The 288,358-nt window shown below is 39.6% G+C and overlaps 5 protein-coding genes across 24 annotated transcripts; 3 read left to right on the top strand and 2 right to left on the bottom strand.

Moving 5' to 3' along the window:
- Positions 1-15,224: 15,224 nt before the first annotated feature.
- Positions 15,225-57,142, bottom strand: CUL2 (cullin 2). 4 transcript variants are annotated; one of them, XM_064394362.1, is made up of 21 exons: positions 56,995-57,142; positions 53,671-53,809; positions 47,665-47,767; positions 45,719-45,813; positions 42,954-43,059; positions 39,532-39,614; positions 33,909-34,005; positions 33,703-33,813; positions 32,305-32,467; positions 30,992-31,116; positions 29,338-29,445; positions 27,240-27,299; positions 26,733-26,861; positions 26,542-26,628; positions 25,883-26,035; positions 25,420-25,497; positions 23,606-23,672; positions 22,321-22,523; positions 19,776-19,877; positions 18,946-19,062; positions 15,225-15,830 (listed from the first exon to the last, which is right to left on the bottom strand). In XM_064394362.1, the coding sequence occupies exons 2-21, from the start codon at positions 53,787-53,789 to the stop codon at positions 15,699-15,701; spliced, it is 2,238 nt and encodes a 745-aa protein (XP_064250432.1). In that variant the 5' UTR covers positions 53,790-53,809; positions 56,995-57,142; the 3' UTR covers positions 15,225-15,698. The 4 variants fall into 4 exon arrangements, with proteins under 4 accessions (XP_064250432.1, XP_064250511.1, XP_064250577.1 ...); XM_064394441.1 differs by lacking the exon at positions 56,995-57,142 and adding an exon at positions 56,674-56,815; XM_064394507.1 differs by lacking the exon at positions 56,995-57,142 and adding an exon at positions 56,569-56,700.
- A 7,631-nt stretch (positions 57,143-64,773) lies between these two features.
- Positions 64,774-99,237, top strand: CREM (cAMP responsive element modulator). Of its 13 annotated transcripts, none has more exons than XM_064394993.1 (10): positions 64,891-64,961; positions 67,870-67,949; positions 69,755-69,867; positions 70,420-70,537; positions 78,012-78,158; positions 83,016-83,107; positions 83,250-83,338; positions 88,296-88,439; positions 96,290-96,446; positions 98,531-98,750. In XM_064394993.1, the coding sequence occupies exons 3-10, from the start codon at positions 69,827-69,829 to the stop codon at positions 98,673-98,675; spliced, it is 933 nt and encodes a 310-aa protein (XP_064251063.1). In that variant the 5' UTR covers positions 64,891-64,961; positions 67,870-67,949; positions 69,755-69,826; the 3' UTR covers positions 98,676-98,750. The 13 variants fall into 13 exon arrangements, with proteins under 13 accessions (XP_064251265.1, XP_064250782.1, XP_064250992.1 ...); XM_064394846.1 differs by having other exon boundaries at positions 64,893-64,961; positions 83,250-83,395; positions 98,130-98,750; XM_064394636.1 differs by having other exon boundaries at positions 64,896-64,961; positions 83,250-83,395.
- Positions 99,238-123,662: 24,425 nt separating this feature from the next.
- CCNY (cyclin Y) lies at positions 123,663-242,751 on the top strand. 5 transcript variants are annotated; one of them, XM_064393990.1, is made up of 11 exons: positions 143,235-143,376; positions 195,744-195,877; positions 195,971-196,045; positions 201,751-201,785; positions 212,356-212,456; positions 215,445-215,480; positions 219,241-219,298; positions 219,403-219,522; positions 230,440-230,606; positions 233,881-234,043; positions 239,787-242,751. In XM_064393990.1, the coding sequence occupies exons 3-11, from the start codon at positions 195,979-195,981 to the stop codon at positions 239,901-239,903; spliced, it is 864 nt and encodes a 287-aa protein (XP_064250060.1). In that variant the 5' UTR covers positions 143,235-143,376; positions 195,744-195,877; positions 195,971-195,978; the 3' UTR covers positions 239,904-242,751. The 5 variants fall into 5 exon arrangements, with proteins under 5 accessions (XP_064249895.1, XP_064250233.1, XP_064250060.1 ...); XM_064393825.1 differs by lacking the exons at positions 143,235-143,376; positions 195,744-195,877 and adding an exon at positions 123,663-124,127; XM_064393897.1 differs by lacking the exon at positions 195,744-195,877 and having other exon boundaries at positions 143,239-143,376.
- A 136-nt stretch (positions 242,752-242,887) lies between these two features.
- GJD4 (gap junction protein delta 4) lies at positions 242,888-263,007 on the top strand. The gene is made up of 4 exons (XM_064393717.1): positions 242,888-243,942; positions 244,312-244,412; positions 256,220-256,355; positions 259,054-263,007. Exons 3-4 carry the CDS (start codon positions 256,292-256,294, stop codon positions 260,214-260,216), a joined length of 1,227 nt encoding a protein of 408 aa, XP_064249787.1. The 5' UTR covers positions 242,888-243,942; positions 244,312-244,412; positions 256,220-256,291; the 3' UTR covers positions 260,217-263,007.
- A 14,644-nt stretch (positions 263,008-277,651) lies between these two features.
- Positions 277,652-280,309, bottom strand: FZD8 (frizzled class receptor 8). The gene has a single exon (XM_064393484.1). It carries the CDS (start codon positions 280,307-280,309, stop codon positions 278,291-278,293), a length of 2,019 nt encoding a protein of 672 aa, XP_064249554.1. The 3' UTR covers positions 277,652-278,290.
- Between the last annotated feature and the right edge of the window lie 8,049 nt (positions 280,310-288,358).

Here is a 288,358-nt window from a genome sequence, read left to right as displayed (position 1 = left end):
AATCTGAACATTCAGAAACAGTTTCGTTTTGAGACAATTGTCTGGGATTTTACAATTGCAGTTGCATAACAACAATTACACACCATATTCAAAATATTAAAAACAGATCTTCCAACTCAGCTCTTCCCATTGTGAAAACAGATTAACAATAAATATAGATTTGACAGATTCCTCCTTCATCCTGGGCAGTGTGCTGTAGCCATGCTACCAGCCCTCACTTCCCATGAATTTATGTCCATCTCCACATTCTCCCACCCTGTTTTCCCCATGGAGACAGCAATAGGAGTCCCAGTAGGCAGGACAGAAAGCTGAAGGCTGTCAATGCACACATTGCTTTGTAACAATAATGTAAACAGCTCTTTGTAGCTTATTTTGGAAAACAAGATGAAAGTCTGACTTCAGCAAGTTAAATTTACTTTTGCATCTTCTAAAGTACAAAAACAGATCTCCCAGAAGTGCTTTGGCATGAATAAGGTTTTTTTTTTAATGAGTTTTGTTCCCCTGAGATGAATATCTCATTTTAAAAATAAATATAAGTAAAGCCAGCAAAACAAATAATTATTTTAACATGACAGGAAAAGAAAACATGGTTCTATGGTATGAATAACATGCAAAGTTGCTCTGGAAAAAAAGTTACCAACTTAAGGAAGATTAAATAATTTTCTGGAGGTGAGAGAACACTTAAGAGTGACACAAGTCAGCACCAAGATTCCTCTATAACCCAGTACCTTCACTCCTTAAGCACTAGCCCAGATAGGAGTGTGAGAACATGTACTTCTGCCAATATTGTCCCTGTCTCCAGGCCTTTTCAGGGATTTCTTGGCTAGATGTGGCTTCTTTGGTATTAGTAGCCCTTCACAGAGTTCCATAAACTTGTCTTGTCTCCTCCTGAGCCACAAGAACTTTCAGCAGTCACAACATCCTTTAGGCAAAGTGTCTAACCACTCAATCACCCATCCTATGAAAATCCACTTTACTATTTATTGCTTTGAGCCTGGCTCCTGCTAGCTTCATTTGGCATCCCATAGATTTTGTTGAAAAGACCTTAATCCCTGCTCATCATTTCCACACCATTCACAGCTCTGACCCTTGTGAAGTTCTCCTCTGCTCCCACCTTTTCCCTAATTCCTGTCCACAGATCTCTCCTTCCCAGCCCAGAGCCATGGGCAGGTACAAAGAGTGTCCCTCCAGCACAGCAAGGCTTGGTCAGGCAGGTTCTAAACCTGGCATGGCAGGTGCTTCTTTGTCATTATCAACCAGCCCTTTAAAGGATCAGAGTTTATGAGCAGTGCCTTGTCCTAATTGCATTATTCCATTAGCTCAAAGAACAGAGCTTTATCTCACAGTAATCGAGGCAGCAGCAGCAGCCTGAGCTTCGTGGAGGATTACTGCCTTGAGCCCTGGGAGGAGCAGGCTGCCTCTGTCAGCTCAGCCCTCAGTCTGGCCTCTTGTACATGTCCAACCCCCACCACCAAAGCCAATCACAATAAGCCCCCTATTCTTACAGCATCTGATAATTGATTTCTCACAGCTGCTCCTGGGTCTTGTTCCAACCCTAAACATTCCCAAATGCTCAGAGAAATTGCAATTTGGGCCCAGCCTTGTTTTTGCCCTCACAGCATTCCTCATGGCCAAGCTTCCAGCATTAATCTACATAAATGTAGGTGTCTATGAGTAACCTCCTCATTCAGCACTCCTCTCACTGTAGTAGAGATCCACTCAGTAGCATCTCTGGAGGATTTACTCTCTGAAAGGAGCCAGAACAGCTCAGAGGAAACCACAAAGTACCTCCTTTTTCCTACTGACTGTACAAGAATAGAAGATGAGTAACTCAGGTGCAAACCTTTACACTGCAGACTTCTGAAGTTAGACATCTCTTGACATCAAAAAAGGATTATACATGCTGCTAAAATAATGGATTTTTTTTTCTAGATAAAAGGTTATATTAATTCAACAAACACAAATTTTAACAATTCCTACACATTGAGTTTCAAAGTTTGTTATTAAATGCAAAACTGTTTATGATTATAAACTGTCTACTCAATAAAACAAAACCTAAATAATTAAAGGAGAGGCTTTTGCTTTCAATAGAGATTTAGAAAATAATTGAATTCTCTAAATAGCTGCAACTATTTTGCAGCCCATTTGGAAAGACACAAACAAGGGTAATTTTATTTAAGACAATGAATCTAATTTCTTTTTGATCTTGAATGTAATATCTGCAAAGGACAAAGAATAAAGCTTCTCAGTGCTCTGTGGATGTTCTCCTGCACCATCTCAGTCAAAATATATTAGAAATGGAAGAGACCTAGTTCATTGAACTGTGCCAAATGCCTGAGTTGCATTCTTACTGTTTGTTATATTCTAGGTCAAAGTACCTAAAATGTTGGAAGGTTGTTGCACAGATAGAAATCACGGCAAGGAAGGTTTTCCTCACGTTCAGCTTGAAATTTTCTTTCATCTTTCTAACCATCCCTTATTGTAGCTTTTATATGTCCCCAGATTGTTTACATGTTGTTTATGCTCCCCCTCCTCCTCCTTGTTCATATTTATCCTTCAAATATTTTTAAATCAAAGTATATTCCTCAAAACCCCGAGGTGCTCAAGGAGACTCTACAGTCCTACAGCTCTTCTACCGAGTAGGTCAGAGCTCAGGGACCAGCCTCTCATGTTCCTGTAGCTGACAGTCACAGCAGCAGAGCCTGCCAAGGCTGCACCAAAGGAGAAATCCAACACACACTGAGCCAGGGAGAGAGCTTTGGCTCACATTAATGGTATGTTACCAGTGGTTCCAAAACCAGCACGGGCTCAGGTATCACCATGGACTCTTCATTCACAGTAAGAATTAACATAATCATTGCCTGGGGTTTTTGCATGCTGGCAGCAGATCCAAGAGGCCAAGCCTGACTCATTGCCACCTTCTCCAGCTGGGCAACCACCACGGCTTCCTTCTGCTCCTGGAAACATCCAGAGGAGTAAAGACACTCAGGGATTGCCACCATGCTACAAGCCACCAGCAGGTATGTGGCAGAGCAAGGTCATTCATTATTGCAGCACCTGATAGATGTTTCTTATCAAATCTTCATGATTTGCCTAACAAGTTTCTGATTAAAGCCTGGAGGCCAAATTCTCTCCTCTACCTAAACATTTCCTTTTGGGAAAGAGAATGCATATGAACCTGGCCTGGTAAATCTAATGGTGTTCATTCTGCCATTCAGCTTCATCCTACTTTCCCTTTAGCTCCTCTCACCTAGGATTTCATATTCTCATGCAATTTTATGCATGCTTATTTCATTACACTGTATTTCATCTTCTAAGTATAATCACTGGCCTCAGCCCCATAGACTAGATGCAATTTCCACAAAATTAAAGTAATTCCTCACCTGCAAGGTACCCTACAGCACCGTGGAGAGTATCATTAATGGGAACAGCCCAAAATGTAAACTATGCAGTCCCATCCAACCATGTGTTCTCAAACAGCTTCACACAACTTCAGCAATCCAGTGTCCCACTGTGACACCTACTGTTATTAATGCCACCATTTTTCTTGAAAAGGGATGCAGGTGCCTTTGGACAGCTGCTAAAGAAAGGAGCCAGAAAATAAGATTGTGCTGCTAAAGATTTTTTAAATTCAGTTCTAAAAGTCTGCAGTAATGCTAGCTGTACTCTGGTGAAGACGCACATACTGATGTCTCTTGGCAGTGCTAAAAGCATGTGTGCACACAAGGCCAGTGCAAGCAAGCAAGATGCCCAAGAGAGAATGCTAACCCTGTGGAATCCACAGACATGGCTGCAGTTGTAGGTGACAAAGATATTTGTGTGGAAAGGCCAAGAAATTCTCCTCATGAAGGTTCAGAAGAAATGCGCATGAGATTTCTTTATAACCTGAAGGGAAAAAAGAGGGAAGTGTGACTAGAGAGGGGCAGTGCCGAGAGCTGGAAGGCAGCTGGGATCAGCCATGGAAGGAGAAAGGGGCCAATAGACTCATGGTCAGCTCCTCTACAGAGACCTACAAGCAGTTCCTGGGATGTTTGATTTGTTACAGCTTCCATCTAATATCAAACAAAGCATCCAACTAGAACAGGCTGTTCTCTTGCCAGTTCCCTGTGGCACCCCAGTCTAAGACTTTGCTAGTTTCATGTGTGTGTGTTTTTGTTTTAATAATCATATAAGAGGATTTCAGATATTTTTCCCCTGGTGCTTTCACTCCATTTAGCATTGTGAAAATCTCCTCTGCTTTGTAGTTTAGCTCTGCCTAGGGTTTGTGTTTTGCACGCTCTGATTGAATGAGGGCACTAATCCAACAATGGGGTTGCCCATGAAAATATGTTCAACCTTTGCTTCAAGTTATAAAAGAAAAAAAAACCCTGCTTCTTGCAGAGATAGAGATTGACTTTATTAGGTCAAGGTTTATTCAAAATTAAAATATTGAACCATATTATCAAGCTAAACCCCATAGTGACAAAAACTGTGTTCCTGAAATTTCACACACAGACGCACCTTACTTTTGATTTCCAGATGTTCCAGATAGGTGATGTCTCACCTCTGTGCATGCCCAGAACTGCCTCAGCCTCAGCAGGGCCCAACAGCTCAGCACTGCAGCCTGAGCAGGCTCCAGAACCCAGTGTCCCCTAAGGGGCTCTGTCTGAAGGGTGTTTTCAGAACACACAACAAGATTAGGCGCCCCGTGAAGTGCACTGATGGCAGATACTTCCTTTTAAAATAGAGCCAAAGGAAGCCAGCAACCTTCTCACCTATCCCTTCTATTTAATAGCCTGGGGCTGAGAGCACACACCCAGGAAGAGGGCCCAGGCTCAGTTCCCTACACTGAGCCCAAGGTAATCCAAAGCAGCCTCTTAGGGGCACCTTGCTAAGGTTTACCAGGGAGCGAGGGCTCTCCAACCCTGCTACTGAAGCTGCCAAAGGGAATTCAGGACCCCACCAGGCCAGACTGAAAGCAAACTCTCATGTCCTGGCTACCTGGGGCAAATTTTGGTTTCTGCTCCCAGATGAGTCCTCACATTTCTCCAGATCCATAGCACCGCCTACCATGGTGATGAATCTATGAAGACAAGTATTCCATAATATAAAAGGTTAAAATATCTAAATCTTCTTCCTATCAGATTGCCCTATATATTCCAACCAGATTACTATATCCAAGCATCTAAAAATCCTTTCTTAATATTTTTTTCTGCCACAAAAAATGGAAAAACCCCACAAATCCATAAAGACTTTGGGGAAAAAAAAAAAAAGCAAACAGCTTTCAGACAGAAAATCTCGAAACAAGTAAGAAGGCATTAAGTGGTGCAGGACCAGCCTTCAAATAACAGGATTTATTATACTAATTTTCTACTGTCACACCTCCCCCTTTCCCAATTAGCTGCAGCCTGTTTCAAATGCTAAGACAAGTATAGATTTCTGGCTCCATTCCCAATCCATTTCTCTGCTTCAGGGCTTCTCCCATTCTCTCCTGCTCACTTGGAACTCACATAACAGCATTGCTAAGCCATTTCAAAAGGTTGGGAAAGAAAGTTTGGTATCTGCACCTGTAACTGTCATTGCTTTCACTATTTCCAGCTTCTTCCTTAAGCCAAGTTTAGATCCCCTGTTTAACTGACATGCAACATTCTCAGATGAGGAGCCCTCTGTTTTCAATAAGGCTTCAGAGACTCACACCATCAGATAACCCACATAAAACTCAAAGAAAGAAGGTTTGGGATTGAGGAAGCCACTAAGAGGAACACAAGGAATGAGGATATTAAGAGAGGAGTAAATTATGGGGAATCAGACATGAAGCTTCTAACTGGTTACTACTTGTGCTTAAAAACTGCCCAGCTGGTGAATTGTAGGTTAGGGATTTTTCCTGCCTGAGACAAAATTATACACCACACATCAAAAACACAACATATTCCTGCACTCTTATCTCTGTATCTGACTATTCCTCCATTCCATACACCCTAAAACCCCAAAACTGTATCTTTCCCCACCTTTCTAGGGCTCTTCTACTCTAATTGATTTGTCTGTGAACAGCTTCACACCTATCTTGTTCTTAGACCTTCTCTCTCTCTCTGGTCTTAGCAAGAGGATGATCAACACTGTTCAAAAGCTCCAGTACTCCCCCAGCCTCCTCTTCCCACAACAGCAAATGGTTACCTCTAGCCAGGATTCCAGTGGAAAAGCAAAGCACACTTTTCTGCAAGATGCGTTGTCCTTGCATGGAGAAGGCACTTGATTGAGATGCAATCCAAATTTTTCCCCTCCAACCCAAATTTACTAAAAGGTTGCAGCTGTCTCAGCAGAAATGTACCACAGCTGGTCTTAATACTCATAGGAACATTGAAATCACAGAATATCCTGAGCCGGAAGGGCCTCACAAGGATCGTCAAAGTCCAGCTCCTGGTCCTACACAGGACAGTCCAAGAATACCAACCCCATCACCCAAAATCTTAAGAGCATGGCAGCAGCAGCAGCAGTTTGTCTTTCCAGCTTCCAAGCATGCGTGCACAAGTTTCACACTGTTCATGTCCTGAACCCCCCAAGATCTCCTTGCTGGGTCCCAGACAGCTCATCTTGCTGCAGCAGCTGCTAAATTCTGCGTCCATAATGGAGAGGGTTCCTCTCCTGGGACACAGTCAGGAAGAGCGGCTGCTGCCGCTGGACCCGCAGGAGCGAGCGAGGCTCCCCCTGCCCAGCTCGGCTGCCGCAGCCACCTCTGCTGGCAGGAGGCTGCAGCGGGGCCTCTGCTCCAGAACAGGCTCGGGCACCTCAATCTGACCACGGAGAAGAAATACAATTCCATTTCTGCATATTTGTCTTCCCAGTATTTGACCTTTCCAGCAGAATGTATGGCCACACTGGTCCCCCACCCCGGTCACCAGTGGTTACAGAGATCCTGCTGTAACACTTTGAGGAAAGCACCCACATTTCCCACAGCCACAACGAATTCTGCTGCTCGGAGCCAGCAGGGGAATCACATTGCAGCAGTGGCTCCAGGGAAGATGAGAACTGCTAAAAGCAGGTTTGATAGCTTTCCGTCACCTTCCCCAAATTTTCGCAATCACCCACTGTCCCTGTTGAGTAAAGAACAATCTCATTGTGCAAAACCAGAACCGTGGAAGGATATTTCCCCTCCATGCTGCAACCTAACCTAAAAATACTGATTTTAGAGCAGTTGCCACCAAATGTAACTGCTCTAAAATTTCTGAAAGCCTTTGTAGCCTCCAGCAGTCTGAATACAGCGATGTTCTGTTACAGTTGCTTCCTCCATTACCGCAGGTGATTGCTTGAAAAGGAGTTTGCATTTATGTCATCCATACTTTAACTAGCACATAACTAAGTGGAAGTTTTCACAAGCACTTTATACACTCAAAAATGAACAATATATCCCATAAAGGATTTCTAAGGACAACAAAAAGTTTATTCAAAATACTACTCTCTAGCACATGAAGCACTAAATGCTGGGTTTCAGTGCTCTGTAGGAGTGGTATCAAAACTTTAGTCTGTATGGACAGGGTTTAATGGGATTGTTTTATAATTAAAACAAAGACAAAACCATAGCAAACTCCTGAACCTAAACCTGGTTTAATTATCCAAGAGCTCATGTAAGTACGACAGTAATAAAACCACATTCTAAGGAAGGCTAGGCCAAATCATTTGCTACAGAAGCAGATGGAGGAGTAGAAGCTTGTGACATACCTTTCTAGGCACAGATTTTTTAAAAAGTGTTAAGGGGTTATGTACAATTGTCATGTACAAAATGTACTATGTAGGCACTAGAGCCTAGAAGGTAGGGCACGAAAGGAGCTGGTCACAGTGAGGAGGTGGATGCAGCAAGAACAGCCCCTGCAAGGAGAAACAACTTTCCCGTGTCTGGAGCTCAGGCAGCCAACCACTGCTGCAGAGGTGCCACAGCACAACGGCCATTTCAGACAGTGAGGAAGGGAATTGTGAAGGATGCAAAGCACAGAGTGCATATCAGCAAAAAATGTGGATTAAATATTCCACAAAAACCTCTTCCAAAAGAAACTTCTTGATCTTTTCAAAAGCCTGTATTTTATTTTACAAAAGGATTTATAAACCAACAACCAAAAAAAAAAAAAGTAAAAAGTCAAAGGCAAATCCAAGCATAAACCAGCTATTTTACCTGTCACATTTTCATCTTTGTCATTGTAAATGACCCATATAACCTACAATTTCCTGAGCCACCTCAGTTAATACACGATTAAGAGTTTATCCCATGCTTCCTGGCATTTTTATGCACAGTTTCTGATCTTTGTCCCTATATTAAAATTAAGTCCATGCAGATCACAGCCACCTTTGCCACCTGCAAATCCCCAAGGCCATGTCCCTGTGCCTTCCCCTGCTGCCCAAAGGGTGACGGCGCTCCCGCTCTCCACGGGCTCTGCTGGCAAAGCCAGGCTTGTCCTGACACGCGGCCCTTGCGCGCACGGGAACTGTACCAGGAAGGGAAGGAGCAGATATTCCAGCTCTGCCTGTCAAGTCTGCATTTCAAAGGTTGTGCCTGGGTGTGGGAAAGAATAAAGAGGGTCTGCCAGTCCACATGCAAAACTCCAGGCTCTGCTGCTCCAGCTGCTGGGCTGTCGCTCTCCCCACCCGTCCCTCCACACTGTGGTAATACCAGGCGTGCTCACTGGCACAAGCTCCATTTCTTTCCCATCTTATCTGCCAAACTGCACATGTCCTTTAAAATAGACATTTTAACAAGTTAAATGCCCAGTGCTCTGAATGAGATAGAACATCCAAAAGGCTACTGCCTTGAGGAAAGAGGGTTGAGGAGCAGCTAGTGCAGTTTCTCAATTACATCACTCAAAAATAATAGAATGCTTTTGGTTGGAAAGGACTTTGAAGATCACCTAGTTCCAATCCCACTGCCGTGGGCAGGGAGACCTTCCACTACACCGGGCTGCTCAGAGCCCCATCCAGTCTGGCCTTGAACTCTTCCAGGATGGATGACAGGTATTAATTTGTGGGGTCTTCTCCATGGATAGAGGTCTTTTAATGCTAGAGCCTATTTTCATGCAGGTAGATGGTTTCCTTACCCCAAAATCAGACTACTCTGTTCCCAAGAGGAATGTTACATCTTCCCAAATCTCTTTCACCAGCTGCAACGGGCACATCTCTGATTCATGGCCATGACTCAGATTTTAAGCAGGGAATGTTTTGTGGGTGTACATCTATTCTCCTCAATTTGTGGCTACAGTAAGGCTTAGATACACCATTACCAGCACACTAAAGCATGTGCCAGCAGACATCCAGTTGGGGGAAGGGAGAATTTCACTTGGAATCACTGAGACAAGGCTACAGATGAGGTTCATATGACTCTTTTACATCGCTTCGGAAGGCAGTCAGGCAGAACATATGGGCAAACCCGTAAATATAGTTTTGAAAGCCCATTTTCCAAGTCTTTTTGAGTTGCCAGATGGTGAGATGACCCCTAAACTTAAATGTTAAATATTCATTACTGCTATCTAGATTACTAGCTATCACGTAAGTCTATTATGAACATCAACCAGCACAGAGGATGCAGATTGCATACAGAATTCTGGCCACTGCCACTTTCCTACTGCACTAAGAAGCAGATGGCACTTCAGTTACCAACCCACTGATGGGAACCCACACCCCCAGCCCCAGCTCCCACAGGAATATATTAATGACTAAATTACAGGTCCGTTGCCTAAATTATTGTTTTCTAGTCTCACCAATATTGCAATGAAAAATACACAAAAAGCCATGGGAAGCAGGTAAGAGCTCACCCTTTTTGATTTACCTTCAAGCCAGTTTAAGTTTGTACACATCCAGGAGAGATGACAGGCCTTGCCTGCCTTATTGATTAAGACTGGAGAGCTTTTCTGGTCAAGGAAAGAATGAGAACAGACTCAAAAAGGCCAAGTCTCCAGTTTCTTGAATGCCCACTAGCATCACCGCTTGTGCCTCTCTTTAAAAGAGAATAAACCCTGAGGAGAGCATGTGATGTGCTGGATTCTGTGCACTACATCAACTTCCAAAGCATAAGGATCAGGGGATTGTCCATACCCTCCTACTGACAGCCTCCTCTTGATCAGCTCCAGGCAGCACCTCACTGCATGTATCTCACCACTCTGAAGGAGCCAAATGCCTGACATTTCTTAAAACAAATCTCATAAAACATCCTGAACTGGCTTCAAATATACAGATGAGTACGCAGTATCATGAGTTTCAGATTTTTTCTTTTATTCTCTCAAACTCAGGTTTTGAAGATCACGAATTCTATTAAGCTGGTGACTGGAAAGAAGAAATGAAAATGGACTCATGAGTAGAGTTTTTAAAAAAACAGACTAAATACATTTTATGAAACTCAACTGAAACTGTTCAATATAATGTGAAATACTACCAGAGAAGTACTGCACTTTTAATCATATCTACCTAGCAGGTTATAGATTATATAACCAACATTAAAAGACAGGCAACAGCAATCTGCCAAGTTTCAACACTGCCCTCAAATCACTCCTCTTTACTGACTGTTGACAGCAACAGTGCTACTGTTCTCAGCTGCTGGAAAAAGCCAGTTTGACACACATTAGAACCACCAGCTTTCACCAAAGGTGATAATTACAGTGTTTGCCATTCAGTGATTATGTCAAGAACAAGGCCTCTTTCAGATGAGAACATGCAAACAACCTTATGTATCCACTGCTCCTGTAAACACCAATATATTGAATGTTTGGTTGGATAAGAGTGAGACTGAAAGATGGCTATACAGAAATTGGCAAGTATTTTATCCTACATTACTTTCTGTAGTCCTAAAATACATAATCTTCTGTTCATGGTATACAACTGTATCAAAGATTTGGAGAGCAAATTTTAAAGAACTCCAGTGTGTGATTTTATTTATCTCAGTGGAAGAGAGGACACAGAAAGCTAGTACAGCCCTTCTCTGTAAAATATCAGAGATTTCCAGCTAGTCCAGAAGCTCTAGAAAAGGGTTCACATACACCAAGTTTGCCAGTGGTTCAAGTGTACTTTGTACCTGATACTGTAACAGAATGCATGCACCCCGCTGAGAAGGAAGAACTTAGGATGGTGTTAATGCCAGCTGCTTGTTACTCCAGCCAAAACAACCAAACAAGTGAGTATTTCAGTTTTGCTTAAATCACCACTCAGCTTTCAGTCACAGGGACCCTAAAAAGGGTGTAGACATGAATGGTGGAAGTAATTCCCTAAATTCCTAGAACTGTTTTAGAAGTGACCAACAATACCATTAGGCTTCTCTGTACTACTGAGGCTTAGTCCTTCACTTCCCAGATGCATATGCAAGGCTGGGCTTACTGGGGAGACTAAGGGAGCTCTCATGTCTTGTGCTGTACTGCCGGGACAGCTGGTGGGAGCAGCACCAACACGACAGCCAGATGCCAACCAGCCAGAGTCTTATCTACCTCTCTGCTTTTGCTGCCTGTTATGTTCTTCCTTATTGATGCAATTGTGAATTCTACAGAATGGAGATAAGAACAAATGCACATCCAAGCATCTGTATGTATATGGATACGTTTGGTTACTTTTACCATCATATTTATTCACCCCACCACAATGGAAAATCCCAGCTCTACAGAGAGGGGGCAACTGAGAGGCATTTTAAAAGATTTTATTCTGTTATTAGTCTCATAGAAGGGTGAGATGTAAGAGATGTAAAACTCCATGCCATTCTAGTAGAAGCCAACTTATTTCCTGGTTACAATTCTTTATAAATGTTTTTCAGCCTATTAGCTTTTGCCACACAATGCTGCTAATACTTCTACTTCTATCACCCATTATTTTACCTCATGTAGTCTTGCTACAATGCATCTTCCACAGTTCTAATTCTCAAAAGTATTTGGTCTTTTTGCAAAGCCATGATTTGAAATTTGTTTCCAGTTCAATCTCTCTCTTAACAACATAATTTCTATTCCATAGCCTTTCCAAGTCAGCACACTTTATCTCAGTTTACATAAAAATGTACAAGACTGTAGGAGCTTTCAGTCAGGTTTTAAGAATCCTTTACAAATCTATTTCTCACACCCCTCCTCTTTCAAATCATGCACACATTTATCAAAGTCTTGCACTGTTTTAAATTGATTCTACTCAAACACTTTTTTGACTCTTTCTCTTTTCCCTGACAAAACTGAAAAATACCATTTTCTTATCAGCTCAAAAGCACAGTACAACTTACCATAAAAAAGTAAAGACAAATTCAGCTTTGTAATAAGAGAAAACAATCAGTGTAATAACAATTCTTTCTGGAGAATATGTTTTTATACATTGTGATATCTTAGATTAATTAACTCTAAGTACTTACCATATTTGTAAAGCATGGACAGTCCTAAAATATCTGTCCTAGGGTACAATGAATTTATATTTATTATTAGAATTTGCTCGATACCAATACTATGTTGCAGTGGTTGTTTTTAAAATAAACTTTTTTAAGGATAAGGAATGTCTTTCTAAGCATAACTGAAAGGTATCAGTTCACAAAATTTATTTCTCCACTGACCAATTTCTGTACTCTGCTTATTTGGAAAGGTGATGTACTCATTGAAAGTAATGATACACTTTACAAACAGTTCATGTTATGGTGATTAAATATCTTTCACAGCTCTGGTTGCCTTGTGTGTATGAACTAAATGCAGGTACACTTTTCATTCTAGAACTAGACAGTCTCAAGACAAATTAGAACATCACAGAAACACCTTTTCAGTTAGTGCAAGAATGATCAGTAGTACTCAATACCAGAGATAAAATGCATTTTGATATCAGGCATGTTTGACATGTATGAAACCATTATGCTTCCACTCAGCTGTGTGGCTTCTATACACTAGCAGGTCATACCTGGAAATAGGCATACAACAAAGAAACAAAAAAAGCAGTACAGTTATACCAGTTTCTTCTAGTAAAAAATTAAAACTGTATGACATTTTTGGCTGTCTTCTCTTTCCTACAATTTGCCTCTCCTGTTAATACCCATCAGCACTTTATATTTTGAACCTACACTTGCCAAAGATATTGGCTGCCAGGCTGAAGCTCAACACTATAAACTGCATCCCTGTGTGCCAGCAATGATTTCAATGTCATAACCCAGCTACAGGAATCTGAATTTTGCACTGTTTTTTTCCTGAGGGGGAAGGTGTGATTTATAAAGTAGAATTCAAAAGGTTTCCCAGCTATAACAACATTTCTTGAGAGCCACTGAAAAGACTGAGTTTGTGTGTAATTATGAAAGACATCATCTGGGGATGCCAACTGCACTGAAATAGATGAATGTTTTTAACTCACTAAACATGTCTCAACTCAGCAGCATGCTTACCTAAAACCCAAAATGATGCTTTAGGTATGCAAAAATTGAGAGATAAGGTAATGTTAAAACCTTGCACGTTTGGGCTAGAGCAGTGAAGTTCTTGTGTTGCCTATGAAATGATTCTGAAAATAAATTGGTCAAGCCTTCTTCAAACTCAGCCTTAAAATTTTGCTACTGGAATCTATATTTAAATAAAGTTTTCATTAACCCTTTTATGAACAAGCTTAATATCTGTTGACTCAAATACAAGATAAATCACATTTGTTTCCAGAAACTTTGGTGTCAGTGTTAGTTTGTTTTCTGGAGAAAGGATGTGCTAATTCAGCATTCAGGAAATATTTTTTCCTTTTTTTTCTTGTGTTACGTAATAGAATATTGCCTCTAATTTTTTTGTCCTTAGATGCAACGATTTATTTTTTTTATAAAGCACAGAAATGCTCCACACTGAAATAGATTAGAAATCACCCCAGTCAAAATCTATGCTGATGTGTCTCCTGTTTACTACAGCTGGTGACAGCATAAGCACCTGTGCTGTCTCCCACCACACAGAGACAACTCTAAACTAACACTTTAGACAATGATCTACAGCACCATATTACAGTTAGTTTAAAAACCTCACTTCTTGAAGACATAAATCCCTGTAAAAAATTTAGATCTTAGCATAGTGGGATAAAACACCATCAATATGGAAGGAATGTTTATTGCACTTTATTGTTTATTGCCCTTTATTCATCCTTAGCAAAATCCACATCAGAAAAACATAGCACCACTTCTTGATGCATTTCCTAGTTAACCACAGAAAGTTTCCTATACTCTCTAGACAGTATATGAATGCAATACCATTTAAGAAATAAGAGATAACAATCTGAGAGTTGGAGAGAAGCCTTTCATACAGTGAAGAACTAGAAAAGAAAAAAAGAGTAAAAAGCTCCCTCCAAAGGTTTGCTTTTCTTTAAAATTAGTTCTTAACGTGTGGATTTTAGTAGGTGATACTACACAATCTAAAAAAATACTGCAAATAGTATATATCTACATATGTATTTTTATATGCACGCAAATAAATCTGGCAAAAATAGAACATTTAAACTTAATATTTATCCTGTCAATCATAATTGCAGGCATAGTCATGAGGAAACTCTTCTGCATTCAGTGTGTTCAAACTCTCAATGCTCTTAAATTCCATTCACTTCCAGTGGTAGAGTTGGTACCTTTCAAAATTATAGTTTGCTTGTTTAAGAGTGAACAGTCACCATGCCAACCCAGATGAACAACACAGGACAAGAAATAGCCTGTGGATTTCTTGTCTCACCCTAACAGCTGGAAATCTAATTGGGGCAGAGGAAAACAAAACATGATAAAAACAACCATAGGAGTCAGGAGGGAAAACAAGAAACAAGCAGTATGAGTTTATGTGGAAACAAATAGAGACACCCATCCATGTAGTGCTTCAACCCAATACATTAGAGAAAAAACATTTTTCAGTTACCAGCCTGCTATATGCTTTCCCAAGCCACTGAACTCTATCTTTGATGTTCATGATAACTATTCCTAAGTGTTTGTGAACTACACCATTTAAATCCCCTCAAACATCAGTTTATTTTCTCTTGTAACGTATTCCTACAGTGTGGGATTAACAGACACAGCAGAGGCCTTCAGGCACCGAGAATGTAAATTAGCCTAATCTCAAGAAAACAAGATGTGCACTTAACCATAAATATTTTTATAATCACATCAAACATGACATACCTGGTATTCAGTTTTATATAAATTAGTTGTTATGTCAGACCTACTTCTGAGGTTATCCAAAACCCAAACACGTAACTTTATTTCTAGTCTTCAGGCCTGAACAATATTTACAGACATTAATGCTATATCCAGCTCTACAATCATTCGAGACACATTATATAACTTTATTTTTTTATTTGACAAGCAGCAGTATCATGTTCGTCATTTTTTTTTACATTTTAATGTAGATACAATTATTAGGTTATCTGTCATATTACAATATTTAGGTTTTTTGTGTGATTTTTTTTTTTACTTTGTCTTAAGATACATTAAAAAACATCAACTGCAAACGTGAAAGGGAAGGGGAAAAAAAAAAAGCATGGTACCCAACCAATTCTCCACATTTCAGCAATACTTCACTCATTCTTTTAGTAAAGTTTTAAGAAATGTCATAATGACATGAGCTTGAAATATCTATAGGCATTTTCATTGACGCTCATGACATGGCACTGGTGATGTTGTAAACAGCAGAAAAACAGGGGCTGCCAAGTGACCAATTATGGAGGCACAGGCCTGCCTCTTCCCACAGGAACACACCAAACAGTGACAGCAATGATCTCCTTACAATCATACCTGCAGGATAGCAACATCATGCTACATAACTGTATTCGTCTGCAGAGGCCTGGCTTCTCTCTATGTACTGTTTGTCTATCAGGACTTCAATACACTTCTTAATCATGCTGATACTTGGGTTGAACCTAGCTCTTGATTGGCTAATTACCTGCGAAAGAAAGACACAGTTTTTGTGTTATTTTTATTTTTCACAGTTATAAATGTCATCTAAATATTTGCTAAAAGCTTTAAGGCAAATTCAGTATATTTTTCTTTTAACGGCAGGATTAAATAACCTTGGAATACTTAATTTATAACAAACAAGATTTATAACAAATTTATAACAAACAAGAAAGTATCTCTGTGTATAAGTGTCAGGACACTGAAACTGACTGTTCAGCTCACTGGTTATTTTGGCCACATCCCAGATCTCCTCATTCCTCTTGCTTGCTTCATTTGTCACAGTACTAATGAAGACAAATATCCATGTTAAAAATTAATCTAATATTAACACATTTCTTCACTACTATCACAGTGGAGTTCCCCTAACCTCCTTTCCCATACAATTGGGGAAAATCAGGATGAACTTCTCTTTCTTGAGTCACTGAAGACAGACCTACAATTTAGTGAGTTCCATCTGGCTATGCTGGAACTTTTTAATACATGCAGTAAGAAGATATTTATTGTAAAAAGAAATCTATATTTGCATTATGGAAGAAATTGCCAATCCAGGCAAAACTTTAGATGTCTCTTAGAAAGTTCTCAGTTTTGCCCCTTCTGTTGTAGAGAAGGGGAAGAAATTGTCTGCACCAATAGAATGTGCAAATCTATAAGTAGGAACATTTTTCAAACAGAAGTTCTTACTACTCAAGTGTCACAATATATTCTGTAGTTTCTTATTTCTTCTGTAAAGAAAATGATTTTTGTTTCAGCTGAATTTTCAGTTTTCTTTACAACTTGTCATGGCTGGCATTGTCCCAGCTCCAGAGTTTGCTGGGGCCTTCTGTGAGCCAACAGAACTCACCAGGTGGAACTCACCCAGCAAAGCAAACAAAAACCTCAAAAGAGTGAGTTTTGTTGGGCTAACAGCCAAGGGTCTGGTATGTTCCACAGCAGCACAAGTGAGGAGAAACTGGGTGCTAACAAGCTGATAGATCTGCTCGGATTTCACAAAACTTAGCTCTCCACTGAAGCTGATTGTCATAATCACACTTCCTGTATTTACTTACGACAGACACAATCAAAGAGAGAATTTTGTATTGGTATGGGTTTTCTTGTTGCTCTTGCTTTCTTTTTTATCAAAGATAGTACAATAAGAAGGATAGAAAAAAATACTGATGATCAGAATAAAAATTTTCTGGGAATGACTCATGTTCTGGGAATGACATGTTCTCATGTTTCCCCTCCACTACTCTTCCAGTCTTACTCATTTTATAGAAAAATCCATCTCACCCTGCAGGGGACTGCAACATTGAGCTAGAATTCAAATTATCAGGGTGTATCTAACACAATACACAAAGACCATATGGTCACATATACAGGTCTACCAAGAGCCTGGAGTATTTTCTTGGACACCTCAACCTAAATGAAATGTGTGGTGCTGTAGTGTCAGAATCAGAGGTAACTACATTAGGGTTAGGAGTCTCTCAAGTATCTCTCTAACAGTATAATCCTGCCCTTACAGCTAAGAAAAAAATACTAATGAGGGGAGAAAATATTAACTATTTATAGTAAACTGACTCCTTTCAGAAATATTGATTCTTACTCAAGAAGTCAAACAGCATGCTTTAATTGATACATTATATATAAGAATATAAACAGCACGATAAAAATAACAATGACACCAGAATTAGTAACAGTATCACAACTATACCCTGTACCTAGTTTTTAACTGAGTAACCATGAAAATATCCACCTTTTTTGCAAAGCTGAAATAAAAGGTTCTAATGTTGCTATTCTGCAAGAGCCCTGCCAGAGCAAAACACAGCAGGGGCATGTAAGTGGCCCTTCCACCATGCAAAGGAAGAAGCAACCAGAAAGGATCTGTTTCCAAAACACAGAAATTTGTAATCTATTTCACCTTTTTAAATGGATGTCAGGCAAAGCACATTTCAAGAAATGTTTCTAATAATTTGACAGTGGGCAGAAAAAAAGTATTCTCAAAGATGAAAGGGCTTCCATATTGTTTTCTAGTTTTAATTGCAAATTCTTACATAATTTCATGAAAATTGCATGGATGGTTTAAATAATGGGAAACTAAAAAACCAAAGATTCTGAGAAAAATCAGGACCTATGCTGCCTCATCTTTTAGATATTCAAAATCAGATTTCTCAAATTAAGCTTGCTTTCAGACTATTTGTGTAAAACAATAAAACACTTCTTCAATATCCAAAATCTTTAAGAGGTCTCACACTGCATCTTCTGGGCTTACAAACTCCCTGTTGGTGCTAGGTTTTTTTAAGAAATAAAAATTAAGGAGTGGCTGTGGTAAACTGTTTCCTCCATGACCACAAATTACTCAATGTCTCTCCACCTCTATGCTCAAAATGGTTGAATAAAACAGGAATATCAATTCCCCCTCCCACTAGTCTTCTCTGAGGCCATTCAGCAAGGCTCAGAGATGCAAGAATGAACTAAACTGAAGAAAGAGTTTTGGAAGGCTGAGAAAAGTAAAATTGGCAACTGGTTGGAAGAAACAAATGTTAGGCTGGAATGAGAAATACAATTAGGCAGGCAACCAGCAGATGGGAAAGTGGGAGAAAAACTAAAGAAATAACACTTCCTTCCAAGCCAGCCTGTGACAGTTCACAGGTCATTAATCTGGAATCTAAAACATCTAGAGAACTGTACCACTTTGTGGAAAAGGGAGATTAAAAAGTGCATGTCTCCATACTCAGACAACTTTTAAAATTTAAACCACAAGTTATAATAAAATAATGATTAGAGCACAGAATTGGCTAAGTGCTTCTGTGGAAATTCCACACTAGAATATCCCTATTCATGTTTTCAACTGAACCCATAGCTCTGGCAATGATTTTTACATCTCCTGGCATAGAACCAGATAACAGTAAAGAGCAAAACTTAATGCTTTGGTGCTAAGACACACTTACAAGATTGAGGGATGCCAGCTAGGGCTCCAGTACTGCAGTTCAAAACAGACTCCAGGGAAACTCTCACTAATTTTGCTGGAGTACTGGTTTCCAGATGTTTGAGTTTTGTAGTCTGATGTTCTACCCTGCTACCCAGAAGATTTTAATGAAATCAAGCTCAAGGACTTCTCTTACCTCCTGAATAAGAGCATTATGTCGCAGCACTTTACGTGCCTTCATGATACGGACTATAGCAGCTTGAAGATACATTTTCCTGTCTTCATCTACAGCACTTCGGGTCTGCTCCATCTCCTGTGACACAGGAAGAACAGTCATGCTCAAAACACTGTAAGACCAATAAAGACTGCATAAAAGGATCTTGAATCTCTAATTTTTATTTTACTAGAAGTGGTGAACTATATTAAAAAAAATGTACGTGTAGTTCAATTCCAGTAAAAGCATGTCCATAAATTAAGGATATCAGGTTTCATGAAAGTCAGTAGGAAAGTAGGAGAGAGGCATCTAAACCAACATTTCTGCTAGGGAGAAAAGCAATCAGAATTGACTAATATATTGAGTTTGGCTGCACATACCTATCTTATACAAAATCCTGTGTCTTAGGAGATACACTGAGAACATGGATTAACAACACAGGAGTTGATTTTAGTTGCCACAGAACACAAAACCATAGGAAAATAGTTGATTGGTTCTGCTGTTCTTGCAGTAAGTTTCTTTATAAACACCAACAACAAAAGAGTCTCATGACATAGACTAAACATCAATACCATTTGGTATTACCATTTTGTTTATCTTTTTCTTCTACTTCTTGTTCCCTATTTCATCTTCTCTTGCCTATATTTCAAGTACAAAAAAAATGGCATTGCTTAAGCTTTAAACCTACAAAATTTCTTTTGTAAATCTTACGGAATCTGATATCTGCACACAGCAAATTAACACAGTAAACTCCATTTTAGAAAAATAAGCTTTCTAAGGTATTCAGGCTAGAAACATCAAAGAATACTTGCCTGTGGTGTGTCTTTCTGCATTGATGTGGTAATTTTAAACTTTGTTCGTTTACTGCTGAAGTTCATATTTAATGAAAATGTGGACTCTGTCTCTATATCTTCCTGCAATAGAGAATTGTTTTTAAAAATCAGAAATGGAACCAGAAAATAGTAACAATTTACTTTGAAAAGTCACAGTTAGGGTCTTACATACACAGAAAAATATTCAGATTTGTAGCTGGAAATTCTAAAATGCCACATGAACTGGGTCAATTTTTAAAGCTAGTTTAACTGATCCAAAAATCAAATCTATTTCAGAAAGCACCACTGAAGAACTCTGCCCTACAAGAATTTTGTTAGCAAGAAATTTCCCTTTTAGTACTTTGATAGCTTATCTCTCCATTTAAAGTCATTTTCTCTCTGCAAGGAAAGTAGGATTTGCATTAATCAATGACAGGACCTCAAAGGGGAGCTGCTGCTTTCACAATTTTTACAAAAGTTGTCTTCCAGAATTTAAGGAAAAGCATCTAAACATTTTGACACGTTATAGCAGAAACAGCTGACAGACTGCAACTTCTACAGCACACATCTACCAGCAGATTTAAAATTGTTTCCTGTCAGAATCTCAATTATTTTCCACATATATACGTGCTTATTATTATTATTATTATTCCCATATTTTTTTTCCTACAGTAAAAACACCTTTACATTCAACACAGCATGACTGGACAGATCTCAGCAGTTTCCAGGCCAGAGTCTGTACAAGTATTACCAATTTCCAGCAGAATAACGTTACTGGGATTCTGAGACCTTGGAATCTTGCCAAACTGTCTAAGGCACAAACATTTTAGTAAACACAGAAAATATTTATCTAAATATACACTCAAACCAATATTAATTCTAATTTTGTATCTTGCAACAAATAGTCTTTGTTACAATATATATAAAAACCAGGATATCAGGCATAGTATAGAAAATACAACATGAAAGGGAAATAACCAAGAGCTTTAAAAATAATAAGCTAACAAAAAAATAACCTAACATTAACTTTTAGCATTATTCTGCTGACATAGTTGAATACAAACCAAAATAAATTATGTATCAAGCATGAACTCAAAAAGCATGATTCGAATGAACCAATGAAGATTTTGAGATGAAGCTTCTCATGCTCTTTCCCCCACACCTGTTCATAAAATGAACAAAAAAGCAAAAGCAAACTACAACATTTACTACACTGTGCTTTTCTGTTTGGCTCAGATACAGGTAAAGAGAAGTTTGTGTATTGAATTCCACTGCTTAAACCACTAAAGCTCACTTGTTTATTTAATAAGTAAGCTGATAGACTGTCTACAGATCTGCTATCACATTGCTGGATGGAGTGCAAAGAAAACAGAAATAGTAAAGACACTTGAATACGGTAGTCTGGAAGGCAAAGAACTGGAAAATGTGGTGGGGTAAACATGAAAAAGTAAAAGGGTTGGAAAGCTGTATTATTCCTTCTTCTATGACATAAGCTTTAAGAAACTGGGTGAACTTTATAAAATGGACATAAATAAATGTAAATCCTTTAAATAACAGGCAACATTCTAAGATTATGAAGGGTCTCACTGTTTCCTGTAACAGCTCCCAGTGTTTTATTTGACCCATGGTTTACCAGACATCTTCCCAGCAATTGCTCCAACCTGAGCTCATTTCTAGATATTGGAAGCATGTCCCCTGCTTCAGCCAAGCACCAGCTCTTCCTTATGATCTCACTTTCCATTTTCTAAAATTTTCCTGGTTAAAAACAAAAGCAGCTGTCATAGCAGCTTTGGATTTCTTCTTGTAAGTGAATTGAACAGCTTATCTCAGTTCCTTCTGTCTGGCACTGTCTGCATAGTGGGCTTTCTGGGTGAGCTGGAAGCACATGCTATGTCTGTATGGGATGCACAGGCTCCTCTGCAGTATTTCTTACTTAACAGGTAAAGTCTGTGCCCTTTGCAGTACTGGAAAAAAGATTTCACAAAGGCTATACAGAAGGATGAGAGAGTCAGAAAAAGAAGTATCAACTATTGCCTGAATCACAAACAAAGTTCAGATATTACTGGAATTGCAAGAAACTCATGGAATGATAAGTCTGGCAAACCACAGCAAAAATCCTCTGACAGAAGTCCTCCTTGCTGTCTTTCTTGCTCCTGTAATCTGTCCTCAAGGAAGAACACAGTTTCTCTTTCTTTCAGTCTCTTAATCCCACAAATATTTTTTTAGGATCACTGTAAAACTCTGGTTTACTACTTAGGCTCCCTCCTGTGATTCAGTACAACTTTAAAGCAAGGCAACAGAAACAATAAAGAGTCCCTGCGTTATTACCTCTTCATGCTGCTATAGGCATAGAAAGCCTCTATGACAGGCACTCTACTTTCTCCTGTCCCTTTCCTTATAAATACAGATTTACAATTTTTCACAAGGGTCAAAAATAAAGCTTAGAAAAATAAAAGTAAACCATGGATATTTTAAAAAATTCCTTGACAAATATCAGAATGACAAGACTGAAAATATTAAACGTTTTTATATCATTATGGCATACCTTGTCTGAGTCATGGTTGATCATTTTGACATCAAGCAAAGATTTGATGGTTTTTGTCAGCTCCTTCTCATTCATTTGTGTACTGTCCTGAAGCTCCTTGTAACTGACAGTCTCACTGTTGTTGAAGGCAAGCAACACTGCCATTTGGTATGTTGTGACCATGGCTACGTAAGGTTTGCACAAATAGTTCATTTTTACTTCACCTGCAATGATACAAGTAGTATTTTATAAACTGATGAAAGGTGCTGATAAGTCATCTGAAGCCTAACTACCAGAGCTCCTAATACATTTCCAGAAATTCAACTCAAGTCTGTATTTGACACTTGAAAGGGAACACTGACAACTGATGCTGTGAATTTACACATATACAGTGTGGCCTACAACAACCACCCCACCCTGATTAACTATGCATACTAGACAAATAGTGGAATATATAATAATAATAAATATATAATAATCATAAAATAAGAAATTCCAAGTAGCCTAAACACATTGCAATGCATAAACTTCAATTAACAGCTTCCACAGAATCTCAGAATAGTGATTAATGAGGAAGTTGATTAAAGGAAAGATTTAAAAACAAAGTAAAATACTTGTCCATCAAAAATTTTCATATTCTTATATTTTTTAAATTCCCATGAAAAACAAAGAGCACTGAAGAAATCTACTTGAAAGCAGATTTAGATTTTCTGTGTGAAGGTGAGTGTGAGTTAACAGCAACCTTCTGTTACCAGAACTAGATTTTCATTATATTACATTATCATGGGCTATGGTTTTCATCTGCATGTGATATGTTGCAGTGCTCAGTTGTTAAAGCCTGATACTGAAAGCACTTAAAATAAAACATGATTGACTAACATTTACTAAAATAAATACCTCTAACAATAATAAATATTAAATAATTAAAAGTATGTATTTATGCAGATAGTCACAAATCTGAGTAAAATAGTATAATATGCATTCTTAAAATTATTTAGTATTTATGTAAGGAACACCTATACTACAGAAACAATTCCAGGGCAATTGTTATTAACTCAGCAGTTCTGCAGTGCTTTTCTGTAGTTAAGAAAATACAACTCTAGTTTTACTTGGATTTAATAAATCACAAGTTTACAAGACATGGATTTTGGAAATTCTAAGTAGTAAATATTAATTTATAACACAAAATATGTCCATTGACTTTATATGCAAAATAATGTTCCAACTCCCCATGTTTTTGTCATTTGAAAAGAACTTTTAGCAAGTAACTGTTAGATCATAAGTTTAGCAAAGCACTTATTTTTACCTGTACAAAGATAATGTAACCAAGTAAGCTTCCTTCCGCTAAAATGCTGACTGTAAAATAATTCAAACTGCAAAACAAAATGAACATCAGTTAGTCACACATGTAACTACTCACAACAGTTCATCATCACCCTAAAACCTCATGAAGAAATACTGGTTTTATGTCCATCACACTGGATGAAAACATTGCAGATTCATTCATGACAGCATTTTCCTTCAGAAGATGAGTGATGACTGAATCTTAATTTAAGGCCTACCTCTGGTAATGAGAAGAACTTCAGCAGATTCAAAAAAACCTTTCCCTAAAATGAGATCAAACTCCCTAAACCCCACAATGCCAGCACTGTGTACACACACTATTTTGCTTATTCTGATTTTGTCTGGAAACTGATTAACATTGAAGGAGAACATAAAAACAGGGAGTTCCTTTAGGAATTAGGTGTTTCTTCACCCACAAGCTTGCACAGTATGAAAAACAGTATTTGTACACCACTCAGAAAAATATATATTTAGAGGAAGCTTCATCAGTCTCAGACAAAGCTGCTGAAGAGGTGTCCCAGTTACACATGTACTCACATACTTCAGAGTGCAATTGCAATACTTTTTTCTCCCTTTCTAAATCCTTGCCAGAATCCTAAGAGAACTCTCTCCATGGGTCAAATCATCAGACTGGACAGTAAATAAAGACATTGTCAGACAATTTTCAAAGACTAGCCCCTCAAGGTCATGCTCTGTTTCTTTAGGGAATTCTAATTGAAAGCACTGATCTCTACCTAGGAGACACATGAATAAGTTTGCTCTTTTAAAATGGCAAAACGATGAAATTAGGCAAGCAACCCAGATTCTGAGCTGCTCCTGATAGACAATTCTGTACCAATTTTCCAACTGAGGCACAACTGACAATACTCCTATTTTAACCCACAAAGACAGCAAAATCTCATCACACCTGGTGATCCTGTAGTCTGAGTCAGAAACTATTATATTGCTAAAAACAAGTGCCACTTAAGTGGAAATTAAAGCTGAATAAGTAGTCCTAATATTCAGCAGTAATACAAGAAAAAGTTCTTTCACCACAGAAAAAAGACATTTGCCATTATAACTTACATCAAATAGCAATGTAAGGTATAAAAACAGCTATAAAAATATTTTATGTCCAATAATGCAAAATGTGTATTGCTTAAATTGTACTTCACCATCAAATATACCTTAGCAAAGATCAACACAAATATTTTGTTTTTCAACAAAAATTGTACAGGTAACATTTAGAATACAATAACATAATCAAAAGCAACAAAATACTCTACTTCTACAATGCAGAAATAATCACATAGGAAGAAAATATATGGCTAATGCAAAACCTTTACTGCTTGGAGAAATCATAAAATGAGCTTTAGAGAAGTTTGCACGAAGCTTGACTTTGAACAGCTTCTATGAAACAGGGAACAAGAAACCTGTATTTGCATCTTAATCTGCTATTAAGGCTGTTCAGATTTAATATTAAAACCAGAATCTTCTTTTATCTAAATATTAAGAGTTGGTTTTGAAGCAAAGAACCAACCTAGTTCATTTGATTGCATTTATTAGCCTCTCGTTCAGCAATCACAAAGTGTAGAAGAGAGATGTGAAAAAGCTACACACATAGATACATAAATTCAGTATTTGGGTGACCCTTCCACATTGCATATGGACTGGAAACATGATAGACATAATTTACAATCAAAATAAAGCAGCTCAAGTTTTTTTCTGTTAGTGATTTTTCATTTGGAGTTATTTTATATTTCCCACATGTTTACAGGAAGCCTCCTACTAACCTACCATCTGTACACTTTTTTCCAGTTCCTGAGGAATTGCAAATGTAGAAGAAGGAGCCTGAGTTAGAGGCCATGCACCAGCCTAAAAGTATTGGGAAAAATAAAAGCATTAACATTAACATTTTCACATAACCTATATGTTAAGAAAAAAATAACATCTTAAGTGGATGTATGGTATATATTATGTCACAACACAATCAATTGACACAGTTTTACTGATAATTTTTTACTGCACTTTCTGCACTCCCCACTGAGGTATTAAGACTGAAATTTTATATCACTATTGTTTAGGGACCTAGTGGGTTGATTTTACAAAGAAACACTAGGAAAGTAAGTAATTCCACAATGATCACAGGCCATCAGTTCCCATATAAAGTAGTATTCATAATTAGAAAAATTGTATATTTGTTATCAGAACATAAAAAGTAAATACAAATAACTCAGTAGCAATAAACATACATTAGTACCTGCAGAACATATATCTGAAAACTAATTCCCAAATCAATGATTGTGTCCTGGTTTTTGATAAAGTTGTTGAATTTATTGTTGAGATCAGCACTAACACTCATGTCTGTATACATTCGATGGAGCTTGCTGGTAAATTCATAGCCACAGGCTTGCTGTGAAGAAATATTGTAACAGGTTTCAAAGTGAAAACAGTACTCATCATATAAATTATGTTCCCTCATTAATACAATATGAAAATCTAGGCAGCAGAAGTGTTGTTATATTTACAGAAAGCACTAGTTATAATAAGAAAAACCACTGTGAAATAAAATATATTTCTTTTAGTTTTGCCTTATATACACTAATCTGTTTGAAAAATATTGTTTTATAAAATTAAAAGATAGACATGTTTATGAAAGTCCTTGGTACTTTTTTAATGTTAACATGAATGACTTGAACGCAGCTAATAAAATCATCCAAAAACTCATAAAAATCTCAAATGCCTAGGTGATACTCAGCCTTTTATCTTTCAAAGACTACCTAAACACTAGCTTTTGCTGTCAGCTATTGGAAACAGATTTCCCAATTGCTAAGCTACCTCTGGCACCCTCTGCTGCCCCCTCTCAACACTACATACTCCTATATTTGTTTATTCTGGGTTAGAAAAATATTACCTTACCTTTAGTTTGTTTATCATCGCTTCTTCAGAATCCATAGACATAGACAAACCATGAATTAATCTTTTTGCCAACATTCTGGCATAGAACTGCATTAAAAAAAATAGAGATGAAGATTTTAGGAAGCAAAACTACATTATTCAAGTAGGCTTTAAATGTGACATTTTAACCATTATTGAAAAGGAAAGGTTACCTTTTGGAATACATCTTTGTCATCAATGTATTTGAAAACAGTAATGAAACTTGTAAGCTTGTCTTCTACTTCATTCTCTGTCATTCCTTTTGCTGATTTCTTTAACAAGTTGTCACAGTATTTGGCCAGCTCAAATTAAAAAAAGAAAAATCAAACCCAAAACTACTTGTCAAGTTTGAGAACAAACGTATGCCAAGGTATTTCCAAAGTTCTACAATAGTTCAAACATTAAATAAGTCACAGTTTACTGTCTCACATTCTACACAAAGGCTGTATTCATGGGAAATGATACATTCTACACCCACAGAAAATACAGTATATACCAAAAATTAAAACCATAGCAATTTTGCATGCTCACAAAATGTGTGGGCAGCTTAAGCTGTTACTACTAAAATACACACCTGAGTGTGACCCAGTGTGAGAGCTGGATATGCATGTGAAGGACCCTACTGCAATCCATTTGATGGTTATATACAGGAATTATTACTTTCTGTGTGCATCACTTACCAACTCAGGTGCTTTGCAGATCGACTTGGGCTCCCGATAGTTAACTACTGATGTCAAAGCCTACATAAAACATGGGGCAAAGAGAAAAATTGTCAATGACTTAAACTTCTTTCTTTTATGAAATTTGAAAAAATAAAAAAAATCCTCAGGGCAAAAAGACCATCTGAGATCCTATAAAACTGAACTACAGAAAAGGGGATAAAAAAAGAAACAACTCATAAAAAGGTTAAATTACTGCCCTATGAAAACTTGGTTGTTAAACATTTTCAAGCTGAGATATATGTAAAAGTAGAAAGAGTAGAAGAAGAAAAAATAATTACAGGAAACCAAAGAACAGATGAAGTTCTGATTAGAAACTTCACAAAAGTATTATGACTTTGGTATACAGCAATATTATGGTCCAAAAGAAACTTATGGATGGAAAGAAACTTAGGAATAAGTGCAGATAAGTAGTTTTGAGTAGCAGCACATAAACAGCATGTATGTTGAGCTGAAAAACTTATATGATGTGTTCACAGCAGTAAGAAATGAAAGTACTTTTGGTTGTTGGATTTTTTCATACACTGAAGAGGAGAAAAATATATTGTTGAAAGTGGAAATTTGAAGTAGTAAAGTACAAACAATATGGTGGCTGAAAAAACCTGAATATGATAAAAAAAGGAAAGAGATAATGGCAGTTTAGAAATGAAAAACAGATTATCAGAAAAATAGTTTCTAAACTACATGTCACACTCAAATTAGTGCTGTAAACTAACAGTGAATCAAAAATACTGCATGACCATAGCTCCCAGGAATTACAGTTCCTCTGTAAAAGGAAAATATTGTTGTTATCATTATAAAGACAAACTGACAAGAAATTCTTCTGCACAATACCTCAAGACTGCAAAACTTGCTAATAGGTCCCTAGAATTCCTCTGAGAAAAGAATGCATGACTGGACAAGAAATGGGAAACTCTTTAAAGCTTGGAGCAATCGTTTCCAATAATACTGGAGGCAGCAATAGTGATTTTGATAGTCACCATCAAAAATTAATAGCAAATCAATATTTTAAGTATTTATGTAAGAAAGATCAATGAAGTGAAGAACTGATGTATTTAATAAAAAGTACATTGTCTGTCTATGTACCAGCAAATAAAGTTGTCAGTCTCGTGTTACTCCACCTTCTGGTACATGACTTTAATTACAATGGAGAGAGAAATGTATTTGGTATTGAAATATTTAAAATGTTAAAATGCTAAATAATTATTTTATCAATGTCATAAATACAGATGGGTAACTACTATTGGTACCATCACTGGTACCTTCTCCATTATGCCTCTTCAAGTTAACCTTGACTGATAATTGTCAAAGCTTAGACTCTGACATTAACTACAAACTGCAACTACTGCACACACCACAAAAGAGCAATGAACTGTATGTATGCATGCTGTGAGAGGAAATTAAATAAAGAAAATATATTTATTAGTTATAATTAATAATGATATATTATGAAATTTTATTATAATTAGAACTGTTATCTTGAATACCTGCATGGCTATGCATTTCAAATAAAAGAGCAGCAAGCCTCTTTCCCTATATTTGTAATTTAAATTCAAGTGCAGCTTTCTCTTGGAAAGTTACCTATCATGGCAGTGATTGAAGTAATATAAGTTTCCAGAAATTCTTTGCAGTCAACTTGAAAACTCTAAGCAAAGATTCTATGGAAGTAATACTAAGAGCATTCAGAGATAAACATTATCTCAGCGAGCAAATTCAAGTTCAAATGCATGCAAGAATTACCAAACCTCCCAAACCCTACCACTTGCCTATTTAGTGTCTGCACGTATATTTGCACTGAAAGGATCAGCACCATTTATGTGTTTTGAAATATGATGAAAAGAAAGGCCTTTCTTTCAGAAAACAAGTATTAAAATAGTCTCCTTTAATTTATCTTTACCCTTACCCTGGATTGTCTTTTGCTCCATAGCATTTCTAAACTAGAAAGACTGCATATGAACTATCATTGACCATGTGCTGATGCTGTGAAGAGTTTTGGTGAGCCTGAATCAGGATCCTGGATTTTGTTTTCCAATGCTTTGTTTACTTAAGCAAAAATTACCTTGTCAAGGGCACTCATAAAGTGTTGATCTCCATTCAAAACAGTGTTGATCAGTTGAACAAATTTACTATGTACTTCCAAAACTGACTCCACAAACTGAGTTGGCATCTAAAGAGGGTAGATAAAACAGAAAGCAAGTTAGCAAGAAAAGTAGTAGTGTCTAACACAAACACATCTACATTAGTTGTAGTTTTTTTATTAATTAGTCTTTTTTGAGAAAGTTAACACTACAGTGAATTTTTGAGAGGATGGATTCTGCTGTACTGTCACACTATGATGCTAGAGCATGTTTTGGAAATAAAAAGTCTAGGCTATGTTTACAGTCCTGCTATCCAACCTAGATTTGAGTCAATACTGTTTTCATGCCATCTATTTTTCCCCAAAATCTGTTATTAGCCTTTTCAAAAATCATGAATGCTAACATAAATACAGCAATCAAGCAACTGATGTAAGAAACTGCTGCTTCTTCTACACAGTGACTTCAGAGACAGAAAAACTGGATTATCCCTTTACATCTTCCTACATAGGGCAGTTATCAATTGAATTTCGTGCACTACATTCCAGCATCATATTCTGCATAGAAATTACTCACAGACAAGCTGGCAGGCACAAGCGCAACAGTGTGAAAGGCATTGCCTCTGTAGCATAACTCCCCAAGTACGTTCTCAGGTCACACATTAATAATGTTTCAAAGTACATAATTTATACAATATAACAAGTTTTTCACACTTTGAAATTATCCACATAAGGGTGCGAATTGTCACCACCCTCGTGGGTCTGTATTTATTTCTGTGAGCAGACACTATTAGTTTGAAAGAATAAGTTCAATAAACCTAAAAATAATTAGAAAGCCAACTATGCTACTAAAGACTTCAGTATGCACACTGAAGTTACAGTGGAGTCACAGAACAGTAAGCATTCCTGTGCAGTCAGTAACAGAGTGAAAGTAGAACAGCTTGTGTTTATGCATTATTATAGACAGAAACACTGGATAGCTGAAGTCACCATCCTAAAGTGAGCACAGATCTAGACAGCAAGATGTACACATGCACAAATACAATGTCAAACAAAAGCTTGTCGTTTGTCTCTGAACAGCAATGCTGGAGAAACAAAAATGGAATTGATTAATTTAAACAGACATAAATGGAAAAAGTTTAAGACACTTTAATAAAATAAATAATAATATTTTCAGAAATTACATTATTATATAAAGCAAAATGACTACAAAGCCACTATGAAAACCACCAGATTGAAATCAGTACAGGATGACAAGTCTTTACAAAATGGAAACACTGGCTTCTAATATACCAGAACAGCAAATGCCACTGACTTAAGAGAAATTCAGAAAAAAAAAAGCATACATGGTACAAAAGGACCTACTTGCCCTGGCAGTATTAAGCAAACAACAATGAGAAATATCTAGCTGCAGTTGTTTCTGGTTAGATCACAACAATTACAACAGTCAGCTCTCAGAATAGATACTGTGGCACAGCTAAGCATGCTGATGAGAAGTTACAACTTATCTATCACATTCCAAACCAATTTTATGCAGGAAAAATTAAAAAAAAAAAAAAAACAAAACTAAGAGGAGAAGGGCAAACACTCAATCAAGAATGTCATCAAACAGTCATTTCAGTTGCCTAAAGAAACTCACATTTTCCTGAGAAAGATTGCTGGTTGCTCTAAGGCCCTCATCATGGATATGGTTTTGTAGTTCCTGAATCATATGAGGTAAACCACTTGACACAGCACGAAGCAGAGTATACATATTTGCCATGTCTGTAACAGAGATACATTTTTATAGAGTACACTTAGAAACACTAAAAATTAACACTTAATATAGTACCATGATTTCAAACAGAACTTTTTATGGACTGAAACAAGACCAACTGTTTTGAAAGAAAAAATTAACATACACTGGATCACTGACAAAAGAAAAAAGGAAAGAGTAGGCCTATTATCAGTATTTACTGAGTCCTGCCATTGTGACTACCTCACCCTTCCAACACAGCTTCTTTAGGAGAGACTCTAAGAAGTGAGGTGGGCTAGCGTGGAGAGATACTGTGCCAGTTTATTTTAAACATTGGCCTTCCTTAATCTCCCTTAGCAACAGCTGACTAAAATCAGCTAAGGTATTTTCTTGACTTTTTATTTACCTCCAGTGGTAGCTTGAAATTTTTCTCAGGTGAGAAAAGCTCTAAACAAACAACTGCTATTTTTATAATATTTTGCCTCCCCACACCCCCAAAAAAGTAACCAAACAAAATAGATCCAAACGCTGATCAAGCTTGAAAAATTCCCTGGAAACTGAACACACCATTATTAGATACAATTTAAGTTTGACTGTGAAAAATAATTTGTTTCACATAAGAGATACCATCTTTCATGCAAAAATAAACATTCTTTCAAAGGTAAGAGGCATGTAGTAATTGGGAACCATGTTTTTTTTTAATTAGGCAGGGAATATTAATGACAAGAGCATCTCCTCCTGTAAAAAAGATTTGGGATGAGAGGTCACAAAAGATTCAGGACAATAAAAAGTGGCTATGAAAAGATGCCAAAATATTTTATAATCCTGACCTGTTAAGTGATGATGAAGAAATCTGTTAAGACAGAGCCATTAATTTACAAAAGAAAACACAAGCATAAAATATGATAAATTCTACAGGACACAGGACTTGAGTGTGTTTTTAAGATGACTAAGACAAGGAACGAGAAAGAGCATTAGCTGAAAGAAGGATTGTTAGCAGTAAAAAGAAGATTTTGAATATATACTTGGAAGAATAAAAATTAGTTACATGCTACAAGAAAAATGTAATTCAGGGTTTAATGGGGATTTCTAGATCAGTAACATTACTTGAAAATGTTTATATTTACAGAAGATCACTGAAAAAAGATAGAAAATTGCAATGCTAAGTGAATAAAACAAAAAAACATTTAAATCTTTTTGTGACCAGTGAGACTTACCACTTCTTTTCTCTTGTCTGATAATATTGTGACATTCTGCATGTAGAAACTGCAAGTGATCAGCTACCATCCTCTGCTGGCATTCATGAGTCACTTTGCCATATGAGCTGGGATTCAAGTACTTCCGACATCGCATTTCTTCATCTTTTAATCTACCTAAAACCTACACAGAAGAGTTTAAAGTGCAAACTGAAGAACTACTGACAACTTATATAGTACCAGAATATACCACAGTGTATGTATGCAGAATGAGAAACAAGAGTAAGTAATAAGAGTTACAAAAGAACTTGTGCAGGATGAAAAATTTAATTTGTTCTTCTGAATCAGGCTATTACTAAATTAACATAATCTAGTCTGAGTACTAACTAGGCTTGGTCACTACTAGATGTCTACCAGCATTCCACAGTTTTCATCTTGAAATTTCTTGTTCCCTTTAACCTTGTGACTAGTCTTCCCCAATTTCTCTTACCATACTTCTTATTCCTTCTGAGAAAATGTTACCACCATACCTAACACACAGAGATCTCCAAGAATCACTTTACTGTTTTAAATCCATCTGCTTGTATGTAAACATCTGCTCAATAGGTACAGGAGTACATCTGAGCTATTAATAAAAGCTCTTTTTATAACTCAATGAAGGAAATAGGCTTAATCATAAGATAAGTCATATGAATACTGCCATAAAAGCACTTACACCCTGTGAATATGAGGGGGGTCTAGGGAGAGTAGTGCAGCTGCAGACTGCTAATGATAGCCAAAACTACTTTTGGTTTAGTTGAAGTCTTAGCCTGTCCCAATACAGGTGTGTAACCATTCTCTTAAAAGCAATTTCACAGCCCTCTTCTCACCTCCTCTATCTTGGTAGTGCAGACAGTATAGGACCAAGAACTGACTCCTAGTGTTGTATTCATCTTTGTTTTCTAAAACTATATAGGTATAGGAATTACAAGTCATTTAACCACAACATAACAGCATACACCACAAAGCAAAATGAAAGAAAATCCACCTCAGAGTATGTAATTTTTAGTAATGTTTTGTAACAACTTAAGAGTCTTTTCTAACCACATATTGTTAAAACTCTAATGTTAGCCTACTCCAAACTGAAAGAAAATAAGGAGTGAGGAAGTAATACTAATCAAACAGATGTGTTTTGTTTTTCTGAGTTTTTTTTCCACTTTTCATGCCATTGAGTCATCATTTATTATGAATATTTTGATACTGACTGTGCATCCATAGCAAGGTTTGTAGTTTATGTTCAGATAATCCACGTCACTAAAAAGTACAATTTCAATTACATGAAAGCATAACACAAAGAACAACTATGAGAACTGTAGAGGAAAAAATGTATCATCAGTAAAATTATTTTAATTATTGCATGTGTATTGAAGAATCTCTTACCTTCTCCATGTACTGTGAGCAATTTGACTCTTGTAATAAGTTTGAAGCTTCTTGTTTATAATACTCCCCTGTTTCATTCAGAAAAGGACACTCAAAAATTTCCTGATAAAACTAGAAGAGAGATTTTTTTTTTTTAAAGGACAAATAATGTATATACTAGGCAGACATTCCAAATTAAAAATACATAATCAGAAATGCGTATCTACCTTTAGGGGGAATTTTTTCTTATACTGTTCAACATGAACAAAGGAGTTAATAACCCCATGGATTACTTTCTGGTTTGGGTCTTCTCCACAGCGATCACTGAAATGGACAAAGACAACATTAATGAGAATGCAGGTATCTGGTGTAACTCACATAGCCAAATGAAATAAAATTGGATGAAAATATTTTCCAGTAAACTCCCCTGCTCAAGTTAGTAAAATTAAAGAAGATTAATCTTAAAATAAAAATTGCACTTCTTTCTCTCATATACATTTAAATTGTTGAGATAGTTATTCATAAACATTCAAAAGCATTTAAAGGTCATGAAATTTCCAAGTATTTGCTAAGGATCTAAATATTTCAAATTATATATTCTATGCAAGTAGTTTAAAAGCTACAGTAATTTCCATCTTGTATTTGTAGCCTTCATTACACAGACTACCTTCACACTCTTGCCCCTTCCAAAAAATCCATCCATTTTACCAGCACCACAACAAGAAGTATACTGTTTTCTTTTCTGAATATCCTCTATTCAACATGTAGATTTCAAGAGGAATAAATAACACACCTGGCCCATTATGTCACAATATTTAATCATACACCATACAGAAAAGGAAAACCTTACAACTTCCAGTGAAGTTCTTGGCTTCAAATGAAGGATTTGAAGTGAAGAAAATGTTGTCTTTAGCTTCATTCAGGTGAAAACAGAAGTAATTAAAACGAGTGTTTTGCATGTTAAAAAGACTAGTGTTCAGTCCTTTGCAAAGACTGGGAAATAACCAGCACTCAAAACAGCACAGACTGCCTTTAAAGACATGAAAAGTTCTAAAAAAAATCCACTTTTCATATGTACTTTACAACTAAGTAAAAAATATTCTCTAACTCCTAAGGTGTTAAACAGGACTAAAACATGATTTAGAAAAATATATTTATGACTAAGCATCAAAGACAAACATTAACATATACCCTTCTACGCTGGGGTGAAATGGGAGAGAAGTAATTTTGCTAATGTCATTTATTTTGGTTTGTAATCAGGAAAAACTCCGTGGATGCCCATGAGCTGTGAAGGTTTACCAGAACAGCCACACCAGCAGTCATTGTATTATGCACACCAGACCACCTTCATGTATTCACAGCACTGTTAACCATTGATACTGCTTTCAAACACTACTGTTTCCTCAGTATTGAAAACTTAACCTTATGATGGATGTAAAGAATTAGCTCTCTTAACAGATAATGAACAGCCTCTGTATGGTTTATTATCCTTTACAAATGAACTGAACTGATGGGTTCCATGAGGGATGGTCTGATTTTTTCACACAGGGAACAGGAAGATTTCCTCTGGTTGTGGAAGCTGAACTAATGGAATAAACCTGGGTTTGGGTACATGTAATGACACCCTGCATCCTTGCCAACATCTCTCTGCAGGGTCTGGTTTATGATGGCAGAGGCAGCAGCACAGAATCATAGAAGGGGAAAGTCCCACTGCCCTGGGCCTGCAGCTCCAGCCCAGAGGGGCCCAGGAGCACGGAGAGCTGCAGCCTGTGAACACAGGGCTAGGCCATGGAGCATGGGAAGCCACAGAAGTAAAAACTGAGCATATTACAAAGCAGGGCACAGGCAAGGGACAGCCCAGCCCAGCTCTCACGTGCAGGGCTCTGGACTTGGTATTCACAAACACAAGCAGCACCACTGGAGGAACAGCTCAAGTCCCAGATTCCTCTGCTGGGTCCACAGGCCACTTGAGACCTTAGCCCATACATGTGGGGAGGGGGCAGCAATGGCAGACCCAGGGGATTCAGAGGAACATGAGGAAAGAGCTGTATGTGTACAGGAGACATGCTCCACTGAAGAGCAGGAAAGAAGGAAGGAAGGAAACAAGCTTTTGAAGCAGAGGTCAGACGGCTCAAAGGTAATAAATGAAAACAAGCCCAGCACAGAACAGGCCTTGCCTGCTCTGGCAGCCACTTCAGGTTTTTATTTACACCAATGGCACTCTGCTCCCAGGACTGTGTAGTGCAAATGTCAAAAAAATTTGACAGAAGTTTTAAGGATGACTTTCACAAAACTGCCACACTAAAGTGGAACTGGTGACCCTGCAAAGGTAGAAGTCTATGAAACATTTATTTTCCTTCTTGGCAGCATTCAGCAAGGAATACAGATGCATAAAGCTACAGAGCAGATGCAACACAGGTTGAAGCAAGGATGTCACAGGATAGAAAGTGTATAAAGGTATGATGATGGTTGGAAAGGAATCTGAATAAAAAGATTAAGTACTTAACACAAGTTACACTAATTCAGGTGACGACAAGTTATTTTTTTCCAAATGAAATGGAGAAAGCTACAAAACACATACACAAGAAAGTTGTGCTGGTTTATATTAACTCCACCTTGTTCCTGTCTCCAGGCTCAAGCTAACGGTGGATGTTCAACATGTACAGTGTATTACTACAGCCCCAAAGAACATTTTAAAAATTTCAGGTACAATAATTAAGTATCAGATTCATTAAAAGATTCCATCACTCAAAAGAAGTGCTCTGTGTCAGACCAATGGTTTTTCAAGGCCAATTACCTACAGAATTCATTGTCAACTAGATGAGACTGTTCCAAACACTTTAAAAAAAGTTAACTTCCAATAGCTTTAATTTCAAACAAATGGTACAGATAATGTATCAGCTTAGACAGGAATAGGTCCAGTTAGTTAGAAAGAGTTAGTTATCTTCAGTAGAGAAGCCTCTCAGTCTGTACTAATTACACTGTCATTTGAGATAGCACCTGAGTAATTTCCAAATTATTTCTGTTTAAGAATTTAATAGATGAATTTTCTCATGATTCAAGATCTCGTTGGCTTCCTGTTGTGCTGAAACAAAAATAGTTGATATTCAGCTTGCCTTGTAGGAGGAGTGCTTGGGCTAGAGGGAGGGAGATGAAAGTGTTATACTCACAACTCTGTATTAGGAGTGCAGTCAGATAAGACAGGCTTAAGTGATTTAAGATTCTCTGCTGTTCAAGGGGGCCAATCCTGCTCCCTTTTGCTCAGTCACAGCTCTCCATCTCTCTTCCTTTGCTTTGGCACTCATCTAATGCTTTCCTGAATTGACTTGTGCCAACTTGGTGAAACATTAACCAAGATGGTTTTTTGTCACATTAGCACTTCAGCTGGGTCACTAAGGGACTAGGTGAGCACCAAATTCAGAACATGAAAGGTAGTGGAGCACAGCCTGCTCCTTTTCAGTGTCAGTAAACTCTTAGATCAGTTTAGCCATCTTGTGCAGCTGAGCCACAAACCACTACTTGTATTTCTTTATTTTCATGTATCAAAAAAAGCTTTTTGTCAGTTTTAATGTATAATGTATTGCACAAGCTTATAGTTTCTAAAAAGTCAGTGTGCCCAAGGCTGTAGTCAGAAGTCTTCTTAAAAATCCAGTTAAATACTGATAAAGTAACATTTGAAAGAAGAATTTATGGCTCTGCTTCCCTACCTTTTCCACTACAGTAAGAAAACCACTTTTATATGCAATAATTGACTACAGTGTTGGTTATCAAGTCCACATACTGTTGTATGCTACACAAACTTCCTGCCTAGAAGTAGTTCAACTGTCCCATCTACATTAATTTAATTTTTTTAAAGCACTGTAATAAATTGAACCACACACAAACAACTACTATGAGAAAGGTGCAGAATACAGTTTTTTAAGCATATACATGTATTAGCAATTTTATTAAAATGTTTAAGTTATATTATTCCCATGCATATTCTTGCATGTCTGACAGATATGATTTATGGATATCCACCTTGTTTAATCCCTGAATTACTGAACTCAACTCTAGAAGACATTTAAGCCACATTTAAGTCATCTTTAAAACTGCCTCTTAAAAGCTGTATTGACCACTGAAATTACAGGAAAGAATATGCAACAAGTTACATGCAAAGGCCATCCTCAGAATCCCCACAGGAAGCACTGCATTTCATGACAGCAGGAAACAAACAGCTACAAGAAGCAGTTCTCTCTTATGTAACTCATTAAATGATATGCAAATCACCAAGTGGCTAGAAGAAACTTAATATGAATTGTTGGATGTATATTTTAAGAAGCAGAACTGAATTCATTTCCCTGAGATCACACAAAAGACTCCCTAATAAAGAATGGGAAAAGAATCCAAATCCAACCATTAGAGACAAGGACCAAAGTTTTATTTCAAAGTTTCTAAATAGTTTAGCAACAAATAGTTTCAACTTGTTACAGTGTCAAGATCCAATACCTTCCAAAGGCAGCTACAGTCTTGACCTAAACACCCTGGGGAGGTCTGCAATCAGCCTCAAGCTAAACACAGGCCATTATTTTAAGGGGCATCGAATGTCTGTGGAAAAAGGTTTTCACACGCATTTCCACTCCCACCCACCAGTGAAATATATACATTAAGTAAGACAGGTCTCCAGCATCACTATGCTTGATGTAACAAAGGGGAAAGTTCTTCACCATGAATTAGGGAATCTCTATTTAGTAAAAACAGTTTGAGTAAAAACGGATAAAGCCCTAGGAACCATGATTCAACAAGTGGATCCAAAGAAATACTTCCCGGCTTCAGAAATGCCATCCAAAAGAGACATCATATCTGTTACTTTGTTGTCAAATATTTAATTCAGGAATGAAAAACACAAATAAACTATTAAAATTAGGTTTTCAATGCCTTACAGATTTTTTTTTTCTGACCAACTGCATGTTCAAGGAAGCTCAATTTGCCAACATACCTCTCTCCCTCAGTTTATCTGACAGTAAGTCAGACTGGTTTACAGACACCAGTCTGGTCACCCAAGTAATCACTCAAAAAAACCCCAGTCATTAGGCAACTCCAGAGTGTTGTATCCTAAACAATGGTAGGAGTGCAGAAACTGATGTAACTTACAAATATGCACAAGATCTGTAGTACATCCAAAATTTCTGTTTATTCATAAATTACAAGCTCCTTTAGAAGTTAAATATTTTTTTTTAATTAAAGCTTTAAAAATCCCAAGCTCTTTAGCTTTGTTTAGAAGTATTTAAAAAAAAGGTATTCAGAAATAAAACAATAACTTTCCCACAAACTACAAAAAATAATTATCTTCATTTTATTCAAGTCGAACACCAAAAATGTTAAGTGAAGGTACCGATCTGAAAAACAGAAACTCAGAAGGCTTTGTCACTTGCAAGAATTGTTCTGGATTCCATGCAAACACAGCTTCTCTGGCTTTGGCAAATCTTTGCCCCAGGCCTGGTCCTTAACTTGACTGACAGCACTAAAGTTAAAGGCAGACAGCACCAGGTAGAGAAAAAGGCAAAAGGCATCCCATGGGACCTGGACAATTATTCTAACTCCTCTCCTATCCCACTGATAAAAAGGGCTGCTGAAACAGAAAGATCACTACTCTGTGGTTACAGGGAATTCACTGCCTTTTTCTACACATGAGAGCCACAAATACACAGCTACAGTGAGAAAAGAAGATAGACCATCACCATCAGAAAAGAAGTTACCTTAAAAAAACCAAACACAAAAGAATTCCGTCAAAGTCCACAGATTTTCCAAGTAAAAATATAGTGCAATACCCCCACATTATGTTAAAGCAAGAAACAATCAAAGACTCACTTTTTTATTTCTCGGAGGAGCATCCGAATAAGGATGGCCTGCAGTGGCTCAATCATTAATTTTCTCCACATATCAAGAGCTAGCTGTCAGGACACAACACAAGTTTACATCAATAAAAAGTACATTTAAAAAAACAAAACTAAAAACCAACACACCAAACTCAGAACAGTACCAAAGATAGCACAATTCTCCATTCAGGATTTTAAAAATTCAGTTGTTATGTAAACTCTTCTTTCCCTAGTCAGGCAGTATGTGAATGCTGGCTTCCCAGCCTGCATTCTTCCTACACATCTCATAGAACTGATTCATTCCTTGGTTCTACTCCAAGTATTCTCAAATGCATATAAGAACTCTAAGCAAGTTGGTTACAAGGGCAGATTTTGAGACTACACATAAAAAAAAAAACCATGTGCACAGTAATAGGTAAGTAACATACCTTTCTAACCAAAGTGTCTGAATGTGTACAAAGACCAGTATTTCTAACAATGATTGCAAAATGAGCCTCAGCTGACAAAAGGGAACTTCTCTTGGCCAATTTGTCAGAGGTCACAGTCAAAGATACAAAATCCTTTCATCCAACACACAAAGCACATCTCCAAACTAAGATGCTTACATCTTAAGCAAAGTCAGTGGCAAGCAGTCACTAACATTCAGCTTCTAATGGAATTCCCATAAATGCAAGAATTCATCAATTCTTACAGGTGAAGCAGTTGCTCCCAAGATATACCATTTTTAAAAACACAGTTGCAATAGTTCAAATGAGCTTTTACACTTGAATCAAAGGCAGATTTAAAGGCCAAAAGGGATAATGTGATCCCTTATATACAGAGAATAACTGCACATAGGAGACCTCCAAAAACACCTGCCAGGAAGTCATAGACTGGGAAAAGAAACTGCAAAGTTCAGTAAGGACAGAGGGAATATTGCTTCTAAGAAAGCTTTGACAAAACTAACAGGTCATTAGATTTAAAAATTAAACTATCAGTCAGGTATGTCTTAACTGAAAGCAGGCACATAGCTATCAACTGCCAATGTGACCCACTCTGTGAAATACATTTCCTTTCAAAAAGCAGACAAAATGAACTTGCTCCAACTGTCACAGCTATTCAACACCCATACTGCAATACAGAAAGTAGACCTGACAGAACTGCACCATAAGCAGGCTAAAGGAGAGGTAAAGGTTTGCTTATAAATCCAAAGACAGATGATGTTCTGAAACCAAAGTTGTCTTAGGAGTGATTTTCACCGTCTTGCCTTGTGGAGAGCAGCTGGAGAACAGTTAAGTTTCTGTAAGACAACAGGAATTCATCCAGTACAGGATGAAAGAAGCCAGCTGAAAGAAGCCAGCTCTGGAGAGATAGAAGAAAAGGAGGGGAAAAAAGAAAAAGAACTGATACATTTTGTGACTATGAGGTGAAGAGAAACAACCTCAGGTAGATCAGTTCTGCAATGTGGTGTCATGGTCCTTCTCACACGAGCTACCAGTGGGAAACAAAGTCAAGTCACCTATTGGAATTTTCTTGTCAAATAAACTATAGACAGATCAATCCAGCAACTTGATTATTAGGTTCTGTTTTGTCAGGCCAGGGTTTTATGAGCCTTTAAAAGGGAACCTAATACACCCAAGGATAGCTTAGCTATTACCTTTGGAGGCGAAGAATGAGCAGGATGGCTTCTGCTGCAGTGTTTGAAACAGAAAGGTTTAATAAAAGGCAAAACAATAAACAGAAAATCCAAGCTAGGTACAGATGTCTGCCCTTGGTAGAAACACCTTCACAAAAGCCTCGTGGTTCCTTTGTTCTCTCCTTTTCTACCTTATGGCCCAGGCGGGACTTTTTGGCTTCTATCCAATTAGGTGACCCCAAGGTTTTAGTGAAGTCTCTGGGGTCCTATAAGGTGGCTTTTCACCTGATCGTTGGGAGAAACTTCTGGGCTTCCTTCCTTTTTTGGGGGACAAAGGCTAGTTTGCCCCTCTGTCATTAGGGGGCATTCTCCTACACTTCTTCACTTGATGTATTAGTTCAAGACAGTTTCTCCCACTTGAGGATAGGGACTGATCTTACTTCTCCAACTGGACTAGCAATACTGAACATGGCAGTTTTCTCCATTTTCCAGAATCTATTTCTGAGGGGAAAAATCCCAGAAGGCACACCTTAAATAAAGGTATTTAAGCTCAGGGCTCCCACAGAGCCATTGAAAACTCAGGAGTTTGAAATCAGTGATAGGAGCTCAACTCAGAAAAGCAGTGTTCTTCACCATGCATTCATAACATAGAGAGAAGAAAAAAGTAAGCAAGCACTTGCAAGCACTGGCAGACTATTTTCATTAACTTATCTCATCCTGTATATTTCCTAGTACAACAATTACTGAACGTCTGGAAGACTTGTGGGGATGAAGAATTGTTTGAAGATGTGCCCACACACCTCACACACCTCTGCTCTCATGTACAGACCTACTGTTACACACCCCTGAAGAACTGAGCAAGCGTGGACTTGCTTAAGATTACTGAAAAGCTCCCAAAGTTTTGTTACCACACAAGAGTGATGTTGAGACAGAAACTTCGGAACAGAGAGTGCAGTTCTGCTTCTAAAAATACTGGGCATTATTTCAGTAACTTCATGCTGAGACTGAAGAGAACTATACATAAAATAAACATGTTTGCCCTTGAGTAGATAAAGGCCAGATCATTTCAGTCATCTAGAATGGCATAAACAGCAATTCCTTCCATTCTAAAGTGATGAACAACAAATAATTTGACTTCTGCCAGAGCCCTTGCACAATCCAAAGAATAAAACATAGAATCCTACAGGAACCATAATGAAAGAGTAAATGCTTTTAAAACAAAGACTTGAGAAACTTGCCAAGTGCCTTGTAGGTCAAGAAATGGAGCAATGAATTCACCAAAATAGTGCTGCAATTTAATACATTAATGTAGGACTCAAGTCTCCATTACTTTTCAGGACAAGGGAGTGACTGCTGTAAGCCTAATCCTACACCAGTTGTGAACAGATATTAACTTTATTGCCTTGAGATTCTCAAGAAAAGATTTTATACTTTGTCACACCAAGAAATAGAAGCCTAAAAACTAACATTTCAACGGCTTCCATAACCAAAAGTATACTGCTTCTTCAACATGTTTTCTAGATAGCAGTATCACTTAAGAATCTAAAGTTTGTTTGCAAAGTGTTTCTATCATCACATTTTAAACCCAAGTTTTCCAACAGTTTTCATATTTGTTTCTTTTTCCCTGCTAGGTCACTCTTATTTTTCTATATCAAAACTGTAATCTCATTTTACAAGGGGAACAGTGCTTACATCTACACTATTTCTGTGACTTAAAAAATGAAAATTTTAAAGGACAAAGCTGAACTCATACCGTTCTGAATACTGTTTATATCCACCCCACTTTCAGAGATACCTACCTCTCCAATTTCCATCAAAGGTTCATTCATATCCACCCCTCCATAACCATACTGAAGATCAGCTTCAGTCAATTTGTTCTTCTTAATAAACTGTGTGTTGAGGTACCTATAGAAATAAGGATATCCTCATCAAAATAGGCAATAATAAAAGGCTTTTTAAATTGGGGTTCAGAATTGTGAATGCCTTCCACATCACAAAATATAACCTCCTTTAACTGATGCCAGTGCTCTTTGTAGAAAAATGTTACAATACAAATGACATTGAAAGAATTTATATCATATTTAAACAGTAGTGTTGGTAACAGAGATCAACCAGAAACCTGAAATATCACTGTCAGCATTTTCTTGGTGAGCAATCTTCTTGTGTAAGAACCCAACCTTTCAACATGCACTGCTTATACAAACAATGTATATGTTACTCATATATCCATGTATGTGCAAAATAACTCTCCAACTCACTGATCAGTATTAGAGTGCCAGTAGTTTATTTCATTGATAGAAAAACACTCCTACTATCGGATATTTTTAAGTTGAAAGTATTTCCTTCTACCTGTACTGCTCATTCTTCTGTGTTTGTCTGAGACTGAAATGCAGAAGTACTGCTCATTTTAAGAGGGCAAACTTTTGTCTGTTACAATCCCTTACTCAGGCCATGGTAACTAGCCAACAGGCATATTACAAATTTTAAAGAGAAGAATTTTCAGAAATTATTTTAAGTAATGGCTATAAAGAAGAAAGGCTATAAATGCTATTTTAAAATTCAGTATTTACTATTGTATGCATAGTTTTTATGAAGAACACAAAATGAATTCTGTGCAAGACCTGTTAAAACATCCCTCTTGACCCTCAGTATTCCACAATGTTACAATAGTATTCCCATAATGTAACATTTTTAAACAGAAACATTAATTCCTTTCCCAGGTAACTGGGAAAAAAACTCTATTTCCCAACTACACTTATTTATTATATTAGAAATGCTTAAATGAGGCAACTGAGAAGGTTATTAAAATTTCTGATCTAACCAGAAGTTTCAAGATGCTCAGTTTCACACACTGAAAAGAGCCAGATTACCGAAACACTTTAAGAGGCTTCAGAGGCTGCACCAGACCAGAGATGTCTGAACACTCTCGACATGAAGGCAAAAGCCAAGCAAAGGAGAAAAGGAGGAACACACTGTGAAATCCTGTGAACTTGAAAGAATTTAGGACACCACAGTCCAAAGAAGGAAGACTTGTCATAGTGTAGGGATAACAAACTGAGTACAGCAGCTACTTTCAGACTCTTACAGAGTACTGTACCCCGTGCTACCATCAATACCAGCCATGAACTGTAAATGCAGATCTCTCTAGAAGGCTACAGGCCCTCCATGTCATATAAAACCTGCGAGGGCATTAGAGATACCTTGACACCAGCCTTAAGCAGGCCCCTTGGTGGCATTTTCCCATCTTCCCCCACGTGACCAAAGCCAACAGCTGCCATTCTGCTTTTCTCGTTAAACTTGCTCAGAAGGAAAGTCCTACAGTCTCCCCACTTACCCTCTCTCTCTTCCATCAGTACACACAGAAAGAGAACAAAGAGTAGAACATAAAACTAAAAAATTGCTATACCATGATATGCTGGTATTATTACAAATATTCTAAAGACAAAATGGAACAAAGCAAAAGCTGCACCATCTGTGTTTAGTCTTCAGGATTTTATTATGAAAAATTGTAATACTTATTTTGGTTTTTTTTTTCCCTTTAAATGACTTAATGCCAATTTGCTGGATAAGAAAATTCTCTCAATAACTTGAAATTAAAGTACACAGACTAGATTTTTTTAAATCACCTATGAAACCAGTTACAGCCTCAAGACTTTGGTAAGGCCTAGTGTCCAGCATTAGTTTTAGCTGTTCTTTATTTTTTTATTATTATTTATTTATCTGAACAAGTTTCTTTCAGCCTTCCTTATTCCATCCATTTTGTCACCTTGGTTTAGCCAAGCACATGTGGGATTTTACTTTTCAAACTGAATCCAGATTTGTTTTCCTAGCAAAATGCACTGAGGAGGATGGGTGAAAAAAAAAACCAACAAAATCAACTGAATAAAGAAAATATTTAACTCATTTTCCAATTATATGATCCATCTCGCATTTTATTAATTTTGCTCAAAAGTGTCTCACATCTGAGTAGTGTTTCAAATATTGCCTATCAGGTTAGAAGCAGAGATGCAAGCCTAATTAAATTTTAAGGGAATCTATTTTAAAATTACTTTCAGATTACCACCTGTAGACATTAATCAGTTTTCATTCTTGGAAGAATTATACAAATTAGAACCTGGGATAAAAAAGAGTCAACTAAATTACAGTACTTTTTTCAGAGCAGGCATGCAATAAGAAAAGAACTCCAACTGATTCATAAAAAGTAGAATATCCTAAAGCTTTGACTCAAACCATGCTGGTTCAACTGCAAACTGCAGTACAGTGCCATCCTTGTAGAAGAACTCCTAGGATTATGAGTTTATACACTGCAGGGTTGATTAGCACCAACAATCTGGCACTGTAACATCAAGCAGAATATATTAGTAGTGCAAGAATTTTTTGAACCATCTTGGATACTTACCTGTTGAGGCATTATTTCTTTATGTTCTGATACCATAACTCCAAAATTAACCTGAGGCATATTCACCTATTGCTCTCTTTAATCAACACTCTTCAACTTAACCTGCAGATCATGTTGAATTTCATGTTAATTTCAAAGGTTTAACAACTCTTTTGCAAAGCTTACCTGTATAAACAGTCCATATAGTCTGCCCCTTTGCTATACTCTTCCCAGTATCTGTGATACATAACCAGTACTTGTTCTTCAGATTCCAGAACTCTCTGTGAAGGCACACACACCCCACACACCAGAATTAGTATGCAAATAGTACACATACTTAGGAAGTTATCACAGGATTATAACTTTGGAATAGTATTTGCATATTCAGAATTGTGGCAATGACCAAAAAGCTAACACATCTTAGTACTCCCAAGTTTTGGTAAGCCAGCTAGAACACCCAGACTTGCTTTATTTTGCATTTAAAAATAGCAATTTCTCTACTGAATTATTTTCTATTGATCTTTTCAGAAGTACCTGTTTGAATAAGCCTGGTTCATATTCTCACATCAAACTGGTGGGATAACTCACAGAACCATTCTCTCACTGACACAGATCAGTTTTATATTCACACAGCCACATGCACTGCACACTGTAAGAACAGACCAACCATAACCATTTAAAACCACTATGCCTTACTGGATAGACAAGTCCTCAAACTTGCCAAGAATCCCAGAATAAAACAAGTTTAACAAAGCACAGATACATATAAATGAAAAAAAAAAGCATTACAGTTTTCCAAATCTAGGCCCAAATCTTTGGAAATTTAAGCAAATCATCATCTAAAAAGCTACTGAACTTCTCAAAATAGATTAATATTTCAGAGAGGTAAGTTCAACAATTAAACTAATTAGTATGATTTGTGAGGGGGGACAAGATCCTAGGAATTCAATTTTAATTCTCTCTAGAGTCTGTAATTTCAAAATCTGGCTCAAGCAGCAAAGAAGCCCATGCAAAAAAATTGTAAAAAAAATTATGAATGAGGAAAGCTGGTAGATAAAACAGAATTGAGAACACTTTACTCTGCTGTATGCATTTTGCAAAGGTTTTCCAACGTTATCTCAGAGACAAGTGGTGGATAGCCAATTTAAAAACCTGATGCATGCTTTCTGCTACTTCCCAAAGCTTCCACTGTGCTGGCACCTGCCTGATTATCCTAAGTGAGCTCATTCAGCTCCCTAAGTAAATGAGGAAGAAATTATTTGGCAGAGTTCTCTGCTAGTTTACTGAGCTGTTTTAGTCTAGCAGAGTGGCAGAATTATCCTCTCTGTAACCAGTGGAACTGGCCATTAAGACACCCAGTCTATCTTGTCAAATACTTAGGTACCTAAGCAAGAAGCCATTTAGCAGCACCATGCAGAATTTGCAATGCTTTACCCCCTATAAAGACACTAAATAACTGATAAGCATCTTATTTAAATCTGCTTCTTTTTTTACTGATATAGATGGAGGCACCATTCATCTGTCCTATCTACTAAACATGATGAATCATAATTCTAATGAAATTTGCTGTCTTAGCTGATGAAACAGAAGTTAACTCACAGCTATATAGACATACAAATATTGCTGTCATAATAAATATTTTGCCATTATTTCCTCTCCTCCCAAGTGTTTGTGTTATTTCTCATATATTTCAGAAGATTTTTGTTTACTTTTTTCTAACAGAGTATATGCAATCAGTTTCCAACACACTAGAACAGATACATTTCAGTTGAAACAGAAGGCTAATGACAAACTACAGTACATATGCAAAATGAAGATATTTCTCTAACTTGTTTGATTATAAGTATTCAGCACAAAAGAAAGAACTTACTTTTCAAGCCAATGAATATATTGCATAAACCCTAACTGTTGGCTTAGAAAGAAAATTATTTCTTTTGTGTTGCATATCAACAGGTGTCTATAATATCTGCCTACATTTGTGTACCTGTTGTGACATGTGTTACATATTTCATGTATACAAGTATCCTGTCTCTGCAACTCAATCATCTGTGATTTAGTCTCATAAAGACCTACAAAAAGTCAAAAAAAGGATGAAGAACACCTACATGGACATCAGTAACTGTACAGGTTACCTTGTGCAAATGGCGTACATGATTCTCCAAAAAAATTTTAGTCTCAGTATAAAGTCTCTCTCCAAGAGGTTCGGGATAGGCCACACACAAAGCATAAATGTCTCTGGGCTCAAAGTCAAGGTTTGTATTAAAGTGTGAAAACATAGCAACAAAGTTTATGATTTACAGAACCCTTTCTTCTCCACACATGCAGTTCAGGTTTTGGGTTTTTTTTACATCAAGCAAAAACGACAAAATGGATTATTTTCTCAAATTAGTGTAAGTATTGGCTTGTGCAAAATCCAAGTTTACAGCATCAATCAATATTAAATTTTAAATACTGAATGCTGAGGCAATGTTAGAGATAAGAACTCAAAACTTCTGATAGCCCCATACCAATGTGGCTTCCACCTTTTATTTGCCATGTATAATATACAATAATCTCAAGGTGAAAAAGCAGTTTCCACGCACCATTGTTCTGTATTTGCAGTCAACATGAACTGCAACTCTTCTCATAGAATGGAAAGAAGCACTAATTAGATTAAGAACATGATTAGTCAAGTACAGAGCAGGGCAAACACATGGTGAAGCTGACTTCAAGTTTTCCTTCCTGGAATCCAAAACAACTTACTGTCCCTGCATTTTGTCCTCACTTCCACAGGTAAAACAATTTCAGGGGACACTGAAAATTAAATAATCACAATGGTGGTGTGGATAAAAGAAAGTCTATATTCTTTTTAACCATTATTATAATTTCAGTAATCCTGTTTAGATCACAGCCACAAAAACAATTGTACTTGCTAACTTAAACGGGCAGCAGCAACCTGCTGAGCCACCCTTAAGGTGGTTTTGTCCCTAAACTACCTTGTGGAGCTACACTTTTGGTATGTATTAGTTTTAAGAGTAACTTGAGGAAGAAAAGTTATGACTGAGAACTTTGCTTTCAGAAAAGCCAAGCAAGGATTAGGTCAAGCTTCACATGAACAACTGTGGAAAATAAACTAATTCTACAAAAATTACTTTAAAACATGGTTTAACTACTAAGCTTAAGCACTTTATAAAGCCAGCCATGGTAGAAATCAATAATTTAGTATATCACTTTAATGAAGAGAAGACACAAGATGTGCTTTCCTCTAGTCCACCCTAAAAAAAGCACATGCCTGTGTGCAAGGAGGTAGAAGACAGAGTTGAAGAGTCACCTGCTTAATCTACAGAACAGTGTCAAACTCTCATCACACAGCTTGTCAAATGCACATTTCATTTTTTATATAGAATTACTACTCAAAACAAAGAAGATTCTGATGCGGGAGAACTAATTAGGAAAAAAACCTTTATCTGGCAACAAGAATCTCAGAGACCCCAACCAGAATCTAAACTTGAGTACATTATTTCACTCACATAGATCATCTTTGCTAGAATTCTCCTCAGAATAGCAATAAGTGTAAAAGGGAAACACTGTAAACAAAACAGGCAACATTCACTGCTTTGCAACAGTAGCTCCCATTGCACCACACCAGCTTGCAAAGTAATGACCAATGAAATATCAAAACAAACTTAAACAGTGAAGAATGAAATATTCTATTAAAGAGATTGTAAAGAATAATTGGTTTTCACACTTTCCCCTCCCCAGGGAAATTTTCTCAGTCTAAGGATGGTGAGTAGTCAAATGCATCCTCAATATAAATCAAGCCAAAAGCCTCTTCATTATGCAAAGATATTTTTGAGAAATTAAACTCAGAATTAGAAACCTACATAGTTTGCTTACAGGCAAACTTTTTTCTCTTTTGATCCACAACTACACTACCTGAATCACCACAACCTACAGATCTCTACGACAAGAACACCTTACAAATTTAGAGGAAAGAGGCAGTTTTCACCACAGCAGCACAATGATATAGCAATATCAGTTTATTTCATGAAAGCAGCAAACAAAAATCTCTGATTTCATCTTGTGAAAAAGTTTCTCAGTTTTAATAATCCTATTTAAGAATGAAAGTGGTATCTCTGCCCCTTCATGAAAATGCACATCTTCCAAACATGCCTTTCTTTATTCTAGAGATCAAATTTTCTTACAAATGAAGAAAGCTGAATCTAGTACTTTTCTTTGACATTTGCCACAGTGTTTAATATCAGCAGATACACAAACTAAGAGCTTAATCACAGATGCACTTGAACAGGCATCTCACCCTCCTGTATCAAATGAATACTACTTGCTGGATATAAAGTTTCTCTGGAATTATACAAAAGAGAAGCTATCATGAGACTGAAATATATATGAGTGTATCAAAACTGTTCTTTCTTGCCCAATTTGTACTTGTTTCTTTATCCATTTTATCTTTCAGTCCAGAATCCAATTTTGAGGGTCATATTCAAAGCGTTGTGACTCTCATAACAAAAAATAAAATAAAAAAAATCTGTGAGGTTAAAGTAATCACTAATCATCACTGATATTTTACTCCATAAACTTAAAGCACATTTTTCCTGTGCTGCTGTCCCACAGAACAACAGGAAGAAGCCTTTACTGTTCAATAATTTATCTTTAATGGTGAAAGCCAACTGTGCTTCCAGTTCAGCATGAAGTTTTGCAAGGTGAGAAAGGCCAGAGGAAGCTGCAGCCACACTGCTGCCTAGGGGCCCTCACTCTGTATTGAGAACAAGAACATCAAAACCCTTCTGTGACTTAAGTACTTTGGTAGTTGCTATTTGAGGGGCATTACCCAGCAATGGGAAACTGAAGCACTTCCAAACTAAGAAACAACAACGAAGTTACTACCAACAAGAAAATACTCTAACCAAGGCTATAAAAACTCACAAATATTGTCCTCAGGGTTAAAAAAGCACCTAGTTAAGACTTCTCTAGGCAACCAGTGTAGAGCTTTGGGAAAATTTCTATTCATCAATCTTCTATAACAGAACCAAAATTTGTAGAGAATTTCAGGACTCAGTCAGAAAGAATCATGACCATAGGAACTTCATTTACTCTTCCTTCTCAGCCAGTTGTTTTTAAAAATACATATTTAAGTTTCTGGTTCATCAGAGGGTCCTTACAAAACAGTTCATTAGAGGAGGCAGAACAAACTTAGAGAAAAAATGGTGGAAAAAACCCAGATGGCCGTGCTGCATACTTTTAAAATAATTCTGTTTGAAGTACAGCTGTCCCTGGGTACTGTTCAGCTTATTTTAACTCATTGGGTAGAAATCCCAAGACAACAACAGGAAGAGCTTGATGTTCTACCTGTTCAAAAAGTTCTAGTTAAAAGGCAGTTACCAAAGTACAGAGGAACTACCCACCACTCTCTAACCAAGCCTTAAATTAAAAAGCACTCCTGTGCCTACTGAACAGTCTTGAAAGTGATACAATGTATTCACAATAACACCTCCAACAGAGACATAACTGTCACTCATTTACCAGATAATGAAACAAGTTCATACACATTTCTTCCTGCAGAGAATCTTAAAGGGAAATCTGAAGGTCAAAGGTGGATCACGATGACTCACATTTTAAATAAAGTGACATATGGTCTTTCAGGTGATTTTTTTCCAGCAGATTTTAACTCTTACACCGTTGTGGTTCCCAGCTCATTGCCATTTAGCATTTCAAGTATGAAGTAAAATGTTTATTTAAAGATAGGCCATGTTTAACAATAAAATTACCATAAGTTACAAAGGAAACACTATATTCAAGACAAACAAGTTCTGGGGAACTAGTGAGGCAAAAATTAGTTCTAGAAATTGAATATGTGCAGTACAAGCCTGTCATCCCTAAAATACTCTCAGCTTCCATACTCCACTGGATCTCAGCTGCCCTGAACAGCACAAGGGAAAGCTAACACTCCTTAGAATACACTGATGCAGATTGAAACAGTGATTGCTTGCTGTATCTTATCCTTTGTTTCCACATCACTGTATTGACTATACAGTACAAAGACCAACTGATACTATAATCAATGAAATAACCTGTATGGGTTTTATTGAAACAGTTCAAATAATTTGCCATCTTTCTATTGTGCTGATTAATCAATAAGAAAAAGAGTTAATAGAACATTTCCTTTAGAATTACTGAAGATGTTTAGAAACATTACTTCAAATTAAGTTGAATTTAAGAGAGAATAAAAAGTTAACAGGGAACAAGATGACGTATTTCTAAATGCCAACTTAACAAAAATATCCTTAATACTTCAGTCTTCTTTATGTATAAAACCTGGAAAAAGCTTTTATTCCAGCTGTATAGAACTACCAAGTTGTTGAGCACCCATTGAGCAGCTTGTGTTAAAACACAAAGTTTGGTTACAGCAAGCAGAAATACTAAACAACCAACATTCAAGCTGGAAGTTACACAGACTCCTCGGGCCATTCAGCCACAGACAATAAGCCAAAAGGCTCATGCCTGTGCCAAATCAGACACTAATAGTGCCACTTTCCAAGGAATGTAATTAAGAGATGATACTAAGTAAGGTCTTAAGAATTACATGCCAAATGATTATGCCAAGACTGCTTCCTGAGTCTGCTATTCATAAGCAATCCTTTTCTGATGTTCAATCAACTGGACTAAATCCCAAAAGAAGATCAACAGCAAACTTGTGTGCAAGGTCTCCACGTAAGAAGTTGTAAGAAAAAGTGTGACAAGGAATCAATACAACATCTCCTGCAACAATTCTTATTTTATATTCAAATCTATTTTAGATACCCTTGTTTAAATGTTTAAAGTTTTAAGCTGTGGAATTTAACCACTTGATAAAGACTGAATTATGTAATCCTCAAAAACTGCTTAGAAAGAATGACTGCAGAACAACTTCCCAGCATGTAAGTACCTACCTAATTATTTCAAATTTTTTTTTAATTCTGGAGTCACTTGAACTTGACTTCAGTACAAGGTGTCAGGTCATGCCCTCAGAAATTAATTACAAAATTTTTAAATGAAAGAGCTCTTTAATGTCTCCACCAGAAGAGACATTAGAAGCTAGGTACATATACACATGCACACATTCAAAACACAGGCACGTGGGAAAGCAATTCTGAGAAACAGTTAACGTGTTCAGAATGAGATGAGACTTTAGAGTCAAGCCCCCACCCAGAGAATAAGCTTATCTTGTAAAAACTTATACATAAGGATCTTCTCAGTGCTTCTTTTTTCACCCACAAGAATTAACAAATCAATGAATAAGTCTAAACGTTTCTTACCCCTCACTATTAAGCCAAACTGTTACCAATCCCTGCAGAACGGGTGCAAAGCCTCCTAAAATTCTTCAATTATTCACCACAATGTAATGGCTAATGAATATATAGACACAGGGCACAGTATAACAGGTTAGAAACATTATACTTCTTTTAGAAGAAGTTCACTGAAACTTAAATCTTGCAAAATATTACAGGTCCATTTTACACGTAAAACACAAACCTTTCCACTACAACAATGTATGCACAGCTGTCACTTGAACAGAACACCATATGAAGGCAGAAGGAGTAGTTATTCCTGAAGAGAGCTTAACTGTCACAAGTAATAAAGCAATAACAGTGCAGGGAAAGGCAGAAAGCTTTTTAATAAATCCTTGCTGTGGAAATGTCTCGTATGGTAGTTATCAGTATAGTTAGAAGTGCAAAGAAGAGGGAGAAATCTTTATACAGAACAACCTCATCATCCCCCACATCCCAAATTTAAAGATGTGCACTCTCTGTCTTGGGTATTTCCCCAGCTACACACAAATACTTAAACATACAAGAAAACCTCATTGTCAGAATAGGGGACATGCAATACCTGTAAGAACAGCTTTAGCATAAGCTAAGTATTAGAGCTACCAAAAGTGACTAAAACTCAGGCCACTTTACATTTTATCAGCATGGTGATTTTCACATAGACTACTTCCCAAATATGCAGAATTTCCCATTCCTTTCAATTTATTCACAGTCTTAATAACAGGTGCAGCCTAACAACACGCTGCTCAAGATCACTGTTATATAACACAGGTTTACTCTGTGCTAAACACATCACACAAACACATTAAGTCAGATTTTTCACTTAAAGGATACGAGAAGCGATCGTTCCACGTTGCTCTTTCAACATAATCCAACATCACAACAGCTTTAATCGTTGTTAGAAGTTTGTTCCATGTTTCATCAAAGTCAACTACTCGTGGTTTCAAGGACATTGTGGGGCTTTAGTGTTAATCTGTAGAAGAATTAAACATGTCAGACAACATTGCACAATCATTAAAAAAAAAACACACTTCCTTTGAATTTTTCAGTTTAAACTTTGTACACCGTTGCACCACTATGACAGAGTGACACAAAGAACACCCACCCCCTCCAAAATGAAACTCACAATCCCTCATTTTTAATGCTTTGGAATGGAACATTAATGTTCCATAAGCATGAGTAGCCTATAACATAACACAAATTAATCTAACAGCATCACGCTTTGTGAAGTTCAGTATCTCACCAAACTATTCATTTAAGAGTGTCACATGAAGAAAACAACTTTCCTGTAAATTCTGATTTGTTCACTTTTATTCAAAGACTGTTTCAACTGTATCTAAGAAAATGTGGGGTAAGAACAAACTAAACTACTACCACAGTATCTGAAATTCCTACTGTCAGTTTGTAGCCTATGTTCACCTCAGGCTTTCATGAGACATTTTTGGTGTTACATTTGAAAAGCCACAAAACCCAAAAGCTTTGATTGGAATGTGAAAAAGAAAACACAGGGCAATATGCAGAGCTTGTGCAGCTTACTGCACTATGCAATAGGACAGTGACATCTTTCAACTAACACATAGCGTGAAAATACAGAAGCTGTGCCAGTAATTTCATATTAAAAATAGCAGAAGAGATTTATTGCAAAAAACCACAACCCACTCAACATTAAATTATCTAAATAAAACTAGGGAAAAAGTACAGTAAAAAAGTAAAGATTTAAAAAAGAGACAACTGTGAAGGCCTCTTGTTCCACCAGTCTCTGTCTTATGCACCTAATCTAGAAAGGACCTGATGTGTGACATGCCATGCACAAAGCAAGTCCAGCTCCTGCTCAGAAACATGACATTGTAAGACTACAAAAAAAACTGGAAAGAATACTTCTATTTCCATTTCAAACAGATAGACAAGTGACTCTTGTCTTTCCAAAATTTCAAGGTCAGATGGGAAAGTAGAAAGCTAGTGACAGAGTTTGAGCCCAAGAGGCAGACCTCTGTAAGGGGAAGAATCAAATGTCATGCAAAAAAACTATTTAGCAACCAGCTTACTACCTTAACCACTACTGGCTCTCACAGGATATACCACTTCTCAGTTTAAGAAAAAAGCAATGAAATCAGATGCAACTTTCAGCACGCATGCATACAACCCACCCCCCTGACTAATGAACCAAGCTCCTCAGCTGCTGTAAATGTTGTCATATTTGTGACATGGTTATTAATTCAATCCATATATGTCGGCAGGAGCTCACACTGAAAAATCAGTGAAGTGACAAAGATTCACCAAAAAAAGCAAGCTGAAAAACACACTGATGTACGTTTCACAGAAACATGAACCTCAGCAGAGGCAGACAACAGCTCACTTCCAGGACGGGAGAGGGTGAAGTGGTAATCTTCAAAAAGTCCTAATACCCTCTTATGAAAAACTTGAGACCATTTCCAGCTGACCCCAATAAAAAAAAATCATGGTCCACAAAAGACATTAATAAAAATAATAATAAGTGCTTGTAATAATGAAGCTGTACTTGTGCTATATTAGAAGTCACTGTCTTGGAAACACACGTGGTACATCCAAGGTAAAAGAGCCCTTTCTTCAAAGCGAAGCAAAACTGAGGGGAAGAAGCAAGGGTGAAGAAGAAGTCCTCCCCACAGTACATCCCAATGTCATTAATCAGTAACACCGTGTTCTGTATGATTAAAATCTAATACTGTGTAAAGCATCCACATGGTCATCCAAGTATTCTGAAGTGAAATAGTTTAAGATAAAAGTTATTTGGCATTCTCTTACAACTTTAATGGAAATATGAATTTAAATGTGTTTTAGAGACATTTTATCAAGTATGGTGTAACTTTTACTATAAGACACTGGGCTTTTTGGGTATACTGTGCTTCAGTATCAGCAATGCACAAGCTCACCAACCTGATTATTAAACGTCTTGTATTGATCATGGTAAGAACTATAGGAGGGCAGAATATCTACCCTAGGGTTCAGATTATTCAGGGTGTGGGAAGCCCTATCTGTTTGATAAGCCCTAAGGTAAACAGATGTTATTGAAACATATTTACTCAGCAGGATAATGAAAGGATGCTGCTTCCATCGCCTCATTTTTTAAAACACACCGCTGTCATACTGCATATATTTATTCACAAAAATAAACATAGCATTCTGTCCGCTATCAAAGAACGCCCCAAATTTCCCAGCTATTTAACCACCTGGATAAGCAGAATTCCAAGCCCGTGGCGGGTGCGCAGCCACAGGCAGGAGCACTCGCGGCAAACAGGTGACCAGGGCTGCCCGCCCGCGCCCCGCTCCCCACCTTCTCCCTCCGCCAAAACAAAAGCGAAACTGGCCGAGGCGCAGCCGGCGGATAACGAGCGGCCCCGCCGGAGAGGCCGCGCCGCGCCCTCCCCGCGGGGCAAGGGCAGGACCCGGGGCAGGAGGCGGCGGGCGGGCGCTGCCGCACAGGCACCGCCGGGGGACGGGGCCCCGGGGCGGGGGGCAGCGGCGGGGCCGGGCCGGACGGGGCAGGGCCCGATCGCCCCCGCGCACAGCGGCGGGGTCGGGACCGCCACCTCCCCGCGAGCGCGGCGCTCCCTCCCCTCAGCGCACCGGGCCGGGCCGGGCGAGGGCGTTACCTGGCGGCCCGGGGCCCGAGTCAGCGACCCCCGCCCGGCCTCCCTCGCTCCTGCCCTCGGCCGCGGTCGCTGCCCCGTTCCGTCCTCACAGCGCTGCCATTACCCAAAGCCGCTCGCGCCCCGCCCTCCGCCGGCGCCGCCACTGCCGGGGTCGGGGCGCGGCCCCGCGGCCCCGCTCGGTGCTGTTGCCGCAGCGCGGCCGCCTCACCCGCGGCGCCGCCGCCCCCGGGTTCTCCCCGCTGGGCTCTCCCCGCCGGTCGCAGGACGAGCTGGGGCCGCCGGGTCCCGGCGCTCCGTCACTTTCCGATCGCGCCCTCCCCCGCCGGAGCAGCGGCTTTTGGTACAGCCCGCACTGTACGGCGAGCGCGGGCGGCCGCACTTCCCAGCGGCGGGGCGGTCGCCGCGCACGCGTCGCTCCGCCTCCATGGCGGGAGCGCTCTCGTCCCGCGCCTTCCCGACATGGAGGCGCGGGGCACGGGGGCCGGAACGGGCCTCTCCCGCGGGCTTCGCGTGAGCAGGTCGCCGTTACCTCAGAAGGTGGAAGTGTCCCCGCCCCGCCGCCGGCTCCAGCAGGGAATTCCCCCAGCTTCCAGCACCCTGCTCCGGTGCGGGACGCCCCGGCTGCCCCGGCAGAGCGCCCGCCGTGCCCGCGGGGCCTCGGCGGAAAGGGGCAGCAGCGAGCTGTGGGGTGGCAGTAACAAAGTAGAGCCGCTGTGGAGACCAAGTAGCCGGGCGGGCTCACGTGCCCCGGGCGCACGTGCGCGCTGCGGGAGCCCGGGCGGAACCGGGCCGGGCCGGGCCAGCGCCGCCGGGTTGGAAAACAAAACAATGTTCGTTTAGAGCGCTTAGTGGTGCAGCTCTCTGTAAGAGACAATCGTCTTTTGGAAAAACGTTTATTCCTGAAAATTCTCCATTGTTCAAACTACTCAAAACTCGCGTCAAAATAATTGCTTTCCCTGTTTTCAAATCAAGCCCTTGCCCGTTTCATTTCCAGTGCATGCAGTTTTATCATTAAGCCTTAATGCTTTCCTTTGTGCTCACTTTTAAAATTTTTATTAGCTCCTTCTAGACATTTTAAATAGCACTTCAACTTCCTCTGTTTTCACCCTAAACCCCTTTATTTTTCTATTCTGCTAGTTTAAAACTCTTCTATTTTCTGGGGCGGGGGGAGGTAGGTTGTAACTTCAAGCTTTTGAGTGCTTGTTATTTTCTGCAAGTGTTGGATTTTATCTGTGGCGCTTTCCCCTTTTTTTAAGGACCAAAGGCTCTTTTTTGGTGGTAGCGTTAGCCACAATCTTGTGAGTTAAACTCTTAGAAGTTCAAATCTATGCTGGCACAATTTAATAATGCTATTTAACTGTGCTGTGTGAATGTATTAATTGTACAAGATCAGATATCAGAAGTTAGACAGCTGTTAATGAACAACATCCTTATCTATACACTACCCAAACATTACACACTACATATTTTCTACATTTCTGTTATATAAGGAAGTTTAGTCCCGAGTTAACAGTTATAAACTGGAAACGTAGATACAGGAAAGGAGGTATTTTCAAAACTAATAATTTGGGTTGTTCAGCATGGAAGAATCATGTAGTAATTTTCTGAAATTATGAATATTCACAATAAGCACAGACTGTAATTAGGTACCAAATCTGCAACTATTCTGCACACTCTGTTCTACAAGGCTGCAGTTGAGGAAGCACAATTAGGGAGTCACAATTCAGAGGAAGACCATTAATACTTGTTCTGCTTTTATGTAAGGTATTTAAAAACTGTTCTTGGAATTAAATATATTTAGGAAATAACAATTTAAATGTGTTTGGGAAATAACAATTCCAGAGAATTACCACCTGAGAACACAGAACGTGGCACTGCAGGAGTCAGATGAGCAAGCGGTGAGCATTACTCTGTGTGTTGCTAAGGTCATCTTGCCACTCCCACTGTGCTGCCTGTGCTTCCAAAAGAACAAAGATTCTCATACAGTCCATTAAAAAATAATTACAATGTATCTGCCAAGAGCAAGACTAAAACTTATGCATCTGCACCAGTGTTTTATGTGTGATTCATGAATCAGTGAGTTCAGTTCTGTGGTGGGGCTGCTCCTGCCTGCTGAAGGCCAGGTGTTGATCATCTGAATTCACCTGCTGTTCAGACATGCCCAAAGCAGCCAGCAATGAAAGCTGCCATTTGGCAAAGCATGACCAATTAATGGTGTCCTCAGCTACCTCAGTCACGTCTTGATGCATTTCTTGATGACAGCAGATGTGCAGACCTGCTTTAAATCCTGTTTGACCAAGGCTTAGTGTTGTCTTTCAGCAGTTGTAGATACAGAAGACACAGATGGGGGACAGATGGAAATTCTGGAAATTTTTGAAGGATAGTCCTATAAAGAAGTAAATTCTTCCCAGTAAATTCTTACCACTTCGTTATATTATGGATTACAGTAGTGAGTGACACAGGTTATTTCCTACTACATGCATATGCCACCTTAAGTCTTTGCCACCATGTATACAAATTCATATTTCTTTGATTACATCTGCTATCAAGTCTGCTCAGTGTCCTAACCAGTATTGTAGTATTTCCTGGGTTATTTATATGCATTTGTTTTCTCTTATCTGATACTTCTGTTTCTCTGTCTGTTTGCATTAATTTGTTTTCTTTTCTCTTATGTAATTAATTCTTTTGGAAGGAGCTGTCTATTTTATTTATGTTGATGCTACATCTGACACTATTATTCTGGTACAGAACTAGGAATCCAACAGCCCTGTGGTGATACAAACACTGTATTAAATTTGCCACTATACCACCCACCGTTTTATTTAAAAGCTGGTTTAGGCTGCAGTCTGAACTGATACTGAGTATCCACATTCCCCACCACCACCACGTCATTTGTAAATGCCTTTCATGTTAGTATCTGCTCTTCTTGTCTTTGACTTAAAATCCTATTTTTAGATTAACATATTCATTAGCCTTTTTGATGGAGAAAATGAGAATATTGACTGGATTATTTATGTTAAATTAATGTTATATTCAATTTTTACTAGATGAGTTAGTCTGCATTATTGATGCAGATAATAATACAATTTTTAAAAAATAATATTTTGCTTCTGAAAAGAGGATAAATGAAAGCAAGACTTTATTTCATTATAGCTATATTAATCTAGACTTTTATTGTGGGTATTTTTCTTTCATGTGGTAACGTGAAAATATATGCATAAACTGAACAAATATTTTGTGATTACAAAAAAATGCGCAGTAATTAAGTATTATTCTTGTAGATTTTTTCCAAAGTTTATGAAGAATTTAAAATGTGTGATTATTTGATCTGCTTTAACCCCTTTAATTCTCATTAAGAAGCAGACGCTCGCTGCACTCCTGGCCACAAGATGGCAGCACGGAATTGAGCTGCTGGAGTGTCTGGAGCAGGGGAAGGAAGCTGTGAGGAGCACAGAAAATAAGTCCTAGGAGAAGGCAGCTGAGGCAGCTGGAGTACTGGCTTTGAGGATTCTCCGGGCAGAACTTATTTCTCTCTACAACTCCTTGAAAGGAGATTTTAGCCAGCTGAGGGTCAACCTCTTTTCCCAGGCAACCAGACAGGTTGAGAGGAAGTGGCCTCAAGCTGCGAATGGAGATGTTCAGGCTGGACATCTGGAAGAATTTCTTCACTCAGAGTTGTCAGCCATTGGAATGGGCTGCCCAGGGAGGTGGTGCAGTCACCATCCTCAGAGGTGTTCAAGAAACAACTGGATGTGGCACTTAGTGCTATGGTTTATTTGAAAAGGTGGTGTTCAGCCACTGGTTGGACTCCATGACCTTGGAGGTCTTTTCCAACCTCAATTATTTTTTAATCCTATGATTTTATGAGCAGACAATGTGAGAGCAAGGCAGCTGCTGCTTTTTGCTTGCAAGGGACAATTTTTTGGAGAAAAGTCATGTAAATCTTGAGTGCTTCTACCACTATACTAAAAATGGTAGATACAGCTCTATGGCATCTGTGTGTGCAGTATGTATAAATATACACACAGATGGAAGAAAAACATCCAAAACTGGTGACTGCAGAACCCCTAGTGATGATGACTCTGAATGATGACAGTCTGAATCCTGTCAATTCTCCTTATTACTTACAAACACCACTCCAGGTATCTAACTACTCATTCACAAATAATTTTAGCCATTTGGGTTGTTGCTCAAGCAGTGATTAATAAAGTGATCACAGTCTAGCTGCTAGTGTACTCTTGATTGCTTTGCTATATTTTGGTGCATCAGTAAGTACCTCCTTTCAAACTGCAGGACAGGACATGCCAGACAGTAGCATATGACTTGGGATACCTGTTTTGTATTTATAAATTTCAATTTCTTATCGAAAGTCAAAAAAATTAAAAAAAAAAAAGAAAAAAAAGAGCAAACAAAATGAACATACACTAACCACATTATAACATTGTATTCATCTTTGGAGTGTAAAATATTGTAACATTACTGCAACTTATTATCCAAAATCAAATCATTACAAACCCAAAAAATCAAAGTAATAATAATTTTTAAAATGGACTTAGAATAGTACTTGATACACCCTTCACCAATAATATTGTCCAACCCTTCCAAAGAAATAAAACCTATTGTTTACATGACTCAAGGCAAAGTGAGCTAGCTGAGGTACTGCAAAGCCTCACAGCTGTTAGGCCAGGCTTCTCACTTAGCCAGACCTGGGACTCCTCAAGGCTATTCCGTCCTGTGCTTCTGGTTTATGCAACCCATGAAAGTCAAGGTGGTGCCTTAGCACAGAACTAATTTAGGCAGTATTGATTTTCAGAGGTTCCAGTGATGGGCAGTAGCAAATAATAAGAATAAAAGGATCATCAATTTGTTCTTGTACAACTCGTACTACTCAGTTTTATTTCCAATTTGACACAGTTTAGAGAAGAAGAGATTACAAAATATTTATAGTTCTACAGATCTGTAACTATTAAAAAAAACTATACACATTAAAAAATATTTACAAAGCTTTTACCTCTTACAATATTCTTCAATGTTTGCCTTTCTAAGGGTGTGCAATTTCTGGGTCTATTTGTGAGCTAATGGAAATCCATATTTGTCTTGCATTGCTAGGAGTTTATAAAAGAACAGGTAAAATAAATTATTAGTCTTATATTTTATATTCATTAAAGGGTACCTCTTGCCTAATCTGTTCTCTGTTTCAGACTGATTAGGATTTTGTTGCAGCATGCAGATATTGTCTACTTCTGACTTTCATCACACTCACAAAATAAATTGTGAAAACAGTGGCTGTGTGTTGACTGCACTTTCCTGTGACCATGCTGCAAGTTCTTGTCCCTCTATTTCCTAGCAGGCAATGAAAGAGCAGAGGTAGGGTTATTGAATGATCATCTGAAATTGGAGTGGTCCATGAGGAGACCTGTGGTGAAATTATTAATCACGAAGTATCACTATTATTTCCAATAGGATACCAGTCTATTTTTCTGTCAGTTTTTACCTGTATTACCTCCAGATGACTGCATTCTAATTAAAGAGAAATTGACAGCTAAGCTAGGTAGCACAACCATTTTGCTGTCATTGTTTATGCCAAGACAATCCATGAACTTTTTTATAAGAAAGCTAAACAAGCGTTTCATAAGACTAGAACTGAAAGGCACAGAATTCTTTCCATCCCCTTAAAAATCTATTTAAAAGATAGCTGCGAGATCCATATGTAGAATCAGTTGTCTGAAAATTACACAGATAGCACTCCTACTGATGTAATGTGCATTGGTGAAATATTTATCTTCTCTGCAAAGAGCACCATGTTTCTTTCTGGTGCCAAATGAAGTTGCTCCAACTCCCTGTTCATCTATTACCCACCCTGATTAAGGTTGTACTTCTCTCTGTGTGAGGGTGCAGTGGATCACTTAAGAATTGATCCAGGTTGAAAGAAACTTGATGGCTCTGCCCACCAAAGTTAAAAAAAAACCAAACAAAACAAACAACAAAACAAACAAAAACCAATGGACATTTTGAGAGAGAAAAGATGACTCAGGCAGTCATTGTCACTGCAGCAAAGAGCCTGGATTTCAAGTTTATGTTCTTTCATAAATTATGAAAATCACAACAAATCCTGACTTGCGTGACCTTCTTATGGATTGCTTTTGGTCTCAGCATTTGAAATTCAATGGATTCACATCAGGCATTGATCCCAAGTTAAAGAGAACTGTTTCTAGTCTAAGTGAGCACTTTTGTGGCACGGGTCGGTCTGGCTGAGGTAACAAACACGGTACCCCAGCCCTGCTGCAGTAAGAACACAACACAAGGCTCTTTTCATTCCCTTCCTCTTCCAGCCCACCAACTTCAGAGAGCTGCATCAAGAGCCAAATCTGGCTAGTGATCTTTGTATCACCAAGGCCAGAGGCACTCCGGCAGTTCACTTACACCTCTGATACACTTCATTACGAGAGAAGTGGTATAAATAGCAATAAATTCTTAGTTAAACATTTCAAAGCATTTATGGCTTACTAGAAAACTAATAAAAAATAACTGTTTGTCCAAATCCAGGCCCTAAGAGTTCATGGAAATTCTCAGTTTGTTTACAGGTAACTCACTCCAGTGGTTTCCATTATTTAACACTCTCATTTGAAATGTCTTCCTGTTTGTACTAAGACTTCTACCTTCAAAAATATTTTTGAGGTGCTGCTAATATCCTAAGAGCCATTTTTGGCTTTTTGAGTATACAAGAAGAAAAACTAGAATTTTTTTCCCAAAGGTTTCAGCAGAGTAATTCTCAGTAGTTTAACACTTGCCTGTTCATTTGATTATCTTACTATTCTAAAAAATATTTTTAATTGACAAGAGAAAACATATCTTTTAATGAATGAGCATAACAATAATGTATGTAATGGGTGAGATCTTAACGCAGAATTAATTACAGGAAGAGAAACTCCTATTTAAAAACCCAGAACAGACACATAGTATATATGCAACAAACAAAAGGAGGGAAACAGAACTCAAAACAGGAAGGGGGTATTTGATATTTCAACAAAGGAAATATAGGATGAAAACTGAAAACTTGCACAAGCAATAATGATAATTGAAGATTCTGTATTTTTTCCACTCGATTGCAATTTAGATAGCTGTGTTAAGTAAGTCCTGTGAAGCAAATGAAAGAACAAAATGCTTAAAGGCAAAACCTTTGCAAATAAATATGATTCATCCCTTATGAAGTCAGAGATAAGAGTTATTTGTTTTTTTAAAAAACACAGGAAACCAATACGCAGGTTTGCTCCATGCCATGAATAAGACCGAGTGTTTGACTGTGCGGACCTATCAGCAATCCTGACACACACATCCTCCAATTCTTCAATCACAATGAGTTATGTGAAATTAACTTTGGTTTTTCATGTTTATTTAGCACACAGAATAGATTCTCACAGTTAAAAAAAAAAAAAACCAAAAAAACCCCAAAAAAAACAACCAAGACCTAAACCATAAAAATGGGTAAATACATGACGTAACTACATGTGCAGTGATGTAAACACATCCAATTTAAAAGTTACAGCAGTATAATCCCTTGTAACACTACTTTGTAAAATAGCGATCAGCAATAAGACATACCATGTGCAAACACCCATAGTTACAAAGTTTATGGCTTACGCATTTATTGCATTTTAACATTATTAACCCTGAGCCGACGGGCCCTGCGCTTCCGGCCAGGGACGCGCTCACACCTAGAGCACAAAGCGACATGACTCAGGACATTCGCACGTAACCCCGTGGCAGCGAGCGGGGAAACACGCACGTCGCTCCCGCTCGCTGCCTCTTGGCAATGTCTGATTTACTCAGCCAAATAAATGTAAAATACTATGTCATACCACGAATGACTGATGTAAGGAACGCGCTTTTACTAAGCAGAATCACAAAACAACCTGCGGGCAGCACCTCGGCGGGGCGGCCTCTGGGCAGGTTTCCGCGTCCCTCAGGGCTCCGGCACCGCCCAGGGGACAACCGGGGCTTGTGCCGCGTCCCTTCCCTAGGTCAGCGCGGGGACAGCGGGGGCTGGACCCTGCGGGGGAGCCCAGCCAACCGCCCTTATCGGCGGGGCCCGGCCGGCACCGCTATCGCCCGCCCGGAGCGCGGCGCGGGGAGCGCGGCGGGCCCGCGGCTGCCGCGGCTGTTACCGGCCGCCCCCCGCCTCCGGCGGCGCGGGGCCGCCCCGCCCGCACCGCGGCGCGTCCCGCCCCGGCCAATGGGCGGCGCCGGCGGGGGCCCCGCGGCGGCGGTTGGTCAGCGCCGCGGCCGTTGCGCCCCGCGGCCGCCCGGCACCGCCGCCCGCGCGCGGCTCCGCCTCCCGCCGCGGCCGCTGGCGCTGGGAGGCCCCACAGACGCCATTTCCTCGGCGCCCCCGCGGCGGCGCGGCTGCATCAGCGCTGACGTGAGACCGACGTGCGGCTCCGCCCGGCCCGGTCCCCCCCACCCCCTGTGACGGGGGCAGCACGTACAGGGCGGCGGGTGAGTGCGGGAGGGGGCGGGGACACGTGTGCGCGCAGCCCGACCCCCCGCGGGCCGGGAGCAGGGCAGCGCGGAGGGCAGCGGGCGGCGCGGCGGGCAGGGCAGGCAAGGGCAGGGCAGGCGGGGGGCGCTGTGCCGCGCTTGGCTCAGCCCCGCCGCGGGAGCGCGCGGGAGGCGGCGGGGGCGCGTCCCCGTCTGCAGCCGAGAGCGCGCTGCGCTCAGGGGCGGCCGCGCGGAGCCCGCACGGCGCCGTGAGGCGGCCCCGAGGCGGCTGCGCGTCCCGGGAATGCCGGAAGGGCTGCGCGGAGCGCCGGCTCCGCTGCCCGTTCGCCGGGCTCCGGCAGGCGGTGGCTCCAGCGCTGGCTCGGGAAACCGGCTCGGCTCGCCCGGCGTTGCGGCTCGGAGCGGGGGCAGCGCCTGCCCGCTGCGGGCAGAGCGCCCCGGACGGCCCGTCCTGGGGTCTCGGCGGGGCTGCCCCGGCCGAGCGGAGCGGCGGTGCCCGGTGGCGTTTGCCCCTCAGTCCGTTACTCCCGGTTATAACCTTGCCCACAGGGCTTTCGGAGCTGGGTCAGAACAAGTGGGGAGGGATCACAGTGGGCTTCGTGAGTCCGAAGTCTTGCTTGAAACTTTTGTCTTCATCCCCCACTGCTGTGACAGCACCATTTTTGGTGCTGAGTGCAGCCGCGTGTTAAGGGATGCCACGGGGGCTGATGGTGATTGATCCTCTGGCCTGCCCCGGGCCTGGCTGGGTCCCTCTGAAGGGCCGCGTGTCCGCTCACAGCCGCTGCAGTGTCTGCGTGGTTGGGGCGGCAGGTGCCGGGTGGCCAGGTAGCATTGCCTGTGCTTAGAGTAATGGCATGTTGGGGTTGTAAGAGTTTGGGGTTTAGTTGAGGTGTTCAGAGAAGAAAATAGGGAAATAAGAGTGTAGGAGACACAAGAACCTTAGTGGTGAAGCTTCTGGTGGTACTGAAAACTGAAGTTTGCACTGTCAGAATCGGGTCTGTTGTACTGTTGCACGTTTTACTTGACTGAATTCTGCGATCCCCTTATCAGCTGGTGTCCTTCATGCCACCAGGGTGGTAAAACAGTTATTACAGAGCTGATACAAAACACAATGTCTGAAACAAGTGTATTCTGAGAGTTTCCACACTCGCTGTCGGGTCATCAATAAATGCTAAACAGGTGTTTGTAAATTCACATTTTTGCTTTCTGGTACTCCCCTGTGAATAGAAACCTTCAAAGAGATTTGGAGCAAGGGCTGAAACATATTTTTTAGCCCCTTATGATTGATTTTCTTTATATCAAACTACATTTGTAAGCAGTCCCCTGATGTATAAAGGATGGTTGAAATAAAAAAGTTGGTTTTAAAAATGGCTCTGGGTATTTATTTAGGCAGTCACACACTTCCAGTTATACAAAATACTATAGCAGTCTGCTTTCACAGTGTAATTTCATCAATAGACATTAAATATTATGTTGATATGCAGTGATGTAAAATAAACAGCAGTACTGGGAGGAGTGAAATGATTTCTTGTGCTCTTTATAGCAAAAGAACATGTCTTGTTAGGGATGCTATCCTTTATCTCTTACCTATGGGCAAAAATATAAAGAATTAACACCTTTAGCTGTAAATTGCTTTGAATTTTCTAGGAAAGATTTTCTGTTTTCCTCTAGCTGATTCCATCTGTCAGATTTCTCCTGTCAGGGGTGGTTCATCTGATCGCAGTTGAAGAAGCTTTTGATGTGCACTGTATGCATAATCTTAATCAGTGTTTATCTGCTACTGATCACTGACCTGCTGTCCATTAGTCCCAGTGACTCCAGTAAACATGTGCTTATATATATTGAAATGGTCAAGTTTGAAAACAGTTACACTTCCTGCCAGATCCTGAACATCTCTTTGCAGTGTTGTAGGAAGAAGCAGGTATCTTTGCTTCGTTACGGAAAACCATTCTTGTCCCTTTTTATGTGTGTGCAGAGGTGTAACATGTTTATCAATTTAAAAATCCAAACTAGTATTTAAAATTATTGTTCAGTCTTTGTGAGTAACTAAGATAAAAATGTATTAACTAAGTAACTAAAAGATGTATTAATAATGAGTATAAGACTAAAACTTGTATGTAATTAGTAATACAATGAAGAAAAACATAATGTAATTTTAAACATGACCCAAGGCCACTTACTTTAAACTATTTGCTTAGTATTCCTTTCAAAATAGAAGGAAGGTTGTGTAAACTTTGATGTGTACTGCTACTGATAGACTTTTGTAAAGATTTTAAGGGCTTGGTGGAAAATTCTGTTTTTCTTTCTTGGAAACTTAATAGCAATGAATATGTTACAATTTGCTTGCAATGCAGACTGATTGAGTGTGATGTGTGTGGAAACTGTTTTCTGAATTGGATTAGTAACAGTTTCATTCCACAGTCTGTATTGCTGATGTTTTAGAAAAAGTTTAGTTATAGTATTGCTCAGTATTTTTTCTTTGTATGTATTAAAAAGTTTGATGTGTTCATGTTGACCTGATGTGTAGTACCGGAAATAAAACCCCTGTACAATTCAGGTTATAAAAGTGCTCTGAAGACAGTGACAGCCTAGTCTGAAATTCAGGAGTTCCTTGGCGTGCCTGGTTTGCTCTGTGTACGAGCCCACATGAGCTGGCACCGCTCAGTGTGACTGTGCCACCTCTGACCCTGTGGGCTCAAGTGACTGCTGCTGACCTGCTCCTGCCTGCCCCTGATCCCATGGTTGTGTCTGTCAGTCCTAATCTTGTAACCTGTCTGAATCGTGATACTAATGTGCTAGTTTGTCTTAAGTCATCATTCTCACTGAAGTTTCATGCCAAGGTAGCTCATGTATCTTTTAAAATTACTCATATACTTCATTATTTTTGTTTTGTTTTTTTTTTTAGGCTGTGATTGGATCTTTATATTTGGATGTTGTTTTAAGTCAAGTCACTATTTGGTCACAGAGGTTGTCAAAAAGAAGCAGGTTTGAGCTTATCTAGGAAAAGTATTTTGCTATGTTTCAGAGTAGTGATTGCATTTTATGGAAGTCAAATTTTCAGACTTTACTCCACCCTGCTAAATATTCCAATTAAGTAATCATCTATATTGAGAGTCAGAATATACACAATTATAGATGGAAAATCTATATAAATTCTGGAGTTTTCCAAGTATATAATAAATCTTAATTATGTTTGTCACTCCACTGACATGTATCGTTCTTGCTGTTGTTTTTCTAATTAAAGATAAATAATCAAAAATACACCCCTTTCTCTGCACTGCATTTTGCAAAACATGAAAAATAACTTTGTTAGATTTTTTGCTGCACTAATGTTTTTTTTTTGTAGCTTTTTGCTAACTTAGTGCAGCACTACAAATGAAAGGTCTTGGGGAGAAAAATCCTGATAAAGTAGTAGAAGTAAATACATTTTTATACTGTTCTGCAATCAGTGAGAAATTAAGCTAAAAATCAGGAACTAAATTTTTTCCAAGGTGAAAAATGATACTTTTTGGGTAAAATTTCTATGAAATTTATTCAGTGGGAATAAAAGTACTTTGGGTTTTATGTTGTTTGTTTTTAGTATTTTATGTTTTTCTTCAACAGTGGGTTTTCTGTGACAGATGGCTCTGGATACAAAAATATTTCAGGGCCTTCATAAAATGAATTAATTCTGACTATATTCCCATCTTTAGGAAGAGATTACAATGAATATGTTGCCAGTACCTGGGTATTATTTATTCTTATGTGTGTGAGCTGTTTACAAGAACTACATAGACCTTTCATATTTGAGACTTTATGGGTGACTCTAGTTTACAAAGGACGAACTTTTTTTCCCTACTTTATTATTATACTGCACAGGTATATAACTAGAATATTTTAATTAGGTAACATCCTCTATAGAAAGTTATGGTGAAAAGCTTGGTGAAAACATTTTCCCCAGAGCTGTTAGACTTTGGTGAATTTCAGTAGATATTTAATTAACTTGTATCTAAAAAAAAAAAGGTAATTAGTGGTAACTACAAGAGAAAAATGTAGAAAGATTTTAGGTGTAAAATAGCTTCCTGTGATTCTAATCTGAATTGATACTGGCATAGGGTATGTAACTTCTCTGAGCAGAAATACTCAGGTTAACCTATAAAATGTTGAATTGTTTTGCATCTTTGATACCATAAGCTATAGTACTGTTAAGTCTGGTCAATAAAGTACCATTCGAGACATATAAGCTAGAAATATGCTTTGACTGGGTATCTTTCCATATTTCCATGCCTTTATTTTGGGCAAATTTTGATTTTAAAAAAACTAATAAAAACTATTCTTTTCAAAGATTGTGGAATGTTCTGTAAAATACTGCCACAAAAGGAGTTTGGTTTACATTTAATTTGATTGAATGTAATTAACTTATAAGAGGGTCTTAATTCCAAAGCCTCAGAGTCAGGTGGGTAGCAGTCCTTGCCTGCCTCTTGCATTTCTCAGTCTAAGTCCTGAGAAGAAGCCAAAGAAACTCTCAGCCAGTTAAAATAATTGAACTTTGGCCTCAGTCAGGCTTGCCATCCCCTAGTTACAGAAACTGAACCTGGGGAACCGAGATTTGCTGCCTCTTACATCTCTCAGCTAATTCATGTCTTCCTTCTGAGGCTGTCGGTGGTTGTGTAAGTCGGGTGTAGGTGGGAGCGTGCCTGCAGGGCGCCCTGCCTGCCTCTACCTGACCCTATCCCGTGTCTGTTCTGTTTGTAAACTGACCTGTTGCCATGGCAATGTTTGACATCACCTGTTCAATGTTGCACCTTCAGTGCAGGGTTTGGTAGGAGAGGAAGGGAGCCGAAGAGATCCAAGCTCTTGTTTTAAAACTCACACCTTCCATTATGACTAAGTGTGCCAAGAAATATCGAAAAGGAGCTGTCAGGTAATTGCATTTTTATATAGCAGATATGTAGCAGATTGGGAAGTTTTCTCTATGAAGTTTAGTCTTAGTTTAAATTGAGGGTCAGCAAGTTCTTAGTTTTCAATGAAATTTATCCTACTTTTAAACCTGTAAAGTGAGAATTGTTGTGGCTCTTGAGCCATGAGTAGTTTACAGACAACTCAAGTGTAGATGCCAGCAGGGAACAGGCATCTTGGGAGGTTCAGCAGGGCTGTAGCAGCCCATAAGGCTGAAGGGACCTTCTGTGGGCAGCATAGCCAGCATCACATGGGACCCTGGGACTCTGCTTGTCCCTCCCTGAGAACCATCTCCAGAATTTCCCCTCCCTGCAGTTTTCCAAAATACTTGTTTTAGAGCTCCTGGCTATATCAGTGAATATTTTAGTACAGGGGAATGAAGAAAGGACTTCATTTTGACAGAAACATAGTTATTTTCTGTCTGCTCCAAATATAAAATAATTGGGAATTACTCTCCCTAGCTGCCTGATACACCTCCCTCTACTGAGGTATTTAATATGTGTGTACTTACTTTTAGACTGATGACCATGGAAATGGTTGAACAGGATGACAATGCAGTGGATTCTCTGACAGAGAGAAGTGCTGGTCACCTTCAGAATCAGCCAGGCCAGAATCAGATTTCTTCAGGATCTGAGGTAAGTTGAAATGTGGAAAGATGAAAAGAATCAATGAAGTGATATTCAGAGCTGCTATGATTTTTAAATGATCAATTTTTATGGTATTCTCATGTTTTATAAGTCTTGGTATTAAATAGGAAAAATATAGCAAAGGTGTACTGGAAAATATGCCTTCAGTAGTTAACAAAGGACTAATATAACATCAGATTTGTTAAAAGCCCTTTAAGATAAGAGTGATCAGTAGACAAAGGGGTTTTTTCCTTTCACTTTCACAAGGTGATTGTCATAGAGATGGGATACAGTCTTAAAGAATTCAGGGGGCTACAAGATCAAACATATCTAAACCATTTGTGTATCTTGAAGATGTGTTGTATAACAAAAATGGAAACATGAATAAAAATAGCCATGGTTCTCTCCTAGTTCCAGTTTTTGTATTTGATTTAATTGCAATTTTAGTTGCAAGTGTGCTTGTTTTGTTTCATCCCTTTGTATCCAATGACAGTGTCTGGACTTCTAAAAGCATACTTCACATGTTTTCTATGGATTATTGTTTGGTTGTTAATGGATAGAAGATTATATAGTAACAATTCTCAAACATTAAAAAATGTACCGTTATATTCAGCATTTGAGAGAAATAGTGTTCCTGACAGTACTGAGATTTATAGCTTCAGAAAAGTGTATGGACCGCTAAAAAGGATCTTCAAAAGCTCTTTGTTAAATGAGAAAACTGATTTTAAAACATGTCTTACCAAATTTTTCCATCATTGGAAGTTTGAAGTTATTTGCTAAGATTTGATGCCATGTATTTGTTCTGTTAGATACTTGATTTACGTTATAGATACATTTTAAAAACTGAAAACAGCTGCTCTTTTTGTTAGATCTTCAGACACAAAGTAGACTGCAAGATATTTATCAACCTTTGTTTGTTGGTTTTGATGCATGCAGCACTGGGAATATTGCTTGTTCAGTTTTTTCTTTTTTTCTTTTAAGAATTTATTTTGTTTGCTCTGTTGATGTCATCCCCTCATTTCTTCAAATTTTCATAGGATGATTGATGTGTAAAATATATTGGCTTGTGCAGTAGTCTCTGGAGAAGGCATCTGTGAATTCTGTCACTTGGGATTTTTAATGTTGGTTTTAATGTTGATTCAGAGACAAAGGTGTCCCTAACACTGCAGGAGAGTTTTTGCACTCCTGTATTGTGCCATGTATAACACCTTTTGTGTTTGTCTGCATTTAATACTTGAGTACTGTGTGTGAATGTTCAGCTGTACGGGGTATGGGTCTCATACCTTCTGGTTAAAATGAGTAACTCTGAAGTATTGATGGATCTCCTTCGATTAACACTGAACCAAAACTTGTATCTCAGTTTGAGGGCTGCATGTAACAGTCTGGAGTGGAGTCTGGTTCTGGTCAGATGGCTCAGAGAGCTGTCCTGGAGCTGTTGGTGCTGCCATCCCTCTCCTGGGCTCCCATACAAGCAGGGTTGGAGCTGCCATCCCTCTCCTGGGCTCCCAGACAAGCAGGGTTGGAGCTGCCATCCCTCTCCTGGGCTCCCAGACAGGCAGGGTTGGAGCTGCCATCCCTCTCCTGGGCTCCCAGACAGGCAGGGTTGGAGCTGCCATCCCTCTCCTGGGCTCCCAGACAGGCAGGGTTGGAGCTGCCATCCCTCTCCTGGGCTCCCAGACAAGCAGGGTTGGAGCTGCCATCCCTCTCCTGGGCTCCCAGACAGGCAGGGTTGGAGCTGCCATCCCTCTCCTGGGCTCCCAGACAAGCAGGGTTGGAGCTGCCATCCCTCTCCTGGGCTCCCAGACAGGCAGGGTTGGAGCTGCCATCCCTCTCCTGGGCTCCCAGACAAGCGGGGTTGGTGCTGCTGTCACTCTCCAAGGGCTCCGGGCCTGTGTCCATCTCCTCAGCCGCTGGCTCCTGGGCCTGCAGCCCCCACACGCCCTCAGTGCCTTCAGGCAGCTCTGCCACAGCATTTGTTGTGGTGGAACTGCCCAGGCAGAGCACTCCCTGCTGCCAGGCCTTTGAGACGCTCCTTTGGCTTAAGATGAGCAGGATTTTCGTAGCCTGTGTGCCTACCTGGCTGGCTTGGAAGGTGAGGCACTTTATCATGGAGAGTTGGGCCTGGGTGTTGAGAGGTTAAAGCTCGCTGGAGGCCCCTGTATGGGACATGTGACTGGTTTTGTGGTCGTCCAGATGGGAAGTTTAGTTTGTGTGTTTCTGAGGAATTTGTGGCTATGCCTGTGTATTTTGACTATTACAGAGAATCACAGATCCCTTCTTTCTCTTTGGCCTGGGGAGGAGTGCAGTTCAGGGAGGTTAACTACTACAAGTGACCGAAGCATTTTGGCCAACTTCCACTCCTCTCTCCTAATAATTTTGTTGCAAATATGCAGAAATAGTATAAAAGAATGACTTGATTCTTACTGTGAGCAAAAATGCCTGGTCCCTGAAACTGAGGGCTCCTTTTCAAATATCTCTTAGGGAGTGGGGAGATGGAAGCTTTGTTTGTGTTTTTTCTAACAAAATATTTGTTCAGCCTTGGTTTTGGTCAGTCAGAAGTAAAACATTTTAATGCACTGTCTTTTAATTTGTGGTTTTCTGTGTATTATCAAATAATTGTAGAAGGGTCAAGCTTGGGAGGAACCTTTTAAGATTGTCTAGTCTGACCTGCCTGTGCAAGCAGTGTCAGGAGAACTGTGTCTGCCTGGGATGTAAATGTCTCCAAGGATGGAGTCTCTAGAACCTCCCTGGGCATCTGTACCAACAGGTGACTGCCCTTCCTGTAAAACAGGTGGAGTTTTTATGTCCAGATGGAATGTAATGGTTTTTAATATGCTTGATATTTAATTGAATTATGACTTTGGCCAGGGAGTGACTAGAAAAATGCTGAGGGATACAATTACATAGGAGGTCGGCACTTTTTTTTTCCTTCTGCTTTGGAGGGCAGCTGACTTATTTTCCTCTCCTCTATAGGCTTTTAAAAGAAATACCTGCCATTTAGTTTTAAAAGGATGGAGCAGGTACTACACAGGGCAGGAATTGTTTTGTGCTGAAGCATTTTTAATGTCTCCCCTGTTGGGAGAGAGAGGAGACATTAAGAATGTGTGGGCTGGAGCACTATGGTGTGATGGGGTGACCTCCAATGCTAAGAAGGACCTATTATACAGTATTTGTAGAGGAAAAAATAGTGTTTGCATTCTTTTCTTAGCTTGTATCATAGATAATTCTGTATTCTCCTGCATTTTTTTGCTGCTGAAAGTAAAATTACTTTTTATACTAAAGCAAAAATTAGTAAATTTGAAACTAGCAAAGGACAAACCATTTTGTCCATTAAATGGTTATTTTTTAAAATAAAATGTCCTACTATAGAATCAGTTTATAGTTGCATTTCTTGCATCTGTCACTGTTAGCCAGTTGATTAATTGACATGGTAATGATTTTGTGATCCAGATGCCAGAATAAATGGGTAAGAAAGTAAAATAATTGGTGGATGTCTTTAGAAGCTGTTGGAGATGTGCCAAACACCTGTGCAAAAACTTGATGTCTTTGAGGGAGGAGCAGAGGTGTGAGATGGAAAATTTCTCAGCCTGTTTTGAGATGTGCTCCATGGGTTGTCTCACATGCACAGATCATCTGTTGCTGTGTATAGAGCTGCACTTCTAAAGAAGTTAACTTGTATTGGAATATTCTGATAGTGATGATAGTCAAACTTACATCTTGGAAGATTTAAATCTGCAATAGTATTCAAAGAGAAATAGGATGTTCCTTTTGCAAGATTTCTAGAAGCCATACTGCATTCTGTGTTGCCCTGTGCTCAGCTACACTAAATATAACTGTAACAATGTAAGATCAATGTACTTTAGCCCTTCTCAGGTTTGATAAAAACACTTTCAGTTGTGTTTTCTTTTTTTCTTTAATCCTACAGCTTGATGGGCTCCTCTTTGATTCACTTTTTGTTAACCTTGTCATGCTGTCTATCAGTAGGGCTGTCTGCTGACCTTGTCTGAGATACCATCTGCTGACCTCTTGGTGCTGGCCCTGAGTTAGACATATGTCAGGATTTGCAATGTGAGAAGTGCTGTCAGAGAGCGTAGGGAGACTTTCAGGGAGATTTTCAGAGCCTGGAGTGCATAGCTGTTGCAAGCTGTGACCGTTCAAGTTTAGCACTTTGGGGGCTTGTCCTTGTGGGCTCTTGATATGAAACTGTTAAATCTTACTCCCTAGAGATTGAGAGCTGTGGGAGTTTGCTAGGCTGTTGTAAGTAAAGGTTCTAAAACCAGCCTGCCAAATGCAAATGCTGGCCATTTAGCAAAGCTGATGTTAGAGGATTATAAACGTGCAGCTATGTCACCATTTTGTGCTTCCTGAAGGGTATGGTGGCACCAAATGTCTGGAGTCAGCCTAACCTTGTTTTCCTTAAAAGTAGATGCTGCTGTTTTGGCAGAGGTTTTGGTCAAAACATCTGTCTCCAGCTTTTTCTCATAGAGGCTACTTGGTGCTCAAGTGGGACCAGTCCTTTGATCCTTTATTAGGTGAATCCAGTGTGCATTTGCCTTGACTTTTCCTTCTCCAGAATTGCTTTTCACTTTACTTCTAGAATCCTTGTAGTATTTAGAGTCTAAGCAGGGGCAGAAATGAGATGGGCCAGTGTCCTGAATTCTTCATTTGGCAATGCTGAAGCTATGAGGGGTTGAATGTGAAGGTAACCTCTGTAGTACTCAGCAGGGAAAGGATATCTGACGTTCACAGGACATCCAGGATAACTGTTCAGATGGACCATGTATCTTGGAGTTAGATAAATGATGGGCAGCCTCTTTCTCTGCAAGAGTGTGTGCCTCAGCAGGAAGGTCATTCTTGCTGGCTACCTTTCTCTCCCCAGGTAGGAGAGGGAGCACTCTCATTTCCAAATACCTGAAATATGGGGCCATACTGCTATTATGGATTGTGTGGTTGATATTTATTGAAGCTATTGGACGTGACTATTGCATGGCTAGGAGCATAGAACCCGTGGGATGTGTTAAGCTTCCCCTCAGCCTCTGTGTTCCTGAGTTGCCTCTGTAGATTGTTTTGAGTTGCTGTGCCAGACAGTCCTTGAAGTAATGATGTTAAAGGTAGCATTGCTCATCACTGATGTCAGAAAGAAATTTCTTTGCCAAGTCTGTTTCAGTCAGGATTTACACATGATAGCATGAAAATGTTCTAGTATTTCAGTTGATGCAGGAATATTCAGCTTCAAAACTGTAAAGGGAAAATCTGAATCAAAATTCTAATAATAATTTCCAATATCTATAAAAGAGATGCAGAATATGAACCTTGAAAATTTTATAATAGTACCATCTCCTTTTCCCTTAGCACTTAAACCCCTTCATTTAATTTCATATCTGAATTAATGGGAACAAAACAATTTCTCCTTTAAACTTTAGTCCAAAAGAGTATTAGCTGAAAGAAGTTCTCTCTCTCTCTCTATTTTATTTTTTTTTTCCCCTGTGGGGTTATACTGAATAAGGAGCTTTAAAATGAATGTAGTTTCTTAATCTCTAGTACTGGATTATTTCCTGATTATGTGTGACAGACCCATTGTGCACCAAAAAGAAACTTGTGAACTGTTCACCTTTTACTGTTTTATGGCTGTACTCAGTTCTTTCTGACCCACTGAGTATTGTATCAAATGGCAATTCTCACAAAGATAGCAGTAAATGGAAAGGTTTGGTGAAATTGCCTTTATAATGTTTTGAAAAGTGAGCATGCTTTGTAAACATTTAGACTGTTCTGTGATAGCTGCTTGAAGCTGGGGTTTAGGATGTAAGCTTTGCCACAAAATAGATCATACTCTTTGAGACTTTCTGGAGCTTAATCTCAAATATCTATTTCTGATAAATTTCTTGTAATATTAATATTTGTTGAATAGGTTGTGAAGCAGGTTTGTATGTTTCCATGTTTCCCTGTTACTCTTTCATGCCATTTAAATAATTATTTAAGGAACTAATTTCAGGGTTAAAAATGCCCTGAATTGTTCTGTTTTCTGAAAAGTGGTTCAGTTTCCTACAACATTGAACAATTGCATAGTAAATGTTGACAAGATCCTGTCTTAGTTTCCTAGAAACATTATTTCTTCAAGGTAATTTGAACCAACATCAGGACTTTTTGATAGCAGTGCATCTTAATAGTAGTTAAAATGTTTTACTTCCTTCAAGAAGGGGATTATTTCCTACACAAGCAATGTCTTATGGATCAGGAATGAAAACTACTTTTATATTTGGATTTTAAAAAAAACACCTCAGTGTAAATATGTAAAAAATTACAAAAGTTTCTTTAACTGTTTTTTTTTGAATATTCGGCATTTTTCATGTTTTTCTTCTTACTCTGTCCTTGTTTTATGTTTACTGCTCATACCAGCTACCTTTGGAGCTGCGAATGAAGCTAAGAAGGGAATAACAGAATTTTATATTTGAGTCTGATTTTATTGTTGAATTGCAGAATATAGAAATAAGACTTTTCAGTGCAGTTTAATTGAAAAAACACAGCATTTCTTTTTATGATATGATTTATGTTGTCATTGTCTTCCTTTTCTGAGTTGAGAGATGTTTAATCACGTAAATTGAGACCAATCATAGTGTTTTCCCTTTGTGTCACTGCTTGTTTCTGTTAATAGATTTAACAGTGACAGCAGAAATATTGAACTATTTCTTAGCCCATAGGTGTTGAGCTGTTTCTCAACCCATTCATCCTCAGCACTGAAGGCTGAGAGTCACAGGATGGGGAAAGCTGTTCTGTGGCTGTGCTAGGCTTAGAGAAGATTCAGCTGTTCCTTATTTTTGTTATTGTTTGAAGCACTGATACACTCCAGCTCTCTTTTTATTGATATATAAAATTATATATGGAACAAGAGTCTGCTAAACTAAATCAGTTTACAGATCCTTGTATGGCTTTATTTAACAGGATGATTTTTCACTATCTGAAGAATTCTCATGTCTCTTGTGACATCCATCTGAAAAGCATAACTTCTTACCTAATAAGCAAAACAAAACTAAAGCAGTTCTAAATTTTTTCTTCCTAAGAACATTCTGCCCTTTATGTTGTTGCAGTGACATTCCACTCCAGTGAATATACATGGGTTTTGTTACATTTCTGGAGGTTCTTCCTAACTTTCATGCTGGCAACAACAGATCTGGTGTGCGATGGCTGAGGGTTGGGGTTTTTTTTTTGATTGAAAAGAAAATGCAAAGTCTCTGGAGGGAAAAAACCCAAATCATTGCAGTTTGTTAGAGTACAGTTTTAAACTTTCCAGACCATTTGAAAAGGTACATGCCTTTGGTAGTTTTACCAGTAAAATAATGTATTTGTGTGTGTGTGTGATAATTATCTACATCTAAGCTATTTTAGATGTGTCAACAAAACCAGTCTGTTTTGGCTATCACTTCTAGAAGCATTTGCTGAAGTCTTAAGGCATCTTACTTACACATGATGATTGTAATTTTTGCAGGTTTCTGTAGCTGCTTCCAGTGCTGGAAGAGGATCTCCAGCTGTAACTCTAGTGCAGTTGCCTTCTGGTCAAACTGTTCATGTCCAGGGTGTCATTCAAGCCACACAGCCCTCAGTCATTCAGTCACCACACATGCAAGCTGTTCAGGTTAGCTTTTTTATTGTTACATTTTCATGAATATTTGGTACCTCATAATTCTTTTCCCAAGCCATCTTCAGTTTCTCTTCATTCTAACCACTGCTGCAAGATTTACTCAGATGGCACAGGAAACAGCAGGGGGAAAGGTGGCAAACTTCCAACCAGGAGCAGCTCTACAAGCATTGTGTAGCAATTCCTTAATGCTTCCTGTTTATCTTATAAGAAATTGTCTTGGAACTTGTGTCTGAACTTACGCAATAGCAAATTTGTGTCATAACATGGCCTTACTTCAGTGTATCCTGCAGTTATAAAATTCTGTTAAATTCTATTCACATAACATTTCTAATGAGGCTATGAACTCATAAATTCTGAAGTATCTCCTATTTTATTATTGAAAAGGGTCTGGGCATAGTAGAAGTAAGTGTATTGTATCAAGTGGTTCCTTGTTTGTAGCCCCTATCAGACCCTGCTAGAGCATCTTGTATTGCTTTTTGTGGCTGCGGATATGTAGATACCAAAAATATGGGCAGCCTCAAAACACACATTTGTGTGGCAAATGGTCATGTGTTTAAAGTTACTGGAACTAGAAAACAGGGATTGGTACAAAACATGTAAGACTTTTCAGAGTTTTTAAAAATTAGAAAAGGCAAGAGAGAATGAACTTGCGTGTTTTGAAAATTGCTTGGTCTCCCATTGGTGTTTTTCTTGATGCAAGGAAGGCCTCTGCTCCAGTTTAATTAAAATCTGGGAAATGTCAGCTGAATTGCTTTTTGCAGATACAGTTGATATTTCTGGTAAGAGAGGTGATACACCTCTCCCTGTTAGGAGGGAAGGATTTTACCTGTGGCCAAGTTAAGGAAGAGCCATGTGTTGTCGGTCTTGAGAAGCCATCTTTAATGTTAGAGGCTTCTTGGTAACTTTCCAGTATAATAAACAAAAAGACATATATAAGTAGGATTTATATTTGAGAAAAATAATAAAACCATGATCAGATAATGAATATTTTATTGTTGAGCAGTAGGTGTAGATGATGGCACCTCAAGGTTTTGAAATCCTAGATCACTATGGAAAGAGATGCGGTAGGTGCCAATACTTGATCAAACTTGAAGTCAGAACAGATTATTCAAGGTAAATACTTTTTTTTAATTGGAATTCTTTCTAACTGTAATTTTCCTGAGTAACCTGTATTCAATAAGCACATTAATAATTCCCAGTTTCAGGGAAGTGCAGTCAGGACATGTATGCAAAGATAGAGGACTTTTTTCAAAGCTCAGGAGGAGAAGTTTCTCAGGGATCTCTTGACAGCTGCTGCTGTGTCATCTTAGGGGAGTGGAAATCAACTATTTGTTGTATTGAGTGAATTCTGGCTATCCACCCTTTCCCAAAGGAGTAGAAACAGGAAAGTTTTGTCCCAATTAATACTGACTAGTTAGTTCCAAGATTTTGCTTTGGTTTCATCTGGATAAGAAAGGCCTTGAAGCTGCTGTAGAAGAATCCATTACAGAGGGTGTTCAGCCCTTCTGTGACCCTTTTCAGTACACTATCCTGCCACCTGGAATTTCCTTCAGATCATTTGGCTCTAACTTGCTGCCTTGTCTCTGCCAGACAGTGGGGAACTTGGGAAATTATATCAGTTTAAAAAAGAAATAAAGAAGTATGCTGAAGGTTGGTGTTGAAGCTTGCATGACCTCTCCCTCAAACATCTGCCATTTTCAACTGGAAAGTGCTCAGAAGTTTTTCTCATAACGATGTTGTTTTTTAGATGAAAAAATTCATTTATAGCATTCCTTATTGTTTTCTTAAATGTTGTTTTATTTGTAGGAAGATTTAAATTATTATTTGACTTATTGCTTGCTCCCCCCTGTAGTGTATCAGGTCTTGGAAAGACTTAACACGAGTTTGAAGTTAAATTTGTTCAAATGCAGATGAAGCTGAAATAGGTAAAGTTGAAATCTGAACGATGGCCAGGAAAAAATTACAATGGTTTGTTTGTTAACAGTATGGACATGGTTGTTTGCCATTAGAGTGATCTGAAGTGTTCATTTCTCTCTTTGTCATGATGAAAATTAAAGCTTTTGAAATTTCTTGCAGAAAATGTCCTCTTCCACATTGTGGTGGTTTGACACTGGCCAAATTCCAGGCCCCCATGAAAGTTGTTCTCTCACCCTCCCCTGCTACAGCTAGGTGGAGGAGAGAAAATTTAACAAAGGATTTCATGAGTTGAGATAAAGACCAGGAGAAAACACTCTGATGGCAAAACAGGCTCAACTTAAAGATGTAAAGTGAATTTATAACTGACAAAATCAGAGCAGGATAATGAGAAGTAAAACAAGCCTTTGAAGACACCTTTTTTCCTCCAGCCCCTCCCTCCTTCCCATTGACAGTGCAGGGAGACAAAGTGTGGGGGTTTTGGTCAGTGTGTCACCCAAGGCTTTCCTCTGCTGCACAGGGAGAGAAGTTGTTCTCCCGTGAGACTCCGGGGTCCCTCCCACGGGAGACAGTTCTCCATTAAGTTCTCCAGCAGGGCTCCAATCTCTTGAGCAGCAGTCCTCCCAAAACTGCTGCATGTGAGTTCCTCCCATGGGCAAACCAATGCTCCCAAAACTGCTGTGGCATGGGTCACTCTTCCACAAGGTGCAGTCCTCCAAGGACAGGCTGTTCCAACTTGGGAGCAAGACCTGTCTCTCCATGGGTTTACCACTGGACCACAGCCTCCTCCAGGCATCCACCTGCTCTGGCGTGGGCACCTGTCCCATGGGCTGTGGAGGGATCTGTGCATCCCCCATGGATCCCCAGGGGCTGCAGGGGCACAGCTGCTTCACCGTGGTCTCACCATGGCCTGCAGAGGAATCTCAGCTCCAGCGTCTAGAGCATCTCCTCCTCCACTGACCTTGGTGTCACCATGTTGTTTCCCTCACATGTTCTCACCTTGTCCTCTTTTCTGGCTAGAATTGAAACTGTGCTCCCAATCTTTGATTTCTTCCTAAATGTGTTAACACAGAGGTGTTACCACCATCTCTAATTGGCCTGGGCTTGGCTGATGGTACATTCATCTGCAGAGCCATCAGGGATTGGCTTTACTGGACATCAGGGAAGCTTCTAGCAGCTTCACACAGAAGCCACCTCTGCGGCCGCTCTGCTACCAAAAACCATGTTGTGCAAAACCAGTACACACATTAAAATGCTTAAATCATCTTGTAATTTCCTTACCTTTTTCCTAAAGTATGACTGCTCCCACCTTCTTCAGCCATCTTCACAAACGAGGAGGTCTCTTGGTAGCTGTTAGGGTAATGTGACAATTTAAAGACAATTGAGGTCTTGTTTTCAAGCTATCTGTCCTGGGACAAATAGATTATTTATTAACCCCCAGGACCCAGTAGAATGAAAATTCTGTTTTGAGTTAGCATGCCCAGGCTCTTACTTGGCTGGCAATACAATCTTACTTCTGAAGGATTATGCCAGAGGCTTGAAGGTTGATCCATGAGGAGATTGCTGAAGGCACATTGGGATGGAAATGTCTGTCAGGATTTCTTTCTGCTGCTCAGCAGTGGTGTCTCCTGCAAAAGGAGGAATACAAATTTCTTGAAGCACCTGTATCTCTGCAGTCAGCTCTGATGTCTGGTTTGGATCATCTGTACACATGCAGAAGTAATTCTCACCGCCTAGGTAGCAGATGTAGAGTTCTAATGATGTTTGTTGCATATTACCCAGCCAAATGAGGCTACATTAAATATTTTTACACAGAAGTGTAAAGTAATAAAGTTAACAAGTGAAGAGATAATTTTTTTCTGCAATAACCTGCAGTTCCTTCAAGGTGGTGTTCTAAAGGTTTGAGTTGAGCTGACCCAGGCCTATAAATTTCCAGAAACTTCCAGACAGTAATTTTCTGTTGAGGTCAGGCAGATTTTATTTCTAGTACCAAACACTGAGGACTGGCAGATGCATTAATTCCAGAGCTCTTCCTTGTATTCCCTGAGCTTCCACTGCAGCTGGTTCAAACACTTGAAGTCTTCTAATCTCTTACATCATGTTTGTTCAGTGTTAGTTTAACAAAGTGCTTAATCTGAAATTTCAGTCTGGTCTGTCTTCATGTGAAAAGATTTTCACACTATTTCAGTTTTGAAATCTCAGCACAGCAATAGTTTTGAGTAGTTAAAAGAATCCAAGAAAATAATGCCTTTTCCTTGTTCAATAATGACTTTCAGTTCTGTGTAGTAAGATAGGTGCTGGTCAAGAGTGTGATTCAGCCCTAGGCCTTAATGTTGTCTGGAGTAATTTTAAGAGAAGAAGAATATATGAAAATATTAAAGGTCTGAGAAAATTATATACTGTGGATTTCTAAAGCACTTCCAAAACTTGTACAACATTGCTAAACAATGCCTTTGCATTTATGAATGTATTAGTAAGTCTAATAAATGTGTATATTTAAATAAAGTTATTTTTTAAATAGCTTTGGTGTGATATGAAGAAACTTTTATATTGTATATTATCATGTAAGGCACATTAGTGCAGTATTCTGTATTTTAGATATATGACTTCACTTTAAGAGTTAATTAAATTGTATAATATTTTTATATTTAAAGAAGTCTGTTTCCAGTACTTTTTCTAAGTGTCATTTACAAAAAATTAACCTGGATTTTATTGACTTTTTCCTTTTTCAAATGGAAGATGTTATCTGAGTGGCTGTGTCTGGGTAACTTCAGAATTTGCAATTTGCATTGGAAAAAGTAGTCCAAAATCACATGATTAGTGACAAATAAGTTGACAAACTTCCCATATGTAAACATGGAAGGAATCTTAAAAAAAATATACTCTGCTGCTATTTTTGTAATGAAGTTATGAATTTCAGGAACTTTGCTGTTACAGGTAGCATCGATTGCAGATGAAGCTGCACAATCAGAAGTGATAATTGATTCTCAAAAACGTAGGGAAATACTTTCAAGAAGGCCTTCATACCGGTAAGGACTTCTCATTTTGGTTTTGCTGGTTTTAAAGGCATCTTATTTATTACAGCAAAACTGTCTGATAAAAGTCAGTTCTTTGATTTTCGTATGGGTATGGATCTTCAAGCACATAAAATTACTTACATTCTCTTTTTAGAAAAATTTTGAACGAGCTCTCATCAGACGCACCTGCAGTAGCGAAGATTGAAGAAGAAGAGAAGTCAGAAGATGAAGGAACGCCTTCTGGTATTTCTGCAATGGCCATGCCAACCAGCCTGTATCATACTAACACGGGGCAATACCGTATGTTTGCACATGTACTATGTCATGATGCAGAACGTGCATAGCATAGCTTTGTTTCTAGGAGTTACATAATGCAGTAGGGATGTTTGATTTTGATGAAGAAGAATAAGAGATTCTGTATTTCTAAGTAATTGTTATTAATTTTTTCTAACATGGGGATTATAGACTTTTAATCTTGTAGTATTTGTTGGCTGCTAAATTTAGTTGTTGTAGAGCTTCTATGCATTTCGGCTCAGCTGAAAGGAAAAATGTCGACACTTTTATGTGGATGTTTAATGATACAAATCATTGCAGTTTCAAATTCTTGTGATTTGCTATGTATTAGTGCTATTCATTATATGAAATGGCAAGTAGAGTTTTTTGAAATGTAAGGTTGGAGTATGAAATTACTTGTTAAGTTCCAATTTTCTTTCTTAAAAGAGCTATGTCTTTTTGTTTCCAGTTTTAAAGTATCTACACTTCCACCACAGAATTAACCTAAACAATGGTTTCCAACATTTGATACAACATCCAAATGCAAGTTAAAAGTTACATTCACAGTTCTGTTCTATAGATTTGCTTTTGGATATTTTTATTCTTGTATTTATAGTAGAAGCGTTGCATAACTTGCACTCTGTGGTTTCTTTGGACATAATCAGATAATCAGTTATCAGGTTTGGATAACTTTGTAATAACTCTTTTTAAAATTATGCATTTTATAAAGCTTCACTCCTACAGTTTGTAGGGGTTTTTCATGTATTTTCATAAGTAGACACACTAAAGTGCAGGTGTTTTTCCTTTGATATAATGACAGGAAGATTGCATAAGAAATGTTGTGGAGTTTTTTTCCTGAAATGAGAAAACAGAGGAAGTCTATTAAAACACTGCAGTGGCACATAAAAGAGGATAGAATGGCTCTAGTTGTGTTTTACTCACCCTTAGAATTCTTCAGTTATTTTTAATTTATGCAACTAAACTAATTATTAATTGTGAGAAGACAGAATTTGCCTATACTATCTATTCTTTCAGCATAGAAAGTAATTTTGCTTGTGCCCCTAGGCTGCTTTTCTTACCCTTTCTGTAAGCTCTAGACATAAATAAATGTTTGCTGTGTGATGTCCAGCATCTGAAGTGTTCTTTTCTGTGGAAAAGAATGCCATCATCCTAAATTACAACTATTCAGTACAGAATCTGACATGTATTAATGTATTCTTGTATACTAAGTAAAATGAAATAATTTTCTTCAATTTTTGAATTGCTTTTTGATTTTGTTTAGATTTAATTAAGAATATATCTATTTGCCATTTCAAGGCTTAAAAAAAGTGTAATAATGTCTGTGTATTACCAAGTGGGACTGTAAACCTATAGGATTTCTAAGAAATTTTAGAGCTTAGGTTTAATCGTGGCTTCCTCTGGGAAGCCAAAGTTGTACTTTGACCATAGTGTCTTGCAGGAGGTGATTCTTAAGGGAATATAATTTAATTTGAACACACCTATAAACAGTAGTGATAGGGAAGTGTTAAAGTGGATAACACAGTTCAAAGGTTTTGGTTTCTTGTTCAATCAGACATTTACTTCTGAAAATTAAGCAACAGAGAGCATCACTGACAATGTGAGAACAGAATCCACAAAAATTTAATTAAATCTCATGTGTCTTAATTTAAACTTGGCTATAAGCCAAGCTTGGGAGATTTCTGTTCTTTGCTGCTTTTTCTTTGAGTAAGTTACAGTTGTAGCATAAAACATGTGCTGTATAATTAAGGTTCTCATCATAATGGGGCATTGCTTCAAAATGCAATGTTAGCCTTTATGGACTCTCTTGGTTTTGGCTCAAAAACTTTGTATTGAGAGCTATTTGTTTCTGGAAATAGTTTTTTCTTGCTGAATTTATGGGTTCATTAATTAGATAATTTTTTTTTTTAGTTCACTTTTGTAAGTTAAAATACATTTTACCTCATCCAAGTCTGTGTATTTTAATTCTGGTTAGGCCAGGTGGTAGCAAGGATGGTCATTTCCTTGTAATAAAGGGGGTCTTAACTTGGAACTTGCTGAAGAGAGCTTGTCTGTTGACCCCTAGGTCTTTACATATATGAAGCATGGATCTAAAGCATTTCTGATCCATCCTGTTGGTTGCCTGTAATCCTCAGGAACTGCTGTTAGCTAAAACCAGGAACACTGGGTGGGAATGTAGCAAATCCAGTGCTGGTTTTTGACTGGATATGATGCAGAGGGTCACTCCAGGTACCTCTTTCATCTTTATGCCTCCTGTCAGTGCTTCTGCCTGTCGTTCCTGTGCCTGAGGACTCCTGTGTCCCTGGCCAGCATGGGCTGCACAGGTTCTGCTGAGCAGGCACCCAGTGGTTTATGCATTAAGCTTGTGCAGTGTCCGTGGCAATGAAGAGCTGGCCTTGTGGTGTCACTGTGCCCATCTGCACTGTGCCCTGGTTTAAAAGAGGTGTTACATTATTACATTCGCTGGTTCCTTTTTTTCTCTACTGTTCTCTCTATTCCTGCAAAGGAAGGGCAATTTAGTTGGAAAGATCATTTTGACTGTGTGTTTATGTCTGGATGTCTGGGATGACTCTTTTTGGAAGAACTTGATAAGTAATTTTTTCTGGAAAACAAATGTATTTTTGTCTATTAGTAGCATTGATGGCTGTTCTCTACTTAATTTTCACCAGGCAAAAAGGTATGTTGCCATGGTTTCCCAGTACCTTTTTCCTTGTAGCTTCTTGTCTTAGGCTTATGGAAGCAGACAGACTGACATGACCAGATAAAATGTAGTCTTTGCCAGCTACCTCCATCAACACACGTGTGATCTTTCTGCCAGGCAGATGGGTAGTTTTGCACAGGGTGCTGTCTTGTGTGGGAGCCTTGTATTCTCATCTGACTACAGACCTTCTCTGCTGGCTGTATTTCTGTCACGTTGGTTATTTAATACTGAAAAAAGTTACTTCCTCACCTGTGGTAGTGGTCTAATCTGCAAGAGTTGTTAGTTCAGTTGGAATGTGTGAATCAGTCTCCCCATCCCCCTGCCGCCTGTGCATATCATGATGATCTGCATGAAAAAATGCAGGGGGAATGAAAATTATTAAATCTTTAGCTATCTGTTTGGGTTACTTGCTGTCTTAGAACAGATTTTTAAGAATTGGAGAATTAAGAAATCTTTTGGGAAAGACTAACTGTAGCTCCAGTCAATGGCTTGATGTTCAGGTAGAGGCCAGTGATGAGTGGTGTCCTTCAGAGATCTGGGACCAGTATTATTTAGTATATTTGGCTGGAGATGTGGAAGGTGAGGTTGAATGCACCTTCAGAAAGTTTGCAGGTGACACCAGGCTGCTAAATGATGCAGTTGATACCCAAAGCTCAGTAGAGACAAAGGATCCCATCCAAATTGTTACAGAATAGAGAGGTGGACCTGTGCAAACTTCATGATAAGGCCAATGCCAGTCATCAATACACAGCATCTGTGTATGGGTTGTGGCCATCCTAAATGTGGATATAGGCTGGGCAATGAGTGGATTGAGAGGACCTGGATGTGCTGGTAGCTGAAACACTATGAGCTGGCACTGTGTGTTGCAGCCTAGAAAGCCAACCAGATCTTAGGCTGCATCCAAAGCAGTGTGGGCAGCAGATTGAGGGATGCAATTCTGCCTCTCTGCTCTGGTGAGACCCCACCTGGAGCGCTGTATCCAGCTCTGAATTTCCAGCACGAGACAGACATGCAGTTGCTTGAACAGATCCAGAGGAGGGCCAGGAAGATTGGGGGGCTGGAGGCCTTCCCTATAAAGACAGGTTGACAGGTTTGGGTTGATTAACCTGGAGAAAAGAAGGCTCTAGGGAGACATTGCAGTAGCCTTCCAGTACTGAAAGGGGGCCTACAGAAAAGGTAAGGAGGGACTCTGTATCAGGGAGTGTAGTGATAGAATGAGGGGCAATGGCTTTAAACAGAGATGGTAGACTTAATTTAGACATTAGAATGAAATCTTCACTTTTGAGGGTGTCAAGGCACTGGAACAGATTGCCCAGAGAAGTGGTGGATGTCCCATTCCAGGAAGCATTAAAGGCCAGGTTGCATGGGGAAGCTCTGAGCAGCCTGATGTAGTGGAAGATTCCTCTGCCCATGGCAGGGGAGTTAGAGCTAGATGATCTTGAAGGTCCTTTCCAACTCAAGCCACTCTATGATTCAATCATATTTCTGTGTTTAACAAAGGCAATGCTAATTTCAAAAGGAATATACAGTTAATGATGTCTCTAGGGAATTGCATTTTTATAAATACTTGATTATGCAGTATGAGTTTTATTAATGGGGAAAGTATATTTGTTTTCTTCATATTGCTGTTACATTGAGGGAAGAACCCCATCTTGTTCTGTTTCTCTTTTTACATGAGTATTGGGCTCCATACACCTGTGTACAACTTGGTTAAATGTTGTGCTAAACTTTTTCTTACACTAAGGAAAGGATTGTTAGTGTTAGGCATCTTTCTCTTCCTTTGTCTTGGTGTCCTGGTTTTTGTTTTCTGAGAGTCAATAAACTTTTTTGAAAAATAGGCTTTTTAAAAGAATTTTTTAAAAAATAACTTCTATGTTATTATTTAAAACATTGCTTTTATATGGCTGGGAGCTACTATTCCCCCCCTCATATTTAAACTACTTTAATAGAGGTAATATTTCTGTAAACATAGAGATTAAATGTGTTGAACACCACTTTTTATCTGTTACATGTATGGCATATACTACACAAGAGACATTATATTTGTGGAAATCAATATTAGTATCACCTAAGTTTTATCATACAATTGATCCTTAAGCAAGGAGAGGACCAGGAGTCCTGTAAGACAATGTTTATTTCATGTTTTTTAGCATGTGTTATGTCTTTCTGTTGCCTAATTTGTCTTTTTTTTTTTTCTTTTCTGTGTAGTTACCATATCTCAAGGTGGTACAATTCAGACTGTGACAAATTCAGGAGCTCCTCAGCCAGGCGCTACCATTGTGCAATATGCAGCACAGTCATCTGATGGCACACAGCAGTTTTTTGTTCCTGGAAGCCAAGTTGTTGTTCAAGGTATATTTTAATAGTCTACTTAGTTTTCATTTTTTCATATGAAACATTTTTTCTTAAAAGGTTTCTTATTTTGTGTTGACATTCTTGCACTATTAAGGCAAATACTCATAGCAAGAGGAAAGAGACTTAGGAAGGGATTCAGGTTCTCTGCTTAGTAAGGCAGCTACTACCTTTGGTTAAAAAGAATGAAATAGCAATATAACATCACTATCTGCTTTGGATTGTCTTGTCCAGATTTTGAGACATGTTTAATTGGAATAAAGGTACTCTTACAGATTGAAGTGGGATGCTGAAGGTGCACATCATTTAATATATGAAAATTATTTTTTTTTCAGCAGTTAATGTTAATTCTGAACATTTTGGGATATGTTTAGGGCAGGATTTCCTTTCAACTTACGTCTCTTGCAGTTAGTAGAAAGCAGATCCTTTACTGAAGCTGGTTTTCTCACAGAGGAACACTTTGAAGGTCCTATAAAGTGCACACATGATGTGATGAAAACCTTTGAAAATAGGAGATAGATTTCTTTATGGAGAAATCAATAGCTATGGAGGATATACAGACTTAAAAAGAAAAAAAAATATTGACAGAGAGAAGTAGGGAGGGAGGGCTGTATGAATACTTTCTTGAGCCAAAACAGCTGTCTGAAGTAAACCATGAGAAGGACTAGGAAGGATTTAGATAGGTATGCATGGAGTGGATGAGGGTCATCAAATAAATGCTGAAATACATTGTTGTCCCAAGACTTTTCCAGAAGCATTTCAAGTGCTTTAAGACTATAAGATGAAAACACCTTAGCCAAATGTTGTTTTTATTGTTCAGAGAGTATAGTTACAACTTTTCTAAATGTTATTATGAATACATTCTCAACAAAGCCTTAAGACCCAAATTTGGCTGTCTCCCAAACCAATTTCCCACTCTAGTACTGCGTGTTTTTCTGAGTATGAGTCTAATATGTTTTCTGTGTGTGTGCCTACACATCCCTTAAATCAGAGGCTGCTTCCGTCTCCCCAGGTTGATTGTAGTATTTTATAGGTACTGCTTTGATTCTTCAGAGCTTTGGCATCAGAGGCAGAAAGAGTAACTCCTCAGCTGTTTCCTAAAACTTCCCAAGTCCGTGAAGAAGCACAGCATTTGAGGATTTTATCTGGCAGCGTTTCAGTCCTTGGGAATTCCATTTGCCTGATTTTCCTTTTCAGACTCTCCATTACAGAGCTGTTCTCTGACAGGGCTACTCAGTCTCAGCAATGGGCTCCACAAGACGGGATTGCCCTTTAAGTGTTTTGCCTGTGATGGAAACTTTCAAAATGGATTCAGACACAGTAACTGAATACCTTCTACATCATGTTTCTGGAAGCATCTAGATACTTCTAACTAAATTGGTTTGTTCTCTGTCCATGCTCAGAGAAGTTTATTTCCTGGAATTCTCTATTCCTTTGGTTCAAAGTCCACTGCTTTACTGAGTCTCATAGCTGTTAACATAGACAAAAAATGTGACATAACATACAGGGGAAAGTACAAAGCAAACAGTAAATGAGTATGAACTTGAAGATGATGATAAGATAAAAGGCTTCAACTTATTCTACATGCTATTGATATGAGAAAATCTTTAGAAAAAATAAAACATCTATAGTAAAAAAAGAGATGTACAAAAATAGTGAAAGCACTTGAAAATGTTGATAGTAATACAATTGTATGAAGGCAGCAAACCTGAGTTAATTATGATGGAGTGACACTATGGAATAAGTTGAATATACAGGTGTCTGATATGTCCTTATTACAGGTCATCTTGCCTATGCTAGAAAGTCTGTTGGAATACAGGTTATGAACATTTGTCATTTATGTACACTTTGTAGTTGACTGATCACCTAATATTGTGATAGCATAGATTACAATAGAAAAATTATTCTGCTTAGCAATCTTACCACTTACATATGTATTTTTATAATGATTTTGGGTAGGCAGCATATAATTTATTTTCTGTATCACAGAAGAAGAAAAGAATATAACAAATACCTGGAGACAGAAAATATCTGTTTCAGATTCCATTTCAGAATCTTTCAGATAGCATATGTATTGAATTTTTTTAAAAGTATTTCTTAATGAAACTCATGTAATAATGATAAGATCACATAAACACTGTGTTTGGTATTTTCTGATAATATGTGGTGTATAAAAATACTAGGATAAAAGTGCCAAATATATTGATCCTACTGAGTGACATTGTACTTGCTGCAAGTTTATATTTGTAGGCAAAATAAAAGGCAGTTCTAGTGTCTGGGCAGTTTCCTAACTCATTAAGGGTTAAGGATTTTTTTGCTAGCTGAAGAAGGAAGTGTTTTGACTATTAGTGAAAGTGAGTGTAGAAAAGTTATATTAAAATCATTTTGTTGGGATCTATGTGTATTTTCATTACATTGTTAGTGATATTTGAAATCAGTGGCTTCAGCTTCATGTGCTTCAGTTATGATCTTCTGTACATATGATCCTGAAGTGGTTCTGTAATCACAGAACACTCCTGTAAACACAGGATATAGAACACAGAACATCAGTGCAAACACTGGTGCTTCCACTGCTGCCATCCAGTACAGTTTCACAGTTGATAAATTACCAGTCTGAATTTGTTGAGTACAAAGACCTTAAAAGTTTGCTGTGCCCTACATACAAACCAGTGTTTGCACTCTTGGTCTGAAATTAATTTCATTTGCATTGATGTAAACAAGGACTAATTCTCTTAGGGCTGAATTGTTGTTTTTTTAATTTATATTTTAAAACAGAGTCAAACAGATCTCTTGGACTTATTTTGAAAAAGGAGGGAAGGGGGAAGAGGTAGCCTTTACACAGAATTACTGTTCTGCTTGTACATCTGAAACCACTGGCTTTAGGTTGACTTACTTTGTTGGAGTGTTCCTTAATAATTTCTGAAGCTTTTAACTGAAATTAAATGAGTGGGTTGTGGGTTTTCCTGCAAAGCGAGGAGCTCTAGCCTTTCATTTACCTATTTGTTACAGCTTATTAAGCTTTCCTGTCTTGCATGTCTGTCCAACAGAGTTCTCTGCCTTTTAGTGGAACTGTTCCAATGAAAACAACTGCATGTCTGTTTTAAATTTCCTTGTTTTCTATCCAATCATGACTTTATCGTTTGGATTCATTCATGAATGCGAGAGCCACGTTTTAATTTCTGTCAGTCAGTGCTGTGAATTTTCAGGTCTTTCTTAACAGCCTGCTTTGTGGTGAGTGCTTTCTGTAGCTTTATGAATAATTCAGGAGAAAAGAACAAAGCTAGGATTATAGCAATATGGAAGAGGAAAAAAAAGACAGGTTTACTGGAAAAGGAATTCTTTGGGCTGCAGTTTTAGTGAGCTGTTCCAGTGATGGAGCATGTTAATGACAGCAGTAAGCAAGTGAGGTCATTGTGATGTCAGTGCTCTTGCTTGTAATCCTGCACATGCTTGGTAGTTTGGAACAGTTCATGCTGAGCTCTGGTAGAGGAGCAGCAGAATCGTGTGTGCAGAAGTTGATCATGGCTGTAACAGGAGATGAAACAGGTAAAAATATTTGTTAGCCTTTGACATGGTATTTTTGTATGTCTGTGCAGTGTTTAGTTAATATTTGTGGCATTTTCTTTTGAACCTGTTGCTGTAATTCTTTCATCTCTCTAAAGTCATACAAATAGCTTCTAATTCTGTCTACTTAGTGTAGGATTCCAGGGCAATTTTAACAGTTTTGTTTGGGGGGAAAAAGCTAAAAAATCACTGTTAGTGCATGAATCAAACTCACAGATTGATTCAGTAACTGTTCTTTATGATTTGATGCAGGATTTTGCTGAAAATAATCAACCACTCTACTTTTGCATTTTTCTTTATTGTGGTGATAGTCGTATATGTTGCTGTGTTTATAATTGCTTTTTGCTTTGTAAAAATGACAGCTGCCTTTTTTATTGAGCAATAGACGCTGTAAATTTGATAGCCATGGGCTTCAATCTAGCTTTATAGAAATTGTTTCGGCAGTGTAAATCAACCCTATGCTTCCAGTATTAAAAAACCACCGAATGGAAACAAACTTGAGGGCAATAATTGAAGTATTGTAACGCCTGCTTGTTTTCTCGTGCGCTGTTAAAATGGTCTGTTCCTCAGCTAATTGAGTTCAAAAGGCTGACGTCATTAGATTTCCTGGAATCGTGTTGCAGTAGGGAACTGGAAAAGTTAAACTCCAAACAAGATACACATTGACGTCAGCTCCAAGTCATGCTGCGATTTAGTCAGTTCCTTTCTGCCTCGGCAATTGCCTCCGGCAGCTCGGTAACATTAACTCCTTCCCTGCCGGCTGCTACGTGCTGCTGCTCAGTGCTGGCGCACGTTGTTTCATTAATCCAAAGATAAATATCTTCTCCAGGTCGATGTATTTAATGCTCAAAGGGATAATGATTCATGCCTTGTGTAGCCAGTTTAGTGGTGAAGTTAAAAACCCCTTGATAATCAAGTCCCACCATTATGACTCACAGAAGGGGAGAATAGGCATCCAAATACATCGGGCATTTTTTCTCCTGGATAATCACTGAAAGAACTGAGTGCAGGGATGCTCTCTAGTGTTCAGCAAGTTACTTTTTCCAAGAGGTGGTTGCTTTCTTTTCTTTCTTTTTCTTTTATGCATGTTTGGGTTTTTTTTTACTAGTTGTCTTTTGGCTTTCTTAAATTTCTTTTTGTAAGTCTCAACTAAAAGCTTCAGGTTTTCAGTGACTTTTTACTCCCTTGCATTTTAAGGGGTAAAAAAAAAAATTACCAGGGGCAATGTGTTAGGGAAATGCACCAACTCCAGGTTTGCTGCTTTGTTAACACTCTCAGTTCTGTTTCTGGTACCTTAGGAATTACATTAAACCTTGATAAAATGTCATTAGAAACAGCCACAGAAGTTTGGCAGTCTGGATGAAGTGTGTGGGACATTTGTCTCAGATGCAGAAATAGAAGGTATTCTTCACTGTAATATAGATACATAACTAGCCTTAAAATAACTTTGAAAAAAAATAAGTTTATCCCACAGTGTTTAGAGCCTGTTTCATCTTTCCAAAGGTTTTTTCCTGGGGAAGTCAGTTACACTGTAGTTTCTTGAGCTAATATCAAAACATTTTTCAGTCTTCAAAATATGTTTTTGCAATGATATATCGCAAAACATATATTATTGTACAGCTAAAAGATACTTTGTCAATGCCACGCTATGCTTTTTTCTTGTTTCTACACAGTGGTGTCTGGATTGGCAAGGCCAGTACTACCAGAATAGTTATTTATCTGTGTTCCTGTGCTGACAGGTTTGTAAGTGAGACAGCTGTCAGGCACAGACTGCCACTGCTGGGACCTGCTCAGACTAGAAGACACAGCAGTGGTGTTTGCTGATCCCAGCTGAGATAGGGACTTGCTTTTGTTAAGTCTTGCTGGAGGTACATGATCACACTGAGTCCTCTGCACAAAACTGCAGTAAGTCCTGTTTGCTGCCCTCTGAGCTTAAGTCAGACACAGAAAACAAATTAGTTGCTCTTGCCAGGCTGGGGTGATCTGGGTTGTGGAGCTTTCCCCCATGACTTCATCTACAAAATGGTTTGCTTGGATTTCTAATTCATTGTAGCTAAGGCAAATTAAGGTAACATGTCTTTAATACCTATTGATGAGATAGAAAAAGGTACTTCTTACCAAAAGGTCTGTAAGATATATGTAATGTAGCCAGCATGAATAAGCCTGAAGAGTTGCTAAAATTCCATTTTTATGGTTAATGAGCTGAGGTACCATTCTGTTGACATGATTGGGACTGCTAAGAAATGTGATGGACTTAAAGGGTTAAGCAATTGCCCTGTAGATGTACAAGATGACCAAGCCCTGTGCTCAAGGCAGCTGCCTGTCATTGCTCACAGGGCTGTTCTGGGCTGATTTCTCCCTCCCTCCTTCCCTCCCTCCCACATCCCCGGGGATTATCCAGGTCAGTTCACTGGTCCAGTTCATCTTGTAATTCCACAAACACTTTTACCCACAGGACTGAGGAGGGGGGGAGGTGCACGGGGTTTAAGCTGATAATGATTTCAGAACATGGCTGTGGAGTTGTAGTCTAAACACAACTTGATTCTATTTTTTTTGTTTTGTTTTGAACCAGTGAAACACTTGCATTAATATAGTAAGAATAATAGTATATTTCTATTAGGTTTAATTTTTCCCCCGTATACTTCACTGATGTTTCTTAACTGCTCAACCTATCAGCCTCCCCAAGATGTTTTTGTCTACCTTTTATTTTTCCAAGTTGACCTAGTGTCAGCTGGGATAGAGTTAATTTTCTTCCTATTAGCTGGTACAGTGCTGTTTTTTGGTTTTAGGATGAGAGAGGTGTTGATAGCTCACTCATGGTTTGGTTGTTGCTCAGCAGTAGTTGCACTAAGTCAAGGACTTTCCAGCTTCTCATACTCTGCCAGTGTAGGCTGGAGGTGCACTCAAAGCTGTGAGGGATCACAGCCAGGGCAGCTGACCCCAGATAGCCAAAGGGATATTGCATACTGTAAGGCATCATGCTCAGCTTATAAACTGCTCAGCATCAGGCTGGGCATCAGTTGGTGAGTGGTAAACAATTGCTTTTAATTTGCATTAATTATTTTTCTTGGGTTTATTTCTCTCTCTTTTTGTTATTTTCCTTTTCATTACATTTCTTGTTTTGTTTTATTTCTATCAAACTGTTCCCATCTCAACCTATGGATTTTCTCTACCTCATCCAGCTAGGGAGCTGTGTGGGTGGAGTGAACAAGTGATTGTGGTGCTTAGTTGCAGGCTGGGGTGAAACTGTGAGACATGCTTTTCCATTATTTGAATAACGTTTTAAAGAATTTAAGTATAAACTAAGTGTAACAATAGCCTCTGAAACATCAGCTATATACGATTGCTTTAATGACAAAATTTGAATTTTTGTTCTATCATAATATAAAATATTTATGGAAAGAAATAGGTAAATACTTGCTTAGAATGTAAAGAGGAATATATTTTTTGTTTGGTTTTGTTTTCTGTCGGACAAGACACAAGTACTTAGGACTTCCCCGGTGTTTTTAAGTTGAGGTACATCATGTAGGGGCAAGTACATCTGAAACAAAGAAATTACGTGAGACTGTAAGAAAGGTGTTGGTTTCAAGTCACGTCAGATCAGCATTTGGTTTGGGGAGAGCACAAAACTGATAAGCTTAGGGCTGAATCTGAACTCTTGCCCTCTGATGTACTGTGCAGCTACACTCCTTCCTGTGCAACTGCCCCTGCCTCCTGTTGCTTGCTAATGCTGCAGCATTCCATGTGTGCTCCTCTTGCCCAGGGAACAAATGCCTGTACGTCCTGAGCCCTTCTCTGTTCCTTTTCCTGCCAGCAGCTCTCACTCATTATCCAAGGGTTGCCAAGCTGTACAGCTGGTACTGTTGCTATCACAAGGAAGGAGGAGAAAGTTGTCTTCTGAAGCAAATTGAGTTCTGTACAGGGAGAACAGGGTAGCATATAAAACTCAGTGGCTGCAACAACAGGACCCTCTTTTTGTGGGATTGTGCAAACAGGAAGTAAGTGTCACTGCTTGAGCTGTGTCTCAGTCTGCTTTCCCCATGTTGTCTGAAGAGAGCCATGTGGAAGCTTTCAGTCCGGCTGGCTACTGGGCCCACATGCTAGAGCAATTCAGACACTTGACAGTGTGGAAAGAAACACTATTAAGATAAAAAATACTATTGTGTCATTACAGACCTGTGAAACAATTTATGTGGGATCCTGGATAAATCATTGTAAGAAATCTGTTATTTTCAGATATACCTCTTTTTTTGCCATACATTTTAAAATATGTTTATTTTGTACAGCTGCCACTGGAGACATGCCAGCTTACCAGATTCGAACTCCCACTACTACCTTACCTCAGGGAGTGGTTATGGCAGCCTCGCCAGGGACTTTGCACAGCCCTCAGCAAATGGCAGAAGAGGCAACACGCAAGAGAGAGCTGAGACTTTTGAAAAATAGGTAAGACTATATAATAATTCATAGTCAGTGCTGCAAACCACTCCCCTCCCCCACAAACATTATAACAAAGTTTTCTTCTTAAGGTCATGAGCACTGCCTGTAATTGATGAAGGGAAGGCAGGAAATTCTTTGTCAGTCATCCCCTGTCCTTCTAGAATAAAGTATTGGTTGTTAACTCTGGAAGATTAGAGTTGACCTTATACCCATGGATTTTTAGTTTGAAAATATTAGGTGATTCAGAAATCAGTATCAGATAATTTTTGTGATAATCCAGAGTTACACTTTGTGTTGAATTTTACTTCCTGTCCTCTCCCACTACTGACAGTAAAATGACCAATAGGGCCTTTTTCATTTTAAAGCATCGCAGCAAAGAATTGTTTAGGAAAATAGCTGAGGATCTCATTAGCAGCTGTCCATTAATGATGCTTTGAAGAGGACTTATTCAAAGATGGAATGATAATTATAGACTTTGCTAAATACTTGGCTGCTGGGATGAGATACTTTGCCCCTGTCATTTTGTGAGGCATATTGTGTGAAGTTGCTGTATATTTTTTAATTAGTTTTCATGGACTTGACTGAATGTTGTAAATGTCAGTCTTTCTCTGTGCATTCTTCTTGCTATTCCTAGGGGAGTCTGTCTTTTTAAAATGTGTAGCCACCTCTGTCACTGACAGATTAATAGTAGAAATAGTCTGCTCTGCAGATCTCTAATACACTGCTTAGCCACTTGTCTTATAATTGAATTAATGGTATTGCTTTGCTCTCATGCCTGTCCTTTAAATTACTTACGAGGATCACTGCATTGTTGTGCCTCCTTTTTGTTTCTTCTCTCTTCAGTTTTAAAACTAGTGCCTATGCTATAGCTCTTAACTTGCTGGAATGTTAGCCTCTCACAATTTGATAGTTTATCATGTTCCAAGGTGGTAAAGAAGGACTCCCAGTATGTCTAATATTTCTTCTGGAATTGAATGCTTGTTTAGTCACATGCTTCTGAACACACGAGCCAAAGCGTTTGGCTCAAATACTAGAGACTTTTGAGCAGAACTACAAAAATGGCTTCAGGCTATCATTTGCCAGCAACAAAAACCACAGATTCATGTGGCTGAAATGTGCTCAGGCAGCCAGTTCTGAAATGCTAATAAATTGTATTTGTTTGGGCTTAAATTGTACTGTAATGGTTACAACATGGTGTAAGTTTTTATCTTCATATAAGCCTGGCATCTAGTTTTTTATCTGAAGAGAGTAGTGTTATGTTTGTGTTTTTCTGAAAGTATATTCTCTGGGTTTGGTTTTAAGATTTTGATGGCAGAAGACAATGCTCCCGATAAACACACAAAGTAGAATGTGACTGGAAGAAGAAATGCTGCTTTCCATCCTAATGTTTAGTACGACTCAAGTCAATACATCATCATTTACTCCCTGTTTTTCTCAATTCTTCTGTGTATTGGTTCCATCTTTGTATTTGGTGATGCTGGATGCGTTTCAAGTTCTAGATGTTTTGGGTTATATTTTAACTATGTTGCTGCTTTTGGCTGTTATCCGATGTTCTGTTTGTGCAATCCAGCAGTTGTTGGTGATGGTTGTTGTTATTGTGGAACCACAGGGATTGCAGGTAATTGCATTTATCCAGTCTTTGCCATATTGTGGCTGTTCCTGTAGTCATTTGCCTTGTATTGGTTCCAGGGAAGCTGCCAGAGAATGTCGCAGAAAGAAGAAAGAATATGTCAAATGTCTTGAAAATCGTGTGGCTGTGCTTGAAAACCAAAACAAGACTCTCATTGAGGAACTCAAGGCCCTCAAAGATCTTTATTGTCATAAAGCAGAATAACTGTCTTTCATTTGGACCTCCTTTATTATGAACTTTAATCAAGGCATGAGAGGAAGCAATTCTACAGATTGCCATATGAACTTGAGAAAGAGACACTTGAGGCCCTTGTGGAACCCAGTTTTGCTTAGTATTTTCAGACTGATTTGGGAGATATTCCAAAATTTGGAATTCTGTCATAGTCTCCATACTCTGCTGAGCTTTCTAATGGCATGCAAATGGCTTTTTTGTTTGCACTTTTTACTTCTGCTTTTTGCAGGGAAGCTGCTAAAGAATGTCGACGTCGGAAGAAAGAATACATAAAATGTCTGGAGAGTCGTGTTGCAGTGCTAGAAGTTCAGAACAAGAAACTTATACAGGAGCTTGAAACCCTAAAAGACATTTGCTCTTCCAAAACAGATTAGTAAAAATATTTATTATACTGTGAACTAAGATATGTCCAGTTGCTTTGTAAGACAATACATAGCCAACATGACTTACGGCTTTCTCTTTGTGTCATTTATAATATATTCCAACTCCTAACATTCCTGAATGCTTTCCTGCTTTTTGTCAATTCATAGCTCTAATTTTAAGTTTTTCATGCACCATCCTTCTGTCTCCCAAGGAGCCAAATGTTAAAAAATATAACAAAGTAAAAAAGTGCATAATTTCTAAGAGCTGGTTTTTTGCCATATATTTACAAATTACTTTTTACATGTTACTGAGTGTCCTGCACATTCAAAATATTTTGCAATTGTTTTAGATGAATTATAAAGATAATGCAACCAGTAATACCAGAAAATCAACCCAAGGTATCTCAGGAAAGAGTTTATAAAAGAATGTTATGATTATATGTATGTACTAGCATATTAGTCTACAGATGATTTTATGGCATATTTTTATATTAGTTGCTTTGTGGAAAATATTGTATTGCTGTCACTGAGTGCCATGGTTAAAGATAGTTTTTAATAGAACCATGTTGTTTAACCTGTCTAGTGTCTGATTTCCTTTACAAACCTGGTTGAGATGCTTTAAAATCCACGAGTATCTGGAAGAAGACAAAGGGAAAAAAGCACACCTAAGCTTATGACATGATGCTAAATATATTGTAAATACCTATAAGAAGCTCTCTGTTAAATGGCTGCTATTTACTTAAATTTTATGTAATCTTCAGAATATTTGATTCACTGGAGGTCTATATATCAAAATTTAAATGTTCATCCTAAATACTGCACATTCTACATCCTGTACACCCGTCAATAATTGCCTGTAGTGAAGATTGATGGTGCAGTTCTTTTCACAATTTCAGCAAACTACTGAATGGTGGTCAAGGTGTCCTAAGGAAGGAAGCTTTCCAATAAGTAACTCTGTGCTGATTTGCTGAGTTCTGCAGTAGCCTACAGATGAGAGCTGAAGATTTTTAAAATAAACCCATGTTTAAACCAGATTACAGCTCTCGTAAATGCAGCATGTGCCAACTTTCCATTGTGCTTTGAAAAAACTAGTGTATATGCAAAGTTGCTTCTGGGTACTTTTTTAATTCAGGAGTGATCTAATTGTTTGGCCAGTACAGTCTATGGGTAGAGTATTTGGGAGCTTTGCTGGAGCTAGTGGCCTTACTGATGTGGTAGGAAGAGAGGCCTGTTTCCTACTTAATTGGCTTTACTGAGGGTGTGTGTGTGTGAGAGAGTGTGAGTGTATGGAAGGGGAGGAGGGATGGAATCATACTGAAGTCATAGAGACTTCCTAATTTAATTTAAACTTAATTTGCATTTAACCCTCTTCACTCTGTTGGGGTGGGTTGATTTATGTATATGATTTTTTATTCTTTCCTAAATTGAAATACACTGAATAATTTTCTTGAATATTTTTAAAATCCCACTAGGTTTCCTAAGTGACACCATTTGTAAGAAGAGGTATTCTCTCTCACTTCCTGCAGCCACATCAGTTGATTTAAGGAGGTAAAAAGATACCTCTGGCCTCTAAGACTCTGATGCAGGTTTGAAACAAAAGTAATTTAAACTTTGAAATATCTTCTTCACTGTGAAAATCTGAACTGCTGAGGTCAGCAGAAGTCAGAGGTTCTGTTCAGGTTGGACAGGATGAATACAATCTGCAGGTCCATGTTGCAGCCTCTGTAGTGCAACAAGCAAGTTGTTTGTTGTGGCTCTGTCATTAGTCTGTTTTCTGTTGCAGGTAGGCATTGCTTCTGACTCACAAGGGATTTAGAAACTTAAATAGAGAGAAACTTGTGTGTGTGTGGCAGATATGTCTCCAGTGAAAAGTCCCCTTTATCTTCACAATAGTGTCTGGTACTAACTACAGTTAGAAATTTGATGGGAGGAAGAATCGTTGTCTATTCCACATATGTGTAGTTTATACTCATTTCTTTACTAGTAGAGTCATAGAATGGTTTGGGTTGGAAGGAACCTTAAAGATCATCTAGTTCTAAACCCCCATGTCATGGGCAGGGATGACATTCACTACTAAATCATGTTGCTTAGAGCTCCATCCAGCCTGGCCTTGAACACTTCCAGAGATGGGGCAACCACATCTTCACTGAGATACTAGTTGAATGCTAATCTCTGAACAAAGAATTCATTTCTAATGTGAATCTCTCCTCTTTTCTTTATAACCATTGCCCCTTGCCCTGTCATTGTCTACCTGTGTAAAAAGTTCTCTCCTTCTTTCCTGTAAGCCTCCTGTAAGTACTGAAAGAGTCAGTGAGGTCTCCCTGGAGCTTTCTTTTCTCCAGGATGAAATCGCCCAGCCATCTCAGGCAGTTTTCACTGGAGAGGCACTCCTACCCTGTGATGATGTTTGTGGTGCTCCAGCAAACCTGCTCTGACAGGTCCATGGCTTTCCTGTGCTGGGGCCCCCAGAGCTGCATGCAGCACTGCAGGTGGGGTCCTGCCAGAGCAGAGTGAAGAGGCAGAATCCTCTCCCTCACCTGCTGCCCACCCTGCGTTGAATGCAGCCCAGGATGGACTCAGCCTTTGGGGCAGCAGCACACACTGAAGCACTGATGGATGTGGTGCAGGAAAAAGGCCTTTTCAATGCAATAGTATTCTTTATATAGAAACATCAAGTGAATCTGAGTTGGTTTATTACAAGAGAATTTGAACGCTGCCCAAGCTTTGATTTGGCAGAGCCAAGAATTTTGTTTTTCCACTATCAGGAAAAAAGGCCAAAAAACGTATTTTTTTTCCTTCCTGTTAGAAAATTGCATTTGTATGATATGAAACTCCTTTCTTGCTGAAACCACACAACTGCAAATTTCTTTAAGAGAGACAGCTGGAGGATTGGCCTTTGAGGGAAAGTGTGTGTACACAGGCCTGCATGGATTTAAAATTGTTTTTACAGAATAGGTTTTCATATAGCTCAGGTAAAATAGTCTCTTGTAAGATGTCTTCAGCTTCCTAGCCTTGTGGGTGATGAGGAATGTAATAGTCAGCTTCCTCTTTAAGGTATAGCTTTGAGTCATAGCTGTTTCCCTCTTTAGGCAGATGTGCAAAGAGGAATCTCTATAGACTCTCCAGACAGATCTCTCTTGACTCTCTAAAACAGCCTCAGCTGTTTTGGCCAGTGAAGAAAGGGATTAAAATAAGTATATTGTGTGAGTAGGTGTGGATTTAGTTTCTTTGACAGGACTTCTAGATTGTTATTCCCACAGATTTTGCTGTTTGCAAGAATAATTGCAAATTATTCTTTTTTTTGGCTGCACTGATACAGTCCTGAGGAGTGCAAATTGTCTCCTACTTGTTTTTTCCTTCTGTTCTTGTCACACATAATTGCTGATCTGTACTGGTACCCTGCAGACATCAGTGTAATAGCTAAATTCAGTGTGATTTTTTTTCTGAATTAAATATCACTTCAAAGAAAACTAAGGGGTCTGCTTAGCTTCTGGTTTGGATTGACTAATTTTATCCACAGTTTTTTCCTGTTTCCCGTGGTATTTAGTGTGTGGGTGTGTACAAGGCAAGACTGTTTTGAGTGCTGAGCTGTTAAGCAGCTGACAGAAGTAACTGTCTTTTGGTTGTGAGCCTTTCTGTAGAAAATATTGTCATATGGGGAGGGGGGTCTATTTTTTTTGGAGATTTTTTTAAGGCACTATGAGGCCCTTGTGGATGAGACTAACAGTGATGTCATTATTCCAGCAAAAGTGTTCTAGTATTTGCTTGATTTAATAACTGAGGAAAATAATTTAGGAAAATTCTAGAGCAATTTGATATTCTGTCATGCCAGCTGGAAATGGGGGGGTAGCAAAAATAAGTTTATTCTTCTGAGTCTGATGAATTTTTAGTCTACTTTCTCAGGTTTCTATTTTTTTCTTAATTCTGAGTTAGAACTTCCTTCTTGCAACAGGCTTGTTCAATACTGAATGAAGCAAAAGCAATATGCACAAAGTCTGAGAGCAGTGTGTGAGTTGAGTGCTGCATGTAGACTAAGGAAAAAATACTTCATTGTATTCTGTGTGACTTGAATGGAAAAAACAGTGAAGGAAGTGTCTTTGTTATGGTAACTGCTGAGCTTTTTCCTCTCTTTTAATAGCCTTTGTCAGTGAAATCAGGTGTGATTAATACATCTTGTGAATGGAATTATGGCTATAAAAACGTCACAATTCAGAAATCTGGTTATCTAGCCAAGTCGTTGTTTTTGTTTTCTGGCTTCAAAAATATGATTTCCAAACAACCTTGAATGAGGCTCTTAATATTCTCATTTTCATGATTGTCCTCTCCACCACTTCCCAATGGGGTTGTAATCACACCAGGTAAAAGCTGATGCAGAGTTGTTTAACAAGCTTGGTCTGGACCATGTTCGGTCTGTTTTTTCTAAAATAGTTCTCTTAAGGATTTTTTTTCTCCTGAGGAAAGTATTTATCACATTTCTAGCTTCCATTAATTCTTACAGAAGTGAGAGAACTGCAAACACATTTTTAAGTTTAATGCATACTGAGGTGTTTTTCTTGATGAAGTTGATTCTGAAGAACTGGATTCTCCAAGATCCTGGTTGCATGAACTAAAAGCTTTCTGAAGTTTGTCAGTTGGCATACAAACAAAAAAAAAATGCTGAAATCCTTGACACCTCTGCATTTTTGCCAATGAAGTTGTCAGTTACTTCAAAGATCCAGACATGGGCCTGGAGCTGCAGCTTTCATGACAAGTGAGCGGCCCAAATCTGTTGAGATCTTCAAAGCAGACATTGTTCTTTTTCTCTCATTTGAGGCCCGATCTAATTAGCTTTTCTGAAGTGTCTGTTGGAAATGGTCCTAAATGAAATACAGCCACAGAAAAACAAGAAAAGTAAGGATAGACTGAACAAAGTGTTTGAAAACAGTGCTGTTACAGAGTGTAACAAAAGCAGGTATGGTAAGTTTGGATGTGGGACTATTTATTTTTTAATTTCATTGTTTTTTGTGCAAAAGCCCCATTGGTCTATGTAGGGATCAGAGCTCTGCAGTATTGAGCACAGGATGAAAAGTGTCAACATTTCAAAATCAGTTAGTTCCACTTTCTTTTGTTGTATCTTGTGTAAATTTTTACCTACAGCTCCCTCCCTCACACTATCAGACCTGTTCCATACATTCTTTGTTCTTTTTCCTTGATGATTTTAATTTTCCTGAAATACTGATATTGTTTCCTGTGAAATGACAGTTGCTCATGTTTGTATCGCATTTCTTCTAGTATGTTTTGAACCTGGTGGTCAACAGCAATTAAAGTTCATAGATGTGTCAAAGATCTCTCAAACGTTCATGAAAATAGGTAGTTAGCCATGAAGGCATGGACATAGTACAGGAGAAGTTGGAATGTAAGTTTTTTTTAGATTCAAGAGAACTTTCTGGGAATTCTCTCCTATTAGATTACAGAGAATTAATTCACTGATTGCCCGTGAACTATAGAAAGTGAGCTTTTGTTGATGACAACTGTTTGTATTTTTTGGAGGATATTTGAATGTCTGTCGATTATAATATATTTGTTTTAAAGGACAATTTGTTTATAGACAAAATGTATTTTATTAAAAAGCTTGAATACCTTGCAGACCTAAGCTGTTGGGTCTGACGTTGTTTTCTGTGTCTTCAGCGAGCCAGTGGTAGTTGAATAAAGGACAATGCAATGTATCCTGATAAAATACTTGCTGGATGCTCCCCCAAATTGAAACAGTTACTGACACGCTTTCTTTTTTTTTTTTCTTTTTCCTACTCTTCAGCTAGGCAAATATGTTAAAAATAGACTGGTTTTGAAATACATTGTTTGCAAGAAAAAATACCTACTGCCTATAGTCTTACATTGTAGTAGCTCTGAGTAGAATCTGGTAATTCAGTCTTAAATTTGAAATGCTGGTAATTTCTGACCTTCTGGGTAAAGTTCAAAGCAAAAAAGACACTATTTTTTTCCGGTTGTTTTAGAGTGACACCTTGTGGAGTGTAAATGTCTGCACTTTATTTTCAAACTGATAAAGCAGCCAAAGGATGTGCCAAAAGTAGAGAATTTCTTGTATCCTATGGGGGAGATTTGGGGGGTGGGGTGTTCTGTGGCTGTTGAGGACAGAAACTAATTTTTCTTGCTGTTAATACATATTTAGAAATAAGTGATTTTGAATTTGATACCCTTTCAAGAAGGAAAAAATTATATTGACAGTTTTTTGATTTATAGTCTTTCTGACCAATAGTCCCATTTAATCAAAGCCAAAATGGGAATGATTTAATTTTGATTTATAATAATAATAATAATAATAGGATTTATCTAAATGCTATTACAAATACTGCTATTGAAGTACAGTAGTTATTAGTTCTAGATCACAGAAATTAAATACAATAAAAAACCTAAGTATCATTTGAGATGTAATGATGTGAAGGGAAAATGAAATAATGCGATTTTAATTCTGGCATATGGAAATATCATTCTGGAAATGGAAGGGGAAGTAAAAAAGGGGAATGTAGAACACAGGAAAAGGTAAAGGCAAAGTTATGAAGAAAATCATTCTTCAGGATAAATAGATTCTACTTTTCTAACAAATTGCACAGTTCTCCGTAACAGCCGTGACTATACAGCGTTCTGTCCCCCATAGATGTGTCTGCAAGTGACCATGTGGATAGTTCATATGTGAATTTTTCCACAGCACCTGTGAAGTGGATGAACTGAGCACCTAAACAGAATTTTTTTGACTCTTTCAAGAGAATTAGCCAAATGCATGAGATGTGATGTCAAGATCTAGAGCAACAAATGCATTTGCATATGGTAAGTTTATAGGCCTGTTCTGTGAAAAGTGAAAATATATGTGGTTTGGGAACTGTTGTTATTAAGAGATTACATTAAAATATTTACATAATTATAAATATTTATATAATTATTAGTTACTAATGCCATACAATTTTTTTTCCCAGTCCAAAATGTTAACTTGGTAACAGTTAAGTTTGTGGTATGACAGAGACAGTCTGAAGAGGGTCAGTGTCCACTTTCACTGTAGTATATGACTGCAAAGCTTATAAAACTGGTTTGCTGTCCCAGCTATTTTCAGTGTAGTTGTTTTGGCCAGTGTTAGTGTATGTCTTCCCCAGACTACAGCATTCCTGAGGTGACAAACATTATGCTCAAACAACATTTAATATTAGTTCATGCTGTTTGAGTAGATCAGTTGGTTTCACGAAGTCCTATTTCCAGTTTATACTCACCCTCACACCACTTTACTTTCAAGAATGAAATAAATAAATGTTGCATTTCTTTAGCCACTGTTTTAGCCCTGGAAATCCTTAGGTGCTCTGTTTGGTCTCCCACTTTGCCATTAGCTCCCTAAGGATCAGAAATGGATTTGCTCTCATAACCCAGCTGCACACTTGTATGAACAGCAGAGGTCTCATTGTGCAGCTTGGAAGGTATGAGTGGAGAACAGAAACAACTCATGCAAGTATGCTCAGCAGCAAATATGCACTTGTGCAAATATGCATACCTGCAGGCCTCAGGTCAAGAGGCATCTCTAGAGATACATTTCTACCAGATCTCCTTTGTAAATGACTGACAACAGAACCTCTGCTCTCTGCTGCTCATTTGCCCAAAATCACATGTAAGAGAACTTGCTCAAGTTATTAGTATTTCTGGAAGTATCACTTTTTATTGACTCCTTTTAGTTTGTTTTTCAAAGTTTTTTTCTCAGAGTATGACTCTTCTAGCAGAGCCTAGGTGCCTCTAGGTAACAAAGTTCAAGTTTGAATTTTTCTCTAGCAAGATGGTCAGCTTCCACCTGTGGCAAGGCAACTTGTTATTCTTTTTAATGCTCACTTAACACTAAGGGAACAGCTATAGAAATGTCCAAGAGCTTTTTCAAGTGTTCCAAGGAAAAATAAAGGCATATGCTAAAACTTGAAGGAAGGAAATGTTTCCTTCAAGCAAGAAGAAGGTGCTCCCATAATAAAATTATCAAAGCTCTACTCTGAAGTTTGATAACAAACTTTATATCTGGCCAAAGCATTTCCTCACGTATTCCTCTGTCCCCTGTAAAGGTTTTGAAAATACAAAATATAGCTGTCCAGCCAGTCTAAAGAATCTGAAAGAATTAGTTTACAGCAGATTATGTAACAAATCTGATTCTTATGCCTGCCTCTGCTGAAATTGTAAGTAAATGAACCTACTGCTTTCATGGCTTCATTATGCACTGCAGAAAGACGATATTTAGGACAAAGGAAAGCATGATTAACAATGTCCACATAAATTTTGGTTAGGATATGGGGTAGTCTTGTCTGTCTGAATTACTCTTGGAAAAATCTTCATAAATAAAAAAAAATTACAAAAGTACAAGGATTTATGCAATTGCACGAGAGAAATGGTGTATAGATAAAACAGAAAATATGAGTCAATTAGTGTCACTTATGAACGGGACAATGTTTAAGTATGTAGGTCACTTTTTAAAGATTAGTTATCTGGGATCTTGGACAGATGCCCAGCAAAATGAAATACACTAAATGGAATTCCTGATATAAAATAATCCTATTAAAATACAACATTAACTTTGCAATAATGTAGAGAAGTGGTGTCAGGACAGCAGCTTTGTTTTAAAATACATACTTGATAAGGAAATAAGCCTGTCAAATGAATAGGATCATAAGGACAGTGGCTAAATAGATTTTAAATGTGGTTAAAGATTTTATTCCTAATGAATTAATCTTCTTTGATTCTTTGGCAACATAAAGTAGGATGAAAGATATTAAAAAATACAGGGAGTGTAGCTGATATGCCATCAGGTATGAACTTCAGGCCAGATCAGCAGGTTTCGTTTTGTTTGCTCAAGTCCGTCAATAATTGTAGCAGAAAGCATAACTAGACCTTGTAGCATATAAGCTACAAAACCCTCCCCAAAAAAAAAACCCAAAAAAAAAAAAACCAAAATAAAAACCTCACAAAAAAACCTCCCAAAAAACAAAAGCAAGCAAACAAAGAAACAACAACAAAACCTAACCCAGCAGAAAACAGGCAAAATTAAGGAATATACTGCAAAAAGGGTGGGGGGCTGGAAAAAGTAGTTGTGCCTACTGTCTTAGCTCAGTACTCAGTAGCAGTGGTACAAAATGAGTCTGGAGTGCTACAGCTGGTTCTCCTTCAAAGTTTGTGAAGCTGAGTATGTCCAGGGATGAGAGGAGCAGACCTGCCTGAAGAGCACAGTTGGTGCACAGCCAGAACTTGGCCTGCAGATTTTATTGTGCCTCATCAGTGCAGAAGTGCTAGAGGGTGAAAACCTTGAAGAGCATCCCACATTGATGGTACCAGGAGAACTGCAATGGCATTTGTGAACCTGCTATGGGAAATAGCCCTATGTTAAGGACCAGATACTGAATGGTCCAGTAAATTGTTGCACGTCTAGACTTTAGATATCTGGTCCCAAATCTGGTAATTGGATCTCTCAGTGTGTACAAGTACACAATACATGACTGCTTACATTAAAGAGAGAAGTTCATAGAAGTAGGTATAGAAAGTCCATCTCCTGATTCCTGGATAAGTTAACTCTTAATTGCTTGAAGTGATACTTCTTGTCTTGCCTAACAGTGATAATCTGAACTCCAGGTATTTCTCTGTAGACTAGTTCTGTATTTCAGTGGGATGGCAGGCAGCCTTTCCATAGTGCAGTCCGTAACTCTGAGGGTGGAGTTATTTGCTCCTGCTGAAGTCCCTTTCCTTCCACTAAACTAACAAACAGTTCAGAGGGGAGCTAGGAACAGAGGGCTGGTTTTTTTGATTGCAGTTAAGCAAGATACACCCAGCCCCAATGTTACAAATTCTTGATCCTTCCCAAGACAGATTAACTTTTATCTTAAAGAAAAAGTCCTCAGAGAAGCAACTGTGGTAAGGAAGGGGAGATGGTATTATCAGCGTAATGGTGTACAGACAGCAAACCATGACCAGCATGGTAGCTGAAGACTTCCCAGGAGAGGTGAGATTGAAAGTTCTTTGGCAGAGGAGGAATTGGATACAACCTACACATCCGGGACAGTGATCCTGATTCTGTGCCATAGAAGATGTGCCATGAACATCCCAGGCATGGATTATGTAATTTTAAAGGGTAGTAATAGTTTTGTTGGCTTCATATGTCAAGCTTGATCTGAAAGTATGAAGTAGGTTTTGCAGCTTTGAAACTAACTGAAGACCCTGATGGTATCAGGTTGTGTTAGGCATTCAGGGTAGGTTAAGTGTAAGCAGCAGCTCTGTGAGCACTGAAAAAATTGTTAACAGGAGCAAAACTGTAGCCATGTCAGGAGCTCTTAAGACTGAGATATCCAAGTTCATTCACATCCCATTTTAAACAGCAAAACCTTGACTTTGGCAAAATCTGGCTTGTTGCAGTATGCTTAGTCAAATATCATGTTCTTCTTAATATTTCTATTTTGGTGAATTTGGATATAATTAAGCTTGAAGTACAGAGATATCCATGACCATTTAATACTAGATAAAAGTTATTTTGTTTCTCTTTACTCTTCCTTATCAGGTAGTATATTTTAACTTATTTAGCATTAAGTAAAAAGTTATTTCTGAGTAGTTCCTAATCTTTTGAATGTATTGTAGAAATATTTTACAGGTATTTACAGAGCTGAACAATTGCATAAGGATACAAGAAGGGCTTAAGCTAATGTGTGCCTCTGCAACTCTTAGTAATGAGTCATCTATTCACTTGGAATTAAAAATACACAATCCCAGGAGGATATTATAAAGTGTTGTGGAGCTATTTTGTTAAAATTTGTTGGATTTTTGTCAATAGTTAATTTTCAACATTGTTATGTAAATGAGAATTTATTGTTACTTGTGAAACAGTCTCAGATTAAAAACTCAAAATTCTTCACAAGATTTTTCTTTTTCTTTGTTAGGGAGGTTTAAATTTGAACACTGTACAAATTGTGTATTGCAATAAAGCTCCCCGACCCAAATTTCTAGTCTAACCTAGATAGTTATTTAGTTTATGTGGGTTCCCGATGTCAACTTCAAAAGTTATGTTATTCAGATGAACAACATAAATTAATAATCAGTGCATATCTGAAAATGTTTGAAGATATTTTTGTCTTCACTTGCAGTACCATGTGCCACTGATGCTGACAGCTTTAGGACATATGTGATTAGGTCTCTGTGCTGACAGAAACCTATTTTTTGTCCTGTATTTATGCTTTTAGTCTTACCGGTACCTCACCAAAAAATCCTGATTTACAGAGCTGTTATGGATCTTGCTTCTCCAGTTCTCTATACCTGACCCATTCCATCCCATCTGGAAACCAGTGGTTGCCTTAAGCTCTTGCAGTTTCTGTGCACCTCACCATTCTTTTTATGTAAATTGATTTGCATTAGGAGGTAGGACAGCAAAGGTTTTTAACTTTAATTCAACAGACCAGCTTGTTGAAATAGGACTAAAATAGTTATCCCTAAATATGTGTGGGTTTTTTGGTCCATATAGTTAAATTGCATATGTAATAGGGTTCCAACACATATGTGCACTAACTATAGACTTCAGGATACTCAGATCAATGGTGAAAATAACAGTGCCATAAAGAGTTGCGAAACTGAGATCCTTATTTGCCAAAATAGAGATAGAGATGTATATTCCTTTCTCAGAAAATCCCACAGATACTGAGTTAGTCTCTTCTGGCAACCCATCAGTACCTCGATACTTTCTTTAGCAGTGTTTTTCCCTTTATTATATAGAGGAAATTGATTAGTGATGAAGGCACTTGCCTCCTGCTATGGCTGGCTAAAAATACTTGGTTTGCACTGGAGTAATGTCTCATCTTTTTTCTTATAGTAAAAAAAAAAAAAATCCCTAAACTCAAATCAAGCATAAAACATCAGTGAAGGCTTCTTTCTTGACAGCCCAGGAGTGTGAAACCCCAGAAGGATTAGAACAACATTGAAGTTCCCTGTGATGTGTTCCACTGGTCTCTTCTGATCTGAAAAGACCAGTGGGTGTGATGAAAATGCCATCTGTTTATAGCTTTTCATAAAATGAATTCTGGAAAGTATGAAGTGAGGTGAGCAGGGTACCCTTTTGTTGGGAGCTGTTCTGATACCACAAATGCCATTTAACTTTTATCCATGATGCCCATAACACAAGAAGAGAAGAAGGTGGTTAGAGTGCCTGCTCCTGTATGGTAATTCCTATACTCCCCATGGATGAAGGAACAGGACTAAGCAATTAAAATGCATTTCAAAATAAGGGAATGAGCAGAACAGAATATCTCACATGCACTTCTCTGTACAACATACATTAAATGCTTGGAGCTTGGAGTAAATGTGTGTTTGGTAATGCTTAGTTAATGGCATAATGCATCTCTCATTGTGATGTTTACTTCTGTGACTTCAGAATCTCAAATCTTTAAACCTTTAACCTAATTCCTATTTCTACTATTCCTACAACAAGGAATAAGGATAAGGAAGAAGGTCTAACTACTCCACCAGTAGTAAAATCTTGATACTTCAGTCTGTTGCCTAAGCTTCTTGTCCAGTGCTTGGGGATGATAGTCTTGCAAAGGAAATTCTGTAAATCACATAGGAGCTCTGCTGAGTTGGGTGGTTAGTGAAGATAGCACAGCTTTTCAGCTCAAGCGTCTGCACAATAAACAGCTCTTGTGTAGTGATACAGTCTGAAAAAATGGAATCCCAGTTGTGCAACCTTTCTGTTTCAAGCCTCATTAGAGAACTGGGTTTGTGTTTATTCAGGCTTAGTGTTTTAATCCACTTGTTCTACAGTCAGATAAGGTCTAGTACCACTGAGGGTTTGTATTCTGTTAGTTATTTGTAAAAAATGCATTTTTACTTTGTAGGAGTGACTTAATCTTGCTTTCTTTGACTTTGTGGTGGTTTTGGCTGGGGTAGAGTTAATTTTCTTCACAGTAACTGGTATGTGGCTGTGCCTCAGGCTTGTGCTGAGAGCGGTGCTGATAACACAGAGATGTTTCAGCTATTGCTGAGCAGTGCTGATACAGCATTGAGGCCTTTCCTGCTTCTTGTGAGGAGGCTGGGGTGGCACAAGAAGCTGACCCCAGCTGACTGAAGGCGTTTCCACGTGCTGATACCAGCACTCCACAGGGTGCCATTCTGCATATAAAGCTGTGTGGAGCTGCTGGTTGGGCTGAAACCATGACAGTCTTGTTAGCTAAGTACAGAAATGAGACAAAGTTCATTTTAAGTGTGTATTCCCCAGAGATCTGCCCTAAAAACAGGATGAAGACTGGAGATGGTGGACTCCCATGCATACAGGAAAGGATTGGGATATGCCTGAGTTGGGATTTATGTCCCAGGGCTGTTTGCAAACCTGTGCCTTATGCAGATTCCAAATTCTGCAGCAGAAGCTTGACAGTGGAGGTAGGAATTCTCTATTAAGTTACATTTATAGACATTCCAAAATTACACTTGCAAATGGACAATTTTTTTCTTGAGTATACTGGGTACAATAACCAAGACAGCCACTACTCATCACTGTATGTATTGCAGGTGAGAGAAGCTTCAAAGATGTAAATGATGCTCAAATGCATAAATAGAGGTACTAAAAGGGGCATGTGTCCCTCCTTTGAAAATTAAGAGTCCCTGGAATGCCTTGACACAGAAAAGAAAGTAGGATTTCCCAGATTTCAGGGGCAAGAAAAAGCAAGAATACTTGGTATACACAGCTATGAATATACAATGCTGAAAATTTTTAGGAAATGTGAAAAATCAATGTACATAGAGATGACAAGCAGATGACATGGGCAATGCATTAGTCCAATAGGAACATATCTGGGTCTAGAAATCATGGACACAATCTAAAAAATTTTGGCCTCTGCCTACAAAAAATATTTCTAGCTGAAGTTGCAGATGTGTAAAGTAAAAGGTAAAAGAAATATTTCTGTATATAAAAAAAGTATGAATGAGTTACATGAAACAATACACAAGTAACTTTATCTCAAAAATGCTCAGAACTAAAACTGCCCATTAACCTAGACTTCAAGAAATGAAGGAATAATTTTTCTCTTATTTCAGGTAGAATTCAGTAAACTTTGAGACAGTTGCAAGGAAGTTAAGATTTAATTCTTCCAGGCTACGATTGTTCTCCAAATGTGTGAAAATTAATTTTCTAGGACTCCCATGCCAGTGCTTCACATACAAATAATACTCTATAATCACAAAGGAAGTTAGGAAGAACTGAGAGAGCCTTGCATTTGCAGGCCCCTCCTCAAAGGGTAAATCATCTCAAATTTATTATAATTTTTTATATCCTGATGTAACATACTTTTGTTGGTTTTGTGAAGGTAACAGCCAGATAAAATCCTTCTAGATGTTCCCTATCAGCTCCTCTTATGTTCAAGTAAGATTCCTAGAAGTTAAGATGTAAAAAGTAAGCATGACATTACAACTTTGGAAGTAGAAAAAGGTAGCTTGCAGTTTTCACATGTTGTCTAACTAATGGTAAGTTTGAGTGAGTGATTGTGCAATAGCTGTTAATATTTTATTTTTGAGAAGTGGCATGAAAAGAGATTAAGTTTCACTTGGCTATATAGCCTCTCATTTCCATGAACATTTTTATTTTGTCAAAAAATATATAACTCCTCCTTTGACAGAACATTACAATTTAAATTTTCCTTTGGCACAGCAGAAAATTTTGCATCTGTTTCTACAAAATATATTTCAAGTATTGCACCAGCAGAGGTCCAGCAACTGTGCTTGTGAAATGAGGTAATTCCAAATTATTATTTCCAGCATGATAGATAAATGTAACAGATTAATAAAAAGTCAGTGCTAGTTTTAGCATCTGGATTATATATTTCTGATTCTTGGTCTGTGCTCAGCAATGCTGTCTGATGTTCTAGGTTCTTGAAGTGGAAGCAAATGATATAACCAAAACAAAGACAACAGCACAGTGGAAGATTTCAGATAAGCTGCTGAAGCTACAGTTGTCTGGCACTAGTCAAATTCACATGATTAAAAGTCCTCTCCTGTTTTTATTTCAGCATCTTAGAAAAAACATTGAAATGTCCTGCAAAAGCAACTGGCAATATAGGAGTAGTGATAGGGAGGATTCATGAGATACATTTACTCTTGGAGATGATTCCCAAATTTAGGCTGCTGTCTCAGTCACTTAAGCCCCTTGAGTAAGACCGTGACCCAGAAAAACAGTCCTGTCTTTCCCCAGTCATGTATTTCCACTGCTTCTCCTGAGCCAGTAATAACATTAGCACAATTGCATGGTAAGCTGGGTTAGAGACTAGCTGAAAATTTTGCCTGATTTAGCTTCAAGCAGAACAGGCTGATTGAGCTTCCTGTATGGCCATACAAATAACAATGTGGGCAGAGGGGAACAGACATGATCCTGCATGTGAGAAATCAGGACAGCTGGTTTTATAACAGAGAGCACATGATTCAGAGTGAGTGTCAGTATATCTTGTGTTTTTGAGGAGATGAATAGAAAAATTGGGAAACTATCATCAGGGCAGAAAAAGTTCCCAACTCATGTGCATGGAGAAGGAATTGCAGACAAGGATTTTCCTTCCTCTGGTTATGTGCTGGTCCCATGGAAAGGAAAGGGGGGCAGTTTTGAGTCTTTCAGTGTTGGCCGTTTTGAAAGACTTTGTGTGCCATTAGTAGGATCTGGAAGACATTCTGCATATTGGATGCATCTGTAGTAAACTGAGATTTTCAGTGGTGTAAGTGAAACTTAGGCTGTTGGACCTTGTTTACTTTCACTGGAAAGGAGGCCTTTACCTCCAAAGCTCAGAGTGGCAAGAATCCCTTCTGTGAAATGATCCTCATACATTTGTTCAAGTGTTGCAGCCACTGGGCCAGAGTGATTTAACTCTCCTTGAGACAGACTCTACTATGCAGTTTTTAGTGATGCACTATTTTACAGGGGCCCCTGACATATTTACTGCTTTGATGGCACCTGCAAAATTGTACATTAAGTTTAAGCACATCTAAAAGCAGGATATCTTGAAGAGTGAGCATTTGCAGTGAGACAGTTAACTCAGTGGTTGTATTTCTGCTTCTCCCAGCCGATGTTCTGGGAAGTTTAGCTCTGCAAAGCTGGTTTAGGTTTTTTGTTTTGTTTTTGGCACTTTTTAAAACTGTTGTCAATGGGATTATGCATGATTAAGGGTATAGATCTAACTCAAAGAGTCTGTAAGCCCTAATGCTCTAGATGAATGATAGAAAATTTATTTTGCATGACATAATGTATAATTTTTTCTCCTTTTGTTTGCTACGCTGTGGCCAGCAGTGTGATTTATCCTGAACCTAAACACTTTACCAAGACATATTTGATTAGAAATATTAGCCATTACCAAGACACATATTTTAGCTATATAAGCAATCCCATACCAGCTGTGAAATCTTAAAATAACTCAATCTGAACAACTGAGTTAACAGACTCAGACAAAATACTGTATTATGCTTATGGATAATCCACCATATTAAACAGTGAGATGTATCTTTGGCAACTTTATTTTGGACAAAAACAATTAAGATTGAGATTAGAGACGTTGTAAGCTTGAATACATAATTAGAGTCCAAAGATTGCATTTCTTTGGCCTTCAGACTTTAAGGGGCAGCTGCAAATACCTGACCTGAGTTGCCTAAGCACTCCAAAGAAGAAAATTTGCTTTGCAATCTTGTACCAAATTTCATAATTCATGTAACTCACTCACTATTAGAAATTATTTTAACTGAGAGATTACAAAAACAAGTATTTTTTTATGTGGAGAGGTAATTCTGCAATTTTAGGAGTTCTACTACAAAATTTGAAGAAAATGGGCATATGCTTATAGACAGATATTCTGTCCTGTGTTACACAAGATATTTTTCTGGTTTTCAAAATAAATTTGAGGAGGCCTTTCTTTTCTGTTTGGAGCTAAGCTTATCTAGAGGGCTACAATTTATAGTCATATCTTGTTATATGCTTTTATGTATTCTTTAGACCTTAATTGTCAAATTATGAGACAGTTCAAAGTTCCTGGAATATAAAAATCTGGTGTCTCTAAATAATTTCCATTTAAGTAGCTTTAAAGTAAAGAGACACTCATCACTGAATTAATTGGTGTTACAGAAGTGTCACATGCATGAGCACAACAGAAGTATGCTGTAATAAACCTGGTGATGCAGTGAGCTGGGCCTAAGAAAATACCTGTTTCAATGCACTCATTTTATTTCCTGAAGCACTCCCTAAGGGGCATTTTTTGAGTGACAGCAGAGGACACTTGGGTGAAGTGTTAGCTGAAGAGTTCCAGCAGTGAAGGGTAGCATTAACTTTGAATGAAAAACAGCAAGCTAGTTCCTTACTTGAGATAAAAATGTCTTCATTAATTATATTCTCTTTAATTTGAAGTATAATTCAAATTGACTAGATTCTTCCCAATGTTAGTCAGCAGTTTCCTACAGAAATGGCTGTGCTGAGTTCCCTGTTTAACCACACATTGCCACATGCAACTGCAGGTCATGGGGCCTGCTGGCTGGTCAGCTGCTGAAATTCCAGAGCTGCCACAAGGACTGCAGGACACTGAAAACATATAATGATTATTTCCTCATTAACAGTTTAAAAAGTATAGCTCATTTTACCTTTTGATTGTTTAGAATATTTGCACAAGAGTATAGTTGTATTTTTATTAGTTGCATTTGGTTTTATTTTCATGTTTGCTAGGACACTTTATTCTTTATTTCAACATAAAGTCCTGCTTCTTTAGCTGCTTTAATTCCTGTCACTTTTAACTGTGTGAAATGGATTCCCAGACAGCCAACAGGAAGTGTTTTTAGGTCAGCAGCTAATTTTCCCAGGCCCATTTTGCAGACTCTTGTGATTTATACCAACTCTATTTATAGAGGAAAGACTTTTTTTAACCTATGAACTTGCTATCCTCACGTTGGTATTTTTTCTATCAGCTGATGTATCTGCTTGTTGAGTGATGGTGACAGCAAAGTTAATAAGCTACACTAGTGGAAAAATGTATTACAACAGACAAGAATTTAATAATTTAATGATGGTCTAGGCACTGCCTGCATCCTGCAGTGTTGGTGTGCATGTCAGGAGCACCATGGGAGGACAGCACATCTGTGATTACAGAGTAATCTCTCCATTTTATTTACTTGGTCCCCTTCCCTGTAGCACATGAACAACTTGCTGTTTTGAAGATTTTAGTCTTAAAAAAACCCCTTTCATATAGTGAGGTCCTATGATGCCCATTCACTGAAAGGGAAATGAGATAAAGGGGTTAAGTGGTTTTCAAAAGCCTTGCACAGTCTGCAATGGAGCAGAAAAATGAATTTGGGTTCCTTAACTGTGGGCAAATCTCTGGGTGGTTATTCTCAAAAATAAAACAGTCATGAGTTCTGTCTCTCTGGTTTTGTAGTTTAAAATGTGATAACAAAAACCACGAGTTTCATCTGATTGAAGGAGAAAACTTTCTTCTTCCCCCCCTTTCCCCAACAGAAACTTAATCTAAGGATTGTGCCAGGTTTTGCTGTATTTGAGGGGAAATTTTTAAATGTTGACATGGAAGCCTCAATTTTATTTCTGTAGGCTTGTTTATGTCCTGGATACTTTTTCATTGAGAGGGAAAGAATTCTCTGAAATACAAAGAGAAAATGTTTTTATTACTTTTATTGATTTTGTAGCCTTTCTACTCAAAGAACATTGATATGAACAACCACTGATGGTGGACAGAATTCACAAGAAAATATTTTGGCTTCTTTTCATGCATAGTTTTCAATCTTGCATGATTTTTCAAAGGCAAATGTCCTGCCTAATCCCACATAGGACCTGAGGAAGTAGAACAAAATCTGTAAGAAGTACACACTCAAAATTACATATCTGTTGATCATTTGTTATGTACATTAATTAAATTTTGGTTCTTTACCTTTAAGATCCATATTTCCGTTTTCTGTACTTTCTAGACATATACATGGGGCTTTTTTGCCTCTCTGCACTTCCAATTGAGTTCCTACAGGTATTCACAATTGTAGTACCCTGCTAAAAATCAAAAAGGCCCATGCCTGGACACTTTTCTATTGAAAACTTGGGTGCTTCAACTTAATTTTCATACTGAGAATTTTCTCACTTTTTAATTTCACCTCTTGATTTGAAAATTAACTGATGAAAGTCTATTTTCACTCAAGACAGATGTTAATACTTAGGGGAACTTAGCTTGAGAATGTGTTTCACAGGAATAAGTCTTGAGATTCATCTGTACAGCTCACCATATTTAGCTTGATTCCCTGTCTCTGAAACCTGTAACTTTTCTTCAGATCTATCCTTCAAACAAAACACTTTTTTATTCCGCTTTAAAAGGATGGTATTCTGGGGAGCTGTAAGATAAGGCAATAATCTTCCCTCATATTCTTCTTCATACAGGGAGCTCAGCCTGACACATGATAAACACATGATCTTCTGGTGAGCCATGTTTCAAAAGACTTCAATCACTTGCATATTACCCTTTATTAGCTCATATTACAGGACTTGTAAGCTCATAATACACAAAAATGTTTTTAACTGTGAGCTGCCACAACTGATACTCAAAATTATGAGGTATTGACAGTTGATAAAAGTAGGGGATGTTATTTTCTCAAGATGAATCTGAGAGAAGATGGCTTTGTATGAACATGCTGTCCTGAATTGCTGGCCATGGTTCAGTTCTCATTCTTGGTGGAGATTAGGCACAGCTTCATTGAAACTAAAGAAGTTGTATTTGCCTAGACTTGTATGAAATAAGAAGAGACTAACACATACCCCTTTATAGAATGGGATCTTTCACAGGCAGGACAGACTAAAACACAGTAGGCTCTTATTCATACTCCATATAGACTCTCTAGCTAGCAAAGTGCTTTGTGGCAGCACTGCCTGGTTTTACACATTTTGTTTTGTTTAGTTAGGCTTTTCTCTACAAGGGGTTTTATTGTTCAAGAGGGGGCACTCCCACCCTTGCTCATAGTCAAGTCATGGAGTAATTACTGCTCTTTACATGCCAAGATCTCAGACCAAGAAAAGGCAGCCAATCCTGATACAGGAAGACACACACTGGCACAAAAAAACTAACTAGGGAGACAATGAAGAGAGGAAAACACAGAGTGAGCCTGTATGGGATTGTGCTCTATCTGCCTGTGACAGTAGCATCAGGGGCAATGTTGTTTTTCCCCAGCAGCTTTCCAATATAGTTACTCCATTCACTGATGAATTGAGAGTATGTGAAACTGTGCCAAAGCTAATCAAATCAAATTCCACCCAGCTGGTTAAATCCAATTGCCTGTGCCTTCCTCCACAATGCAAGGGCATCCATGGTACACTCTGCTGAACTGCCTCCTCCCTCCCAAAGCTCACTGCACGTCTGTGCAGCGTGGGTGATCTTCCCCCAAAAGCGTAATGCGTGGGTTTCTGGCTGCTTCTGAGTGCAGATCTTATCTTGTTCAATCCCTGGAGAAACAATAAAACCAAAAAGAACAGTTACATATATATATGTATGTGTGTGTGTGTGTGTATATCTAAAATATTCTAGCACAGTTGTTCTTCAAGTGTTTCCCCTAAAACCATGAACAATCTTTCTCCTACTTGTGGGGAAACTGCCTCTTTCTGCAGTGATTTCAAGCTGGTGAGAAACATGGCACTAATAAAAAGACTGTGATATAAGATTGTACGCACTTATCTGGGCTTTTATGTTTTGGGCAGTACCCCAACACTTGCTCTCTGGTGTATCCCCTTCCTTCTTGAAGCAGTTGTTTCCTCCTGTATATAGTAATAGGCAGAGTCCTCTGGTTGCCACACACTTCAGAGTAGGAGTGTGACTTAGGGCTTTGCATTCTTGCCTAGAAGAGGCAATATCCCAATTTATGCACTAAAGTTGAATACATTAATCAAATAGCACCAATTTCTGCCTTGATCTTTAAAAGAAGTCTTTATTTACTCTTTCCCCATTTCTCACTGGTTCCAGTAAGGCACTTGATTCCTGAGAAACAAGTGTGCCATTCACCAGAGGAATAACTCTACTGATACCATTTGTGTATTTTTAAACCAGGTCCCATCTCTTACATACTCCTTGTTAGGTCTGGGTGTCTTTCCTGTGAATAGTAGCTGCAGCTGTCTGCCATGTACAGAACCTTCCACCTCTCTCTGGTGATGGCTCAGGGTTGGGGCTGGCAGATAACTTGTGTCAGGGCTGAAAGGATGTCTTCTGGCAGGCACTGGATTTCTACCTCAAAGAGAATACTATCTTAGTCCTGGAAGAATCAACACCTTCAGCAAAGGGGAAATCTGCCATAGGAGCAGTTTATGCAAATACTTGTGGGAGGGAATCTAAGATGTGATCCATGAATGCATTCCCTTGAGGAGCAGCACAGTAGAAAAAGGCTTTGCCAGACAGCAAAAGTGTCACGCATTCTGAACTTGCCTTCAGGAAGGAAGTCTGCTAATACCACTGAATTCAGGCTTGTAACAATAAATGCAAATATTAACAATAAGAATTGTCAGAGGGATAATAACATTCCTCAGGTGTGTTCATGACTGGTTTTAACTGATTTGGAATTTATTACTATTGTCAAAAAAATTTAGCTATTACAATCAACAAAGTCTAGGGTATGATTCAGTTGACCAGGCTGAACACTTTGCACATGGGAATGTTAATTTTAAGCTTTTGCTTAAACTCCAGACAATGACTAGCTCTGTGAGAAAACTGACACAATGGCATTTTAGAGTGGCTGTACACCCAAACTGCGAGTACAACTCCAACTAAACATCAGATGGCGGTGTGGGGAAGGCATTGTGTGACACGAATTTCTCAGGCTGTATTTGAAAGATGAGCAGAACTAAAAGATCTGGCTATCACCACTCATCTATGCTAAGGTTTTGGGTTTGGTTTTTAAATTTTTTTTTAAACTGTGCTTCACAAATCATTTGGTTTGTGAGCAGGAAATACTTTTTGATTAAATAATACTTTTAATTTTTATCTGTTCAAAATAGATAGAAAGCTTATATAAGCAAAACACTGACCTATATCTGCTGGTTTGAAACAAATTTTTTGACAACGCTCCAGGAAGATTTCAAGCACAAAATGTAATGGGTCACATAATTAATTTTAGCCTATTAAAATCCATTGTCTTTTCTATAGTGGAGTGTCTTCTGTGCAGTGGAGATGCTACAGGTTTAAAATATTGTTGTGCAGGAATAGGCACTTTTTAAACAAAGGTATGCCAGCAGTGACCAATCATGAAAGCCTTGGCCTTAGTTTAGGGAGCTTTGTGGTGTTCCTCAGCTGATGCAGTTGCTCCAGAGGGCAAACTCATTAAAATACATAAATTGTAAATCTCACGAACAGAATAATCTCTAATCAGAGAAGGACATATATTGATATCTAAGCATGTCAGTAAGTACAGTGAGCTGTACCTGCTTTACTGTATGAATATTTATCAAATAATGCAGTTACATTTGCATCATGCACTTCAGATAGCTGAAATAATCATAATCAAACCCCAAATATATTTTCATGGTATATATTTCACCTCTTCTCAGCTCTTACATACCAGCAGGAGATCATTACCCTAGAGCAGCATCCCTTTTCTTTGATTTGAAATATGTATTGTAGCACCTTTGTCATTATAATGTACTTCAGCAAGCTCCTAGAGTGAAAAGAGGAGGAATAAAGGTAAAAATTTAGAATGGAAGACTGCGAGTAAGAAAAAAGGTAGCCATACAGAATAATAGAATTATGGCTAGAATATAGAATGGTTTGGGTAGGAAGGGACCTTAAAGGGCATCCATCTAGTGATCACATAGTCACATCTAGTGAATAAATCCAGTGATTACATAGTCACAGCCAATAATCACAAATGTAAAAGCAATTAAAGCAATTACAATGTTTAGTTTTATAATATTAGTTTTATTTAAAACACAAAGTTTAAAACAATCCGTTCCAATAAAGAAGATGTCTTAAGCTCTACTTACACATTAAGAAAAGCAAGCTTCCAAATTAACCCATCTCCATCATTATGTGGCCTGTTTGGTTTCAAAGCTTGTGAAAATTGCACAATAAGTATAAACTGCATTTACAATTTACTGCATTTACAACTGTTACAAATTTCTAAATAATAAGGGGTTATGAAATGTTTATGAAAAAATGTAGTGGTCTTGATACTGCAAGACAACAGTTGCTCAGTTAGCATTACCCAAAAAGTACTTAAAATGGCACTGGTGGCCTAGGAGTCGTCACACAGGTTGAAATAAGCACGTCCCTGATTCTTACAGGAAGGTGGAATTTAACAGGGCAGGTCAGACAAGTCTTCCACAGAGATCTCCCTGGCTTGAGGTCCTCTTGTAAGATGTGGTAAGGCAGGTGTTTCGGTAACATTTTACTGTTCTGTTCTATATATACTGAGATTGTTTGGTTCTTTAAAAATTGTGTTGAGATTTTCTGAGTGTTGCTTATGCCCGTTTCAGATTTAACCTACCCTGCTGCCAGGTTAAGGTCAGGCCAGGTTAAGGTCAGGCTCAGGCTCAGCTGGAGAGCAGGTGAGCTCCAGAGCAGGGGCTGAGGTGCCCTCAGCAAGCGATGGCATGGTGGTGGCACTAGTTAGCATGACATCCTCCTAGAGAGCATTTCTAAACTAGCTCAGCAAAGACTTCCCTTTTGTCTGGATGCAAACTACTGAATACACCAATACAAAAAAGATGCTAAACCTATCCTTGAGTTACTCAAACACATAGGGATGATGTAACTCCAAATCTACTGATATAACTCCCAATCTACTGCCCATCCATGTCTGGGGAGGGGAGTGTCCCAAAACTATTTACAGAAGACATCCTCAAAGCAGTTTGATTTTGAAAAAAACCTCACAATCTTTTTCCTTCATCTTGATCCTTTGTATCCCACTAGAGTATATTTGTATCAATAAACATTCAAAAGGCAGTTGAAAATTAAAAATTTGATTTTCTTTGCAATGTGTGATCTGAAAAAAAAAAGTAGGATAAAAACTTAAGTCTTTCATGTAAACATCTGACTTGAGCAGATCTTGTGAAAACATCAGATATCATGAGATGCCTGATAGATTAAGTAATGGCTCCGTGGACACAGGGCTGTAAGTCAAAGCATCTTTTATAAACACAGAAAAGTGCTTTTCTGTTGTCAAATTATCAGTGTAGCCATTCAACTACCATGACTCAGACCTCCAGCAGTCAAGAGATTTGCTTAGATTACAAAGATTAGAAAAAACCAAAACAACCCACCAACAAAAAAGACTAATGAAGCCATGCACCATCCCCATCTTTAACAGTACTTTGAACAGGGCAAAAGTGGATTTTGACTGGGAAAGACCTAAGCACAGGGAAGGTGGTACAAGGGGGCACTTGACACCCTCTCATTGCTCTGTGGTCTGTTATCTTTGGAACGGTCAGTCCACAGGAGAGTTTAACAAGTTCTCAAGGAATTCCTGCAGTCCCTACAAGTCTCTGGGGCACCGGTGAGTCTCTCCGGTGGGATGCGGGTCCCCACGGCGGGGCAGGCGCGGGGCCAGCCAGGCTCGGGCTCCGGCCTAGGTCCGGGCGGCCCGCGGGGTTCCCGCAGCGGGCAGGAGCTCGGGGGGTCCCGAGGAGCCCCCGGGCCCGCTCCCTCCGGCACCAGAGTGCTGAGCTCCCGGGCTGTGCGAGAGCTCCGTGCCCGTGCGCGGGACGCTCGAGTGAGGAGGGCCGGGGACCCGGGGCCAGCGCGGCCGCGGCTCAGGGGGGTTCCCTCAGTGGCAGCCGGGGCGGCCCCTCGGCCGAGCCGGGCTCCGCCGCCGCTCCCGCAGCCCGCCCGGCGGGAGGCGTCACCGCCCGCTTGAACCGGAACCGGTTCGCGGGGGCCGCCCGGGGCGGCTGCTGCTGCCGCCGCCGCTGCTGCTGCTGCCGCGGTGTCGCTGCCGCGGAGGCTGCGACGCTGCCGCGTGGGTGCGTGCGCGGAGCGGGCCCGGCGGCTGCGCGGGGGCGGGGGAGGATGGGGCTGTGCCCCGGCGGGCCCCGCGCTGCCCGCCCGCGGAGGAGGGCGGCTTAGCTGCCGCAGCCCACGCCGGCGGGCCGCGCTGCGGGGCCGCCTCCGCGGATGAGCCGCCGGGGGGAACCGCCGGCGAGTGCAGCCGCAGGGCGCCGCAGCCGCCGCCTCCTCCCCCGCCGCCGCTCCCTCTTGTCGCCGCTGCCGCCCATGGCTTCCCGCCACCCCCGCTGACCGGCCGCCCCTCGCCTCCTCCCGAGCCGAGCCGGGCCGGGCCGGGGCCGGGCAGAGAAGATGGGGAACACCACGTCCTGCTGCGTCTCCTCCAGCCCCAAGCTGCGCCGGAATGCCCACTCTCGGCTGGAGTCCTACCGCCCCGAGGCCGAGCTGAGCCGGGAGGACACGGGCTGCAACCTGCAGCACATCAGCGACCGGGAGAACATCGACGGTGAGCGCGGGCGGGCGCCCCGGGGAGCCCCCGCAGCCCTTCCCTCCCCTCCGCTCCGCTCCGCTCCCTGCGGCGGGCTCGGCTCTGCCCCGGCGGCTCCCCGCGGGTGGGGCCGGGCCGGTCCCGCTGCCCCGGCACCGTGTCCCTCCGGTCCGCCGCGGTCTGTGCTGCTCCCCGCGGCCGGCGGGGATGCCGCGGTACATTCCGCCTCCGGAGCTGCTGCTGTCCCCGGGGAGAGCTGTGCGGGACCCTTGCAGCGGGGGCTGGGAGCATCCTCGCAGCGCGCCGCATCCTCTGGCAGGGTGCAGCTGTGCAGCCCCGGCTCTGCGCTGCCGAGACCCTTCGCCCTTCAGAGTGTCGTGAGGTGACACTACGGGCAGTCCCGGCGGGCTCGGACACCCGGGCTCGGCTGTGCCCCCGGGGAGCGTGCCTCGCCCTTGGCAGGGCTGGCTGTGCCGAGCGCGCGTCACCTGCCGGGATGTCACCTGCCAGGCCTCTGCAGGGGTGAGCGTCTAAAGGACAAACCCTGCCAGCGATAAAAGTGGGAGAAATGTTTCCCATGACAACCTTCTCTTCCAGTGACTTTTTCTTCCGTTACTGTCATGATGAGGCGCAGTGCTCATCGTGAATACTGCCTTGCCCTCTCTTTCTCTGCAGAGATATTTAAAAAAGCCGTGTTCCTGATGGTTTAGTCGTGACTGAATGTGGTGCCGTTCGCCCTGGCCAGAATACAGCTTTATTTTAAAGATGTGGGCTGAGTTAATGTATACATGCAATTTAGTTTTTGATTAGCTGAAGTATTTAGTCCTAAAACTTTACTTGCTAAAAGGTCAGCTATCTCATGGGCTTGTTCACTGAGCAAACCCATGAGGCTTTTGGCAAAAAGCCAGAAAGAAGGACTTTGGTGCCCTTCAGTTTGCCATCCACATTTTTTCCACAGCTTATTACATTGTGATTTCAGTGCAGAATTTAATGTTCTATCGCTTCTTGACACTGGTAAAGTTGTGAATCCCGTGGAAGCATATAGGTACTCTAACTGGTTTCCTTCATTGAGGTACATTCTAGAAATAGGAATGTTTTTCAGATGTCTTTGCTACATACTACATGAAAAATGGAGTGTAACAGGATCAGTAGGTGGAAAAAAAATACATAATGGTCTGATCTGAGAAAGCCAGGGAGATGAAAGAACCAATTGTTGATCTGTGAATGATTAATTCTTCCAGCATCAGTGGTGTGCAGTGTGGCACGATGCAGCTCTCTCTGATGGTACGGATTTCTCCATCTATAACAACACAGGCTGCAGTAAACTTTTTGGTCAGAGATGTGTGGGTTTTGTGCCTTGTTCTCAGTGTGCTTTTTTAATGGATGGGAAGAAAGGCTTTGATGGAAATAGTAAGTGCATGTGTACTTGTTAAAATGTGCATACAGTGTAGATAAGTTCTGCATCTTAGTAGATATTTTGGCAAAAAAACCCAGGAGATGTTTGTTGGTTGGTTGCTTCATTTGTTGAGTCGAGGTATATGTGTGTTCTGTCTCTCTTCTCCTGTAAGCTGTAGCATGTGCCAAGTGTAGAGTTGTAACCTGTAGTTAGAACACAGAAAACACCTCATGCATTATTTATTTTTACGTTTTTTTTTTTGTTTTCATCTGGGGCCATTGTCAGTGCAATGCCACAGTTTCAAATGGGCAAGCTGTCTTCAAATTTGTGAACAGTTATGGGTTTCCTTTTTATGCTTTACTCTACTCTTGGCCTTTTTCATGGATAGAGTCTGAGAAGTAAGTTTACACTGGGGAGGCTGATGGGTAATAGATGTCTGTACATGCAAAATAACTGGACAGACTGGGATAAAACAACTTCCTGAAGTGTGCTTTGTTGCAGGTCTGTTACACTGGAGTCATGTTCATTAATGGTCTCTTGGTTAAAGATGATGACTGAGTATTAAATGTAATAGGGTGATTCTTTGTTTCCGAAATTTTTATTTTGTATTAGACTAGCTATTATGTTTTTATTGTTAGATTGAAGTTTTATGGCATACAGACGTTTATGGATGTGACATTGGGAAGGGAAAAACCCTAAGCAGTAGAGAACTCTGATGATATTTTTGCCATTTTAGAATGAAAGAACAATAGTCTGGTTATCTGTGTTGTGAAGAATGCTGGGTGTTTATTCCTTAGTATTCCTGCAAGTCATAAGGTTTCTCAAATTGGTAGTGTTGCCAAATGTGCCCTTTTTTATTAAATAAATTATGGCAAAGACTAATGCACTGAAAGGAAACTTTTTTGACACTTCAAATTTATTTCTCACTGTTCTTCAAGTGAGAGCCCTTCCATCCTGCTTGGTATATGTGTCAGTGACAGGTCTCAAAGTGCAAATTCGTGTCTCTAACAAGCATTTACTTTGTCACTGGTACTTTTAGGAACTGTAAAAATCATGTCATGCAGTGTCTTAGTTACTGTGTTTTGTGTGGAAGTTGTTTTCATGCTCATATTGATGGAAATTCAGGAAACATTTTATTTTTTGAAGTGGGTAAAGCTACTTGAATAAATCAAGACTTTTAGAACCTTTAAATCAGCTGTGGGCTATTTTAAGCTTTTAAGAGATGTGTGGTTTTCACTGTTCCAGGCCCTGTTTCTGACAGTATGAGAGGGAGAAAAAAAAAAGGAGGGATGTGAAATCTTCAAGAGTAATTTAACTGGAAATTTTAGTACTAGTGGAACTGTTTGATGTCTGCCTGTGTTATGTACTTCATAAGGAAATACTCATCCAGTCTGCCTTCAAAATCATGCTTTTGAATTCTCTAAGTCAAGTTCCATACCCAATCCATTAGTAGTTTTTCAAAAACAGGTGGAGAAATTATTTTCCAGTAGGAATTGGTTTTATAACAAAATACCTCTACATCATTGGTACTGTGCCAGAAAAATCTCAATTTCTGCAATATTTTACAACTGTTTGTAAATTGGTATCTGAAAGAGAAGGGAAATTGGGAAAGAGTTTTGATGAGGAGGAATTTATCAAGAGGCTTATTCTGGAAAATAGTTAAGTTGAATTTACCTCTCTTCATCTTTTTTCTTTCCCTCAAATTTCTAAGAAGGTAATGGACTTCTACAAAAATCCGCATGTGCAAAAATTCCTTTCTGAATATTGTGCAGTCACCAGAATGCTTTGTTTTTGTTTGTTTCAGAATGCTTTTTTGATTATTTTATTGCTAGTTTCTACAGGCCCATGATAATGAAGAACACTTCATGGATTTTTAATGTTTTTCTCCTTTGAGGAAGAGCAAGAAGGTAACTGTAACATTCAGAGGTTACCTTCTGTTTTTGATGATTTATTGCTTAGGGTGAGCTTCCACATTTTTCAGTGCTTCTCTTTTAGAAGTTTACTTTAAAAAAACTTGTGGCAGTGGATTCAAACTTGTAGATTCCCACATCTGTTTGCGATCAAGACCCCTTTTACAGCAGTTAATGGCAGCCATAAGTAAAAATGGTTGATGCCTTTATGTGCCATATTCTGTATCTCTTTGGGTGCAAACTTGGCCTGTGCAAGCCCTGTAAGCAGCTTGCTGTGTGCATCCTGTAGGTCTCACTGCTGGGCTGGCCACGGCCCAGGCTCCTTTACATCAGCAGGGCACAGTCAGAGCCAGTGGGGTTCAACTTGGGAAAAGGCAGCATGGGCTCAGGTGGGATTCCTCTGTTTGGAGCATGATTTCTGCAGTCAGCTTTTCAAGTATGGAGCTGTAGTGAGGGAGTGAAAGGGAATGTCTTACCACAAATATAATGGTGTGAAGCACAGCTGATACCATACAATGAAACTGGCCAAAAGGCTGTTCTTGAGACAGAGACTAGATGGAGAGTTCTAGGCTATTTCAAGAAAAGATGGTTCTTAGTGTTCAATTGCTCTCCTTTTATTCCCTTCACCCCACAAAAATGAGATTTATTTTTTTCCCTTCTTGTTAAACTTCTCCTAATGTCACTAGGTCATGCACTGCTACTGAGATAATGTCCTGTGAAACTGTGCATCACTGATAAACCTTTTCAGCCCTTTCCATAATGGGTCAAGCATGTTAATTTTTTTACTGCATAATGCACAGGCTCCTAGGAATGGACTGCTTTTTAAAAAGCTATTTATTTGTTCATTTCTGTATTTTTTTTGACTCCAGCTTCTTGGAACTGGCATAAGAGGGTCTCTGATGTGGGATTAGTTACTATTTGTGTATTTCTTTTATGCTGGGTTTTATAAGAAAGATGAGATTTTAGCAAAATAGAGGGAAGTTTTAAAATGTCTGCCCCATATACCTAATGGAATTTTGCTGAAAGGGAATACTGGTGTTTTCAAGAGCTAAGGCATGATGGGTTGCACATTGTGAAGGAACTGACCTACTTCACAGAAGTCAAGACATAAGCATTTCAGAAGCAAATTAAACATCTACTGTGCTGCACACAGACATTCCTGCTAAAACACGGATGGTAAAAGGATAGCCCTTCTTTAAAAACAAAGCCTATTTGGTTTACAGAAATTCTCCTTCAAAGAATGTTCTTGTTCCTTTAGCCAGAACTCCAGCATAGAGGTGATTTATGTGTTTTTCAGTACTACTGTTTAGGAATTTGGTGTTATCTACCTAAGCATTTGTCAGAGGTCATGTATCAAGGTACCCCTGTATTCTGATGTATAAAAAAATTAAAAATGCAGCTTGCTATGGCCTCCATTGGTGAACCTCGGCCTATATTGCACCTTGGTAATGATGCCTTCTGCACAGCTTTCTTTTTTCCTCTGTTACCAGCCTCATCTGGTTATTCTGTCTATGTCCTGCTTCTCCTAAGAGACACCATCATATCGTACAGAGCCTTCCTAAAACCTCCTTTTTACATTGTTCACATCAAACCAATAAATGTATGAAGTCAATATTTTGATATTTAGCTGCAGAAACTTTCAGAGGCGCACATACTAAGGCTAGTAATATCTGAACTTACCTCTGACAAATTTTATTAGTGCCATCTGATTAATATCTTCTTTGAAAGAGAGTTACAGTCTTTGTTGGGTAAATTGGTACTTGAAACAGAAGGACAAAACTTAAAATTATAGGTGTCAGAAAATGGAAGGACTACTGTATTTTGAGTTGTTTTGGATGTTTTTGAATTTATATTTGGATTTTTTTTCCCTTGTGTTTTATAATAAGAATAATGTGTTTAAAAGGAATGAAGACCTCTTCACTGTGTGGTCCTAGCTGGTTTACCTAATTTTATGTGCTTACTGAAGGTTTTTCAAACTTCTAGGATATGTTTATTGCATCTTCAGGCCTTGCTCAGGTCAGATGATAAAAAAACCAATTCTGGTGGGACACCATACAGCAGCTTACTGACATTGTCAAAGCCTTTTTCTAGCTGCTCTCGTATCCTGAGGCTGGAAGGGAAATAAGTGAGCAATGTCTAGCACTACCTGATGGCTGTCCTTGTCCTTGTCCTGCCAGCCAGCTGCACATCAGACATAGTCTAAATATCTTCCTTGCTTAACATCTTTGCAAGAATATGCAATACACTTTGCAAACTGAAAGCATATATATATATATATATCCTCCTTCTCTGAGCTTTCCATGTAGAAATGAATTTACATTTCTTTTGCTTCTTTTCCATTCCTTTGGACTTGGATAAATAGAAATTTTAAAATTTATTAATTTTCTATGTGCATTCTGACATATAGAGTGATCTTTTTCACTTCATTCTGCAGAATATTTAATATATGTGCCATACTTCTCTGAAATGTATGTGAAGAGCGAGTAAGCATTAATAAATCTTTTAGATCTAGAACTACAGATGGACTAGATGGACTGTTCCAAGCAGTGTGCATAGGTGGAGCCTTCACTGGAGTAGTTATTACTTCCTGTATCTTCTGTAAGAAGAAGGGGCAGTGTGTAAGGAGTTTTATCTCCTTACAAACCAACTTTAAAAGCAAATATTCCAGAATTGCTGAAATGGACCGTTGGGATGTTAATTTCCTTAGCTGAAACTTTTTGCAAAATTGACCGAAGTTCAGAGATGGTTTTACTGAGCTCAACTTAAACTAGATTTTGTTGCTGATTTTGCAGGCCCTAGTAGGATCATCACCAACTCTTGTGCTGCTTCTGGGAGGACTGGTTTTAAATTTGGAGTGCTCAATAGCCTGAACTGGGTTGAGAAAGAACTTAGTCTTCAGGCCGAAGCTCCTGCTTCTAATCCTTAACTAGTGTAGAAGCTGGCTAAAGAGCTGTGGTTGGCATTAATGGAAAATTACTAATGAAAACTAGTTGGAGAATTTGCTCAAAATCCTGATTTTCCCTCATTTTGTTTTAATTTGTTTGTTTCCTTTCTCTTCCTGCCTATTGCATTTTGGGCCTGAAAATTAGAAAGGATTTTTTACATTATTCAGCTAAGACAAGATTCACATTTTCCATGAACTGGTGTTAGAATCATAGAACATCCTGAGTCAGAAGGGATCCACAAGGATCATTGAAATCCAGCTCCTATTTATTTACTTCCCTATTTCTTTGGAAATGAATAGTTTAAGTCAGGTAAAGCTGTAACCATGTTGCTGAAATACTTTTGTTATGCCATCAACAGGTGCAGTTTGCGCTGCAAAACCGTGTCCTCCTCCTGTAGCTTATGGTGGCTTGAACAAAATGTGTCAATAAAGTCAATGGTTTTGGTGCAGTGAGTGGCACTTTATTACTGTCTGTGTTGGTGTGAAAATGTTGCAGAAAACTGCAATAATTGTATGCTCAGGCTAGGTTATGGAACAGAGCTAATCCCGAGACTAAAAGCGAATTTTCATCCACCTTGTGTGACATTTCCCATGCTCTTTTCTACTGTGATTCTTAGAGGAAGAATCTGCACTGTAATATCCTTCTCTCTGCAATCAGAAGAGTCAGCCTTCAACTACTGACTCCTAATTTTCTTTTAAATAAAAATCCACCCAGCCGTAGTTTAAAAAGTTGTATCTCAAACTTTTGGCTTATCTTTTTTTGTCTGCAAAATGATTCTTAGCTGTGGCGGAGATCCAGAAGATATCAGATGGGAAGTGAAAGTATTTACTTTCAACGGTATTGAAATTAATATGAGAACATGTTGAAATTTTAAAAGATTGTTTTCTTTGCTGTGTTGGTATTTCATTAAGAGTGGTAACTGATTAATTGTTCCTTCATCTGAAAGTTGGATTGTAAGGAGACAAAACTTACAGAAGATACAGAGTACTCCAGGGCTTTGTAACGTCAGGCTACACAAAGTGATGTGATAAAGGTGCAGTGTTACTAAATGAAGATGCAAGACTTAATGGTACAGGGGTTCTTTTCTAGATTCAGAATTGTATACAGAAATTAGAATTACTGGCATGCTTAAAATAGTTTCTGTTCTGCATTTTATCACTGCACATCGGCATTCTGGAAGGCAGTACCTTTTTGTTGCCATGCTGTTATTTGTTTAATGACATTTTAAGGGACATTTCCAACTGAAAAAGATACTTATTACTATCTTTGTTCCTGGAAAAAATACATTCATTTCAGATTTTGAAAGTAGCACTGCATGGGAAAGAATCTGTGCTTGGTCAGCAAAGATGTTTTGCAGTGCTATCCTACACTTTTTCACTTCAATGCAAGCTCTCTATGGAGGGGGTAATTTAGGAATTGTCAGTAGATGAGGCTGTGTGTGTGAATAACTGGCAGCAGTTATACTTTTGTGCTATTTATCAATAGTTCCATTTTAAAGCTAAGTATATGGTGGTTTCTTTATCCTCCCTCCTCACCTTCCTGTAGAAGGACATTGCATTAGATTAGAAGATCCAAAGTTTGGGAATTGTAGCTGATCCTGAGCACAGCAGACCATGCTTCCCTGCTTTGACTAAAAGAAACTTTCAGGCTGTGGTCAGTGAGCTTTACAAGCAGTAATTACATCTCTGAAGTACTTGGTGAGCTGTGTTGTGCTGTAAAGTAATGCAAGTGATCTAAGGACCGTGAAGAAGGTCTTTCAACATTTGAAGTGAATTAGATCTCTTCATTCCTAGGCTCATGTAAGGAGTTTTAGATCTCATCTGTTTTTCTAGCTTGAAAAAAGTTGTCTCTGTGTTATATGTGCCGTTTTCATTCAGTAAACTGTAGGCTCTGCTAATTTGGTGTGGTCTCCCCCCACTTCCTCCTCTTCAAAGATTGCTGTTAGAATAAACAGTGTGAAATACAGGTTGGAAAAAGAAGTTGTTACAGTTGAGAACATGCAGATAATCCTAAAAGAAATTTGATTTCCAGACAGTTTTTCTTATTGTAGAACTGCAGTTTCCTGTGTGTTGGGAGGTAGAACCACAGCTATTAGGAATTTGGATCTTTAAAATCTCTTTTTACTCCTGTTTGTTTTCTCTTTATTTTGGAGAACTTTGAAAGACTCATTTTGTTTTTATTAATTAAGTTTATGAAATATATAACTGAAATCAACAGAGTTAAAATTAATAAGTCCAGTGGCAGAATATTTTGCCTAACAATTCATAACATTATTCTGCTTTGTTTGTAATTACGGAAAAACAGTTTCAGATTTTATTAGAATTTTATTTCTAGTTGCTGGCAAAGTTTCAGCTGCTGCGGTAGGCAGAATCTTAAATCTGTTGAATTTCCAAACTCAATAAAATATGTTGAGGATGATCTTTAATGTGAAATTCTCTGCCCTATCACTCACTATCACTTTTAAAATAAGGATTGTAATTAACCACTTGACACAGTTGTTAATAAATGTGGTTTGAAATCCTAGTATTTCCATTTTCAAATACTAATCAGTGATTGATTTATTTGCATTTGGAGTGAACAGTTCCTGAAAAGGGATTCTGAAATTAAGATACATGAGCTTTTTTCTGGTTAGTATCATGATATTTCTTGTTAAAATCGTATGCAGATTTCAAAGTTCAGACAGTAAAATAAACATCAGGGTAAATCCAGTTTCACAAGTGAGCAGCAGGATCCTTTGCATGTGCCTGTGCTCTGAGCTGTGTGTCAGTCCCACCTGGTGCTCCCTGTGAGTGCAGCTCTCAGTGGCACCTCCTTGGAGCTGCTTGTTGTGACTGTTCCTGGCTGGCACAAATCCATATGCATTTATTCAGTCAGCCAGTGCAGGCTGAAAGTGTGTGAAGAGTTTGGAGGTGCAATTGTGTTTTAAGCTTCCAAATCACACTTCTGCAGCTAAATGTCCTCCTTTCTTCTAGGATAATTCACTTGGGGTAAGTGTCTAGAATGCTGCATTCACAATATACGGTTACTCCCTCTGTGTCAGTCATAGAAATTAGAATTGTAATTGTATGGAGGATTTTCTGTACTTTTTCATGGGATTAGGGACAGGAAGGATTCCTGTAACTGAGATGGTCTTAGAGATCAAGTCTGTGATAAAAAGAATAAGAACTAGGAGAGATTTAACTATTTGTTTCATGGAGAAAAAGAAAACAATACCGCCTTTGAAAGCTAAAGGAAACAAAAAAACAATTCTAAATTCCATATATAAGCAGTGATGCAAAGTCTAAATCTAGAAAGCAGTTTCCCTTGGGCAAAAATGTATATTTAAGTGAAAGGGACAGTGCCAAGCTAAATTGGACTGGAAATGAATGTTTTGTGAAAAGTAAGCTCTCGACATTAAATCAGATTTCTTTAAAATATTATGGTAAGGAATTACTTTTGTAACAAGTATTTGAGTCACAGTTCATGCAATCCAAGTGGTGAGGTTTTATTTTACTACATGAGAACATGAACTTGTATTGTACAACTGCTCTCATATTTTCACATATTTGATTGTGGGCTTTTTTTGGTTGCTTTTTTTTCCCTCCTTACTACATGTTTTAATTTTTGAATATAAATTTGCAGTTCAACAGCAGTGAAATTTTCTATGATTGTGGATAGAAAAGGAGAAGAGAACTCTCAAGGAAGCACTTCCGTAGTTCTTTTGTCTTTGATTTTGTGTTGATTATCTCATGGATATACCATGAGATATACCAATGGATATACAATGGATATACCAATGGGGCTCCCACGGATATACCAATGTATTTGTTAATGTACAAATTAAGAAAATGAAAAAGAAAAGAAAATGTACTCATACTGACTGTACAGGGTGGTTATTCCAGTGAGGAATGGTGCTGGCACTGTGGCTGCTGCCAGGCCTTGGTGCTACAGAGAAGGAGCTGGCAGTGGGTGATCCCTGCACCAAGGAAGGGTTTATGCAGCGTGGCCATGTCCGAGTGTCCCCTGCCCCTGTGTCCGTGTGTCCCCCTGCCCCTGTGCCCGAGGCCAGCTCAGGGCCTGCACTGCTGCTGGGAACTGATGCCAACCCAGCGTGCCATTTGTCCTTGGGGAATCTGTGAGCTTCAGGAAGCTCTGGGCTTTGGTGGAGGGGCAGGCTACAGTTAGGTAGCAGATTCTGCCCCCAGTTATTTTATCTTTATGTGTGTGTGGTCTTGAATGGAAACTTTGTTCTTCAAGTCTTTATGTTTAATGAACATACTGGAATATGATGTTTTAAAAGTAAGAAGTTTATTTTTTTTTGGCGTGTTGCTAGTACAATGGTAAAAGCAGCTTTGAGCTGAAAGATAAATATATTCCTTTTTGATAATTCTTCCAATGATTTTTGATGATTCCTCCATCCTTGTTGCTTTACCAAGACTATCTGATTTTTATCTCCTTTCCCCTCTTCCCCTTTGTTTTGTGTCACTCTGTCATAATCTGCCTTATTTGCCTCTTGCCTGTGCTGAGCCCATTCTTCTTCTACCCACACCACACAGACATCCTGTCCCTAGTCTCATCTGCTCTTACTTGACCCCTTCTGTTTCGCAGTTCTTTTTGAGTGAGCAGAAGTGCACAGCAATTACAGTTTCTTCTAGAGCAGGGTCAGTGGAGATTCCAGGGTGGCAGCATAACTGTCAACACTGAATTCAAAGCCCTGTATTATCTTACATCATGATTTCATTTCAACATTTGTTGCACATTCCTACTTTCCTCCCTCTCCTACATGTTTTACAGACAAGCAAACAGTCCTTGTTCTCTTGGATCTGTGTGATGGTTGCTAAGATTGGTAAGATTGCTCTGTTTCTACATTGTGTCTTTGGACTTCCAAGTGCATTTTAATATCTATAATTTTCTTAATATCTTTTGGAGAGTTGTGTTTTATGATGAATATATGTTCTGAATTACAGTTTGGGATAACAAATAAACCATGGTGCACGAGTTGCAATTCTTAATACAGGCTGTGAAACTGTGTAGGTTTTTTTCTTTTTAAGGAGCATGGAATGCATATACACTGCTCTCTTCTGAGCAAAAAGCTGAGAAGAGAATTAGTCGGCAGGAGTCTTAAGATCTGCATTTCATGGAAGAAATTTCCTGGTAATTACCATCTTTGTAATTGATACTCTGCCCATTATTCAATGTGTCCAGCTGTATGTAAATCTTCTCTAACCATGTGTTTTTGCATTTCCTTCGTCATGCAAATGAAGAACCTTCTTGGTTTCTGTTAAGGGACTCGAATCTGACTGATTTGGCGTGTCCTAAGTGAAAGACAGGGTCTCTTGCTGGAAAAGGTTTTCTTTCAGTTGAAGAGTGGGAATGTGCTCAGGCTCAGCATTGCCCAGTGGGATTGGTGGCTGGCCTCTTCTGGCCAGGGTTACCTGGCAGAGCAGGTGGCACCCTGAGGGGCTGGCAGGGCAGGAATTGCAGTTGTGCTGTCACTGTGGGATCCTGGAGTCCAGCCCAGTCCTGTGGTGGTGGCACCATGTCTGGTACTCTTCCTTCTCTTGGTTTTGTTAGTCTGGGCTCTTGGCCATATGAAGGTTTTTGTTTGTAGGTCAAAAGAGCTCTCTAGCCCTGTTGTCTGCTTCTAGAAAGTGTTTTGCAGCAGGCTGCTGAAATGGTCATGAGTGCTTGCCATGCTCCCCTTGCTGGCTGTGCCATCACCTCCACCGGCAGTTCCTTCATCCTTCCCTCAAAGCTGGGAGGAATGTCACCTGCTAAGTCAGCACACTGTCAAATGTAGCTGTAGCTTTATAACTGGTCTTATTTATGCCATAAAAATTCTATTTTATTGCAACTAGATTTCATGAGTGTGTGCTGACTTGCTTGAGCCATTGTCAATTCTTACATGGAGGTTTTAGTCCTGGTTTTCATTGAGGTGAAATAGCTTTGATGCAGGTATAGCAGAAGTAAGCTGTTACAGGTGACTATCAAATGGAGGGTGGTATAATTCATGATGAAAATGCTTTGGCAGGGGTGCAGCAGTAAATAATTAAGTGTGAAGTGTCAGTTCAGCAGTGCATGTAAACTCTAGACTCAAGTGCATTGCTGGCTGTAAAACACATTTGCAATGATACTAGAGCATCTAAGCTTGTTGTTATCAAACAGTTAACTCCTATGATACATTTTCTAACTAGAGCCCATGTGAGAATAAGTCTTGTTGAAGTAGTTCAGAACATGGAACTTGCTCTTGTAAGACTCTTAGTATTCAGCAAGGCACTTGTTGAAAGAGGATATTGCGTCTGATTTCTAAATAGTCTTATTAGCTTCCTATTGCTTGCTGCAGATCTCTTTCCTCAAGTAACTAAAGTACATTTTTCTTCATATCTGATAGAAAATAATAGGGCAAGTATACTCTGATAAAACTTTATTATTGGTGTTGTCTAGAGAGTTGGTAATATCTACCTGTAACCTGAAAAATAAATTTTACCCAGGAGCCTGATTGATCTCTGGAAAGATCTTTGTAGCATCTTTCAAGTAAGATTTGACAATATTTACTTATTACTTTATTGTTTGGAGAGAAACCCAAGACTTGGTTTGAAAAGCCAGTTTTATGCTACTGCTAAGTGGCATTACTTGTCTTCTACAAATCTTGCTGTTTCGGTCTGTGGTCTTTTTTCATGCTCTAATTTTTTCTTGTATCCTTTTCTTTTGTCTTCTGTTTGTCCCTTTTTGGCAGGGTCTATTGTTTTGCCACAAGTAAGCTTTCTTATCATAACAAGCTGAAGTTATTATCCAGGACTTGGTCATGATAGCAATTTTTGGTGCCATAACTAAATTGGGTTGAGTATATCTTCTTAATGGAATTAAAAATAGGTGGGAGGAAAAAGTCAGAGTTTCCTTCTTATAATATATAGCAGCTATGTCCAGGCACATACCTTCGTATTTTCAATAAATAGCTAGTATATTGGTAGTTAGCATTAATTATTTCCATTAGCTTCATTCCTTTGGTTTGAAGGGATCATTGTCATCTCCGTGGTGCTACATTGACCTAGTAAACAATGGAGAATCAGAAATTACTTGCAAATGAAGGTTGTTGTTGTGATGAACGACTCTTTATGTGTTCATGCTTGTGCTTATTAGTATAATGCATTAATAATGGGTAACTTATGTGTTTTCAAGCTGAGACAACAGTAAGAAATGTCCTTGGCTCTCTATTTATCAGAAATATGAAATGAAAAAAACCCTGGAAGGATTGGTGATATGACCAAAGAAAGCTGAAAACTATTTGAATATTAAATAGTTTGCAAATACTGTGCCTGACTCTTGGGAACAGAATTTATTTTTAAGTTAATATATGTCCTCTTCCCCATAATGGAAATTCATTTATTTCCCTGATATGAAATGTTTTTTAGAGACAAAATCTTGATGCTGCAAGCTAGAATTAAAAATATCAGTTGGCATCTTTCAAGCAAAGCAATCTCCATGTCAACAAGTAATATTTGTGAGATAATGAAAAGCCCTTAAAGCATGCTAGAAGTCTTACAGTGGGTGGGGAAATAATTGTTTTGTTCACTGGGACTGCAGACTGTAGTAGAAGTTGCAGCATCCCTAATTTGCTTGTTCTAATACCCTTCTCAGGGAATTTAGTAGAATCACATTTAGGAAAATTTGTCTCTTTATTTTCCAAGGTGATGTATCAAGGCACCTCTTGAAGTTAGATCTGAGGTTTGGTTTTTCCTTCAGGGTGTGGAATTTTTCAGAAGCCTGCAAGAAAAGAAATGGAGAGGTTTTCTGCCAGTTTAGACCAAAGAAAAAGTTAATCTAGTTCTTGTAGTAAAATTGCTTCCTTGAAAATAAAATAATGCTGCAAGATCTGGAATAGATTTTATTTTAGTTATGGGGTTGTTAGTTTTGATTTTTTTTTTTTTGTGTACATGTACACAAAAAATGTGTATGTATTTATGTATGTGTCTTTATATAAAATCCCTCACAATTAAAACATTTTGGCTGGGGTGTATCCAAGGCAGGTCAGCAACTTTGGTCTTCCTTTGAAGATTAAGTTGGCATTGAATTATACATTTGACTTGCTGTTTTCTTTTAGAGTGAAGTTCAGCAGTGTCTCTACCTGGAGTTTAATTTATAGCTGTTTTGATAATAGCTACAACCTTGAGCTGTGGAAAAAATCCTTTTTGCTTTTTCAACCACTTGGGTTTTAGCAAAGGACAGATTTTTTTTACTGTCTCAAATATTTTCACTGTGAAAGTGTATTTAAAAGGTAGCTGACAACTGGTCTCCTGTCTCCCTCCCTGTCTTCAGACTAAAGGTCCATTCCTGCCTGTGTCCTTTTCTGATGAGTATATGCAATGTGCATTTTATGCTAAGATACTCACTAAATGAGACTGACTTTTAGAAAACGAAACCTCTTGATTACTTGATAAAGTTAAAAAACAAATGCAGAATAAGCCTTCATTAAATTTTATTTCCTTTCATGAAGTGCCTTACATACTTGTCTTCAAGTGGTTGTGTTTGCATATAGCAGAGAATTTGAGAAATCCCTGTTGGCCAAGACAATGTCTCTGACAGCAGCAGCTGCTCAGAAAAAGTACATAGGACCATCTGCACTGTGCTGTGTTAGAAGAGCTTAACAGAAGTGGAGAATACCTGTAAACATTTAAGACAGAGGCAAGAATTACAACTGTCTTTAGATGTGACTCTTTTATTAAAGGGAAGATAGCACTAGCCTTAAAAAAAATCATTCATTGTTTATAAACATCTGTATTAGATTTGGATTGCTTGTGGTACAGGAAAGTAAGTTTGTCTGTGGGATTGTTTTTGGAGTGCCTGTATTTCCCAGGCAGAAGGGCATGTCCTACAGAACTGTGCTGGTGTGTGAGCAGCAGACATCCTTACATATTTGATACTTTAATTTTATAAGGCCATTGATGGTTTAGGAGCACACAGTGACAAGTTTTCAGAGTTGACTAGAATGCTAAAACATACTAATTATTTTTTGTTTACTTAATTTTGTTCTTTAAAAAATATATATTTTATGAGAACACCCAAATCAAGTTGAATTTTCAGTGTGAAATATGGTTTTAGTGCTTGTGCTGCATAGTTGCATGCCCATAAAGGCCAATGTTTGATTTGGACTTAAAGGGAGGAGCAGGGGGTGTCTTCCTGAGTTAGCTATGGAAATAGGATAGGCTTTCTAAAACTCAGTATATTTTAGCCTTGGCCTCCTGATTTCTGAAGGGGCTGTACACAGCCTTATGGTTTCTTTAGGTCTCAACTTTTTTGCATAGAATGCTGGAAGTGATTTGAGTATTGCATGTCCTATAATTACACTTTGGTAGGAATGCTGTGGGGTCATCAGCTGTGCTTCATGGTCTGGGTTTTCCTTGCCTAAGCAATGTGTGAAGGGGAAAAGAAACTGGAAACATGAAACTTCTGTTAACACTTACAGTTTTGCTGCTCTGTGTGTTGGGGAGCATTGCTAGCATTCACTGAAAAGAAAACTGGATTTTTATTGGGAAATACACTGCTACTGGATAAAAGGAAGTGTTTTCTTCTAGAAAAGGTGTCTTCCAGAATATACTGAACTTGATTGTATGGGCACCTTTATTAATTGCAAGAATTACATACTTGAAAGGTAAGTAGAAGTCAGAGGTTAAACTAAAGTTGGGGACTGGCCTCTGAGTTGTGTATATCAAGTTTGATGATGCCTTAAACAATAGATTAAGAGGGAAAAAATTCTATCCCCCCTGCCTAGAATTCCATACTGCACTTTGTCACAGGACAGATATTCAAGGAGGAAGCAATATTGCAATTTGAAACCACAGCCAAGTGCTCATGCATTTGTGGTGTTACTGTTTCAGTTCCCCTTCATTTCCAATGAATAGAAAAAACTCCTGAAAGATTGTATTTCACAGAAAATTAGTGTCCAGAATATTCATTTTACAATAGACAACAGGTGACATTCTACACCATAATTTTTATGGATTTTAGCTGAAGCCTATCCAGAACACTGATTACGAAAATACTTTTACCTTGGCAATTTTGGTTCAGTTAAATTGAAAATGTACCTGTCTGTTTGCATATCTTGATTTGAAGCCTAATGAGGATCCCATCAGATAAAACCTATAAAATGTAGGTATCAGTATTTTCAAACTGCCACATACCCAGTTCACTTTCTGAGGTTGGAAATCTTGTCCATTTTTAATCTGTTTTGTCACCATTTTGAAGCTGTTTCCAGTCATTACTGGAATTCCAAAAAAGTCTCTACATTGTCCGGTGCTTGAAAAGTCTGGATATAAAAGCAAACAGACAGAAGGTGATATTATTCTGTGATCTCTCTGTTATTGCCCACTGCTATCTATTTGTAGTCACTGCCTGTGACTTCACTGATGTCTCAGATACTCACTTCTGTTTGTTTCCTAAATGTAAATGTTTTTAAACATGCAATAACCAACCATTTGGCTTTTTGCCATTTCTTGTATCTAAAGATAAGAGAGAACCAGCTGATCAGTGCAGGTGTACAGTGTGACAGGGGGTATTATTTGGAAAATGGGCATTTTAGCAGTGTCCCTGCCCAGGGCTGTTCTCTGGGGTGGATTCTCTATCTTGCTTTCATTAGCTGTGTGCAGCAGTGGCAGCTGTGTCGGGGACAAGGTACAGCAGCACATGTTGTGGTTCTGCCTGGAAGAGGCTATATTTAATTGATGGATGAACAGTCAGAGTCCACTGTTGGCAGTAGTCCTGTTATTGTTTTTTTAACTAGAAATTGTTCAGTGATGTGCATTGAAATTCCAATGAGGCAGATGGAAAAGCAGCAGAAAGCTTTTCGATTTAACAAAATTAAAGTCTTTGCTTTGGCAAGACTCTCAGTTCTTCTTTCTGTTTTAACTTTGTCATTAAGGAGGGGAAGAATGTTGCTCTTGTTAAAGAAATTAATTGCAAGCAGGTGTTAATATTGTTAATTCTGGTTTGTGTTGATCCTTGAAGCTGTATTTGCTAACAAAGCTATATAAGCATTTTCTCTGTGAGGCTGCTCTTCTGTCATTTTTATGAGGTTAAATTATCTCTTTGACTATTAGTATGTAACTCCAGTTATAATTGTATTGCCCTTGAAGTAGTATTGATGTATTCATCATAGATTTTCATGCTTAAAAGAAAAAGTTCTGTTACTCATGAACACTGCTTGTTTTCCATTTCAGCTAGACTGCCTTACCTTGTTCTGACTGCTGTGCAGAAAGCCCTGTAGACAACTAAAGAATTGTCAGCTTTCTGGATGGCTGTTCTTGTTTCTACCTTGTTCTGAATAGTTAAAATATTCTGGTTTTGAAATTAATATATTTTTAAAGTTTCTTGTTGCAATTGAAATCCTATCAATTTACTTATAATGTTTTCCATTTCAAGTGATCCTTTATAGTCCTCTTGATTATGTATTTTCAGTTTGTCTTTTCTCTGTTGCTGTGAGAAAAATGCCCTTATGCATAGGGTAATTTTACTATCTTGCCTTTTAAAAACGATTGCATGATCTTTCTGGTAACAGTGACATTCCCTACGTATTCCTGTTTGTGTATACATGTGTATATTCTTAAAATAGTGGAGAATCATTTGGGAATTTTGTTCATTTATACACTTCAGTATATTGAGATATATACATGTAAATACAGCAAGAGGCCAAAGCTGTTCTTGTGGGGATTCTAAGCAGATGCAGTGTCTCTGTCCCTCCCTCTCTGTCTGTATTACCATTGCTTATTAAATGGTTGATATAGGATGAATATTTAGAAAATAGATGCATCACCTTGAAATGTAAATGTGCTAGGAAGTGAGACCAACAATGTTTAATTAATGTTTTAATGTTTCTTAAACTGATCCAAACTAAGAAATAGATATTTTATTGTAATTTTTATTTAGGAATTGATGCCTAATCATGCAAATTAACTTTTTTTTCACAAATATGCATCTACTGGTTTTCTTTACCATAAATGTGATGTGATAAGTTACCTGAAACTAAAACTAAAACTCCTATAAATAATTTAATTATATTCCCAAAATCTCTCTGGACGGAGTGCAACTCAGATTGCCAGCAAGAACAATGACAGTCTGGATTGTCTACAAAAGTTACACAGGACCTGCTGTGCTTATTATTTTGTTTAAGTAACTTGCTGAGATGGCACTATGAAATCAAGATGCAGGAACCCAATCTTTAAAACCTCTGTTGCAGTGTTTAAACGTGTGAAAGATTTGACTGGGTTATTTTCTTGTGCCCCTTGAAGAAAGCAAATGATTCAGTAGGCTTCAAGCGTATGATTGAATGGCCTTTTTTTTTGCCCAGGAAATCTCAGGTATGTTATTTTTAGGGAAACACCAAGTCACATCTGTGATTTTAGCATTTAAATGTTTAAAATACTAGTTTTGTATTGGTTAACAAAATTGCTGGAAACTGCTTTTTTATCACTAAGAAATGGAGCTTCTCTTTTTCAGGTTGCTTTAGCCTGTTGCTGGATGCTGTAATGCAGAGGTTGTTCCTTTCCTGGCTAAACTGAAGTCAGAACAGAATTGCAGTATGCTGAGAGCAAAACAGCTTTAGGGTTAACCCTGGTCTCTGTGGGCATGTTGATCCTTTGGGAGGGAGTGTCTGTGTGTGCTTTGTCTAGTTCTAATCTTTGCTTCTTTAGTGGAGAAATATAGCTGCCAGGTAATTAACTTTTTTCTTGACAGATTGTTTTCCTTCACTGGATTAATTTATTTACAGATTTTAAACATTCTAAATTCTCCCAAGTCCCAAATTCTGATGCTAATTCCAGCTAAACCTGTGACACCTGTGCTCATTTATCTCAACCATGCAATCCCTTTTAAGGGCTTGAATTTTCCTTTCTAGTCTGCCAGCTCAGATCACAGTGTCTCCTTTCAAAGCCACTCATGTGTGCTCTGAAGTTGAACACTGATATCATCTGGGGCTGTGGCAGGCTGGAGCCCCATGGGTTTTATCTCTGTCTGCCATAATGTGCCTATAGTAGGCAAAATTTCTGGTATGATCATATTTTGTTTGCATTCTGAAAAGACTGTCATTTGATTTATTTCTATAACCCACTTAACCAACAGGTAACCAATACTAAACTATAATTTTAAAATGTTTCTTGAGCAGTTGGTACAAAGTTGCCATGTAAATATTGGACTTCAGAAATGTGTGAAGGACTTCAAATTTTATAACATTTGGGAATTTGGGAAATGACTGTGCTGTTTATCAAGCAGTGGTACTGTGGGACATAAAATGCACAGTGTGCTTTGGTTTTACCTTAGGGCAGTGTTTGCAAATTGTATATTTGTTTCCAGAGTTTTATGATGTGAATGAGACTGTGGGCTTGAAGTCTGCAGCTCTGTGAAGAATTCCATGCCCCAAAGCAGAAATGCAGCAAATTTGCATCCTCTGTGTTAGTCCTGCTTCTTGGAGATTTAATGTGAGGGTCTTTCAGTCCCTAGAAATATTAATTATCAGAGCTGGCTTTGAGATCTTGGCATAATTACATGGGGATTCCAGCATGCTTTAAGAGAGAAATTGGATAGTCTTTCCTTACTTTGCTGTTGAAAGCTCCTTTATGTTTTGTCTGTGAAGTTACTGTGTCACTATTGCAGGAAAAGGGCAATTAGGCTTGGTTTTTTTTACCACTATGAATTGAGTTATTGCTTCTTCCCTCTGGGAATCAGTTGGGCATGAGCTTGAAATGGAGGTTCTATGAAGCTCCAGCTTTAGGGCTTCCCATAGCTGAGTCTTTATCATAAGAGAATTGGGTAGGTTCTAAAGTTCCTGTAAAGCAAGAACAAATCCTTACCCAGTTATGTCTCTTCAGAAAGGTGAAGGAATAACTACAGTTATGTCTCTTCAGAAAGGTGAAGGAATAACTACTAGAGGCTGTATTTAATTTTGTAGAACAACAGTGTTGACAGCCAGAGGCTGAATAATTTGTTTGAAACAGACATACAGCTTTCAGATAGCAAAGAATTGCAGTGTCCTGTCTAGAGGCAAAAGTAGATATTAACCATTAAAATATACAGCAGATACAATAAGCAATGTATTAAAAACTCTTTAAACATTATATTGAGTTTGACTCTGTTAAACCTTTTTTGTTTGTTTGTGGTTTTTTTCCTCTTGTGGGAGTTGTGCAAACAGAAGGATTCAAAAACCTTGGTATGTACCTGACCTCTGAATTAGCAGCAGCATATGCCTTTTCTAAAGAGGAGATTTGGTTTGCATTTCTTTATATATTTTTGTCTTCATGTGTTAGAAATATTTTCAGAGGACTTTCCCAAAGCTGTATAACACCTGCATTTTTTTAACCCAGAACAATCAATGCATTGTTAAACATAAGCAGCCAGCTGAGTTTGTGGTTCCTGTAATTTCCCATCTGATTTGTGGGGTCAGCTTGTTTCATACATACTTGTTTAGTTGTGAGATATTTCAGGAACAGATCCCCATTAGTGTTTCAGTTTCAACATTAATAAAATTTTTTATGGTTTGATTGACCATTCATATATTATGGTATGTCACATGCTGAGAGGGCTGAAGTATTAATAACAATAATTAAGTATTTTCCCCTCTTCTGTCTCCTGAAAACAGGAGTGCTCTGTAATTGGGCTTCAGGAGTCATCTGGTGGAGGACTCTGTAAAGCTTGTTCTTTAAATTTGACAAGGTTGTTCTAATTTTTAAGAATGAGCAATTTGCAGCTAGGAACTGTTTCCCATAGGATGGGAGGAAAGGGATCCAAATTCAGCCTTTTTGTTGAATTTATGTTTTCTACCTGTTTTTATGACTGGGGAAGAATAACTTACTTTCTGTTTGCAGAAATGCCTATCTTCTTTCTGTAAATTAGTTTAGCATTTTACCAGATGACTTTGAATAGGCTTCCTCCTTCTCTCCCTGTCCTCAAATAACCCCTCTTTCAAGTCTGCATTTTAGCTTCATTTTGCTATTGGGGTTTGTAAATAATAATATTAATTTCAGTGCTACAGGGACAGTACTGTTATATTTTAACTTTCTGGTCATGCTTCACCTTGGCTGAACACTTTGTGATGGGAAAGAAAACCATCATGTCTGTGCCTGGCTGGTCCAATGGCCTGAGCAAGCCAATATTCCCCTTTTTCTTAGGGATGTGCTCAGTGCTGATGCAAGCCTTTGAGGCTTCTATTATGGGCTAATGTTTGGAACCATCATAAGGATGTATGGGTGGCCAGTGGCAGACATGTGGGAGGTAGTCAATTAATTGTGTGTTCATAGGGGAAAGTGTCTTGTAAGAGAGAAGATGTTTGTCTGGAGAGCTCCCTTGCTCCAGCAAATTTGTTCAGATGTCTGACCATTTTTGCAAATGGTCTTCCTTCCCAGTGTTTGCTGTTCCATGTGTAGAAGTTTATTTTTCTTTTGGGTTGAAATAAACCAAATGGTTTATTTCTGGCTATCTTTTCATTACCAGTTTTTTTTTTGAGTTTGGTCTCTCCTCTGTTTTCTGTATACAATTTCAGCAATAATATGATGTTGGAGGAAAAAGACAAAAATATAACATTGCCTGCATTTTTTGTCTCTTGTCGTTTAGTTCTCTGGTTGAACTCGCTGTTGATCATTGATCAAGAACTTCTTCCTTCTTTGTCAGAGTAACTTGACAAAACAGGGGAATAGAAATGAATGAACTAAGATGTACCATTTTCTAGTATGGTAAAGTTGAAAACAAAGGAGGAAACATTTGTACTAGGAGGCGGAAGTGAGGGACTTAACCTTACATCATCTCTAAGGATGTGTTTTACTGATAAGCAATGAGGTATGCCTGTAGCTCGAGGGCTGTATATAATATAATTCAGCATACATACATATTTCAGTGGAAACCTCTGTCAGACTATCAGAAGTAGAATGCTGAATGTACTGTGTTATACATTAAGCAAAGACTTCTGTTTCTTCTTGGTCATAGCTAAACCAGTCTTAGGTATAGTTTTGGTTCAAGCGTGGCTCCACTGCATGCAGACATACTCCCATGAGCCAACTACATTTTATTTTTTGTGGTTAAACCACAAAGTGTGTGGTAAACGGAACTATTTATCTTGGTTTCCTTCATACTTATGGAAATGTACTATGAGGATTTTACTACGTAAAAAGGAGGTTGCAAATTAAGAGGTGTGTGATTCCCCAAACCTTTTGTGTTCCCCTCAAATGGGAAGTATTTTGTAGAGTTATGTTTAAATCATGTCTGAAAAGTAAAGATTTCCATTAATCCATGCAAACATCAATGTCTCCTGCCCCATCTTGGGTGGGAAAACAGAACAAATTTGAAGTCTTTTTGTTTATCATCTGTCTGAGATTGAATGAAGGACTGTGAAGAGGAGTCACAGCCTGGTAAATACAGTCACAGAGATAATGACAAATTTTCATAGCTGGTTGAAAATAATTTTCCATTTGACAGGAGTTTTGGTATTTACTCTTAATTCCTGCTGCTTTCCCATATGCAGCTTAACTGAAGTGGTGTTAATTATGGTGCTAGATAATGAACATCCTGCAGGCAATGGGGTGGTTGTTCTCTGTTCCTTAAACTAGCACAAACGGAGACTTCTCCAGCTTTTAGCAGTGCTGTGAAGTTGTCAATGCTTTGATTTTCCTACTGCCAGTCTTGTTCAGAGAAAGACAGTTTCTTCTCACATGTCCTACTGGGAAGTCAGCTGGTCCAGATTAAATGAGATGAGTTTTGGTCATGTGTGGACTTGGGCTTTTGACTTGCACTGAGACCATGCTTATTTTATTTTAGACTTCAAAGTAAACTCTCAAATATCTTTGAACGCACACAGCTTCTACCATATGGATCAATAACATTGTGTTTTTTGATTATTAGGTTAATTCAGAGGAGCTACTTCCAATAATTTTTCTCTTTCAAATGACTGTATTTCTCTATTTAGGGTTGCAGACTGAGTACTAACATACTTTAATATCACAAACTGTTCTTCAAGCTTGGAGGTACTTTTCTAACATTTACTTTGGTAAACTTAGTATTTGGAGTTAGTAACTCAAGGTTACATCAGGGAGGTAGATGCTCCTTTCTTTTTATTCCTCAGTGGCAAATATGGCGAGTACAGAGTGTTAGTATCCTAGAAGAAAGTAGGAAACATGTTACGTATATATGATGGATGGTTTGATTTAGTTTTTTCCAACAGTATTCCATCTCTTCCTTCTAGTTTCATTCCTTTTCTGCAGCTTCTGTTGTTGTCAGATCCTATATTTGCTTTTAGTATTGCTTATGTATGAGGGAAGCCATTTTGGTATTTTTAATAAAAACAGAGATTCATGCTTTCAAGGCCAGGTGCTTGAAATTAATCTCTTAAATTAAAGGAGCCCAGTTCTTAATATGTGTGCTGAGTGTATATAATTTCTGTGGAAATTGTGCATGACCAGTATTCTATCCCTCTTTGATTTAGGATACTAGTCTTAGGCAAGGGTTCAACTTTTGTAATGCTTATCTTTTAATAATATTGAATGGCAAACGCATTTTTGTTCTTATTTTTAAAAGGCATAAATACGACAAAAGCTAAGCTTTTAAGCATTTTTAAACTCTCTCTGTGATGAGGCTTTCAGTCATTTCCCTTATTTACCTAGTTATGATAACTAATCTCTGGGTTGTCTGGTAGAATTTTTTTAAATGTTATTGTGCAGCAGGAGCAATATATGTAAACAGTTAAATATGATAATTTGCAGGCTAAGTCTGGAAAGCACAGACCAGCTTCTGCTGAATGGGACCAGGATGTCACCTCCTGTTCTTCGTCTGCTCTTTTTGTGTGTCAGGCAGGTGGCTGGCAATGTCTTTGGTAAGTGGTCTGCCCTCGAGATTGCAACATAAACAGCTCCATTAAGACAAAAGGAGGAATAGAATTACAGCATCTTCCGTCTATTCACAGTAACGTAATTTGGCTGTTACAGTTCTTAATGTACAGTCAGCTAGGAAAGTCTCCTAATGCCCTCTGCAGCCTGGGAATTTTATCTCTTGTCCTTTCTCATAGATGAATGGAAATGGGCTTTCCAAGAGCTGTGAAACAGATGTCAAAATTGCAGCAGAGAGCAGTGACAAGCTCTGCCTTCTGTGTTTCTTGTTATCGTTGGATCTCAGCATGGTTTCAAGCCAGGATGAAAGGAGCCACATCAACACAGCAATTCCTTTTGCTTGTGGTGGATGTTTGTTTCAAGTGTTGGCTTTAGAATATTTTTGGTACATTCAGCATTCAGAAATCTGTCTGTTAGAAGAGCATGAGAAATTTGGTTTGGGTGCGTAGCTGCAGTGTGCTAGGGAGTCTCGTGCCTTACAATTGCTAATGTGCATGGTAGTGTGTAAGAAATCAAAATGCTGCCTGCAATTCTCCAGCTTTCCTTTCTTCTTGGCTCTAGAAATTTAAAAAAAAATTTAAAAAGTTTTAGAAATTAAAAAAAAACCCTTAGTTCTTAATTAGCTTACATTTTTAGTGGTTATTAAAAGCTCTCATATAATTCCTCCCCCAGAGATGTAGAGCTCAGATCTTAAGGGATTTGTTAGTCTGGGAGTTCACAGTTTGGAAAATGTGCAAAGGTAAAGTACACTTCCAGATTTCTTACTGTTAGGGAATGTTTTTTCCCTACACCTTCTGCAGTCTAGTCTGTTCTTCTGAACAGACTATTATTCTGAAGCTAATGTTTTTAGGGCTTGGGAAAGAGGAAGATACCACTACAGAAAGACTGTAAAATGAAAACAGGCTCAGAAAGTATTCATAAAGAGTGTTCTGTTGTGAATAGACTAAATTTGCATAGTGCCTTGGTTCATAGAACATCTACACATATGGGGCAGTTATGGAGTAGGTTAATGAAAGGTATTTTTATCCTCAATGTGAATATTCAGTGTCTTGTTTCTCTTAGCAGTATCAGAATGGGTGAGTTGTTGCACTGGAGGTACCTAAATCAAGAAGCTGCTTAGTTGTTTCATTATGTTCTAGCTAAAGGCAATACCATTGCAATTTCATTTATTTGCCATGACTTTGTTCATACTTAAATTTTTTTCCATTATTTTAAATTAAGATGCAAGATTTTCTGAGCCTCTATGGCTTATTTTTTTGCTGTTTGTATCAGTCTGAGCAGGCCAGGGCTCTTAAGGAGTGTTATGTTCAATGGAGATTAGATTGACGTTAATTTACCAAGAAGAAAAGAAATTTACCAAGAAGAATTTACCACCCACGCTTACTCTTTTAGCCTTTAACTGAAACAGAACCATGCTACTAATATGTTTGCAAAAGTTTTCAGAAAGCCTGCAGATAAGTGTTGGATGATTAAACAGGTTGTTACTTGTGTCATGAATGTCAGTGGCTGTGCCCCTGTATTGGCAGTGAGGCATGTGCCCCATTTCTACAAATAAAATAAAACATCAATTGAAAACATCAATTTGAATTTACAGTATAAATGATTGTTTATACCCATTACTTCAATTTTTTTAAAAATTGGTTTCTAAATTCCTGCTTTAACAAATAAGGTTTTGAACCCATGTGGCACAGTGAAATAGGTCAGTGGCAAATACATGGGGAGAAAACTAAAAATGTCTCATTGCTGTCTTGCTGTTGTATTTCTGAAATTTTGAAGCCACCCCTGCTTAGTCTTTCCTCCAAGGGGTTTGACATGGAGATGCTTCAGTGATTCACCAATGCTATGCAAATGGTTCAAGTATTTTGAGGCACTTTTCCTTCAGGCATCCCATGCTGTGTGGCAGGTTCAGATGTTTTGACACTGTAGGAAGTCTCCCCATCAGTTGAGAGGTGAAAAAAATCTTATGTTGTCCCCAGGTACACTTCTCCAATCTGCAGTTACAATTGCAATACAGGAAAGTACTCCTAAATTCACACTATCGGATGGAGAAAGATTTTGTGGAAACACTGTTTTAGGGTCAGTCCAGAGAATTTTATATTGCTCAGATAAAATGATTTATTTCAGTACTGGGCAAATCCAAGCATGTATTCTCATATATTCTTTTTTTTTTTTTTTTTTTTATTCTTATAGCCAACTTAAACTGATGAAAGTGTTTACTCTTAAAGTATAAAGGCATTCAACTTCAATTTGAAGACTAGTGAGTTGACCCTGGCTGGATGCCAGACACCCACCAAAGCCTCTCTGTCACTCCCCTCTGCAGCTGGACTGGGGAGAGAAAATATAACAACGGGTTCATTGGTTGAGATAAGGACAGAGAGAGGTCACTCACCAAATACTGTCATGGGCAAAGCAGGCTAGAATTAGAGATATTAGTTGAATTTACTATTAACAAAATCATAGCAGGGTAATGAGAAATAAAAACAGACCTTAAGAACACCTTCCCTCCCTCTCCTCCCTCCTTCCCCTCTCTACTGTCTCTGCCAGTGGCACAGGGAGATGGGAATGGGGGCTGTGGTCAGCTCATCACACGTTTCTCTGGCTGCTCAGGGAGAGGAGCCCTTCCCCTGCCCTCTCAGAGGAGAGTGCTCCCCATGAATTTTTCCAGCATGAGTCCATCTCACGGGCAGCAGTTCTCCACAAACTGCTGCAGCACGGGTCACTCTTCCACAGGGTGCAGTCCTTCAAGGACAGGCTGCTCCAGCATGAGTCCCCCATGGGGTCACAAGTCCCACCAGGAAATCTGCTCCAGTGTGGGCTGTGCTTCCCATGGTTCTACAGGTCCTTGCCAGGAGCCTCCCATGGGGTCAGAGCCTCCTCTCAGGCATCCACCTGCATGGTATGGATCTCCTCTGTGGGCTGCAGGTGGATCCCTGTGGCCTTGTCCAGCACCACATCCATGTTGGAGCCAACTGGGATTTACTCTATTGGACATGGAGGAAGCTTCTAGCAGCTTCTCACAGAGTCCTCCACTGTAGCTGCTCCTGCTTCCAAAACCCAGCCATGCAAACCCAAGACAAACGCTTAGAGGAATCACCCCAATAAATAAAATGTTGAAGATTAATGATCCTCACAGGTAAATGTAAGTTTTATCTAAATGTATTTATCACCGCTTCCAACTGTTAGGTTTTATTATGGCTTTAATAATACATTCTATTGTATCTACTATGTAATAATGTATCTGTGCAATTTTCACCTAAATTTATTTTCTTAAGAATTTAATGTCATCAAAATACTGCTGTTAGTGGTTCTTGGGCTCTGAGGTTTCTCACATACTCCTCTGACTAGTAAACTTAATTATTGCCAGAGTGGTAAATTATATTTTTATTTATAGTCTTTTATTCCACTAAATAAGCAATGATCAGTTTGAAACCCAGTCTTCTCCATCTAGCCTTTTTATTCAACCACTGTTTTCCCCCACTCTTCCAGAGGAGCTGCTGTTTTTCTGTCCTGTTTGTTGCTGCTCTGATGATAATAGATGGGAAGTTGTCCATCATACACCCTCTGGGACATCATTTAGCCATAGTAAGGCATGTCTGTACTGTAGCTTGTGACACCCTGACCTTCATGTTGATGCATTCTATCTGCCAGGTGTGCCGTAAACCAGTGGAACCTGGGAGAGCTGTGGCGCCAAGAGATCACTCTGTTACTGTCCAGTTTGTAAACCAAAGGGAGCTGAAGACATTTTTCTAGAAGGTGGCTTGTAAATGTGTTTGGAGGGATGGTGGAGGTTGCGTGTGGCACAGCCGGGGCTCAGTGGGGAAGGGAGGAGTTGGCCCTCTGCCCCTTGGGTAGCCGTCAGCTCCGTTCAAGCCGTAAACACCAACATTTGAGATGACTTGGCAGGGCGAGCTGCCAAAAACAAGCCAGGCTGGTTATACCCCTCCAGGGCCTGCAGCCATCCACAATGTGTCCCATTGTCCCCTTCCACTGCAGGGTGTGCAGGTGGGTGGGGAGGGATGCTGCCCAAAACATTCCACCTGCCCTGTGTCTGTGTGTGTGTGTGTGTGTGTGCCGCCGTCCTGCGAGGGAATCGCGGGCAGCGGCTCTTCCTCTGGGGTCAGGCATTCACACAGTTAGGAAAGAATCCAAACACTTGGATCTGTTTTCTGGCAAATTGCCCTGCAGGGAAGTTTGGTATTTTAATGTTTTTTCTGCCTTAATTTGGTGGGAGGTTATATTTTTATCTGCTTTACTGACCAGGTGGGAATTATTGTACAATTAAATGCAGCAATATTGAGATGACATGGCTTTTTTAAAAAAGAAAAGTAAAAAAAACAAAAAAAAAAACCGATATGCAGTGCTAATGTAATTTGTTTTCTTGGCTGTGAGGTTTTTTCCTTGTTAGGTTTTCATGCCATTTTTTTTTTCCTAATGGACTTTGCCTATGCTGTGTACTCTTCATATACCAAGCTCAAAGCTTCTTGCTTTTCCTAACTCTCTACAGTTTTCTACTATGCCTTGATAGACCTTTGGGATTAATTAGTTTTCTTAAAAAAAGAAAATTAGCTATGCTTATTACACTAGGTTTGAATTTTGCACTGAGGCTTCATTTCAGTAAGGTGACTAAGGTGTAGGAGGAAAACATCTGTGACGTCTGTCCCAGCTATGTTTTCTGTAAATATAGTTTTTATAGGGCTAAGCTGTAGATCCATGCAATATGCAAGTGGAATCTACTGTAGCAGCTATATTATTTTAAAAAAAATAAACAAAACTATGTTTTTTCTTAAAATTTGAAGCAAGCTTCTGCATTTTGAACACGCTTTTATTTTTCTGGTTAATTTTGATATTTTTCAATGTCTTTGTTGGTTGTGTATTGATTTTAGAAGATCATGATATATAAACAAATGATACTTCACTGTTATGTGATTATGTGATCTCTTTAATATGGTGCTAATTTGGGCCTCTGATATTGATGTTTTTAAGTTGCACATTAACTGCAAATGGTGGCTGGTAATTCTGGTTTCTCTTCCTTGCCTTGCAAATGTCACTTGAATTGGGATTTTTCCTTTTGATTTCTTAGTGTCACTGCTGTTGCACTGCAGGTGAGAAGAGTGAGGAGTGCTACTTCTCTAGCACAGCAAATTTCTGTCCTACTTTGTTGACAGCATGCCTGAGACTAAGGAAGTACCTAAATTTTGAAAAACGTTTGTCTGCTTTTCTGAAAATATTAAGACTCTAGTACATAATGTTCTCTCAGCAGTTGCCTTTCTGATAGATAAAAATAAGCAGGGATTCCTGAGGAGGACAAAAGCTATCATAAATTCCATTAAGATCTGAACAAATGCTTCTAAGTGTTCTTGGAAGTAATAATGCAAAAATAAGTCCCCTGTTACTTACCATATGGCACTGCTTTAGATCTTGCTGGGAGGTCTTGACTGGTTTATTGTAATGATTGCATAACCTCTCACTTCTTCTGAAAGCTTGTTCACATTTAATAGCTGGCTAAGGGAAGCCTGGACCTTTATCTTCTTTAAAATGTATGGACTTGAGGTTTTAGCTTTAACAGGATTCACTGCAGGAACTCAAAGTAGCTTTCCTTCTCAGCTGTGTTGTTGGAGGCAGGACTCTTCATCTGACTAAGCAATAGTTGATTTGGTTGGGTTTTTTTTCCCTCTTTTATTTTTCTTTCTCCTTCCTAATCAACAGTGGATTTATTTAAAAAAATTCAAGATCTGGGACTCCAATTTTTTTTTTTTTTTTTTTTTTTCTTAAAAGGTGGGATGGTTTGCATGGGGAACAGTTGGCAAGAGGAATGGTTGACTGCCTCTAAGGGCTGAAGTTTATCTAAAATGATGAGAGATTAGAATGACATTTGTAGAAAATATTATTGCCTGCTAATTGTCTACTTTGCATGTTTTTGGATTATATGGCATACAGCCTCATTGCTGGTGTTTTGACAAGAACTGCTAATAAAGGGGGTTTTAGTGTTGGGTTTTTCTTCCCAAACTTCTCTTCCAGTTCAGGTTTTTAAATCTCTCAGGTAGTGGCATGCTCCCTTTTCCTTGGGAGCTTGTTGTAGTTTTGAAGTATAATCAATATTATGTTTCTTTAAAGATTCCCCCCAATGTCTTTTCTCCAGCTTTTCACTACATACATCTTCTCTAATTTAAACAGTGTTAGGAGTTGCCTTCAAGATTTTATTTTGTATACAGTGAAGGAGGAAATGGACTCCAGCAAATTACTCCATCTCTGTATGCTCTTAATTGTACTGGAAGGACTGTGAGATGTGATTTCAAAGTCTGACAAGACACCACACTAATTGTATTTTTTGCTTTTAGGCTGATTGGTCCAGTGAAATGCAGACAAGGTGATTGGGAGTGGGGCATTATGGGCTGCTGTCTGCGATTTGTACTTTGGTGACATTTAGGATCATTTCTTTTGGTTCAGGGATGAATCCTTTGCTTCCATAACACAGGTGCACATCAAAGCAGTGTTCTCAGAAGTGCACTTGCTGTATCCTTGCTTTTTTTGTTGGATTTTTTTTTTCTGTGTAAAATATATAGCGGTGTAGGTATGTAACGCATTTTTACTTTGCAAGGTTGGTAAATCTGTCACTCTGATTCTTGTTGAATAATTAACTTTCTCAGTAAGGGTAACTTTTTAATTTATCTTATACAGTTTATTTAGTATAAATACTTGCACTGTAAAATACTTTCTGACATAATTAAACTTGCAGAAAATAAATCAAATAAACCATTAGATGCACTCTTTCTTATATGGGGAAGATACTTCCTACAGTTCCTCTCCTACTGGTTTTATTATTCTAATTTCTCCATTTCTGTAATGCAGTTTCATGATTGAAATTGTTGTAGAATTACACATTATGTCAGTAGGGATCTCTTCACCTCAATTACTGCCAGCTACTGCAAGCCTTTTCCCAGATGAAAGGCACTACCCATGGCACAAACACCAATAATAAAGCAGTTTAAACATTTGGGTGGATGTACCATGGGCTTCTAACTTTCTGTGACTGGAATTTTTAGCCTAATTTAGTGAATTTTTAGCGCTAAATCTATGCTTACTTTTATGTCTAGTAACAAAATTATATCTAGTAACAAATTACATTATAGTCTTCCTTGGCCACTATCTTAGACCTAGATTTAATGCAGGAGCATGTGTAGATGGAAGACTGATTTTGAAATTAATGAATGGAGCTTCTCCACTACAAAGTGAGACCAAGTAAACGTGTAGTACTTGCTCATTGCTGGCTTTTAGCCCTGGGACTAAAATCTGTACTTACTTCCCCAGGAAGCTTCATGTTTCCTGCATTTTCAGGCATGAGTTATTTGAGCTTCTGATGTACACACCATTGAAGTGTCATCTTTTGTAGCTTATGTCTCAAGAAACTATTTGCCCTGCTTGCTCTGTGGAAGAGATGTAGCCTTGTACAGCAGCTTTGTGTTGGACCTTGATGTCAGCTGACAAAGTCTCAGTCTGTGAATATTGCCATTGTATTTGTCTTAGGCCTCCAAGTCACCCAAGTACTCCTGATGTGGAGATAGATCTGTTTTAGCTGAGTCACACAAAATCGTCAGTAGGTGTTCAATCTGAGTAAAATGGTTTTCTTTTAAAATGCTGGATTGTGAAGAAAAATCAACGTGAGGCAACCAGTGTGCCAGCATCTCATCTTGTAGAGCAGGGGGATTCTGCAAAACATTCAGCATTCTTCTTTAAATATCCAAATACTCATTCAGCATTCTTCTTTAAATATCCAAATACCTTTAATGATACTTTGTGGCTTCCTATGCCATAGCCTAAAGTGCAGGTAAGTATATAAACATTATATTTGTTCTTGTAAGACAACCATTAATTCTGTGTTTTGCAATCCAATTATTTTCCCCTTCCATAAGGAACTAATCCTCCTTTCCTCCTTGTGTTGAAAAATTAGTTTAATGCTGGGTGAAACAGACTGTGTAATGGACTGTGCATCCTGAGGCTTACTTGAACTCACTGTTCTCATCACGTAATTATTATTATTATTTTAAAGAAAGAACAAGGATTGGAGAAATATATACCGTATTTGGGTATGGAATCTACTACTCTAAAGAAAATGCAAGAATCTTAATAGCAAGATAATGATATTAAATTATGGATGTTTAGAAATAATAAATTACAGTGAAAACAATCAAAATAATCCTCATTTTTTTCTCTCGTATCTTTTTGGACAGTGAAGTTCAAAGCTCTTCATTTATTTCTAGCTATGTTCTAATTTTATGTTTAGTTTAGTTTTCCCTGACTAAATCACTTAGTGAAGTACTGCTTTCCCCAAAACAAATGTTTTTCCCTGACATCTACAAATAAATATTTTATATATTAAATAGGTAGATTTGCTTTTGTGCATTAGTGGTAATTGGTCTGCAGTGTTGCCTGGGTAGTGTCAGTGCACTGCCAAGGGACCACTGCCAAAAGTGGACCTGAGGGGGTCTACAACTTCCCTGAACTTGTGTAAGTTTTTCTGTGAATTCTTGTTTTCTGTCCTTTAATAAAAGTATTTATGTTGCATAGAACGTATAGGAAAATAAAGAATTGTGAGGACTCAACAGGCTTCCCAGATCTTTACTTCTGTCATTTGGTTTTCCAAAAAAGCCCTTCTTGTTAGTGGCAAAGAAGTGAGCTGCAGCAAATGTGCACACGGGCTCACAGGGACACGGGTGTGCCAGAGCCAGTGTGGGCTGGCACAAGCTGCTTTCTGCATCTGCCTTGGCAGCAGCAAGGAAGGAGTGTTCAGTCTCCAGTAATGCACTTTGGGGTTTTGGGTGTGGGGTTTTGGTTCTTTTATAGTCTCCAGCTCCTTCCTGGATAGAGGTGTGCCTGTTGTGCGTTTCTAGCAATTGTTTCCTATAAATACTTATAAAATGTTGTGTGCTAACAGTGCCCTTTTTATAGCTACTCTTCATTCTTTGTCTGTGGCAAAACCCTGCTAATCTGTTTTGCCTTTGGTTTGTTATTTGTCCCCATATCTTCTGTGTCGTCTTGAAAAATTAATTAAGTGTTGTTGATAGAATTGGGTAGGCTGTGCCTTGGGGCTATGGATCTGGGGTGCTAGAGATGGTATCTGTATTTCTCTTTGGCTTGGGTTCCTTGCAGAAGTGTTTCTGGGGAGTTGTTCTCCCAGAGGGGCTGTGTTTGGGCACTGCTGCAAGAGGCACTCACCTTCAGGAGGAGATGAATATATACCAATATATTACCAATATGCAATTTGGTAACTGACCATGCTGCTGGAATGAGCACAAAGCACTCAGGTTCCTTATTGTGGCCAGTTATTGGAAATCTTTAAACAAACAAACAAACCCCAGACCAATTAAACCACCCACAGTTTTTTTGCCATTGTTTTGAAGTCTTTGAGTATATTCGTGGTCATTTCCAGCAGCAGAAGACCACAGTGGAAGTGTTCCTCCAGGGCAGCAAAAAGCCTCTGGAACATCAGTCTCCAATTTCCTGTCTGTGCAGGCACCTCCCAGCAGCTTCAGAAGGGGCTTCCATGTTCCAGTCTTTATTTCTTTTTCCTACACTGTTTTTCCCTTTTATCTGTATGCCTGGGCAGTTCTTTTTGTCTCCCATTCTCTGTTTCTCCATGGGTGCTCCCTGCTCTGTGGAGGGGAGGGCTCAGCAGAGCTGGCTGGAGAGAGCAGTGTGGGTGTTGGCTCTCTGCAGCTTATTGCCACAAATGCTTTTTGAAACGTTTGCTTTCCTCTGCATTCTGGGTTTGATTCCCTTGGGCATTTTTCCATTATTAGAATGGTAATGGAAAATAGTTTCTGTCCTCTCCTGGTGAAATTGGTGTATCTTGAGGCAGCTATTAATGTCTTTCCTTCTTCAGGTTTTAGTAATTAAAGGTTTAAAGTCTCTTACACTGTGCTTCTCAACAAAATTTTTTGTGCTGCCTTTTTCTGATTTTCCTTAGATTTCCCGTGATACCATTCACTCCTTTGTTTTGGTAATGTATACCTCCATTTTAGCTGGAAAGTGATCTCTCCTACCAATAGCCCCAGATGTTTTAATCTACATTTATTTTTTTGAGAAAGGAGCCTTGATTCTTGCATGAAGGTTATTTGTAAAAACCATCAGATTTCTTTGGATAGATTTGTTTGGTTTCTTGCTTTCAGCATTTAATTCTACTTGAATAAAATGAGAAACATTTTATGTTTTAGTGTTGTTCTCTTTTGTTATAATTTTGATTGTGCAAGGCTCAGTATTTTACTTCAAAAACCTATCTTGACAGACATTGTGTATTTTTTCTGTCTTCTATTTATAGTCAAGGATGCTTCTTATTCTGGGTCTTTTAGCTAGTGAAAAGTTACCTTACTCATATATTTGTGACAAAGATCTGTTTGGTTTATGCCAAGTGTGGTATCCTATGGAATGGGCCATGGCACTTGTCAGGTGGCAGAGACACATAGAGCTAATGGTTCTTAAGATTGAATATATTAAAAAAATATGAAAATATGTTAAATATTTTAAAAATAAATGCTTCTGCTCCTAGGAAGGAAAATGATAGAACTAGAACAAGAGGGATTGCTGGTGGGGATAATAGATCTTTTTCCTTATGCTGCCTTATTTAAACAAGGGCTACTCCCTGGAGTTCATGTCTGGTGTGTAAAGTGCACAGAATGTGCACCTTAGGTCTTGATTTGATTTTTGCCTTTTCTTTGGTCAGTATAGATCTCATTAAAACCACAGCATCCTTCTGAAGTACTGCAGAGGACAAACTGGGTTGATTTAGGTATTCAGAATTTGTCATTACTTTTTTGTATCTGGTATGAAACATTTCCTTCCTGTCTTTTAAATTTAGTATCTAATTTCTGTGGAAGTATATTCCATTTTCATCTGAAAAACTTTCAAAGTCCTTTTGGGCATCATGAAGCAACTGAGCTAATTAAATTTGTTTTCATTCAACTTTAGAGGCACTCTTAGCTCATCAAGGATATTTTTCAGGGGTTTCACGTAGTGGTTAATTTTGTTGTCTTGCTCTGTTTTAAGCAGCCAGAGTGTGCGTTTAGAGTAATATTGTTCTTACCTTCTAGACTACAATGTTTTGTCGTTCAATAGTTCATCTCCACAGACTGGCAAATCTGCTATTTCTAAGATAAGTGAAGCTTAGTATAAGGACAAAGTTAAAGGAGTAGATTAAAAGAGAGAAAACCAGGTTGTTTTCTTTTGTTCAATGAGGCAATAGAAATGATTTTTAAAAAATGTCTCAGAAAGGACTTGGCTGAACTTCAGTACATTGAAAGCTTGAGTCTCTAAAGATAGCTCTCTGAAATTTATCCTCTGTCCATGCATTTCACTACTTGGTCAACCCTGAGATCAGGCAGCCTGGCTTTTGTAAGGAAAACTAAAGATTAAAGATTGGTGACGTGCAAAGTAGTAACAGATGATGGAAAGAATTAAGTCAGAACAGTTCAAACAAGGTATTAATAGAAACTTTTTTTCAAAATATGGTCTGCAAAATGCCTACTTTCAAGGCTTCTGTTTTTCTATGTTTATTTTAACTGTCTTCTTGAAGTGTTTTGTGAGATGAAGTTTTTAGCTCAGTTTATGGGACACAGCTGTCACTAAAGTGTTCTGCCACCCCCAGCAGAGAGGTAACATTCTATGATCTTAGCATTTTGAATTGCTGCTCTGAAGGGTAGAAAGTTGCATTGAAATAAATGAAAAATGTATTTGATGCTACAAAGTAGTATTCTGTGTCAAGTGGAAATCCTTGCACAACGAGGTAACATTTGATCAATTTATTAAAATGTCATTGGCCGCTGTTCAAGGCAAACTATAACAATAACTGAGCTTATTATTACAGTAGTGATACTGACTTAGAGCACTGCGTTTTCATTTTCTTAAGGTACACTGCTGCCTTTATCTCGCATTTCCTCTCATATTATGACCTTCATCTGTCCTGTGGAAGGTTTTCCTTGCTTTTTCTCCCCTTTCATTTCTTTTTTGTGCAAATTCCCAGGTGTGGATAGGTACCCCTACTTGCCCATCTGCAGTGTGTGGGGTGGTGGAGAGCCCTTCCTGCTCTCCTTGGGCTGTGTATGGGCTGTGTTTGTAGGGGTGCCAGTTTCTGGTTTATAGACCTTGCTAAACAGGCATGCTGACCCTAACCCTACTGTGATTCTGTGAAATGTCTGCTTTGATTTCACTGCACAGGCCCCTGGGTGTCATCCTGTAGCTGGCAGGAGTTGGTTGTGGTGCCATCACTGCCACCAGGACCATCCCTCATGGCTGGGTGGCAGAGCTGTGTCTGAGCTTACCTGTGTGCCTTCAGTCTTCTGCTAACCTTCCTCACTGTTGTAGGGAGTATTTACTGCAGGCCAAGCCTGCATGTGCCCCCTATTTAAGTGAAAATGAAATTTGAAATTTCCTTGAGTCTTTTTTGCTGGATTGTGACTCCCTCCAGAAGCAGAGAATAAGAGAGTCTAATGGAAGGGTCTCCAGATGCTTTTGAAGAGAGCAATTAAAACTACATTGTTAAACATGAGGAGAAGGACAGGGACATTTTCCTTATGATAACCTGTTAATGCATTTGATTTTTTTGCCAACAAGCTGTTACACAGTGACATTTACACAGTGACAGTTTTCTTAATTTCTTGAGCAATATGTGTTATGGATAAACTTGGTCCAGGTTTCCTGTCCTTGACCTGCTGTGGGTCCTTTGGGGCTGAGGTTTCCAACTAGTGTTTTCTTTTTGCAGTTTTCCACCAGTGCTGCTGTCCTGGTGAGGTCAAGTGGTGAGGCTGGTTTGGGAAGGCATCATGTGTCCTGCCACGCTGTTCGTGTGCCTGTCGAGGGCAGTTATATAAAACCCCTAAATAAGCAGCCATGACTTCTGACACAGCCTTTTGCAGCCCAGGAGGAAGAATGTAGAATAAAGCTGATCTTAGGCTTCTGGAAATATGTTATAAACTGCATAAATATTCCTCTAGCAAAAAGACAGCAGAGGGACTCTGGAGCTGTCAGCTCTTCATCACAGCCTCAGGGTCACTTTGGGCTTGCTCTGCATTTTTCCCACTGACCCATGGTGGATTCTGCTTCTCAGTGTATATTCTCAGAGAATACCTGTGGGACAGCACTGTCTTTCACTTGCCACCTTTGTCACTAAACTGGTAACAGAGAAGCCACTTGGAGATTTTCAATTGGTGATTTTTTTCCGTAGGGATACTTTATTCTTGAAATTCCTTGTGCTGCTTCATTTTAACCCCCTGGCTGAGTAAACAGCCTCCTTTGCAGTATATATGGCATAACACAGGCTGCCATGGATGCTTTAGTTTCATCAGGGCTGCTGACCAGCTGCTACACAGTTGATAATTGGGATTGAATGGGAATGAAAACCATAAAAGTCTTTATTTCCCTCATAATTGGGTAAGAAAAAAAAAAGTTTTATTTTAAAAGATCTGTAAAGGCTGGATTTTTTTGGTAGTTGGTTTGTTTTTTTTATAGCTGAAGTTCTGCCCTATTTAGTGTGAAAATGCATTTGACATTTATGTGCTTGTAAATATATATTTTTAAACATATTATTTTGAAATGAATGGCAGGTAAATATTCAGTTTTTATGCCTTTGTCTACCCTGCATAATGTGAAACATTTCTGTTCTGTGGTCAGCAACTTTTGTCATAGGCTAAAAATGGTGTAAACCAGTAATTCCTTTTGCAGGTCTTAAGCATACCTCTTTCAATACAGAGTTAAACATTGTAAGAAAGCTCTTATTATATTGCATTGAGACAAAAATTCATTACTGTCTGCTTAAAATATCCTTGCAGAGATCATAAGTCCTGAATTCATCCACCCTGAGGCGGTTGCACAAGGGCCTCCATCATCCACAGCATTATTTATTTTTAAATGCACATCTGTCTGATTTAGAGTCTTTCTCACCTCTCTTCATTATGGTGAGCAGCTGTTTCAGTCTGCAAAACCTTTGCTGTTTTTATAAATAACAAACAATTACGTAGCCTCTACATATATCTCTTAAAAATTTAACTATTGAATTAATAATGAATATTACCTTAGGAAGATATGTGCCTTTTCTGATAAAGGTATTGTGACCATTTTAGTCACTTGGAGGAGTGTCAAAGAGAAAATAAAATTCAAACTACGTATTTCTGTATTACATTAGTTATTTCCTCAGGAATAGTAGGGTCAGTCCCCAGCAGAGCTTTAAACCTCACTAAGATGCTGGTTCTCCTGTCTTTGAAGTGATGTTTAATAAGCTCCTGTAAATGCTTCATTTTTTTCCCACTAGCAAACACATTAGAGTGGTTGTGAGTTCATAGGTGGCACATGTGATGCTTAATCCTTCATGTAAATCCTGGATAATACACGTGTAGCATGCAGAAGTGATAGCAAAGGCTTATCCTCAACGCTTGGGTTTCCTCATTTTTCTTCTGATTAAAGATTTTGGCCTGAAATATACTGCCCAGGCTTAAGTTTTCATTCTGTGTGTGTTCTGTGGTACAGAACAAGAGAGTTTCTGGAGTTTTTTAATAAACCTAGTCCTGTTGTAAATCAAGGCTGAGTGTTGCTTGCCCTACAATTTATTTAGAACCCTTGTAGCTGTAAACCTCTGTACTGTTTTCTTTCCCAAAGCAATTAGTTGTTGAGTACATGCCTTTTGAATGTGCCCCTGATGAGTTCACAGGCCGTATGCATGTGATTCTGTCTTGTTTGTACCAGTCATTTGTGCCCAGAGCAAAGAAGACATCAGTAACATAATGTGAGACTTGAAGGATTTTTCTATGCCTACATTTATGTGGCAATTTATTTTTTTCCACCTTCTGTTCAGTTTGTTCCAACGCTGAAAAGGAAAGTCTTTGGGGACTTAAATAGAACGAAGCTTTTTTGTCAGAACATCCTACAGTGATAAATGCCTTAGAAATGTTGATAGGTATTCTGAAAAACTGCCTATCACTCAAAAAACCGTTTAGTTCTGCTCATTCAGTGGTATGTAAACACCCTTAATTTAGCCTGATATTTACACACATGCCTTGAATATAGGATGCTGGGAAATACTATTGCTTCAGCTTAGTGCTAAGAAAATTGGGGGAGGTAGTTCTAATAAGATGACCAAGTTGCAGTGAACTGAAAATGGACAGAATTTTTGACAGGAATATGGTCTGGTGTTTTGCTGTTTGACATGATTTTTAACTTGAGTGGTGCCTGTGGAGGTGAGAACCAACATTAGCCTAATCTTTTATTTATTTCTTATTTCTTTTGTCTGTCTCTTTTCAGCTTCCTCTGTAATTTTTAGTGATGGTGTCTCCAAGATCAAAGTTTTGGTGTAAGTGGGAGTGTATCTGATGGTATATAGCAGCTACCATCCTTAGGCTCAGGTATGTAGGGAGGGGACAGGCACCTGAAGTGTTTCCTAAACCATCTGTGTGAAGTGCTTGCCAAGACAGGAGACAGATAACAAAATTTGTATCATCAGTTTATAGTAATTTTGATGCCTGTCTCCATTTGTGCGAGATGTATGAATTATATAAAGAATATGTGCATAACAGATGCACTGTTAAGTCAGATATGCAGTGTGCCATCCTAATGAAATACCCTTCTGTCTCTTTTTCACATGTGCTGCTGTTTGAGGTGCTGTGCAGAACATGTGCAGGAGATGCACACGTTTGGTGGGTGTGTTCTAGCTTGCCAGGTATCCATGGTAAGAGTGCATGCAGTGTGGGAAGACTGAGAGCTTGCTAGAGAAATCAGAGATGGCAAGGATCAGTCAGATCTGCTGGGAAGAAAAATGAAGGTGCTGCCAGCTGTCTAGGGGGAATTCAGCCATTTGAAGGGCCGTGAGGATGGGGAGGTCAGAGAAGCTGCAGACCATGTGTGAGAGAAAACAGTATGCTTAGAAAGGTTGGAGAGCAAATCCTATTTCCAGCCTGGAACTCCTTTTCTCCTCACCTGAAATTCAATTAAGGCAAACCCAAGGCACAGCCATATGCTATCAGAGTTTTTAATGTGCTTTTGCAAATTTGCTCACCGTCTTTCTTGTCTTAGTTCTTCAAACACACCAAAATAATGTAGTGGTTAATTCCATGTTAGTGAATATTTTTTTGTGTTAGTTTGATTTTTTTTTATGTAATTCTTCTCCAAATTGAGTAGATTTCCCTATTTCATGTTGAAATATCCCCAGAATAACACTTAGGCAATAAATTAGTCTCTGTCAACTGTGATGGGAGCCTGAGGTGACTGGCCCATAATTTGACCTTTATTTAGCAGGCTGAGTTGACTGTGAGCCTTGCAAAATGATTTTGTTCTTTTTTTGGATGGAAAATTAGTAATATTTAAATGCAATTTAGTATTATAGTCTGTTCTCTGGTCTCATGTAAGTTCTTACTGTTCTCATGCAAACTCCTTGAATCCTAGGCCATAAGCTGCTTTATTCTACAGCACATTTACCCTACATAGCAGTTTTCTGTTTTAGCAGCTGAATTTCTTGTATTGAAAACATAATGTGTCCTTTTCATGTGAGAAAATTGATAACGCTTCCCTTGTCCCAGCTGCAGCATCTGGGAACTCCAAAGTTCCAAATGCTCCTCTTTTTCAGTACCTCATGGTGTCCTGGGTCATCTCCTGTCCATCACACTGAACCTTTTTGGCTGCCTGAAGCCACGTGGCCCCTGCATGGGAGCATTGCCTGTGGGCTGAGTGAGCCCGTGGGTGCCTCAGCAGTCATTGCCACCTCTCCTCTTGCATCCTCTAACTTTCTCTGCTCTCCACAGCTCTGGAGCCCTGGAGTGAGCCCTGCCACTTTATTTCAGGCTCTGATTTTGATACTGGAGATCCAGGTAGCTCAGCTGCTATAGAGTGGGCAGCCACTGGTGCAGCTGCTTTGACTTTGTTTGGTGCTGCATGTGTTTCTGGGCAGATGGAAGTAGGTGAAGAAAACAGGAAATAAGTAAACCTAGTGAAGAAATAGCCGAGTGCTCAGGGTTGATGTCAGGGGAATAGAGAGAAGTAAAGTTGTCTTCATTTCTCTTCTGCTAAGGAAGAGAAAAGAAAATGTAGTAAACATAAAAACCAAAGCCCCAGGGCAAGATAAATAAATCCAAAAGAAGGAGAAGATAAATTACGTAACTTTGAAAAACATATACCTTGGGAGGAAAAAACTGAACTCTGGGGCCATGGAGTGGAAAACCTAGGTTCAGAAAAAGAGATGTACGCATAGATAATGCTCTATGTTACTGTGGCATTACAGTTATTTTTGAAAAAGAACATCTGGAAAGTGTAGGAAAAAAATTCAATTTCCAAATTCATAGCACCAAGAACAGGTTAATGGACATGGGGTGGTGTGGTGTCCTGGTTGGTGATACAAAAGTAATTTATGCTGTGTACCAGCAACAGGGCACTGACACAGAGGAAAACCAGATGCCATTAGTTAAGATCTCCCGTGTCTTTGCTTCTCATTGTATCTGGAGATTTTGTTAAACACAGATCACCTTTATGTCCTTGTTCCTACAGGATATGAGAATAACCATGAAATTGTTGTTCAGAAGGAACATTTGTATTCAATAGCCTAATGCAATTTGCCTCAATTTTTCTAATTTGATCAGAACATAATTTAGCTTTCATCTTAAAATCATTAGTGCCAGGGGACATATTTTAAAGATTGTGGGGAGCACTTAGGATCATTTTAATCAGATATGGATAAGTCCCATTGAACAATTGAGCTAATCTTCCTGCCAAGACAGAGCATAGTATGCTATATGCAGATGTATGTAGTGTTTCATGAGCAGCAAGTCCAAAGAAATTTCTCTGTTAAATTTAATCTCTTTTTTTCTTAATAGTTGCTTGTAACTTGTATGCTGTGCTGCTCTGCCCCACTTCCCCCCATTTTCCTGTCTTTGAATGCACACAAGTGCTGGAAATGGCAAGTTGCTGGCCAGCCACCACGTCTTGGGATGAACCATCCCTACCTCCTTCCTTTAACAAGATCTTTGATGCACTGCCTTCCCTGCACCAGCCTTCCCAAAGTGTGCAGGCAGGTTGTTCCTTTGAGGCACTGAGCCTTTTACTTGTCAAAGTAGGTTTTGTGCTCAGAAAATTTCAGGGTAGCGGGCTGAGTGCTAGCACAGTTAGATATGCCTGATTTCCTTAGGAAGTTAGCTAAAAATAGTGTTAAGCTTAGATATTTATCTACAAGCCAAAACGCTGACATCATCTATTGTCTGCAAACCCTGTTTGCGAACAACAAAAATAAGCAAGTGTGGCACTTACATAGGTGTCACTTTGGAAAAGAGAGAGCTGAAATTTCCTAACCTAGATAGCAAGATTCTCAGTACTTTCCTACTTAATTTTTTAGCAACATGCATTCTATATTTTCCTTTGTTTTTGTATTACTTTTTCCATTTTTCCTCTTCTTTTTCCCCTCTTTCGTTTTCTGTTTTTTTTTTTTTTTAAATACATGACAACTGTTTTGATTCAGTCAAATGCATAGGCAAATTGTTGCATATCTAGATACCCTGTAATCATTATTTTATTTTTTGGTGGACTTCTTGGGCCTTTGGGCAAGGTAGTGAGTTCTGTGTGCCAAGAAATACTTTGCCAAGTGACCTGAGTTTCACTGAGATTTGATGAAAGTGACTTTGGAAGGAAGTTTTAGAATGATGATGATAATAATAATAACATATAGCAATAATAATAATAATAATGTGGAAAACTGTCTGCAGATAGTTCATACTTCTCCCTGTTTGCTTTGCCCAAATCCAGAGCCACTTTGTGTACGTACCTACTCTGTCACCAAGATGGATAAAGACAGTTACTGTTTGAGCAACAGTCCTTGTACAAACGCTTAGATTTCCATATAATTAGACTTTTTATCCAATATCTTCTATGAAATACCTGCTAGTTAACTAACAATTGAAAAATTTTTCTCTTCAAGGGCAGTTTGTATGAAATACAGCACTTAGTGGAATAGGCACTAATGAAATACTGTGTCAGAGACAGATGGTTTGGGTGGTTATTTTTATGCCCTGAATATTACCTTCATTTGTTGTTCCAATTTTCCTGTTTTTTCTTCTTTTCTATGTGGATAAGCATGGTTTTTAGTGGAAAAAACCTCACAGGGAAATGAGTGCTGATTGGTATTTAATGAAGAACTGGAGATTAACGAGACTAACAGCTAAGCTGCTTTATATACTTGGTAAACACACCATGGTGTAAGAGAGCACACATTAATGAAGAGACAGCATAAAAAACTGTTCTGGCAGCATCATGTGTTTTGTTCTTCATGCAGACCAAATGACACTAGTCAAACATTTCCCAATCTCAGTTGATGCTAAGACTTGACTTAAATAGTGTTTATTCAAAATAAGAGTCTGTGTAGTTATGTACTAGCATAGTATGTTTTTCCATTTACAAACAATTTGCAATTGTTTTAAAGGACTGTGTCATTTATTTTAGTTTTGGGAAGCTATCAACCAAGTAACTTTTGCTGTCATTCCACTCATTTGCTGTCATTCCACTTCATACCACTCATTCTCTTGAACGTCTTGCTGCCTGTGACAGTAAATATATGTATTTATTAATTCTTGCCTTCTGGAGGCAATGGATAGATAATCTACAAAGAAATAAAATTTTAAAAGTTCTTAGAGGGCTGTACTTGTAATGAAGAATCTCAAATTAAGAATAGTTATTTAATTTGTTAATAATACTTGCTTCATTTTTTCCCATAGTGCAGTGGGGATTTATTTATTTATTTGTTTGTTTTAATTTTTGGTTAAGAGTCCTTCACTTCAGATGACTACTTCAATAGAAGAAGTTTGCTAAACTGGAAAACCAAAAGAGAAGAACCTGGTTTTAAAATGATGCAGTGGTCAGCTGTGAGGCATAGTTCCTGTTCCTTTAAATTTTTTCTGTAAAGGAAGTTCAATATAACATTTCTTGAACATGGTATGAAGCTGAAGTGGACATCCTCTGTATGAACTGTATTATAAATAATGCATTCAAAAATACTAAGAGACAATAACTGAACACTTGAAAAATAGGAAATATCAAGAGTTAAAGTTGCCTTTCAAGTTTAATTCATCTTGTTATTCCCCTCTTGTTATGCACAATCCAGAAGTGTGGACACTTTCTTGCCTTACTCAGTACCATTGGCCACCTAATGGACTGCTTTCCAGCATATTTTTCATCTGTTTGTCACAGACCCAGGTCTCCTACTAATCAAATCTTGTTCCAAGGTAAGTTACACAGTTGTGCTTGTGGACACAAGCATTTTTACTTGTCTTCCAGGAGTTTTGTCAGATTTATCCTTATACTGCAGATGGAGAGCTGATATACAGAATAAATTTGGAAAGGCCTGCTAATTTAGTGTTGTTTCCAAGCGCCCAGGAACTCGGTTTACAGGTTCTGTGCATTATGTTGCAGTTCATGCTCTTAGCAAAGCTGCTGTTGTTGGTTGAGAGTTGCTGCTTAGGAGAAGTTTGAATCCTTTTAATCCTTTCCTTCCTAAAGAAACTTAGGAATCCTTTAGGTTGCAGTAGACCTCTAAGATAATTGAGTCCATTCATTAATCTAATGTTACCAGGTCCAGACCTGCAGCACATGAGGAACTTGCAGCTGTAGATTGCTTCTGCAAAGTTTAGGGTTTGCCTGGCAGCAAACAAGCTCTGTCTGGAGGCAGAGGAACCTTCATTTCTGTCATCACTAGAGACTGATTTCTGTTTACACAGTCCACCGCACACCTTGTTTTCTGTGACGAGAGGAAGAGATCCTTCAGCTAGCTGCTGTCTTCATTTGGTGCTGCAGGTTTGTTCCTACAGCTGCCTCTTGTGTGTGTAGTGCCTCTGTAACCACGGGGAAGGGGAAGTGTGCACCTGGGGTAAGTGAAGGCAGGCAAAATGAAGGAAGCCTGATGAAGGCTGCACACAGACAAGACTACTTTGGCTGAACTTCCCAAAGTGTTGGAGCTAAGCTGAAAGGTTTCTGGTCATGCTTTCCAAAGTTGTAAGTAGTAGGGCAAAATCTGCATATTGGAAACAAGCTTATCAACTGAGAGCGCTGAAGGCTATTAGCCTTGCCAAATACAATTTTTTTTTCAGAGTTCAGTACAAATACTCATACATTAACATTGCCTTGTGTATTTGTTTCAGTTGTGGAATGGTACCTTGAGCAAATGATAAGAGTTCGCTTATTCTAACAAATAGGGATAGCAGAATATCTCAGCATATTTATGGAATAATTAGGGTAATGATTCAGGTTATTTCAGAATAATAGAAACTGGCTACACTTGGAGTCCTCTGTCCAGTTCTGGGCCCCTCAGTTCAGAAAGGTCATTGACATACTGGAGCAAGTCCAGGGAAAGGCAACAGAGCTGGTGAAGGGTCTGGTGAATAAATGATATGAGAAGTAGCTGAGGAGGGTGGGAGTGTTTATCCTGGAGAAGAGAAGGCTCATGGATGGTCTTATCACTCTCTATAACTCCCTAAAAGGAGGTTGGGTTGTAGCCTGCAGGTGGGGGTCAGCCTCTTCTCCCAGGCAATCAGTGACAGGATGAGAGGACATGGTCTTGAGCTGCACTGGGGTAGGTTTAACTTGGAAATTAGGAGGAATTTATTTTCAGGAGGGGTGATTAGATGGACTGTCTGGAGAGGTGGTGGAGTCATCGACCTTGGAGGTGTTTAAGGAAAGACTGGATATGGCACTCAGTGATGCTGTCTGTATGATAAGTGGTGTTCAGGCAAAGGTTGGACTCAGTCTCAGAGGTCTTTCCCAGCCTATTTGATGCTGTGATTCTTTGATGCCTACTTAACACCTTTCAGTGTAAATTACATGAAAACTGTATTTTCACATGCAAATTATTTCTAATGACATTACTTTAGCTTTTCTTGGCTACTTTCAGAGAGAGGAGACTGTTGTGCCGTGAGTTCTGATACGCAAGCACAGAAGAACCACATGAGGACAGCCTCAGAGAGGCAGTTCATGCAGGGGCAGGCACTGCTCTCCTCTCTCTGGTGACCAGTGACAGGGCCCGAGGAAATGGCATGCAGCTGTGTCAGGGAAGGTTCAAGACTGTTATTAGGAATAGATTCTTCACCCTTTTGAAGAAGGTGGTTGGCCACTGGAACAGGCTCCCCAGGGAAGTGATCACTGCACTGGGCCAGCCAGAGTTCAACAAGTGTTTGGACAACGTCCTCAGACTCATAGTTTGAGTCTTGGGGTTGTGTTGTGTCTTCATTAGTGTATCACTGGCACCCTGATTGCCACATTGGTGGGCAAAATTTGCTGTACTTCATCATATCATCAGTCTGCCAGCTTGGGAGCTCTTCTTTTGCTGTGTCCACTTGGTACTTTGGGGTTCAGGGCAGAATAACTAGATGGTCTTTGTGGCAGAATATGTGACAAGTCAAGGGAAGCATTCTCCTGGATTCTTGTCCTGTACTGAGGTGCTGACATTTCCAGCATAACATTCCTAACCATAAATGTTACAAGCCTTCAAGGTATTATATTTGCCTGAGTTGTGTGCTGCATTCTTTTAATTTAAGTAGAAAATATGTCCATGTAGTGACTATGTCATACATTAGGAGAATAAATGGTGTTAGAAATTTTGTTATAGAAGCAAATTTTAAATGTGATTGTAAAATTACCCTCATGGGCTGTATAAAATGACAGACAAGCTCTCTTTTTGGGTTTTTTTTACAAGGGAAATTGAAATTGGTTTAATATACTTACAAAGATCACAAAATATATCTGGAGAACTCTCAGATAATACTGCAGGCATTTCTGTTTCTAAAGGCAAAAACGATACAGGTTCTCTCTCTATAAAAGAGTAGGAAAAAATGGAATAATTTCCTTCAACATGTCAACTATGTCTCATTTCAGAACAGAACTTTATTTTCTATTTCAGATATAATGCAAAATAAAACAGGTGTAATCTGGGAGAAATGTAGATGGTTTGATTGAGTCTGGTGAGCTCTATCAGTAACATTTATTTGTTTTACTATGGAATACAAAAACATGCAGTGCCCTGCTTCATGCTAAGGACCTCAAGGTATTAAAATTATTATGAATGAACAATTTACATTGCCTTTCAATATTTTAGGAATAAGGAACACAATTTTTTTTTTAAATTGTGAGTTTTTATTCAAAATATTCATAAGTCAAGCTGTTAAACTTTTATGTCTCTTATGGAGTTCAAAATTATTGAGACAATAGTGATATACTGTATCTCTGTGTAATCTAAAAGTTGTTTCAGCCTGTGTATTTAAGAAGTATTTTCCTGGTTTGGCAGGAAGGAAAAAGTGTTGCTGTCTGCCTTACAGTTGAAAGTAGGAGGGTAGCAGCTAAAAGAAACAAAAGAACCAAGCTGCTTTTAAAAGAGCCAAACCCGCTGACTGTTTATTAATTATTCATGACTAATATGTTCATGTGAAGTCCTTCATTGTCTGAAGTGTCAGGCTTCCTGATGGAATATAATAAACCTCTTGGTGAAAGGTTTCTATTTATACACCTTCAAGCTCCAGAAGGGATGATTGTGGTAAATAAGACCCTGCATATTTTTGAATGCCTGATCTGGTTTTTTTTTTTCTGAAATCTGTTTTGTAACTTTTTTCCTTGATGTTCTTTTAGGTTTTTGATCTTCCAGCTAATCAACCAAATTTGTATAAATGTAGAATGAGTGAGTGATAAAATTCTTAAGTAATGTAAAATATTTTCCTAATAGTAGAAAGCTTTTTGTTCTCTCTTTTTCTTAAAAACAACCCCTGTAAGAAAGTGAAATTGTATTGCAGGTTTTTTTGTGCAATGTCCATTAGAATGTTAATTTTTGCTATTTTTTCCTCTCACTTTTTGTCATACTGTATTTATTAGCATCTTCAACACTTTGTTTCTTTTAACATGAAAAATAATTAGGTAAAATCAGCTCTGTTACAGCTATCTATCGACATGTCATATAAAAAAAGATCAAGGAAAAAGATAGAGAAGGATGTGAGGGGAATGATTGTGGAATTTCAAGTTTACTCCTTTCCTGAGTGGCTGACTACCCCAGTTGCTGGGTTACCTCAAAATTCTGCATCCTTTTTCCCTTTTCCTTCACGTGCTTCAGTCAGTCTCTGCTCCCTGCTGCTTTTGTTCCTCCTGCTGTTTCTGTACATTGCAGGCATCTGTCATAATTTTCCTCTTGAGCTGTCTTTGGGGAAAGCTAGACTTGTGGGAATTCAAGCAAGATGAAAAAGAGAACACCTACAGGAGGGCTGTGTTGTTTTTAATTAAAAATCTTCCTGAATTAATTCCAAGGTCTAAGGACAATCCCATTAAAAAAAAAAGGGAACCATCTTTCACAAGCGCCTTAAGTGCCTAAAACATTTTGGCAGGGGAAAAAATGAAAACAGATCAAGGTATCAAAGCTGGAAATGAAGAGAGCCTGATATTCATATTCACTTCCACTAATGGTTGGTGACATCTCCCTTTGAAGTAATAAGCATCAATTTGCTTGTGAAATAAGCAGCATATGTTTTTGTGGTTTGAAATTAGATGTGTTTGCCAGTCTGCTGACATCGTCATTCGTGCCATTGGTCATTGTAGCTTGAAACCAACTGCTCTTCTCCAGCCAGTGTTGCAGTAAGATGATAGAACAGGCAGGATGATGGTAGAGCATCCATTCATTTGGTGCATAACAGGGAATTTAACTGGGTAGTACCAGCTGTAATGCATGATAAATTCAAAGGTGCAGTACAAGAAATATGATCCTAAATGCAAAGCCTTACTTTATATTTTCAGCTATTAGTAGAAATCTGATTTTGGAGCAGTTTGGCAGCAAGATGTCTATTCCAGCAGCAGTTGTAGAATAGGCTGAATCTATTTTGTATAGGAATGTTTTTTGTTAACCAGAGAAGAAAGATCTATGGGTTAGATGAGCAATGGTATTCAATTAAACTGTATATAGGCCAATCTTTATATTTCTGGTAGAAGATGCTAAACGATACCTTTTTTATTTACATGATGATGAGGGTCCCCAAATGAATGTCACCACTAATGATATGCAAACTGTTTCAGAATAAGCTGTGGGATATATAACAAGGGTAGCTTCTAGTGGCATTTTGTACTGCCTTTCAAAGGTGTCAGTAATGATAGTTGTACTTGATAAAAGTATACACTTGAAACTGTGCTAACACATAGCTCACTTTAAATGTGATGTATGTCAGGCTCTATTTGCTGGGATGTAGCTGTTAGTGTAAAGTGCACTGAATTTGTTCCAAATACAGTCATCTACTGGTGTTTGGTACCCTCTGGCTGTCTTGAAAATGTATTTTATGCCAACATGGTAGCTGGTTTCTTTTTCTCAAGGTTTTGCCCTAGACATTGATGCCTGAAGTTGAGGCCTGGGGACTTTTAAGTGCACATGTTCCGCTTTTCAGAGAGTGGTAACTTCTGGCTAAGATTTTGTTGCCTATTGTGGTCTAGAGAGTATTTAGAGAGATATTATCAAAATGTTTTATCAGTCAGTAAGATGTGATCAGAAGGATATTGAAAGGCTGGCAGCATTGGAAATTGTTGTGAAAGGATGTACCAGAACACATGCTTGGATGGAATAGGACATGCATAAGAGGGGGGAACAGTCAGATAAGTGATGGATGATCATCACCTGCTACTAATTAGACAGACTTCGTTATACTTGGAGATGGGGAAGTTGTCATATCTATTGTAGAAAGGGTTACTTTTGGTGACCTGGGTAAGATTATTCTATTTCAATTTTTTGTTTGGTTTACCAAGGAAGTAATGAAATCCACTTTGAAGGGTAATTTATCCAAAACATGTTGCAAAGTTCAATTCTATGCTTCTGAGAACAGAAGAGTTAATTTTTCCAACAGTGTAATAATACTTTAGTTCCCAAAATAATGTCAATTGAGACAAATGTCTCAGTTAAGAGACTAATAATCTCCTCAAGAGAACAGAGCAGACCCTCAGGTGGAAGATAACAGCTGGGTGGACACCAGGCTGCACCTCTAGTGTTGAGAATGTAAATATTTGCAGGAGATACTGGAGTGAACTAGAAGGAAGGTATTCCATAGCAAGATACTTCTTCAGCCTCTGGTTTTGGTTTCAGTAGAAATCAAATATTAATGACACAATAGGTTCCTCTTTTAATTTAGGTTTCATCAAGGACCTTTACCAATAAACTATATGAATCTTCATCTGCCAAAAAATAACAAAGGCTTGAGATAACTGACCATGGTGGAATTCCATTCTCTGTGCACTGGTTTATCATTCTTAGGCCTTCATTACTCTTCCCTTTATGAATAGAAGATAAATGAAGCTTGGGGGTTGCCAATGTAGAAATGAGAAAGTTAGAAATTAAGTGAGCTAATGAGAAATAGGGGTTGGATTCTTTGAGTACACTGGAGACTAGGGCAGCCTGGATTGCTGTGAAATGTCATATACATAAATTGACAGTACTAACTGCCTTATGGCCCCTGCAATGCATTTGCTCATCTGTTAATTTGGAAGTTTTTAAAACTTCTGTTGAGAGTTTTGTTCAGCAGAAAAGCATATGTCGTAAGGCAAATTAACACTGAATCAACCATCTGCCTGTAAATGGTGAAATCTGTGATAATGCAGAGGTTATACATAGCTGGCAAAAACTTGCATTCATGTGCTTTTTTTAATTTCAGGCAGTATGAAGGTGGCTTAAAAAATTTTCTTGGTGCTGTTAATTTTCTTTTTTCTTTGAAAAATCCAATAAGGAAAAAAAGATGTTGGTAAAAGAAAGGGAGGCAAATAAACATATTTTGAAAGCTTCTGTTCTATTTTATTCTAATTTTATTTTATTTTTTTATTGCTTATTGGTTTCAGTGGGGGATTGAAGGGAACAATTTTCCACTTGATTGTATGTGCGTTACTTTATGACAGTTGCAGACATACTAATTCATTACAGAAGGGCTATGAAATTTTTCTAGTGATAAGAAGTGGGAGAGAGGGCAGAGAGAAAGATTTTTGTTATGACAGTTAAAAATAATAAGAAAAAAATTCTTGTGGAAAAAGCATTTAAACAGAATTTTCTTACAGCTATTTGGAAACCAACTTCTCTTTGTTTCAGTCATCTTGGAGTCAGAAGTGACAAAGCTGTGTTTTTGAAAGGATGCCCTCTGTAAAAACATGATTTCTCTGACACCAGTGTGACCAGCTTGGAACAAAAAGTGAGAAAACAAGCTTATGGCTTACCAGAAGAAAAAAGTGTAATCCTATCCAGTTTGCTGGAAAAGACATAATAGTTTTCTGTTGTTTTCTGGTTTTTCAGGTTTAAAAAAATGGGAGTAGGCCAACATGGATTGCCTGTATAGTGTCCTAAAGCTCCAGAGTAGCTTTTTGCAGTGTCATTAAGTGGAAATTTACTCAGGAATGATGGATTCACCCAATGGCAGAAATGCAGGAATTGTGATTTGCAGTGTGCTGTCTTCTCCAGAGCTGATCTGACTGGTCAGATTGGTGGAATTTACACTAATCGACTTGAACACTCCTCAGTCTCAGATTTCGGCAGTGCTGGGCCATCTGCTGTGCTTTTTTCTGCTTTCTATCTCAGGAAGCATTTGTATTGTTTCTTTCTTGGCACATCTGAAAGATTTCCTAGTTTTAGGCCTGCTGTTACCCTGTCACAAAATAGACAGGGTAACACCCCGACTGCCTTCAGCTCTCAGATCTGTGCTAGCTTCCAGGATATTTGGAGCCTAAATACCACGGTGTCCCAGATCTCCATCCACAGCAATTTTCTGAGACACCCCGTGCCTGTGGGGAGGGTGTTATGTGTCACCCTAAACTTTTGAACTATTTTAAGACTTCATTGCTTTTTAGTTACTGATATAAATCACACACAGATTAGGCAAAAGTCTCTGCCCTCTGGTCTGTTTCCACTTCTGGAACTCTGCTTTGGCTCAGAAGGAAGATCCACAATTCTTTTATAAGTGCACTGATGTTCTCCCCTTCCCCATCTCAAACTTGTCCACAGCCTGTCTGTGCTGCCTCGGTCCTCTTGGCTCATTTGGTATCCTCCAGTCCCCAGACTCATTTTCTTTGGTTGAAAAACTTAGCTTTCTCATGAGTTCTTCAAATATTTGGTTCAAGTTTGGTTGTTTTAGTCACTCCTCTTAGTTTGGTGGGTACATACTAATGTCTGTTCTAGAAAAGATAGAGCAGAGCATGCCAGGATATGGCAGCTTAGTAGCAGCTTCTGAAAACCTGAAAGTTGTCGTAAGTTCTGCGTAAGCTCTTCCTCTGAATCATTGCACATGGCTATTGATATGAAATTAGCTTGTGTTGCTTTAGTGCAGATAGTCCCTTGCTGACTGCTGCATGACCCTTGAGAAGCTAAATGGCATTCTTAGAGCAAGAAACAGCTGTTCTTCTGAAGGGCTTGCAAGTGTCAGGGGTTGAACCACTAGGAATCCATGACAGTTTTAATGCTTACCCTGAATCTCAGAACTCCCAGCCTTTTGCCTCAACTGCAAACCTTCCTGTTGCTGTGCTGAAGAAAAGACAGTGCTGGAAATACTGGTAGCTAATGTTGGTCTGGAACACAGTGTGTGTGCCTAAAGCCTGAGGCACCTGGCAGACTTTGGAGATGGGTATCTCAGAAATTGCTCCTGTCTCTTCAGTCGTCCTACTGTTTTGAAGAACTGAAGTATTTGTGAACTTTCAGAATTTGTTACCATATTCAGTTGATCAGAATAACTTATGGCATCTGTTATCATTGTTGGTGAAAAGTGACTAAGATCTCAAAAAGATATCAGAAATATCAGCTATTTTCCATTTATTTGTATGGGAGCAAATTGGTGACCAGTTGTGGAAGTTTCATTTGCATATCTTAAAGAAGAAATGTAAGGTCAAAAAAGGTCAAAATGAAAACATTCATAAAGTGTTTTTCAGTATGCAGATATGATCATATTGAGGACAAATAGTTTTCTGCTTTTGAAGTCATACAGATTGGAGGCAGCATCAAGTTTTAAAGCCTGAGAAAGAGAAAACAAAGATGATGCTAATGATTTCTCAAAGGCTGATACATTTCAGCTGGATTCAGTTTGCTAGTACTTGTGCTGTAAAAATATGTCAAGTTGAACCTAGTCTCTTTTCTATGCTCTTCTTCAGTTCTGTGAGTCTTCAAACAGAATAATTGGAACTTTTCTTTAGACTGCAAAAGTCAATGTTATAACTTCTTCTGTGGTATTTTTCAAAATCTTAGCCTATCAATGAAAACATTGAGAACTGAAAAATTGCCATTTGTGTGGAGACCAGGTCACATGAAAGAGTGATAGATCACGGGAACAGAAGACCTGTCTAACACTTCTGTCACTGGGACTGCTGGTGTGGGTACTGGTGTGCCTGAGTGTTTATTGGAAAAAGGCTAAGGTTCAGCTGGTCCACAGATTTCAGAAAAAGCTGCCAGCAACAGTGACGTCAATGTCAATTCTGGTGACTGTATTTTACAGTGGCTGATCTGCTGGTATTTGGATGGAAACCACTGAAGTTATTGGATGGCACAAATTGGTGTAAATCCATTAACTTTTATTTATGGCAGGACCAAGCTCAGGCTGTTGTATAGATGTCATGCGTGTTGTAATTTTTTTAATTTTACCCTCTTGCCTTTGTGGGTTTTGTTTTTTTTTGGTAGCTTTTTTGATGATATAGAGTGAAGGAACTCAATTGTGATTTCACCTACGTGGATGTGTACTTTGGAGAAACATGCTATTGAGCTTTTGAATACACAAGAAATGGCAGGTTTTCAGGCAAGCCTCCAAATCCCTCCCACATATCTGGAGATTATATAATCAAATTGTGTGTGTGTGTTTCATGTTGCTAGGACAAAGTAGAAACAGCAAATTGAAATTCTCATTTTGTAAAAGGAGGCTGTGAAGTGCCAAATTTTGCAGCATTATTAAAGCAAAAGTAGCAGGGAATTTTTTGAGGGGGATGGTGAGGATGAAGTACAGATAGGATCCAGACTGGTCACAGGCAGTAGGTAAAACTGGTCAGTCAAGCCATTTTTTCCTTACAACTCAGATGTGAATGAGGGGCAGGCAGAGAAAGACAGCTCTGTTGCCTTCTAGACAAGAGAGTTTTCTTATGTAGGTTCTCAGAGCCCAGTTGTGTCATTCAAATCATAATACAGCACTGTAAGGCAGTGAGGGAATATTTAAACATCATGGTTTGAGAATTTTTTAATTTATTTTGTTATATTCAATTTCTAAATTGCCTCTCTAGTCAGCAATGATCATGATTTACAAAGTGTGGGAAATCTCTTTTAAAAATGTGTGTCAGAATGCAAACCTTACATTGAACATTTTTCTGTATCTAATTTTTAGAAACATGAACTTGTGGTATTTTGAAAAACATTGACAAAAATTATTTCACCAAGGTCTTGGGATGTTTAAAAAACAGTAGCAGTTTTGATCTGCATTTATTGGAGTGTTGAAAGTTTATCTGTGTCTCACTGAGCAGTGCTGTTCTTTAGGTGTGTCAGGCAGCCTGGTGAAGTCAGGATCCAGTCCCTCCACACAGCCAAAGTTTTGTTGAAACTTCACTTTGTTCTATAGATGCATTATAAGCTGTACATTGAATAACATGTGTAATAAATATCAGTAAAAGTGTTCACCAAGAGCTTCTAGATAGTAACTTGAGTTAGCCTGTGGTTTGGCACCTCCCCTGCCCATTGCTGGATAGGCTTTCACATGATAACCCAGATGGAAACTGAAATCTTGTGTTTCTTTCATAGGTTGGAAGTCCCTACAAAATGCTCTGCATTTAATCCATTTTCAAAAAGAAAAAATAAAGCAACTAAAAATACAAAACACAAAACCTAAAGCCTCCCTTCCTTTCTACCCAAAAGTAATTTTTTCTGCAGAACTTAGAAAATCTAGTCATTGTTTTACAAATGTTTAATCTATGGCTTTAGGATAGATCTATACCAGTAGGAAAAAGAAGGTTCATGATGAATTCCTCTTGGGTTTGTCCAGATCCTTAGGCAATTTGCAGTGAATGAACATGTATTTAGTGAGGGATGGTACATGAGCATTGTTCCAACCAGAAAAACTGCAGCATGGCAGTGCACTGAGCTCAGAGGTAACTGGGGCAGTAACATGGCCTGTAGCAGATCAATAATTGAGCCATTGCTGAACATTTGGTTTGGACTTGTTTCACTTCTGACTACTGTTTTGATTCCTGTAGCTGATGTACAAGACATGCAGTACTTCCCTTTTCTGCTGCTTTCCAGAACTACCAGAAGGACAAATGCTTCTGAGAATGAAGAGCACAGAGGTGCTCTCTGAGGGTGGAAGTCCATATGCTGCCATAAATCTGATGCTGGCTGGACAAGCACTCTGATTGAGTGGAGACAAGTTAGTTAATGTTAAACTGCGAGGCAGTGACAGCTTTGCTCCTTGCTCAAAAAGTACGTGCTTGCCTAATAAATTCCCAACTTTGGGTTTAGGTTATTCAGATGTTTTGGTAGCTCTCAACAATAAAGGACTTATTTGGTTTAATTTAAGATGTTTGTTTTACTGGTTTATCAGATTGCAATGTACCAGGATTTTTATGTGACTGGTGCCTGAAGTTCTGCCTGGCCTTCTCGCCTGTCTCCTCCGTGAGCCAGTGGCAGAATAATAAAACAGGAACATAACAATATTTGCCTTAAGACTCCACCCTGGGAATTCCCTGAGGTGTCACTATGCACTTTCCAAATATTAGTGAATTTGTCTTCTGGGAACCTCTCTAATCCCTTCTGAACCTATTGATACTGTAAGAACTTCAGTGGTGTGTGGAAAGTTGTTATACAGCATTAATCTTGCTGAGGAGCCTCCTCCTTTTGTGTGATTTCAGTATGCCCATATCTAATTGCATTTTTTCCCAATTCCTACAATGTATTTCCTGAGAAGGAATATTCAAAGCTCATAATATTGAAGAGGAATTTTGAATGTTTTTTCCTGTCTGCCCCAATTTTTGCATTATTTACATCTACCATTTTGTCAACCAGTAACTAATATTTTTCACAGTTGATGCCATTTGTGGTGTTATGTCCTGTCATTTGCAGACTTTGCCATCTTATTAAAATCACTTCATGGTTTTGAATGTATTGAAAAATGACAGAGAACAGTTGTTGAAAAGTGACCATTTCATCCTGTGCTTCATTCCCCCATCATTTTTGCAATTTGTGCCTGGCCTTTCTTGAGCACTCAGTGTTTGCTTAGTTTTAGAAGCAAGTGGCCTTGTTAAAGCCTTCTGTTAGTCTTAAGCTGCAGAGGAGGTTTAGGTTGGACATGAGAAGGAATATTTTTGGAGAAAGGATGATGAGACATTGTAATGGGCTGCCCAGGGAGTTGGTGGAGTATTTAAGGAAATACTGGACATGGCACTCAGTGCCAGGGTGTAGACATGGTGGTGGTTGGTCATGGGCTGGACTTGATGACCTCAGAGATTTTTTCTGACCTAATTGGTTCTGTGATTTTGTGTATCTGCCAGATCTTCCTTATGCATATATTTTTTATCTTGTTCACGATAGGATTTCAGAAAGTCTGAGAGATGTAACCTTCCATTACAAAAACCTGCTTAATTTTCCCACTCTGTATCTGGATCCTTTCAGTATCAGGATACCATTGTTAAAAATAGGTTCTTCAGAAGAGTAGGACCTCCAGGTAAATATCACATGTTAATTTTTGAGGGGACTTCTGAATATATGAAATTGTGGTTTTTTTCACTTTTAGAGGGCAGTCAGAGTTGAATTTGGTACCTGCTTCTGTACATACAACACATGCCAGTAAAACCTCTCCTATGATGTCAACTGTCTTGTTTTAATGAAAATACCTCTGATAATATTTGAGATGAGGAACTGCTATCCTGAGTAAAATGGCTCACTGTATCTAATTTTTTTTATTGGCAGATTAGACATAGGCCTTTGGATTGGAAAAATTTCATGTCTGCTTAGCAAGTGCTTAAACATTTCATCTGTGGTGTGACTAGATGCGTTCCTGGCAGCTGTACAAATCACTAATGATGTGGTTATTCTTCCCTGTCAGTAGATTCCCTCAGTAGATTGTCTTGGAGGAGACTTGATGAAATCAGTCTGATTAGCATGCTGCATTAGGTATTCTCTTTTCTGATTTAATACATTGTCTTTCTGATTCTCTTTTTTCATAGCAGCTTAAAGCAGTGTTCTAGGCTCACGTGTGGTGGTTTGAGCTGTTCTGTGGTAGCAATTCACTGTTGCTGCTTTTGGTGTGGCTAGTAGGTTGTGCACAGGTCTGAATTTGGCAATGAACATGTGAACACATTGAGCTATGTAAGGCAAAAATAAAAGGCTCAGAAGAATTGAACTTGGTGAATTAAATTAGCATTTCCCTGGCAGGCAATAATAGGAAGTGTTTGTTCAAAAATGTTACGTTGCATATGGGCTGACATTTGGATGTATCTTTCCAGTAGCCTTGGTGCCTGGAACAGTTCCCATAATCTGGAAATAAGATACTGCCTAATAAGTAAGCAACACATAGTGTCAATGTGAATAGTAAGAAGCACAACTGGGTTAGTGTAGTGCCTTATTTTATATACATATTTTAATTAATTTCCTGGTAAGTTTGTCAATAAATGTATCAGGAAAGATAAGAGAGATCAGATTATGTCTGTCTCTGCATCTGAGGAAGTACAGAGACCAAATTGTTTGATGCTCTTAGTTGACATTTTACTAGGTCCTCTACGAACCTGGAAGGCTTCTTGGGGCAGCAGGTTTTTCTAAAAAAAGGATCCAGATGTTCAAGCAAACTTAATGTATACTCATGGTTTTGAGAAAAGGCTTAAAAAAATTAATGAAGAGAAACTGATTCTGGACCTTTCAAGATTAGAGTCAAAGAAATTTAATCCATCTTTCCCAGATTTCTTGTATGCCCATATGTTGTTTTTCAACAGGACTCCTGCCCTGTCTCATCCTTTACTGAGAGTGGACTGTAAGTAATGCATCAGTTAGTGCAGAGAAGGAGAGCTTGTCTGTAGGAATCCAGCGTGATTTGTTGGTGAAATAGAGATTGTATATGGAGGACATCAAGAGAGAGTGGGGTGTGAGGACAAAGAGTCCAGCTTAATTCGTAATGCATAGTGAGCAGCCAGCAGCCTGTCCTGGGTGACTCAGTCAAACCAGAAATCTCTTGGTTTATAACCAAGAGAAGAGTAATTTGTGTCAACCTTAGCTGACTGCATCTTGGTTTAGACTGAGTTTGTCACCACTAGTTCCATGTATAGACAGGGGAAAAGGGTCAGTATGTCCAGAGTATGATGTGTCTGTTCTATCTCAAACATTTGTTGTAGGATTTTGTGAAATAGCTGCTAAACAAATGCACTTTTAGAAGTGCATACTTTGTTTCTTGAGGGGCAACTGGATGATTAGCTCTGAGTTCGACATCTCAAAAATAACTCTAAAGTTTGGACAAGATAGTCCTGTGATGCCCTAAGTATGTGCTCTTATTTTTCTGCCTGACTAGATTGATGCTTGGAGTCAGTTCTACAGAGCTGTGGGCTAAGTGCAGAATGGCACTGGGATTTTAATGGGGCATTTACTTTATTCCTTTACCTCAGTTCTTCATCTGTAATGGAAGTAGCACTACCCCTTCAACTTTTTTGCCCTTTTTTGCCACTACATAATTTGTAGTGACTTGCTATGTGACTTTTCCTTGTAGCTCTGTTTCACAGTGCCTCTTCCCCGTTTTACCAATAGCACAGGTACCCCTATTCTGGGTTTGATCTGTAAGGTTTTATCTGCCTGGATTTAAAATGGCTGCATTACTTGATCAGGTCAGCCTCAAGACTTGAGTATTACATGTGATGGTGCCTGACTTGGGGGGAAAAAGAAAAACAAATAGGAAATTGCTTTTATCATTTTTTCAGTTGTCCAGGGCTTTTATCAAGGTCTGGAGAGCTGTAGGATACTGAATGTCAAACTAGTTGCTGCACTGTGACTGGGTGTTACTAGTCCTAGGCCAGTGTAATCTCGGAAGTAATTTCATGTTTGGGACAAGAACAGAACATTTCTGTAGGATTTTGACTTAAAAGTAAATTTAAGACTTTTCTGTCATTGTTTAGAGCTATTCAGATAATCAGATTAATATGTAAATCATGATGAAGATAGATGGCAATGTTTGAGATTGCCATAAATTTCCAGCAAATAACAAAATATCAATATACTGTTTTTTATCTCACTGGAAATAGTAGCTCCTATAGTGACAATTCATAACATATTCAGTTGTTGTAAGGTGCTTCCTCAAGTTCAGCACTTAATGGCTCTGAGCTGACTCAGTTCTAAGAGCAGATGCTTATTAAAGAACTGAAAGATATAAAATAAATGTCGATTAAAGATCTATATCTCTTTTCTTCAGAGTTCATTTATCAATTTCCTCCTTCTTGCTCTTTTTTGTGTTCAGGAATCAGTGGTACCTGTTCTGCCATCAGCCTTCAATGGGACTGAGGCTTGGGCACGGGGCAGCACGACAGCTCAGTAATGCACATGTGTGCATGGGCTTTAACTGTGTGTGTTTGTGGGCCTTTGCATACATTGACAGATGTAGAGATTCACTGGTAAGAGAGGTTTGTAATATCAGTTGACTTTCAGTTTTAGGTGATAATTTGTATGTATGATATTGACACTGTATCTTGGTAGCTTGGTGATTTGGTTGCCATGTGAATACAAATCTACAGGGGAAAAACTGAAAGCCTGTTATTGTAGTTTGCCAAATATCCTCCTCAGAAAAGATTACAAGTTATATTTTTGCATATTAAAACATCACCTGCTGTCCTTGAAGTCAGAAATGCACCTTTGCAAGTGTAGTATAATATACTTGCACTAAATTTTCCGAGAAGCCAGGGTCGATATTTTTCTCTTTGTATTTCACAGATTACCTACTTACTTTAACTTTGGGTCACACAGCTCAGTAGGGAAGGAAAAGAAGAGAGCCTGGAAAGATGCCATTTTCACTGGCACTTCTAAAAATCATTTCTGTAAGGGAATGAGGAAGGATATACTCGTCCTACCCTGCTGGGCTGGTGTGAGAGCTCCTCAGAACTTCAATCAGTATCATAAGATGCCTTTTTCCAGATGTAGAGTTGAGCTGCAGTTCAGGCTCTTGTGCCCTGGTTTGCAGAATATAGTGAATCTTTATGCAGTTTCTTACTGATTTGTGTGGCAATAATGTCTGTCTTATGAGGAATGGTAAAATGCATGGACCTTGGTGCAAAGCTTCAGGTAATGCTTAAATTTAAGATTCAGACTCATAATGTCAGCTGTGAAATTATGGTGATTATGCGACTAACTTTGTATTGATCTTTGTCTTCAAGTAAAATTGCTTCACTTTGCTGTAGGTTAACCCAACACTTCTGCTGACTGGTATTGTGTGTTTGGCTCAGTGACAAAAATCCCCTACCAGCTGCTGACCTCTAGGTTAAATTCGTGGCAAAAGCAGCTGGGTTTGCAGCCAGCCTCTCTTGGGACATGGATGGCTTGATGCCTCTTGCTGGGAAAGCATGGTAATACTGTTTGAAACAAGTGAAATAATTTGGTATGGCATCAGCTGGTGTAATTAGTTTAAAACTTTTAAACTGTGTTTAAAAGTTTTTACATGTGTCAAGTAAAGTAGGTATCGTAATGAGTGGTAACTGAATCGTAATGTAATTGTTTTCTGATACATTTATGTGAAGAAAAATAGCTTGTCTTTTTTTTTAATTATTAATGTTTTTAAAAGTCTTTCACAATGCTTTATGTTCCCCTCCATCAGTCTGCCTTTGAACCTAACAGGGCAGAATAAATTAATTTTAAATTGGTGTCTAAGTTAAGTAAAAGTGTGTTAGGGAAAAAGCATTTATAGTGCTCAGTGTAACTGGACATTAGAGAAATGCATAAATTTCAGTTTGGGGTTAATAGGACGATGGCTTATTTCCTTTTGTTGCTACAGGTGCCTAAGTGGAATAGGAGTGATGTTGGCAAAGCAGGCAGTAGTTAAGGTGTTGATAAATCCTGCTGGAAACAGGTGATGGAGCAGTTCAGGTGGTGACATTCTGCTGTTTTATGTAGAAATGCACTTGGAGTGGTGAGACACGAGCCTGTATTCCTGAATGTGGGCACAGTGATAGGATCACATCCAGTGTGCTCTAGCTGGCACTTAATCAAGGAAGGTTAGCAAGAGAGAAGGTAGAACTGGGAACTTGAGTAATGTGTTCTCAAGTGCCCACAACTGTGGTCTAGTAACAAAATGAAAAGGTTATCAGTGAGAAAATGAGCAGTGATGGGCAATGTGCAGCAAAGCCCAGGAGTGCAAAGTAAGATGCTGTTAAAATGGGCACCAGAGCTTCTCTCCCCAGCCTACATTACTTGAAGGCAACTATATCATATATGATTATCGGGGGAAAGTAGGTTTTGTGGAAGTGTTCTTGTCTATATTACTTGCAATATTTAGAGTGGACCATGCTTCTGAAACAATGAGAGCAAGCCTTACCCCATGTTTGTATTCTAACAGCAGAACTGAAATGCCACACACATTCTTTGCCTTTGGTGAGACATGTTGAGAACAGTTTTGCTTGGCTTCAGCTGTGTGTCCGTGACAATGTGCTCACCCAGATGAATTGGGGCAGGTGGCTGTTTGCAGTTCTGGGACCTTTGAGGGAGGCTGCTGCACCTGCTGGTTCTGGCTCAGGCCACCCGTATCTGCTGGGCTGAAACCTGCTCTGTGCTCAGTGCCAAGGAGTCAGGAGCAATGGGAGCTCTTGTGTGTGATGGACTCGCAGGACTCCACTTGCTGTCCCAGTGCAATCTTTTCATTCCAAAAGTCATGTTACACAACCTCAGTATGATGAACATGGTGTTTCAGAGTGAATTTTTGTCCATGAAAACCTGTAATGTCCTAGGGAATGTTTTTCCTCAGCTCTGGAGTCAGTTTGTGTGTATTCCAGCATGCCTGTTCTATATCCCTGTGTATCCTGCATATGAACAAGTTTTGGGCCCAGTTGTGATTCTTGGGCTAGGTTCTGATGAACTATTCTTAAAAGACTGGTGGGAGGCTTTCTGTGAGGACAGTTTTCAACTGAAGGGTTATCAGTGTCCTTTATCCTGTAGCATGCCTTGGGCCTGCTGTCAGGAAGGAAGGTGGACATGCTCACACACGTGCTTGTCACCATTCTTACTAATTTTAACAGGAAACTGAAAATCTTAAAGGCACCATATTTGCGAAGTTGTTTCACTTTGCTAACATTAGATTTTCAGTCAGATAAAGGAAGGGAAAGTGATATTCTTGTATGTCAACATATTTTGATCTAAAGAAGTGGCTTTTAGAATAGACATTGTTCTACATTCTATTATTGTATTTTATTTTTCTTACACTTCAGATGTTTTAGGGTAATGTAAAATGAATCATCCTTTATGACATTGAGGTTCTGGAGTGTGCCCAAAGGACAGTGAAGCTTCTGAAAGGACTAGAATATAAATGTTAGGAGAAAGAGGCTGAGGGAGCTGGCAGTATTTGTCCTGGAGGAAAGGAGGCTCAGGGGAAGACCCTTATTGCTCTCTACAGCTTCCTGAAAGGAGGCTGTAGCCAGGTGGGAATTGGCCTCTTCCCCGAGGCAACCAGTGATAGGACAAGAAGAAATGGCCTCAGGTTGCATTGGGGAGGTTTAGATTGGGTGTTAGGAAACAATTCTTGACTGGAAGGGTCATCAGGCATTAGCACAGGCTGCCTAGGGAAGTGGTGATGTCACCATAGAATCATGGAATGTTGAGAGTTAGGAAGAATCCTAAGGATCATCCAAAACCAACCTGCTGCTGTGAGCAGTTCCACTAGAGCAGTTTGCTCAAGTCCTTACCTGGGCTGGCCTTCAACCCTGCCAGGGTTGGGGCATGCATATCCTCCCAGGGAAGTCACAGTTAGGTGCTCCTTTGAGCTATAGACTTGAAGAAAAGGTTAGCCTGACTCCAGCCTGCATTATGTCCTCAGTTACCTTCATGTGTAGGTCCTAGAAGGAAATGACCCTCACTGGGACAGGTCTTTAATTTCTGCTGTGTGCACACCTTGAAACATGTTCCAAAGACTTGGAACAGTGCAAAAGGAAAAACTTGAAATTTTTGAACACTTTTTTTTTTTCTCTTTCAGTCCTTGGTTCCCTAGGGCTGCTTGAATATTTGCATTCCATTTATATAGCTTACTTTTTAAAAGAACTTAATAAATTTCAGTATTTTTTAAGTAAGTCTGTTTTGACTATCAGTTCTTCTTTGGTACAATATGAAGAAAAAAAGGACTGAGTAATGAACTTAAATTTCTCTTTTGCATTTTCATCACTGATTTCTACAGTTACCCAGTCTAAATTTGTCTTGACCAAATTTACTGCTAGAGTATTGATACAGGCTGAAAGACTTAAAAAATTTAACTTCAAAAGCATACTTAGAAATCTTACAAAGCAGGAGCATATATTCTTCCAGCTGGTATTTGTGTTCACATTAGTATTAATATCAGTATACTTTTTACTTAGGTTTTCTCTATGATTTTAACTTCAACAAGAAATTGTATTTAATGTCTCCATCTTAAAACACTGCCATTCAAGAAGAGTTTTTATTCTGTTAGGTCTTTGCTATGGAACTTAGGTTGCCTGAAGGTCACGCAGCTGTGTTTGAAGCACTGTCTTTGTAGGCTTCATTGAACTGTGTAGCCTGTCAGTGACAGTACTGTCCCTGGAGATATTTAAAGACTGTGCTTGTGGCACTTAGGGACATGGCTGGGCCATCCAAGTGGTGGACTTGGCAGTGCTGGATTGATAATCTTAAAAGTTTTTTCCAATCTAAGTAATTATATGATTCAGTGGTTCTATGTTGTTCTCAAAAGCCAGAGGAGCAGTATTTGAGTGTGATGGAAGTACATGTATGCATAGTCATGTGTATTGTGTTAAGCACTTTTTACAGTGGACAGTTGTTATTTAAATAAGGGGAATGCTCCTGGTTTAATAATAGCTCAGAACTGTTGCTCTCTTCAGTCCATGCTGAATTCTGCATGTAATGGGGAAAAATAGTATTTTCCTCTCTATTTCAGGAAGGGAATAGAGAAGTGTTTGCATTAGTAATTTTTTTTCTTGTCTTCTTCTGTCTTACATATCAGTAATACTTTTAAAATTAATTTTGGTTACAGTTAAAGCAAAAAACTAATAAGTGCAGTACTGGAATGTCTGAAAAATTTCCATGATATGGAAGAGATTTATTTATTGCTATCTTTCATGTTCTAAATGTAAGGAGACATTAAGCAAGAGACTCATGTATCATGTAATGTCAGATCATTTAATTTTCTCTTGAAATGTGTCTAGTTAGTTAGGAGAGACTGCTGTGTAAGGGAAAGCAAATCCTCATAAGTGATACAAAACAAAATCCTGGATACAAACTTTGTATTTCACCCTGTGGAAAGTTATATCTGTGATTTGCTTCTAGAAGAGAAAATAAATATAGCTGTGCCCATAAGAAGTGCTCTGGGCTGTCACTTGGCTGACTGGTCAGGCATAACTGTACAAAAATGAGCATTATTTGCCACAGAGGGTTTCTTTTATTGATGAACTCTCTCTGCCTCCCTCAAAAACTGAGAGCAGAGCAGAGCCTGGAACAGAGTCACCATGTAATTGGAACTTGCTGAGAAACGTCGTGCCCGTTGTTTGCTTGGAATGGTAGACAGAGAATACCATAGCTCCAGGGTAGCAAAGATCACATCCAAGTTTTTCCAGCAATCTAGCCAAACCTGAAGGAGTTTATGCTTCCAGCCAATTGGCTCCTGAAAACCTTCCAAATTCCAACTTTCTTTTCTTTAATAATCCGTGTTAAACTGTACTGGAACATGATCACAAACATTTGTTCTTGCAAGAATGCTGCATGCAGCTGAGAGGCATCTTCATTTGTGGTAGGTTAGTTGCTGCTTAGATTAGACTTGCAGTATTGTAAAAAATTACTGGTGGATCTTGTGGTCTGATACTGCTGAATCTTTATGCTGTGAATGACAGGAGCCGAAACTTCTAGTAATGGATCTCACATCTTGGAAGTTTTAGTGTAAAAGCTGGTGCAGTTACTGTTACTAGCGAGTGAAGTCAGCCTATACAATTAGGTTTCGTTTGGCTTGAAAGTTTTGAAAACCTCTGAACAGAAAGCATCTCAGTGCTTTATTTATTTATTTATCCCAGTGACTTATTTTAGTCACAGTGTTTGGTGCATCCCACATTTTGGAGACATTGATGTACAGAAATCTCAAATGGAAACTTTCTTGCTAGATTTAGTCATGGACTTTCCAAATGTAAAGTTGTATCATATCTCTTTTGCATAAATTATGGTGCTTTAAAATAAAATCTAAGAATATGGATAATAATGGTGAGAGTTTTTCAATCTTGTTTCTTTGCTCTCTGTTCTGTTTTAGTCTTTGTTTTTAGCTTCATTTGACTAGAGACAGATAAGGGAGATGTTCTTAGCTGAGGTGTCCTTTTAACTCTTACCAACTCCTCAGGAAGTGCTAATAACAATAATGTTTAAGGGAGTATTTTCATTATTGTACTCATGGCTAATTGCTGGTAAGTGAGGAGAGCAGCCCACTAGAGTAAGAAGGGAGCAGAAAGGCGTAAGGTGTAATGAGACTTTTAGAATTTATTTCAGCATTTTTTTCTAGGTTCAGTGCTGGGGAAGCTTCTCTACCTGTCTGTGCCTAGAGAGTATGGTTTCTGTTTCTCTTCCCACAGATGACATCAGCTCATTCCTATGGGCTGGTACAGTGAGAGCAGGAGCACCAACCTCACTCTTTCCAGCTGGACAAATTACCCCTCAGGTGCTGCTGGTGCAGAGCTGGGGCATGGGCTGGGAGTCAGAGCTGTGCTGGGTCCCACCCACGTCAGGGAACACGGAAAGCTCTGCCTTTGACATCTCCTGAACGCCGTCCCCTTAGCTCAGGTCACCTGGGCTTCCCTTTCCCTTTGCTCCTGTGCTGATTGTTTCTCTTCTGTTCTGACACTTCCTTCCTGGGAGAGTGGAGGGCTTAGATATTACTCATGGCTTGCATTTTTGCAATTGCTCCGTAAGAACCTTTGTGGTGTTTTTGTTGTTTTCCACCCACTACAGGCAATCACTGTAGTGAAAGGCTGTGGGTGGAGGAAAGATGGCAAAAAATAAAGAAATTTGTGTAGTGCCTGGTCAGCTCAATTTCCTCTGCAGCATGCCCTGGAAAGGTCTGTTCTTACCTCAAGTCCCTTTAGATAATTTTAAAAAATAATCTTAGCGGATGAAGAAACATGGATTAATTTAATTTTGAAGCATATGATAAGTCATTAATATGGGACACTATCTCTTTCCTAAATAGTAATGGTGGCAATGATAGCCTCTGGTCCCAGGGGCAAAGGGAAGGAAGGAGAGACTTTCACCAGGTTATTTAAGAATTGAATAAGACTAAAACCAGTGGTTTACTCAGCTTAGACTTTATTCTGTTATCAAATCAGCATCAGAGCTTTGGTGGTGCAAACTTACCTTTCATTGTTCAAAAGGAAGGAAATAACATCTTATTTTTCTAACAGAATAAACACATTTTCAGCCCTGCTCCCTGTGCTGCAGCCCACGTGCGCTGTTAGAAAAGCAGCGACTGTGTTGGTTTTTCCTGTTTGTGTCACACAGAAGCTTTGATGTGTATTGCTCAGAAGTTGGTTGCTACAGCACCCATCCTTCATTCTCTTGTCATGCCCTCTCCTATCACAGTAAGACTCATGAGGTGAAGAAGCAGTTGGGTTTTTTGTTAAAGTTTTACCACAAAAGATTTAGTCTCATCCTTTACTGTTTTTGTCTTGTATAATATATTCTAACCACAAGTTTGAAAATGTACCTCTTTCTGAAGAATTGCAGCAGAGCTTGGTGCAGTTTTAGAAAGTTTACAGATGTGCCACTGGGATTTGCTGAGCTTTTGTGCTTAATAATTTAAATATTGCTATTTCTGAAGATTTTATAGACCTTAGCCTTGAGGCCCCTGGGATCATGTGATCTGACCTGCATATGAATCATAAGCAAGTAACTTGCATAAGTTATTCTTAAATTGAGCCCAAATACTCATGCTGGACTAAAGCCCAAAGATGTTTGGCTGAAGCAATCTTCTCAAAAAGGAAAACATCAAGATAAGTTGAGTGCATGTTCCTTGGGTGTGGAGCTTCACTGCCTAGTTGTCTTCCCTCTTTTATAATCCAAGGTCATAATTAAAATCTTTCTTTCTGCTTTCATTTTCCACTGTTTTTGTTACATTGTGTGCTAGATTGGAGAGAGCTTTCAGTAGTTATGAAGTTTTATGTGAAAAGCAGACACCTCATAGGTTTCCTTTTTCTTCAGCTATAGTATCAACACTCTAAATTGAAGGCATTTTCAGTGTCTGTCACTCTTGTAGCTCACCTCTACACTCATCTAAACTTTACTCTTATTCTTTGCTCTTTAAAAAGTGCAGGCCGAGGCTGTGTTCAGGTTTTTGGTTTTGTTTTTTTTTGTCTCAGTAATGCGTTTTAAAATCTTGCTTTGAGATTTAAAATCTTGTCTGGGCTTTAGCCCAAGTCTGAAGCCAAACTGTTTTACAGTTTGCTTCTTTTTATGGCCATATCTGAATGCAGCTGCTGTAGCTTTAGGAATTAAGTTTCTCATAGTGTACAGGGTGAATCTTGTTGGAGTCTTCTGGTGGTTGTCTTTAACTTCAGCACAGTTATGTACCAAATTAAGTTACATGCACAATCTACACCTTTTTTTTCTCAGAGTGATTTTATTTTGATGTGATGCATCAAAATGGGCATTATAAAAACTGTTAATATGGCTGCTGCTAAGCAAATAAGAGAATGCAATCTTAAGTACATTTGCCTGCATTTGTATCTATTTTGCTCCAAATCCTCCAAAATTGTGTGAATTCTATTAGACACATGATCTCTTATTTGAAGTGTGTGTGAGTCTGACTTTGCCTTGGCTAACCAAAAATTAGGTTTCATTTAAATATGCAACTATCAGCCAATCTATAGATATAGATATGTGCCTGTGTACATGTATTTAAAGACACAAACCTTTGGTTCCTAATCTTTAGAAGACAAAAGCCCTGAAATTTTCATGGGGTACCACACTGTTGAGGTGTTTACAGGATGTGGATTTTATTTTGCATAACTTGACAGTCCTTTAGTAATGAAAAAAAAAACAAAACCAAAAACAAAAAAAATCCCAAAACAAAACAACAAAAAACCCGAAACAACACAAAAAAACCAACCAACCAAACAAAAAAAACGAACAAAAAAAACCAAACAAAAAGAAAACCCAACCCAAAAAACCAACAACCAAAACACTTGGAAAAGATATAGAAAAACATTCCAATTCCATTTACCAGAAAAGAAAGCTACTGTGAAATATTTGGACTATCTGCGAGACCATGGCTTTTTCTATTTTGGAGTGCTGGATAACTGTTGGAAGAAGTACCCATTGTTATTCTTTCATTTGAAGGCTATGATGAGTTGCAGAGCAGACTGATAGTAATGAAGAACTTTTTTGTGCCAGTTTTGAGACTTAAAATTCTGGCTTTCATTTTCCTCTCTTTTGAATAGTAGGCTATTACTTGTGTGAGTTTAAATCTCTTTTTATCTTTGTATGTTTCATAAGAAAATGGGTAAACCTTTCCTATTATGGCTGGTTTTCATGGTACTTTTCAAATACTAAAGAAAGAACTAGTAATAACTAAATAACTAAAGAAAGAACTATTAATAACTGAAAGAACTAGTAGTAATACAAAAGAAGTATGAATATCCTGTTTTCTTTAGGATGGAGTTAACCTTTTTATAGATAATGCCCTTTGGTGATGAGTTACTTTAGATATTTGTGTATCATTTCTGTAGCGCATTTTGTAGTGACAAATTGGTCAGGATTTATTGTCATATTCAAAAAGACATTTGCTTTAAAATTGTACAATGAATTAAGACATCTAAGAACCACCAGAGACTGAAATCTTGAATGTTGTGAATCATTCATTGTAATGCTCCAGTGTGCCAGCAGTGGTGGTCTAGAGTGACGTGGTGCCACAAGTGGGATGCTTGGATTTGCCTAACCCTTTTTCCTGGAGGAGCTGGGAGGGGCCCAGTTGCAGGTGCACACCAAGCAGTGCTTGCTTCTGCCTTCAAGACCTGTGCTGTTCATCAGAGGGTGTGGGGAGCCAGCCCCTCTCAGCAGCATCTGTCCCCTTCTGCCACGTTGTGCTGGGTAAAACAGGCTTTGCCTTTGCCCATGTTCTCCTCTCCGAGTTTTGTGCAGGCAGTTTGAGAAGGACAGATGGATGTGTTTGGTCGTTGCTGTTGCTGGGGAGGATGTGAGAGAAGGGATGTGGAGAGAGGAGGATGTGTGCTGCTCTGTAGGGTTCAGTGGTGGGAAGGAGCCACAGTTGCTCCCTGGCTGTGGACCATTGGCTCTGCCAAGACAATTAAAAATCCCTGGACTGTTCTCTGCAGCTGCTGAGATGGGGTTTTGCTGGCCTTCTTTCAGCTCCTGTCAGAAGAATAACAGTTTGTCTAAGAGACAGTGCTTGTTGGTAGTTCATGCTTTTTTCAGACAGACTTTTAAGTCCTCTGTTGGTTTAATGCTTCTGCAAAATAGCACCTTGTAACACAAGCATCTTTGGGAGATGCGACTTGACTGTAAGATGTGGCAATTGGTTTTCCTTTCTTTTCAGCCCTGCAAACAAACTGATCCTGTACCAGGTTGTTATTTTTACTCAAGTAGCTAATTCTCTAGGCTTGAAAGCAAGAAGGGCTTTTCTGGTTTTCTGTGTTTTGCAAGCTGGATTCAGTTTTGTGTTCCTGATCCTATTTTATTGACTGAATTTGCACTTCTGTACTTTGAAATGGTTGCAGAAAAAGATATCTGTAGTGTTTTTAAAAAGAAAGGGCTCCTTTTTTTTTCTGGTGATGTATTGTTCTCATAAAAGATGAAGAGATTGACAAAAGATAATATATTTTGCATTTTTAAGTGCTGATTACTCTTCATGTAAGGAAAAACAACTTGAATTCAGCTTAACAGAAAAACCATCCTGAAATGGAAAGCAGTCTATACCAGCATTGTCTATGTCAATGGGTGATTACTTTTTTCTTCTATATGTCTGAATAAGATGCATAGAGTAACATGAAAACATTCTAGTTCATAGTTCCTTGAAGTCAGAACTCCTAACATCAGATGACATTCTTAGGATCTTCTCCAAACTTGTCTGTGATTTTTGGGACAATCAAAGTAGCTTTCCCTTGAAATCCCTAGATTCTCTTTCCTTTGTGGCATGGATGATAATGATAATAGTAATAAGAAGACCATTTGCAACTGAGAAGTTGCACTTCTGCATTTCTCAGTTCTTCCTTGTAGAAAGAAGATCAGTTATTTTCCAGAAGTTGTGCCCAGGTTTCCAGCAGCATGTCAGGCTGCTCATCTCATGGGCTACAGAATGCAGGGAGGTGAAAAGGAAACCAAGAGAGCATGAAATGGAAAAATACAAATAGAAGGTGCATTTGTAAAGAGCTGTGTGGTGAGGAGAAAAATGCAGGGAAGTGGAAGACCTAGTAAATTATTAAATAAAAGGAAAAGGAGAGCAGGGAAAGGAAAAGCTACAGGGAAAGCTGTAGACAGAAGGACTTGACTGTGGGGCAAAATGACTTGGTTTAGTTTTCCTAAGACCTGGGGCTTAATTTCCAGTTTTACTGAGCTTTCACAAGGATACGAAAGAGGAATGAGACAATTGTGGAAATGCTGGGATAATGAAAGCAGTTAAACATTTCAGTGCTCCTATGTAGTCTCGCATAAATGCCTGCTTAAATTGCAAGAGAACGTGCATTTGGAGATAGAGAGAATGTAAGAGCTAAGGTTGAGAAAGCCACACTGGGAGAGCAAGGAAATGCTAAAAAATCACGTACCGTTTTAGTAGGGTGTTTTCCAGTGGGTATAGGCCTGTAAGCTTTAGCAATCTGGTAGTAGAGTGGAATTTGGGGACAAATAAATTCAATGGATTTTAACATTGACAAGGGAAATAATTCATAGAAGTTTGTATAAGGTATGATAGATTTGAATTTGTAACTGATAAATATCTTTTAGGACTGGTTTGGGGGTTTTTTTTCTTGTTTTTTTGAGATATTTTTCATAGTTGTAGGTTTTTTGTTTGGTTTTTTTTTGTTGTTTTGGTTTTTTTTAAGTTGTTACGACAAAGAGAGTGTTAATCTATGGAAGTGCCATGTCTTTTTAATCTTGACGACATAAAACACTCTGGCCTAGATTTTTCTTGTTTACATTCAGTTGCAATAACTACTTTTTTTTAAATCATGTCTAATCTTGGAAACCTCTCTATATGTAAAGGGTTTGTAGTACTTAATTCTTCAACAATTACGTATAACAGGCTGTGTTCTTGTACCAAGCTGTGGCTTTGGGGCATGGTGGGAAGAAAGGGATGGTAAATGGGAAATTCTTGACTTCTTGTGTACCAGCTTCTCAAGCTGCTTTATCTGTTTTAATCCAAAAGCAGCCCTTAGTACTGAAGACTAATCCCAAAGCTGTGTTGATGCAAATGATTTGTGCGCCAAAAAGAACCACTTGTGCAAAGAAGGATAAAAAAGTGGGCCTCAAGATGGATTCTGTTTTACAGTAGCTGCTTAAGTATGTAAACTTGGTGTTACTAAAAAGAATGAGAAAGTCTGTGTCTGCCATCGAATAATCATAAATGGTTTTTGTGCTGTTCTTTCTTTCCAGATTTGAACATGGAATTCAACCCATCAGATCATCCACGGGCCAGTACGATATTTCTCAGTAAATCACAAACAGATGGTAGGTTACTGAATTTATTGCAGTAGTTATCTCTAAACCTTTGGTTAGAATGCATGTGATAGTCCTTTAATATGTAATGGCCCCCTCAACCCCAAAAAGAGGCATTTAGAGGCATCATGTTAGAATTTTAAGTAGTCACACCTTCAGCTAATTGTCTTGTCAGATCAGTAGTACAAATATGGGTGAAGCTTAATATAATTATATTTTAAACATATTTTCTCTAAATCCAAAATTTTTTGTGTAACTGTTTCCAATTTTTTTAAACTCTGAACATTAGGCTTCTGAAAAATGTGTAGAAAATATTTTTTTAGAAAATGCCAGTTTATATTAGCTAAGAAGACATTGCATGGTTTCTCTGATATAGATTATACTGTAAATGAGTTCAGTACTAGATTTTCTTAAGATAATTCCCATCCCACCCAAACATTCTGTCTTCTTCTCCTCTTGTTATGGATTTTATATAATCATGTTGGTCTGGAGTTTAGGCTGGTTTTTTTTTTATACATAGACAAAATGATCTCTAAAATTAATATTGGTTAAACAAGCCTCCTGATAGAGTTAGTTAAATAGAAGCCATTTACTGTGGCTCTTTTGTTCCCTGTTGGACATGTATGATATGTTGGTTTAGAAATAAATGAATAATGGATACGAAACACATTATTTTCTAGCAGGACTTTCAAAGCAGTTCCTGCATTTTAATTCTGACTGTTCATCATGAATTCTGTGTCCTCCTTTCTGCTGCCTATAAATGCTGCTTTTGATTTACATAGTAAATTGCAGTGTCAAACACATCACTTGAAAAATAATGTAGTTTTCACTTGCTGTATATTTTTTGCTAGTTGTTGAGCATGACTAGAACAAAGAGGATATACATTTAGACCCTAATTGAAGAGTTGATTATGTGAGTACCTCCTTTGACCTTGAGATTGTCCTTCTGACTTCAGCCCTGGTTCTTTCAATGCCTCATTATTTGGGTTTGGATGCCATTTACCATACTAATCTGGTTTGGTAGTCTGGCAAATGAATATGGTAGTATTTCCATAGTTGTATTATGAGGATTGATGTCTGTTTTTAGTGAATTTGCTGTGTTTTGAAACTGTCTAATCCCATATGGATGCTACTTGTTTCTTGTTTCAGCTTGTTGAAAGAAAGGACAAAATAGGCCCAAGTTCAACAACTAAAATTTTGACCAGACTGGATGATTATTCTCACTTTTAATAAGAGCAGTTAATTTATTGCAATATGGAGTTAATTTTAAGCATTTTATAAAAATCTTTATACCTGTGCTAGAGTTGGTCTATGAAACTTTGTTCTAGTTTAAGTAACGTGAAGAACATTATTTTGAGTAAGAACAATGAATTTAGGGAAACGTTATAGAAGTGTTATCAATGGGAGTGTAAGATCTGTTCAGCTGTCCTTGATGCACTGGAAAAAATACAAAGGCTATTTTGTTTGTATAAAAATAAAAGGATTCTGCAAACATTTATCTGCTGATCTGTTGCCAAGAACCATTGTGTTCTGGTACTAAGCATTTTGCTTGGCTGTACTTTGGGCCCCCTGTTAAACCAAGTGGGCTGTAGGAGTTACCACACTGTTCAAGGGTGTTGCCTAACCAAAATGCAATAAAGTGCTTGTTAAGAGGAAAATAGAGGGATTTTTTAGGGCATGTAGGGTTGTAATCTGGCAGGTTGCTGTGGAATCTAGGGGACCCCCAAGACTTATTCAGGTGATGTGGAAGAGGAGAGCTGAGTTAGCTGTGTTGAAAACAGCTGAGTTGGGCAAATAACTGCTCCATTACTTGAATAGTATTGGGCTAGTAAACCTTCCTGTTGACTGTAAGTGGAAATATTTCTATAGATAAGACCTGTGGACATTTAAAATGCACATTATACAATACACAGAGTCAAGTGGCATCAGAATTCAGGGTTTCGTCCAGGATCTGGCTCTGGCTGTGAGCACACATCTCACAGTTTTACAGTGGGAAATGGCCAAGTCCATCACTAGGTGCTAGAGTGACTTGGAAATGTTACCTTCAGACAGTTCCATATCTGGCTTTCTAGTAGCCCTGTGCTCTTTGAGCCTCACTGGTACTCTTAATGCATTCTCCTGGCGTAGGAGATGTGCTTGATCTGCTTGTGATCAACATGTGAGCCAAGAGCAGCAAATAGAATGAGACAGGATGTGGCATCTTGGTTTATTACGTGGTCTCTAATTGTCTTTGTTCTGTGAAGCCTGGATGCCATGCTAAGCATGTAAATTGTCCTGCCCTCTTAGTCACTAGTCTGAATGAATCCTTAATTACCTGAGCATTCAATGAATCTGTAGAAAAGTTAAAGTCACAATAAGTATTAATTTGATTCCTGTCTAGATGAGATTTTCTAGATGTTTCCATCTCTTTTGGGGATTTTCTAGGAACTGAATGATATGTGTGGAATTCTTCCTCTTTAGGGAGCTGGTACAGAATATTACTTGTTATGTCTTTAGCTTCTGTGAGTGCTTTATGCAAGTTCTCCGTAATCTGCTGAGCTTGGCCAGTGAGTGTGGGTGACTAGAAACCAATTATTTAGTGGGTTTAATTATTTAGCACTGTTTAGGGTGTGGGTGTGGTTAACCCAGGATTTCCAAACAGCACTTCAACAATGGAACTGCCTTTTCTGCATGGTAGCAGGAAGGCAATGTTTGCTCCTCCAGGGTGCTGGTAATGGTGTTTCCTGTCAGTGGTTCCAGCTGTGCCCCTCTCCTAACTTAGACTGGGCTTTACACATTCAATGTACTGGCTAAATTTTGCAGTATCAGTGCAACAATGGGCTTCAGACAAAAAAGATTTTCAAGTTGTATTTATACAGGCAGATAGAAGTGGAGTAAGTTGCTTTTAGTCTTTAATATTATCTGGGACCAGTCTTCTGAATTAAAACAAAAATAGATGAGTTACCAACAATGGTTGGTAATTCCAACTTCCAAAACACAAGATGTGTAATCCTCAAGAATTTTGGTTTTGATCCTGATATGATTAACATTAAAATAAGTCTATAGAAATGGCACAGTGAAAGTTTTTATTACAGCACAATGAAAAGTACATATATACATACATGTACACATAGGTGCCTCTGTGTGTATTTCCTCACTCCCTTTTAATTTCAGAGTACTTTCCTCCTATTGCAAAAGCTCAACAATAACAGTTGAAAGTGTCTGCAGCAATAGAAATAAGTCATCAACTGTAGAATGAGGAAAACTGAGACTATTTGGCAGCATCTCAGGCTCCACTTGAAGATTTCCATTACAACTTTGAAGTTTTATATTGCTTTAAAAAAAGTAGAATTGTTCAAACTGACTCGAAATCTGTTTGGCTTCATATCATCAAAACCCCTTGCCTGAAACCGAAAATCCTGGAGTTGCAGTTAGGAGTTTATGCTGCAAAACACTGGTTAATTCTAACATGATGGTCTGGCCTGCTGCAGACCATACTGAGTTGTGTGAGCAGCAAAACATTTTTAAACTGACTGAAGGCAAGTCATGGAATGACTCTTTACAGTCATTTTGCCTTGTGCAATAATTGGCTTCCCCTTGTTTAAAATGGGGATTGTGATTACAGAAGAATGGTTGTGACAGAATGGGCTTCTGAGCTGCTCGACTCCCCACTGGCACGTGTTCTGGGGAGAGGTGAGCCTTACTTCTGAGCCAGAAGCACAGAAAGAAGCAGCTGCCTTCCTGAAATGCCTCACCTGAGAGGCCAGGCTAACTGAATTTCTGTTATATGGGGTGTCGTAGGTTAAGAAGGAAGTGAGTTTTTTTGGGAGGAAAGGCTGTAGGGAAAGGAGGTCAGCAGGGTGCTTGCAAAGATGTGCACAAGAAGTGCTTGAGCAGGCAAAAGGGAGGGGTGGGTATAAATATGTTAATATATTTTTCTGGAGACTGGAAATAGCAAATGGGATTGAGTTGTGAGTGACATTCTTGCTTTGGATAGTAGAGGATTGTACCTTCACAGGGAATTGAATAAGGGATACAAATACAGAAGAAAAAAACTAAGGGAAATAAAGGTCATTAAAATGGAATTTGGAGTGTATGTGCCAGCTGTCTCTGTAGGATTTGAAGAACTTTTAATGTGGTATAATTATTTGTGATTAAAATTTTTAAATACTTAACTGTGTTCAAAATTTGAGTTAATATGTATTAACTTTGAGTTAAGCACTATAGCAGGTTTGCACACAGCTTATCAGAATTGTTTACTGCCTGTACAGTGCAATATGTGGTACTAGACAAATACTTCTGCTGTTCTTAGAAGTATCTGCCATAATTTTGTTGTTCCCCTGTAGATGTCTTACATGTTTTGCTGGTGATAAATGCAGTGTGTGGAACTTAAGTGTAGTGCAGTGTTTTAGCAGGATTTCAAGCAGTTTAACAATTTACTAGATCTTCAGAATTTTTCTGCTGTTCCTGTTTAATTCTATTTCTTATACAATGTCCGTAATTGTGGATTTGAGCATATTCTAAGTGACATGGCTAACATCTGTCATGTGTGATTCTCCTTTCTGCTCCCTGGGAGGAAAATTATGTAAGGATTTTTCAAAGTTTTTTCTTATTTTTTTATTTTCATTTTATGTCTGCATTAAACACAATTATTTCACAGTATTCACACATACAGCCTTGTTTATGTGAGATTGCTTGCTTATAATAAATCACAGATAGTGGCTTCTCATCCAACAGGGAATGGACAGGCTATCCCACCATTGTGAACACTCTTATTTTGCTAAGTGCATTGGTTTGCATAGCTTTCAAATCATGATGCACCAAAGTGCATTTAATCACCTACAGCATGAAACCATTATTATTTTAATCCTGCAGTTTGATTTATGTGGTAGTTGCCTCCAGAGTTGTATCCTAAATGCTGTGGTATTTTCACTGGAACAGAGCTCCGCAGGCTCTCTATGGGGTGAGTTAATTGGGGAAGTGCTTTAAAAAATGAAATAGAGTATGTATAATCAGCTGTAATAAGCATTTTCCTGACAATTAAGACTTTATACATCTATCTCCCTTTTTGTTGCTATTTACTTTCTGACTGTTTTGGCTAATTGTGGCTTTGACTTGCAACCATTGCTTGTGGTGACTGGTTCATACTCACCAAGGAAATAGATTTTCATTCTTACATCCAACATGAGTAATAGTTTCAGGCTTGTGCCTGATCATTATAGAAGGCAGTGGTGTAATCCATGCGGTTTCAAGGCTTCTCTGTGGGAGTTAGAGCACAGTAAAGTGTGATAAGAATTTGCTAACTCCATGGTGTAGCTGTTCAGGTGCTTTCATACCTGCAAAGTAGTGTAGGCCACTTTGCAGCAAGGTACCTTGCATGAAGGCACTGGTGGCTCAGGAATACCCACACAGAGAGCTGGGGAAGAATGGCCAAGCCACTACTACCTTGGATTGCAGCTTACTGCATATTAGCTTGCCCATGTGGACCAGCACCTGGTGAAGTATCAAAATGGATGAGAATTTTAACCCATCACCACACTAGTGGCCATAAATGCTTTTATGCATCCAGATATATGTTTCTTCTGTGTTTGCTATATAAATATACTTGGTTAGTGCAAAAGCGATTATAATGTTGCACATAGATAGTCTCCTGTTCTTTTTATTATAAATGGTGTATAAGAAGCTTAATCAGGAAAAATAGTCATGTAATATTTCTATCATATTTTGTGTTTTTGCAGTGAGAGAAAAACGCAAGAGTCTCTATATAAACCACGTAAGTGAAAATGCCTCGCTATGCAGCTTTCTCCTTGTTGTCTATATTATAAATGAGAGTTATCACACGTGATTTCCACATTGCTGAGAGGGTGCTGATGCTTCACATGTTTGTTCTGCATCAGGATCCTGAAGTATAGGCCTTGACTGTTGAGTTAGTGGAACAAATCTGTTGGTTTGAAGACAGTATTATGTTCACGACCAATGTGTGTAGGTAACTGGTATCTGGGAAAGAGAGCTTGCACACATTGGTATGGTTTTTAAAATTACTACAGAAGTTCTTGTAACTTTAGATTACATTTGTATGCAAGTTTGCATTGGCAGAGAACTACTGCATTGGATGTTTACACAGTTGTTCTGAAGTGTTGATGCAAGGTAAATGTGAATTGACATGTGCTACATGCTGAGTATGAAGACAGGGGTTTGATATGCTTATGTACCCTGAGCATTTTTCAGTTCAGTTCTCTTCTGTTTGAATCAAATTCTCAGGGAAGCTGAGAGCAAATACCCTGTAGCCTGCTTTGGGTACAGGACCAGGTTCTTCACCTCAGTTAGCATTGTCTGTACTGCTGAAGCACCTGGAACCAGTGTGGTTCCAAGTATGTGAAGCCTTGTGCTGAAATATGTGGAGTCATGGCTCAGTAAAATTGAGAAGGGAAAGAACTAATTGTCCACCAAATGCTATTTGCCTTTAAGGTGAATGGGGAGAAGCTCTCAAGTTTTTCTCTATCTGGAAATATAAGCTGTCATTTTATTTTTATGGCACTACAGCTGCTGAAACAAACAGATGTGGTTTGTACCCACTTCCTCTCTGTGCTGAGGTGGACACTTGTCTAGCTCCAGATAAACTGGATTGGGGTACAAATGCAGGTAGATTCAGCTGAATGCTAGAGTGGGGCTCCTAATTGTGATTTGCTCCAGGGCTCACACCTGAAGAAAAGGAGGGAGTCATGAGAGCAGGAATGAGCTGCTGTGTGGGGTGAGAGGGCAGGACTCCTTCACTTGTTGATAGAACTGGTTGGTGTTGAGTATTTCTAAAACTACTGCATGGCTTTCAAAGCAAGCTGAGATTTTCAGTTTCCCAAGAGTTAAGATTCTGAGAAGTCATGGGATGCTGTGAGGCTTACAAAACCCTTAAAGTTGCCTTCACTGGGATGTTCTTGGTCCTCATCTTCTATTCCCCTATAAAACATTCCCATTGTTTGTAGTGCATGTGAGGACAGTTTGCAGAGCAGTTGTCTTGTTATAAAATTACTTGGAAAGCCAGTGTACTGGGTTCCTGTAAACTTTATAATGTGTACTCAGTACCAGCCATTTCATATGTGAAAATTGGGTTGTGAGTTCTGATTCCTCCAGCAGATTAACAAAGCTGACTATTACAGATGCTGCTGGAAGCACCCTATTGCAAACCCTGGTATAAAGTGTTTTTAGGTTAGGCTGGACATACTGCAGAAAAGGGAAGGGTGGTCGTATCACTGAAGAGCTGTGTTGTTGGGAGCTCAGTGTAGCATCATATGCAGTTGATGTGCTAAGTGCTCTACCTCTTCTTAATTAGTTTTGCTTTTTTTCTCCCCCCAAGTACCATTCAAAATATTGGCTGAGCTTGCGGTAGTATAAACTTCCCTCAGTGGTTTACTGCTACCTTAAGTCTTTGTACTTATAAAGTACTTCTTCTGAATTACTAAGCTAAAAATAACCTTTATGAGGCTGAAGTCCTTGCTTTGTCTGTGTCTTTACAGGTCAGTTAAGCTTTTTAGGCAATACTCATAGATTAACTGTGTTTTCAAACATGTCCTGTAATATTTTAAGTTGTTCCTTCAGCACCCCTGTGAGTATTCATTCAGCACCTCCTGAATCTTCAGTGTGCTAAGCCTGATGTACAATCTGGATGATCATTTTTGAAGGGGTAGCTGTGACTTGTAACTGGAAACAGTGTTTACATTTTCAGACTGCAGGGAACCATCATGTATTTTCTAGACCACCTTGTTGGAAGGAATTGAAGGAATTATTTAGATTTAACAGTTGTATGTGACAAATGACGGGTTTTATTTACATGGCACAATGGTTTATGATATGCTCTATAGATTGATCAATTCTTTTCCGCTGTTTTTCAGTGTGTGCTAACAGGAGCTATAGCTACTTATCTGTTTCCCTGTTGATGTGAAGTGCTGGGTACCCACATTTTCTCTGGAGGAAACATTCCAGAGGACATACATTCTGTAGTGTTATTATTTTGTCTTTTTTTAAAAGAACTTCTCACCATAATGCAGCACTTTTTTTATTTTGTGGTTTTTCCATGGTGTCATCTTTTTTGTTTTTGTTTTTCATGCTTATTCTGCTTTTGTGATAAATAACCAAGATGAGCAACAAAATATTTTTATCTTTTTGTGCAGTATCTGCATAACTGGTTATTTTGCAGGCAGAATTGAATTTCTCCCAAGTGATATGGGGGGCTGGTTAGAAAGAGAAGTGTCAAGAAAAACTGGGTGGTTTTTTTTTAACTGCTTGCCAAATTCTGTGTTGAAACAGATGAGAATGATGAAAAAAATGTAGTTTTGAAATATTACTTATGAAAAAAATATTATTGACTCTACCTCATTTAAAAATGCACTTTCTTAGCATGATCACACCACTGTTCTTTTCCTGTCTCGCTTGCTTTTGTTTGTAAGTTATTTTATTTGCCTGAATAGTTCCCTGTGATCCCCAAACACAAATGGTGGGCTCCTCCTGCTTTGATTTGTTACACTTTGTCAAGAGCTGACAGTTGCCATGTTTCAGGTTCACCTTGTCAGTAGGTGTGATGGAAGAAGCCAGCAGCTGCTCTTTTTTTTGGGGTGGGGAAAGAATGAAAGGAGGGAGTGACAGAATGCAATGGAGGAGTTGCCATCTCTCAGTCTTCCCACAGAGCCCAAGGAGACACATGACAGGTTGGGAGTGATGCTGGGAGTTCCCTACCTCCAATGTACCTGATCTGTTTGCTTTCTTCCAGCCTGTTTTAATTCCTAAGCAGTTGCAGCAGACTCTGCTTCTCTTTCCCATTGCACTGGCAGTCACTGTTTTTTGTTATTTTATGTTTTTTTTTAATGGTGCCTCGGTGTGCACATGTCTTTTAATCTGCTTAGTCAAGCTGCTGAGAGGGATAAAGATGCAGACTGAGATAGGGGAATTTCCTTTCTCAGAGAAGAGAGATTGCATCAGTGCCTCTGCCTGTACAAGGAAAGCAAACAGGAAGACAGACACGTTTTGTGTTTTTAGAGGAGGTGGAGAAAGAGTGAATCTTTTATTGTTGCAGTAGGTAATTCTTTTTACTGTGTTTTTTGTAGAGGAAAGGAGTAGGGCGAGGGGAGAAAAAAGGTTGTTTTCTCTTTCAAGTTTTTCTAGAAATGTTCCCTTTCAGACAAGGAGAAAATGCTCTGTTAGCCCAAGTAATTAGTCTCTTCTAGGCAAGATACACATAAAATGAATCTGTGTTTAGGAGCAGTAATACCCCTTAAAAAGGAGGGATACCCCTTAAAAAGAAGGGATATTTTTCACATATATTTCTGTATTTCTGAAGGAAGATAAAGGGTAGGAAAAGGAAAAGAAAATAACAGGAAGTAATGTCTCACTTTTGCATATTTTATATTCTGGAGACTCTCTGCCAGCCTTGTATCCACGGCATCCTTTCATCATTGTCTTTTCTAGGGATCTGGACATGGCTTCCACTGTCTGCTACCTGGCAACTGGATGTTAAATTCCAGCAAACTAATACTATTTCTATCATTCCAAGTAGAACAGTTAACATGTATAGACCAGATTTTTTTTTTTTCCATCATGGGGAAGAGTTACTGGGCAACACCCATGTCACAACCCTGGTCTTTGTAAGTGACCCTGTGGTGATTCACATCAGGGGGAGCTTCTCCCCAGACACAGTACTGGGGACTTGCAGAGAACAGCTGGGTCTTTTCCTGTACATGTTGAGGCAAGAACAATTTCTATGAGCCTTTTTCCATGCTTGGAATGATGTATGGCACTTACTCCTATGTAGCTCCCCAATTTTCTTGTCAGATTGAATAAAGAGGCTGTTCTGCTCCCCTGTTGTAAAACTACTGGACATGTGACTGATAATCAAACACTCTCAACTAGTGATTAATGAGTAAATAAGATACATACTGAAATGGGAACATAGTCTGAAAAGTAGTTTAATCTGTGAAAGCAAAACATGAAATGTTGTTTTCAAGTAGACTGCTTGAGGCTGGCTGTTGTAAAGGCTTATAATTGCTGTCCAAATTCCTTAAGATATTTTAATTGACATTCCTTACTTGAAGAGAAGAACAAAATAAACTGAAAGATAGATTAGAGGCTTCTCAGGTGCTCTTGAAGTTCTCCTAGAGGTTGCTTAACGTGGCCTTTGTTCCTCTCCATTGCACAATCACAAAAAAAGCTGGTCTAGAGGGGACCTTTAAAGGCCACCTGGGCAATTTAGCAGATTCCCTACACTGATGCAAATTCCTAATAGATGCAGCTTCAGATTCTTTCCAGGCATCTAGTAAGTTAAAATTAACAGGTTTTCCTTAATGGCTTACCTAAATTTACTGTTTGAAATGTGTTTTTCTAAAGTCTTCTAGTTAGTTTCTTTTTCTGTCTTCTAGGGTGAAGAATTTTACCTCTCCTGTCAGCCTTAAGGCACAAGGTTATATGAAGTGATAAACTTTTTTACAGGGAGAAGCAAAAGCTAACTTTTGAGTTAGAATGAGAACATGCAGGACAGCTTTTTTACAAGGGGCTATGTAATACTTGCTTTGCTGGGAATGTAATAAAGTCCCTCTGGTGAAATTGCACAACAGTAGCAATTACACGCTTTGTAAATATAAGCCTTTGAGCTGATTTTAACAGTCAAAGAAATATTTAATCTTTCATGTTTGTAAAGCAGGGTGCTTTATCAGTGGTTAAATAGGGCCTGCATGTGCTGCAGAGCAGTTTATTGGTGGTTCTGAGCCCCTCAGTAGCTTGCTGACATAATTTTCTGTAGTTGACGTGATTAAGGACAAGCCTTGAGAGCCAAAAACTTGCAAGTATAGATCTAGTCTAAGCTAGGCTAGTTTTGCACATTATCAAACATTGGTGAAACATCAGCTGAGGACAAAGTTGAATCATGAGGAACAAGGGGTATTACTTAAGAGTAGTTGGACTGGATTTTTTTTTTGTAATTGTAGTTGTTGACAGAGGAAGATGAACATACAGTGGTGCAGTTTCCTATTACTTTTGTTCTGGTGAATATATCTACACCAAAGGCAGACAATTTTGCTGTGTTGGCATTATGCAAGATGAAAATAACCACAGAGCTTTGCAGAGCCATGCAGAGGATTGTGTTGCATGGTTTTCTTGATTTGGGAAGCACTTTGTTGACCTGTAAAATCATGTTTCTTCTGTGAAAAATGTTGTCAAGACTAAATCATGTCCTGAAGCAACAGAAGATCCTCAAGATAGGAACCTCCCTTTTCCAAGTCAGAAGCAGTCCTGGTATTTTTGCTTACTGTTGTAATTTGGCTTCATGTGCACTTTTATGTGCCAGTTTTGCCTTTTAGCATCTTGGCCAGCCTCTGCTGCCTGGAAGCTAATGGGCACATCTGCACAGACTGGAGCAAGCAAGGCTCAGTTTTTCCAGGGGGGAAATTATTATTTAATAGGACCTTTAAAAATCATGCACTAACTTACACCTGGTTTGCAGGAAGCAGAGAAACTACTGTCATTATTTAGTACAGAAGCTCCAAATTCTCTTTTGATGGACATGTGCAGAAGAACACTGGAAAAGGCTGAAGCTGCTTTGCCAAACTGGAAGCTGACTGGCTGAGGGCCAGCACTGGTACAAAAGCTGTATAGCTTCATTAGGGGAATGTTGTGCCCAAACAAAGGAATCCTGCTGAGCATCAGGGCAGAGAGCCACCCTAGTGCTGCTGAAGAGGCCAGAGCTGGCCCTTCAGGTCAATTCTGAGTGTGGGTTTTGGGCAATGTGCACTATCCATTAGATATTTCTACACAAAACCCCTCTGAACTGCCTACTTTAACAAAAGAAATAGTAACATTTCTTCTTTTCCCACAAATTTAGATTTAATTTCTAAGTGATGCTTCCCGAGAGAAATTGTCTCTTTTGTACATTCTTTATGTGAAAAAGTTAGGAATTCATTGTGATCCCTTTCAAAGCAGGTACCTAGAAGCAATTCTGCAGTGTTTGTATGATTTTGATGGCAAACCAAGCCATTAGATTTCTGATGAAATGTTTTTATGTAAACTTCAAGTAAAAACCTGTAGTTCAAACATCTTAAAACACACAGGATTTGGAAAATTGGAAAGTGTCAGGAGGAAGCTGGAAGAAAATAAAACAGTGATATTTGCTTAGTACTTGCTGTGCATGGGGAAAAAACTGCTAGTCTCAAGAGCTAGGAACACCTGCATTATTGGAAACTGAACCTTGATCTCTTAGAGCTTTTTCTGTAATACATTGAAAAACATAGCACATTATAAAGCAGAGTTTTCTGTTCTATATCTTTTTCTGTTAAGACAGAAATTCCACAAAATACCTATTTCATATTCATTGTGACCTATAATGTCAGCATTTCTTAGTGAATGTCTTTGGTTCAAATGAGAAGAATAGCAACTGCTTCTGGAGTAAAGAGCTACAAATCCTCTCCACCAAATAATAGAAGATTAGTCCAGAATTCAAGAGCTTGTTCAGTCTGGTTTCTTGTCCAGAAGCAGAAGCCTTTGTCTAAGATATTCCTAGCCTATGTTTCTTTTAGCTCTTCTTTACACTTTCAGTGATGGAGATTCTATCACTGCTCAAGTCATTTAAGGTATCCCTTCTATTAGAAAAAGGTGGTGGCTTGGGTGTTTTTGCCATCACCTCTTCTCACACTTTTCATGTAAAATCTTAATTTTCCATAGTTTAATATAAGCCTGCTCTTTCTTATCCCATCCACAAGGGTCATGGAGAGCAATGTCCTCTTCTTAGTAGCTCACTTCAACCTGACTTTAAGGCCATTCTTTTTGTTTAGTTCCTGGAGAAAACCTTTCCAGTCTGCCAGCTGTCCCTTGGAAATCAGGTTTTTCAAATCTCTGACTGATGTTGCTCCTCTGTCCTCCAGACTCTGAAATAAATTCATCTTTCTTGAAATACAGTGTCCAAAACTGGACATAAAATTCCAGTGAAACAGAGGGGATGGGTGCTCTACTCTGTTGTATGCTAACTCTATAAATTCTATTGATATATTGCATTTTTTAAAGAAAAATGTTCTCAGCAAGTTAATGTCAGCTGCAAATTCAATAAAAAATACTTTGATACTGTGATCAAAGCTTTTGGTCAGTATTTTATGTGTAGTTGACTGGTACCTCTCTGGAATGTCCCTTACTTATACCTTCCAGTTTGAAAGTGATCCCTGGCTAATCAGAATATAATTTTCCAAGTAGTTTTACCTGCCTTGTTTTCCTTGGTTTGCCCTTTTGGAATTTTATGTAAGATGAAGTTGGAAGTCTTGCTGAAGTTGAGAGGCGTGACATCTATGGCATCTCAGCTTGGGTACAGAAGTAGAACTGTAGCTACTGAAAATAACTGTAAAGTGAGTCCCACTTCATATCAGTGAGGTGCTTTGAATTAGTAAATATTTGTAATAGCAGAGGTTGCCAAGGCTTCACATGTGTCCTATGCTCATTTTTGCATATGAAGATTTACAAAAGGAGGTGTACCAGTCTGTCCTTTTCCCTGTGCCAGCCTTATACTGGGATAGAACCATAGAAAGATCTCAGATGATTTGGCTAATTTCTCCAAAAGCTCTATAGTCATTCTCAGCTCTTTTGGTTTTTTTTTTCTTAATTAGAGCCTCTCTGACTTGTCTAAGTGGGAGCATTTTTGTGGTCAGCTGTGATGGATTTCAAATACAAAGGTGTTAAGCTCCTGTACAGTTTTGGTCATGGACCTATCCCATTGAAATGGACACAGAAAGGTGTTTGTCTATAGGACAGTGCTGAATGCTGAGCTGATGCTCAGTAACCTCTTTTGTCCTTGGCAAGGATGGAGAAGGTTCCTGAGCAGCATTTTATAGGGGCTCAGGAAAGTCTGGGTGAACTGTGTGACTTCAGATATCTCCCAGCTTAGTCAAGATAAAATATGAAACTGAGGGAGTTTTGCAGCAATTGGAAAAGGCAGAAAATCTGTTACCTGCTGCATCAGATGGCTGCAGTTGGACATCAGAGTAGGAGCTGAGAATGTTGTCTCCTGACAGGTCAGTTTTTCACATGGCACAGGTGTGTGTACATTTACCCAAGGGTGCAGCTTAATACTTGGCACCATTCTTCTGAGTGGCAGAGGTGCTCCTTCCTGCCAAGTTGTTGTGAACAGAAAGTGAGGCTTGAGACACCACATATTTTCCTGAGGTGTGAAAAGTTCCAAGCTTAACAAAGTGTGATGTGGGCTGAAAATCCAAGAAGAATTCTGTGATGTAGTTTCAGAAATAAGGCGCGTTGCTCTAATTATTGACGGGTGTCAAATGTTAGAGTGCTGTTTACATAGGAAAATTTAAATCTGATAGTAGTGTTGTTGCAGTTATTTTCTGTTTTTTAATTGTGCTTGCCTTGAATGAATCCGGTATATTTATCTTAGATTTCATCTATTTTTCAAATAAAGCATGTTGATACTTTATTATGCAGAAAGAAAACTTTCCATGTGTTGGTTTTTTTAATAACAATGCTGAGATATGTATACATCTCCCTTTTTTCCCCCAGCCACTAGAGTCTCATTTTTGTTGTTTTTAAGTTGCTTTGCATTTATCATGCCTGTGGAAGGTACTTAACAGACTAATGCAGATATTTAAACTCAATTGTGGTAGAATATTGCTAGTAAGCACCAGTCCCCTAGTAATTCTCTCTGTGTACATCAATACTAGATAACAAATTTTATGGCATTAATATTCACAGTACTTCTAGTTTTTCTTTCTTGCCTAACATACAATAGCTTGAAAGGTAGATGGATTGTCAGCTTTCAAAGTATTACAAAGTACCTTTCCAAAGTTCTGAAGGATTTTTGAAAAGGGGTGTTTCTCATTTTCTCAGTAAACTTTTTCACTTCCAAGAAAAGCAGTTCAGCCAACAATTTTATTGGTCAAGTGAAGGACCTTGATAGAATTTGTTGGTAAGCTTTCAGATAATTTGAACATAATGTTTCTACAATTCTGGTAGCTTCAGAAAATGTTGGGGTTTTTTCAATTAACAGGAGACTGTGTGTGGTTTTTCACTTATAGCTGTGAAATACAGAAATACGACTTAGATGTGTGTAGGTTTTACTAGGAGTCTGTCTGTCTGTGTAGTGAATGCTGCTAAGAAGTCAGCTGCCTATGGAAAGTGGAGCATTGGTGAGCTGATGGATGCTGGCACTTGTAATAATATCTGTTTTGGAAAGTGGGCAGGGGAAGATGTACTGAGGTAGGAGTCACAGGACTGTATCCTGGATACTCAGTTGCTCTGAGCTGGTAAATACCTGTGAATTCAGCTGATGGGATTGACATTGGTCCTTCCACTGAAACACTGGAAACTACATTAATTGTAAGGTGAATTAAAATTTCCATGTTGATATGCCAACTGAATTGTAAACCTATTCTGTTGTGAGTTATATGTGTAATTTGACTGATCTTCACTTTCCTGACCTAGGTTCTTGGTCTAGTTGTTTGCTAGTGTAGATGGAATAAGCAAAGATAGAATCAAAGAGGATTAAGGACTTGAGAGCTATTAGCTGATGTGATTGAAACTGGTCTCTTTAGCCTGGTGGAGTGCTGGCTGCTCTAAACAGCTGATAGAGAAGCTCTCTCAGCAAAAAAATGTTTAGAAATAAATAGAGTTCTCAAATGCCATTTTTTGGGCTGAATTTTCCAGTGTTTTTCTATGGTAGTACAGAAAAAGGATTGAAATATTTTGAAAACCTTTGCTATTAAGAGATTTTTTTTAAATTTGCTTATACTCTTTTTCTTCTGTCCATTGATCAGTTTTCTTCCTTTCTGATAACAATCTCTAATTGATGAATTATTTTTAATGAATTCTTTGCATTAATTTTGTAGTTCTACTGTAAAGACCTGTTTCCCTTACTTCATTCTGTTAGGAGCTTTTTTTAGGGTTTTAATTTTTTTTTTCTGCAAACATGGTTTTATATATGTTGCTAAACTAGTCTTCATTGCTAACACAATTTCTTTTTCACTCCTCCATTTACTTTTTTAGAATGAGGACAGAAGTATAGGTCTTATTCATCTTTGCTTTCCAAGTGTATGTATGTATTTGAGTAAGCCTGCAGAAGAATTTTTGCATGGTCTTGGGGAGGGAGGGACACTGGATTTGGGATTTGAAAGCATTAGCAAGTCTCAGGCAGGGATATTTGTGACTTTTGCACTGTTAATTATTTCTCAACTTTCTGAACTGCTCCAAATGTGATCACATTACTGTGTGCATCATTGTGAGAAACAGAAATTTGTCTTTCTTAAATTCTTACATTTCCTCAAAAAAATGCTTTGGTATTACATAATTGCCATTGTTCCTTTGCATGTTTTTCATAGCATCCTCCTGGGCAGTTGAGAAGGAAGTACAGCTCCTGCTCCACTATTTTCCTGGATGACAGCACGGTCAGTCAACCAAACCTCAAGTATACCATCAAATGGTGGGTTTTACAATTTATTTATTTTTGCTAGCACTTACATTTTATGTGTGTATTTATGTATCCGTATTTCTGAACCATTACTAAGCAAGCTTCAAAGGTCTTAGGTTTTGAAGTAATAAATTTATTTAATCAGTCATGCTCCAGAGTTACAGGATGATGGCTCAGATGAGCATTTTAAGTTTCACTGGTGCCTTTTTACTTTTGGAGAGAAATAAAATTTATATTTGTGGAGTATTGTTCTTTAAATTTTGTACAGGGGGAAAATAGAGACCAAATGCTCATGCATTTTATGCTCTTTGTTAATGGTTGCTGATAGCCTCTCTTGAGCTGGCTGTAGGTTGGTTACCTTGGTGTACACATATGCAAAAATTTATTAAGACAGTATCTCTGCTGCAGGGGTGTTACATGAGAGATAAATCCATTTAGACTGATGCATCCAAAGGAGTTTGTAATGTTGGTAACTAAGATAGTCCTTAATTTTTCTGTTAAAGGAAAAAGAGGGGAGAGGAGAAAGGTTTTGTAGTTAAACTGATGCCTGATTCCTCATCAGTTCTTTCTGCCTGGAATATAGTCTTGCTTTTCTTCAGGTTTCTGTCACTAGTAACTTAAAATAGTTCTGATTAACTCTTGAAAAATGTTTTCCATTTCTGAGGTGTTTGGGCTTTTTTCCTCCTTGAATATCATACTTTTCTGCTCTAAAATCCTTTGTATGCAGAATAAGTGCAGCCTTTTGGGTGGGGTTTGGGTCTCTTTTTGGATTAGAACTGCCATGGCTCCTGGGAAGAAGAAACGGATTCAGGTGCAGCAGCCAAGAAGCATTTTCAGGACACAGAAAGATGAGCTGATAGTGGGGGAAAGGGTGTGGTGTGTTTGGGAGAGACTCAGGTGCATGGTGGGGAGCAGAAGAGCTGGAAGAGCCAGTGCTGGGATGGGGCAGGAGTTGTGCAGGGCTGAGGCCAGGCTGCCAGCATGGGAAGGGTTGGAAGCTGCAAGGGCTCAGAGGGCTTGAAAAGGGACTACAGAGGGTGAGAAATTGAACTTTGGCACACAAAGTCTCTGCATCTTCTGTCCAGCTGCACATTTGGCAGATTGAAGGATGAGGAGACAATAGGATTATTGCTTTTGTAGTACAACTTCATTTTTTCCCCCCATACTTTACAGTCTCTGCAGGAAAACAACTATTGCACATAGGTAAATCTAAGAGGGAGGCATTTTGCTCAGCTCATTTATCTCTTCTAGGTCATGTTATGCACTGGTGTGTTTAAAATATTACTGTAGGCATGCACTGCAGCATCTGCAGCAGTCGGGGTGGCTGGAGTAGGGTGATGGAAAGCTCCATAATCATAATTTCTGAACTCTTAGTGCCAGCTGAACCAGTGTATGAAAGGTGGAATGAAACTTGGATGAGTTACTCTTTGAGAGCCCTGAGAGACTTTCAGATTCTGATACAGATTTCTAAATAGTAAATATTTTCTAAACTTAATTTGTCATTTTGTTACAAAGGCACCAAGCAAAGCCGTGCACATAGGCTCTTGCATCTGCTTTCATTAAGTGAACTGGAGCTGCAATTGTGTTCCTAGGGGCATAATTTAAAATTAAATTTTAGGATTAATTCATTTTGTGACTATCTTTCTGTCAAATCAAATTCATTCATAAATGTGAGTTTTTCTTTTGTTCAGTAATAACTGTGGTCTTTATATGTCCGTGGTATAGCCTATCTCTTGAGTCCTTAAATATGTGTTTGTAGAAAAAAGCCAAATTTAAAAAGCATGTATTTTCTAAGAACTTCTAATAAAGTTAGGTAAAAGCTCATTAAAATTTAGTAAAATATATTTTCTTTTAACAAGAAAAATATTTTCTATTGTATGGCTATTCAGAAAAAAACACAATCAAACCTGAAATAATTTAAAATTCTGCTAGAGTTTTAGCTCAAACATATTCTTTTCCTAACATGCAGTATTTCAGTTTTCATGTAAAAATTCTGGAATAAAATCAGAGAGCAACCAATTGACTCTTAAAAGGTGTTTTAAGTGTAAGACATAAGTGTCTTACAGTGAATCACTGATGAAACAAACTGCAAAGAGAATCAGTGAATTCCCTCCTCCACCGTCTTTCCCCTTTAGCTTAGATTGGTTTTATGCTGCTGCAATAAGTAGGGAGAGTGCTGGCTCGGCTTCATTCTGCAATAAAAATGTATTGTGAGTAAAGGAAGAACTGGGAGTTGGAAACTGTAGGATAATCATAAGAACCCATGCTTTAATTTTGTTCCATCTCAGATGGGAATGAGATCAGTTAGTTGTGTATGTAATCAAAATCTTAACTTTCTGTGAATACAAGGACACTTTTTGTCTGTGTGCAGAATATAAACAGGGGTGCTTTGGTGTGTGGTTGAGAGTAGGGGAAATGCATAATGCAGTAAGTTATTCAGGGAGTCGTCTTTCCTGAGTTAAAATAAGTAACTTGATGCCATAAAACCGTAGGAGCGTGGTGTTTGAGTCTGCTGTTTGAGCAGCTATATAAAGACAGACACAAGCAATGGATTTAAATATACAATCATATGCCAGTGGTGATTAAAACATTTTGTGTTAACCTGGCAGCCAAACTAAAGAGAATGTCCAATGGCTGTGGTGCTTTGTCTTCAGCCTTGGAAGTCAGTAGGGGTTTGATCATAGGGTTTAGTGGAGTACGGCATTAAATGGAAAGTATGTGCAACTTGATACATGAAATAAGAAGATAATATGAATATGATGATAATATGAAGTAAATTAAGTAATTACAAGTAAAAAGGATGTAGTTGGAGCATAAAAACCAAATATTATAAAATTGTCTGTTTACAGTTTTCCTGATATCTAAGAGTGAACAAAAGAAAATGGGCTGTTGAACATATACTGTTTGTCATGTTTTGTGCTAGGTTTTAAATTTGCATGCAATGTGACAAAAATATAATATGGCAGTCCTGAGATATTAACTCTGTATTTTTCTTTACAGTGTAGCTCTTGCAATATATTACCACATCAAAAACAGGTATGTGAATAGTGGAATCTTGTACTGAAAATATCTTTTATTGAAACAAGTGAACTGCTCAAACCCTAAAAATCCATATTTAATTTCTTTCAAAATGTTTTTGGGTACTCATTTTCTTGACTTACAGGCTAGCAATAAGAAACACACACATTTTCTAGATGTATTATTTTACATAGAAAAATTAAAATTGGAGGATTAAGTACCATAAATAATGGAACTATAGCTCAACATTCAAAAGCTCTGATGATTCAGTGTTTGGTTTTATATTCATTGGGCACTTCTGCATTGTTGCATATGTTGCAGTTACATATAGAAAAATCTGAATAGTATCTTTCAGTTTTACATTTTTAGCTGCACCTTTGTAAAGTTAACTGTATATCAGTGATCAGTTAGGATTTTGAAATAAAACCCATGAATTATAGAGTAAGAGTGGCATTGTGAACATTGTAATTCAAGATGCCTCAGAAACAGGGCAGGTCCTGGCTTATCTCTCCTGGTGTAGTATGTTTTAGATCTCTGCTCAGTCAAGTTGATTGAAATTGAATAGAAAAAAGGTTCTCTAAAAAGTAACTTGGCACATATATGAGTTTTCATGTTGAATTGTGCTTTTGTATCTTAAATTCCCTGTCCTCATGATACGTCACAGTATCCTAAAATAACATTTCCTGACATTTCTAAGGAGAGGTTGTGTAAATAATTTAAGTGACTTCTGTGTCCATGGTTTTTTCAATTGGCCTTTTCAGAGAACTTGGCTTAGGTCTTGATTTTTCAAGCCACTTAGACCTTTTTTCTTCTGGACTATAAGAAGTCCAACTAGAACAAAAGGAATTACTCATGAGTTTAAAGTTCAGCTGGTACGTCATTCAGGACCATGGTTCAGGTCACTGGAGCCCATCACACTTCTTGAAACAAGGCTGACATCTCAAGAGAAACCTTTACATGTGCACAAGGGCAGAAAGGCTTAGGCTTGATTCCCGCTCAAAGCTCTTGGAAGACTTTATAAGACATCAGTGGGCCTTGGACTGAAACATGGCAATATGTAAAGCAAAAGTTGGAGTGAAATCATCTCTCAAACTTCTAATCTCATTTACCAGGAAATCAGGCATGAGTGGTCATGCTTGGATTACTTGTTTATCCATCTGTGGTTCCTTTTCCCCCCTTTTTCCATAGTTCCTGGATTAGTTTGGTTAGCTAGTGGGGTTTTGCTGTGCTTGACTAAATAATAGAGATCTCAAAGATAATCAGGCTCCAAAGTTTTGTGGAAATGAATTATTAATTGTTCTGCTAAGGACCATGGCAGCTGAGTAAAAGGCTTGAGAGAATGGGGCACATTAGAGACTACAGAGGGTGAGAAACCTCTGTAAGAGTTTGCAAGTGAGCAGGAAGAATCCAGAGCCACAGTGTGCCAGACATGGCCATCTGTGCTGATTGCCATGCAGCTGATCCCTGTCTGCAGTAAATTATGCCCATTTGTGGGCTTGCAGAGCCTGATGCAAATGTGACCTACAACTGGTAGACAGAGACACCAGACCTTTATAAAATGAAGAGTACTGTGTCAGCATCTTGAAAACAAATGCGTTCTGACTGTTGCTTTATTGGGAAACTTGCTATCTGTCCTTTCACTTTTGGGATGGAGAGGTGATTGATTCAGGAAACTGCTTTCCCTGGAATGTGCCTGGGGTGGGGAAGTGCTGTGCCTGCACTTGGGACAGCCAGTCCCAGCAGTGATGCTGGAGCCAGGCTCACGTGTGTCAGAAACTCTGAAGGGAGGGATGTGAAACAACTGTTTGGTCTTGGGTTCTCTGTGATTTGGGAATGGAGGGACAATGTGATAACAGCACTCAGTTGTGCTTGCTGCTGAAACAGCAAGAGCAAAACATATGTTCTGTTTCCTGCTATTATTGGAGAAAAGGAAGTTGTTGACGTATGTGGGAGATTTTGGTTCATATGGGGGGATGGGAAGTATGAAACCACTGTAACTCTTAGACTCAAGGTCCACAGCATCTGCTTTTCCAGAAAAGAATTTTTTTATGCAGTATTTAGTTGGTCCTCTTCTGCATAGGAGACTTCAACCAAAATTACTTCCTAATGTTTCAAACCCTCACCAATCTAATTTTTTTGAGAAGCTATGCATGAAATATAATATTTCTTCACATTTCTCACATTTCATTTGATTGTAACATTCTAGTTATCAGTCCTCCCTTTTCCAGTGTCTCCTATCATGGTTATACTGATCCCTTTTCTTCATGTTTTGTTGTCTTAGCTACTCAGCAAGTGATAAAAAACTACACCCATCTTGTTTTTGAAGGAATGCATAAGCATTGGTGAATTTGCTAAATAAATAAAATAAACCCCAACAAACTAACCATAAAGAATGCTTGAGTAATCAGTAGATGATCCATTTTTAAAAGAGTACAATGTGAGTTGCAGTGAAGACAAAAACCTCTCAAGTTTTTGTTAAGTAGATTTTTGAGGGCAGTCAGGTGTCACTTCATAGTATATAGTAGCTACATCCTGAAGAAATAAAATAGGAAATTATTTGCATTGTGAAGTGCCATAGTTTACTGTAGCACACCAATCATTTCAGGGAGACTACTTCTGCATTAAGATACTGGGTTTTTGTAGGGTTAAAAGAGTCTGGCCTAGAATCCTGGCTGATAGGAATTTTCTAGTAATTACCCCAGTCCAGGTTTTGGTTTTATTTATTTTTCTTTTAGTTAGTTAGTTAGTTTTGTTTTGTTGGTTGTTGGTTTTAATTTAGGTGCTCTTTTTTATAGTAAAAATGTGTTTCTTTCCAGTATTAGCCTCCATTTTAGTAGAAAAAATGGCACCTTCAGATGTTGAGTTAATAAATGTATTTTGCAGACATGAGTCCACTGTAAAACTTGTGGTTTGCATGCTCTGAGTGACACATGGTGCTAAGTAAAGATAGAAAATATATTCAGTGGTTTGTTTGTTAAGAACTGTATGATCAGAGTACCGGGGATGCTAAAAATAAAGATGGAGCTGTAGGTCACAGGGATGCATCTGTCCATGAAGTGCCCGTTTTGGTACAGTTAGACTTCTTGGTTTTGTGTTTGTTAGTGTCCTTGCCAAAGTTTCCTACAGCAAAAATCTTATATTATTGCATCCTGGATGTTAGGCTTGTGAAGTTACATCAGTCTGCATGCTGATATTGAGCTACGGGGATTTTAGGGAATCATCTAATAAAACCAATGAGTAGGAATATTATTTTGTCTGAATTTTTGTTTGTATGTGCTTCTTTTGGCTTTCAGAAATCATTAGTACAATAGGGTTTTTTAAATAAATTAAAAGTGAAGTATGTATGTATTAACTAAAAGATTACTGTAAAAATAGCATTGCATATTAGTTAACACAATGTTGGTAATAAAGGAGGAAGAGGAGTTGAGAGATTGCAGGGGTGGACATGAGTAAATTAAAAAAGGAGAAAAGGAGAATAAGCTGGGCTAGTTTTATCGAGTTTGTAGTAGTATTTCTTAAGCCTCACAGTAAAAAGTACAACAGTTTTGTATCTTGGCCACAGAAAGCTGAGTGTTTTAGCATGTTTTGTAATATAAATTTCATATTACATGAGGGTCCTATGGCAGTGTAGGTCCAGCCTCTATTTGCAAATCACATTTCATCAGTGGTTCTAAGCACCCCTCAGCATGGAGAGTGTTTGAATGGTGCACTTGTGTCTGTGAGGGTTGTGTGCTGCTGTGTTCAGATAATGACAGTGCTTTGGTTTTAATGCTTTTAGGGACACAGACGGAAGAATGCTCTTAGATATTTTTGATGAAAACCTTCATCCCCTTTCGGTAAGTTCATCTGCCTCTCCTTCCCTTTCATGTGAACTGTCTTTTTTTTTTTCTGTCTGCTTCGTTTTGTTTCAGTCACCTATTTGGAAGTATTTCTTCCTTAGAAATCCGAAGTGCCACCAGACTATGACAAACATGACCCGGAGCAGAAACAGATTTACCGCTTTGTCCGGACGTTGTTCAGTGCTGCTCAACTGACTGCTGAATGTGCCATTGTCACCCTGGTGAGTGTCTGAAGGATGACATCAGCCATCTGACAGACCCAGTTTTGTTCTCAAAAGTTGTGTTTGTATGATTTAATAGATCTAGGTGCTGCCAGGGAATTTTTTCTCACTGCGGAGACCGAGGAAATTTCTTGGTGGGAAGAGATGCCACAGTTCATTTCATGGATAGAGTAAGTGAGGAAGAAGAGATTGGGTAACGTGACACAAAACCTGGGGTCCTGTCCTTGGCAGAGTGAGAGTGTTACGGGCCACCAAGGTGACTCATAGAAAATGTAGATGGCATAGATGGTCTGAACATGAGGGAATGTTAAAAGCAAAAAGGCTTCAGGTTTTGGGGGGTTTGCTGTGTCTCACTGTAGCTCCCAGGAGAGACTTGGGAACAGCTGTAGGTGATTTGATAGCACTAAGAAGAATTGACTCGCACATGAAGGATTCAGTGAGTGAGTGACTGGGAAATATTGGCTCTCTTCTGCTTCCACTATGCTTGTCATGGGACTGAACAATTGTACTCAAGTCTGAAGTTTAGCTGCTTAAAAATAGCACAACACGAAAGAAGGTTCAAATTTCCAGCTGGTGTGGATCAGCAATGTGGATTAAAAGAGCTAAAGTGATCTCTACCAGCTGGGAATTTCTTAATTTTCTTGAAATTTATATCCTGCCAATTCTGGCAAGTCTTTTCAGCTTTCAGTCACAATTTTGGCCATGTTCTTGGCTCAGAGATTCTAAAATAACAAAATGGTTTCTTACCACTACAACATGTGGTTTCATGACAGCTTAGTTATGCATTTTAGGTGGAAGAAGGGGAAATTGGAGAAGGTGAATTTTGAAGCCCAGGCCTACTCATTTCCTCTGTTAATCTATTTCCCTTGGCTTCTAAGATTAGTTGGCAGGCTTTTCTTCTTCAGACAGTCAGAATGAATTGTCCTAGCCAGTAAAGAACAGGAATATGAGAGAAATAGGGCAAGAAACACCCTCCAGTGCTCCACCCTTCCATTTTGTAGTTTTACTCTACCTAGTTGCTTGACAGCCAATATTTGTTTTCTGAGATGACATTTTGCCTGTCTCTTTTACATAATTGTACTAAATGCTTTTTCTTCGTAACCGTTTTCTGTTGGAGACAAGAGACAAGATATGTTGTGTGAATCAGTATGTTCTTCTGTAATTTAATTAACCCACTGTCAAATACCTTGTTGTATTTATCTGTTATTCAGTCTTGAGTTATTTGATAAGTGAGTGCACTGTTTAGTAGAAAGCCGGGGCTTTTCCCCCCCTTTTTAAATAGCATTACCTTTCTGTTACTGCAATGCATGAGAAGTTCTTTCCCACAAGTCTTGCATAACTACTTCCTTGCCTCTTCTGGTTCTTGTGTGGTTCCCTTGCAAGAAATTCTTTTGAAGTATAAATGTTTTTAGTTAATTTGTTATATTGCAGAAACAGTGCTTGAAAACTTAGGTGACTTGGGGTTGTTTTTTTTTTTACCCAGTACAGTGGTAACAGGAAAATGTGTTATAGCCTAGTTCTCAGAGCAGCCATGCAGATGTTTATGGGTAGATTTGGTGCAGGTGATCAGTGTTTACCATTCTACTATTCTTGCCTGTGTTGTCAGGACCCCCCTTTCCAGAAACCTTCAGAGGTTATACATAGTGTTTTACAAGTGTGAAATTCTGCTGCTGCTGTTCTCAGTTTCCTCTGTACTTCTAGATCCCATTTCTTTATTCGTTTGTGTCATCAGGAAGGGCCCAGACACAGATTGTGTTGTTTTTGAAATACTCATATGTGGAAACTAATCTGTGAAAAAGCAAGTGACCCTTTTCCCCTTCCCACACTCCTGAAATCTTAATAATGTTGATACTGCTGTTTCTGAGCCTTGCAAGTGGTTTCAGCTTTGATATCCTGTCTGGAGAAGGAGAGATCAGCATTCCCTGCTGGAGCTTGTGTTTTGCCCTGGTCTGGCTGTCTGTCAGAGAGCAATCTGATAGCCCTGTCTGCCACTTGTTCCTCCTGGGAGGGCTGCCAGAAGGCAGGAAGTGTGGGGATCGGGACATTTTGAACAAGATGCTGCAGTTTTATCTTTCTTTCACTCAGTCTAATTATTTTTAAACATTTCCAAGCACCCTTTTTTACTGCCCACATTATTAACATGGTGTGACGTGTGTGGTTGAATGCACCCACTGTTTGTTTTGGTACATGCATTAACCAGGTAAAAGCAGTAACAATTAGTTCTACAGCAGTCTGTGTTCAGCACAGGAGCTGAGTAAATGTGAAACTCCAGACTCTGAGATAAGCTATTCTGCAGCAAAAAGCTGGCATTGTGTGGCTTGAAGCACTTAATTAAAATATTTCAATTAAAGCCTCCACTATTACAGCAAAACCAATTTATAATTAAACTAGAAATTTAATTTTCACGTAGCCTCCAGAGCTGCCAAGAGATTTCCCATACTGATAGGTGGAAAATTAAAACCTCAGGTTGAAACAATTAAATACTAATTCACATTATTTATTTATAAAATAATATCATAAGAATAAAATTAGTTTAAGAATTGTTTTGCTAATTTAAAGCTTGTGACTAGTGGTTCTAACCCCAGTGATCAGCATAACTGTATTCTGTGACTGACTTATTGAAAAAAGTCTCTCACCCCAGAGTATTCCCTCCATTGCTAAAACTGAGAAATGCTTGTCTCCTCTTTAATATCTCCCTCAGTGCAGAGGTGGGAAGCTATACTTGAGTTAATCTACTAATTGGATGGCAAATAAAAATGTGAACAGGAGTGTTACCCATACGAACAGGAAAACAATACAGTGTTTGCATGTCAGGAGAATTAAATATTTATGCTTTGTGCTTTTCTTCTGTGAAAACAATCCTATGAACTGAAGAGCAGAATGGTCCAAGTTTTCTGCTTTGCCTTGGCATGAATTTCTGAGTTTTTTGCAAATAGGCCAGATTTAAGGCACTTTTAATGTACATCTGTGTCCATAGTGGTTTAATTTTGCATTTGCAAGCATGCTGGGTCTGCATGCTGTAGACAGATCAGATACAGTGATATGTAAATACATACAGTACACACACTGAATTATTCTGAGAAGTTCAGAGCAGCATGCTTTTGAAATACCTTAAAGAGTTTATACTGTGACTGTGGGGATTTGATATTAGCAAATTTGAAGTTTGAAGTATGTAAGAATAAATTCTCCTTATGAAAAATAGGGATTTAATTAATCCAGCCAGATATTCCTGAGCTCTTACTGTATTCTTTGGTCACATTTTCACCGCTTAGGTAGAGAGAGAATACTGCTGAGCTGTATTGTGAAAATTACTGCATTTGCAGACAATTTTGTTTTGTTTTCTGTGTATTTAGAGGAATGGTGAAAGTGTTTTTTTATTGGTTTCCTTTCACTAGGATGTTTTTACTTTTGAATGCTGATAAAATACTTTATTTAAAATGTATATTTCAATTGATGTGTAAAAAATCTGATAGTTGTTTAAAAGAAAAGGAAAACACAAAAGGGTGTCCAAAGTACATAAAGACACTTGGTCTGCAGAGGTCCTTTTCTGCTGGCCCAGTGTAACCTCCAACCTCTCTGCAGCTGATGGAAGATGCAGGTTTCCATGAAGACCTTGGAGTGCCATCCAAAGCAGTGCTTGCTGCCTGGTGTGACTGTGAGGCAGCCTGAGTGTGGCTGGGTGTGAGCCAGGCCAGCCAGTGAAGCCAGGCTCTGTCCTGTGGTAGGAACCACGAGGAGGCTTGTGTGTATCCACCTTTGTCCTGATCTTCAAGCATTCCTGGGGAGGTGCCAAAGCCCAGAAGAAGGTCTCCAAGGTGTAGACAGAAGGTCCCTCGACCTGTGCTGTGGATCCTGAGCTCCTTGGCAGCTGGACATGGCTCAGGGTGCACTCTGAGGAGGCCAGGAGGAGCCTGTGCTCTGGGTACTGGCCTGATAAGAGATTCTGGCCCTGGTTTTAGGGCTATTCTTATCTTTTGACTGCAGTCCCATGTACAACACATGAGTGATTATCAGTTAGTACTTACACATCTACTTAGTCAGTGCTTGCCTTAGTGTTGCTGGGATATGCATTTAATGAAAAGAGAACAATGGAGATGGGCATTGAGGGGGAATTACTTTTAAATCATAGGGGAAGAGGACATTCAAAGAGTGTGTATCTGCTGATGCCTCTTAGGCTTCTGTGTGGGCAAAGAATGAATGCTGATCCCAGTTTTGGACTGGAAAGTCAATGTTGCCTAACAGCTGGAGTTCATTTGATATGGATTATAGGTATTTGTCTTAATAAGAGTAATTTCAGGGGCAAATCTAGAGATATGTGTCTTTTCTCTCAGTTCCGTTTGTGCTTTTTATAAATATCTGTAATGGTACTTTGCAGTTGTTCACCTTTTTTTATAGTTCTGTGACTGCTTTTGTTACTTCTTTTTACCATTTGGTCTCAGAAGTAAAAATGGGATGAATTTGCAAGGACCACAATGATATGATGTCCTTTTCCACCAAATAGAATATTTTAAATGCCCAGCTGGGCAATTGCAAACCACGGTTATTTCTGGAGAGTCGTGGTAGGAACTGGCTGATGGCTTAGAACAGAGCATATGGCAGTTTAGTGATTGGATTAGAGCCGTGATTTGGCTGTGTGAGACCCGCTACCAATTATAATCTTTTCCATAAAGATATCATTTCAGTTTCAAGGCATTGTGACACGCTGAAGTTTTCTCATTAGAGAGAGATGACTCTGTATTTCTCCATAATATGTTGGGATGGAAATGTCTATGTTAGTTACTCTGTGCTCCTGCAATTTACAGGTGGGTTACCTGATGAGGGTGGGAATGAGGTGTTTGCAAATAAAGGTTTATTTGTAGATTCTCAATTATAGTAATTAAAATAGCAAAGCCGTTTTCTCCTTTCTGTCAATGTTAATCAAGTGGGAAATAATTTAAGCCACTAGAGTTTTATTGGTAAAATAGAGATAGAATTTGACATAAGGCCATATAAAAACCACATGGGAGAAGATAATGTTTTGCTCTTGCTGCTGCCTCAAAATTCAGAATTATTCTAGTCAGGTCAGTGACATTCCTCAGTGATTTCCCCTTGCTTGAGTGTGCTGAGACTCCCAGTCAGCTTCCTTGGGGGCAACACACAATTCCTGACCTCTTAGTGTGGCACCACAGGAAATTCTAGTACTGCATACAAGTATAATTGTATAATAATTTCTGTTGGAAGGGACTTCTAGGGGTCGTGTCTGGTTTGGCCTTTTCTCAAAGCACAACCAGGCTGATCAGGGCCTGACCAGTTTTGTTCTGAGTTTCTCTGAAGATGAAAATTTCACAACCTCCACAGAAAACCTTCTCCATTGCTTTAGGGAAGCCTAAAAAAGAGCAACTGTATTTTTAGTGCTGAGACTGCAACTCCAATGTGATAAGAGGTATCAGTGGAGTATTGGATGTTAATGTCAACAGCTTCAAGATGAAGGTACATAAAGAAAACTTCTATAAGAACTCCATAGTTTTTTAAAAACATATTAGTGTTTTTTGTGATTGTGAAATACTGAAATTAAATAATTTGACACTTTCATATTTGATATATATCCTCCTGAAGAGGGGAAAAAAGGGAAAGGGAAAGGCATCTCCAGTATTTTAACTTTTCTTTCTATTTGAATGTATTATATAATGTCCAAAGTCTGCTATAATAGCCTCTGGGATGGGAAACATGAGATGCTGTTTCACACTAATTAAAAATGAACTCTTCAGTGCTATCTTTAGTTTTCAGTTTCTTCAAACGATTTATGTTCTGTTGATTGGGATGTTGTGTAACCAACACTCTGATATCCAGGATCATGGGGAGCCTGACATCTTAGATAACTGGGACAGCACAGGATACTGTGGGTAGTTACTATTAAACACTTGGGGAGAGCAGGATGGATTCACCCACCTGCAAATAACCACCCTGGGGATTAGTTCAAGCTCAGCAGTGGCCCTGCTGGAGCAGCACTGCTGGGCCTTGCATGCTGTTGCTGATCCTGATAGTTTGTGCCATGTTGCAGTTCTGTGTTTGGATAAAAAAAGCCCCCCAGGACTAGTGGTTATATTGGATGGCCTAATGCTATTTAGCATGCCACTGCAAGTCCAGGTCCTGGGAGTCAAGATCAGAGGCACCCAAACTAGGTCAGCATGGAGTTGTTTCAGGTCTGGAAGATTTAAGAGCTGAAGATATGTGCTGAAACAAATCAGTTCTGTACTTCTGCTAGACCTGAAATGGCTTTGCAAGCCATTTAACTACATTCCTGTGGTGCTACATCTAAGCTAATGAACCTCTCCAGAATTCATTGAACTTCCAGCCAATTTGGGATTATCTATACACATGGAGTGGTAATTTTATTTAATTAGTATAAATAAAGTCTCCTTCATTCAGATAAATGAATTTTTAACAGAGGCAAATCACCAAATTGGTTTCACTTATGATTAAATAATAATTTGCTAATACTCCAAGTATAAAGGTCAGTTATTGTAAAAGCTTGGTGTTAGTCTGTGGGAAGAGATGGAAAATAATGCATTATTGCTCCTTTGAAATCTTAATTCTGTGCAGTGTGAATTCTGATGTGTGCTTAGTTATTAACATGTCCCCAATGAGGTGCAGCTGTTGTCCATCAAATCTTGTTAGACTGACAGTCATGTGAAATCCTGTGATTCATTCCCAAATGCAGAATGTAGACCAATAGTGGAGGTACCAGACTCTGAAGTATCGAGTCTGTAAATAGAAATGTATGTACAGACCACTGGCCACTGGCATTTTCCCAATTGGAATTGTATTTTCATTTCAGCTAGGATTTGAATTACGGTACAAATGAGTTTTGAATATTGTAGTGTTGTTGTTACTAACACTGAGTTGTATTTGTTCTTTGCAAGCTGGAAAGAGTTCAGAAGTGTGTTTTGTTTGACTGAAACCACTGAAAGTTTTTGCTCGTGTCACATCAGTGACTTTAATCTGTACAAGTAGTCTTGTTATCATTCTGTAAAAAATATCTATACATACAATCAGAACTAAGTGGACAATGATAAATGTGATGAAGATGGCTCTTGTATGCTGTGAAAATTCTTGAGCAGAACTAGTTGTTAAATTAAAGCAGAATAAACTTGACTCTTTTGAAAATTCAGCTTTTGAATGTTTAATAGAGAAGTACTGAAAAGTTCTGCCTCAAAAGCTTACGTTCAGGCACTGCAAAGGATGAAGCAAATTGGAAAAAAGTAACAGTGGTGCAACAGCTTCAATTTGTTTTAAGCTTTAGTTCCATGCTGAGGCATGGACACAGCTGTTAAAAGTGGAGGCAAATAATATTTTAACCTCTAGACACTAAAAGCTCTTTAGTTCTAGTTCCATGAAGGAACACCTGTCAAAATAATCAAAAAGACAGATAGTTCTTAGACTTACGTTTAAAAAAAAGAAAGAAAGAAAAATAGCATTTCTCACATTGTTCCTTCTGCATTTTTTGTCTTTTGCCATATAAACCAATTTATTCCAGCATTCTCAGATGGAAGTTGTAATATTCTTTTCTATTGTGACCTTTTAAAATTCAATTTTATTATATTACTTCATGGCAGCTAGTTCTGAAGAAGATGTCAAAAGTGTTTTGCTTTTGAAAATTAGGCCAGTGAAATTCATTACAAGAGAAAAATACACTGAACCACATAGTACACTCAAAATCCCAGTCTGTTTGATACAAAACCCATATTTAAGAAAATGACCCTTGTGTTTAAGACACTGTTTAATGTGTAGACATAATTGCATACAAATGGTATTTCCATATCTCACGTTTACCATTACAGGGCCAACATTTTCAGTGATTTTTTTTTTAAATTGAGGTGGAGCATGCCTCCCTGTGTGTGTGGGAAGACTCACTGGCTTTTGCCAGCAGAAGCAGGTGGTGTTCTCCCACCAGCAATGAGTTTGTTTGGGATGAGTAGTGTAGTGATTAACCACCCCAGCAGCCTTCCTCTTCAAACGGGCTGAGAGCCACTTGGCTGTTCTCCAAAAGTCTCTCCTGATTCAGCACATCCTTGCAGCAGCCAGAAGCACCCCCTGCAGCAGTGAGTGCATGGCAGACCCTGCCTGTCCTGCTCTGGTGTCCCAGCATGGGACATCGTGGGCTGGCACTGTGTTCCCACCAGGGCATTGTGTGTTGAAATGCTCTGAAATGAAACCAGCTCCATTTATCAGAAATAATGCACTTTGGGCACATTTACATTGGACACTGCTCGCTTGGCTCTGTGTGTGCTGCTGTTACGAGGTTGCTCTGCATCAGCAGGGCAAGAGCTCAAGTATGTACCAGCCTGAATTTCCTGCTCTGCAGTCAGTGGGTTCTCTCTGGGAAAGAGACACGGGAGAGCTAGAAGAAAGACTGTGTGCGTGGCTGGGTGAGCTTGATTAAAAGTTGAAGACTTACACTAATGTCTCCCAAAGGTACCCTGATGATGTCACAAATCCTAGATTACAGTGAATTCTCACACTGACTGAGGACCTTATTAAACTTTAACAAGTGTTTGCTGCTAGTAGTCTTGTTCTTTTCTGTTTTTTCTTACTTGAATATATACTTAAAACCCAAGACTGAGTAAAGGAGGCCACAGCAAGTGAACAAAATAAATGCTCATTTAAGGCATGTTCAAGAAAGGAGTTGAAAGCTACACTGAGTGCCTTTCTAATGGAGAGCTGTTTATCATCCTCAGTTTTACTGAAGTATGATAAAGAGCCTCGTTCCAGCAATCAGTGTATCTGGAGTCAAGCCCAAGTTATCACCAGGGAAGCAAGAGTGATTTTTCACAACACTCAACATACTATTGGAAGATGCATCAATATGGTAATGAAGTAGGTGTAGCAATAGAGTCTCATCAAACTCCTATTTAATGTTTAATTCTGATTTCTCAAGTATGTGCTGGTGGGAAAATAGTGGCAAATTTATGCTGCCTTTTTACTGAGGTGTAATTTCATCTGCTGTGAAGATGGACTTCAGCAGGCTTGAGAGGCTGGCCTGTGCAATACTCATGAAGTTCAACAAAGCCAGCTGAAAGGTCCTGCATGTGGGTCAGGGCAATCCCAAGCACAAAATGCAGGCTAAACAGAGGATGGCTTGAGAGCAGCCCTGCCAAGAAGAACTTGGACGTGTTGGCTGGGGAGGAGCTGGACGTGTGCACTGTGCTCTCACAGCCCAGAATGCCAAACGTGTCCTGGGCTGCATCCAAAGCACCGTGGGCAGCAGGGGAAGGGAGTCTGTCCCTCTGCTCTGTTCACCTGAGTGCTGCATCCAGCTTTGGGCTCTCTGACATTAGAAGGGCATGGATCAGCTGGAGCAAGTCCAGAGCAGGGTGATGAAGCTGATCAGAGCACTGGAGCACCTCTCCCATGACAGGCTGAGAAAGCTGGGGCTGTTCAGCCTGAAGAAGAGAAGGCTCTGGGGATGCCTTGCAGCAGCCTTCCAGTACTTGAAGAAGGCTTAGAGGAAAGCTGGAGAGGAACATTTTATGGGGGTTTTTAGTGGTAGAACAAGGGCTATAAATGGCTTTAACCTGAAAGAGGTTAGATTACATGTTAGGAAGAAATTCTTTACTATGAAGGTGGTGAGACACTGGGACAGGTTGCCCAGAGAAATAGATGCCCCATCCCTGGAAGTGTTCAAGGCCAGGCTGGATGGGACTCTGAGCAACCTGTCTAGTGAAAGATATTCCTGCCATGACAGGAAAGTTGAAACTAGATGGCTTTTAAAGGTCCTTCCAAGCCAAACTGTTTTATGATTCTGTCTTTCCTTGCAATATAATTCTTACCTGTTTACATTTTCTTCTCTAAGTGCCTTTGAATTTCAGCCCCCACAAAATCCTTATTTAGTTGTTTTTCTCTCTCTTTTTCTAAGCTAGAGCTGTACATTAGAAAGGATATATTTTCTGATTTTTGAATGCTCTATTTATGTACTATAAATGTGACATATTCATTTTGAATCTGCTAAAACTGGATGTGAAAAGTTGAGATTTAAAAGGTTTGCATTAACAGTAGAGAGTCAAATTCTGTATTGATGTGAAGGAAGTTAAGTTATCTGCTAATTTGATTGGCATAATATTACAGCTTCCATATGCTCTGTGCTTATGAAGCTCCCAGCATTAGTGTATTGCTTTAAAGAAGTTTTCTGCTTCCCAAGGATGACTCCAGGGAATGCTGTATTTTCATTATTTGAGCAGCAGTTTTGCTTGCAAAGTTGACAAATTGCCTTGTGCGATATAGAGTGTAAGGAGCTTGTTTACACAGGCTGTCTGGAAAGCAAAAACAGTGTTTTGCACAGAACCCCCAGGTAGTGCAGACATCAGGGAGATCCATGTGCCACCTTCTTCCTGAGCTTTGTGTTTCTGCAGCCTTGTAATATCAGATTTTGTACATCAAAGTCTTTTCAGAATGATCCACTAAGTAAAAAGTTAGACTTCCATCTTCACTAATGGGCTTGACACATAATTTGGAATTCTATTCTTAAATAACAGTTTGCCTTCTTTAAGAAGGAAAATAATTTTTTTAACAATTAGTGATATTTTGTTTTACAGAATTATAAGATAATGTTAAGGTTTTCTTCAGCTTTCAGATGGCAGGCAGGGGGCAATCACAGCTAAAGAAGAAATGGTGTGTTTAGAAGTCTGGTGTCTGACCTCTTGAAATGGGTAATAGGATCAGAAGGCAAAGACCAACTAAAATGGATTTATCACATCCAGTTTTGAGCCTGGCATTAACATGCCGTGTATTTGAAACGACAACTTTTATGATAAAATAATCTTCTTGAAAGCATTTTTAACAGCATGCTGTTTTAGAATTGCTGGAATGGGAATAGTTTTCTTTTTCATTTCTACTTAGTAGCAAAATAGATCAAGTCTTGATTTCAATGTGTTTCCCCAGGTATATCTTGAAAGACTCTTAACTTATGCAGAGATAGATATTTGTCCAGCAAACTGGAAGCGAATAGTACTGGGGGCAATTCTGCTGGCATCCAAAGTTTGGGACGACCAGGCAGTGTGGAACGTGGATTACTGCCAGATCCTGAAGGATATCACAGTCGAAGACATGTGAGTGAAGTTTGTTTATCTTTGTCAATGAATGCCAACATCTGTCTCTGCGAGGGTGACGGGAAGTTCTTTCATAAATTGTATGAAGTTTGTATATTTGTGTTGTATCTAAACATGGTGAATGCTGATAGATGGCATGAGGTCAGCTTGACAGCTGCTTACATAGAAGACATGAATTATTTTTGTTTTCTGGTTGAAGTGTATTTTACCACTGGATATTCATGCACAATAATGAAAACAGATCGACAGAATATTTAAATGTATGGTTTGATAAAATGCCCCACATCCAGTGACCCTGCATGTGTTCACTTTCAGCATCATTTACTGTCATGCTAATTCTTCATGCAGAGAATGGATATGTAAGGTAGGAAAGGAAGTTATCTTAATGACCCTTAGATGATCACCCAGTTATTTATTGCCATTATTTTAAATTGATGCTTTTGGGTTTTGACATTTTTTACGGTATCCTGCTGAATTAGTTTTCAAGATGTTAAAAATCCAGACAGAATGAGGTTTCCAAGACAAAAGAAGGAGGTAAGATGGACAAGAACCAAAATTGGACCCTTCACATTTCTGTGTGCAATATTATTCCATGCAGAATAATTTGCTAATGGTTTCTTAACTGATTGAGTGGAACCTAAGTGATTTTACAAAGTTACTTTTTCCCTTGATCCTTTTCTCATGCTTTTTGAGTATTCAGTAGCACTGGGGGTCTCCCTCCACTCACTTCTCTTCCAAGGCAAATCTGGGTGCTTTTAAAGTGTACCTGAAGCTGGGACATGAGCTGCAGTGTTGAACAGCTTGAAGCAGAGTCACAGGTTTGACTGTGCCATATGACAGTACTAATGAGGAATGGTTATAAATGTGAGCTTTGGAATTGATAATTCTCAGGGCTTTCCTTGAAGGCGGTGTGAAAGGAAACAAAAAAAGAAGTTATTGTTTCTGACAAACACATGTGATGGTGCTACTGTTAGAAGCTGCACTTGAGCTATATAGCACCAGTACTCACATGGCAGACCTGTGCTCACATCAGCCCTTTTCTGCACTGCAAATTCCCCAAGCTAAACTGTGATGAGTCCTTGTCCTCAAGCATTTTTAGCTTCTGACCATTTTCTTGAAAGATTTTAGGGTTCTCACAAACTGGAAACCCAGAAGCCTCTGGGGAGCCCGAGTTCTCTATATGTACTTGGTTATCTTCATGGGCTTTGTGTTTAGGGCTCTGTGTGAATCCCCCTGCAAAGATTCTGGTGCTTATATTCCTGCTGTCAGCTTTTCCAAATTTTGTTTTCCTCCTATCTGCAATGAATTTTTTTATGTATTTTTTTTTCTTTCTTATTTTTCAGCTGAGACAGTCTCTGGCTCTAAGCAAAACAGGGCCTTTCATTGTATTGTATTAGTAAGGCAGAAGAAGATCTCTAGGTCAAAGTCTTCAATTTGTGTGAATCATTCAGCATAAGTGTATCTTGCAAAACATCAAGCAGACCTTTCAGGGTTTTATAAGTCAGCATCAGTGCAGTGAACTGTGCCTAAAAGTGAGTGGAGAACTTGGGAGTACTGAAGTGCAGTGGGTATCTGTAGTCATGTATGTGGCATTACATTGAATTTCTGAGGAGTGGCCCAGGAAAGCGCAAGGTAAAGCAGTCTGAGGGAGATGTATGGAGCAAGAAGGGTATGGTGGTTAGTTAAATTACTTAAGTTCAGTAAGAAATACTTGTGTGTTTTTGTCCTTTCTGATCTGCAGCTAGTCTACTGATCCAACTATGAGATCTTGGAAACAGGGGATAATAAGAAACTGAGGCTGTGTATTTGAGATTTTTGAGGGTACTCTTCAAGTGGTACAGCCAATGTCTTCTGCCAGTAAAATAGGCTTTACGTTATCAATAGATATAGAACTTTAGGCTTAGCTTGCAGAATGTACAATCTTGGCAGTATAAAAGGACAGGTAAATGCAATATTTTGTTTTTATTTACAGACATTTTTTACTTGGATTTTTAAGTTGGAATCTTCAACAATGTGAATTTAAGCCAAAGACTCCATATCCAGCTTTTAGTTAGTCTTTTAATATTAATTAGTATTTATCATTATATAAATGTAGAATTTTGGCACAGAGAGTGAGGATAAGGAAGGACAATGCTTATGATGCAAGAATTATGTAAGGGTAAAGAGTGAGAAGGAGAAAAATAATTCAGTGTTAAAAAAAATTACTGCACCAGTACTTTTTATCTTCAGATCCTTCCTCTTCTACTGCCAACTGTGCAACTTCTATTTCATATTCCTTGCACATTTGCACAGTAGTCAAAATGTAACTTAGAGACAATATAGTCATCATTAAATGCCCACTGGTAGCACAGCAGTGCAGTCTTTGGGCTCTTCAGCAAACATTGGTGGCTTTCACTGCACATTTATTTATTTATCATATCTTGAAATCATTGTTTTGAATGTAATATGCATAAGTATTAAGTAGGATATCTGAACAATTTATTAAAATTTCCAGTCCTTAATTTGATTAGTTGGCTTATTTTTCAATGTACTGTTTAATGTATTGGTGTAGTTAATAATGGATTTGTATGCCAAAGCTTTAGAGGGTGGGAGCTCAAACAGGAGCTCTGTTTCTATCAGGTATTTTGACAAACATGTTTCCTTTAAATGCTGGAAAACACATGATCACCACTGTGAATTTTGGTTGCACATCTAAAGGAAAAATTGCTTTATTCTGTTCATAAAGCGAGTATTATGAAAAATTCAGGTTTCCCATGACTAAATCTAAACAATTGATTATGAAGAGCTGCAGGGGGTAAATATGTTCTTCAGTAATTTATGTGTTAGAGTAATTTGCAGCATTTATGAGAGGAGCCTGACAAATTTAGGGCGGGGGTGTGTGTGTGTGTGTGTGTGTGTTGTGGCATAGCTGTGTATGCAGACCCACCTAGTGGAGGTAAAGTAGAAACTACGCGAATTTTTTTTTCCCTGCTAGGTTTTCTTTCCAAAATTGTGTTAGCTAAACTGATAAAGGTGCCCTTTCACTAGCAAAACTTTGTTTGTCTGGGTTTGATTGACATTGCAGTAGCAGCTGCAAGGTGCAGCATCTCTCATATTCCTCACTGGTGTGAGTACACTGATAGAACTTGGTAGAGAAGGTCAAACTTAGGCTGGGATAATTGCATATGGCGAGAATAAAAAATGAACTTGGTTTATACCATTTGCAATTTAAAGTAAAATTGCATTCAGAATGCACAGTCTGAAATATGTTTCCATGTTTATCTTCTTTCCACAGGAATGAGCTGGAACGCCAGTTTCTTGAGCTGTTACAGTTCAATATTAATGTTCCCTCCAGTGTTTATGCCAAGTATTATTTTGATTTGCGTTCCCTGGCAGAAGCAAATAACCTGAGTTTTCCCTTAGAGCCCCTCAGCAGGGACAGGGCATATAAACTTGAGGTAAGACTTTTTAGATTGCTCAGTGTTAAATGTATAGGGGGATTGGGAATTTCTGTGCTGTTTCTCCCTTCTTCTATCTCTTCCCAGATACTCCCATGAGATATTAGAATATCATAAGCCAGATTTTCATAATGGTTTTGTTTATGCTTTGAGTATTCATGGCTGTGGGGACAGCTTTTAGACACAGTTTTCTTCGTACCTTACCTTGCTTTCCATTTCTTTTCAGTTGCAGTTGTCTATATTAGCCTTATGAAAGTACCCACAAGTTTTATAATTATTCTATTCACAGTCTAGTGTTGTTTGTTCCTTTGGTTTCTTAAAACTGATTATCCACCTTAAATGACAGAATATTAACAAATATTGCTGAAAATAGCTGTTCCATGTTCTTTTTCTGCAAGTGCTCAGTTTCATGTGAGTCCAAGTTTGTTATCTCCCATGATGTTTTTCTCAGTAAAGAGAGAACAGAAATGAGCACACGCCTTCAGTGAATAAGTCATGAATGCCTATGAGATGTGGATCTACCATACACCAGAAGCACTGTTGGATGGTCTGGACCTGTGAAATGCTGGGCACTGTGAACACCACAGACACAGGAGGAATTTAAATTATCAGCTAATTGGGGGCCCTTTGCAAGACTGCAACATATTTTTTCCTCTTTTTTTGGATATGTTTTTCAAATATGGGCATTATTGCACTGGGTGTGAATTTTGTTACTAATTTTGAAAATTTTCATTAGATTCTGGCTGCTTTTAACAGTACACATCTTTAATTACATAACATCTTTGCACTGGAGGTTGCTTGCCTGTGGGTTAGACCGAGCTTTGCATGCTCTGAAATTCCTAGTGCTCCTGTGGAACAGTCAGGCAGTCCTATGCACGTTTTTGTGGGGGGAAATGGTGCGTGGGAAGGTTAATTGACTTGTTTGTGACTCTAATGGGAGCTAAAAGTGGTGGAGAAAGAATCAAAGAAAATTTCACTTAAGTTTTATTTCCAATTCTTTCTAAATATTCTTCCTAAATTGCACAGGTTGCTCCAATAACAATGTCATTCTCTGTATGGAGTGTGATCTAAATTTGCATCAGATTTTGTTTCTATCAAAGAGAATATTGAAAAAATTCATTTGGATTATAATCTTACTTGAAAAGAGGTGCTTTACTGAGTTATGGGAGTCTTGGTAGTAAATGCTATTACATATATCAAAAATAATTACTTTTTGATTTAGCCCACAGTTTCTTAAAACTGTCCACCTATATCACACACAATGTATAACAGCATGTTACAAATGAATGTAACAATGATAGCTCCTAAAACCTTAGAAGAAAAGAAAAATGGGAAATGACAGTAAATAGCCAGAGAATACTGGTAATTCTTCTGTACTAGCTAAAGAAAGGGCATATTTAAAAAGAACTAATGGAATATTTTTTCAATAAATGTGTATTATTAAAAGTTTCCCCACTGGGCATGCTTTGAGCTGCCAGCAGAAGTTGGCTGTAAATAACCCTGCTAGCCAGGGGATGTCTTCAGGGTAGAGGAGGAGTATCTGCTGTGAACCAGCTTGGTCTGCCACCTCCTTGCCTCTCTGTTCTGTGGCCAGAAGGAAGGGAACTGCCTTGTTCCCTGGCAGTACATGGTTGTCATTCGTGTGCCCTTGAAACTACTTGACAGCATAATTTATAGCCCAGTTCCTGAGCACAGTTAAGCATTTCACTTGCCAAGAGTCATCAAAATGCATTTGCAGCACTTCTGTTGTCTCTGGTGTGCTGTTCAGACCAGAGTTCTCTGTTTTAAAACAGTTGCCTGGATTGTCAAGTGGAGTAGATGTAGTACCACACAGGCTGTGATATTTTTGATACCGAGAGAAGAGCTGCAGTCTGTGATGAAAGACAACAGCCTCACAGCAAGTGTATCCATGCAGTGGAAGGATTTGCCTTGTGTGATAAACTAAAGAGACCTTGCTCAGTCCTAAGATTAAAGCAACTGGCATTTGAGATCACAAAAGGTGTTGCCTAGAGAAATAGCTGTATTATATTTTTGCTATTTTTGCATTTTAAATCTATTTTTTTATATCTAAAGCAGAAGCAGTAGATCTGACATGGCAGATTCTGCATTGTGATTTCTGCAAACATCGTGAAGTTGGCATACCCATGATGATGAAAAAACGCCCTAAAAAGACCTAAAAGGATGAGGCTAGTAAGAAATGTACCTCATCACAGGGAAATGCTGGACAAGATCCATCAGCTGAGAGGTGTTACGAGAGATTGCAGTACTTGTTAAACATTACATCACTTTCTCAAGCATCTGCAGTGGATGTTTCTTCTTATTTAATGTTCTCAGAATTGACACTTAAAAAGCAGCTTTGTCTTTTAAATGACAAAATGAAAGTAATTTTTTTTTGTTTTACCTTTTAATTATCTGTGGACTGAAGTGTTCTGGATTTGTTATACCAGTCCACCTAGTAGCCAGAAACCATTTTTATGAACCCTCTTGGGTTTTTTCTCCTGTTCCATGGAATTAGGCAGGTCAAAAATGGCAAATAAACTTTCATTAGCTCATCCACTCTGTCCACCTGCCAATGCTGTTTGTTCCAAACAGCATATGTTATAGTGTGTTGTTCTTCCTTTTAATTATGTCAAATGTCAAGGCTTCCTTTGCTTTTCCTGAGACCTCTTTTCTGATATGGGAGAATTTTTTTCTGCCAAGAAGGTTGTTGGGTGTCCAGCCTTAATCCACTCTTTTGTCATTTCCTACTCTTGCACCTGGTTTTTCTCCCGTGTACTGAGCTAAACATGAGTCAGATTCTCCTCTTTCGGTTAAGTAGACAAAAATGTGTCTGTCCTGTGATCTTAGCACTGTTCCAAGGTTAGATTTTCTGAGAGCATTCATTAGTGCACTCCCAGTTTAACTAATGTTGTCTTAGATCTTTATTGTTAGGATGGTTCTTGAGCACGTAGTTCAAACCCTTTGAAATGTGTGCTGTTTTCTTGACAAAGAGATAGAGTCCCACAGATCAAACAGACAAAACCAGCAGAAAAATATGTAAGTTACAAGCAGAGAAGTGTCTTTATATTTCTTCAGCTCTCCAGTGTCACAATGACTTGATTGCATTTCTGTGTGTTTGTATGTTCACAACCCTCAAAGCCAGGAGGAAAAGGAAGAGCAAAACAGGGCAAAACTCACCTTTTTGGGTCTTAGGAGTAACCATTTGTGCTTTTCTCATGCTTTATAAATTAAGGTGAACTACCTGCTCTTCTTCCCTGCTCAGTTTCCTCTGGTTTGTCAGTTTTTGGAGGGTGTGCAGGACTCACAGTCTGTGCCTTTGTGCATTCCTGAGCCCATAACCATCCGTGCTGCTTTCCTGCCCTGCACAAATGTGCATGCAGCCAAAATTTTTACTGCTCCTACTATAACTACTGCTACTACTGCTGCTGCTACTGCCATTCTCCAGCCTTCTTTCTCCTTACTTGTCCTCTCTTCCAGTGATGGAATCTCTAGAAGAGTTCTGTAACTCAGCAGGGAGACTGACATTAGTTCTGTATGCATGGATATAATGGAAGAATATATATGTGCATGCATTCTGGCTGAATACATACATTACAGCCAAGTCCAGCAAAATTTCACATGATGAATTAGTGTTGCTGGTTTTTAAGAATGTTTTGAATTGAGATGAGAAATGGTCCCTTGCAACTGTCAAAAATTGGTTTCTTTTTCAAGCAATAAAAGCAACAGAATTATCAGATGATAGGTGATTATAGCTATTTTGGTTTATTTTAACTGAAGGACAATAATAAATATTTACCATTTTCTGCGTTTTTTGTTTCCCCATATGTTATACTAAACTTGACTAACTACCTTGCCAAGTATGCTCCAAATATTGATTTTATAACTTACTTGCAGATGAAGAGGCATCTTTAGATACTGAGCTGCTTTAAATGGCAGTGTGTTTCTTATCCATATGATTCATCAGCATAGCCTAGAGATGCCAAATATTAAGTGCCACTTCCAAGCAACATTTCATTTTGTCTGACCAAGTGCCAGAACAGAAATTTTCCTGTGTCACACAGGCAATTTTGAAGTGATTACCTTCTCTGACTTTTTGATGCCTAAGGTAATAGTCTGATTTGGCAGCTGAAAGAAGCTGAGCTCCACCTAAGTACACCCCTTTGTCATGTCATGCCTTGGCACATTATTTCATGGATAAACATTTTTAACCCATTGAATTTTAAACCTGACTGAATTGCATAAACTCTCTTAGTCCATCACATTCCTGGTTGAATTAAATAAGATTTTATTAAGCAGTTTTAAGTGAATGAAGTTACGGTCTAAGAAGCAATATGAATACCTTTGTTATTTTGTTCTGTTCTCTTCATGTGCACCACAAAGGAAAACTGAGTGTAGTCTTAACAAAAAGGTAGTGTTCAACTAAAAAGTAGCAACTGTTCTCTTGGTGGTGGTAGGTTTTATGTTGTTCTGGGTTTGAGTTTGTTTTGTTTTCTTTTGTTTTCTAATTTAATGATGTTTTGTGGCATTAGGTGAACGTGCTCTCAGGTGTATGAGTTGTGTGCTTCTGCCATACCTGCCCCTGGTCTTTGCAGGACTACTCAAATTAAAGGACTCTTCACTGCTGTAACTTGCTGTGCTATAGAAGTAAAGATCAAGACAGAAAATAGTGATCCATGGAGTCAGGATGTTTAATTATTTGTAATGCCTTGTGTTATAATCAAACACTTCTACTGGGTTTGTTTGTGCAGTGCTCTTTATTAAACATCTTATCTTAAGGCACAACTTGAAAGCATTCCTGAGTAAATAAAAAATGCTGCTTTAGTTTGTCGTATTTTTGAATTTGACCTTGAGTACTCCTTGCAGTGAGCTTTCTGTGCAGCTCTGCAGTTTGATTGCCAGAGTTAACATCTCTACTGATGCCAGCCACAGCTTGTTCCAGCCATATGAACTCTAATATACAGGCTATTTTAGGGAACAGTAAATTCATGCATGTGAGGTCCATATAATAAATGCTATTTTTAAACTTGGCTAAAAACAGTAGAAGAAACATCAAACATTAACTCCAGTATAGTATAAAAGGAGTTGACACTTCAAAAATGTTTGTCTCTCTCTTCAAAAGGTTTAAAAATGACTATGTATTTATAATGTGAATTAAATTATTCTGAATATGAGTTTCATTTCCCTATATATATGGAAGTATATAAGATAGCCTGGTCATAGAAATTATCATCTGCTTCTGAAAGGTGAATTAACATCAGCTCAGGAGCCAAAGCAGGATGAGTGTTCTGCAAGACCATTTCTCAACAGAAAAAAATATAATTACTAGAAGATTTTTAGGAAATAAAAAAATTAAGAGCCATCTGATTTTTAAATTCTCCAAATACACTTACAGTTTCTATGGTTGTTTTATTAACTTTTCACCTATGAAGGATGATACACCAGTTACCCTGTAAAAATGGATAAGCACTGTCAGCTCCCTCAGTGAGGTTTGTGATGGTTCATCTGCAAAGACAAGGCTTGGGGTATGCTGAGTCCTTCTGAAGCTGCCTTGTGGGGCAGTGCAAGCCTTCCTTCCAAGATCAATGAAATGAAAACTAGGATTTGAGGAGAATGTCTTCATGTGTTTTGCTTAATGAAGTGACTTTTGTAATTTCACCTGTATGTAGAAATCTGCATTTAGTCTTGCTTTACCTGGACAGCTGTGGGCAATGCCACTGAGGGGTTTTCACCTTTTCTCTTGCAGGCCATTTCTCGCCTGTGTGAAGATAAGTACAAGGACTTCAGGAAAGCTGCGAAGAAGCGGTCGGTCAGTGCTGACAATCTGACTGTGGTTAGATGGTCCCCTGCAATTATCTCCTAACAGGAGACTGGAATATTCCTATGGACGTACTGTTTCATCCATCCATTTTTTTCAGAGTGGGCTGGGGGCGGGGGGATAAAGAAAAAAAGACTTTTGATTTTTTTATTTTTAAATCTGTCAAGCTGCCTTTACAGTGCCTCCCCATTGTGTAGCACACGAGTGAAATACCTAATGGAAGGAGAAATGGAGAAATTGGTGTTCGGGAGAGAAGATCGGCAACAATTATTTTCTCACTTCCACTAACAGCTTTACACTTCTATGAGGAAACAGCAAATCAGGTGCTTGGAAGAAGAAACAAAAAAATGAAGTAGAGGCAGAAAAATATTTAAGAACTCTGCCATTTTCTATTGTACTCATGAAGGGAAATGGCAGCATGAAAAAAACGTGTAGTCAGATGACTGTGCGCTAGAGGAATGACATTGGGAGAGTTCCATCTTAAAGGTTTCTCTTAATATCTTTTTTTGTTGATGTTGTTGTTGTTGTTTTGCATTCCTCATTGCTGCTTCCCAGGATAAATTCTTCCCCTTGCACAGCAGGAAATACAAAGTCTGTATTTACAGTAGCACAAGCCCCTGAATAAATAGTGTTGGGTTTTTTCACTGCACTTTTCTCTGTAACCTGTCTTATTAGCATTATTCTTCTTAATTATTATGCATATGTTACATTTCTTGTATGCCTTTTATTGTATTTCAAAAGAGAGAACTTGACCATAGTGCTGAACCAAAAGTGTGTACAGGGATCAGAAGATCTTCGTAATTTCATGATGTGTTTTATTTATAGTATACTTGGGTGCGTGTGCCTTCCTGAGTTCTTGGAATCATTTATTTTTCCATAATATAAAGATACAGTTGTTAAAGTCTTGAGATGATGATGATAAGACTTGGGCCAAATCTCTGAAATTTGCAACAGATCTTGTGATCCTTTTTGCAGATTTTCATAACATTAGAAGTTTAGCAGAATTCATCCATTTTGAAGGAGATTTTTTTTTTATGGCCTGACAAGTTCATTCCTTCACCTCCAGGTCCATTGTTGCAAGCAATATTCTCAATTTTTATATGTTTACCTTAAATCAAAGTGAGTCTGTTTGTATAAAATAAAAAATAATAAAAAAAATTGTTCCAATGAGAAGGCCTGTAGAAGAGCAGAATGGAAATCTTAATAAGGTATCTGTCACAAGGAGATTTGATTTGGAAGTTAAAATACAAACCCTCATGTTTTTCAGTGTAGGTGCTTATAGAAATTAAAAGTAACTGAACTGTGAATATGATTTCCAACTCGGATTATTAAACTCCTCTGTTGTTATTATTATTATTTCACTCTTACTGTGGCTGTTCCCCCTTGGCAATTGTAAGAACCTTTTATACAAAATAACCTCTCAGTATAAACATATTTGCTTCATAACACCGCAGAGTGATTTCCCCCCCACCCCGTTTTTGTTTTTTTGCACAGTTTAGGAAGATACAGCTGAAAGCTCTCAGTTCCCTGAAATCTGTCCTTGTGACTGTCACTGAAGGGAATGGCAGCAGATGTCCCCGATTCGTGCACTACTGTTGTAACCCACAAAGATTCCGTGTTTGTTTTGTTAAGCCCTATGGGCTTGTGGCTACCTGGGGGCCAGAGCTGCACTCCTGACTCCCAGGGCCATGCTGGTCCAGGGCCTCCAGCAGGGAGGCACCCACAGGATGGAGGCAGTGAAACCAAGCAGTTTCCTGTTAGCTTCCCAGTGTGATTTGTTTTTTTTTTGAGACATGAAGGCTTTGTCCATAAATTCTCCTGATGTTCTTTGGGCCTTTAAAATAATCTAATTCTCATCACTTCTTGTTGTGCCAATGCATCAGAACTGTGAGTATCCAAGTCCATTTTTCCCTTGAACATGGAATGTAAGGCAAGTGTTTATAACAAATTACAGCATTTGAAACCTCTTTACAGATAGTATCAAAAGGAACATTTTCAGAGCATTTGAAAGTCATCCTTTATAAGCATAAATTTAGGCTTTAAAATATGTAAAATATTTTGATTTATCAACACTTTGCTAAACTATTTTCCATTTAACTTGATATCAGGAATATTGGTTTTATCCATTTCTGGGTGATAGAGATATGAACTTTGGATTATGTAAAGATATCAATGCATCTACTATAATTTTTGTGAAGTTTATTAAACTACTTTAAAGATTGTATAGTCTATTTATTGTATGTATGTACATACAGTCTGATACTTTAAAAAGTGGATTCCGTAAAACCTGGCTCAGTCTTGTTTAGACTATTGAATATCGTTTTAGCCTTGTGCACTGGACTCTACCTCTGTATAGGAGAATTTTCCATATTCTTAATTAGTACTGATTCTGTGATTAACTTGGTTATGTTTCTTGCACTAAGAATTAAAAAAAATCTGCTGTAAGTGTGGATTTTTTCTTTAGTTTTACCATATGAATCCTCTACATTGAGATGGATGTTTCTTTCCCTCATGGTTATAGAATAATTCTTTGCTTTTTCTTCTGGTTTGTTCCAGGGTTGCCAAAAAATACAGTACCTGTCAGTAAATCTGAAAAGTGTCTTTTGTTTGCAAGGTATTCTATACCAGGTAATTAAAAACAAATTATTATTTAGGCTTATGTTGTGTTTAGTGTAGTTTTTTCAGCATTACTGTATGGAAAATACCATTGCAAAGTTAGAGAATCACCGGAGATGTAAGAAGGGAGGAGAACCATATAACATTTTAATTAACAGCACAAAGACATTGTATTTTGCTGTAAATGTTTTCTGGATTAAGGTTTTCATTATTGCTTTGGTCACCGGCTCAGAACTGAAAAGGTGTAGGAGATATAATAAACCTGTCCCTTCAAGTATCATTGTCTTAATGAATTATTTTTATTTGTTGAGCCAGTGGGCCACTTGTTTGGTCATTTACGTGTTGGTAATTGGATCAACGTTTAAAAAAGGCATCTTTTGAGGGTTTTAATCATTCATCCATATTCAGCTCAGAGTTCTTGCTGTAATTTCTCTTTCCACCTGCAGTCCTCTTTATATTTGATTTGCTGTTTGTATTTCATGGTCTGTCAGTGACATATATCATTCTGACAGACACTGTCATGTGGGACTGAGAGCACTGGAGTCATGGAATGAAGTGCAAAAACAAAATGGTCAAATCACCTTTTTCCACCTTCCACAAATCCAGTCAGCTCTTCAAATGATGCATGTTTTCTATTGCTAAAAATATACAAAATCCTATCCTATAGCAGGGTAAGGATTCTGTTTTGTTAAGGATTTGGGGATTTTTCTTAGAGAGAGAGAAATTAGCATTGCATACTTGCTGTTTACATATATGGAATCTGAACTAGGACTTCGTGTTTAACACCTTTCTCTCGAGCTCCCCTAATGCCAGAAACCTTAGCTACAATATAAAGATTAGAAGTAACAAAAACCTCATCAGAAAAAGGCAATGGTGCAATGGTGGCAGATGACAAAATGACATCTGGTAGTGTTGGCTATATACAAAAATAGCAGTGTGTGGGAGGGGATAGAGGAACTGAAAGAGCTGAAAAAAACCCCCAAAATCTTAACACCTGAAGCAACAAATTATTTACAGTTGTCCTTAGTTGGTAATGAGCATTTCATTTCCCAGTGACATGTTTAAACTCCTAACTGAAGTGCTGCACATCCACTGCAGGCTCGTGTTGCTCTCTCCTTCTTGGTCTTCATGTGGAATCCCCTCAGCCTAGCTTTTAGCACTTTCCTCACTTCTGTGTAAAACACTTTTTTCTGTAATCAGACCTTTTTTTCTTTACTTGAATATGCAGTTCTTGGCAACATTTGCCTACTCTGCAGTGAAGTTCCCTCTTAGTTTTCTAATGGGTTCTGAGAAATCAGCTCAACTATAACCACAAACATACCTGTGTGAGTTCATCTAGGTGTACATGGAAACGTCCTACACCCAAAGTGCAGTGTGTGTCTCTGCTCTTTTTGTCTGTCTTCTCATCAACTGAACTCCATCTTGAGGAAACCACAGAACTGGTGAGACTGAGCTGCATGAACTAAAGGTAATGATGGCAGATGTGTAGCGACTACTGCTCTGTGAAAATGATTTAAAAAGGGAAACAAGATTTGGAAGAAAAGTTGCTGCTTATGAGGAAAACAATAATGATAGCAGATGTAGATTATGATTGAAAAGGATTGTTTCATAGTGTGTGAACCTGCTTTTCTGGATCTTATGAGAATCAACAAAAAGTAACTGCTGAGTTGCAGAACCACAGCTTGAAAAGGACTGAATGGATTGAGGGCATTGAGGCACTGGAACAGACAAGCTGGAGATGCCCCATCTCCAGGAATCTCTGATGGATTCATGGCAGGAGCATTTGAACTAAATTATCTTTAAGGTCCCTTCCTAATCAAGCTTTTTATGATTATAGCCAAGAAAGCCAGGCTCGAGTTTATTTCTTGCCTGGCCTGGATCACTGTGCTCTTCACACTGAAGAAAGAAGCAAGGGGATGGCAAACTGAAGAAAGGCAGGTACAGAGCAGGACAAATAGACTGTACTTCTTGTGTTCCTTCTAGAATAGTTGGTCTGATGCAATTTGGTGCGAAAAAAGAGTTGTTATTTCATGCCCTTTACACCATGTGTAATGTGTTTCAGTATTATCAGCAGAGGCTTTCAGCTGTTATACCTGTAACAGCTTCACCTTGTTTGGTGAAGATATGCTAAGCAAGTTTCTTGGTGTAGTGAAATGTGGCTGTATGAGTTGTCCAGAACCTCTACTAAGAGTTTGTAAAGCTCAAGATGTCAATGGTCACTACAGATGGAGAACAGCAAATAACAGAAATTGTATTTTGTAAAATGCAATTTCTCAATGTACTTAGATAATTTACTTAATGTACCTGATTTAGTTTCAGACCTTTTTTCCTTGCATCTCTGACACACAGACTGGGGTGCTGTGGTAACTAATGCAGTAAAACTTTGAAGCTGTAAAATCTCTGGAACTAGCACTGCCACCCCTTTGAATTCATTGGCAGTGAAGTGAATCCTCAGAAAGCAGATGAAGACTTACTCATGTGACATGAAGGCTTCTCTAAACAGGCATTAGAGTGAGACATCACCTTCATGTAAGAGACTCCACAGCACACTTAAGTATAGAGCTAATTCATCTCTTAGCTGTAGGTTTCCTTGCTTCACTGCTCTGGGTTTTCATGCCCCTGTGCTTTAGATGTTATATAAATTATTCTCCATGGAAACAGTATCTTGGGAACTGGCAGCTGTGATACCCTTGCTGTCTTATATTTAAACAATGCAGATCATCCTGTGGCCACATGCTTCTCTTTCATGTATTTCAGGCAAATGAAGCATTCTGCTGTAGAAAAAGGAGAGGCAAAAAGATGGGAATTGGTGTGCTAGAATCTGTGAGGCCCAATTCAGTGTGTATATTTTAAAAATAATCCAGGAAATAAAGATGGAGAAATGTATTTGTACTTTCTATGCTGTCAATACCAAAAGGCATTGATGATACTTTGGGAAGTGTGATGGTGTTAAATCCCTTGGGCAAAGAGTTTAAGGGATTATTCAGTGGGACAGGATATGCAGAGTGGTTTTCATTCATCTGGGGAGGAAGAAGACCAGGCTGTACTGAGCAAAATGATACAGAAGAGCATGTAAAATACATACACCAAATAATCTTGAACATCAAGCATTAGAATGGCAGAACTAGCTTGGTGCTGGTACACAATTTCAGTGTTTGGAAAGTATTGGTGGTCACCTTACTTCCATAATAACACCCTTTTCCTTTTGTGGCCTTCCAGTACAGGGTCATCCTGTGTAGGCAAAAGCTTAGTACACACTATTAATTATTAGAATATAGTCAGTAATACTTGAAGGCAGACTTCACAAAAAAAGTTTAAAAAGTAGTAAGAGTTCTTGGTAAGACCAAAAGCTGCAGGGGATAACCTGGTGCTGCTGTGGGTCTTCATCAGTATGAGCATTAAGTAATGAGAGTCCCCTGCTTGTGACAACTCTCAGTACATGTCAGTCCCACTTCTGAAATCACAGGTTGGGAAAGTGAGAAGAGTTGTGGAGAACAACCTCCTACCCACCATGCCCTGGTAGTAACAACCCAACCCCAAGTCCTGTGTAGTTACAGTAGTTTTGCACAGAAGAGTTTTGAGCAGAGATGGAAAATTATCTTCCAACTTACACCATTGCTTTGCACAAAAGTAAGACTGGTTTAAATGTGTAGGTCACCACCAGCATTTGTAAAGTTAAATATTTAACTCATTACTGCCACCAGGTATGTACCTTACACTCTGCCATAGGAATGAGTCCACAGTCTGAATGTGTTCTCTGCCAGTGCTTCATAGTGCACCTGTTCTAAGTCTGTCCTCTGAGAAACTGGAGGAATGATTCCTGTAACCCAGGAAAATAGTTGGGTGTATCTTGATAATTTTGAGTGCTGTCAGGTATGGTGATCTTCCAGATGTGCCTGTTTCAAGGCTTTGGATCAATGGTTCCTTTAGCTGAACAGAAATAAATGCTTCAAAGCATCAAGTGACAGTACTGACTTCATCTAGAGAAATTGTGGTCATGTCACCCTGACACCAAGCTTCGAAGGACTGGCCTGATTCTTCTGCTTCCCCATTTAATCATGAATCTCAGTGAGAACATTGTGGTGTTTCTGACCTGTGAGAAATCTAGACTATGAAATTGTTGCTTTTCTGTGGTGGCCTGTCATTGTGGCACATCAGAAAGGCTTCTTTTGCTCTGCTCTGTTTTGCTGGCATGTGGCAGAACAAAGTTGTTCTGCCCCTTAAAGTGTGCACGTAGCTGAACCATGTGTTAGCTGAAATTGTGTGCTCAGACATCTGATTCCCAGCTGTGACATTCTCCCTTAACCTTTTCTAAAACAATTTTCTCTTAGTAAAAGAAACCAGGGCAAGCAATAAGTTTTCTCCAAAATACATAAATCAGCATCTTAATTTTTCTATTTCAAATAATATAATTTCTTTATAATTTCAAACTTGAGCTTTTCCTTGACAACTCAGTACATGTATGCATGTGAGCATTTATTTTTTGTTCTAATTGCATTAGATAAAGAATTTCTATGGCAGTTGCTAATAGAAAAAGCAATTATTTAAAATGTCATTTGAACCTGTTGTTTGCCCCCTGAGGAATGCATTTATCTTTGACTTACTAAGAATAGGTAAATCCACAATCCAAGATTGCAGATTTTTGCCCTGTCCACTTCATCCTGTTACATGAACAATGAACTTTTAACCATTCTCTAGTATTTGTAAGAAATTTTACATATTTCTAATACTTCCAGTATAAACTGAGAGCTTCAGAGGATTGGGGTGCAGAGAACAAAAGAAATCTGTAGCTTTGATTTCTAACAATTAGGGGGAAAAAATTAGAGCAGGCTCTAGTATCTATCTCCCTTGGCTTTATTTATTAATAAAGTGTCCCTAGAAACAGCTTCAGCATCTGTTGTTCGCCTGAATGCAGGATTTCTCAGGATTTGAACAGAAAGCCCCAACCCCATCAACCCTTTAAGACCTGAGGTGCATTTCCCGGGACATCAGGCTGAAATGCAATATAAAATGGTGGGTGACACAGGCGGGTGGGGGAAGAAGATCTCTTGGGGCAGTGGGAAATGCCCTTGAGCTGAGTCAGCACCAGACTGAGGAAGTAGGTGAGGAGCTCAGGCTTCCCACCCAACAAGTTCCTTACCCTCATCCTTGCAGCCACAAACCCGAGCTGCCACTCTGGGCATTGAAATGATTGAGTTCTGTGGGTCTGCACTGGGTTTGTGTTATCAAGTGTTTGTGTATGGGACACAGGTAAGTGAAATTGGGTCAGTGTGACTGGGCAGCCCCAGTGCATCTCACCTAACACAGACTTGCAGCTGGTTTTCCCTGCAGGGATCTCATGCATCAGTCTCTGCATCTTGCCTGGCCTCCTGTGCTGTACCTGTCACTGCAGCTGTGCCAGTGTCTGGGATCTGCCTGCTGGCAGAGCTCCTGGCAGTTCTAAACACACCTGGCTGGGCTTCCTCCCTGCTCCAATATGTGATACCTGCATCAGCAGCAATGCCTCTCTAATTTTGGATTACACAGATAATTGGAAGCCATAATAGAATGGTTTGGGTCAAAGGGAACCTCAAAGATCACCTCGCTCCAACCCCCCTGCCAAGGGTAGGGACACCTTCTACTAGCCCAGCTTGCTCAGGGTGCCTTCCAGCCTGACCTGGTTTTGCTGGTTTATCTGCGCACTCTTCAGCAGTGTCTTTAGTGAGGTGATTTATTGGATTAATTCGCCAGAAATTAAAATATCATTGCCAAATTGTGTGGGTTAACGTACTTAAACAAATGATCTTTGAGGTGTTTTCTATGAGTTTTTTGATGGCCTAAATATTTTTCGCCCCGGAAGGGAGGCAAAAGGGAAAGAAGCAAAATGTAAAATATGTGGGGGAAAAAAAGAGGAGAAACTGAAATAGTAACAGCAGTTAGGAGGCACAATACAGGTCACAGGGGAATATATCCATAAATATCTGTGACCAGTTATCCTGGGTTTGCCAGTGCTCAGTCAAAAGAACTAATGCAATTTCTAATAGTGTCAGGAGCACAGTAATTGGTAGCAATTTTGTAGATTAGATTGAAATGGCAAAGTATCTGTTATAATGCAGAGGAGGCAGAAAGATTGAGCTAATGGCCCTGTTTTGGTTTTTTGTGCTGTGTTTGTGCCTTGCTGTAGTAATAAAATTTTGTTTATGTTACTGGTACTGAAAGAATTTTCAGTGGAAGTTATTGATGTCTTGGAGTGACAAAATTGCTTTGCACAGGTGCTCTGAAAGGTTTTGCTGAGGCAAAGATGGTTGGCTGGAGTATTTCTCAGTTCTGGGGGGAACCACCTTGGAAAAAAAGCATAAGGAGAGCAAGTGTAGAAATGGGAGGTGGTTTATTCTGTGTTTGTGCTGGGCACAGTAAACTGAGAGGCTGAATTGTGGTGAAAGGGATGGGTGAGTAAACAAGGCATAATCAGTAATCCCTACCTACTCCTTCATGGAAAATAGACACGCAGACTATCATTTAAAACAGACAGGACCTAAATTGGTGTTCTTCCCTCTAGGTACACAGTTTGTGGTGATTGGGAGTGGGGCTGAGCCTCATCCCCAGTGGGCACAGCTGTGAGCAGCAGGGGAGCAGCACTGACAGCAATGAGCCATGGAGTGCCCAGGGGCACTGACCAACCACAAAGGGAACAGAGGGCACACAGGGCAATGCATGAACATGAGGGGGAAAAAAGGTTGGGCTAAAGAACAAGAAGGGCAGATTCTTTCAGCCTTCTGAGTTGGTGAGGTGTTGCTGTGGATGGGTTGAAGCTTTCTGAAGCTGTGTGGTGACACTGTGTGCATCGTGACAGTCTCGACTGCGCTGTGTGCTGTGGGCTATGCTGTGACACTTCCCCATCTCTGCTGTGTTTTACCTTCCTGGAAAAGTCTTACTGCTCTCTGCTTTGACCCAGTAGGATGCTTGCCAGTGCATTTATCCATCGTGTGAGATTTCCTTGCCTCTGGATGACACTGGGAGCTGCTCCAAGGTAGGGAGCAGTGCTGTGTGTTCCCAGCTTGCCTTGGGGATGGGTTCTGTGGGGAAATTCACTCTTGATCATTCTTGTCTGTTTTCCTTTGCTCTCTAAGACATTGGAATAAATCCTTCTGGGTCCTTGTTACCCTTTTGATGTTGTGGTAAAAATTTTCAAAGAAATGAATGACAGTTGAGTATTGAACTCCTATCAATTTTACTAAGGACTGAGCCATCAAGCTGAATTTTATGATGCTGTTCTCTTTAAAACAAAAAATCCTGGTTGATAGAATGCATAGAATGTAAATACTATTGCCTTGTGTACTGCCCAGTATGTGTTAAGTACATTAAAAAATGGCTCTTGGAAGAAAACAAAGCAGAAACCATGGAAACTAGGCAAATGGCATGGTAGGATTGTATGGTAAAGCAAAGGTTTGGGGTGAAGGGCAAATTCAGATTTTGAAATAAAAATTTGGGGTAACTTTTCCTAATGTTGTGGAGGTTGACCTATTTGAATTTTGTTTAAATGACTTTTTACGAGGCCACACCAAACTTAAATAGACTATTAGCAGATCACAGTTTAAGGTCAAAACAAACCTCATAAAACCATGAGGTGATGTGGGCCTCATAAAGGTGAGGTGCAAAAACTTCATTTTGTGTTGTCCTTTAAATGGCCAGATGTACATACATAAGTTGTACATCCTGATATTGATGCAAGAAATCCAATAATTCTTTTGTCTAGTAAGCTATGAGTAGCAACTATGAGGAGTATGAGATTTTTCCTTTCATTGTTCATTAAACACAGCTGAAAATCAAAATTTCTCCTTCTAAAGCAGTATGATAGATGTGCACATTCTTTTTAGACAGAAGTACTCTTCTGGATGAGGATTTTATTATGCACAGGATACAGCTTTTATTTATTTAGAGCCATGTTTTCAAGATATTGATGAAATTTAATAGAATGTACTTTTTGACTTCTGCATAGGAATGAATTTGACTTGAAAATTACATTCCCTTATGTGTTAGAAGAAATCCACAGTTAGGGCTGCCTGCAGCAGTTCCTGAAGTTTAAGTTGTATGTGAATTAGAGGGGGGAAAATCCCTTTTCTCTTTTCAGCCTCTTTCTTTCATTTAGCGTTTTCCCCTGTGCTTCATTTCATGACCACATAGTTACAGTGCATCTGTCCGTAGTGAAAGAAAAAGCAGTGTCAGTGTTCAATAACAGAGGCAACAGTAAAGGGTTTGTTTCTTAAAATGATCAGCCATGAAATACAAGAAGGTGTAAAGAACTCTTATTTTACATGCACAGTGGCTGCCTGTATGTTAAATCTAAGATGACAGATTTATTTACTGAAATCCAGAACCAGCACAGTAAACTCTTTTGTTGTGCATGGTGCAAACAGGGATATTTGCCCTCCACAGCTCTAGCAATATTCACACTTAGAAACCAAGTATTAAATTTAAAACATGGTGGCCCAAATATTCTCTTATCATCTTCTGTTTATTATGAAATCTGTTTTCCAATTACCGAAGGCCTTTTCCTTATTTAAACAATTTCCATGGTATCAGCTCACCATACTTTTGCCTGCCTGACCATTGCTAGGTGTGGATTTGCTTGTGGGAAGAACTCCGTGCTGGATGTTGGGCACTAGTAAAACATGAAATCACCTGCTTCATCATAAAATACAGGATCCTTAAACATTCCAAACCTTCAGTTCTGTGTTTGGCACTGTAAAGAAAGGTAACTGTAAAACTCTGTGTTAAATGTTAAGTGCAAAATGTTAAAATGAGCTGGAATCTCTCTTATGCAAGATTTTTTTTGTGTGTGTTACAGAAGAGCAAATTTCTGTACTAATGTCATGTGCTCATGTAGCTACCAATTTCAGTAGGAGTTAAGCAGGTACTAATAATGTGCTTTTGAAAATCCAGTGGAATAATTTTGTACTTTTACTACTTAAATAAAATACTTTTGCAGAAATTGGCCTTGAGCTCCTGAATGAGAATATATTTTCCATTACTTAATTTTCCTTCATATCTGTCTTGAAGTGTTCAAAATTCTTGGCTGAGTAGCTGTAAGGTTTCTGAACCAAAGTCTGAAGAAGAGCTGCTTTTTCCATTTGTCATCCTCTTAGAATCAGGTTTCCTTTAGGAATATAGAATCCTGAATATTCAAACATTTAGAATAAGGGACTCTGTTTGAGACAATGTGGGAGAATTGTCTAAATCCTTAAGAGCATGCAGTAGAACAGTCTTTTTTTAGGTTTACTAAATTAGTAGAGGAACAGTGAGACAACACAACACATGTGAGGCTCTGAGGCACCAGGCTTAGGCATCCAAGAGGACAGAGCTGGTGTGGGAGTCAGCAAGGTTGAATCCAATAAAAATGAGCTGAACTTCGCAGTTCTGGGTGTCCTTCTGGGCTGTTTCAGACACACATGCATTGCCATTTATGTACATTTGGGCATGTGTGCATGCAGCTCCTCCCTGGGAACGGAAGGCAGGAAGAGATGGGGAAGAGGGAGGAGCATTTGTTGGAAGTTTCCTTTCCTTGCACTCAATTCTGCTGCTTCTGGGGACTGAGGAGTTAGAGGCTGAGCAGTGGGGAACAGGAGCACATTGTTTAAGCTCCCCACAGAACACTTCATGATGGAAAACATTGTCTGCTCAGTGTGTGTGGGCTCTGCAGCCCCAAAGCTGGAGCTGTGATTGCCTTGCCTTCTCTATGTGTCAGTAGCTGTTGTGGCTGTTCTGGGCACAGGCTCCTTTTGAATGTATTTCACTGCAGTGACACCCGAGTGGGAGCTGGACAGAGGTCCCAGGGTATGCAGAGTGTGCAGAGCTGCCTGTGTAAAAGAAAAGGATTTACCTGCTGTGCTGCCTCCTTGGCTGTGTGAGTGCTGTGAAGGTTTATATACCTCTGTGTGTAGCACATATATCTTGAAAAGAGCATTTGTTCTGGACAGCTTTTGCTATTAATTTGCTATTGTCCTTCATGGCTAGCTTGTTTCTTTCTCCTTTATGCTGTATTTCACAGATTTTAAAATAAGGCCATCAAGATAAATTGCCTTTTAATGTTTACTGTCCCTTCCAAATAGATTCCCCCCCTCTCCCTATTCACAAATCACCTTCAGAAGAGCTAGATTTACTGAAAGATTCCTCACTAACACATAATTTTTGCTAACTAGAAAAATTCTAAGTAAATTTTAAACTTAGACTTTAAAATATGTATTTGTGTTTTTTCTTTCTTAAATTATGATATGCCAAAGGCACTGGACTAAAATGCCAGATCCCTCTGTCTATTAGGGAAGCTGCTATGCTGACCTATTTTGCCTTGACATTAATTAAATTGGTAGAGGGGTGTTCCTTCATTGCCAGGTGTGGTGCAGGGTGCAGTCTGCCTTGGTAACTCGCCTCACTTTGGTGTCACTAGTGTAGGTCTTGACTGGGTAAGACAGATGGGTTTGGGATTTGCTAGGCCAGAGATATGCCTTTATTTTCTGGGAGCTTTTTTGATGTGTGATGTAGATTGTGGCACCATTCAGGTGACACATTTGATCCTGAAGTGGCTTCAAGCTAACTCTGGATGTCATTCTGAGCCAAGGACTAGCTGAGGTGTCCTTGCTCTGTGAAGTAACCCAGGTCTAAACCTGGGGATGTGACACAGGTCCACACTGCAGTGAGATGCAGTTCCAGTGGTTCAAAATGTTTCAGTGGCTCTCTCACAGTGAAGGAATTTGTGTATTTTTGCAGGATCAAGCCCTAGACCTATGATAAGGGATTATAAATGCGGACAGCAGTTGTAGATTTTAAAATAGATTAAATTGTTTCTTCTTATGTTTCACTGTTTGTCTCTGAAAGCTTTCCAGTGGCTTTTAGGGCCCTTCCTAAAATGAGATGTGATGAGGTACTGCTGGGTTTCCAAGTTTAATTTTACCCAATACCATGTCATTTTTTTTCTACCTTTCTCTCTTTTTAACTAGGATGCAATGCAAGTTCACAGATCTGAGAGTCTTTTAGGTTGGGAAGAGTTGTTTGTAGGATTCCAGAGCTGGAGTGTGTGTGGAGTGATGGGGCTGTGCACCACATGCCCATCCTCTGGTGTGTGAAGTGGTGCCAAACCCAGTGGTGGTACTGCAGAGCTGGGTCCTGTGCTGCTACCCCCATGTCTGTAATGTGCTGTCCCTATTTCTTTGTAGTCCTTACAGGCCAACAGGGAATACAGGAAGCAGCTAAAGATAATAAATGAGGGGGATTGCCTGGTGAATATCTTTAGCTATGACGTGCAAAATCTTCAGATGGGAACCCTGGCCTGAAAGACTTTAGTTTCCTCATCCCTTTGCTCAGCACTATGGGTCTGTGAGACTAAACATTTTATTACAACCAGCACAGACCAGAGCCCCATGTGGACTGATGGCAGAGGACACACCACAGAAAGGAGAAACACTGGATTCAAGTGAGATATGAGCTGTCTAGAAAAGCTAAAACTAAAAAAAGCTAAAGTTGTCTGAAAGAGCTAAAATGTAATTCAAGCTCTCTGACCTAAGCTAAGCTGCACTGTGACTCTGGAGGGTGCCTGCTTTCTTTTAGAAAAAAAGGCCATCCTATCCCAGTGCATCCATGCTGTGGGATCAGATGTTGTTGCCTGGTATAGTTCCTCAGGCAACAATCTGGGGGCTTAAATTCTTAGCTGTTATCCCTCTTCCACAAATGGTAGAGGTCTCACAGCAATGACAGGCAAGGATATTTTAACCAACAATATTGACAGAGACAATTTATAGCCTATTGTGTGGATGCAGCTGCTGAGCATTCATATCCTGCCACCATCTTGGCATTCCTGACTTTATTTTTGACAAAGGGTCTTTAACCAGGAATACCTTCATACCTCAGCATAATTCATATCTTAGCTGTTTGCATCTTTTCTCTTGAATTTCTCCAGCTTTCCTTCCTTCCCTTACTTCTCACACACACACATCTCTGATTGAAAAAAAAAAAAAGAAAAAGAAAATGTGTGTGTGTAAGTAAATGAAGCTGAAACCATCATCATAAACCATAAGTAAAACTTGGTAACAGAAGAAATGGCAGTTTGGCAAATATTTTACATAAATCAATTCTGAAATCAATAATATTTTTGTGTTTACTACTACAATAAAAAAAATCTTTTTACACAGATAACAGACAAAGGGTTTTGAAGGGCCATTTTTCAAACCCCACTTTTAGGGTTTCCTTAGGATGGTGCTTACTACAGAGAGGATCCTCAGTGTGTTCTGCCAAGGCATTGCAAAACCTGTGAGCAGAGACCTGGGAGAAAGTATTTGTGCAGGTATATTTTTACTTTATGAAACTATTAGTTTTACCTTTTACTCAGGTAAGACGTGCTCAGCCCAGCTGCAGTGCCCCCAGGTCATGGAGTATCTCCATACAGCTCCCTCTGAGCTCCCCTTGCTCCCCAGAGCAGTCGTGGGTTGAAGCACACAAGCAGTGCTGCAGTGCCCAACCTGTGCCTGGGCTGTTATCCCCCCACAGGTGTCAGGAAATCACTTTTCTCCCTTGCTAAATCACACAAAGACTCCTCCTTCAGCTGCTTTTGTTGGGATTGTTACTATTTCGTGACTAAATTTTCACAGTATGTTCATCCTTGCCACAGCACAGATTAAAGAGGACAGTGCAACATCCCAAATCTGGTGGAACAGTGGCTGGAAGATGGTGGTAGGTTATTTTCCCCAAGGTAACTTGGGTGAAAAGTGATGCAAGAAACAAACAGCTGAGAGTCTTATTTTCACCCCTGCTTTTTCCTGGGGTTCAGCACAGTGGCACAATATCCAAGACATGCTGTGCAGTTGCATCTTGCTGAGCCCACAGGCATTCTGCTCCAAGTGGGAGCTCCCTCCACCACTGCTGAAGGGCTGCTGGCTGTGAGAATGATGGTCAATCACCCCTAAGATCTTCTGAGTGATTTCCAAGCAGTTTGAGTGAAGTATTAAGCAGTTTCAGCCAAAAGGACTGATATAAATTAAAAATGAGTGACTTGTGGCATCTTGAAAACCAGCCCCATGCTTAAGATTTTTATTTTTTAAAGCGTGCCCTGTTTTTCATCTTGCCTGCAGGGAGGCTCAGCTTGCTGCCCGGCTCAGCACACAGAGGAGAGTTTGCTGTGGCTGTGATTGACAGGGCCATGGTGTTCTGTCAAGGGGGTTTTGATTTAAAAACCAAGTGGTTTTGGGAAATTTCATTGGAATAGCTTCCAGTGACCTGAACTGAAGTTGCCTTTCAAGCACAGGGATGCTCATCCTTTTCTATCTCCTTTCCTTCTCTAATTCATCTGCAGTTCTTGTGGGGAGACAGAGAGGTCTGTTATTTCCTGGTCTATGCTATTTTTTCTTCTCTCCCTGTCTTTCACCACTGAAGTATCTCAGCAATGCCAGGAGGCTGGTATGCCCTGGGAGGGTAAGAATAGCCTACAATGGCAGAGGTCACTCCTGTTGTTGCCTGTCCACTTGCAGTTGCCTGGACAGAGGATCCACACAGAGGTAGGAGCAATTGGATCTGACAAGCCAGAGCTTTTGTAAGACAACGTGTTAAAGGCTGAAGAAGATCAGTATTCAAAACTAACAGTCCTGTTCAAATCATCAAATTCAATTAATCAGCACATTGTTTTGGCCGAGTTCCTGATTTCTGTCCTTGACCCTCAGCAAAAATTCTTTCCTTTTTTACTTTTTTTTCCCCTTTTTCTACCCGCTTTCTTCCCTGTCTAGGTGTAATCTCCTTTGGAAATGACAAAACTCTTAGGACATCAGGAGCTGGAAGTGTTTTGAGCCTGTTCAAACATGGAGCACTGGGATTCACTTGGATTTTTGATAGTCACTCTCAACTATAATGTGACTATTGTGGGTAAGTAGACCCCTCTTCTTTCTTTTGCTGCTTCATATCCTGAAGCCACCCAAGTGCCCTACTGATAATCAACTTTAATTTCAGGTTCTGTGATCTGTACAGTAAGTTGTTTTCTTGATACCTGATAGAAGAGGTTAATGTATTTATCTTCTTGTTAAACAGATTACTTCTCTATCTTTGATTTTTCCTAAACATTGCATAAAATATTCTGGCAAGGTTTTCAAATTTGGGTCTTCTTGATGCCAGGGCTTCCTGTCAGCTGGAAGAAGGGATCATGGTAAAAACACACAGAAGTAATGCTGAACTTATACCACATAAGTTGAATGGTAGAATGCATGCAATAGCTTTAGTAACAAATTTAAAAAGTTAAAGAAGAGGACAGAAGACCCACTCTCTTTTACAGGAGGAAGTTTGTGGTTACTACCATTGTGGTTAATTATTGCTTTTCATTCTTTCTTCTTTTAAACAAATAAGGATCATGTGCATAAAAAAAAAAAAAACCAAAACAACAACAACAAAAAAAAAAACACAGCAAAATGCCATTGTCTTTTCCTTGGCTAACTGTTTGCTGCTTATTTTTCACCTGTGTAATTTAAATAAGGTTCTGTTCCTCTTTCATGGGCTACTTTGAACAAAGTGTGAGCCAGAGAAAAACTTCCAAGGGCCCTTTAGAGACTCTTTGCCTGCAGCAGTGCTGTAGTTTATGCTGTGCACTGCAGGGAGCATCCAGCTGAGCCCCAGCACGGCTGCTGGAGAGGCTTGTTCTTGTGTTCCAAAACAAGATTGGGCCTTTAGGGACAGGGATGCATGGAGGGGTTATCTCTCAAGTGTATGTCACACTAACTGCTTCCTAAGGAGCCATTGATTTTTCTTAAGCAGTACTCCCCATTGTACATGTTCAAATTAAAAATTGATAGTGAAATAGCATGTAGTATTTTGAGCCTCATTAACTAATGAGCTTCAAACAGTTTTGAGGTCCTCAAAGGGAAAAAAATGCTACCAAAGGATGAAACATGGTTTGCTAAAGATGATGGATTTGTAGAGCTGGTGTTTCCCATTGACCCACACTGTGTCAAAAAGTGAGTAACAGGGCAGCCTGCCAGCAAACACAGGAAGCTGGAAACACAGCAAAACCACCACTACAACTCAGGTGATTAAAGATAAAATGGAAAGGTCTCAACTTATTTATGGCTGGATAATATATTATTTTGCCAGGAGCAGCAGTTTCTCTGATGATCTCTCATAAACCTTACACATTCTTCATGTTTTTTCACTACAGAGTGCAGTTTTGCTGATCTAGCCCATAATCAGTCTACTGGCTACAAATGGATTTTAGAGGGCACTTGAACTGTATGTTCAGTACAATAATAGGTATCACACAATGTTGTGGAAATACTTGAATATTTTAAATTAACACCAACTACTGGGAAATAGCTTTATGGGAAATACATAAGAAAATTCTCCAAGGCAACACCCATAAATAGTTATATAGTTTATAGAAAAATGCTTTGTGATATGTTTTTTTAAAAGCCTTTATAGTGTGAATTGGTGCTATTTCACAGATTGCACACAAAACCTTGTGTGCACGTGAGAGTGCATTCACGATTAATGACTTGATTTTTCAGTACATTTCTCAGCCATTAATTCTGTATAATATACTTCTCTTTAGTCACTGAGTCTTGCTGTTTCTCTGCTTGTGTTTACATTTGTGTCTTAACAATTCTGTAAAACAGAACTAATGTTATAATTCTTTTAAGTTGGTTCCTCCCCCCCCTTTTTTTAACAGTGTTTTTCCTCTTTTCTTGTAGGGGATTATTAAATTAAATTACTTTTTCAAAACTATATAGGGAATTGATGACAGGATTCAAAAGGAAATGTGAGAAATTCAAATGCTAAACTGAATTTCAGAATATGTGTTTGTACAGAATGCATTTTTAACTTTTGGCAACAGAATGGCATATCTTTAAACCTTCCTATCCTGCCCCGGAAAAGGTTTTAGATTTTCACAGAATCATGGAGTGGCTTGACAGAAGGGAACTTTGAGTGGAGAAAAGCTGCTCACTGAGGTGAACAAAGGTCGGAAATCATGGCCAAGATGGGACAGCCAAAGAAGCAACAGAGAGAAATGGCTGGGGTGCACATTTGCACAAATGTACATTTGCAGAACACTTTGCATGAGTTTGCTTATAATAAAAATAGCTAATTAACAGCTTGTTAGTAAATACCATTCTGAACACAAAAAAGATTTTGTTGGCCAAAATGTCATACAATGTCATGGCCAAGACCAAGAACAAATACTATGTCATGGAGCCATCTTTTCTGTCTAGATGAGTCTCATACTGTGTTACCTGAACTGTATTGTTGAAATAGGACAAAATTCAGGGGCAGGAGCTCAACAACAAGGGAAAATTGTGAGTGAAATGGATTGTTTAGTCAGATTTGATCACTTTTTTACCAGTGTTTTCATTAGGTTTCAGCTGGCATGGCTTATTTTGTGTTTAACTCCTACATTGTTGAGTCTAGATGAAGATTATGGAATATGTCAGCTACACATTTTTCACTGGATTTTCAGTCCCAGTCAAAAAAAAAAAAAAGGAGCTAATAAGAGGGGAGATTGTTTCCTCAAATGCCTCATGTATAGAAAGAGCATCACTGTATGACCTTTCTTCTCAGGATCTGACTCTCTTATCTCTTGTAGGGAAGATCTGGCTGATGTTAATCATCCTGCTGCGGATGGCAGTGGTGGTGTTAGCAGGCTACCCCCTGTACCAGGACGAGCAGGAGCGCTTTGTCTGCAACACCCTGCAGCCAGGATGCTCCAACGTTTGCTATGACTTGTTCTCTCCCGTGTCTCACTTCAGGTTCTGGCTCATTCAGACCGTGTCTGTCCTGCTGCCCTATGCTGCATTCAGCATTTATGTTTTGCACAAGGTAGCTGTGTACATTGTCAGAATGCACTGTCTGGTGCATGGGTGCAAGAAGAACAAGGGTTTGTCAAGCCCTGAAGATGTGAAGGAGCTCTGTAGAAGTGCAGTTGTCAATAGAGAAGATTGTGGTGCAGACAGCCTAAGTGTCCTTAATTTTTCAGGGGCATATACCATTCATCTTTTTGTTAGGACGCTACTTGAGGTTGCCTTTGCAGCTGTGCAATACTTTCTTTTTGGATTTTTTGTTCCTGACCGCTTTTCGTGCTACCACTCACCTTGCACAAGCACTGTTGACTGTTACATCTCCCGGCCCACTGAGAAATCCATCATGATGATTTTCATCTGGGGGGTCAGCAGTCTGTCCTTTCTGCTCAGCCTTGCTGATCTCGTCTGTGCTCTCCAGAGAATGACAGCAAGAAACCAAAAGAAAAAGCAGCTGGCAAAACTTTACACAGAGAAGGAGTGCATGATCTATCTTCCCCCAGTCCAGCACAGTAGCTCTTCTCCACCTCAAAATGGGGATGGCCCAGTAGCAAACAGCTGCCAGACCAGTGATGGCTCCTGCTCACTTCCCCCTGACGAGGAAGAAGAGGCTGTTCCTCATCCTGGAGGTGTCCTTCAGCAAAGTGCCAGCACTAAGTGCTGTGTACCAGACCTTGCTGTCAAGCAGCAGAGCACTGAAGAGCCCTTGTGTGCCAGTGACCACCAAGGAACTCCCTGCAGCCAAGTGAGACCCAGGCTCCAGCAAGACTTCATTAAAGATGCTGCCCTGGCTTTGGGGCCTCAGATTGAGTCTCCCCTTGGAGTTTCTTCCTCTGTTCTCCAGAGCAAGCTTTTAGGGTTCTACCCTACAGCTGAGCTAAAAAGCCCTGATGCACAATCGAATTACAGCAGCACAAGCTGCCTGAGGTCAAAAAAGTCCGAATGGGTATAGAACCCAGAGTGAACACTGTGCTGTGACCTTGACAGGGCAAATCATTGCACCACTGAAGAGGCTTCAGAGAGTTTCAGCTGAATCCCTTGGCTGTGCTTATGCTGCAGAGACACTCTACTCCATTAGAGAAGAAGCAAAAACTTTGGATAAGAGTTTGAAGGGACATGTTCTTTAGAAAATGTGACATCTTTGGTTTTTTTTGCATGTAGATGGTTTAAAAAGGCTGTGGACTGTCACTGATGTGACTGACCTGGTTTTCCAGGAGTATGTGTGAACACTTGTTTGTTCTAACCTAGTTTTATTGCAAAAGATTGAGCTTAGCAAAGACAGGTTGTCTACTCTCAGAAGCCTAATTTATCTCCTCATACTAAATTCTCAAAGCCCACTCTAAGACAGGATATTCAAGAAGACTAGGCAGTGAATAAAATAAAACCACTTGTTTTGTAGCAAAGTGTTAATTTGTTAAAACCCCTGGATCCTGTTTCTTGAAGGCAATACCCCTCTCCCAGCTAGCAGTGCCTGGGCAGTACCTTCCTCTGACACTGATGCCAGCTGCAGTCTGACCATGCCTGAGGTATTCAACTACAACACCTTCCAGTGCCTAAAGGAAAGCCAGAGGGGGACTTTCTACAAGGGCATGTAGTGACAGGACAAGGAGGAATTGCTTCAAACTGAAGCAGGGTAGGTTTAGATTAGATGCAAGGAAAAATTTTTTTACTTGATGGTGGTGAGGCAGTGGAAGAGTTTGCCCAGAGAAGCTGTGGATCTCCTGGATGTCCTATGCCTGGAGGTGTTCAAGATCAGGTTGGATGCAGCTTTGAGCAGTCTGGTTTCGTGGAAAGTGTCTCTGCCTATGGCAGGGGTAGTGGAAATAAGTGATCTTTAATGTCCCTTCCAACCCAAACCATTCTATGAACTACAATAACCTCCAAAACAGAGTGGCTGCATCTACATTAGCTGCTGGGCATGGTCCTGTGCTTGGGAATTTCTCAGGAGACAACAAGGAGGTGTGAGCCAGAAGGGTGTCAGGGAGTGCTCCACTCAGCTTGCCAGGGATTGAGCAGCAATGCCCATGCTCTGGCTCCACTGACACATCTTCAGGGTGTTACTCCTCAGCCTTAAATAGTCACACTGGGCTCTCAATTTCAGGAGGTGGGAATGAATCACCTGACCTGTTTTAGGGGTCTCTAAAGGTAAGATGAGTCACTTTCTAGATATACCTATTTCTCCCACAATATGATTATCTCATCATTATCCCTGGGTTTAGGGAAAATGGTTTTTCCCCTGAAAGAAGGATATAGGGGCAATGTCTATATCAGAGTGCTCACCCTCTTTGTCTGACAGTTATAATGCTGGTAATTTGAAAACATGTCTAAATTGAGTGAATCACAGGAGATTTTATTACAGCTATGCTTTGTGCTTTCCTTCAGTGTTAATTCTGTCCCATTTGCATAAGCGTGGTCCACACTACAGCGCAGCAGAGCGTGAGATGAATTTTCTTTTAGCTACAAGTCAGTGGGGTTTGAAGGTTGCACATACCTGCAGATCATCAGTGGGAGTGGATGTGGAGGAGCATGTACCTAGAGAAATGTGCTGGTGGTAGAGTCTTATAAAACAAATTATTCCGACGGTGTCAAGAACTGGTGTTTGTAGATCCTGCTTGGTGCTGGAGTAGCTCCGATGCTGTTTAGACCAGGCAAGGTTTAGCCTTGCTCTTGGGCTGCCACGTAACAATTTTCTGTAATAACTCAAGGGTTGGCTCCCATCTGCAGGGCATGAAGGGACAACAGCTTTCACAGTCTAGCTTTTCTCTCCTATGGGTGCAGAAGTCTTCAAGACAGGCTCACCTGTGTATTATTTCTCGCATGTATAAGGTAAAGACTAGCAATTATCCCTTCTCTTCTGCATTCCCCTAAAATTAGGTGGCTTAATAGGTAGACAGAACTGCTCTTGGGATCAGAAGAAAAGTACTTTGGGATCCTGAGGTAGGCTATGGGCATTTTTAACTACTACCTTCGAAGTAAGGGTTTCCTCTCCATTAGCTCTGTTTGTTTCTTTTATTGTGCATGCTTGTTGTGTGATTTGTCATTTCCAGGGTAGAAGCAGCATTAATTATTAAACTTATCGTAGGCAGAAAAACATTAAATATTTAAAGTTCTCATCCTCCAAACCCTCTTTAATGGGGTCTGTGCTGATTACACATGCCATGACAAAACATTGCAACAATGAAACATTTTATGATTCATTGCATCTTCTCAGATGTGAGAAGGAATGCGAGGAGCAAATGTGGATTCAGCCTATTGCATACATCCCACAGCATGAGATCTAAATAGGGTAGGAAAAATAATAAATGCATTGTGGCTGGACACAGTTTGGTTTTTTCTCTATGGTTAGACATTTTTTAATGATTGAAGAGTCTCATTTGAAATTGGAAAGATCCTCTTTGTGTTTGAAATCGAAAGTGAAATTAGTGGATGTCTTCATTTGTCTGCAGAGACTGTGGCCTTTGGGTTGTGCTGCATCTCTGCAAACCTGGCTGATTTTGGGACTTGTGGGTCCATTGAAACATAATTCAGAGTCAGTGTAATAAGCACTTAATGTGTTTGTAAAAACTGCATATTAAAGGAGAAAAACTTGGTATGGAATTTTCCCTAGGGAGTGAGTAGAAGCCTCTGGCATCAACAACTTGCTCCTAGGGCAATGACTCAGAGATTTTACTGCTATTTCTCCAAGTCACAGTTATTAATTACAAAGATGCAGCAAGATCAGCTGATTTGTCAGCAAGGGAAGACCAAGGGAAGAAGTGTAAAGGAAGTTTGAACTGTTGTGAACTTCCAGAGCTCAATGAAATTAAAAGTGATGGGTGGGAGGGACATCCACAGTGGGGAGGAGAAAATAGCAAAAGAAGATCTGCTTGGAAAAGCAAACGTAAGCTGTAATTTCCCCTTGTATTCAATATCACTGAACGTGGAGGTGCTGTAGACATGTCTAGATGTCTTAGAGTGAGAAAAGAACTGATAGATGTGAAGCAAAGAAGCAGCAAGGCTTTCTGCTGTTAAAACAAAAATTTAGTCTTTTAAACTCATGTATTGGTTTTGTAAGTCCTTCCAGAAATTATTGCATACTCAGAAAAATGTTACAAAAGGTTCTTATTATGTTCAATGATATTTCTTTAAATGATTTCCTAACCTATCTACTTCAGAAAAGCATTTCAAAGATGGGTTGAAAGCACAAAACTCCTCAAACTGCTCTCGGGGAGCTTTGTCTTGTGCTCAGAGTGCAGGTGTCACTTGCACCCTGAGGTGGCTTTATGGAACAATACAGAAGATATTTACTTTTTTCTCATCCAGCCTTATGTGGTGCTGACCATGGGCTTATACAGAAAGAATTGAGCTCCCTGGAAAAAAGAGCTGGAACTGATCAGAAATCGAGGATAAAATAGTTTTCACGTAAGAAATAAAATTTGTACTGGAAAATTATAAAACGTCTTAAATATTTTTTTTCTTAGTGTCTTCAATTGCACTTCAATAGCAATTCTCTTGCTAAATAAGTATCTAGTAGGCTGCTGGAGGCACAGAATTTTCATGTTTTCTAACATGCAAAATCAAGTATCACTGGAAGGTTCTGCAGTATGAACATGATTGAAAGAAAAAAAATCAATTTTGTTGCCTCTAACTAAAATATATTTAAATTTTTCTCTAAACAAATATTTTCCAATATTTTTTGTTTTGTTTTGCAATATATTTTTTAATACCCAAGTCAAAGCCAAACTAGTTTAGAAGCCAAGATTCAGTCAGTTATAATCACTTTATCCTCTTGTTGCACTTTTTAGGTTGGGTCACTTTGATTTACTCTCAGCAGCATAACAGAAAGCTGTGACTCTCTTCTCTTGTGAAAGACACTGTAGACAGGTGTCTAGGGAATGTATAATTTCCTGTCAGCAGCTGTTGTTCTGCATGAATATCTCAGTTCAGAATAAGTTCATGAATATTCTCAGCCCAGAATAAGTATTAAATCTGAAGTCAGCAGTGTAGAGACATCCTCAATGTATTCTCTCAAGTTATTATCTGCCCTTACATGATACATCATTATTTCAATTAGCTTTCTAAAATAAATCCTTAAAGAGCATATTAATTGAGCATTATATTATTGTAATGTCCTGATTACAATGGAGAACAGATAAATTGTTACTGCTTGTAGTATTTTAGGACACTAAAGAAATACATCTCAAAAAATAGGACAGTGGAGTAGTTCAAAAGGCTGTTCTTTAACTTCTGTCTTTTGATCTGCTTTTAATAGCCCGATGTTCTCCACTGACAGAGAAGTAATTTTACAGCATAATGTCTTACACTGTAATGGAGTTGTTAAAATGTTCTGCAGATTAGATGGTCTCTGCTCACTCATAGCATGAACTCTTGGCCTGTGACACCCAGCAATGCTTTCCTGAAAGATGAGTTCACCGAGGCAGAAATGTGATCAGAATGTATCAACTGCATCTCTATGTTAAAATTATCTGGTGTCCATGTAGACAGATTCCAATCACAATCTGCTTCATTAGCTTCTGATTTCTCCCACTTTGCTGTTTCCTTCCCTTTGGTTTGGCAGGCAGGAGGTCCCAGGCCATCTCCACGGCTGTCGTTTACTCATGGGAGTCCAAGAACCGTTTTAGAATCCTGTGCTGCTCACACTGCTGTGGAAATGCCAGGAGGTAGAGAGCTGTCTCCAATTCAGTGTCTGCAGGTGACCCTTTGTGCTGAGTACTGGATTAGCTCTGAAAAGCCTTAGTGAGGATGATGGGACTTTTGAGCTTGTTGTTAGCAACTGAGGTTTATATATGGTGCTCTCAAGAACGATGGGGGATTTGGGCTCAGCAATCAGAAGTAATTTCCTTCATTTCTGGCTTTCTTATGTGAGTAACATCTATTTTGCCAGTGAGACTTTAGGCACCACAGCATTTTCTGGCACTGAAAATGCTACTTTTACAAAAGAAATAACAATAATGGAAATAAACAGGAGATTTAGACCTAACAGAATACAATTTTGCATTTCCCCCTGTGGTGACTTGCCTTTTCCTTGCACTGAAGATAGGCAATTTTTTTTTTTTTTTAAAGAGAAGCCAGGATAAGATGCTTTCAGAGCCCCACTTGTCCTGACAAATTAAACACCTACTTAGACACCCACTCCTTCTGCTCATTTCTCTATGAGTCAGTGTGAGTGATTCTTACTTCTGACAGACAATATACAGTGCAATGAGCTCTTTCTTTCTGGCACAAACTTTAAAGCTCTGTGCTATCTTTGGAGGTCTAGTGAAGATATTCAAAGGTAGGCAGATGAACAACTCGTGCATTGGCTAACAAATCCAAGCTTTTTCCTTCTTCAGCAAATCTCTTTCTAAATCATTTCTCTGAAACATACATTAGGAATATCTGTAACACAGTTTACCATTTGTGATGCACTGACAGATACCTGTTTTTCCAGGTTCACCAGAGGCTTTCACGTACAACTTGGTGACTCGATGGGACCTAGTCTCTGAATGACTGGAGAAAAGCACAGGATTTGCATTGCAGCCCCACTTTGGTCTCCCATCAGTCACTCAGAACTGATCCCACAGACTACCAACCTCTATGAAATTCACAAGGTGACCCGATATTAAGAAGTGGTCCAAACACAGATTTTTTTTTGTAATGTAGATAGATAGAGAGACAGATGTGGTAACAATCCACCTCATGAGCTGGAGTTACATAAAACACAGAGCTACTTCAATTTGGAATAAATCAATCCTAATTTCCAGAGCTTATAGCAATAGAATTTAGAACGTGCAGATAGACAGGAAATATTTTCTTCAAATTACCCCTATCTGCAAAATATATTCCATGACTTTTACAAGAAATATTGACAACCCCTTAGAACAACAGTCTTACTTTCCCTATTTACTTAGCCCTTTGTACTTCAGCAAAAATCCTAAAAATAATATGGTGGAGGGGCAGGGGGGGAAGGAGTCAGGGGTTGATTAAAACATCCAAACAGTTGCTTTATTTATACATGAAATTCCCAAAATATTCCTACAAGGCTTATTTCCAGAAACAACTTGGCTCAGCACACTTTATATTCTGAGAAGTTTTGCTACAAATTGAAAGCAAAGACTTAAGCCAAACATTTAGGTTGTTTATTCTTGTTGACATGCTCATTGGTATCCATCAATAATAATCTTGCTGTGTAGAACCTGAGATTTAGCCCACTAGGGCCTGGACACCAGGTCAGCTGAAACAAAGTCCCACACTGCTTCTGACACCAAATTCTATACAAATTCTGACCTGATTTTGGAGTATGTGCAGACATCACAAGACTGGTCCAGCTGTGGCACCAAAACACAACTTCCATGTTTCTGCAGTCCCTACAGAGCTGCCCTCTGCATCCCTCAGGCAGCCTGCAGGCCCTGCCAATACAGACTGAACACTTTGAACTCTGAGGACTTCTGCTGATAAATGAGAATTTAGTAGATCTCGTGAAGCTAATCCCGTGCTCTAGGGCTGCATCGAGAAACTGTGGCAAAGTTAAGGCCAGACAGGGCAACTGTTTATCACAATTGTGAGCACGAGTCTGTGGCTGCAAAGTTAGCTACAGATAAATTTATTTGGACTGGAGGATCATCAGGATCTTCCTCAAAAATGGACTATGTAAAGCATCTCATGAGGGTGTGGGTGCCTCAGTCAGCACCTGACAAGAGCTCACCCACCATCTCAGGGAGCACTGAGCTCTCTTGGTGGAGTGTTCCCTGGAATTTCCATGTTAGTGTCCATGTTAGTGTTTGCAGGAATTAGTTTGTGAAGAGGAAGTGCTGTAAGTGCCAGCTACTTTCCATTTTGCCAGTGTCTTTGTGCTCTCTCTGCCTTGATGCCAGGCAGGTTCTCATGGTGCAGAAGGCTGTTTGTGCAGTGCCCCAGCTGCCAGCACACACCTCAAAAAGCAGCAAGGTACAGTCTCCACCACCCACCTGGGAGCACCACTTCCAGAGTTTCCAGGATCTTTGGCAGTGTGTTTCCAAAAAATGAGGTGGGACTTGATTGGCAAATTGTCTGCATTGCTGTATCTGACTGATCCAGCCCACCAGCAGCAGCCATGCAGCTACTAAAGAGGCAGGATCCTGGTATGAAGGGTGACAGAAGAAAAGGGAAAATGTGATAAACATTGTCTTCAGCTGCATACAAAACATTCCTTGCTGTTTTCCCCTCTTTGCCTGACTGGATCCCTCTCCTCCTCCATGTTATGCTAGCATGCTGGGATGAGCTGAGCATCCTTGAGGCAATGGAAGATGCCAACTCATGGCAAGTCCACTTTCCAGAAAGGATTTCCTTGCTTTGCCATGGCCCTGGCAGTCACTCTTACACTGGTGAGAGCTTCTGTCTGTCCAGAATTGTTTCTCAGTGTTCTTTGTGTCTTACAGAGGTCAGGTGGTGACTTTGGGGAAAGTGGCTCCCATTTGTACCTGGGTACCTGGCAATTTGAAGGGAATGCCACCAGCAGAGGTGGTAGTGGTGATGACATGTAATGCAGGCCACAGGAAACAGGAAAAGTGGCCTTTTGCAGCTCTAGGGTTGGCTTAATTGACCAGGCTTTTAACTGAGAGAAAAACCTTTGCAAAAGCTGCTTTAGACAGTCAATACAGACCAAGAAGCTTTACTGGCAGAAAACCTTAGCAGACAGGTCTGTGAACATGAGCATGTTTTTGGAAGCTCTGGTTTCCCCATTAGAATGGGTTTGCATTGTTAGGACTGTGCCAGCTGTGCGAGCTCGGGCAGGCAGCTGTCAGTTGTGCTTGGAGTCTGGTCTCAAAGAACAGAGGGACCTTTGTCCTTCTCTTGAAGATTTATGTAGCATTTATGTCCAAACTCCTGGTGGCATTAGTCTGAAGAGGTCTGTAGCTAGGAAGGCTTTATATTACCTTGGCTATTTTTCTTAACAAATAGAAGAATTGTGGCTCACTGTCAGGCACCACGTTCCCTCGAGCCCCAGTGAGTGCACACCAGGAGTCCCATCTGTCAAACGCCCACTGATGGACATGAGGATGGAGAGCTTGTGGGTGCTCTTCTGAGAGTGAGTGCTTCCTCTTGGCTGCCAGTGCTGTGTAAAGATGGAAGATTTGCAGCCCACAGATCTGGTGTGCATCCAGATCTGGTCCCTGGCCCAGGCTGAACCCCTGTTGCCTTCCTTCTCCCCTCTGCCATAAGATATTGGTGAGCTGGTGTTGGCTTTTGGAGAGGGTAGGAGGCTAAATACCAGGGCTAGGACAGTTCTCAGACAATGTCTGAAAATGCCAGGCTCAGGTATAAGACCTTCATTCCTCACAGTGTGTTGCTCTTTAGCAGTACTTAGCAAGCTGAGTTACCAAAGATTTTGTTTCAGGAAACATTAGGTTGGATCATGCTACTATTTTATTTGAACATATTTGCTGCTCTCTAGAGGAGCTGATGGAACTTGCATGATTTAAGGATATGTGGTTATGTACTTAAAGTGGTCCTAAAACTTGGATAAATGAAGAAAATTTCAAAAAGGAGAAAAACCGAAATAAAAAATGGCCCCTCTAAAATTTTTTTCAGGAAATTAAGCAGCAGCAAAATAAAACTTAAAGTAAAGAATAGAGAAATTAATGTATCACAAAGAGGTAGAAGAAAGCATGTTAGGGGACTGCCAAAAGAGGTGATACCAGAATAGCATCTTTTCAATAAATTATGATTATACTGAATAAATTATTATTATACCAATCAAAGGCCTTGTCAAGAATAACACTCCCCCCTCCAAATCCTTAGCAGACAAGGCACAGAGTGCTTTCAAGGGGTCAAAGAGGTCAGAGCAGTGATTAAGAAGAAACCTCTCTACAGAGCAATCAAAACTATACATTGTGCTAGCTTGTACAAAGACATTAGAGAGCCCAGGAAATAATGTAAAACTTGAGCAAACACCAATTAAAGACCCTATCAGCAAGAAAATACTGAAATTTTACAGCAGAGATGATAGAAACAATCACCAACCTCTCCTAGGAGGGTTCAGCTCAAGGTTAAGACACCTCCACTTTGCCACATAGCTGCGAGGTCGGTATCACAGTCCCACTACTCTTTGAAGAGATCTGGTCAAATCCAGATCTGGGCTGCAGAAAGTTGCCCACAAAAGTATCCCATGTTATTAGAGTTGCCAGAGGGTAAATGAGATATTCACCTGTGTCTTTCAGACACGACAGAAAACTACAGGAGACCCATGTTCATTTGGAGAGGCAGGTAGAGACTGGAGAGGAATCTCCAGGATCACCTGGAGCCCCTGTCTGAGCAACTCAGCTGAGGCCCACGAGTGACTTAAGAGTCCAGATTCTGCTTCCATGACCTACTGACAATATTTCTAACATTCTATTGACTGCAATAAGAGTTCATAGAATGCCTTACCTTAAAAAAACCCTATACAGAGATACCTACCTGCATTTACATGTCCCAGTCTTGAGCTGAACCTCAGCCTTCACCTGAACATGGCACTTGGAGGGAGGGGGGTGGAGGGAGGAGGGAAAAAAAGAAGGTATGAAAATGTTGAGAAATATTTAGGTAGTGATAACAGCTAGAGAAGCACTACTTTAGAGGATGTTACCTGTCAACAAATATGATACTGGGTTTTATTCAACAAAGGAGACACAGAAAGCTAAGTTGGGAGAACAGGATTGCTGCTGACTTGGAATAGCATATGATGCCAGACATTTTCACAGTAGAATTATTTAGAAAGAGAGCACAAAGGACAAAAATCACACTGCTCATGCCATTAATATATTTCAAAAAGACATCTTGTAAACCACCACCACGCTCCAGAATCTTCTAAAATGCAAAAAGAAAAATTGACACTATAGTCTGACTTCCACAAGTACAGTCACTATGGCCACATGGTCATACACTGAGCTCTTTGAATTCTCATGTGTGCTGTTGCTAAAGACTTAGTTGAGAGAAGTGCATAAAAGAAGTGTTGTATTTCCAGAGGAATATGGTAGGAAATGTAAATACACAGCTGGAGCAATGCTGCTACGGAAACAAAAAAGTTGTGCAGTGTTGACAGAGACAGATGATCTCTTAGTATCAGGAAAACACAGTTTCATCAGAATCTGCCACTTCAGCAATTAGTTCAAAAGACAGGACATTTAGAGGTGGCCACATTTTATTTTAGGAGACATTACATAAAAAGTTTGTTCTGTCCAATGTTAATGATCACTGACTGGAAACAAAAAAATGGCAGGTGTGTCTTAAAAACAATGATCTTACTTTTCTCAAAGACCAAATATAATATCACTTAGTGATAAGTGATAGGTGATAAGACAACGTATCACTTTCCTTCCAAGAGACCTAAATTATCTATGTAACACCTTATATTCAAAAGCTTCCATAATTTAGTTGAGATGAAACAATCTATAAAAGTTGTTGCATGCACATTATTTACTTTCAGCTTCCACAGATTGTTCACTGTTGGTTTTGGACCTTACAGAAAATTCAACCCAGAATAATTTTCCATTAACTTCTTCTAAGACAAGCAGAAATATACAATTTTTAAAAATATTCTTGTCTACTCTATTTCCCCAGAAGTAATTATATTTGAAAGTGCTGTGTAAGTTCATGGGTTAAACCCTAATTCAGAAAAGCACTCTTATTCAGGAAAACATTTATGCACATGCTTACTTTAAGTAACTTAAAAAATCTCACTGAAATCAATGGGACTTTGGCATGCACTTAAATAGCCCTTACCACCCTACATGCTTATGATCCACATCTATTCAAGAAAGCAATCAAGCACAAGTTTCTGAATCGGGATCTAAAGGTATTCTGTGAAAACCATTTCTATTCCAAGCTCTACTAATAAATTAGGTTTTTTGTGATTTTGCTTTTTATTTCCATTAAGAATGTATAATGTGAATGTGCTTTGCTTCATTTTAAGCTGCAAAGGCCCATTTTACGTACTGCTTGTTAAATCAGATTCTAATGATTCTTTCCCTCATGCAAATCTTTCCTCTCATTCATGGATTGTATTTAAATTCTGCTCAGCTTGTATTCATGATGCCTTGTCAGTGATTTGCATTGCTCTGATGCGTTTGCCCTGGTTGCACCCCTCACTCACTTTGGCTTGAGAACATAGAAGCCATAAATAACTCTTTAGCTGCTAAAAACAACACACACAATTCTTGTACACTAATGAGCTCGAGGATGGCAGCAATGAAGCTCCGTGTGGGTCTCCGTGGTTTCCTGATCTGGCTATTCCAAACTCCCTGCTCTGTGTCCTGGAAAACTAAGATTTTACAACTTGTTATAGCAAAATATTCCTTCCCTAGAGTTTTGCAAAAAAGTAATTTCAGTTTAAAACCCACAGTGATAAATGTGCTTTCCACCCCACATATTTGGAGAGAGAAAGTCGTGCAGCTCCCTGCAGAGTGGCTGCAGCTCCACATGGCAGTGATGTACAGAACACACAGTGCCCAAAGCTGCACGGTCTGCATGGGAAGCATTTCCCCTTCCTTTCCTAAAAGATTTAATTCTGTTCCCTCCCTACATCTGGACAGAAAGCCAAAGCAAGTAATTTGTTTCCTAAGCCAGATGGCTACATTTTCTGATTTACATTGAAAGAGAGCATTTAGATTTCAACCACTGAGAAATGATGAAGGTATCATGTCTCAAACACATTTTGAATAAGTCTCTTCATAGCATGAAAATGATTCTTTTTTATTTTGGAAAATGGGACATTCTGGTTGTAAGTTTATTTTTGGAAAAAAGTCAAGTAGAAAAAAAATAATTAGAGACTAACACTTCTTTATGAAGAATGTCACATATAATTATCAACGACAGAAGTTTGGAGGAAAGAACTTCTAACTAATGGATTTAAAGCATAACTGAAAGCATCTAACAGGTCACACGTAAGGCAAAACTGGTGGGATAAGAACCCTTTTCTAATGCAACGTATTAAAGTTAGATAGTGTTCAAGAGAAATAGCCCAGCTTTCTCCTTTAAAATATATTAGGCATCTACAGGAATGTGGCCACATCTTCCCGACTAAATTTCTCTTTTCTTGGAAAACTGGATTTTAGGGAAAAGCATCTTATTTCTGTATTCTACCCTGCTTGTTGCAGGGGCGGTGAGCCCTGCCCAGAGGGAGTCAGCAGCGCTGTGCAGGGTCACGCAGGCAGCGGCGGCTGCCATCCCTGCGTCCCTGCATCCCTGAGCCCCTGCGTCCCTGCATCCCTGAGCCCCTGCGTCCCTGCATCCCTGCATCCCTGAGCCCCTGCATCCCTGCGTCCCTGCATCCCTGCATCCCTGAGCCCCTGCGTCCCTGCATCCCTGAGCCCCTGCATCCCTGCGTCCCTGCATCCCTGAGCCCCTGCATCCCTGCGTCCCTGCATCCCTGCATCCCTCCGCGCTCCGCGGAGAGGAGAAGCTCCGGCAAGGGCGGCAAAGCGCGAATTCCCGAGGGGTGCAAAGGGCTGGAATTCCCGCTCTCCCCAGCGGAGGGCACTGCGGGATGGCGAGCGCTCTCCTCTCCCACCGCAGCCTGCCGGATCCCTTGCACGGTGCAGCTCCAGAATTGCTGTAAATCTGCTTTTCTATACCTGCCTGCCGTAGGGAATGGGAGGAATGAGCAATTTGCCTCCAGTCTTGTACAAGCCGATTGGGTTTGGGATTTGGAGCGAGCCTGGCAAAGCCGGGCACGGGCTGAGCCTGGCAAAGCCGGACACAGGGCTGCGGCCCCTGGGGGTGCTGCGGGGACCTGCTGTGAGAAAGTGCTCGTAACACGGAGCTGAGGACACAGCAGAGTCAGGAAATCCAGGGTTTTCTCCTAGACTTGCATTTAAGTTTTACTAGCCTGGGTATTATCACTGCAATTTCTGCCTCTCAAGAAGAAATGTGACTATTAATTCACAAGTGAATGTAAAGTGTTTTGAGATCACAGATAAGAGACTAGGAGGAGTGAAGAAGTGTTATCTCAGCCTTCAAAAAGCTTGGTTCAGCATTTGACCTTAGGTACTAGTTTCTGAGGTGATTTGACTATCCTTAGTCACCTCAGATTATTGCTCCACATTTTAATACCAGACACTAGTTATTTCCATACCACCACAGCATTTATTATGTGTGATCCTTTCTGCTGAACCAGTGAAACTCATATACCTGATTACAGGAATCATGGGCAGTTGTAAAACTTGAATAAATAGAGCTGTCTAAAGATTTCTAATTGAGTTCTCTTAAAGGCTGCCTAGAACTCATCATGACCACATGCAGGGAGCCTGCCTTGTTTAATGTTTTTTCTTTGGACTGACATTTTCAGATCTCTTTATTCTTCTTAGTCTCATCCTATTGTTTCAGGGTGACCTTTGTTGCCCAGCCTCTTTAATTCTAGGCACGGATGTGCTGTCCTTCCATACCATCCAGTTTTGCTATGCAGGACAAAAAAAAAAAAAAAAAAAAGAAACATAGCCAGGAAGGGTAATGGAGAGAGATTGATCTTCACTGCCTTCCCTGTTGGGCCAGAAGCTGCACTGACCATGGTGTGTGGGAGTGGAAGTGTGTGCCTGGAGAAACACAGGCTGTGTGGCTCTGGAATGGGGTGCAGGAGCAGGGCATGCTACAGGCAGGTTGTAACAGGCACTTTGGAGACTGGCTGTGATTCCACAAGCTGGTTTGACTGGTCCACACTGAGCTTTCCTCCAGCATGATCTTGACTGCAGGTGAGTTTTCACTCCAGGAGCATCATTTGTCACTTTTCAATGTACATTGTCACTCATTCTCTCTTCCCTCACATGTCCTGTCTATCCCGTGTAAAATGTTGTTTTTATTGCTTAAGAGGGTTACCTTACTGTGCAGGCCAGGTTTGGCTTTTGCACTGCACGTAGTGCTTGTGACATAAAGTGTATGCTGAGCACCTTCACTGGGATCAATAAGTGGTCTTGTATTGAATTTTCTATTTCAAAGTAGAGCTGGGATTCTCCCAAGGTCTTTCTTTCTCAGCTAGTGATTCCTTTTTAAATTTGGGCATTCTGCCTTATCTCCCAGCACCAGTTTCCTCTTGTGAAAAACTGTTGTTGCTTTCTTCTACCAGCCACTTTCGGGTGTCTAGAGATGTGTCCTCCTGAGGGAACCTGGAAAAAGCCCAGGCTCTGAAGCTGGGGTGAAAACACTGTGGGTAGTGTGTGCACAGAGGCACCCCTGTCTCCAGTTTTTCTACCCCACCTGGCACAGCTTTGAGCACCCCAATATTATAAATATTATGTAAAAAAGGGTAAACACTCCTTGTGTGCCAGTCTAAGCCTTCCCAGAAAGCCTGGTCACATTTGTATTATTACAATATACAAGAATTCCCTAATTCCTTCTTTGCTTGAAGCCCCTTCCCAACCAAATGATTGATTACCAAAGCTTCAGGGACTTTTCCTGCACAGGGCAGACTTTGGAGAACACTTCCAGCTAGCTCCCAGGGACTGAGCAGCAGGGCCCAGGGGATGTACTGTGTCCCTGCTGAGGCTCTGCAGCTCCCTGCACTGCTGTGCCTGCTTTTAAGAGGCCACCAGAAGCTAGGACAGCTCTCTGGGAGGCTGCAGGGTTTTTCAGCTTTTGCAGCAGGAGAAGAAAGATGGGTAAGATTTCCTTTCTGAAGCAAGGAAGGGTCCGGGGGGACAAAAATAAAAGAAGAAGAAGAGAGCTCTCTAAAGGTATCTTGCTTATTAGAGAAGAAACAAATCCCAAAGCATGTTTTTCTGCTAATTTGGTCACTTGCCTGAACAGAACAGTTTGGCCTTTCTGTGGGAGGCTCTCAGTTGCCCTTACCCAGCCCCCCAAATTCTGCCACACAAGTTTGCTATGGGTCACATCAGTGACAGCAAAACTTTCCCTGAGCTCTCTGGAGCCAGTGTGTGTGCCTGCTGTCCCTGCCCAGGGATGAGCCCATGCCAGCAGGGATGCTGTTGGCACTGCTGCTCTGCAGGCCAGGGCTTGGGCCATGGGTCTCCTTGGGTTATTTTCAGTAGCCCTCTCGCAAATTTACAGAGAAGGCAGTTTATCATCAGATCTTGAAAATTATCATGTCGTTTCTATCACTTCACCAATACTTTTTGGCTCTTCATAGCAAATTTAACCTTAAAGTTTGATAAAGGGCATCCCAATAATGTTAAGTTCATTGTAGCTGTGGGTTTTTATTTTTCATGTACCTAAATGCCTTGCTGGTGGTGTTTCTGATTGTTTTCCCCTATCTACAAATTTTATGCTGATTCACAAAAATCTGCACTTCTAAGTTAGATTCTTTAGCTCCATTTCCCCAGGTTTGTGTTTCTAGTGGTTTTAATTTTACCTGATTTTCATTTGTTTAACCTTTGCATTATTACTCAGTCACTTCCAAAGCAGGCATCTTGTTTACCTGGCTAGCTCTGAGACTCTTTTTTTTTAGTTCACCTGTAGCACCTCTTGGTTCATTCTGGAGGAGGTTAAGCCAAAGGGCTACTTCTTTCTTTTACTAGAAATGCTTTTATTTCAGTGCAAGCAACCTGCACCAGCAGCCTGCTAGAGACCTATCTAAACAAGATCTCAGAGAAGAGTTGTGACTGTACCTCTCCTCTGTCTTCCTTGCTGGAACAAGGTGGAGGAGAAGGAACTCAGATTTTTATCTGCAGAACTGATTGTGCCATGTGGGTCTTCCCCAGCAGGAAGACCTGACAGCAGAGAAAAGTGTTGATTTAACAACAACCTTGAAAAAAAATGTTTCCAGCAATACAGAAAAATAGTATGGCCTTCTCAACTTACAGCTATGTCAATATTCTGATGCTGGTCAGATGGTGCATAAATAGGTACCATGTGTAAATCCCAGTGGAATTTCCTTTGCATTTAAGAAGTTAAATTTATTTTTCCCATCAAGTAGTTAGGAGCATTTTAATTTACTCCTTTTCATGTTCCTGGCAACTTTGTAGAAGTGGGGTCTATTAAGTCAGGAGATCTTTGAAAGGGACACCAATAATCAAGTCAGTGCTCAATGAAACAAGGTTTTTCCCACAAATCATGACTGATATCTGTGTCATTAGTAGGGTAGCTGCCCATCTCTTATCATGATTGGCAGGTTAATAAGGGACCTGGGGCTATCTTTTCACTGCTAGCACACAACCTAACCAATTGCTTTTAAATGACTGCTAATTTGACAGAATATAAGCAGAATATGTAAAAATATCTGGAGTAATGTCCAATGCAGTTTTTACTCCTGGTTTTCTGAGTGCTCTCATTTTAGAAAACAGATTACTATGTTAGTTAATAGATTTTAATTTTTTTTTGGACATTCAGGTTTTAAAGAAAATCTTGTAGTTGTTCTTTGGTTCAATTAGGACCAAAAGAGAAGGGAGTTTTGTAATGCAATTGTCCTGTAAAGGAAAATGTTTTAAATTGGGGAGATTATGTGAGCAGACCACCTGTAGGGCATTCATAGCTCTTTTCTATAATGCTCCAAGCCATGCCTTGCTGCCTGCAGTCTGGCTAACAATGCAGGGAAAAGCTGTTTAAAAGGCTGTTCTCCCTTTTCCCTCTGGTGTTCACTAACTGTTACAAGTCTTCCTCTTAAAATAAAAAAAAAAAAGTCCCATGTCCCTTTAATTGAAGAACTTTAAGGCTCCATGGTGGCCAATTGGTCTGCAACAAGAGGAACCAGGCAGCAGGGAAAGAAACTTCAGACTATACATCACGTTTGGTGAAGAGAAAAGATCAAAGTTTTCCCAAACTCAAAAGAAACCAAGTTCCCTACAGATTAACCCTATTCATTTAGCTCCTCTTAAAGGAATGATGTTCTGAGCCACTGGGCAGACAGGTAAAAAGTTCAACAATTGCCAAAGCATTCTTCTGTTAATTCAACAGCCTTCTGCTCAAATAAATTAGCTTACCCCTGACAGAAGAACAATACCTTTTTCTCTTGAAAAAGGACCATATTTGATATACAAAAGTTAAGATGTTAGTTTAATCTGTTAAGAAGAGATTGATCTAACAAATCTCAACTCACTGTTCCACCATAGTATATGAGCTATGAATTTAAAACATTAACCTTTTACACTTCAGTATGCATCCCAGGAAAGGCAGGTGCTTACAGAAGTGCAGACAACAGATATGAGAGGCGGGTGCGCACATTCCTAAAATAACACCCGTTTTAAAAGGATACTTAACATGCCATGGGAGATGACTCTTTTGTAAAGGCTCAAAGACACCATCATCTTTCAAAAAAGGAAAGAAGCATGGTAATGCACCTCCCAGTTTTGGCAAACACTTTTTCAGAGCAACTTGTTGAGTGACTTGTTTTCTTGTGTCTACACAGGTAATGACTGGAGCATGAATGTTGCTCATAGTTTATGGAACTACCTAAAGATACAGCAGCTGGAATAACCAGGGCAGGAGGAGAGGAAAAGCTTGAAAAAGTCATTTATCAAAAGTCATTTTATTGACAAAATAGAATACTCATATTTGCTCTTACAGGGGTAGCCTCTAAATTTTTACAAAAAAATTTACAGACTGTATAGCTTTGGATATATACATATTTTACACATCTGTACAAGGTAACAAATAATTATATAAATACATCCTTTAATGTAGGAAACCCGTATTTAGCTGGGGTGTATAATTAAGACATTTTTTGATTCAGTCAATATTGTAAGGCATTTGCCTGGTCATCCACATCCCAAAAACCTGCAGTCCCCAGCAGACTCCCACCTCAGGATGGGGGGAGGAAGACCCTCTCTCCCACGAGTAAAGAGCTGCTGTTAGTCCAGAGTGATTCAGAAGCTGCTGTGCCTTGCCCTCTGCAAGACACGGGTGAGCCTCTACCCTCCTCTGCCAGCAAAATAATAAGCTGGCTCCTTGAAGTACATGCTCCCTGCATATGAATGGAGGGGAAGGAGGAGGGGGTTGGAGCCTGGGGCCTCTGCCAGCTGCATTGTTCTATACAAGCTGTGGCTAATAAGGACCATTAGGGGTTCATTAATGGCACCAAACAGTGAGGAGGCATTTTAGGCAGGCCAGTGTCCCTCATTCCCTAACCTTTGGCCTCTTTCCCCCTCCTCACACTTGAGACAGGGGCATCTGCTTGGGATAGGAGACAGAGCTGGCGGTGCCTGATCTCCACGTCAGGCCGGTGCTGACATCGCTGTAGAGTGAGCCACCACCTCCGGCCCCGAGTCCTCCTGCCGTGGTGATTACTGCCTGTCCACCTGCTCCTGCCCCCGCGCCCCCAGCCACGGCAGCGCCTTTGCTGGCCCAGCAGCAGCGGGTGCACAGGGCCCTCCAGGATTCCAGGGTCTTGCCAGACCAGACCCAGACGCCAGAAGTGATGCCCACCACCAGGCACATGAAGTACTTGAGCATGAAGACGGCGTAGTCAGGGCGGCGGGCCTGGTCAGGCTGCTGGTCACGCAGGCAGGGGCAGTTGTGCGTGGCCTCCCAGCGGGGCCGGTTGTGCTGCTCGTAGAAGAGGCAGGCGACCACGCTGGCGGCTGGCACGGTGTAGAGCACCGTGAAGAGTCCCAGGCGTATCATCAGCTTCTCCAGCTTGTGGGTCTTGGTGGGGCCACCCTGCTGCTTGATGACGCTGCGGATACGGAAGAGCGAGACGAAGCCAGCGAGCAGGAACATGGAGCCGATGGCCAAGTAGATGAGCAGAGGTGCCAGCACGAAGCCCCGTAAGTTCTCCAGGCTCTGGTTGCCCACGTAGCAGATGCCAGCCACGGGGTCCCCGTCCACAGAGCTGAGCGCCAGCACAGCGATGGACTTGACGCTGGGGAGCAGCCAGGCGGCCAGGTGGAAATACTGCGCGTAGCCCGCGATGGCCTCGTTGCCCCACTTCATGCCCGCCGCCAGGAACCAGGTGAGGGAGAGGATGACCCACCAGATGGAGCTGGCCATGCCGAAGAAGTAGACGAGCAGGAAGACCACGGTGCACAGCGCCGGGCCGGTGCTCTCGTACCGCACGTGTTCGGCCACCGCCAGCTCCGGCTGCAGCTCGGCCGCGCCGCCCGCCGCGCCGCGCCCCCCCGCCGCCGCCGCCCCCGCGGCCGCGCCGCCGCCGGCCCCCGCCGCCCCGGCCCCCGCGCCGCCCGCGCCCGCGCCGCCGCTGCACGCCACCTTCTCGTGGCCCGCCACCAGCCGCACCAGGTAGCCGAGGGACACGAAGAGGTAGCAGGCGGCCAGGAAGATGATGGGGCGCTCGGGGTACTTGAAGCGCTCCATGTCGATGAGGAAGGTGGAGACGGTGGCGAAGGTGGAGAGGAAGCAGAGCACGGACCAGAGCCCGATCCAGAAGGCGGTGAAGGCGCGCTCGTCGGGGCTGAAGTAGGGGTTGTGGCAGGGCAGGGCGCAGTTGGCGATCTGCCCCGTCTTGACGCGGTTGTAGAGCGGGTGCCGCTCGCTGGACACCGACACCATGGGCGCCCGGCACTGGCAGCCCGGTTCGCAGGGCGGCGGCGGCCGCGGCTTGCGCGGAGCCTCGGCCGGCGGGGCGGCGGCGGCGGGGGGCGCCTTGGCGGCGGTGCCGGGCTTGGAGCCGCGGAGCGGGGGCTTGGCGGGCGGCGGCGCGGCCGTGGTCAGGTCCGTGCGGTTGTAGTCCATGCAGAGCGTGTCCGGGCTGCCCTGCTCGGGGAGGCGGTCGCAGCGCATCCTGTCGGGCCAGGCGAAGCCGTACTGGCGCATGAGCGGGGCGCAGCCGGCCTTGGCCCGCTCGCAGACGCTGCGGCAGGGCGGCAGCGGCTTCTTGTAGTCCTCCAGGCAGATGGGGGTGTACATGCTGCAGAGGAAGAAGCGCAGGTCGCTGGAGCACTGGATCTCCACCAGCGGCCAGAACTGGTGCACCTCCAGCCCAGCCTCGTCCTGCGTGTCGTGGTTGAACTGGTTGGGCATGTAGGTGTAGTTGTAGCCGATGCCTTTGCAGAGGGGCACGGTGATCTCCTGGCACGACAGCTCCTTTGCCGAGGAGGAGGACGAGGAGGACGCGGCGGCTGCGGCCGAGGCGGCGGCGCAGCCGGCGCGCTGCAGCAGGGACAGGGCGGCGAGCAGCGAGGTGATTTCCAACAGGTAACTCCACTCCATGCTCGGCGGCGCGGGGGCGGCGGCCCCGGCTCCTCTCCCGTCCCGCTCAGCAGCCGCGGGGAGCGCGGCGCCACAGCACCGCCCCGGCCCCGCTAGCCCGGGGGGCGGAGGGCGGCCCCCTCCGTGCCGGTCGCAGGTGAGAGGTCTCGCAGCCCCCGCCGGACTCCGTCGTCCGCGGGCACCCGGTGAGGGGGAGCCCCCACTCGGCGCCGGAGGATGGGGTCGCTCACGGGAGGCCCCTCAGCCGCCGCCGCATCGCTCCCCGCGGGGTCGGTTTCGCAGGGGGAAGCGCAGCTCCAGCGCCGGCCGGGCACGGGGCGGCGACGGCAGAGAAGTTTGGCAGTCAGCCCCCGGGCGGCGCGGTGAAGAAGGCTGAGGCGTCCCGGGAACCAGGCGGTGCCGGGCTCCCACCGCCCCGAGCGGGCGGGCAGCGGCGGGGCCGGAGCTGGGGCGGCCGGAGCGGCTCCTTCTGCCGCCCTCCCGAGCGCACGGCTCCGCGGGTGACGGCCGGGCGGTGCTCGCCCTGCGCTGGGTCCCCGTCCGGCTGCCGGGCACCCCGGCCGCGATCGCGCCACCTGAGCCGCGGGTCGAGCGCGGCAGCGCCTCCGCCAACTTCTCGCTCTCCGGCCCCGGCAGCGGCGCTCCGGCCGCCGCGCTCTCATGAATATTTATAGCGAGCGCCGGCGGGCCCCGCCCCCGCCGCCTCGTCCGCCTATCAGCAGCGCTCGGGCGGGACGCGGGGGGCGGGGCGCGGGGCTCCTTAAGGTGGAGCCGGTGCTGGACTGTGGTGGGTGCTGCTGGGACGTGGCGGTGTTTGTTCGGCCCCTGCCCGTGCGGGGACGCGCGGCTCCGCACCGCGGTGCGCGGGCTGCGGCAGCCACGCACGGCCCGGGCTGCGCAGGGGACCTGCGTCCCCTGCAGGGCCGAGTCACAGCCACCGCAGCAGCAGTCTAAGTAGCGCTCGGGGCTGTCTCGGAAGGGGTTTCCTATCATCTCCTTGCCGCCCGCGGGATTCGCCGCCCGTGCCGGTGCGCGCTGCCCCATGCCCTGCACGTGTTGGTGACAGGGGTGGGAGCGCGGCGAAGCCGGGGGTCCCGGCAGCACCGCAGCCCACACCTGGCTGCCCGCGCCCCGGCCCCAGCGCGGAGCTCCGAACACCGCGCGGTGCGAGCGCGGCGCTGCAGGCTCTGCCCGGGGCCGCGGCGTGTGAGGGGTGACACGGGGACCCGCGAGGCGCGGGCACCCGCGGGGCACGGCGCTCGCTGGGACGTGCTGAGTGTGCACTCGGCCGGGAGCTCCCGGCGGGAGCAGCCCCGCGCCCCGGCAGGTGGACACGGCTCCCAGCCGGGCGGGTACCTGCGGTAGCCCCGCGGCCGGCCCCGGGTGCACTCTACCCGCGGGACAGGGGCCCGCACCGCGGCCGCCTCCGGCCGCTGACCCGCAGCCCAGGGGCAGCGCCGGCAGGCCGGTCCTGGCACGGCCGCGGCTCCCGAGCGCCAGCCCGGCGCCGCGGCGGGGACTCGCCGAGGAGCCGCCTGCAGGCGCCCGGAGCGGCAGAGGAGCCATCTGCGGCTGGATGGCCGCTCGGCCGCCGCCGCCCCGCGCCGGGGAACCCCCCCGCCCTCCGCTCCCGGGGGCCGCCGTGAGAAGAGTCGCTGCTTTCTCCGCCCGCGGCGGGGAGGGGGCGGGCGGGAATTCCGGCGGCTCCGCCGCAGCCAGACCACCTTAAGGGGAGCGGCGGCGGGCGCGGGCTGCGAGCGCGGCGGGGCCGTCCCGGGGGGTTGTCGCGCTCCCGGGACGGGGCGTTTGTTTGTTAATTGCGGCGCTGCTGCGCCTGGCGCTCGCGCGGCGCTCCCGCTGCGGCCCTAATGACTGGAACCGCGGGAACGCGGCGGGGCCCGTCTGCCGGCGGCGGGAATCGTGTGATTCGCGGGGAGTCACACGGAGAGAAGCGGGGCCGGGGGGGCAGCGAGCCCGCCCCGGGGGGCGGTGCGGGGCGCTGGAGGAGGAAATGGAACGCGTGAGGCCAAACAAGGAACAATCCCCGGGTTGTTGGCTGAGCCAAGAGGCTGCTGTCGCCGGCTCTGTCGCCGTGTGAGCGCACGCGGGGATTACCCCGTTCGGAGGAAATGGGCGATGATGGGGCGATAAACGCGCCCGCTGTGTGACCACAATGGGTTTGCAATTGGCCGAGCGCCGCTCCCGCCCCGGCCCGCCGGGGGCTGGGAAGCTCCCGGAGGCCGTGGCCGCGCTCCGCCGGGGCTCGGGCTGTGCAGTCGGTGCCGCTGTTACACGCGGTGCTGTTTGTGAGCGCGGTCAGAACTTTTGCAAAAGTAGCCGGTGGTTATTTCAGCGCTAATTTAGTGAACAGCATTGTGAAAAGTGTTTCGAGATCGAACAATGCCCGGTGAAGAAAACGTCTGGCACAGGACTCAGTGACGGATAGAGGTTTAAAAAGTCTCCAGTCCTGGTTGCGATGCTCCATTTTAAAAAATGACTTTTTTTTTTTTTTTTTTTTTTTTTTCTGGTGGCTGCTTGAAGCTCACCTTATTTAAAAATCTCTACAGAATGTAGAACTGAGCGAGTCTAGTCGGGGGAGCCGGGCGAGTCTGTAAATTACCGCTCTGTCAGGATTCCTCTTGCCTCTTACAAAGTACCTTTTTATGCTGAACTTAAACTTTACACTACAGAGACAGCAGATGTGAGGTGATGGCTTCCAAAAGCAACACAGATGCTGTAAAATTTCCATTGCTATATTTCAGCGAGGAAGCTCAGGAGACATGCTGAATGCTGCAGTTTAGAATTACACTGTAACTCTCCTAGAAATAAGAGAATACCGAGTTTCTCAACAGTACATTTGGCTTCATTTTTGCTGTCATTCATATGCTCTTGTTTTCTTGCAGCGAGAAGAAGAGATGCAGCACAAAGATACTGTGTGTCTTGAAGCTGTTCAGTAATGACAGAATTGGTAATATGGAACTTTATGGCAATTTAGTAATGACTGCATATCCAAATTCCCCAGTAAGACCATGATAATTTTTAAAATTGTCTTTCAGGTATATAAAACAGCACAGCTGTGGGGAGGCTGCTTTGCTTTATGTGACTGAAAAGCAGCCTGGTTAGCTCAACACTGTGGAATCAGAGCCCATTGTGTGTTCCTCATACTTGGAGACTTCCCTGAAGTCCCTAGAAGTCCTGTGATGAAGGAATCAAGGGTCAAGTCTTTAAAATGGTTTGTGTGTTTATTCCAGAAAATTCAGCAGCTGCTTTTTCTGAAAAGCTGAACTTTGCTATAGCAATGCAGAATACTTTAGAGCACATTTTTCCCCTGAGATTTCAAAACAGATGTCCAGTCATCAAATCCTGCAGAAATATAAAGCTGGCAAGAATGTTACAGACATTATAACTTTTTACAAAGTTACAGATTTGACTTGTCAAATCTAGTCACTTTCTGACTGGTCTTTGTCACTACATATCTTTGTTGCCACAGATACTCACGCCTCTTTTAGTCAAACAATTAGGTTTGGCACTGGCCCCTCTGACACAAGCTTGATTTTTCTGTGCATCTGAGGCTTTGCATTTGGGATTATATGGGTCCCACCAAACCAGGTAATGGTAACTACAGGACATTTTAGTTCAAAAGAATTAAATTTGTCTTTCTTTTTTTAAGTGGAAGTAAAAATTGCACATGAAATCTTGGATTTAACATGCTATTTTGTTTATGTAAAAATAAAGATGTTTAGTTTATAAGATTCAAAAAATTGCTTTTTAATTTGCCGCTGAATGTTCTCCAGTAAATTTTAGTGTGGCATTGTCTGCATTGGATAGGTCACTGAATGGTGCTTTTATAAAAGTGTTTGAAAAGAAGAACTTGGTCCATGGAAATTGTTCAAATAATCTTGTTAGAATGAAGCCTTGACTGAAGGCAGTAATTTCATGGATTAAACCCAGAAGGGCTGGCTGGGCTGATCTCCTTCCTATCACAGGCCACAGAGCTTTGTGCGGAGACTGTCTAAGCAAATGCTGGTTAGCTGCAAGACATAGGGGATTTTGCATGGACAAAACATTGAACAACACCATGAAACTGGAAAATGTGGAACTTTTTGAGGACAGGATAAATAGGAGTTGGAAGAAAGAGTATTTTTACAGGCCATTTAGTAAGCACGGTGAGGTAGAGTTGCATCTAACTATGTTCAGCTTTCCCCTAAAAAGTTCCAATTAAAAGTAAGGGAAGCTGGTTTTTTCCCCAGTCTGTCCTTTTCTCTCACATGCCACATGTGGTCCAGAACTGAGCAACATGATGGCACATCCAAGTATGGGAAGGAATTGCCTGGTTTGTACTTCTGCAAGTCCAAAAAGCACAAATTATGAACAAAACTCCAGTGCTGTGAATCCTGAAGAGAAATAGGGGTAGGAGAATACAGTATGCATCTCCGTCTTACAGTTTGATATTTTTCCTTTTACAAAAATAAATAAATAAATGGCATTCAATACATCTTCTGAGTCAGCCTGTACTTTATTGTGATTCATGAGAACGTTTTGTAGGCAAGAACAATGTTCTGCTTACATTTTTTCAGGCATGTCAGATCTGATTGGGGATGGGCACAGTACCATGATGGTGCTACTGTTATTCAGTGAGACACAAGAGAGACCTCAGGAAACAAGAAAATAGGCTGAATACAATGTGCTGCAATAGCTACTCCTGGAGTGCAGTGAGCAGGTGACAGAGCAGGAGGAGAAACTTCTGGAGGAGTACTTTGATGTCACTTTGTCATAAAGGATGATCACAAAGGGATTGGTCAGTGCTGTGGTCTGAGCAGTGCTCTGACAGTGAAGGTGCAAGCTGTGGCCCTGAATGTGGCTGGAGGATTTTCTGCTGAGTATGGGAGTAGACCATGTTTAGGTTTCCTCCTGAGGCTGCTTTGAGAGCGTGGGCTTCACCAGAGAAGGCGTATGAGCTGCAGAATGAGTGGGAACAACAGTTTAGCATGAGGGCAGTATGAGTTCCTATTGAAGTGCTTTAGCCCTGTTCTCTCACACTGTGCAGTTGGTGATTGTGCTGCAAAGTATTGGCTCTCTCAGTGTAATTGTACATTGCTTCAATTCTCATTAGTGAAGCAATGCAGGAGGAATGAATGCAAGAAAATACAGATTATAAGGATGATGAAGGAAAATAAGTGTTCTTGAGGGGTTTTTCCATAACATTATTTTTTTTATTTTCCTACCACTAGTTAGCAAGCTGTATTTACAATCCACCTGTGCTACAGACTGTAGTACCTCATGGTGTGGTGTTTCACACATGATAAATTGTGTGACTTTTGAAGACAGATTGCACTGAATTAAACTGTTGATCCACTGTCACTGTATTTGGAGAACAACACAAACTCCATGCAGTCTAATTGCTAACCATAATGTATGTGAGGTTATACAGACAGAGTGAGGAGTGTTGTTTTCCTCTGATTACCCGGGTAACCATGAATTTACTTTTGGGCTACTGCTAGGATATTAGTATGTAAATGCACTCCTGAATCTCAGGAAGGTTATGTGGATTCAGGTTCCTGGGGGTTGATATGAGAGTATAACCATGCACCACTCTGAGTATAAACATGCACCACTCTTCCCAAAGTGAAAGCATGGCCAGGCCTCTGGCACACCAGTGACTCCTGCAGTCATGTTTGTGGTTCTGTCTCCATGCTTCATCAAATGTAATTAGTGCTCATATATGCTGGAATTACACATTCACCATCATTACTCCCAGCATGGGCTGGGAAGTCCATTTGGTCTGTCTTCAGTTTTGGAGACCTCCGTTTTAACAACTTGGGTACAAAGCCCTGCAAAGCTTGTGGTAAATATCTGCTGTTGCATTGCCCCCTGCCTTGCCTGTCTGGGATGTGGCCATCTGGGATGGGCAGTCTCCAAATTACAGCTCCCACCTGGCCTTAAGGTGATGTGACCTGCAGGTGTCGGGACTTTGATGTCACAGCTTTGGGGGAATTAAGGAGACTCTGTCATTAACTTGACCTTGTTACTTAGTCCATGTTTGGGTGATAGCAGATGGGTGAACAGCACATTTAACTCTTACCAACTCTGAGTATTGGTACTCACCGGGTGGAAGGAAGAGCCACAACAGAGGGGGTGGGGGAGTGCAGGGTTGTCTCTGGTGTAGGGTAAGTCAGAGCTGGGATGGCTCAGTTGCCACACTCACACAGCTGTGGTGGCACTCCTGGCAAGAAATCCAGCCCAGCCTGTGTGCAGCTCTGTGCCAGCTCATCCAGCCTGCTGGAAGAAGGTTGGTGCAGAGACAAGATTAAGCAGTGTAGTCCACTTTGAGCTAAGAACTTCTGCATAAACTACATGGAGACATTACCCATGGGAAACATACTCTCTCACATGCTGCAAATTAAATGAGAAACTAAAGAGGTGATGTGCTTATGAGTAAGAAGTGAACTGATGAAAAATTGACACTTTATTTTGATAAGACTAAAACCCAGATATAAGAAAGCAAAACTTTGTATAACTGATTTGAAAAGAAAGGTCATTAAATCCTTGACAATAAGAAGTTGGTTATCAATTCTGATGCTACTTTTTGCATCTTGGAGGTCAGTGAAACTATAAGTTAAGGGAATAATGTTTTGCATATGTTTGAGGTAGACATTTTTTAAGTTTCACTCTTTCCAATTCCAATTTTGAATGGATGCCCAGTAGTAATTTTTAAAATGCTGAATGATAAAATCACACTGAAAATTCTTACTGAAATTATTGTCCAGGAGATAAAATTGAAATAACAGATGTATCTTTTATCAGTGATTTTGAATATTTATTCTTTGTATTTCATTTATTCAAAACAATTTTTTTATTTCTATGGTTAGACCCTGACTAATTCTTCACTGTACTAATTTTGCTGGGACAACAGTGCTTGGTTATTCCAAATATGAGTAAGGACAGCAAGCTTGGGCTTGTACTAATTTTGATGAATAAATTTGCCTTGAGAATGACAAATTGTGTTAGCACTTTTCACTTGATAACATTAGACAGTCAAAAATGTTAACACTTTGTAGGCAATCAGCATTAGGCAGTGTTTGGAGCTGCTTATAGGGAGCTCTCAGGTGCCTGGTCTCAGCAGAAACTGCTAAAAACCTTTCTCTATTTTTATTTTAGTGAAAGAATGGTGTGATTGAAAAGCAAGGTGTTCAAAGGAAATTCAGTGTAATAGCCAAATGTCCTTTTCATTTTACTCACTGAGTTCTAAAATAAAGATATTTCTTTGCCAGTTCCTTTGAATTTTCTTGATTCTTAGTTGGCATAATGATGGCAGGAATAGTTCTCTCTGTGTATGGTGAGGGAAAAGGAAGAAGTACCCCACTGGCATGAGATTTTCTGCAGTCTGTTGTAGGTTCACCACAGTGTTACAAAAGGTGCAGTCTTGATTGTTTTGTTGTCTTTTATTTATTTTTTATACATTTATTTTGCAGTTGGGGGATGGAATTGTATGTCAGGAAACAGCCACAAGGGGAGAGAAATACTAGAAATTTGGTTGTAACATTTTTCCTGGTAGTATTAGTTGAGTGTTTCTGTCTTGGTCTGGTCAGGGTCTGGTTTTGGATGAAAAGCTTTCAGCTCTTCCAGGGGATTGTGGGCTTCCAAGAAAAGGGATGATAATAATCATGTTGGGATAGCTGATACTTTTTATTGTATTAGTCTTATTGGATTTATTCCTTCTGGTTTACTTTACTGAAAAGAGAACACTGAAAGGAAATAAGAACTGGAGTATCTTATTTTCTTGCCACTTTGCTAATTTTGCTATACATATTTTTGTATTATAGATTCCTTACTTAGTACGTGTAGCCATTGTATGAATCTTATCTTCATCCTTTGCTTTTGTAAGGTAGTCTGGTTGGTCTTTTATAAGTTAGGGCTCACATGAATTTATCACATCCATTCAACCCTGTTTGTTTTTGTTTGGGTTTAGCTCCTTGGCTTTTGAATAGTTCTGCTAGCAGAACTGTGATGGAAAACTTGAAACATTTTACTGCTGTTTAATTTTTTTTT

Source organism: Passer domesticus, chromosome 1, assembly GCF_036417665.1.
Source record: "Passer domesticus isolate bPasDom1 chromosome 1, bPasDom1.hap1, whole genome shotgun sequence".
In the NCBI taxonomy this organism is placed as follows: domain Eukaryota; kingdom Metazoa; phylum Chordata; class Aves; order Passeriformes; family Passeridae; genus Passer; species Passer domesticus.
Note: the sequence above shows the minus strand (reverse complement) of the source record. Positions and strands in the feature narration are given on the sequence as shown.

What these genes read in the sequence shown, in the direction of transcription:
- CREM (XM_064394712.1), top strand. Translation starts at nt 69,827, where the DNA reads ATGACTAAGTGTGCCAAGAAATATCGAAAAGGAGCTGTCAG. An exon ending in AGATTTCTTCAGGATCTGAG is followed by an intron (nt 70,538 to 78,011) that starts GTAAGTTGAAAT and finishes TAATTTTTGCAG; the next exon opens with GTTTCTGTAGCTGCTTCCAG. An exon ending in TACTAACACGGGGCAATACC is followed by an intron (nt 83,396 to 88,295) that starts GTATGTTTGCAC and finishes TTTTCTGTGTAG; the next exon opens with TTACCATATCTCAAGGTGGT.
- CUL2 (XM_064394362.1), bottom strand. Translation starts at nt 53,789, where the DNA reads ATGTCCTTGAAACCACGAGTAGTTGACTTTGATGAAACATGGAACAAA. An exon ending in AGAAAAAATTCCCCCTAAAG is followed by an intron (nt 33,814 to 33,908) that starts GTAGATACGCAT and finishes TCTCTCTTCTAG; the next exon opens with TTTTATCAGGAAATTTTTGA. An exon ending in CGATGATAAACAAACTAAAG is followed by an intron (nt 26,036 to 26,541) that starts GTAAGGTAATAT and finishes ATTTCTTCACAG; the next exon opens with CAAGCCTGTGGCTATGAATT.
- CCNY (XM_064393825.1), top strand. Translation starts at nt 123,974, where the DNA reads ATGGGGAACACCACGTCCTGCTGCGTCTCCTCCAGCCCCAAGCTGCGC. An exon ending in AGAGTCTCTATATAAACCAC is followed by an intron (nt 201,786 to 212,355) that starts GTAAGTGAAAAT and finishes TGTTTTTCATAG; the next exon opens with CATCCTCCTGGGCAGTTGAG. An exon ending in GATATCACAGTCGAAGACAT is followed by an intron (nt 230,607 to 233,880) that starts GTGAGTGAAGTT and finishes TTCTTTCCACAG; the next exon opens with GAATGAGCTGGAACGCCAGT.
- GJD4 (XM_064393717.1), top strand. Translation starts at nt 256,292, where the DNA reads ATGGAGCACTGGGATTCACTTGGATTTTTGATAGTCACTCTCAACTAT. An exon ending in CTATAATGTGACTATTGTGG is followed by an intron (nt 256,356 to 259,053) that starts GTAAGTAGACCC and finishes TATCTCTTGTAG; the next exon opens with GGAAGATCTGGCTGATGTTA.
- FZD8 (XM_064393484.1), bottom strand. Translation starts at nt 280,309, where the DNA reads ATGGAGTGGAGTTACCTGTTGGAAATCACCTCGCTGCTCGCCGCCCTG.